Source organism: Hippopotamus amphibius, chromosome 6 (genome assembly GCF_030028045.1).
Source record: "Hippopotamus amphibius kiboko isolate mHipAmp2 chromosome 6, mHipAmp2.hap2, whole genome shotgun sequence".
In the NCBI taxonomy this organism is placed as follows: domain Eukaryota; kingdom Metazoa; phylum Chordata; class Mammalia; order Artiodactyla; family Hippopotamidae; genus Hippopotamus; species Hippopotamus amphibius.
The window spans coordinates 7,168,316-7,456,673 of NC_080191.1; the positions used below are offsets into that span (position 1 = coordinate 7,168,316).

The 288,358-nt window shown below is 44.3% G+C and overlaps 2 protein-coding genes across 11 annotated transcripts; one reads left to right on the top strand and one right to left on the bottom strand.

Annotated features, from left to right (window-relative positions):
• The first annotated feature begins 56,392 nt into the window (after positions 1 to 56,392).
• Positions 56,393 to 168,373, top strand: AGPAT4 (1-acylglycerol-3-phosphate O-acyltransferase 4). Its single transcript, XM_057738877.1, has 9 exons — positions 56,393 to 56,475; positions 88,175 to 88,438; positions 140,482 to 140,651; positions 154,744 to 154,905; positions 156,103 to 156,256; positions 159,880 to 159,982; positions 160,707 to 160,782; positions 165,812 to 166,010; positions 167,833 to 168,373. The coding sequence occupies exons 2-9, from the start codon at positions 88,261 to 88,263 to the stop codon at positions 167,925 to 167,927; spliced, it is 1,137 nt and encodes a 378-aa protein (XP_057594860.1). The 5' UTR covers positions 56,393 to 56,475; positions 88,175 to 88,260; the 3' UTR covers positions 167,928 to 168,373.
• Positions 168,374 to 177,627: 9,254 nt separating this feature from the next.
• Positions 177,628 to 280,284, bottom strand: MAP3K4 (mitogen-activated protein kinase kinase kinase 4). Of its 10 annotated transcripts, none has more exons than XM_057738685.1 (27): positions 279,981 to 280,107; positions 261,808 to 261,931; positions 252,174 to 252,364; positions 238,276 to 239,636; positions 223,366 to 223,608; positions 220,594 to 220,740; positions 215,121 to 215,278; positions 210,368 to 210,484; positions 208,808 to 208,907; positions 208,625 to 208,708; positions 206,908 to 207,174; positions 205,404 to 205,553; positions 202,878 to 203,039; positions 202,279 to 202,412; positions 201,270 to 201,348; positions 200,219 to 200,297; positions 196,151 to 196,247; positions 191,886 to 191,986; positions 191,121 to 191,201; positions 188,170 to 188,361; positions 186,921 to 186,991; positions 186,051 to 186,167; positions 184,997 to 185,156; positions 182,712 to 182,834; positions 181,978 to 182,084; positions 180,110 to 180,289; positions 177,628 to 178,167 (listed from the first exon to the last, which is right to left on the bottom strand). In XM_057738685.1, the coding sequence occupies exons 3-27, from the start codon at positions 252,277 to 252,279 to the stop codon at positions 178,147 to 178,149; spliced, it is 4,437 nt and encodes a 1,478-aa protein (XP_057594668.1). In that variant the 5' UTR covers positions 252,280 to 252,364; positions 261,808 to 261,931; positions 279,981 to 280,107; the 3' UTR covers positions 177,628 to 178,146. The 10 variants fall into 10 exon arrangements, 8 of the variants coding, with proteins under 8 accessions (XP_057594668.1, XP_057594667.1, XP_057594666.1 ...); XM_057738684.1 differs by lacking the exon at positions 261,808 to 261,931 and adding an exon at positions 252,800 to 252,908 and having other exon boundaries at positions 279,981 to 280,079; XM_057738683.1 differs by lacking the exon at positions 261,808 to 261,931 and having other exon boundaries at positions 200,231 to 200,297; positions 279,981 to 280,282.
• Between the last annotated feature and the right edge of the window lie 8,074 nt (positions 280,285 to 288,358).

The window sequence follows — 288,358 nt, forward strand, 5'->3', positions numbered from 1 at the left end:
GACTACTGTCAGCGGTTCTCTGTAAGATTGACTGCAATGGATTCTGAGAACTACATTCACAGCTTAAAAAGCGATGCTCTTATTTAAATTTTCAGAGGGCGTCTATTCCCAGAGAAACACAGGCAGTAGTCAAAACTATGTGTTTATCCCCAAGAATTCTATTTTTATGTATTGCGTTAATGAAATATCAGCTCGGCATGAATCAGCTTGTCAACTGAGAAATTATGAAAGTTAATTTGAACACTGAATGTTCAAATGTATAGGGAAGAAATTAAAACTTAGTGTACTTTCACCTCATTTAATTATATGCAACTTTAGAAAGAAATTATTTTTCTGAAAATATTACAAAATCTAGAATTTGATTTTAAACATTCATTTCGAGCTTGGAGAATAAGCTCCTACATCTGGCCTCACCATCAGTGTGATGAACAAGGTGCCTCTAAAGGAGACACTTTTAGAAACGATTTCATAATGATTCTCAGGTTATTAAAGCAGAATCTTTAAAGAAGGAGCATTTCCAGAGCATCAAAATGAAACCATGCCTATCAGAAGGATTATGCTTTTTCTGCCTACCTAGACCATGTTAATTACACTTTTTTAATATCAAAATATATTTTATTCGGGACCTCTTTCAGATCTGATTCAAATTACAGTTGTCAAAGCAACACAATACGAAGAGAAACTGCAACAACAACAACAAAAATGTGCCTAAAAGGATAAAGGGGTCATTGGGGACAAATCGCTGTGATGTGGAACCAAAATACGTTATGTGTAATTAACATGGCAGGACGGCCCAGTCGGGCTCTGCCCAGTCAGTGGGTTATTCAGAGTTCTTTTCTCTAGGATGTAAACTCACACGAGAGTGTTTCTTCACGTTAACATGGCTTGAATTGGATTGTTGATCAAGTTTTCATCCTTTTTTTAATTTTTGAGACAGTTACAGTACATGAGAAAGAGATGTGTTTACACTGAAAGCAGCAAACCTCATTCTCTGCAGCACGGTGTGTGGATGGAAGAGTCAAACCGCGGGCTTTGTTCTCATTGTCCACCTTCTCAGGAAGATCGTGACCATCACTGGGGCGTAAGGACTCCCACCAGAGCGTAGGGTTTCTTTTGCATTTAGAGACCCTGGAGATTGTGGAATCGGTAGCAGGCCTTGTCTTTGTAGGTGCAGCATCAGAAATCCTTGCTGGAGGGAGAAAGGGAAGGACCTCAGTAGACTCCCCCAGGACATCTGTCCCTCTGTCCTTAATGGTCCATCCAGGGACAGTCCCTGCCTCCCCCTTCCTCGGAGGTCCTGCAGCTGGGACACAATGGAGGGGAGGCAGCCTCATCAGTGGGAAAGGCCCCACATAGCTTCACTCTGCCTGTAAATCCAACCTCCTCAGCACGGCCCTGAGGCTGCCAGCTCCTTTCAGGGAGCCATGGTTGGTACAGAGATAACAGAGAGCCAGTCTTCTGAGTGAGAAAGAGGCAGGTCACCAGGCTGGAGCCCTACATCCCCATGCCTGGCATCAGGGCTCAGCCTGGAACCCACTCGGGGCCTGCCTGTAAGTCCCAGCAAGTAGCATCTCCTTACACCAACCAGCAGGACAGATGGCTCCCTCTGTGGTGGGAGCACCCAGCACTTTACACCCTCCGCAGCTTTAGGGTTTAATGATGTTGCTGTTACCGCCTCCTCCCCGATCTGCATGGCTTATTGGGTGGGCCCAGCAAGCAAGGTTTGCTCCCCGTCGTGCAGGCAGTAGAAGTCCCAAAGTCCTAGGTCCCTGCCCCCTTCCTGGTTGGTACCTTCTTTTTTTTTTTTTTTTTTTTTTTCAGAATACAATACTGATTCTTAAAATAAGTTAAAGAACAAGCAGCCACTGTAAATGAGCGTGAATCACAAACCACTATAAATGAACATGTCTGAGCACTGAACAGTGTAACAAAATGTGAATCTAGCAAAAGAATAGACATAAAGTCTTTGCAGAAGAATCTTTATTTTTCTCTGAGTTGTGTAAAGAAATACTTGGCAACTATGTCTAAGGTTGTACTCAAATTGTCAATAAAAGCATCCAAAGAGCTTCTGAGTCTCCCTTTGAAGATATATTGTCAATAAATGCTGAAGGTGTGGGAGGGACGCCCAGGACACGTTACTGTGGCCTGAAAGGACCACCTGGTGAGGCCGTGGCCATCATGTCTCTATTCTGAGCTCCCGATGAACCCCCGTTGTTTTTAAAACTAGGTAGTTTCTCCAGTGCTGTCAACATTTAAAAGGCTCTGCAAGGGGGAGTCGGGTGGAGGAGGGAAGGATTGGGAGTTTGGGACTAGCAGATGCAAACTAGTATATACAGGATGGATAAACAACAAGGTCCTATTGTAGAGCACAGGGAACTATAATCAATATCCTGTGATAAACCATAATGGAAAAGAATATAAAAAAAGAATATTTGTGTATATATATAGATATAAAGCTGAATCATTTTGCTATACAGCAGAAATTAACACAACATTGTAAATCAACTATACTCCAATAAAATTTTTTAAAACTATTGACAGGGCTCTAAAAAGCAAACCATCACTTAAAAATCTAACAGTTACTTCCCTGCCTTCTCAGCAAACTTTCTAATAAATGTTGAAAACAGAAGTTTGAGTTGGGAAAGACCACAGGACTTTCTCCTTCATGTCGCTTCAGCAGCGTCGGGTGACTTTGCATTGCTCTCGGTGTGGGTGTGTCGACACTGCATTTCTTGGGCTCTGTGTTGGTGGCTGTGCATTGTTCACAAGGAATCCGTGTCTGAGCGATGGGATGGAACATTCTTTTTTTTTTTTTTCTTTTAAGACTTTACATGTGTTAACTCATTTACTCCTCAGCAGAACTAGGAGATACTGTTATTTCCATTTCACGGATGAGGACTATGAGAACAGAGAGATTATGAAAGATTCCCAAAGCCACACAGCTAGTGAGAGGTAGAGCTAGCCGTCAAATGCTGGAGATGTGGTTCCCGAGCCCACAGCACTCTGAGCCTCTATGTTTTCCCACCTCCCAATTATTAAGAGCTTTATTATCTGGAGAGCTGTCTATACACTGCATGATCACTTCTAGGATTTCTACTGGGTAGTTATACCCGAAAAGCTTGAACTTTTTGTTTGTTTGTTTGTTTGTTTTACAATAAACCGCATATATTTAGAGTGTACAATTTGGTATCCCAATCTCCCAGTTCATTCCCCCCCAACCCTCCCCGCATTCCCCACTTGGTGTCCATATGTTTATTCTCTACATCTGGGTCTCTATTGGGATGGAACATTCTTGGAGAGCTCCTCTGCCTATTTGGGGCAAGCAGCACACCCCGAGGGCCCCGAGGGGCCAAACACCACAGGAAATGCTCTGAGGAAACACCATGTTTCTAGGAACGAAGGCAGAGACAGAGGGTGAGTGAGGGACTCCACCGCTTCCCTGTGTGTGAACCTTGGGGACGGTAACAGCAGCTGCTTTGTGGGGCTGGTGTGAGGACCACCTGAAATGATGCACATAAAGCCCTTAGGACAGTGCCTTGCACTCATCTTATTATTAACAGATAAACCAGTCAGTGGAGACACCCGAACAAACTAACAAAAAGCACAAAACGAATGCAAACCAATTGCAGATGCCAGGAAGGTGTGTGTGCCCGTTCACAGAGTTAGTGATTTCGTGGTAGAGGTGGGTGGCAGACTCAAGGTGGGTTTCAGTGTGTTAGATTAGCTTCTCCAGGGTCCCAGAAATTTTCCTACAAAGGCAAGCTGCCAGTTGTGTTTGAAAGGCTCCAAGGGACAAGATCCAGCTGCTATGCAGAATGTCCAGGGTGGATGGTAAAGAGCTGGCATTGTGAGCGGAGATGAAGAAGCACAGATGGGGATGCTGACTTGAAAGGAACAGCAGGAACGGGAGAAGCTGCATCACTGGCGTGTGCGTCCCACCCCCACTGGCGCCTGCCAGGCCACTTCTGACACCATGGAGAGTATCTATGTCAGTCTTGAAAAGAAAACTCTATTTCAAAACAACACTGGGCCTGTCTTTAGATTACCCGCTGTGAATAAACTGTCCAACCACAAATATTTAAGCACTTTCACCGCAGTTTGAATAATCATGCAAAACAAGACGGGGAGTATTTTCTGGGAAGATCCATTTGGCACTCAGATTGGTGGCACTGTCTCGATGGGACCTCGGTGTTCCCTGGCCCCATCCTCTGATGCGTAGGCTGAGAGAATCAACTTTATCACTGTGTCCAGGGGTGTCTGGACCCCAGAAGACAGACTCACACTAACCCGACTCATAAGAGAATGAGGTATGGAAGCTAGTGTGTCAATATACAATTTATATTTACAATGAGAAGCGCACCTCCTGCTGTTCACATGTGATTTTCCATCTGCCTGGAGTCATTTCTTTACAACCCTGACCTCCCCACTTCGCCTGGTCAACCTTAGGTCTCCATTTAATCCACTTCTCCAGGAACCCCTCTCCAGCTGTCAGCTACAGATCGGCACGTGCCACGGGCACTTGCCATCTACCTCTACAAGGATTAAGTCATGTGCTGCTGCAGCTGCTTATTTTCAACACCCCCTGAAAGGAGTTCAGGGTGGAGAGCAGAAATGAGGCCATCTGTGCTCTGGGAAAAACTGGCAGAATAGGCCTTCAGATAGTTAGATGTTTTCAGGAGCCGATTTTATGAGCCCAATTCTTGCATCTCCTCATATCTAGAAAAACACCAAAATCCTTCATGGTGACAACTGCTCTTCATGACTAGCAGAAAACTTCTGCAAAAAAATGTGCTCAATTGCACGTATTCCCCCTCCCGCCCTGCTCTTTGGAACAGTTTCTCAGAGCTATCTGAAATGCTGTGTCCCAGGCTGCAGCCCTCATCTTGCCCCAAATAAAACTTAACTCGCAACTCTCACATTGTGCATTGTTTTATGTCAACACAGCCACCCTAGTCTGCATGAAAGGCCCTTCCTCTACGTTCCCAGAGCGGCTCTACTTCCTGAGTCATGGCTGTGTGGTGTTTTTCCCAACATCAGCCAATTCCTCCGTCCTCCAGACACCACTGGGTGTCCTTCGAGACAATTCTGACACTACCTGGAGTGCATGTCAGAATCCACAGGTTAAGGGCTCAGCCCCTCAAGACCTCCCCCACCTCAGACACTAGTCGCAAGTCCCAGGTTGCCACCTGTACTTCTGACCAACTGGCTATAAACTGGGGGTTTCTATGACCCACCCATCAAGTTCAACAATTCCCTGGAATGGCTCATGGAACTCAGGAAAGTGCTTTCCCACTGTTACTGGTTTGTTATAAAGAATTCAAATTGGAGGGACTTCGTAGGTGGCACAGTGGTTAAGAATCCCCCTGCCAATGCAGGGGACACGGGTTTGATCCCTGGTCTGGGAAGATACCACATGCCACGGAGCAACTAAGCCCGTGAGTCACAACTATTGAGCCCTCGTGCCACAACTACTGAACCCATGAGCCTAGAGCCCGTGCTCCGCAACAGGAGAAGTCACCGCAATGAGGAGCCCACACACCACAACCAAGAGTAGCCCCTGCTCACCGCAACTAGAGAAAGTCTGTGTGCAGCAACAAAGACCCAACACAGCCAATAAAATAAATAATAAATAAATTTATTTAAAAAAAAAAGAATTCAAATTGGAGAACAGCCAACAGAAGAGCTGCACAGGGCAGGTGTGGGGTGGGGGAGGGGGCTGTGGAGCGTCCCTGCCCACTGTGGGGGCATCACCCGCCCTGTACCTCAACGTGTTCGCCAACTAGGAAGCTCTCTGAACACAATTGCTTAGGGATTTTTTATGGATGTTTCCTTAAGTAGCCACGATCAGTTTGATCATTGGCAGTGAGTAATTTACCTAACTTCCTGCCCCTCTCCCCTCCTTAGATGTCAGGGGTTGGGGCTGAAAATTCCAACCCTCTAATTATGCCTTGGCTTTGCTGCAGGCAGCCCCAGCCTGAAGCTACCTAGGGCCCAAACATGGTCATCTCAGTAGCATACCATCACTCCAGGGATCCCAAAGGTTTTGGGAACCATGTGGCAGGAACCAAATATTTGTTTTTTTATATTTATTCATACTTCTATTTCACAATAGCATTTAATGTGTGAAACTTGAATCACTTATTTCCTCATCTCTATCCCCCTCGGAGCAGATAAGGAGAACTTAACTATTACACTCGCCTTTGCAGCCACAGTACCGGGTGCCAGGCCTGCCACATCCTAGGCTCCGTAACTAGGGAGTGGCGTTTTGGAGTTCTGAGCAAATCTACTCGGAAAATCAAACTACAACGAAGAGCTTACTTGTTGAGCCTAGACTCAGAGCTAAGCGACTCAGCTACAGGACCAGTGTCCCCTGGTCGGATGATCAATTTCCATTACAAAGGCACATGTGCAGCGGGCCAGGGCCAGAAACCCCTGGTCTCAGATCAGGTAACCTTACATCAGAGTCCCTGAGATTTGCACTCAAAGGTTCTCCCCTTGACCCTCCTCCCCCAGTGCCCGGATGACCTCACCTGTACACTGGGTGTTCTTGAAAACTCTCCCACTGTCCTAGCAAAGACAAAGTCTGAAGCTTTTCTTTTCTATAGATAATTTGTTTTATCCACGATGCTTGGCTTCTTAATTCCAAACTCAGAGTGACTTCAATGGCATTTTTGAGGGATGCTGTTTAATGTCAAATCTCCACTCAGTATTTTTTTCCCTATAAAGTGTTCCCTGTGTTTTTATTACAAAATAATTATTTCATTATCACATTCTAGAAAGTAAAAGAGGCAAAAAGGAAAAATTAAAACCACTCAGAAACAGTTATCTCATATCTGACTTATTTCTACTTAAAAGCATGATGTGCCTCTTCCCGTGTCGATACAATCACTGACGATTTCTACAACGACAATTTTTTCAGGACTTCATCATGATCAACTGTCTGCTAATCGAGCTAATAAGTATTTCTCTTAAATTTCCCAGTCTAATTCAAAAGTGTGTTTTTCATGGACTCAAACTGTTTGGGTATGAAAACTATTGTGCAACATGAAAAAATGTTTATAATGTAACAGTGAGTAAAAAGGAGTTTACCAAAATGGTACACATACTGTAATTGCAATTATTTTTTTAAGTCTAAGAAGAAGTGATTGAAGGTCATATATTAAAATGCAGTTTGCTATGGTGACAAAATTATACGTGAACTTTCACTTGTCTCTACTTTCCACATTTCTTGGCAGTGTGAGAATATCACTTTACAATGAAAAACAGTTTTTAATTTCCCATGACAGTTTAAGATTCCCAGACTGCATGCAGCCAAGAAATGATTTTCCAATCAGTCATTCAGTCCTTGCTTTACCTGAACTTTACTCAAATGATACTGAAACATAGTAAAGACACTCTACTGCTTCCTTCAAAGGAGTTTTGCCAAATGGATTTGGACAAGGTAGAGTGAGAGAAAAATGAGTTGGATGGAATCTCTGGGAAGACGGGACTCGGCTGCCAGCTTGCCATGGACACGACCCTTCTGAGTTCCTCATGGGCATCTTCTCTGCCTGCAGGGGGACGACCAACCTTCCCACTGAGCCCAGGACTGAGAGGGTTCCTGTATGCAAACTGTCAGTTCAGAAACTGAGGCCGTCCTGGGCAAAGAGGGATGAGTTGGTCTCCCTGCCGTGGACCACTCCTGGGGGAGCCAGGCCCCCGGGAAGCAGCCCCCAGAAACGGGCCTCGTGCAGGCCTGGTGGCCTTGGCCTGACATGCCTGCCTCCGCCTGAAACGTACCCCCATCTTCCCTCAAGCCAAACCAATCGATACCGATGCCTCCTGAGGAGTTTGTCCCACTGAGAAGAGGCTCAGCTAAAACCATAGGAAGCCCTTGACTCTCACCAGGGACCCATGATGTGGTATTTGAGAATCCTTGAATTCTGAAACACGTCTCTGCATTAGCAGCTGGCTTCGTTTTCAGGGCCATTTGTCACGGAGACATTCTGATTTCATGATGTCACACAAGTTCTGTGCATCGACCACAGTTGAGTCACTGCTGTCTCCAGCCTGTTTCCCTGGTGACATCTGAGTCTCCATCACCTGCTCCCTCCCATCCTGAGGGCCTCACTCAGGGTCCCCTTTGTTAGCCAAGCCCTTCCCGGCCAACCTACCTCCAGCTCTCCATCCTCCACCCAGCCTTGATTTTTCTCTACAGTGCTCACCTGTATCTGAACAAGCCCTACATTTTACTGATTTATTGGGGGTTTGCCTGCATCCCCTACTAGAATGTGAGCTCCCTGAGGCCGGTTCTTGCTGTGTGTGTCTATCTAATGAATGATTAGAGAACAACCATCAATAATCAGCAGGTAATGAGCTCTCTCCCATCCTCCCGGCTCATTGCCGCCCTCCCCACCTAAGATATACGCAAAACCCCTGACCTGAGGAATCATTCGAGACAGTTCCAGCCTCGAGGAGCGGTGCCACAAGGCCAAATGCCTCTGCACAAACTGTTGTTTAGGAAAACTGCCCTCTTAATTTGGGTGTAATCAGAAAGTCACTGCTGTTTATTTTCATTCTCCTGCCTTTCCTGCTTCGTGTTCTAGGTCAGGTTCCTCCATCACCAGATGTTCTCATCCATTCTGTCTTGGTGGCCCAAACAAATTTAAGTAAAGTGGGTCTCCTAGTCCATTCAGCACAAAGAGTCCCCAACAGTTTTTTCTTCTCTGGCTGAGATTCCTTCATTGGAACAAATAAGCCCTAGTTCAGCATAATTCAAGCAATAACAAAAAGGTAAATACAGACTACAGAGCCATTTTTCATTTTCTCATGCGAGCGACAAGCCTCGGAACCAGGAATAATGACAAGATGGGCTTCAGAGACACAGGCACTGATCTCGGTATTGTTTATAATCAGGTAACTTTGAGCGTAACCCATGTTTCAAAAAGTTTTATTAAAATATAGTTTATTTATAGTGTTCATTTCTTCTGTACAGCAAAGTGACTCAGTTATACATACACACATATATATATTCTTTTCCATACTCTTTTCTATTATGATTTATCACAGGATATTGATTATAGTTCCCTATGCTGTACAGTAGGACCTTGTTGTTTATCCATTCTCTATAGAACAGTTTACATCTGCTAGTCCCAAACTCCCAATCCATCCCTCCCTCACCACCCTCCCCCCGGCAGCCACAGGTCTGTTCTCTACGTCTGTGAGTCGTTTCTGTTTCGTCGATAAGTTCATTTGTGCCATATTTTAGAGTCAACATATAAGTGGTATCCTATGGCATTTGTCTTTCTCCTTCCGACTTACTTCGCTCGGCATGGTCATCTCCAGGTCCAGAACGTAGCCCATTTTTGTCTCGACCCTCCTGCATGGAGAAGCAGCCGGAGCCTGGCCCGGCAGCTGATAACTCTAGTGACCCAACGTGGACAGCACTTCCCACCACGTCAGGGGAGTGCATCAGGGGAGCGCGTCTGTGCCTCCTCACTCCGTTCCGTTCCTGTAGCAGATTCATCGAGGCTGCACCTGTGAAAGGGTGAGTTACAAGGGACAGAGACAAGGTCTCCTGATTCTCAGACCTACTTCCTTGGTGCGTACGAAAAATGTTTATTTGACTTACGTGCCCGTGTTCATTGATTCCTGCCTCTGACTGTGACACTGGTGGGAAAGAAAACTGTGATGGAAATGACAATTACAGAGCTGGGGGCGGGGGTGGGGGAGGGAAGGACCCTCTGAATGCGGTCCTGAGCGGGTGCTGGAGAGCAGCGCTGGCCCGTCAGGGAGCCCGGAGCCGACGTGGATGTGATGGACGCTGGCAGCCACGGCCCGTTCCGGGGCTCGGCACACCGTTCCTGTCGAGGGCCAGATGCATGTAGTTTAGGCTTTGCGGGCCCCAAGTGTGCGTCACAGCCACCCAATGCCGCCTCTGCAGAGTGAAAGCGGCCGTAGCCCAGGAAAGACGTTAAACACAGGCCCACTGACCATTGTGTGCCAACCCGTTCCCTTAACCAAAGACCTTCTTACAGATTCAAGTATGCAGTCACAGGAAGGGGAGAGACATTCATTTTTTTCAAACGTGTTATCTACTGAACAATTATTTTTTAATTAAAATGTAGTTGATCTACAATGGTGTGTTAGTGTCAGGAGTACGGCGATTCAGGGAGATACATACTGGATTGGCCACAAAGGTGTTTGGGTTTTCCTGCAGGTCATAACGGAAAAACCCAAACGAACTTTTTGGCCACACAATATATACTTTTTTTCAGATTCTTTTCCACTATAGCTTATTACAAGATATTGAATATAGTTCCCTGTTCTATACAGCAGGTCCTTGCCATTTTTCTATTTTATATATAATAGTGTGAATCTATTAGTCCCAAACTCCTAATTTATCCCTCCCACCCACACTCCTTTGGGGTGTTTGTTTGTTTGTTTGTTTTTAATATTTATTTATTTATTTTTGGCTGTGCCAGGTCTTAGTTGCAGCACACAGGATCTTTGTTGCAGCACGCGGGATCCTCTGCTGTGGCACGTGGGCGTCTCTCTAGTTGTGGCCCTCGTGCTCATTAGTTGCAGCACGTGGGCTTAGTTGCCCCACAGCATGTGGGATCTTAGTTCCCCAACCAGTGATTCAAACCCACGTCCCCTGCATTGGAAGGTGGATTCTTAACCACTGGACCTCCAGGGAAGTGCCCATAAAGTTGTTTTCTTATGTCTTCAATAAACAATTGTTGAGCACTGAATACATTGGGTGTCAGAGCTAGGAAAATAAAGACAAGTTTCCTCTGCTCAAGACTGACAGGGAATTCCCTGGTGGTCCAGTGGTTAGGACTCGGGGCTTTCACTGCCCTGGCTCAGGTTCAATCCCTGATCAGGGAACTAAGATCTCGCAAGCCGTAGCACAGCCAAAACAAGAAAAAAAGACTCTGACAAACCATCAGAGGAGACAGATATGCAACCACAAAGCGGTTTGATTGACACCCTAACAGAAGCTGTGCTAGGTCCAGGCTTGTCAAAGGGAAGGATGAGGGAAACGTCCCGGGGCAGCTTGAAAAGGATGAGTGAGAGTGGGTGGGGGCCAGTATTAGGCCCAGAGGCTGTGAGCCGGGGGCCTCAGAGAGCACAGGGGCCTTCTTGCGTGGGTCCTGGGTTGGGAGAATTTAAGGAAATGAGGCCTGAGAAGCAGATCCAGACGTAGCCCTGCTAGAAAGCCCCGACTCTACCTCATGGGTGAAGGGAAAACTTTGAGGGCGTTTGAGAAGGAAGGGCCACTATCAAGTCCACATTTATGAAAGATCATTCTGTAAGGAATGACTGTAGGGCAGTGCGACTGGAGAAAGGGGGTCGTTTCAAAGGCTTTCCCCAGAGCGGCCATGAGGGGAGCTGAGGGCCGGAGTGAGGTCAGTGAGCTGACCAGGACAAGGAAGCCTTCAGTACACACTTAGGCCCTGAAACCTCCACCTCGATGGACCCAGGAGCAGAACTAGGACGTGAGTGGAAAACCGATGAAATCTAAATCAAGTCTGTAGTTCATTCCATAGTATGGTACCAAATGCTCCTATCTCCTTTGGGATACTTGGGCCATGGTTATATAAGATGCTACAATTAGGGGAAGCTGGGCAAATGTAAAGGATGCTCTCTACATCTTCGCCACTTTTCTGTAAATCTAAAATTACTCCTCCCACCAAGTATGAGGCTTGGTAATCAGTTAAATGTGACAAATTAGTGAGACAGAGAGGGCCCTTGGGTGAACCCAAGGTTGTCCTGAGTGGCTGTGGGCTGGCGTCCCTTCAGCCAGGAGACAGCACAGGCGCAGGGCCATGTCCACACGTGGCCTTGGTGGCAGCAGAGGGGTGGTTCATGTGCACCTTTCTGCCTCTGACACCCTGTGGAACAGCCAGTCCAATCTCAGGAGACATCCTAGACATGTTTTATGTGGCTCTTTGTGCCACTGAGAAGTCATTTTTGGTAAATAGACTCTTCAAAATAATAATTTTTAGATGATATCTTAAGATGGTAAAGAAATAACTAGAGTCCATGTCATGTTAACCTGTCTGTACAAGATGAGATGTGCATCTCTAATTGTAACACAATATTTTAGATTAAACTTTCTGCTTCCACATAAGAAATCTGATCAGAATCAAAAGTGCAATTTAAGTGATAAGGAAGGTGCCGTGGCTGAAGGCCAGGCTGTGAGCTTTGGTTCCCATCGAGTCAATTCAAAGGAAAGAGTAAGGAAAAGCAAACAAGCAACCCCCAGGGAATGACTTTTACAGCACATACAGAAAAAAATTAGGAGGTCAAGCAGGAGATCAGAAGATGCATGAAAGCGTCTCACCTGGTTTCTCAGGCAGAGTCAACCCAGAGTGTCCAACACTGAAAAATGTGCCAAAAAATACAGTCTTGACCCCTCCAGAGTTGTTGTAATTCCTCAACCTTAGAGGCAACTTTGCGAACTAATATATCTTCTGAAGGAACATTTATATGTAAGTTTAGCAGTCCATTCAGTTCCACTGCATTTTCTTTTTCTTCTGTCCACTTCGCATGAAATGAAAAGTACTATTTAACAAGAAAAGAGCATGTCTAGTATGACTCACTTTTTCTGCAATGAAATCATATGTTTTTGTGTTTACATTCACATCCACTGATCCTTCCATCTGTATGTTTCCCAGAGATGGATGACTGGAATGAGGCTTAAACCAAAAGCGATGCTGACATTTGTGGGTGGTGAGATTTGGGGTGATTTTTCTTCTTTGTGCTTTTCTTTAGTAGGTGAATGTTTTATGACAAGGAGGCATCATTTTCACAGAAAAAAAAAAAAAAACAGTCATTACTTAAAGGGAAAAGCCCACCAGAAACCTAAGACCAGAGACCACCCTTGCCAGTGCATACGTACTGGGGGTTCTTACTGGGGTTCTTGTGGAGAGTGTGGCCGTGCTGTGATGGCCACATGGGGAGACCCTAAAGGTACAGAAGTCGACTGTGTTCAAGGTTCTGTTAAAATCGAACTTCCATCTGTTGGCTTGAATGTGTCCAAATGGGTCTGATTTGTGAGTTAACTGACCCAGACACAGGTGTGGAGGGTCGCCACCTGTGCAGACCAGATAATGGCACCTAAGGGCTACCCGGCTTCTTCTTTAACTGGACAATTCTATGAGGCCACCAAACCTCCTCACGGTGCTGAATATCCTTTCCCAGCTGGCTGGCTACACCTCTGCAGTAATGCTCATTAGTTGTTCTTACTAGTAGCTTACCATACTGTGCGTGCATCCGCTAAATTATCTGCATGTGGTCCAGAGAACTGGATCCCTATGTGCATACTACAACTGAGATGTGAGCATGTTGTTGTTGTTCTTTTTAAATATTTATTTATTTGGCTGTGGCGGGTCTTAGTTACAGCAGGCGGGTTCCTTAGTTGCAGCACGTGGGCTTTTTGGTTGCAGCTCGTGGGGTCCTCAGTTCCCTGACCAGGGATTACCTGCATTGGGAGTGTGACTCTTATCCACGACACCACCAGAGAAGTCCCAGATGTGAGCATTTTACATAAAGAAGTATAAAGACTGGTTCAACAGTGTTTTAAGAGAACTGCCCACTACAACCAAGCAAGTTTTAATCCCATTAATTTAATGATATATTAATATTGAGAAATCTATAAGTGTAACATTTCACACTATAGCAACATTTTAACATATAATCTCATTTAGTGGCAAAAGACATTTGATAAAATAAATTTTCATTATTATTGAACAACACAACTAGAAATTGAAGAATGCTTTCTAAACTTGGTAAAAACATGACTCATGGGTGGAAGATACAGGTATCCTCATGAAGCTTAATCCTTATGAAAAGAAAAAACATTATAGTGACCACTATCAGTTATTCACCCGCATCTACGCGCCCTGTTTTTCCCAAGTAACCCCGATTTTGTTTGGTTATCCACTCCCCTTTCCAGACACATGCCTCAGGGGAAGGTGACCAGCCACACCCCAGAGAAATAAAAGTATGTATCCAGACAAAACCTCGTACAGCAATGTTCAGAGCAGCCTTATCCATAAGAGCAAAAGGAAGGAATATTCCAGTGTCCATCAGCTGTTGAGTAGATAAACTAAAATGTGGTCTGTCCACAGAATGGTGTTCATAAAAAGGAATGAGATACTGAAACGTGTTACAACACAGATGAACCTTGAGAACATTACACCAAAGGAAATTAGCTAGACACAAAAGACCACGTATTATGTGATTCCTTTTATATGGAACTCCCAGAAGAGACAAACCCACAGAGACGGAAAGCAGGGCTGGAGGGAAGGGAGGGGAAGGGGAACCGTTGCTAACAGCTACAGGGTTTCTTTTTGGGGTGATGGGAACGTTCTAAAGTTGATCTAGCTGATGGGTGCCCAACTGTATGAATAGATTAGAGCCATTGAATTATACACTTGACTGAGTGAATTGCATGATATATGAACTATATCTCAATAAAGTCATTACCAAAAAAAAAGAATAAATGGAGGATGGAGAAGTAGACAGAGCAAATACGACCTTGATCTTTTGAAGGACTTGGTGGCAGGGGCACAGATGAGGGTCAAGCTGAGGTCTTTGTTTTAAGATGGGGTTTTGACCGCAGGAGCAGGCACATGGGGGAAGTGGAAAATAGAGAGTTACGAGCGAATGTTCTGGAAGAGACTTGACACGATTCGCACAGGAGGACTCCTCAGCGCGAAGGCTGGCCAGGAGGCCTCTAACGCCTGTCTTTTGCACTGTTCCCAGCACCTCCTTCTAAGGAAGTAGGGTGCCTTTGAACCCATCCTGCTGCCCAAGCCAGAGCAGACGCGGGCAGAGACTGTGCCCAAGCTACGCCTGCCCAAGCGACAGTCATGTGAGCCAGTGGCCCAGTGATAGCCTGGGAGAGACCCCGTGGGAAGCCAGGGAGCAGAGCGGCTGCTGGACCCTGATGGGAAGCGGGCAGTAGCCCTCCCCGCGCCCCCCCACCCCTCCACCTCGACCTTCCTCCGCACCCAGGAGGGAGGAAGGAAGGCACAGAAGGGCTTTGGACCAGGTTTGGTTCAGTTCCACAGAACAGCCATGGTGGGTAGTAAACACTAAACAGCTCTTGCCATGAGGTAGAATGATTAGCAAACTGATTAATTGCATTTTATATACATTTCTGGTCTTGGGGTAAGTATTCAAATACGATCTTTTCCTTTCATCAAACACATAGAAATTTCAAGTGAGCCTGGCTTCTTGCTACAAATTCAAGCAATTTTCAGTTTGTCAGTGGTTGATTCATTACCTTTTAAAATATTTCCTATTTTAACAGTACACATTCAAAAGACATAGAAATCTTGCATCTCCGAACTTTGTCCTCTAATCAGTTGGTGTTCGGGGTGAAAACTGGGGACACCCACGTGCCTGAAGTGAGAACAATATGTCTTTACCCATAAGGCACTCGAAACAAGAAAAATATAACTTGGCCTTAATTAACTGTGTTTGAGAAGAAAACACATGGTCTAGATACACTGTTTAAAGTTCTACAGTTTGAGTGGCTGGTGTTCTTTAATAAGGCAACATCGTTCGCTGCCTACACATGTGCAAATGAATGGATGGATGCAAACAGGAAACGTTCTTCCTCAACTGCAGGAAAAAAAACACTTGATTCAGGACCTTTTTTAAAAAATAAATTTATTTACTTTATTATTTATTGGCTGCATTGGGTCTTCATTGCTGCACACAGGCTTTCTCTAGTTGCAGCGAGCAGGGGCTACTCTCCACTGTGGTGCTCGGGCTCCTCTTTGCGGTGGCTTCTCTTGTTGTGGAGCACAGGCTCTAGGCACGTGGGCTTCAGTAGTTGTGGCACACAGGCTCAATAGTTGTGGCTCACAGGCTCTAGAGCGCAGGCTCAAAAGTTGTGGCGCATGGGCTTAGTTGCTCCGTGGCATGTGGGATCTTCCTGGAACAGGGATCAAACCCACGTCCTCTGCATTGGCAGGAGGATTCTTAACCACTGCATCACCAGGGAAGTCCCTTGATTTGGGACTTTAAGATCAAGTTTTTAAAGCCACCTTTAATGAGTTGGAAAAACAGTGAGTTCATAAACAACTGAGTTAATAAATTATTTCTAGTCCAACAATCTCACTTACTAAAACTCCTGGAAGGAATAGTGGGCTCCTACCAGAGAGTTGGGGCAGAAATGTTTGGAACGAGGAGAGATTAGCAGAGAAGGAACAACCAAGAGGTCTGGTCTAGGGTGTCTGGTGTGACATTAGGTCACAAAGAAGGGAGGCTGGGGGATGGAGAGAAGGTAAAGAGGGGTCTGCAGGACAGACATCTCCACACCCCGAAGTCCAGCGTCCTGTGCTGGGTGTCCCATTTAATCCTCACACCAATCACATACAAACCACTGTTATTACTCCCACTTTATAGATGAGGAGGAATGACTTCACAGAGATAAGCACTGTACCCCAGGCCATCCCATGTGGGAGGCATTTGGGGAAAACAAAGGCAGACCTTGGTAACCATATAGGCGTGGGCAACAAGGGTGGCCCCGGGATGAAGGGTACAGATGTCCCTGACACAGCCCAGACAAATGAGGAAGCCACGACGGCCCCTCACCCGCTTAGAGAATGTGAACCACACTCCTTCAGTGCATCCAGGCCCACCTCCTTCTAACACGCACACACCCTGTGGGCTCCAGGCAAAATGGCCCCATCAAAATGCAACCAGGCTTTTTTCTTCCCTGTCTCTGAAATGTCCCAGCATGTCCCTCTTCTCTCGGGAATCGCACCGTATTCTGTCTTCTAGTGTGGCTCTTCACTGCCCACACCAGATTGTGACCCCTCTGAAGAAAAGCCCTAGGAGTCAATCATCCTACTTACCACCCCACCCCCCACCTGGAGCCTAGAGCCATCCCTGGTACACAGCAGGTGCTTAATGTGTCATGAGTGAGCGAGTGACTCACTGCATGAACTGGATTCAGTGCCCTTATCTGGCCGCTACGTATCTACACGACGTAGTAAGAGTGAATGAGAAAGTAAGTTTTGGAAAAAAAAATATGAATGGAGATCAAACCATTTCTATGACTTAAGTGTTAATCCCACTTAAATAAAAAGCTCTTTCCTGTGTCGCATTGAGCTTTCCTAGTTCCGGTCTGAGGGGCAGCACTGGGAGCCGTAGAGAGAGACTCACGTCCCGGGTGGGCCAGTCCTTTGCGGTGAAGCCGGACCTCTCTGGGCTCAGCCCCTCCGCCGAGTCCCAGTGGGGAATGACGGGGGCCCGCGAGGCATAAAATGAGACACGCACTGTGTGCAGCACACGGTCTGCCCGCCGTAAGTGCCAAACAAATCCTTCCTGTTTGTACCAACAGTCGTTGCGACTGGTTTTGCCCGCGTCTTCATTTACGCAGGTCCGTTAACTCCTTTGTGGTTTTTTGTCTGTAAAATGCGGACAGTGACCACTGTCCCATCTTCCTCACCGTGTTGTGAAAATACAACTCGATTTCATAAATATTCAAGACAGTTGAGAAAAGAACTATGCTCCATGGGCTGAAAATAAACGAAAAGCGTGGCAGCCCCGGCTCAGTCATCTCTGGAATCACGAGATCACAGGGAGAAGAGCTCAGGTCCCCCTTCTGCTGCTTTAATGCCACAAGTGGATCTGTTCACAGGACGGGGGCCACCCCCACTGCAGATTTCTCCTGGAAAAATCTCCGGCACCTGCCCAGCTGGTGCTTCACGTGGGCCAGGCAGACTCAGGTGAGACGGGATGAACTCGCTCACAAGGCCAGGCAGGAAGAGCTCTCGAAGGCCGCTTTCCAGCTCGCAAATAGGCTATGTTTAAATATCCACGCAGACTCCTTGTTGGCATATCTGTCCTGTGAACTGAAACTCCTTTTCTTTCCTCTGACACAGGGTTTCTCAGCCTCAGCACTGGTTACACTGCGGGACATTCAGCACTGGTCCCTGGTCTCCGCCCACCAGAGGCTAGCAGCGCCCTCCCCACCCCCACCCCCACCCCCCATCACACCCCCCTGGCCCCGTGGTAACAACCCAAACCGTCTCCAGACGTTGCCAACGTCCCCGGAGAGCAGAGCCACGCCTCATCGAGGACCCCTGGCCCACCATGTCCCTGCGGTATTGTATCTTTAGCGGATGTCATCTCGTGGACAAAGCTTCCTTTCAAATTCCCGTGTGTCCACACAGGAGAGGTTTTTACTTAAATGCGTGGCCGCAGTGTGATTCCTGTGGGAAGATGTGCTCTGGAGGGGCCATTTTTGGAGAAAGTTCCAGGTTTTTCTGGGGGTGACCTATGAAGTACAGCTTTTAGCCACAGGAGAGATGGCCTTGGAGCAGAGGCCAGTTCAGGAAAACTTGCCTACACCCCACCCCTGCTGTCTGATGCATGCAGATGAATAGGGGCTGTGCTGTCTGGTACCAGTCAAGAAGGCTCTCATTCACCTAAGAGAAAAGCTCGATTTCTCCAAAACTAAACAACCAAATCTGGGTTTCTGCCTTCCCCACCCAAGCTTTTACTTTCTCAACCCTGTCACGGCTCATTTGGGAAGTTTCTAATTGCTATTAAGATTTTCTGCAAATGAGAAGACAGTGTATATTGCTTCTGTGTTTAAAAATATCCTGTCAGATACTTCAGAATTTTTATAGCAAATCACGATTCCAGGTACAAAAGGATGTCTCGGGTACAAAATTCAGCCACATGACCTTTTTGGTACATTACTTTCACAATAACAACTGGACTGCAGTTTTTATTATTTAAAAGTACATCCCAAAAAAAGTACATCACCTTTTACATCCTTGGCAAATACCTACAGAATTTAATTTCTAGTCATCAGTACCCCTTCTTCAAGAGCTATGTCTCCCATTCCATTTGAAACAAAACCTCAGGTGGGGTGAGTAAGGGTCCTTCTTTGGATATAAGCCCAAACTTGGCCTCCAAGCTTCTCCTGGTGGGTCATCGCAGGTGACCAGTACAATGGAGTTCTACCATGTGTGCTTTTAACTGACACCGAATCGACTCTTTAACTTGGCTAAGAAGTGTGAGGAGACAAGACAAAAGGCGACACAGTGCAGGCGCTCAGAAGACGTGGGTGTGTATGAGAGCAGCAGTGACTCTGCCCCTCCTTCTGTCCTTATTTCCAGCCTCCATGTGTGTGATTATATTGTATTATTTTTAAACAACGCTGCCCAAATAACACAAATCAGCTACTTTAGCTGGTTCTCAGCCTGAGAAGCAGTCATTTGTTTCAGCCCTGGAAGAAAAACTGATTATATTGGACTTATTGAAAAGGCCATTGGTCTCCGCAATGGCCATCCCCTCATAGGAAATTTCTAACGATAACATCAGTGACACAGCTCCCTTTGCCATATTGCCTGGACCGGGGATTGAACCAGGTGTAAGCAGCAATGCCTCAGTCGCTCCCCTATTTCCAGGTGGACAAGGACACCCTCCACCACCTCCTTAGAAGAGGCCCTGCCGGCTTCTTGCTGGACACACGCACGTTTGCCCCATTCCCCTTCTGACCTGGAAATCTCTGACCTGTTCCTTTCAACTTCTCCCTCTGGAATCCATGAAAAGGAGAAATATCCTTTATATACACTACGTTTTGTATTGTCTCTAATATAACAGCCAACCACGTAGGAAAAATTCTCGCCCCCTCTCTCTCCTTTCGTTACCCCATCTCTCTGTTCCCTTCTCACCGTTCCTTCTTATTTCCTTAATCCCACTTTGCTTCAACCCACTGTCTACCGGGCACTTTGCTGGAGCCTCCAATGCAAAGGAGAGCACTTTGCAGCCCGGAGCCCAGGAGCACAAGTCCAATGGGAGCCAGACAAAGATGCACAAATCCACAGAAGCCAAGGTCAAAGGTAAACATTCTGGAATTCTTCACCTTAAAAAAGACAGTTGCTCACAACTGAGCAAGTGCTGGTGTAACATCTGCCACCATATAAACATTTTAAGGACATTCACAGACATCAGGTTTGCTATAATTCTGACCCAACATAAAATTAATGCAGCAACATAGCCTTTGCTTTCAAATATAAGGCAGATTTTTTTTCCAGCAGAAGGTATCATAGAAATATGCAAGATACAAATAAATGTTAAAAAAAAATTCCGTCAGTTAGAAATACAGGAAGTATCTTTCTGAGAAAAAACGTTACCTCATTAATAGTATGTTCATACCTGTCACCTACTAGGTGTTAATAAATGTGTCTTGAATGAATGCTTGGGTAAATGAGTATATTTTTCCATGAACAGGAAAATAAATGCCTGTGTATCTTAAGTCTTGTCCTGCATTCTAATGTAGGCAGGCCAGAAATAGGATAAAATGCATGAGCTACAAGACTCTGCCCTCAAGCTGCACAGAGGTCACAGAACAAGAAAATGTGTCTTCTTTTCACTTTGAGGAAGGAAGCATTGAGACTTTCCCTTGTTCATTTTCTTTCTGTCTGTCTGTCTTCTTTCTTTCTTCCTGTCCTTCTTTCCTTCTGTGCTTGCTTGCTTTCATGGAAATATCTAAACATACCTTTGTGAGCATTTAGATATTGGATAAACAACAACCTCTGGTTAGAGTTAGTAACAGTAACAGCAACCATGAATCAGGCAAGTACGTTCCCCAGGCACTGCGCTAAGAATTTCACAGGCACAATCTCATTTGCTTTTCTCTTCCAGCTCTCTGAACCAGTTGATTTCATCTGACCCAGGAAGAAAGAGACCCTTGAAGAGACAGACCTGCTCAAGGTCGCCCAGCTAGGAAGTGGCCTCACCCACCTCCTTGGAGGCTGAGCTCAGTATTCTCGACCCCCTCTCTGAACAGCCCTTCCTTCAGGGGCAGGGATGCAGAGATTTGTTTCACCTGCATCCTTAACTGCAAAACAAGTGCATCATTCCAGGGGGAAAACAGTTTATGCTGCAGGATTATTTACTCACCCAATCAATCAAGTTCAGTCAATTGGCTCTAATCCAGATTTTTAAACATATTTCAGAATCCAACACTGTGACTCCCGATGGGTGCACAAAAGCAAGTGCATGGAAGACATTGGTGACCAAGTGCAGTGTGACTGAAGACTGAGTTTCATAAAGACCCCACTGATGTCAACAATTTCCCTTTGCTAGCTTTTATCTAAGTTCAGTATTGTCCCTCTGCAGCAGGGGTAATACAATACTCTTTTCATCCAAGTAGTTGGCGGTTGTATTGGTTGCCATTTTATTTATCCAAGACTGTGTTTGTTCTAACTAATGTTTTATCACTTCCTTTAAGAAATCTATCATTGGGTTTCATAGATAAAGGACAGGGTAATGTGGTTTACAAAATAACCAAGGTATGTCCCTAAATTCCATTATTTTAACAGGAACCCTACAGCCAAAACAATAGACACTAATATTCTTATCAGTGTCCTTTATATCCTGCAGGAAATTATTCACTAGTATAATAACATAGCACTTTTTGAGTATTTCTGTGTGACCCTACCACCAGCACTGCTTTTTGGGTAATAGTTGAAGGATCATTGTGCCAGAGGAAATAGTGTGAATTTAGACAAAGACAAGCTGTGTAAAAGAAACACCCAGTAAAGAAAATCTATGGTTTGCAAACCAAATAGAATTGGGGCACCTTCCAAGAGCTGCCAGATTACCTCCCCTGGTGTAATGAACACTGATCTTCACATCAAATGTCCTCTGGAAAAGAAAGCGGCCCCTGCCCGGACACTAGACAATTGTCCAGAACCAGCTCGCTCCTGGAAGAGATCAGGGGGACTTGGGCCCCTGAGCCGTGCACCAAGAGACGCTCCAGATGTGAAACAATGAGGCTTTCATCATGTCACGTGGGCAGCTCTGGGTAGATCACAAAGAACAGGGAAATTGGGTGCAGGGCGGACGGGTCCTCAGAGGTAGGGAAGGATTCCTGACCTCATCCTCCACCCTCAAGAGTCAAACTTCAGTCTTTCAAATAAATTGGTTAGGAGAGAAGGAGACCAAAATGAAAAAGAAAATTTTCTTCATAAATTTGTGTTTCTGAAGCGCAGTGCTATTCATGGGATGTCTATTAGATACAGTTAGAACCCAGGTATCCTTGTCTCCAGCATGCTTTAGGACAGTTGCTTTGATGCACCCATAGAACATATTCAATGATAACTTACTGCTGAGATTTTATGTAGAACTTAGGATGCCCACAGTCTTAAAAGGACACATAGGAAATGTGCTTGGAGAGGGGAAGCAAAATTATAAACTGTCAGGATGGAGACAGAGACTGAAGCTCAGCTACTTTAAGTTCCAATGAAAAATAGGCAAGATCATGAAAGCTACCTACGACCACAGTTAGGATTGGTCACAGAGGCCAGCAAGAGAGGGGACAACCAGGGCTGGGGCACCCGCCACGTACACAGCCCACACTCACACCCGTCCTCTTGTGCCAAGGGCACTCTCCAAGTAGGGTTTTCTGCCGGGGCTGTTTGATATGAAATATGAGTAGACAATTTCCCTCAAATATGAAGGGGGAATGTTTGCCTCACTGAATGCTGGGCCCTGTGGCAATGAATGTGCTGTCAAGTTCCACAAAAGCCTCTTTGTGGCAGGTCACTGCTGACACCACGAATGCCATCACAGCAGAAGCTGTGCCCTTCTTTGTTGTCAGATGTGAAATCCTACAATGGAGGTCTCCATCCTCCTTCTGCTTTCTTTTTGACCATGCTCCTTTGCATCCTCAAGAGTTGAAAACAGTGTTGGAGCCCAGGTGCTTGTAGGATGTATGAGGGATGATTAACAGAGATTCTGACATGTTTCACTTTGAACAGGTCTGCCAAGTTCCGGATAGTTCATCTAAGCACCAATAACTTAAATATCACCCAGTCAATGACAAAAAGCCACAGCTTTGCAAAATATATATCCCGTCGGGTGTAGGATTTCTGCCAAGATCAATAAGAAGAGCTTGAAGGTCGTGTCATTCCTACATGGAGCTCATGAACTGTGCTCAGCCACGCGCCTTTTCAAGTCTGAAGACTGCTCGAAAGGACTTTTCATTCATTCACCCATCTCTTCGGTCATTCAACTAATGTTTATTTAGGGACTTCTGTGTGTGTCTCATCTTGTGCTAGGTCCTGAGTTGAGTTGGTTAAGCAGGAAGGGGTAAAAGAACGGATTCACGGGGGAAATTACATCATCTCTGGAACAAAGATCTATAGAAACATTGTATTAGGTCATAAGATTGAAGCAGTGTTAAATTTCTGAATATTGTTGTTATATTGCAGTTATGCAGGAGAATGCCATTGTTCGTAAGAGATTTACATTCAGGGCTAAAGTGTCATGATGTGCACAACTATTAGTTTTGGCAAAAAGTGTGTGTGTATGTGTGTGTGTATACATACGCATGCACATATATAATGTACATACAGTGCATGTATATGACGTATAATATATATTAAGTGTGTATATGTATCTATATAAAGAGAGAGACAAAATGTTGCAAAATAGTAACCGTTGGTGAATCTAGGTGAAGAGTATGGGGATGTTCACTATATTTGCCTTGCACTTTTTCTATAGCTTTTAAATTTTTCACAGTACAAATTTAGAGGAACATTTATCATCTCTAAGGGGCTTACAATATAGAGATCATTTTTTTTTTCTGATAAAAGGGAAAAGAGAGGAAGATTAGACTTAAAACATAGGGTCAGAAGTCACTTGAAGGATGCTGAAACTATTACGGCAAGGCTGCGAAGCTTTGGTGCCCTGTGTCAGCCACACCCAGACTTAACTATAAAGAGCAAAGCCCCGTGGCAGATGAGGTTGGGTCCAGCTGAGCCCCAGCCTCCACCCGGGAGTCCAGCCAGGTTCCAGCCCACAGTGGATGCCCTCAGGGAGGCAAACACTGCATGGCTCCATGGAGACCCCCAGCACCTGGAGAGGGGCCCCTGCTGTAGACTCAGTTCCTCAATGTCTGGGACCAGCCCGACCTTCATGCTAACAGGTGTCTTCGTCACTGCAGAAGTAATAGTCAAACAATACCTGAACTGGTCTTTAGTATTAAGGAAAGCAAAGAGGTTGTTTATGAACACGAATCAGAAAGAAGATGAAAAAAACACCCTGGCTTTGTCGTTCTTCAGAAGGATTTCACAGAAGGCAATGGAAACAGATCCAGGGATGCCTGGCGGGCAGCCAGGCCTGACTGGACCCCGTGCCCAGGGGCTCTTCCCAGCTACTGTGCAAGGCTCGGCCCTCCTGCAGGGCTAGGAGAGGCCTGAGCTTCTTAATAAATGCTGGAGAAGCTGTGGAGAAAAGGGAACCCTCCTGCACTGTTGGTGGGACTGTAAAGTGATACAGCCACTATGGAAAACTATATGGAGGTTCCGTAAAAAACTAAAAATAGAACTACCATATGACCCAGCAATCCCACTACTGGGCATATACCTGGAGAAACCCATAATTCAAAAAGACACATGTACCACAATGTTCATTGCAGCACTATTTACAATAGCCAGGTTATGGAAGCAACCTAAATGTCCATCAAGAGATGAATGGATAAAGAGGTTGTGGCACATATATACAATGGAATATTACTCAGCCAAAAAAGGAATGAAATTGAGTTAATTGTAGTGAGGTGGATGGACCTAGAGACTGTCATACAGAGTGAGGTAAGTCAGAAAGAGAAAAACAAATACCGTGTGCTAACACATATATATATGGAATCTAAAAAAAATGGTACTGATGAGCTCAGAAGCAGGGGAAGAGTAAAGATGCAGATGTAGAGAACAGACTTGAGGACACGGGGAGCGGGGGAAGGAGAAGCTGGGACAAAGCGAGAGAGTAGCATTGACATTTATACACTACCAAATGTAAAACAGATAACTAGTAGGAAGCAACTGCATAGCATCAGGAGATCAACTCAATAATTGGTAATGACCTAGAGGGATGGGATAGGGAGGGTGGTAGGGAGACTCAAGAAGGAGGGGATATGGGGATATATGTATACATACAGCAGATTCATTTTGTTGTACATTGGAACTGGCACAACCGTGTAAAGCTATTATATTCGAAAGAAAAAAAAAACTAATTCGAAAAGATGCAGGCACCCCAATGTTCATAGAATCATTGTTTACAATTGCCAAGATATGGAAGCAACCTAAGTGTCCATCAGTAGATGAATGGATAAAGAAGACGTAGTGTAAAAGAAACAAACAGAAATGTTAATGATGTCCACACGAGAAGGGGAAGAGAGGAGAGTGGCCACGGGGCAGCCTCCTCTCTCCTCTGAGTTTCCCTGAATGGTACCACCACGCACATCTTCCCAGTGTGCTTTCTCTCTAGTGGGTTGTTTACTCTCCCATTTCTGCTTCAGTGGCGTCTCTGGAATTGGTCACCACCTTCCCAGGCTCACTGTCACTACCATGAGGCTTCTAACTGGACTTTCTGAACTCATGCCCCCCGCCCCAAATCTGTCCTATCTGACCCTTAAAAAGCAACTGCTGTTAGGTGTTCTCACAATGCTAATTCTTGGCTCACAGAAGTACTGTTTTGTGATTTTAAAACACTTAGGGGAATACACACTACTATATATAAGATAGATAACCAACAAGGACCTACTGTATAGCACAGGGAACTATATGTAATATTTTGTAATAACCTGTATGGGAAAAGAATCTGAAAAAAAAAAAAAAAAGATACATGCGTATATATCACTGAATCACTGTGCTGTACACCTGAAACTAACACAATGTTGTAAATCAACTATACTTCAATTAAAAATATATATATATAAAGAAAAAATTTTTCATATATATATATATATGTAAAGAAAAAAATTAAACACATAGGGGACATTCAGTTTGGTTCCCCCGTGGAGAGCTTACTGTCCAGGGTGAGAGCGGGCAGGGGACAGGCACCTCTTCCGTCTCACTATATCTTCCTGCTGGAGCTACAGGTAAGAGCCTCTCTCCTCCCTGGTTCTAGAAGACTGACTGCTCTGTCCTGTGGAGCCAGATAGGACAATCAGAGCTCTTGGCAAACACATCCCAGCGTTCCTGAAGGAAGAGGAGGAAAATGGCCCTGATGACAGAACAGGGGTCAGAATAAGTGTACGGGAGACACATCTGAGAACAGGACATGGACAGCCTCACCAGAGCCAGAGCTTGTTCAGGAAGAGCCCTCTCCACATGCCATCCTTCACACCCTTTGTCTGAGATTATCCCTTTGGTGTTTATGCCTTCAGATGTACCTTCACATGAGTACAAAAGTCTGATTGGCTGGGCCAGAATTCTAATATATGTGTAATCATAGTAAATGACAAAAATAAAATCAATTACTCTTCCTTTTTTATTCTATTTTTCATACACAGGAGCTGGCTTTCTTAAGGCAATGAAATCTTTTTATGATTTAGACATTTTCAACCTTTAATAGCAACAATCGTTTTCCGAAAATAAGTGCAAAGCTGTTAGGTTATTTCCAAAAGATTTTTAAATTTATTTTCTTTTATCTTTTTCCTCTCAGTCTGTGGATGACGCGCTGATGACCAACATTATGTGACAGGAACAAAAACGAAATCAACAACCTACGAGCGTTCTTTCACCTTGGCTGGGCAGCTCGTAACGGGGGAGTTTGAATGTTGTTGGTTGAAACGATTGGATACGAGGGTCAAGGACATGAAAACACAGCCAACTGGAACAGCAAAGTGAACCGGCTTGACCTTAAGGGCAGAGCAACTTCTTACGGGATTTAAAAAAAACAGATCTAGAAAGTGGAGAGAGGAGGAAAGCCGGCTGAGATAGGTAAGTGCCCGTGCAAGCTGGAGTCTTGGAGAATCTGGGGGGCTGGGGGCAGAGAGGGCATTAGAAGCAGTTCTCATGGGAGCTGTTGAGGTTTGGAGAGTAAAGAGAATGGGGCGAAAGGACTTTAGGAAGAATCTGAGTATGTGTCGTATATGCCCCTTCAGAGAGACGACAGTCAAACCTTAAGTTACTTTGAATTACCGTATTTCTTCTGAGTGGGATTCTAGCCGGAGACAGGCTATAAGAGGAGCAAGAACTGATGACCTTATGCACATTAAAAGCCCAAGATAAGAGTAAAATTAATTTAGGAAAATTGACTTAGGCCCTCCTGTTCCCCCAGGGAGGCATCAATGTCTGACTCCCAGAGGGAGCTTTGTTCCTGGGTGTGGAAAGAAAGACCAATTCACCATGAAATAGCCTGGAAGTAGCAAAAATTCAAATTCAGGGATCCTTGTGAATGGTATTTTAATGTGGACTAAAAGATCTTTCTAGCATTGCAAAGCCTCTTCCTAACCCATACGTGACCAGGGCCTGTCTAAGAGGTCATTCTGATTTCTTAGTTCATGTTTTCCTTGGTGTATCTACCTACTAGTGTGCTTTCTAAAAAGATGTCAACTGATTCTCCACCCCTCTTTCCAGCTTTTTTCTTTTTAAGTAACATCTTTCTTAAGCAAGAAACACTTCACATATATAAGACCTGAGAGACAAGGAAGTCATAGAGAAGCCATCGCAGTCAGGGTCACAGTTTCTGAAATTCATATGGGTTAGTCACACTGAGCTCGGCAAGCACTTCTTAGGCCTCAGTCTACTCTGACAAGCTTGGTGATCAGGCTTCTTGAGTAGTCATCTTCAGAAAATAAAGGTTTTTAAAGGAATAAGAGGGGCCCTTGGTGCCCTGCTTGTGTTCAGGGTACAAAGGAATAGATGGATATTGGATAGAAGAGTGAATGGATTGGTGGATGTTGGCTGGAGGGTGGATGGATGTTGGGTGGATGCTGGGTGGAGGAGTGGATGTTGGGTGGAATAGGTGGATGTTGGATGGTGTGGATGGATGTTGGGGTGATGCTGGGTGGAGGGTGGTTGGATGTTGGGTGGATGCTGGGTGGAGGAGTGGATGTTGGGTGTAATAGGTGGATGTTGGATGGTATGGATGGATGTTGGGGGGATGCTGGGTGGAGGGTGGATGGATGTTGGGTGGATGCTGGGTGGAAGAGTGGATGTTGGGTGGAATAGGTGGATGTTGGATGGTATGGATGGATGTTGGGGGGATGTTGGCTGGAGGATGGATGGATGTTGGGTGGATGTTGGGTGGAGTAGTGGATGGATGTTGGGAAGATGTTGGATGGATATTGAACAGATGTGGGTGGAGGAGGGGATGGATGTTGAATAGATGTTGGGTGGAGTAGTGGATGCATGTTTCCCTCCACAGCCAGTTTTGGGGTGGGGGGGGGGGAATACCTCAGGACAGAGAGTTCCCCTGGCAGTAAAGAGGACAGGCAGGCTGAGGGCGAGGCTCTGTATGAAGGTAGAACACGGACAGACAGCACTTGGTGTTTTCAGGCCAGACTTGAGAAGCAGCTGCAGGGACTGAACATTCCATAGACTCCTATGGCCAGATTTCAAGTTCTGAGTCCACTGTACCTACAAAGAACTTTTGTTCTCATCAGACAAAGAATGTATCTCTTGCACAGTTGCTTGTTAATCGCTCCCTAGCACCCAGGTGACCCATGTTTCTTCTGTAGCAATTTCTCAGCCAGTTGTCAGTGGAGGAGAAAGGCACAGGGCTAAAAATAGGCACAGTGAACCAGGGGTGATAACCGCCAGCCCCAGGAGGCCCCACCCCCATCCTAGCCCCTGGAGCCATCGTTTCTGGGTGGCCTGGGCTCTGTCCTCTCCCATTTGCTCTGTGTTCTCCCTACCCTGCAGCCCAGAGGCTGCCAACTGGCCTTTCCCATTCCTCCTGCCTGGAAAACAATCCCCAAGGCTCAAGTTTGTGGTGTCAATCACGGCCTTTGTTGGGATAATGTGGGGATCCTTCTGGAACGAGCGAATCTGCCAGTCATTCTTCATGTCAATTACCATCTTAGAAGTAAGCCTGGAACTATTCCTTAGGGACCTTGGCTGTAAGAATTTTATAAACTTCTGGAGACTTTACAACTGTCTGTTTCCCCAGAGTGATTCATGGTCATGTTAAACGTGAAAAGGGCCGAATGGTGTCCTCACCCCAAAGTCATATGGTGAAGTCCTAACCCCCAGTACCTCAGAACGTGACTGTATTTGAAGACAGATTCTTTAAAGAGGTAATTACGTTAAAATGAGGTCACCAGGGTGGGCCCTGATCCGACACGATTGGTGACCTTTTTAGAAGAGGAGATGAGGGGACAGACACAGAAGGACGAGCGTGTGAAGACCCAGGGAGCAGACGGCCATCTACAAGCTGAGGAGAAGCCTGCCCTGCAGACTTCTTGATCTCAGACGTCCAGCCTCAGGGACTGGCAGAAAACAACTTTCTACTGTTTAAGCATCACCCCCATCCCCAGGTCTGTGGTGCTTTGTGAAGGCAGCCCTAGCAAACGTGCACAGGGCCTAAAGCCGCCCCAGCAGGGGGAAACAGAAGCCATTTCCTGCTCATCCTGGGAGCAGGAAGGGGAGGGGAGGTACAGGAGAAGGGCCGAGAGGAAAGGAAGAGGCCCTCTCCCCAGGAAAGTGACAGGGGAAAGACCCCTGTGAGACCCTGCCTGTGATATTTTACAGCAGAGCAGAAGCCCCAGCTGAGGAGCGTAGGGTAACATTTAGAGGCAGAGCCACATTTACACACCCACAACACAACAAATGATAGATGAGCGCAAAGAGGGAAAAAATGTAAAAAGTAGATCCGAAAATGCAAAATGCCTTGAGTCAGATCCCATTTTGCAAAGGGGAAGCTGGCCTTTGCAGCATCTATAGGGTCCTACAAGCACCATCCCACTCCCCAGTCTGGAAGGCACGAGACCTCGGGTGTGGTGGTCACAGCCTTGGGCCAAGAATCAAAGCTGTGTCTTCTGGACCAGCTCCCTTCAAACTGGCAGCACGGTTCTGCTTTCCATTTAACTCCCATCACACCTCCGCCCGAGCATCTCAGAAAGGAGGAAATGGAGCTAGCTGGTCTCTAAGGACCCTTTTGTACTAAAATTCTATGATTTTGATTCATAATGATGATTCATAGTGAGTCAACAAGAAAAAGGTGAAATTATGTTCTGAATATTCTAGTTAAGAAAACAGGCGAAAGTGTACTCTGTTGTATGTCTCCTTCAGAGTTATTCGAATTTGAAATCCATTTTGTCATTCAAAGATGTAAACGTGGAGGAATTTCAGTGGAGCTTCTCGTCCTCGGCAATGCTAAATGGGGACTAGCTGCGCATGTCTTTGTAACATAACTTCTTCAGAACTCTCTTGGTACAAGGAGATTTTGTGTCGTGCATTTCTGAGGTCAGACAGTTCCACAGTCTGAAACAGAACATTTTATTAGTGTGCATAATAGCATTTAAAGTTGACCCGCCACACGTAATTCCAGTTTTCTTTCAGAAGTAGGGTTATCCAAGAAACAAAAATTGGGTATATATAATGCAGTTAGCATCTTCCTTCCTAAGAAGTCAGTGGTTTCCAAATATCAAGAATCTACAGATAATCTTATACATCCATCTTACATTTATTTTAAAGTTGTAATTATTTCAAAGCTAAAACAAAGGGATTTGAAGATTGTATCTCTATCCCTTTTCTCTTAGCTAAAGACAGATTTACTTCTTATTTAAATATGTATGAAAACCACTTCTCAATGTCCTCAGAGACCTCCAGTTCCATTTGCCCTGCAGGGTGCAGGACGGACCCCAGGATGGGAGGGAGCTGGTCCCAAGTGAGGAAACATCCCCTTCTCTACAGGCTCCCATCCACTTACACCTCACTTCCCATCACTGCTCTGGCCCCCAGTTTCTTCTTTCCTATGTTTTGCTGGTTCCAGTTTCATGTTTTGTCGGCTCTTTTTCATTCCGTGATAAATATCCCCACTTAAAGGAAAAGAATAATTCTCTCAGTCTGAACTGTTTGGAACCTTGAACTTCTGCTTTTCTCTGGGATTTCCTGCAGTAAGGAGACACCCTGGGACATCCTGTTGACAGAGGCAGTGCCCGGAGCCATCTAGGTCCTCCTCCAGAAAGGGAAGCCGCTGACCGTTCCTCTGTTTTCCTCTCAACGGAACACAAATACTTATGTTTCAGTTACTCATTCAACAAACATTCATCAGAGGTTTACTATGATTAGGTAGACTCATAGAAAGTTGGATTTCCAAGGAAGTTTAAAAAGAAGCTAGACCAATGCCTTCATTTTGTAGTGAGAAAAGCAAAGCTCCGAGACAAGTGACTTGCCCGATGTAGCAGTCATGAAATCTGCTAGTGAGGGACAAAACTGGAAACCAGTCGTCTATGTCCTGGCCTGAATGTATTGGGGCTGATTTCTTTTTCTGCCGGCTGCAGATTCAGGAAGGGCTGAGGGGAGGGTGGTGCTGCCCCAGGCCTCCGTGCTCACCTTGTTCCTAAGTCAAGTGAATGCCACCTCCCCACCAGGCTCACTGGGCCCGGGAGGACCTGACATTGTTTCATCTGCATCATGGTTTCTCAGCTGTAAATGGGGGGCTGGGCTCAGATCCTCCTAGGGGCCCCTGCCCAGTTCAGCGTGGAGCCTTCTTTACGGATCGAGCATCCTTCTCCAGCCCAGCAGAATCGCCATCACCTGAGAACTGGGTAGAAAGGTAAGTTCTCAGGCCCCACCCAAACCTACTAGATCAGAAACTCTGGGGGTAGGTGGGGCCCAGAACTCTGTGACGTAACCAGCCCTACAGAGAACCGCTGCTCTAATATAAACAAAAGACTGAGTTGGCAGGCTGTGTGGGAATCAGGCCTCATCACTTCACTACTGGGAAGATGATAAACAGTGAACAGCACTTATTCAAAAATCATTAGAGCAAGTACATTTTCACAAACAATTTATAAATATGCAGTGTTTTCCATTTATTTTACTGCAATTAAATAATCTTGATTTTTTTCAAAGAATAGCAGTGCAGTTAACCAGACCTCCCTCTCTCATTAAATGTACAATACACAAAGAGCTTTCAGAAGGGGCTCTCCTGGTGGCACAGTAGTCAAGAATCTGCCTGCCAATGCAGGAGACATGGGTTCAAGCCCTGGGCCGGGAAGATCCCACAAAGCTACTAAGCTAGTGTGCCACAACTACTGAGCCCACGTGCTGCAACTATTGAAGCCCGCCCACCTAGAGCCCATACTCTGCAACAAGAGAAGCCACCACAATGAGAAGCCCGTGCACCGCAACGAAGAATAGCCCCTGCTCACCGCAGATAGAGAAAGCCTCCACACAGCAACGAACACCCAACACAGCCAATAAATAAATAAATTAATTAACTAATAAAGCTTTAAGAGATAATCATACAATAATTAACTTACAGAGATCTGTACAAATTATTTTTCAAAGCGATGTCATTGAGTTTTTCAGGGGAGGATGATTTGTAAAAACAAAATGAATTTAGATTTAAGTAGATAGATGATATACTTAGTCACAATGTTGTGAGAGTAAATATTATCTTTTTGTAATTAATTTTTTAAATTGAAGTATAATTGATTTACAGTGTTTCAGATGTACAGCAAAATGATTCAGTTATATCTCTATGTATATCTATATATCTCTCTCTGTATCTATTTTTCAGATTCTTTTCCATTATAGGTTATTACAAGATTTTGAGCATAGTTCCCTGTGCTATAAGTAGGTCCTTATTATTTATTTTGTATATAGTAGTGTATATGTGTTAATCCCAAACCCCTAACCCCCCACTTTTTGCCCTTTGGTAACCATAAATTTGTTTTCTATGTCTGTGAGTCTTTCTATTTTACAAATAAGTTCCTTTGTATCATTTTTTAAGATTCCACATATAAGTGATATCATGATATGTCCTTCTCTGATTTACTTCACTTAGTATAATAATCTCTAGGTCCATCCATTTTACTCTTTTTTTTTTAATTTATTTATTTATTGGCTGTGTTGGGTCTTTGTTGCTGCATACAGGCTTTCTCTAGTTGTGGCGAGTGGGGACTACTCTTCACTGTGTGCACAGGCTTCTTATTGCAGTGGCTTCTCTTGTTGCAGAGCACCAGCTCTAGGCATGCAGGCTTCAGTAGTTGCAGCACGTGGGTTCAGTAGTTGTGGCTCGTGGGCCCTAGAGAGCAGGTTCAGTAGTTGTGGCTCACGGGCTTAGTTGTTCTGAGGCATTCGGGATCTTCCCGGACCAGGGATCAAACCCGTGTCCCCTGCATTGGCAGGTGGATGCTTAACTACTGCGCCACCAGGGAAGCACCTATACAGTAGGTTCTTGTTGTTTACCTATTTTACATGCAGTACTTCATGCTTTCTTATGGCTGAGTAAATACTATCTTTGTTTAAAACAGGTGAGTAGAACACCCCTAACAGTTTGCAGCTATGTGCAATCATGTTGTGTAGCTCGTTTTTTGCTACGGAAGGCGGACTAGGGTTTCCAGTCACGATGCTATCTGGACAAAGATGAGCCCTAGGCTATGAAATGTGAGGCGGGATGTTCTTTTGAGCGGTGGCCTTGGTTCTCTCAAGGCAGGAGAATGCCTTGTGTCTGGGTGACCATGAGTGAAAATCACCTCACCTCCCACTTTCAGGGCCATTTTTATATTGCAGTGTAGTGATGGCCAAGCTATTTAGTGAACTTTGTTTTTGTTTGTTTATTTTGGTTTTCAACTCTAAGAAATAAGTCCTGCTCCGGGGATGTGACTCAGGGCCTGCAACTCACTGCTTTCAGGTGAAAAAAAAAAAATGTTGGTTTTTCTTGAATGAAGGGACTTAGCAAATGCGGTAACAGCCCCATTGTAAAAAATATTAAAGGATTCGAGTGGTACCACTGTTGCTTTCTTCTTCCAGAAAAAAAAAAGCATGTGAACTTTGAGCTTTGGAAAGTGGCTATGTGTGCAGTGGGCACCCGGCTGCCCTTGCCCGTGGATCCTCACAACTCCCCCTGGGTTGACGTCCTGCTTCCCCGAGCTCCTCAGAAACGAGGCTGCGAGGCTCAGGTAAGCCCTGTGGTCCCTTCCCTGGGCAGGCAGCCTCCCTGCTCTCAGCAGCAGCCTCCCTGCTCATCACTGCAATGCTGCATCCACACGCCAGGTCACCTTTCCTGAGGGAGGCGTCCAGGGAACCTGCTGAAAACCCCGCTTCGGGGTCCTCAAGGGCATCTTCCAGGTAGGAGTCTACGGAGCACCAAGGTCAGTGTCATCACAACACTTCCATCAGTCCAGAACCATGAACTAACGGCCTGCATTCAGGCCCCCACTGGAGGCCTGTAAGTCTACTCTGTAAATACTGGTCACACTCAGCACTGTAAAAGGCTCGGGCTCTTGGGGCCGGCCACTCATCAGGCCACCAGCAGCTTCCCCATCGCCCATCCAATGCTCAGCTCCCGACCTTGCCTTGTCTTCCTGGAGAGCAGCTCATCACGTCTCCCTCCAGGCTCCAGGACACCATGCCCTCGGGTGTTTTCCTTCCTGCCTCTTTCATCTCTCTGTCCTCTTCCCTGTTCCTTCCCTTCCTCCAGCCTCTTAGGGCCCAGGGCTCAGTCCCCACCCCTCTTCCCCTCCTGCTCTCACTCCCCACGGACCACAGCCAGATTCAGCAAACCAGAGTGCAGAATTCCCAGTTCAATTTGAAGCTCAGAAAAACAATGAATAATGTAGTATAAGTGTGTCCCAAATAGTGCCTGGTGCCCAATATTTACTTGGTTAACAAGTAAATGTTGCATGAAACACACACTCAAAACTCTTTATCTAAGGACTTCCCTGGTTGCACAGTGGTTAAGAATCCACCTGCCAATTCAGGGGACATGAGTTCGAGTCCTGGTCCTGGGAGATCCCACATGCGGCAGAGCAACTAAGTCCATGAGCCACAACTACTGAGCCCATGTGCTGCAACTACTGAAACCCATGTGCCTAGAGCCCATGCTCCACAACAAGAGAAGCCACCGCACTGAGAAGCTCTCACACCACAACGATGAGTAGCCCTCGCTCACCACAACTAGAGAAAAACCTGTGCACAGCAATGAAGACCCAACACAGCCATAAATAAATTAAAATAAAAACAAACAAACAAACAAAAAAACCTCTTTATCTGCTTTCACATTTGATCCGGCCTCCTGTGTTTCATCTGCCAACACTCAGATGATCTCATGCAGCTTCATGGCTTTCCATGCCACCTACCTGCTGAACACTCCCAGATGTTTCTCTCCAGCCTGGATCTTCTCTCCAGAACTTTGCACTCCCTCTGCCGACGACCCATGGCCACACGGATAATTAACAGAGGTCTCTACCTTCACATGTCACAAACGAGGCTCATCTTTACAGAAATACTTGCCCTACTCCCAGGTTATTTCGACCCCGAATTTGCTCAGCCAAAACCCCGAGCACAAACCTTGATTCCACTCTTTTCTCGCGCCCCAAGTCCAATCCCTCAGGAAGTCCGTTGGTTCCGGCTGGTCTGCCCCCAGCATCTCTTGCTGGATAACTACAAACACCTCCTACTTGTGCCGTGCTTGGTCCGTGCCCCATAAGATTTTTCCTCAACATACCAGCAAGAGTGATTCCTTAAAACATCAGTCACGTCGTGTCACTTTCCAGCCCACCGCCCTGCAAGGCTCCCCAGACCACTCAGCGTTAAACCCAGAGGCCCTCACACCATCCTGCAGAGCCCCCAGGACCCAGCGCCCCACGTTCCCCTGGACATTATCTCCTCTGCTGCACCCCTCCTCGTTCCCCTAACAAGCCAACCTGTCCTGCCGCAGACCCTTGGTCCTGGCGCTCACTCCTTCCCCCAGAAGGTTCTTCGCTCCGGGACACATCTGTCCGGATCACTCCTAGATCCCTCGATCTTTGCTCAATCCCACCTTCCCCGTGAAGCTTGCACGGACCCCCCCCATCCACGTTCCCATCACTCACCACCCGCCGCACTCCGAACACTCCTTGCCTGACTTTTCATTCCACTTCTACCGTGTTATAAACATTGATTACAATTATCACTTGCTTTCAGACTCTTTCCATTAGGAAGTTCCACAACCTCAGGCGTCTTTGGTTCCCGGATGTGTGCCTGGCACCTGGCAGAGGGCCGGCCTCACAGCAGGCCGACTTATTGTTGAATGAATGAGCGAATGAATGAATGAGGCCTGGGCACACAGAGTTCACAGATCCAGGTCAGCCTTCCTTCCTTCGGGTGGAACAGAAGAAAAATCATTTGCAGAACTTAAATCACCCTTCGACTCCTTCCTTCCCACTCCCCCCACCTTCCTCCTGACACTCAGTTAGATGCGGGCAGGTTAAATGCAAGTAACGTGCGGTTGCCCTGTATCTCCCCATGGGAAGAGTCCCAGGGAAGCCATCCCAGCGGTTTCCCGAGACAAACCTTCTCGAGGCCAGTCATTAAGTTCCTGGCTGGCAAAGAGCTACCTGTTCTCGGGCTCTACGGCCCCATATTCACGTCTAAGGGACTCATGACCCACAAGGAGCTCCATGATGCCAACGGGACATGCTGAAATGAGTCTCCCTGCAAACGGGGCCACATGGTTACCAGTAGTTATTTTCCTGGGTGAGGTCAATTTTAGTTCAGGAGCATCCTGTGAATGTCATGCTTTAGGGGATGAGATAAAGCAAGAAATGACAGGTGTTGCTTGCTGAGGTGACTTACTCATCTTGACAAAAATCACACACAAGAGAACCAGGTTGGGACTGGTCCCCGAATCCCTCCCACAGCAGCCTCAGGGAGCGTGACCCTGGGCAGGGCGCCAGGGTGCCGAGCCCAGACTTCACGCTAACTGACTTGGACGAAGGTCCAGCTCGACTTCCCTGTGGGAAATTCTCAACCTCCCTGAGCCTCAGTCTCCTTTTCTATAAAATAGGGATGCTATGCCAGAGAGGTGCTGGGAAACACACATGAGATACGAATGTAATGTACTCAGCGTGGTGCCTGCAGTATAGTGAGTACACGATCAATTGTAGGTACTTTCATTCTCCGGGAAGAAAGGGACAGATGCTGGCTGCTGGGTCCTAAGAAAACAATTTAACTAGACCAAGATTTCCCAAGCAAGATGAAACTCATTTAGCGGAAGGGTGCAGTTTTGCTTCAATGAATATTTAGATATCAGACAGGAGTTCACATGTGAAACATCTCTGCCCTGGACAGATACTTGGCTGTTCCTACGATGACATTGTAGGAACAGGCTGTAACCTTAAAGCAACACTCTGGACAATGTACTTCTTAGTCCAAGTTATGTGCATGCAAGACACAATCTCTCCCCAGAACCAAACTAGATTCTGTAATTGGTTCTTGGCAATAGTTATCAAGCCTGTCTTCAAAGGGTTGGTATGAAGTAGTAAAGGATGATTATATAATTTGTTATAAAGAATACTAAACTACAGGACATGTCCTTATAATAATGGAAAGAATCAAAACAGATCCACGTGAAAAAGAAAAAAATAGAATAATTACATGGCATGTCCCAACAAATACAAACCATTGAGGTTCATACAGATCCCACTTGGCCATGCTTACCTATGATATTCTTGCTGAAGCCCTTTTCATAACCAAATTAAGAATCAGTTCCATTCCTGGGTACCTTGAACAGATTAATATTGGGCTGGGAGAGCATAAAAATCTGTTGTTTTTGAGAGGAGATCTAGAGTTTTCTCTTGGATAACAGATGGAGAAATGGGGTGAAGAGTTTTTCTTGTTGGCTTTTTAAAAAATTGAAACGACATGTATGTGAAGAAGGGCACCAAACCTGAGTGTATACACATCAGTGAATATTTTCCAAAGTGAATCCACCCACATAATGACTACAGAACAAGAAACGGAATGCTACCAGTACCCCAAAAGGCCCCTATCCTCCTGCACCTCCAAAGGTAACCACATAGACTTGTAACACACCTTAACTTTATAGCATGTAGACGAGTTTTCCCTGGTTTTGGACTTCGCAATGGAATCACGGAGTAGGTAATCTTTGGTGTCTAGCTCCTTTGGTCAAAATTATATTTGTGATATCTTTTCACATTGTTGCATTTAGTTGAGTTCCAATGGTTTCCTTTGCCGTATAGCATCTTAGAGTTTTAAGTATACCACTCGTTCTACGTGTGTTCTTTATATGTTCCATACACGCTCTTTTGCTGTGTGTCAGGTTGTTGTTGCTGTTTACTGTTACACATAAAGCCTCTATGAAGACTGTTGAATGTCGTGTGTGCATTTCTACTGGGCGTGCATCTAAGGGGAGAATTGCTAGTTCATGGGGGATACACACCTTCGACTTTATCAGAACACAGGACACTTCTTTCCAAAGTGGCTGCATCTCCTTACCTCCCTCCAGGTATATATCATCTTTTGTATGGTGGCCATTCTGGTGGCTGTGTACTAATGAGGTTGATTATCTTTTCAATTGTGTGTTGATTTGAACATTCTCTTTTGTGAAGTGCCTGTTCTAACCTTTCACATTTTCTATGGAGTTGACTTTTTCTTACTGATGTGAAGGATATTTTAGCACCTTCTGGATAAGGGCTCTTTGTCAGTCATTCATATAAAGAATTTCTTCTTGCTCCCTGTAGCTCGGCTTTCCACTCTCTTAATTCTAACTTTTGATGAACAGAACTGTATTCTGGGGTCATACAGTTTCTCAGTCTTTTCCCTTATGGTTAATACTTTTTAAATCCTGTTTAAGAAAACTTTCCCTATCCCAAAGTCCAGAAGATAGTTTCCTATTTTGTCTTCAACATGCCTTAGTGTCTTGTCTTTCACATTCAAATCTACAATGAACCTGGGAACGACTTTGGTGTATGGTGTAAGGAAAGAGTCGAGTTCTATTTTTCCTGTGTAGCTATCTAATTGACTGAGCACTGTTTTATTAATTGTCTTACTGACTATTTGTTCCTAACGGCCCTATAGTGCCGCCATCATCATGAATCAAGTGCCCATAAATGCAGATGTCTGTTTCTGGACTTTCTGTTCGGCTTCATTGGTCTGTTTTCTAACCTTGCACTGTCTTAATCAGTGTAGCCTTATAATACATACCCTGAGCTCTGGGATCTGAAGAACGGGTCCTCCCTCCTTGTTCTTCTGGGCTCTTTGCATTTCCATACAAGGGTTAGAAACACCCTTACATCTGCTGACTTCGAATGGATTGCAAATCAGGTTAAAGAAAATTTACACCTTTATATGAATGTTTAAAATTTTGTCTGTGGTATATTCCTCGGTTCATTTAAACCTTATCTAATTTATTTTAGTAGAGCTTTATAGTTTCCTGTGTAAAGGTCTTACACATCTCATTAGATTCTTCCTTAATTAAGTATTTGAGTTTTTGGATGCTCTCATTAAAATTTTTATTTTTTGAACTTTGTTTTTCTAACTGTTCATGATTGCTGTATGTTTTGACCCTCCAAAGCTGTGTGACCAACCACCCCAAACGTCATGTTGTGACACAACAGCCCTTCTGTGGTGCTCGTGGCGTCTGTGGGTCAGCAAGCTGGACGAGGCACCATGAGAGCATCTCCCCTGGGCTCCCAGGTGTGAAAGCCGGGGGACTTGAATGGCTGGGGGAATCATCTGAAGGCATCTTTGCTCACATGTTGGGCGCTGTGCCTCCTTGGGGACCATTCACAGACGCCCTTCATGAACCCTCTCGCAGCCCAGCGCTGGATTCTGCGGGCAAGAGCACCGAGGGCCCCCTGCAGAGCCAAGCTTTTTACAGAGGCCCAGGAGGAAGCTCTCTGCCTGTCCCGACTGAAGCGTGGGGGCTACACAGTGTCATTTCTGCCCATTCTACCAGTCACAGTGGAGTCATAAGGCCACCCAGATCCGAGGGGAGGGGAAGGAAGCCCCATCTCTCGATGGTGGGGGGGGGGGGGGTAAGTCACACTGCAGAGGAGCATGTGGCGGGGCAGAGGCTGCCGTGGGCGACTTTGGAAAACACAGCTGTCACAAAATATGTAGGTACCCCTGATGTTAGCACGGTGACCTTGTAAAACTCATTTGTCTTAAATTAATTAACTACTTAATTAGCTGCATTGGGTCTTTGTTGCAGCACACGTGGCTAGCAGGGGCTACTCTTCAGTGCAGTGCACAGGCTTCTCATGGCAGTGGCTTCTCTTGTTGCGGAGCACAGGCTCTAGGCACGAGGGCTTCAGTAGTTGTGGTACACGGGCTCAGTAGCTGTGGCTCATGGGCTCTAGAGTGCAGGCTCAGTAGTTGTGGCGCACAGGCTTAGTTGCTCTGCAGTATGTGGGATCTTCCCGGACCAGGGATTGAACCCTTGTCCCCTGCATTGACAGGTGGATTCTTTTAACCACTGTGTCACCAGGGAAGTCCCGTAAAACTCATTTATTAATTTGAATGTTATCTGCAGATACTTCTGGAATTTTATTTATACATGTTGTCCTCAGTATCCACAGGGGATTCGTTTCAAGACCCCCAAGGATACCAAATTCCGAAGATGCTCAAGTCTTTTATGTAAAATGGCGAAGTACAGCCCACCCTCCAGCTGGCCGGATTGAAGACTGAGGAAGCCGCAGCTACAAGCGCCAACACTACGCGGATTTTATTTCTCCTTTCCCCCAGTCCTTACACTGTTTACTTCCTGTTCAATACTTGGTTTCTTCATTGTCCCATAAGTGATTCTATTATACTGTTGAGTTCAGTCTCTTTCCATTCACAGGGTATGATTGTTTTGAAAAATATTCTATAAAAAGACAGACAGTGCTGAGGTTACAAAGAAAAGATGGGAAGGAGTGGTGAATCGTGATGGGGGTGGGACAGGGAAGGATTCATTTTCTTCCTAAATAGAACTTTTCCAGCCCTTGATTCATTTTTCTTTTCTTTAGGCCCAAAACTATACAATTTGTTTGAAAAAGTTTATTTCATAATTTAACCAAACCTTGCTTAAGACATCCACTAACAGGTTCCTCTTAGAAACAAATAACTCAGATCCTCCTGTTCATCTCAGGAAAGAACTGATTTTCAAAGCCTTTGGGATATTTCCCTCCTCCTTGCTGTTGGGCCGGCTCAGTGTGGAGTCACGGGAAGAGCCACCTCCTACGTAGTGAGCACTTGGAGTCTGGAGATCCATCTGGAAGAAATGTACGAAGGTAATTAAACATGAGCTCATGGAAAACATGATGTGAGTAAACCACAGGCCGCAGATTTCAGGAAAGGGGCATGAGCACATAGAGACCAGCACTCACAACACATCCCATGCCAGTCAAAGAAGAAACCCAGCCCTCCGAGGGCAAGGACCAAGCTCTAGGATTGCTGAGTGGGGGGACAGAGCATCACTAAGTCAGGCCCAAGAACCCCAGGGCTCGCCATGCAGGCACCCAGGGTGTAGACACTGGGGACCCAGGATGAGGGATAAAGCCATGCTCCCCAAATCAATAGAAAAACCTTCTGACTACGGTTTGGAAAATGCTCAGGCGAAGCACAGCAACTAGAGAAAACATCCCAAAGGCCTGCTTCTCAGTGGACAGGCCAGGAAAAACACATTTGGTGGGAGCGTAGCCAAGACTACCAAAGAGAGAAACAGCAACAGCACGTGTAGGGACAGGTGTTGCCAATTCCTGTGTCAGTGTGGGGGGTGCCCTGGCCACAGCACAGTGAGGGGGGGGCCTGTCTCACAGCCAACCTCAGGTGACCAGTGTCACTCGGCCAGAAGCGAGGCCACGTCAGGAACAGCCAGATAGACATGGGAGGGGGTCGGCCCCACCCCCCATCTCTCCTCCCTGAGGCATGTTGGTTTCTCTCCTGCTTTGGCTGTGTCAGGAGTCACCGGCCTGCCTTTCTCCTCCGGCAGAGGTCCCTGCCCAGCAGGCTGCTCCAGGTCTGCCTCTGGTCACTGGCCATGTCCACTGCCCTGGGCCACCAGGTCCTCTGGGAGATGTCTGGCTGGCACGCATGCGTCCTGCAGCTTCGACGTGGGGAAAGACTCAAGTCCTCCAGGTGGGGGCACCCCGTGTGGGATGTGGGTGGGTCTGCAGGGTGGGGCAGGGGTTGCTTCCGTCTTTCTGACGGTCTTGCGGGGTCCCACACTCCTGAGCCCTGCAGGTGGAGCAGAGGAGAGTGTGAGCGCTCCTTCTTGGGAAAGGCTGCACCCAACTACGACAGGATCGATCTCCTTGGCCAGGGTCCTGACCTAGATCTGATTTCTCCAGAAGCCGGTACTCTTTCCACGTCAGCAAACTCAAAACAACGGAAGATCTATGTAACACGTGGAAGGAGAAAATGGCGGTTGGCTAATCACCTTACATACCTTACACCATACACGATAGATGAACTCAAAATAAGCAGTTAAATATAGAACAATAGGGCAACGCATGGAAAATAGAATTGAGTGTTGAAGCAGTTGAGATCGTAGGAGAAACAGACTGACAAATTAAAATGTACCTACAGGGAATACCCTGGAGGTCTAGTGATTAGGACTCCACGCTTTCACTGCCAAGGGCCCGCGTTCAATCCCTGGTCTGGAAACTACGATCCCACAAGCCGCGTGGTACAGCCCGGGAAAAAAAATGTACCTGCAAACAATAAATACCAAGGCCAAAGCATAAACAGGCAATGCATAAGAAGTCTCACGCAATCACACAAACACGTGATAAGAACACATAAAAGCAAACTTTGAAAGAGATTGAACTTTACACGTAACATACAAAAGTTAAAATTAGTATTACTTAAAATTGTGAAACTTGAAACTATTTTAAGGTATTAACAAATGGCAGTGAAGAGCAGCAACACAGTCACACACCCAGTGCAGAAATAAGTCACAAAACCCTCTTCCCCTGGGACATTATCTTAGGGCATTGCCCATAAGGAGCAAGCCGTGCTTGTTGTCCTGGTGGCCAGTGGACCACAGAGGGGAACAGCGTGGTCTTCGCAGCTGGGCACACCTCGGTGGAGATGCTGCCTCTGTGCTATTTAACGGCTATATAACCTTGAGGCAGTGATTTAACTCAGCTAAACTTCAGCCTCCTTGTTTACCAAGTGCTAAGTGGAAGCAAGTGAAATTGAGGACTGACCCACAGTAGGTGAAAGCAGGAAGAGGGCAACATTCAACAGGAGGACAGTTAGGAAAAGAATCATATACTAAGTAGATAGGCTATTTGGAATCCATTAAAAAGACAATCATGAAAATTCTGATAAGGACATCTGTTTAGGATGTGTGAAATAAAAATATGATGGAATTTTCTACGCTACTAGGATTAGAGGGAAATGAACTATGCCTGCATAAGAGCAACGACTGGAAAAGCACAGGATAAGTGAAAATGAGGGAGGTGATTTCATGGAGAGTTAAAATATTTTCTTAAATGTATTTGTAATATATGAAAACCAAGGATAAAAAGAGTTCCTGAAAGAAACTTCTTTGAGTTACAAGCATGAAAACTGAGAGTCCCACTTGCCCTGTGGGAAAAGGTGACACAGTGATTCAGTTAGTATTTACAGAGCCCTGTGACATGTCAGATCTTTGAAAACAAAGGTCCTAACCTCACAAGCTTGTCAGGAATAAACCTATAAAACCAACAACCAATTAGATGCCACTGCAGTGAGTGCATTAATACAGATAAACTTAGATCATTTTTTCCTTTTAAAGAGTTGAGGGCTGAGCTTCCTCCACAAGAGGGCAAACAGCAGTATCAAGCAGTATCAGCAGTATTTCGTCCTGTGGAACTGAAATCCACAGTCACAGAAAGAGAGAGAAAATGAAAAAGCAGAGGACTTTGTACCAGATGAAGGGACAGGATAAAAACCCAGAAAAACAACTAAATGAAGAGGAGATAGGCACCCTTCCAGAAAAAGAATTCAGAATAATGATGGTGAAGATGATCCAGGACTTGGAAAAAAGACTGGATGCAAAGATTGAAAAGTTTACCAAAGACCTAGAAGAATTAAAGAGCACACAAACAGAGATATGCAACACAATAACGGAAATGAAAAATACACTAGAAGGAACCAACAGCAGAGTAACTGAGGCAGAAGGGCGAATACATGACCTGGAAGACAGAATGATGATAATCATTGATGTGGAAAAGAATCAGGAAAAAAGAATGAAAAGAACTGAAGACAGCCTAAGAGAGCTCTGGGACAATGTTAAATGCACCAACATTCGCATTATAGGGGTCCCAGAAGGAGAAGAGAGAGAGAAATGACCCGAGACAATCTTGGAAGAGATTATAGTTGAAAACTTCCCTAACATGGGAATGCAAACAGCTACCCAAGTCCAGGAAGTGCAGAGAGTCCCAGGCAGGATAAACCCAAGGAGAAACACGCCAAGACATATAGTAGTCAAATTGACAAAAATTAAAGACAGAGAAATGTTATTGAAAGCAACAAGGGAAAAACGGCAAATAACATACAAGGGAACTCCCAGAAGGGTAACAGCTGATTTCTCAGTAGAAACTCTGCAAGCCAGAAGGGAGTGGCACGATATATTTCAAGTGATGAAAGGGAAGAACCTATAACCAAGAATATACTCTACCTAGCAAGGATCTCATTCAGATTCAACGAAGAAATCAAAAGCTTTACAGACAAGCAACAGCTAAGAGAATTCAACACCACCAAACCAGCCCTACAACAAATGCTGAAGGAACTTCTCTAAGTGGGAAACATAAGAGAAGAAAAGGACCTACAAAAACAAAAGCAAAACAATTAAGGAAATGGTAATAGGAACATACATATCAATAATTACCTTGAATGTAAATGGACTAAATGCACCAACCAAAAGACACAGACTTGCTGAATGGATACAAAAACAAGACCCATATATATGCTGTCTACAAGAGACCCACTTCAGACCTAAGCACACATACAGACGGAAAGTGAGGGGATGGAAAAAGATATTCCATGCAAATGAAAATCAAAGGAAAGCTGGAGTAGCAATACTCATATCCGATAAAACAGACTTCAAAATTAAAAATGTTACAAGAGACAAGAAAGGACATTACATAAAGATCAAGGGATCCATCCAAGAAGAGGAGATAACAATTATAAATATATATGCACCCAATATAGGAGCACCTCAATACACAAGGCAAATGCTAACAACTATGAAAGAGGAAATGCAAGGCAGAAATAGAGACACAGATGTAGAGAACAAACACATGGACACCAAGTGGGGAAAGCGGGGAGGGTTGGGAGGAGATGAATTGGGAGATTGGGATACCAAATTGTACACTCTAAATATATGCTGTTTATTGTCTGTTAACTGTATCTCAATGAAAGTTCTAAAAGAAAAAAAAAAAAAAGAGTTGAGGGCTTCCTGGAGGAGGAGCCCAGAAAGCTTTAGAGGCTGGGAGAGGAAAGTTAGCTGATGAGAGGTGAAAGAAGGGTGGTCCTTGGAAAAGTATGGAAAGAGGCAAGAGATGAGACTGGAGGGAGAGGTAGGGCCAGATCATAAAGGGCATGGCATGTTACCCAAAGGAGTTTAAGTTTTACACTGAAAGAAAAAGCTGAAGAGGGGGCTTCCTAGGTGGCACAGTGGTTAAGGATCCACCTGCCAATGCAGGGGACATGGGTTCGATCCCTGCTCCAGGAAGAATCCCACATGCTGCAGAGCAACTAAACCCGTGTGCCACAACTGCTGAAGCCCACGTGCCTAGAGCCCGTGCTCCGCAACGAGAGAAGCCACGGCAATGAAGACTCCACGTACCACAACGAAGAGTAGCCCCCGCTCTCTGCAACTAGAGAAAGCCTGTGAACAGCAACGAAGACCCAACACAGCCAGTAAATAAATAAACAAATTTGTTAAAAAAAAAAAAAGCTGAAGAGGGTTTTTTCAGACAACCAGGAGAAAAGTGATGAGGCCCGGAGCTGCAGCAGTGGCAATCAGAGGAGAAGGCTCTTTGTAAATATCTTAGAGAAGAGTATTAATAGGATGGGGTGGGGAGAAAGAGCTGCAAGAGGAACAGGGAAGAATCAAAGCTAACTTTGACATCACCTCTCACCAAAACAGGGAACCAGAAACTTGCGGGATAGGACTGCAGAACATTGGCTAGGTTGGGGCCAAAAGTTTTTGGGCTTGCTCAATTCGAGAAGCCTTTAGGATGTCTCCCTGGAGATAATGCATCAGGTAATTAGGTAAATAGGTCTGAGGTTTAGGAGAAGGGTGCCAACCAAAAATATAGATCTGAAAGTCATCTGTACTTTAATGAATGGGGTGAGGACAGGAGGAAAGAATGACCTTTTTTTTTTTTGGAGGTTCTATGCTATTTTAGGTGCTTCACATACACTGTCTTATTTAAACATCACAACCACCCCGTAATTTGATGTAGGAGGAAGCTGAGGCTCCAAAAAGTTACATGAAGAGTTAGGTCTCTGCTGCAAGTAACAAAGGTAGCTCAACAGAAGATTTACTGTAAAGATACAGGGGACTCACACGCACCCAAGGGCAGAGATGAGAGAGGGGAGAATCTCATTCTCTTGTTTTTTATTTTACAAAGCCGCCTTTTGCAAAGGCTGCCGGTTGAGGAACAAGCAGACTGGAAAGTGGCAGAAACAGAAACAAGGGGACCGGTGGAGCCCATTTTGCTTTCTGTTCTCTTGCAAATCGGTCATGAAGCGAAGTTTGATTCAGCTAGATTTGGCTTTGGCTTGAAATCAAGGTAAATGAGTGATCATGGAGAAAAGTTGTCACCTGCTTTTGGCCAACTTTGGTCTGATAGTTGCCAAATTCCAAGATTAATTTTCTTTGGGTAAAACTGACTATGTATAAACTCAGATGCATGGAGTATAGATGGACTTTTAATAACTACACTTAGAATAATGAACATGAGTTTAAGTAGAAATTCTCTTTTCAACATTTTTATGCCAATAGATTTTCTTTCAGACGTGCTTTTCATCTGAAAGCCAGAGGAATACAGTGGAAAGAATTCTGAGGTAGGAATCATTAAAATCTGTGGTTTTGCTTCAGCTCTGTTTTCTGCTTGCTGTGTAACCCAGGACAGACTCAGCCTTCCTGGACTCTGAAGTGTCCTGTAAAATGAGAGATTTGGACTTAACAAGTACTTCTCAAACTTTCACATGCATTTGAATTTCCTCGGGCTGCTGTGAAAGTAGTTTCTGATTCACTAGGTCTGGGGTGGGGCTCGAGATCTGCATTTCTTTTTTTTTAATTTAAAAAGAATTTAAAAAAAATTTTGACTGCCGAGTAGCATTTGGGATCTTAGTGCCTCAACCAGGGATCAGACCTGCACCCCCTGCGGCAGAAGCGCCGAGTGGTAACTGCTGGATGGTCAGGGAAGTCCCCTCTGCATTTCTAATAAGCTCCCATCCCCTTGGTCCACAATAACACTTTAATTAGATCACTCTCCAAGGTGCTGCTAGACTATACGCTTGCCAAATAAAGAAAAGCATTATGTCTACAATTGAGAACAGTAAAGATTTTTTTCTTTTTTTTTCTTTTTGGCCACGTTGGGTCTTAGTTGCAACATGCAGGATCTTCGCTGAGGCATGTGGGATCTTCCATTGCAGCTCCTGGGCTTCTCTCTAGTTGTGGTGTGCAGGTTCCAGGGCGTGTGGACTCCAGAGCACGTGGGCTCTGTAGTTTGCAACATGCAGTCTCTCTAGTTGAGGCGTGTGAGCTCAGTAGTTATGGCACACAGGCTTAGATGCACCATGGCATGTGGGATCTTACTTTCCCAACTAGGGATTGAACCTGTGTCCCTGCATTGCAAGGCAGATTCTTTGCTGCTGAACCACCAGGGAAGTCCCAAGATTTGCTTTTAAAAAATGTTTCAATTTTCTGGTGATAAAGGTAATCACCTTATCAAAAATTTTTAAAAATCACACAACATATAAAGTACAAGGACTGAAATCATCCAAAGTAAAATACCACTTGAAATGGCGTGCTTGCTTTTCACTCAGTACAAAGAATGAAAGGGCTGAGTCTCAGTATTCTTTTGTATGACCTTGTCCTTTAAAATCAGATAGTGAAGCTGGGAACTTTTTCCATTTGTTGCTCATCAGTCGGGCATTAATTTTAATTAATTAATTAACTTATTGGCTGTGTTGGGTCTTCATTACGGCGTGCAGGCTTTTCTCTAGTTGCAATGAGCAGGGGCTACTCTTCATTGTGGGGGCTTGGGCTTCTCAGTGAGGTGGTTTCTCCTGCTGGAGAGCGTGGGCTCTAAGCACAGGCTCAGTACTTGCGATGCATGGGTTTAGTTGCTCTGCGGCATGTGGGATCTTCCTAGCCCAACCCATGTCCGCTGCATTGGCAGGCGGATTCTTTTTTTTTTTTTAAGAACTTTTATTGAGATACAATTGACATACAATAAACTGCATATATTTTAAGTATACAATTTGATTTTTTTCTCTTGTTAGTAATGTATATATGACCATCTCAATCTCCCAATTCATTCCCCCCCAAACCCCACCCTGCTTTTTCCCACTTGGTGTCCATATATTGGTTCTCTACATCTGTGTCTCTATTTCTGCCTTGCAAACTGGTTGATTTGTACCATTTTTCTATAGTCCACGTATATGTGTTAATATATGATATTTGTTTTTCTCTTTCTGAGTTCACTCTGTATGACAGTCTCTAGATCATCCGTGTCTCTACAAATGTCCCAATTTCATTCCTTTTTATAGCTGAGTAATATTCCATTGTATATAAGTACCACATCTTCTTTATCTATTCATCTGTTGATGGACATTTAGGTTGCTTCCATGTCCTGGCTATTGTAAATAGTGCTGCAATGAACATTGAAGTGCATGTGTCTTTTGGGGTTTTTTTGTTTTTGTTTTTGTTTTTTATTTTTTTTTATTATTTTTTTGAGGTACACCAAGTTCAATCATCTGTTTTTATATACATATCCCCGTATTCCCTCCCTCCCTTGACTCCCCCCCCACCCTCCCTGTCCCAGTCCTCTAAGGCTTCATCCATCCTCAAGTTGAACTCCCTTTGTTATACAGCAACTTCCCACTGGCTATCTATTTTACAGTTGGTAGTATATATATGTCTATGCTACTCTCTCACTTCGTCTCAGCTTCCCCTTCACCCCCCGCCCCCCCAAACCTCGAGTTCTCCAGTCCATTCTCTGCATCTGTGTCCTTGTTCTTGTTTTGTCACTGAGTTCATCAGTACCATTTTTAGATTCCGTATATATGAGTTAGCATACAATATTTGTCCTTCTCTTTCTGACTTACTTCACTCTGTATGACAGACTGTACGTCTATCCACCTCATTACATATAGCTCCATCTCATCCCTTTTTATAGCTGAGTAATATTCCATTGTATATATATGCCACATCTTCTTTATCCATTCATTTGTTGATGGGCATTTATGTTGCTTCCATGTCCTGGCTATTGTAAATAGTGCTGCAATAAACATTATGGTACATGTTTCTTTTGGGATTATGGTTTTCTTTGGGTATATGCCCAGTAGTGGGATAACTGGATCATATGGTAGTTCTATTTGTAGTTTTTTAAGGAACCTCCATATTGTTTTCCATAGTGGCTATACCAACTTACATTCCCATCAACAGTGCAGGAGAGTTCCCTTTTCTCCACACCCTCTCCAGCATTTACTGTTTGTAGTTTTTCTGATAATGCCCATTCTAACTGGTGTGAGGTGATACCTCATTGTAGTATTGACTTGCATTTCTGTAATAACTGGTGATGTTGAACAGTTTTCATGTGCCTCTTGGCCATCCGTATGTCTTCACTGGAGAAATGTGGCAGGTGGATTCTTAACAACTGCGCCACCAGGGAAGCCCCAGTTGGGCATTAATTGATTTGAATTCAGTTCCTCCTGTTGGGATAGATTTGCTCCTGCATTATACAGTTTCCAGTTGCTCAGTGCCTGGATGCAAGAGAAGGGAATGACAGACTTTCCAGGGTCATCTCTACCAGGCTGAATGGACCTGGAGTGATCTGGAAGAGAAAGGAGCTGAGCAAACACTGACAAGAATTAGTAAGAGGTTTAAAGAAAAATTCTGAGTTAAGACGAGAGCTGTTGAGAGCTGATCAACGGACATTAATGTTTGAGGAATGACTTGGGTCATAATCACTATCGATCAAGGAGGAATCTTGCCTAATTCCTCTGCACTTTCCTCAGTGGTAGGTAATGTTAGAGCTATTTGAATGTACTTAAAATGATTGTAATAATCACAATATGGCTGTAAGAGATTATTGGTCGTTAAAAACATATGTAACACATTGGGAGTAGGAGGATGTGCGCTCACTCCCTCTTGCAAGAGCACCGGAATTACAACTAAATGCTGAACAATTATCGAGAGAAAGACACTGGAACTCACCAAAAAAGACACCCCACATGCAGAGACAAAGGAGAAGCCGCCATGAGATGGTAGGAGGGGTGCAATCACATTAAAATCAAATCTCATAAATGCCAGGTGGGTGACTCACAAGCTGGAGAACAGTTACACCACAGAAGTCCACCCACTAGAGGGAGGGTTCTGAGCCCCATGTCAGGCTTCCCAACCTGGGAGTCCAGCAACGGTAGGAGGAATCCCCAGAGAATCAGACTTTGAAAGCCAGCGGGATTTGATTGCAGGACCTCCACAGGACTGGGGGAAACAGAGACTCCACTCTTGGAGGGCACACAAAAAAGTGTGCTCACCAGGACCCAGGGGGAAGGAGCAGTAACCCCATAGGAGACTGAACCAGACCTACCTGCTGGTGTTGGAGGGTTGTCTGCAGAAGTGGGGGGCAGCTGTGGCTCACTGAGGAGACAGAGGCACTGGCAGCAGGGGTTCTGGGAAGTGCTCATTGGTGTGAACCCTCCCAGAGTCCGCCATTAGCCCCACCAAAGAGCCTGTAAGCTCCAGTGCTAAGTAGCCTCAGGCCAAACAACCAACAAGGTATGAGGTGTGAACACAGCCCCACCCATTAGCAGACAAGCAGATTAAAGTCTTACTGAGCTGTGCCCACCCAGCCCTACCCACCATCAGTCCCTCCCATCAGGAAGCACGCACAAGCCTCCTAGATAGCTCCCTCCACAAGAGGGCAAACAGCAGTATCAAGCAGTATCAGCAGTATTTCGTCTTGTGAAACTGAAAATCACAGCCACAGAAAGAGAGAGGAAATGAAAAAGCAGAGGACTTTGTACCAGATGAAGGGACAGGATAAAAACCCAGAAAAACAACTAAATGAAGAGGAGATAGGCACCCTTCCAGAAAAAGAATTCAGAATAATGATGGTGAAGATGATCCAGGACTTGGAAAAAAGACTGGATGCAAAGATTGAAAAGTTTACCAAAGACCTAGAAGAATTAAAGAGCACACAAACAGAGATATGCAACACAATAACGGAAATGAAAAATACACTAGAAGGAACCAACAGCAGAGTAACTGAGGCAGAAGGGCGAATACATGACCTGGAAGACAGAATGATGATAATCATTGATGTGGAAAAGAATCAGGAAAAAAGAATGAAAAGAACTGAAGACAGCCTAAGAGAGCTCTGGGACAATGTTAAATGCACCAACATTCGCATTATAGGGGTCCCAGAAGGAGAAGAGAGAGAGAAATGACCCGAGACAATCTTGGAAGAGATTATAGTTGAAAACTTCCCTAACATGGGAATGCAAACAGCTACCCAAGTCCAGGAAGTGCAGAGAGTCCCAGGCAGGATAAACCCAAGGAGAAACACACCAAGACATATAGTAGTCAAATTGACAAAAATTAAAGACAGAGAAATGTTATTGAAAGCAACAAGGGAAAAATGGCAAATAACATGCAAGGGAACTCCCAGAAGGGTAACAGCTGATTTCTCAGTAGAAACTCTGCAAGCCAGAAGGGAGTGGCATGATATATTTCAAGTGATGAAAGGGAAGAACCTATAACCAAGAATATACTCTACCTAGCAAGGATCTCATTCAGATTTGACGGAGAAATCAAAAGCTTTACAGACAAGCAACAGCTAAGAGAATTCAACACCACCAAACCAGCCCTACAACAAATGCTGAAGGAACTTCTCTAAGTGGGAAACATAAGAGAAGAAAAGGACCTACAAAAACAAAAGCAAAACAATTAAGGAAATGGTAATAGGAACATACATATCAATAATTACCTTGAATGTAAATGGACTAAATGCACCAACCAAAAGACACAGACTTGCTGAATGGATACAAAAACAAGACCCATATATATGCTGTCTACAAGAGACCCACTTCAGACCTAAGCACACATACAGACGGAAAGTGAGGGGATGGAAAAAGATATTCCATGCAAATGAAAATCAAAGGAAAGCTGGAGTAGCAATACTCATATCTGATAAAATAGACTTTAAAATTAAAAATGTTACAAGAGACAAGAAAGGACAAAATAGAGACACAGCTGTAGAGAACAAACACATGGACACCAAGTGGGGAAAGCAGGGAGGGTTGGGGGGGGATGAAATGGGAGATTGGGATACCAAATTGTACACTCTAAATATATGCTGTTTATTGTCTGTTAACTGTATCTCAATACAAGTTCTAAAAAGAAAAATGTAACGCGTTGGTAAGAGTCTATTAGAAGTGATTGAAATATACAACTATTAAATATAAAATTAAACACTCCAAATATCAAACTGAATTTATTATTTACACTTTTTCTTTGTCACCTCAAAGCAGTAACAATTCCTAATTTAGCATACAGCGAGGTTATTATAATCACCATCTGTGATATGTTTATATTTTATAACAAGGAAATTGTTAAACTGTGTATATAGATTTATGTGGATGTATCTATAGTCATGTTCATAATATAAGTCAAATGAAAAGAAAGCAAAACTATTGTCAGTGTGTAGCTAACAATGTGTTAAGAGAAAAGGCTGTTGGAATATGTCCTTAATAACTCAACCATCTAGCATGGCAGCGAAATACACAGCATATAAGTGAACATTTTAGATAAATGATATTCATCATTTCAAGTACCCGAATTTTGGGTAAAAGAAACCCTTCTGAAACATGTAGCATTCTACCTTTAATGGAGTGTTCTGAAAATACTTCAGTCTTTGAGACTGAACAGGTCATAATCACCATCAATTATTCTTTGCTTCTGTCCTAAATCACCTAAGACTTTAGAAACCTCAAGTCTTTTGTTTCTTAATCATGATCATTTTCTTTTATAAAAGTTACAAATACTCATTGTAGAAAAAAGTTCAAATGCAATAGACTATAAAAAAGCAAATAAAAATCTCACAGTTTAGAAAAAATTATTAGCAGTTTAGTGACCTTTTTGCAGACTGCGTGAGCTTCCTAGGACACAAATCATTGGATTTCGAGCCCATTCTAGTCCAGCATGGCCACATCTCAACTAACTATGTCTGCAAAGACTTTGTTTCCAAATGAGGTCACATTTTGAGGTTCTGTGTGGACATGAATGGCGGGGTGGGGAGGACACTATTCAAACGACTACACACCTAGTATAATATATATTTGTATAACTATAACAAAAGGTTTGTGTTTTATGTATAACTATAACAAAAGGTTTGTGTTTTATTTGTATAACTATAACAAAAGGTTTGTGTTTTGTATAACTATAACAAAAGGTTTGTGTTTTATAGGTTTTCGCTTAAGATATCACGAAAGTTTCCCTACGTCTTTCAAGTACAGCATTTTAATTTTTATAGTGTCCCGTCATTTGAATATCACATCATCTACATAACTCGCCACTTCAGACATTTAGACGGTCTCCAGCCTTCACTATTTCAAACAACTCTGATGAATCAACAGGTGCCTGAATCTTTGAGGTTATCTCTGCTTATTTCCTTAGTATAATTTCTTGTGAGTTGAACTATTGGATAAAGAGTATGAACATTTTAAAGGCTTGTGATACATCTTGTTTAATTAAATTCCAGAAAGAAGGTACCAATTTACTGTCACCAGGAAGGGAGGAGTCAGCCCATCACACAGTATCTTCACATTTTACATTACAGTTTTCTGAATGTTTAACAAGCAGACAGGCAAAGAAATGACATCTCTTCCTTTCTACTTTTATGTGAGATTGCATCCTTTCTGTTGTTGTTATTTAATGGCTAATTGTGTTTCCTTTTTATGAGTTACCAGTTTACGCCTCTCAGCTCCTTTCAAATCTCTCCAACTATCAGCATTTATTTCTCGCCGTCTCATCCTTTCACAGTTTGCTGTGAATTAAGAAACTATGTAGGGACATTTGTAGAGACATGGATGGAGAGACTGTCATTCAGAGTGAAGTGAGTCAGAAAGAGAAAAACAAATATCGTATATTAACACACATATGTGGAATATAGAAAAATGGTACAAATCAACCGGTTTGCAAGGCAGAAATAGGGACACATGTAGAGAACAGACATATGGACACCAAGTGGGGAAAGCGGATGGTGGGGGGGGATGAATTGGGAGATTGGGATTACCATATATACATTACTAATAAGAAAAAAATATATCAAATTGTACACTTTAAATATAAAGAGTTAAAAAAAAGAAAAAGAAAAAAAGAAACTATGTAGACACACTCACCTACTTCTGTCTTCCCATTCTTGGGATCATCTCTGAACCTTGTACAGACTTCAAATTACGACCTTCCTTACGTGGTATCTTAACTGTTTACAGGCCTCTTTCTTTCCTAAGACTCTGAGCCCCTTGAGGCAATGTCCATGCCTTACTTGTGTTTTTGTATTTTCAGTAACTAGCACAGATACTCAATAAATATTTGTCGAACTGAATTGTTAGACTGTGATCTAGAAATTTTCACAATTCCTTGTTTAGATAGAAATAGCTAAATCAGGGTATTTAAAATAAGGAGAGACTGTAAATGGGACCCTGAGTAAAGTACATAGGATTTAATGATGGAATGTTGTATTTCCACTTTGGATTTTTAGAAGTAGTCTTTTTTCCTCCCATATTTCCTAGCTATATTTCTAAGGTAACTGAGACTGTAACATCATGTAAATAGGCAAAGTGTTACTGTAGCAAAAATAGGTATAAGAATAACAGTAATCTTAAAGGAATAAAGACACATAGAAGTATTATGATCAGAATAAGACTTGTAATTGTCAAAATTTTTAATTTCACAGTTTCTATTGAAATCAGTGCCTCTACTTATAGTAAATGTAGCACAAATTTATGCAATTTGTAGATTTTGAAATAAATCCTCATTCAAAATTCAGATATGAAAACCATCAATCTAACTCTTCTTGAGAAGTGCTTTGAAAAACTGGAAACAAATGGATTTTAAAATATAATTCGAAAAGTTATGAGAACTCTTAAAAATTGCATTGGCTACAAGAACTTACAAACATCTTTTATAAACATGTTTACAAGGTCAAATTTATTTTCACACGTATTTTAAAACACACCATTGCCACAAATGGGTTTTCTGTTCCGGTCCTTTTTTATGCCTTAGATGTCCTTCACCCCCTCTCTCCATTCATGTCTTTCCCTCTCTCCATCACAGACTCTCAAAACGCCGCACAAACTGTAGGACCCAGTCCAAACCATGTTTGCTGAATTATGAACGCCTTGTCCCCTCATCAAAACCAAAAAGAACTCTTTTCATTCTCTCTGTTTTCTCATGCCACGCTGTTTTTAGCACTTTTGTAGCTCTTAGTAATTCTGCAGAATGGTCTAGCTATTTGGGAACACTTTATTTTTTCCCCGGTGGATTATAACCATCTAAAGAACGGGGTGAATACGGGATTCGCAGGTTAATACTCAAATATTATTTGCGACAATGGTTCTAAAAGAGAACATTTGAAGGGCATACATCTTAACTGGAGGCTGAAAGGGTGTTTTAGCGATGTTGGAGACCTGGCATTGCCGGAGGTTCAATAGCCCGCCCTCTTCTAAAGTTATGAAGACTCTATTTCATCATAAAGGTCCGCCCAGACCCTCTCTAACACTGCGCGTGAACGCCACGTGCATGCGCCCGCGCGCGCGCACGGGGAATCAACCCTGGTGGCTGCTTCACGGGGAGAAAGTCCATCGACCTCCAAGCCTCTTTCTCCCAGTTCTTAACATCTCAGATCGCTGGAGTTTTCAGTATTATTCAGTCGAAGGTGCTGTGGGGCTCTTCCGAGTGGAATGCAATCTCCTTCCCGCACCGCGTACCAGTGAGAGGTGAGGGGGGATTGCAGAGTGCGGGTATTTTACCAAACAAAATAGGAGCCGGCTTAGGGCGATCTCCAGGTCTCAGCACAGACCGGGCTGGATCTGTCTGAGCTGAGGTTGGAGGAGCCATGTCGGCACAGGGATGCAACAGGATTTGGGAGGCGCGGCCGAGAAAGGAAGGCCACCTAGCGGGCTTTGTTTCCCATTCTGGCAGGTTCTCCGGCCAGAGCATTCTAACGTGAAGCCAACCGAAGCACTTCCTGACACTAATTAAGGGGAGGGGGAGGGACTCATGTTACACCGGCTCGTATCGCCCTCCCCACAACTGCTAAATTGTAGCTTTAAAAGGAAGTGACATGGGGTGGGGAGAGACGTCAGCTGAGGACCACTTTTTTTTTTTTTCCCCCGAAGGGTCCACCCTATGGGTGGAGTCTCGCTTTTTCTTTCCAGTGTTGGCTGACTTACAGCTCCTATAAACTAGTGGCAATTTCTGCACCCCAGCCTGCTCCCTTTCAGTTTCTGATTTCTAAAAGTCCATGTGTCCAGGGCTGCCAGAAAGGAGGTATGTGCCGTTCGTGCTCTTTCCAGGCGACTTCACCTCTGGGCGTGGCGGATGTTTGCACCCCTCTCTCTCACTTTTATTCTCTCCTTGGCCGGATTTCAGTAAAACCTCTGGAAGGGGTAGGTAAGGAAGAGGAGGAGAGGAAGGCGGAGAAGGAAGTGAGGCGGCAGTGGGAACGTGGAGGGGCAGCCCTGGAAGGCGGCGGGGGCTTTGCTGCCGCACCAGGACCGTTTCTTTGTGCTCAGCTCGGGGAGCGTGCCCGGCCGCGGTGTGATTTCGAGCTGCTGTGCTGGGGTTCATTTCTCCCTGCCCAGCCCCCGCCTCGGGTGAAAGAATTTTCTCTGCAATACATGCAGCCGGGGAGAAGGTTCCTGTTACCGATCGGTCTCTTTTGTGTCATGCAACATGTTCTTCCGTCTCTGGCGTTTCTATGGCAACCACAAAAATACTACACCGAATGCAGCCCGGGTATCCATTGCTGTATTTGTGTGTGTTGCGCGTCGGTTGCTTTCCGCGCCGGTTCTTGCCGGAGCTGCTCAGATGCAGCCTGGTTTCGTGGCTACCCCTCCTCACCCCCGTTTTGGTTTTTCCCTATCACAGGAGGGCTGGGGGAGGGGAGTTGTCAAGGAAACAGGCATTTGTAATTACCTCTTTATTTACTTCATCTTTAGCCTATGAAATTCTTCATCGTATCTGGAATTAGAAAAAAGAATTGATTGGTGTTTATGTAAGTCTTCAGTTTTTGGTCTTTGGGGGAAACCTAAAGTGTTCTCAAGATGTGATGTTAATTCTGTGACCAACCTAAGCGGGGATGGGGCGAGGAAGAGCACTTACTTCTTAGTGGAGGGAGATCCTTGAAAAAAGTTGTAGGGAGTATTTGAGAGTCCACACAGACAGACACGTCATTGTTTGCCCAGGTTTGCCTAAAAGTCTAGATGTTTAAAAGAGGGGTCTTTGCTCTAGTCTGAACTTACTTAGCACACACTCTAAGTTCAACAAGTATAAATGAGTAACAAATGGTAACTGCCAGCAGGATTCTAAGTTTGGGGGCATCATCCTAACAGGGATCACGCTGTTCACTTGCCTTAAGGTGAGCGTCCATAGACCTTCTCTGTTTCAAAACTGGGCAAGGCTTAACCCATCTGTGATTGTTAGTCAAGCATCCTCAGTTGGAAAAAATATATATATCATGAGATAAAGGAGAACGTGTGTGTCTGTGGTGTGTATGTGATGTGTGTGTGTATGTGTGTGTGATGTGTGGTTGTGTGTGTATGATATGTGGTGGTGTTTGTGTGTGTGTGTGTAGTTGGTCAGGGACAACAGGAGCAAGCCCTAAGTTAAAACTGCTGAATCTTAATATCCTCTATGGAGAGAAAAAGAGTTGATATTCAGGAAGAACATAAAACATGAGAAAAAAAAGGATCATCTACATAGTATCAAGCAAAGTTAAATATAATTAAAAGCAAGTGATACATCTGTTGAACAGACATAGTCCAAGTGGGCTTATCAACAGGTAGGAGTCAAATTGTTGCTTTTATTCAGTTCATCTAAGGAAATGTTTGATAACGGGGACCATTCTTCTAACGGGCATCCTGAATTACCAAATTAGGCTTTATAAGATGGATCAATAGTAATCTCACCCTTGATTCTTAAAATTATCTGTAGTTTTGGATAAAGATTTGTGAAAGTGGCTTAGCCCTCCACAGTGCCTTCCTGCTGTGAAGCCAAAGGCATCACTTAGAAACCTCAGAGTAACCTCTCTGTGGGGAAGCAGGAAGAAGGGGTGGTTTAATGAGGTTCTGCTTGCCAAGATCCTTATCTCAACGTGCTGTTGTCTATGACTTACAAAACTCATTATAGTGCAAGAGGTCTTACCTATTTAATACAAATGTTATCTAAACATGGGGCTAAATAGCGTGGCACAAAACTAAAGACAAGAGAACTAGTTAAAAAGGCACAGAAAAGTGTCATTAAAAATATGACTTGTTTTGAAAAGCACATGTTAGTACATGTAAACAGTTGGATTGTAAGTTTGCGATGTTTGCAAAGAGTGTGGAAAGCAGATCGAAAGTGTGTAAGTCAAGTGTGTGGTGTGAGTACCCTTGAGTTTCCAAATCTAGGAGTTTCACTGCAAAAAGCCTTGTAGGATAGAGTTCAAAGGAGAAGTAGCAAGAAGTGTTTGGAATTTCAGCCAAAAAGGAAAAAAAAGGGAGGGGGGGAAGGAGAAGAAAAAGACCCTGGGTAGAAGTTAAAAACATAATTAACACTCTTGACCTGGGGTGGGTGAGTGGAGCTACAGATGCAAAGCAAATTCTGCGTCCCTTGAAAGAGGCTGGATGGAGGTGATGCTGAGGAAATAACTGGTGAAATTGGAGACAGTCACCATTGTGCTGGGATTTCATAGCTCTGAACTGGGTGCTGTCAAGTTTGTGAAGAAAAGGGAAGTGATGGTCTGTGCTCTCAAGTTTAAAATCTACCAAAAGGGGGTGACAATGTGTGTTGATGGACACAGAGCGGGAGAGCAGGAGGCAGGGCACGAGGGAATTGAGAAATGAGATGCAGTTAGTCTGGGAAGAATGTTATGAGGATTGGTGACGTTGAAGGTTTGAAGGAGAGGAGACAGATGATTCAAGGGGAAGAGGCAGAGGTGTCCCAGGTAACAGGGATGGATGATGAGAGATGGGTCCTGGTTCAAGGTTCTTGTCCGAAGCAGGGAGAAGTCCATCTTTAGCATGGAAATAGGCCAGGAGCACTCTGTGCTCCTGGAAAGAACTAGTAGCAATTCAGGGACAGGATTTTGTTTTACTCAGAACAAGACTGTTAGAAAAGGACTGTGTAAGTAGGAGGCAGAATCCTTCCTAATCCAGTTCTTTTTGAGTTGAAGCTCCGGGAAGTAAAGGCCAGAGTTAAATCAGACTTTAAACAAGTAAGAAATTCGGGAGAGGGAACCCCACATGCACCCACAACGTCATTCTAATAATACTGACCATTGCCGTTGCTTTAAATTGGGGGATGCTCAGATGAGCATCTGGCAGGCTTACTGTATTTTGTGCAATCTGCTGTGTTCTGAAAAGGAGGTCTAATGGCTATGGGAAGATACTGTGTTCACAGTTCTGAATGGTTTTTGATGTCCGAATCTTCATATGTAACCAAGCCTGGCTTAAAAACCATCTCACATCACCCAGAGCCTGGGCAATTCTAATTCAATAATCTTTGTCCCAGAATCCATTTGGAAAGTTTTAGAACTCAGAAATTTGGCTTCATGTTTGGACCAGGGAGGATCACTGCTAAGGTTGCGGGAAAGAGGAAGCTTAAATCATGAACGTGTTCTTTTAACAGTATTTCTTGTGTATTTATTATGTGCCAAGTGCTGTGGACACACTGAGCAGAACCGCACAGTGTAAACAGCTAGTTTTCAAATATCCAAAGGGGTTTTTGAGGGAGGTACGGTGACTGGCTGATCTCCGTTCTCTTCTAATGACTGAGTAAGAGGAAATATCTGAAAGTGAGAGCAATTTTTGGTGAATGTTATCAAGGAGCAATCGATCTAATCTGTCTTCCTTTATTTTTCAAAACTTGCTCCACGAAGATTTTCTACTTGTGTTTGTTTTTGTTCCTCCAATCTGGTGTGCTTTACTTCTTCCTCTCACCTTTAGTCCTGCCTTTCATTCATTCGCCTTCATGCAGTCCATACCTTTCACTAGTCACCATTCATTCATTTATTCATATATATGCCATCCATCCTATATATATGCCATCCATCCACCCCTCCACTTATTCATTCACTCAACAGATGATATTAGTGTCCTGTGTCAGGTAATAAATAGGAAACTATTTCTTCTCTAAAGCAGCTCAGGAACTAGCAGAGAGACAGATGTAGAAACAGCCCCTTAAACCAGGGGGTATTGTTCTTTTTTTTTTTTTTTAACTATAGTTGATTTACAGTATTGTGTTAGTTTCAGGTGTACAGCTTCAGATTCTTTTCCATTATAGGTTATTACAAGGTATTGAATATAGTTCCATGTACTATGCAGTAAATCCTTGTTGTTTATCTGTTTTATATATAGTAGCACGTGTCTATTAATCCCGTGTTTCAAATTTATCCCTCCCCCTCCCCTTTCCCTTTTGGTAACCATAAGTTTGTTTTCCATGTCTGTGAGTCTGTTTCTGTTTTGTAAATAAATTGATTTTTATTATTTTTTTAGATTCCACCTGTGATGTCATATAATACTTGTCTTTCTCTTTCTGACTTACTTCACTTAGTATGATAATCTCTAGGTCCATCCGTGTTGCTGCAAATGGCAATATTTCACTCTTTTGAATGGCTGCGTAATATTCCATTGTATATATACAGGGGGTATTGTTTTTGATTGAAGCATCTATTGGCTAACTGCACCAGATGCTTCTTTCATTGAACAATTTTATAGATAAATTGTTCTGGGCAGAGAGGGTGAGAGTACTTAGCAGCTGACTGTTCATGTTATAACTTTCTTGTCTCTTCCTCACTGGTTGAGCTTATGTCTGATGTCAGTAAACATTTGTTGGTTAACTAAATGGAAGAAGTGGGTCTTTTAAAAAAATATATTTATTTACTTTTGGCTGTGTTGGGTCTTAGTTGGGCCATGCAGGATCTTCATTGCAGCACGTATGTAGGCTTCTCTCTAGTTGTGGTGCGCAGGCTCCATAGCACATGGGCTCTGCCGTTGTGGCACCCAGGCTCTCTAGTTGTGGCATGCATGCTCAGTAGTTGCGGTGCATGGGCTTAGTTGCCCCGTGGCATGTGGGATCTTAGTTCCCAGACCAGGGATCGAACCTACGTCTCGTGCATTGGAAGGCGGATTCTTAACCACTGGACCACCAGGGAAGTCCCAAGAAGTGAGGTTTTGACCCTCCAGACACAGAGGCACAGAGGGCAGAAGGCTTGTAAATTCTCGTTTTGAAAAGTACAAACCGTGTGAGATAATCTCTCAAAGTTCCCTCAAAGTGAGTTCCTTGCAGACTGGGGGGGACTATAGATCCCTCCAGATGGACTCAAAATATAACATTTTAAAAAGACAGATTCCCAACTGCATCAAAATTATATGTCCATTGGTTTACTAGATAATCCTCTTGTGGTTGGACTTCCCATAAGATGTTGCAAGTCTATGTCTTGTTCCACAAAAGCAAGTGGGTTTCAACACCTTAAATCTAAGTACCCCAATAAATATTGTTAAAACCTTGTTGCAGCACTTCCTGCTTGTATTTCCTGCTGTCATGGAGCTTCTCTTAGCAGGATTGCTTGGCCCCATGTAATTTCTACATTCAGCAGGAAATTATATGGGCAGCCTAACCAAGTTCATCTGGAACACCCACACTGGTGCCCACCGGATCTTCAGAGAAAACATGTAGCCGGTTCCCCTTCTTCTCTGTTATTTTGATTGTGGATGAGATCAGCTTCTCTCTTCAGTGGGAAGTTGCTCCCGGTAACTCGGATTTGGGCAGATCTCTCCCCTCTGACCTTGGGTCATACATGATGGCTCTTTCATGGTCATTTCTATGTAGGATCCTATGAGAGAAGAGGCACGTTGTGTACTTCATGGTAGTTTGAAACCGGACGCTGAAATTCCTGCAGGAGATTATTCCTCAGTCTAGGGGATGACAGGTAACCTGCAGAAGCCATCAGAGACACTGAGATGACCACCCAACCTATAGGATATATATGAGAATGACAGCAGCCCACCTGTGCTGAGGGCACCCCATGGGCGAGTCTATTACACAGACCTCACATGTGTTCATTTGCTTTATGCTCGTAACAAACCGAGCAAGTCAAAACTGTTATCACTTTGCATTTTACAGAGAAAGTAAAGATTAGAGAGAATAAATTGCTCACCTAATATCATAATAAATAGCAGAGCTGAGATTGGACCCAAGACCATGGTATCCCTCCCCACCCCCACCCCCCATTTCAGTGGTATCCTATCATGCATCTATGTCCAGGGCCAGCCCGGTGCCTGGGACATAGATGCTCAGTATTTCTGCAGTTGTGAACAGCTCTCTATCGTGTAGACCTTTCCTTGCATGCCTCTCAGCCTACGTTCTAGGAACTTCAGAAATTTTGGAAGAGAGTAATATTTTAGAACTTGGGGGGAAAACGAATAGCTGTACCTCTAAGACAAGCCACTCGAGTAGTTTTCAGGGAGTTTTTTTGTTGTTTTCTTGTGGTTCAGGCAGAGAGGCGATACGCTCGGGGAAGGGAATGGGCCGTGTGATTAAAACATCTTGAGTAACAGTGCAATACCTACGTCAAATCAAATATGAACTGTTCGCAAAACCAATCTTTAACCAAGGATTGAACTTTGCTGAGAAGTTGCTCTTAAGGATAACCTGCTATGGCAGCTCTCAGTGATTTGCAAGGCTGTGGGTAGATGGGAGTCAGCTTTTCTTGTCTGTTGTTGATTGTCAACAGATCCATTAGCGAGTTTAAAGGCAGAGTGTTATCTGTAAAGATACCGCCAGCGCTTATCTTAGACAAACTTTGAAATGAGAACGGGAGGAGTGAATTGAGTGAAGTTTGTTCTTTTTCCCATCTCTGTTGGCTCCCTCCAGAGCTGTCACCTCTCTGCGGGCAGAGGTTAACCCAGGCTGATGAAATTTTAAAGAGTCCGCTTGTACCTAGCGCTTCTTGCCAGGATGCTGCAGCCGTCAACACGCAGTCAATGCTGTCATCTAAAACCTCCTGCTGGGTCCCCGTTCATTCCTCCTCTCTCCTCTGTCTTCTGCTGTGGGGAAGGGTAGGTTGAAAGGAGGTTTGGTGAGCAGCTTCCTTTCCCAAATGGGTTACCACCCTCTGGGCCTGTGTCCCGAATCTCTGGCCTCTGTTATCCTGGCATTCTTCCTCAGTCCCGTTCATCCTTCCTCAAAGTCACTCGTTCCAGATGCTGTTACATTACAGACAATTCTTTACAGGTCTAGCCTCATCAACGTTTCTAGCACAGAGCAGCACGCCTGGCACTGATTGGGTGCTGTAGCCTAGAGAAAAGGTGGGCATAAGTGATCCGGAGTCAGATGTGCTTAATCTGATGCCTTCCAGCCAGGTCCTCCCAGGTGGACATTGCTTTAGGGCAAATTCTTAATCTCAGCACTGTTGACGTTTTGGGCCAGATAGGTCTTTGTTGTGAGGCCATCCTGTGCTTTGTAGGATGTTTAGCAGTGTTCCTGGCCACCACCTTCTAGGTGCCACCCCTACCCCGATTGTGACAGCCCAGAATACCCCAGACTCTGCCACATGTCCCCCGGAGGGGCAAAGTCGCCTGCAGTTGAGACCCACTGCTTTAGGGAACTTCCACGTCCGAGTCTACGTGGTCGGCTCCCCATGCAAGCAAACGCGTCCCTCAGAACCCACCTGTACCCCCAAGGTTTACAAAGATGCGTCCAAACCAAAGGTGCAGGTCAGTCGTTGAAATTAACAAATAGACAGGAATTGGAAAATAATAGTAAAATCAGTGAAAGGCAGGTGTGTAACTGGAACGTGTTCAAAGTTTAGTGCCGTTTTTTCTAGCAAACCTACAGCAGAGTCATCTTGTAACCCAAGGCTGCCGGGAGGGCACTGGGCGGGGCTGGGTGGGCGGACAGCTCTGCTCAGGGCTCTGTTTAGGGAGACCCTACCCCTGGGCCTGGCCCAGCCGGTGGCCTGAACTCGGGTGGAATGGATGAACACACCTAAAGAAAGAATTGTGAGCTGCTCTGCGTAACGGACCTCACTTACCTCGGCTGGGATTTGCTGATTTTCCCCGTTTCCTGGGCCTTCACAGCCAACCATGTGCTCCCCGCCTAGGTGTTGCTAGTCGTCGTGGTGGGTGCATCCAGCCTCTCCCTCCCTTCTGGTCTCTGGGCTCCGGGCTCCAGTGCTTCCCACCGCGTTGGCGGCCACCTTCACTGCTGGTCCTGGACCCGCCCTGCTTCAGGTAGGGCCCGCTCCCCAGCCCCGTGCCGGAGGCTCACGAGGTGTCTCGTCCCTGTGCTGTCCCTTCCTTGGGTCTGCCCGTCTCCCTCCTCCCTTCCTGAGGGCCTGAAAGATGGGCGTGAGTGGGGCGAGTCTGTGATTCCCACGCCCCGTGCAGTTCCCGCATCTTCTTACAGCGTTTCTGAATCCTTGTGTCCAGCCCACTCTTGGCTGGGCACTGAGGGTGCACAGATGAGCCAGACAGGGTCACTGCCTGGAGGACAGGACAGAAACCTACGTGGATCATGTTGACACACCCGGAGGAGAATGCAGAGAGACCCCTGCACCCCTCCCCCCCCCCCGCCTGGTCTGGGGCTTCAGAAATGCTTCCTAGAAGCAGGGTGCTCATGCTTGGGTGCTGCGTTTACAGGGGTGCAGGGTGTGAGTCAGGAGAGGCGTGCGCCAGGTGGTGAGGCGCCTGGATAGCAGGGACCGCCAGGTGGGACCTGTGAACTGATCTGGGTGACATGGTAGGACGTGGGGAGCGCCCCGTCAAGCGGGTGCTCCGTCTGGAGGATGTGGAAGGAGCCCAGCTGAAATGGAGCTCTCGGATCTCGTGAGGGGTTGTCCAGAGGACCTCTCCGATGCTCTGGGATAGTAAGTCCAGAAAGAAACCTTTCCCGTAATACTCTTGCCAAAGGGTCACTTCTATTATGCTTTGTCATGGAGTCATTTATGCACTTGGATAACACCAGGGTCCTTCATTCAGCACTTACGACTGTGTTGTGTGCTCCGCCTGTGATGCCATTCCGTCCTTATCCGGCCTGGTGGGTTGTAAATTCTTTTCTCTAGTCTGACTTGAAACCGACGCGCAGGTTTGGTTAGCTCGCTTTCCTGAATCACAGAGCTAGGAATACCTGTTTGTGGAGCAAAGACTGTGACTTTTGATCTATAAAGAATTATGAAAGCATCGCATTTACTTGCATAATGTATTCTTTCCCACAATTACCCTGGATCTTCTTTGAGGATGAAAGGATTTCCATAGCTTCAAAATGTGCAGAAATTCATCTTAACCTCCCAAATCGTGTGGAAGTTTAAGTTGCTTAAGACCAAACAGTATAACGGAATTTTCGCGGTGTCTCTAAAATCCTCATTTGACCTCTATTTCTAGAGGAGTAATAGGGTTAACGTTTAGGGGAAATGGAGAGAGAGGACCACAGAGATATTTTAGATGTGCCTGATTATTTTAATTATTTATATTGGTTCCAATTTTAGCCAGATTGGCACTTCCTCACCCCTTTCTCCCACGCCTTCTGTCTTCTGAAATGGCTGAACTGTGATTTGTCTTTAAGACAGTCTGGTTTAAAAAGCTTCCCTGTGGCCTGACTCCCCAGAGAAGAGGTACCTTCTTGAACACGTGCTTTGCAAGCCTGGGAGCTGGCTGCATCTTGTGGGTGCTGGGCAGGCCCTGAGCTGCAGTTTCCTAATAACCACGTGATGTAACCCTGCCTGCCTCTCTGGGCAGGCAGAGGATTCTCCTGGCGGTCAAGGTGTCCTGCCACAGGAACGTTTCCTTAATGAGAGTCCAGAGACCGTCCTGCCCTGCCCCCTTCTTTAGCCGCGCTCTGCTGGGCCATGTAGACTGACGGCCTTTAGGACCATGGGGGGCAGCGTGGCATAGGGGAGCAGGGCTGGGTCCCAGACCCTGGGCCCTGGCCACCTGCTTACTCTCTGTGGGACCTTGGGCTCTATGAGATCAGGGACTGTCTCAGGCCGTGCTGTCCCCTGTCACTGAGAAGTGGCCAGGCACATCCTGGGTCCTGCTTTCCTGATCCCATCAGGGAGGAGTCCAGGGTAGATGCACATTCTTCAACCACCACATCCTGGGGCCATTTCGGTCGTGTGCCAGGTGCCGGGTAAACTGGGCCCAGCTCACTCAAACATCAGTTTTGCCAAAAGATCCAGAGGAAAAGAATTTTTAAAAAGAAAAGAAACATGGACGCGCCATGCTATAATGCAACATTTACGTGGACGTTTAAGACAAAACAGAAGACTTTTCAGGCTGAGTTGTTTGGATGGCTTTAGGCCATAGCTCCAGACCCTTCAGAGTCAGTGTCCTCTGCTGAAGGGAATGTTTCTGTGGACACCTTTGAGAAGAAAACTGAACTGGATGATCTCTAGGTGACTGTGGGAAGGAATAGTCCTTTCCTCTGCCCCCCTTCCCATGCTGTCCAATGGCACGTCTTGGGAATGGCATGGGATGGGATGGGGCCAGGCCCGAGTCATCCCTGAACATGTGCCCACCTTGACTGTTTTCTCCTCTGTGTCTGTCTGCTCCTGAAGGTCTAATTGATGGAAGGTTGCTTGGGTCTTTCCTTTTTTGTCTCTATTCACCCACCTTAGGGGCCCTCCCTTCCTTGTTACTGGAGTAATCTCTTCTCTGGACCAGCCCAGCCCTTGCTCTTTTCTTTCTGATCTCTCTTCCTGTCCAAGTACCTTGACTATCTCTTGGATAAGGAATCAACTCTTACTGCTGACTGCTCCCTGCTATCTTATTTTGTGGTAAGTTATCCTCTTGTTCTCTTAAAGCCTTCTTTCATGGGGTTATCTCTTAAAATCTGAATAAAACTGTTGGGCAGGTGAATTTTGCCAAATCAGATACCAGCAGGTATCATAAAGGTACCCACTACTCGAAGGGTCTCACATTCTCCAGGATGGTTGAAGACTAACCTCACCCAAACCTTCCGCGTGACATGAGAGGCTTGGATAGAGCTCACTGTAAGAGATGGAAAGAGAGCCCAATACTTCACCACCCCAATAAACCACTTTTTTTCCCCTTTACGATAAAACATTGGAGGAGAGAAATCTGAGCCACGGACTTTGCCAGGCACAAGCAAACCAAGTGGTTTTCTGTTTTTTTGTTTTTTGTTTTTGATGTATAAGAGAATAATAAGGAAGAAGGGTGGGCCTCTTTTATGTGTGTGTGTACAGGCTCTTTTTAAAACCATGTTATTAAGTGCAGCTATGAAGTGTCACTTGACCCAACATTTCATAGTAATCATTTGAAAATGGAAATAGTGCTCTCAGGTTATCAAGGTGCTATGGGGTCTGTGCATTAGAAGTACTGCCATCTATTCCAGGGAAATTCGTGTTAGAATATTTGTGTGACACATGCGATGGGATTGGCATTCCGGGGGGGAAAGTGGAGAAAAGGTACTTTTTGACTGCAGGGAGTTGAATTCAGATTAAACCAACAAGTCTGCTGAAACACACCGCATTTAAGAGATGATGACTTACCCAGTTAGGGACACACTCAACCGTGAGAAAAGCAGCTCCAGATCTGAAGTATAAAGTGAGAAACATTATTGTCAAAAGCCTGTGTACTTCATTAGGCTTAATCTGATTTTACCCAGAACCTACTTAGCATGCAAAATGCTGAAAAGACTGGCTTAACAAGCTTGGTTATCTGTTTTCCTGGGTAAATGGTGGAAAAGCAACAGTTGATAACAGGGTAGAAAAAGACAGAACAGTGAACTAAAAAGATGAGTGCTGGTTGAGACTCACTGACGAACAGCAGAACCATGGTCCTGAGCTGTCCGTGTCGTCCCCAGCAGACATTTGCTAAGGCAGGAGAAATCCCAGATGACATTGCAAAGATTGTCACCAAAACAAAAGTTCTGTCCACTTTATCTTTTGGCAACTTAAGTTATAAATTTTAGCTTTCCAGAAAGTTCTTTCATTCAGAACACGTCTCTGGCTGACCCAGGTGAGGGAAGAGATTGCTGTGGGGGGCGGTCACGGTGGCCTGCAGCCTGCTCCCAGCCTGGCCCTACTTGCCGAAGCTGTGCTCTGAGCTGGCCTTCCAAGCACGAAATGGAGTCTTTGACCCTAAAACAGAAGCAGGAGGGGGTTTAATCAAAGGCAGGAAGAGTGAGCTGAAGTGGAGCTGCTGGTGGAAGCCTTGGTGACCTGTACAAACGTTTGATCTTCGATGCAGAGTCAGGGGACCAGCCACAGATCCTGTGAAGTGAGGACACGGCTGCTGTGGTGAAGAGGCTGTGTCTCACTCCCTGAGTTCAGGTCTCAGGGGCAGAGTCTCTGCTGTGGGCTCAGCCTTGCCTGTCCATTAGAATCACCCACCTTGGACCGGCTGATCGAGTCTCTGGTTCCTCGGTTTTGTTTTTAAGTTTTCTAGGTGCTTCTGATGGGCTGGGAGAACTGGGATCACTGATGGAAGGAGGGTGATCAGCAGGAAAGTAATGGGACAAAAGGAAAGCCAGAGCCAGGACAAAGGTGGTGGTGATAGTGATGATGATGGTGATGATGGTGATGATAGTGCTGATGGTGATGGTGGTGATGATGGTGATGATAGTGATGATGGTGATGGTGGTGATGATGGTGGTGATGATGGTGATGATAGTGATGATGGTGATGGTGGTGATGATGGTGGTGATGGTGATGATAATGGTGATGGTGATGATGGTGGTGATGGTGGTGGTGATGATAGTGTTGATGTGGTGGTGATGATGATGGTGATGATAGTGATGATGGTGATGGTGGTGATGATGATGGTGATGGTGATGATAGTGATGATGATATTGATGATGGTGGTGATGGTGGTGATTAGAAGGGTGATGGTGGTGATACTGTATTTAAGGTTACCATATACCAGGCAGGGCTCTAGAAACAGCTAATCCTCACCACAACCCCATGACGTAGGCACTATTGCTGTATCCACTTTACAAGTTAAGTAGGGTCAAATACCCTAATGAAGGCAAACCGGCTCTTGGCGCATGAGCCCCTGCTCAGGTGTGAAGGTTGCTACCTTGACACTGTGGAGCCCCTCGGCATTCGAGGTCACGTGCTATAAGAAGGCAGCAAGAAGCTACAGGCCTCCTTCATAACTAAAGACAAAGGACATAAAGAGGATAAAACCAGTGGCAGGGAACCTCTTTATCTCTGATTTGATTTTATTTTTCCCCACATTGTTAGATTTTACGTTAATGGTGTGGTGGAAAGTTAGGGTAGAAAGAGTCCAGATGTTTCTGTCATCTCTGCCAATGTATGTTTCTAGAAGAGAGGTAGAGTTAATGAAATTACTGAGTTTTCCCAACGAATACGGTTTGGTAGCATTACATTACTAGCTGGATTTATGGTAAGTAAAAAATCCCACCTGCCTGTTTGCTTTGTTTACGATGATGCCCTGATCTGGGCGCAGGACAGCAGCTACCTTCTGCTGACCCTGTAGTCAAGGTACTAATATGCCATAAGCTGGGCATTTCTCCGCAAGTGTGCGGGACGTGACGGACCGGTCGGGTCGTTCATGTTATGAATGTTCATTAACCACCTGTCGTGGCCAGGTCCCTGCTGGACTCTGAATACCAAATGAGAAACACTTTAGCACCTAAGGAGTTCAGGCGTGTGGGAAGGCAGACGTACACAGGAAGGGAAGCATCATTTACAGGTGCTGTGTGGCCTTGGTACGGTGCTGAATCCTTCACATCGTTAACTCAGGCAGTACGTAAGCACTGCCACATGTGGTAAAGTTCTGTAGTAGTGAACCTCACGGTGACTATAGAAGGGACCATGGGAAGGTGGGGAAGGATGCATCTACCCGCTCCTGGGGAGGCAGCGGGATGGGACAAGCTAGGGCAGGTTTGTTTTGGGTTTTTTTTGGCTGTGCTGCATGCCATGTGACATCTTAGTTCCCCAACCGGGGATGGAACCCGTACCCTCTGCCTTGGAAGCACAAAGTCTCAACCACTGGACCACCAGGGAAGTCCCGTGAGGGCAGGTTTTGAAGGATGAGCACACATTGGGCAAGTCAGGGATGGGAAGGAGAGGGAGGGGAGGGCGTCAGGCAGATGGGACAGAAGACGCAGGGGCTCAGAAGCATGCAGATGAGCTCTGTGCAGAAAACTCCAAGAGCTGGGTGTGATGCCCTCCTGCATCAAGACCGTCTCGACCTCACCACCCTGCCTGCTGGCACCAGGTACCCTCATCGTGCTTTTTATCCGGGAGAGTAGCTGCTGGCCTTCAACGTTACAATTTAGATTTTCTTATTCTTTCCCACTCCCCAGGATGGTGTCTCAATAACTATTTGTTCAAGGAGTGAAAGCATCCTCTGAGAAGGCGCTAGGAGAAATGGAAGCTTCGGTGGGAGTGGCTGCCATCTGCAAGGCTTGTGCTTTGCAGTCTGTCCCCGCGTCTCGGGGGTTGGTAGCACGTTGCTTTGTTCGCTGAGCGCTGTCCCATTGTAGGGATAAACCATGTCTTGTTCCTTCACTCACCTGGTAGTGGACGTTTGGATGGTTTTCAGCTTTCATCTGATTTTAAATTTGCTCCTTTTATTCCTGATCCAAAGCACGGATTAGAAATAAGTCCCATTGTCCTTGTCACTTTGTCCCCGTCCCCCGCATCCCATCTGGGGGACACGGATGTCCATGGCAGGAGTTCAGAGGAAAGCTGGGGCAGCTGCCCCCGCCCCTCCTGGGTCACAGGGGCTCAGAGACACTAGGGCAGCGAATGTTTTGAATTTGATGCAGGAAGCTGATGAAATTCACCACTCTGACTTTGGGCAAAGAGAGTCTCCCAGAGCGAAAACTGGTGGCCCGGGGACATAAATTCTTCGTTTCTGTCTTGCTGCTTCGTTCACCTTCCACCCAGAAAATGTGACGATTCCGATGTTGTCAGACTGACGAATCCATTTCTTTTCCTTCAATTATTTATCTCTTCACTGATTTCATTCACTCAGTGAAGCTTTTGGTGATTCTCCAGATTTCATTCACCAACTCCTTCGTAAGTGCCCGGGGCGGGGGGGGGGGGGGGGGGGGTGTGATGGGGGGAGGGAGGGCTGGCTCCTGGGTTATCGGGTGAGCGCCCAGACACAATGCCTGCCTCTCAGAACTCTGCTCTGGGGAAGTTTTGTCAGCATCTGCTCTGGTTGGCATTAAAGGGCAGTTGATCTTACAGCTCTAGTAGCATTGCTTCTCATATTTGAACCCTGAAATTTCATCCGCATTTAATCGTGGTGAGTCTGCTGTAGCAAACATGATCTGCTCCCGACTTGAGTGGGTGTGAACAGAAGCAGAGTATTCGATATCAGGTATTCAGAGCAGCTGTGCATGAAGGAGAAAACACCTTGGATCCACTGAAAATTTCCTCTGGATCTTAAGCCAAAGCCTAGATTGTGGCAATAGCTGCTGTTGGCATGAGTGCCTGGGGGTGAGTTCCCTCTGCTCTTTGAAGCTGCTTGGAAAACTCAGGGGTGATGAACATCCTTCCAGCCTTTCCCACAGGCTGTACTCAGGACCAGAGGTGAGGTCCCATCCAACCTTATTTGTGGTCCAGCCTCACAGAGATCATACCAGTGTAGGAGGACCCGCTGTACACTGCAACAGCGCTCAGCCTGGCCAACGTCACACCAGCAGACCTGGGTTCCGAGTCTTGCTCTGTTCCCTGCGGAAGAGGAGAATCCCTTTTTCCTGAGGTTGGAACTCCCCTTGGCCTCACTCACTCCTCTGTTCAAACAGTAACAGGAGGTGTAGTTACATCATATGTGAACTGAAAACTGACCATGCTTAGGTTTTGTCTTCTGCCAAGAGTTTGTTTTGCATTTTTAAACAACTATGAGATATAATTCACGTGCCATAAAGGTCACCCATTTTCAGCGGCTTCTAGTGTAGTCAGGGCTGTGCAGCTATCACCACTGTCTACTTTTTAGAACATTTTCATCACCTCAAAAAGAAACCCCTTACCCATGGGCATTCCCCATCCACCCTGCCCTCGAGCCCTGGATAATCACTAGATTTGCCTGTTCTGGACATTTTGTGTGAAAACAATCATACAGTATGTGGTCTTCTGTGTTTTTGAAGTTCATCCATGTTGTAGCGTGTATCAGGAATTCATTCTTTTTTTGTGGCTGAATGCTGTTCCATTGTGGGGATATCCATGGGTCAGTTTTTTGATTATCCATGTGTCAGTTGATGGACATGGGGCCTGTTTCCATCTTTTAGCTGTTATGAATAATGCTGCTGTGAACGTTCGTGTACAGGGTTTTGTAGGGACTTATGTTTTCATTTCTTTTGGATAGACACCTACGTGTGGAATTTCTGGGTCATACATATGGCAACGCTGTTTGATATCTGAGAATCTAGAGCTAGTTGTTTTTCATTCACTTCCCCAAGTTTCTCTGAGGCTATGGGGCATCATACTTTGCATAGATGTCTCAGGTTTTCAAATCCAAGTCCCTTTGGTATTCAGACCTATATCACAGTGCTATAGAATTAATGCAGGAGAATTCGATCTGCCAGATACCACAGGAAAGGAATGAGGAAGTGACTGTCAGAAGGGTTGTTGGTTCAGCTCATATAGTGGCGATTGTGTGGGGTTTTATCAGGGAACCAACGCTATGTCCCCTTCAACCTAGAGTATTTTTGGGCTGGAAGTGCTGTGCAGGGTAGCGGGCTCTGTACCGCCCTCAGAATGGTATAGATGGTTTGCTGCGTGTGTACAGCAGTTTGCGCTTTGTCTTAACAGTTTTCGGGCACTAGCTTTTTTGAGTCCAGGCGTTGTATTTCCAGAGCTCTCCACTCTGCCAGGATTTGCTTTCTTAGAAACTAGGAAGTCATGTGAAGAGCGTTATTTGAAACCAAAAAGCACTTGCTTTTAGTACTGAATCCATTTTTTGTTCTGTCATTTGAGTCAGTATTTACTCATCTTTAAGAATTAAATTACTGTTAGAATGACGCTTAGATCAAGGATTAAGGAGTCAATCTCCCAATTGTAAAGCACTGGCTAACGTACACGTCTTTCCTTGGGAAAGGACCAGTTGAAATGGTAGCTGTGTTTGTAAGAATGTACTTTTCCCCATATTCCTCAATACTTAGTTATTTCTTACTGTGTACGGAGGAGGGACAGAGATGTAAAGAACATCATCGTGACCAAAGATAACCAATGGATTATATATATTTATAAATCACTTTAAAGTTTTTTGGTATTTCAAGTCAGTTGTCTTGTTTTTCACCCTCAATAGTTTTGTGAGGTAGGTTGATGGAAATAATAAAGAGGAAACTGAGGCTCAGAGAAGGTACAGGACCAGTTTAGTGACCAAACTAAATAAGTCATAGAACTTCCAGGAGCCTCTGTTTCCTTATCTGTAAAATGGGTATAATAAGAAATAAAAGAGCACTATCAAGCAATGTATGTTCATATACATAAGTAATCTCAAAAACGTAGTGTAAAAATTTGAGCTCTTTTTTTTTAACTTAAATATATTCCCTGAGTGGTAAACACTCTCGGTTGAATAGTTAGAATATACAGGGAAACATAAAGAAGAAAAGTATTGTTTCCTTTATCTCTCTAACCCCAGACATCTTCCGAGAGTGTTAAATTGTCCAACCATTTTGAAAAGAAATTTGTTAGTATCTTGTGAAGCTGGAGGATGTCACGTGACATCAGAATGACGCAGCAATTCCACTTCCAATGCCTATTTTTCTGTAATAGAGAAAAGAAGTGGATGTCAGTATGGTAATAGATTAATTTTTGGTGTAGCCGTGCAAAAGGATACTCTTCTGCAATTGAAATGACTAAACTAGATGCATAAAATTTCAAAAGCTTAGTGTCGAGTTTAGAAAGGAAATCTCTATAAAGGATTCGGAATTATTTACACACATTTTACGACAAAAATTATATGTTGTTTGTAAATACATATAGTACACACTGTACAGTCAAAGAATGAAAACATTGAAGGAAACACACCAATTTCAAGCTCAAATGGCAGAAGAGGCTTCAATATCTATATATTTTATTTACTAAAAAAATGAAGTAAATGACTAGATATCAATGTGCTAAAATGTTTTGTGTATTTAAAATATTTCTGATATTAAAAAAAGTTTGACTTAGCAGCCAACTACTGCCTAAGCATAGAGATGCACTGAGTTTTTTTTTTTTTTTTTTTGGCTTTAAGATTTGGCTCATATGGTACATGTTTTTGTTGACTTTGTATATTGTAAACATCTTTTTGTCACTAAATATACTTCCTCAGTGTTCTTCCTGGCCCTCCCAAGACTTTCTGTCCCAATTTAATTATTTTCTCAGACAAATTTTTAGAATAAGTAAATGCTGAGGCTTCCTGTTAATATCTTACAGTTATTTTCCATATATTCATTTGTAATTGTTCATAATTATCTCTAGTTCATTTATGATATATTTAGTCTCTGGCACGGGAGGAGCTCATAACCTAAAAGCAGAGGCAAAATTGAAGTCTGGTGCAGTCAACACACAGAGAACCATTGAGGAGTTAGAACTCCTCAGAGTCTGGGCATTCCCATTGGAGCTTTTATATACTACCACCAAAAATACCAATTAAAGAAACGTCTGGCTTGGAAAGGATTCTCTCATCCCTGTTTCCAGACCTCAGTCACTGGCGGCTGCCCGCAGCTCCCTTCAGTGTCCCTGTGTTCTAGGCTGTTGGTCCCTTAGCAGAAGGTGGTCCAGGGGCCTCGTGAGGCTTTGCTGTCCTCTCTACCTGTGGGATTCTTGTTCTGGGTTCTCAAGATGCACCACTGAAGAGACAACCTAAGCTCCCTGCCCTGCTGTGGATTCCATTCCCTGATCATGCATTGGTGAGGACTCCCTTTTAAACATCGAACGTACTTTTCCTGTCTGCTTTTCTTTTTTCTCCTGCAGAAACCCTCCCATAGGTAGGTTGGTACACCACCAAAGAATCCTTCTGGTCTTTGAATGGGAAAAGTAAGGCGCAGAGGGTAGCTTCTGCATCCATCTTGGTTTCCCTCATTCCCATCTGAGATGATGTTGGCAGGAATATAGTTCTAAGGTACAGCTTCCTGATTTCCTGTGGATCTTTAACCTGTGATTGGGGAAGCCTGTAAGGCACTTACTGCCTCTAAGAGAGGAAACGTCAGGTGGGCGGGGACCCAAGGAACCAGGGGATGAAAGAATGCTCAGAGCTTTGTCCCACCCAGCACCGGAAGGATCAGGCTGGTCACTGACTCTGCAGGTGCCGCTTTCTCATCTGTTAAATGAGCAGTCAGTGTATTGATCCCTACAGTTCATTTCTTCTCTGTTTATTGGTATTTAGTGTATGAAATTATAGTATGAATTAATGGAGGAGGGAAGGATCTTTCAACAAATGCCTTGGATACAGCTCGTTAAATATTTGGAAATAAATCCATTTAGATTCTCATAGAGCATCATAGCCAAAAATAAATGTCAGATCTAAGAGTTAAAGACATGTGAAATTAATCATGGAAAAACTAGATGAAATAAGCAAATGTGTACAAGATTTCTGCAGGACAAGAATTAAGGATAGAAGGAAGACCTTTCTAAGCTGAAACTTCCTGAAAGAAATCACAGTTCTTACTCCATCATAATTTAAGGCTCTGAAGAGCTCAAAATACCAGAAAAATTGGTCACTCTGGATGATTAAATGTTACTATATTTAATATATGAAGAGCTCATGCAAATCAATATGCAAGAGATAAATGGGCAGTAGATAAAGTAGACCAGTCATGACAGAGAAAGCAGTCGTTTAATAAATGTTAAAAAAATCCACTTCGCTTGCAACCCCCAAAATGCAGATTAAAACAATGCGACAACCTGTAATGTATGAAGTTGTTTAATTTCATAACTTTTAATGTATGAAGAGTTAATTTGGTTTTTGTTGCTTTTAAATGAGAATTCTTATCTCTGACAAATATGTGGTGGAATGGGTATTTTTGTAAGTTGCTGGTAAGAACGTAAATAGCTATAAACTTTTTGGAAATCAGTTTGGCAAAATTCACTAGATGCCTTAAAATGTTTGTTCCTTGAACCCAAAAATCCCGCATCTGGGAATTTATTCTAAAGAAATTACCCAAAATTCAGGGGGAAAAAAAAAAGCTTTATACCCTGAATTGCTGATTGTTGCATTACTTACTATTAAAAAGACAAAAGAAGCCTAAATAATACAATGAGGCAATGAGATACAACAATTATGATATATCCAGTATAACTACTAGAGTGTTGCAGTTGTGATGAGGACATTGAAAATGATCTCACTCAAGGTTAAGAAAAGGGCATATAAAATTGATTTGACAGAAGATTGCAACTGTATTTAAAAATGAAAAGCCTCTGCAATGGTTTTATCTAGCAAAGGAAAAAAAAAAAAGCCAGCACATTCACCAAAGACTAGAAGAAAATAAACCAAAGTGTCAGGGGCTGTTTTAGGTGGTAAAATGTCTACATTTTAGACTACAGATTTTGTATAGTGAATGTCAATTACTGTTTTAACGGGAGAAATTACCTTTAAAAAAATTCATGACTTTGGTTCACTAAGTGACTTACTCAATGAGAGTAATTTCCTTTACTTTTACCAGATTTTATTTTAATAGAAGATTCTTTGTTTAAAAAAAAAAAGTCAACTCTGTTCCCCAACCAACATCTGAACTCCCCCACTGGGGTTTAAGTAGGTAATTTGCTTTCATTTTAGTTATTTTCATGTCAGTTTGATATATTGCCTCATACAATTTCAGTGTTGGTAGAAGAGGAGTCTATATCCTTGGTTACAGGATATAATGGGTTAGAAAGAACTCACGTGGGTTTATCTGCATGGTTTCTGTAGGGAGAGTAAATTGTTGGGTCATCTGCTCTGTTCTTATTGTCATGGGGAAGAAACCTAGGAATTTCTTGGTTCACACTATCCCTTTATACATTGTTTTTGACAATTAGGGTTATTGGTATGGAGACTAAATTATATTATGTCGTCTAGCTATTTGGATTGAATCACCATGTACCGAGCCTCTATTCTGTAAGAAGTGGAAGGGATGGGCGGTTCATCCCAGGCCTGGGAATAATTACTCAGTAAGTGCTTTAGTTTACGGGGCATGATACTGACCCACATAAAATACAGAGAGGGGCTCTGTCAGAATCCCCTGTGCTTCCTTTCAGAAGTCTAATGCAATGGTGTAAATACAGCTATAATAATAAATAAGAATCAGGGAATTTTTGACTTAATGGGTGAATGGGTAGCCTCGAGGACAGACAACCTAATGAATGAATGAAGTTGCCAGTGGATTAATGAATGTTTGCCTGAATCCCAGAATACCTGTCTCAGCTTCTACTTAACAGAAACTGGAAAGAACATCACTGCTTTCACCAAGCATCCTCTGTTCCTGAGCTTTGTGACTCAGGAAAGTAGAAAAAGGAAAAGAGAGAGACAGAAGGCCCTGTTTTGTGTTTTATCGCTGCTGTTATTAATGAAACTTTTCGAGGAATAGCCAGTCCATAATGACCCCAAAAGCATCGTTCGTAGCCGAGTACTTCAATATTCTGCGGTCATATTTCAGATCTATCTAGAAACAAGGATACTGTAAGTCAACTTATTTTGGGCGCTCACAGCCAGCAGTTCTGTCTTCAATAAATGATTCATGTCAGGAAAGCATTTAAGTGCATTTGTTTTCTAATAAGTCTCTCTTCGGGTCCATTATACATGAATCAAGTCAGGGAAATTGCCTGGGTTCATTCTGCCTTTATGAAAATCAAAGAAATGAAAGATTTAAAATCTAGCCTTATTGATCTCCCATGGGCCCCTACCCTCCTTACCAGAACATGAGGATGGGCCACAGCAGGGCCTCCAGAACTGAAGGGTCAAGGGCACTTAATGAGCGGTGAGGACAACGGAGAAGGACCCACGAGAGAGAAAAGAGCCTGGTTCCTGGTGTCTGTGACAGAGAAGAAAAAGACCACTTGCTGTCCCCCCAACCCCCAGATTAGCTCCTCTGAGCAGACCCTCAGGGAGCCACCCCAACTACAGTGAACTCTGTTGATGGTGACAGAGCCTGCAGGGTGCTTCTTCCAAACCCTGCTCCTGGTAAGTAGCCCAGGGTACTAAGGCCCTGCTAGTTTCCATGAATCAGAAGCATTCTAGTTGAGGGCATCTGGAGGAGTGGCCCCGTTTCCCATTTTCCAAGCCATAAAATTCAGAGGGGTCACAGGTACCTAAGCATCCGCCCAGCAGAGCCTTTGCACATTCTCTTCTTACCTCACTGGACGCTCCCACCACCCTTGTGGGGCCGGTGTGTCTGTCATATGCTCCCATTGACAGAGGAGGGAGGTGAGATTTCCAGAGGCCAAGTAACCGAGGTGATATGGACACACAGACAAATGGTCAAGGGTCAGACTCAGCCCCCAGCGCGATACGGGTGCCTCCTCTTCTGCATTTCTTTCTTCGACCCCTAGTGGAGTCACGATTTCTGGGTTCCCCGTTGACGCGTCCCAGTGCAAAATCAGTTCCCCGTCATTTAACGCCCCCTGACGTGCGCGTGCGCTGCTTAGCTGCTCTGTGGAGCTTCCCACGCCCACGTGGTTTTGTGACATGCTCTTCAGGCGTTGGCTGCTGTCACGTCACATCTGCGTGGCTTTCTGAGATGGCCCGTCTGATGTTTGGAGCCTCCCCTTTCCCCTGCAAGAGCTGGCAGTTGGGCCATTTGTCCGAGGCTGGTGACCTCTGCTGTTGACAAGCCCCGCTCACGTGGCCGCAGGCAGGGTGTCGTCCTGCGCGTAACGGTGACGAGTCATCACTCCTGACGGAGCTGGCGACCCAGACGGACGAGCTGGGCTAGGCCAGATGGAGTGGAGAGATTTGGGCAGCCTTCTCCACCTCATCGGAGCACGATGCCGGAGGATGTGCTTGGCTGTCTCTGTTCGGTGGTATCCCCAACCGTGTCCTGGCCTGGCCATGCGCGGACCACGTGGGGTTGTTTGTCCATGCGGGAGCCTGCTCCTCGATACTGAAAAGGTTAGGGTTGTAACCCTTTCCCCCAGTGGGTACTGAAAATCAAACTATAAAATAAATTTAAGGAAATTTCCAACGTTTTGAATTTCACCAGACGTCTTACTTTCAAAGGCTTTTTATGATCAAGTTTTGGTTTATGTTGAAATATGAAAGAGCAGCTTTTATGAAAAAAATTAGGGGCCGTGATTTGTTGGGGACCCAAGCAGTTGTCTGTCTGCACTCGTAACCGTGCTTCACACGGCTTAGAAGCCTGCCCACTCCAATCTGCTCCCTCGGTGACGCAGACACATCTTTTATCTGCTTATCCTTTATATGTAGCATCTGGCCAGAATTATGTCCTCGGCTCCTTATTGTAAGGCTCTGTAAGGTTAGGGAAATACTGGTATTTTCACCAGGGCACTAAAGCGATGAGGCTCTGGGTCTTGTCAATACCAGCTTTTATTTCTTCTCCACGAAGTCAGAACAAGGTTCATATTTATTGTATCTTCAACTCATTTCTTTTCTAAAAATTTATTTTATTGAAGTAGAGTAGATTTACAGTGTTGTGTTAATTTCTACTGTACAGCAAAGTGATCCAGTTATACATGTACATGCATTCTTCTTCATATTCTCTTCCATTTTGGTTTATCACAGGATATTGAATATAGTTCTCTGTGCTCTACAGTAGGACCTTGTTATTCATTCTCTGTATAATAGTTTGCATCTGCTAATCTCAAACTCCCAATCCTTCCTCCCCACCCCCACCCCCCTTGGCAACCAGGAGTCTGTTCTCTATCTCTGTGAGGCTGTTTTGGTTTCATAGATAAGTTCATTTGTGTCATATTTTAGATTCCACATATAAGTGATATCACATGGTATTTGTCTTTCTCTTTCTGAGTTCACTTAGTATGATGATCTCTAGGTCCATCCATGTTGTTATACGTTATTTCATTCCTTTTTATGGCTGAGTAGTATTCCATTGTATGTATGTACCACGTTTTCTTTATCTGTTCACCTGTTGATGGACATTTAGGCTGTTTCTGTGCCCTGGCTATTGTAAATAGTGCTGCTATGAACATTGGGGTGCATGTGTCTTTTCTAATTACAGTTTTGTCTGGATATATGCCCAGGAGTGGGATTGTTGGGTCATACGGCAGCTGTTTTTAGTTTTTTGAGGAAGCTCCATGCTGTTTTCCTCAACTCATTACTTTAATACAATTTATATGGGGACTAACAGGTATGAGCCATCATTATGAAGAGAGCCTCAGAGCGGATGACTTTGAACTACCTCCTTTAGGTGAGGAAGGGAGACATAATCCCTCTATTAAATCTTGTGGATGGACTTTGGAGGGTCTGACACGTCACGTCGGCTCAGTCATTCTGGATTGTGTGGGCGTCTGAAAAAATATGTTCAAACGGGGAAAATCTTGTGAAAACAAACAAAAGAAGTGGATCATGAGAGGCACAAGCGGAAGGTTTAGTGAGAAAAGATGGTAGCTGGTTTGGGGGGCCGCGGGGGACATAGCTGAAGGAGAGGGCGTGTCACAGGCAGCCTGGGAGCCTGGGTGGACACTGGGGGCCAGAAGCGCCCTCCTGCGGCCTGAGCTGGCTGCTGCATCTAATGGGCACAGCGTTCCTGGAGGCGGGATGGTTACCCCCGTTAAGCAGACTCAGACACTGAGGCTCAGAGACGACAAGTTCCTTGCCCAAAGTCACACAGTAGGTAGATGGGGTAGATGAGGTTCCCTTAGGCGACGTGCCTTGGCCATGCAGCTTTGTCACGGCCCGAGTGGGAAGGAGAGAGGTGGGCAGTGTGGTGAGACCGCTGTCCTGACCACGTTGCCTTGGTGACAGTAGGACTCGAGTAGGAGGTGGTTTCTATACTGAATCAAGCTCTCTTTTTTGTTGCTGGTGCCAGCTGGTGACGCATGTACCTCACGCCTGCGCTGTAGGCCCTGAGCTGGTCGCAGGCCATCTCCCTACTTGGATGGGAGGGGAGGGGAGGGTGACCCCTTCCTCTTCCTCAGCCTCTGTAGATTTTAAGCCTTCACAGGTGTGTGACCGAGTTGATGGCCACGCCACGCACGTGGCAGCAATAATGGTGTGACGGTCACAACAACAATCTCCATTCAGCCTTCATCCATCTTCCATTTTTGAAAAGGTTTCAGGATTCATTGCAATAGATTCATTTAAAGCAAAAATGTGGCTGCTTCCAGTTTTGGATTTCATGCTATTAGAGTTTTATCAGGACTTCATACATTGTTTTGGAAACTTCCAGAGATTGAACATAATTTTAAAATATATTTTCCACTGAGCATCTTATAAAATGGTCCACATACAGCTCTTGGAAATGCAGCGAGGCACGAGCCCCCTCCGACCGCACCAGTGCTGTGAGGTCAGGGCCCTCTGCTCCCAGGGACCGTGGGAGAGCCGGGTCGGGCTCTGGGGATGGCAGACATTCTACCTGGGAGGAGGGCATGACTGGGTCCCTGCAGGACCCACTGGTGGCACAGTGATCACCCCAACAGTCAGACGGGGGACCATGAGGTGAAATATGGAACCGAGCTCTGAAAGGAGGCCAAGTTCATTTGGAGTCTAACTGCCTTGCGCTTCCTGTCTTAAAAGCAGCCTACCCTGAGCTTGGGTTTCAGACATTTACTCCCTGTTTGACCTTTGCATGTTACCTGGTCTCACTAAACCTCCGTCTCCTCCTCTGTAAAATGGGGATAACAATACGTTCCATAGTAGGTTTTTGTGAGAGTTAATGAGATAATGTGTGTGTAGAACACTCAGTAGACTTATTCTGCTGCACAGGTTACCGTTCAGGAAACCTGATGTTTAACTCTAGATATTTTAATCTTGTAGATGTCAGCGCTGAAAAGGCCTTAGAGAATACCTCATTGGTTTTCCTTTATCTTTGTTTTTTCTTATGACAGAAGAAGTTACCTAGGTTATCCATCTGGGTTTACCCTGAGTCCTGGTTTCCTTGGATTATATTTAAAACTCTTTAGAATTTGCTTTTCTCTTATAAGCTGCTCAGAAGCAACTATTAAACATAAACTTGGAAACCTCAGCTTTCTATAGACATGTTTTTATTAACCTAAAATTAGATTTTGGAGAGAGACTGAGGGTTATTTATTACCGGATGTAATGAAAAAGTTGAGTATGATTTATGACTTCTTCGGAGTTGGGTTTGTCTGAATGGACTTCATGTACAGAACGGGGTATTAGACAAAGGACTCTTCCATCAAATATTGAAAGAAGCTAATTTTATAGAGGCTTCTGCCAACCCATTAGACAATGATAATTTTTTAATTGAGGAATATTTTAGTTAGAGATGGTCCCGGAGACAGTTAAATTCAGTCTAGAACACTTTCTCTCCCGTTGTGTTTTGGGCCTTGGGCCAGTGTAACTCCCAGGAATCCAGAAACTAAATTCATCCTTGTTTCTCAGGAGGAAGTGCTACATGGCTGCCTCAGGCTCCCACAAGTTCGTTGCTGCCCTCTTGGAGATTTTTGCTAAATGTATTTAACCTAAAGCAGAGTTCAAGATCTGCGAGTTGGACCACTGGATCACCCCGCCACTCATTTCCCCTGGGACGGCATCCATGTCCCTTTCCTGCAGGGCACCTTTGTCCCTGGACATTCTCTGCCTTACAGACCAAAAGTACTGGTCCAGAAACAAAGTCCACCAGCCAGCCTGCTGGAGTTGTGTGCACACACACACGAAGATAAGAGCTGGTGGAGTTTTTAGGGTTGTGATTATTCTGTGTATATAATTTGGTGACATTTATCTCTTAACATCATAACGAAAATGTATCCATCTTACTACAAACCTCTTATAGGGATACTTTCTTCATTCGATTGTGCGGGTTTCCCATAATTCACTTGATTGTTTGCTCATGTCAGAAATGTAAGTGGTTTCTAATTTTGGTGCTTATAAATAATACTGGTTGAATATCTTGGTGCAGAGAGAATTTTCTAAAAGCTAATTTTATCCTTGAGAGGTCATCAGAGGTTGGTTTACAAAATCAAGTGGTGTGAAGATGTTGAGGTCTTTCTGTGTGTGTCACATTGCTTTCTAAAAGGGTTGAGTGGCAGTTCTCACACGGAGAATGAGTCCTGTTTTACCTCGTCTCTTTTAAAATGGCGTTATCAGTTTTTGTTTGGAATATAAAAAATAGTATTGTTTCAGTTAGCATTTCTTTGATCTCTTTTCTGTTTTGTGAACAGTATTCTGGTGTTTGGGATTAAAACAGCCTAAATAAGGGGTTGTATAGATTTCATTGATGGCGCTAAGTTGGTCGTGGGTATTATCTTAGCAATTCCACTCGGAGTGACTTCTTCAGAAGGAAGCTTTGGCTTCTTCTAAAACCCTGACCTGGTTTAGTTCTGTCATGTGAATGTACAAAAAGACCCAAACGAAATCTTTAAAAACAAGCTAGTGAAAGAGTTCATCCCATTTCAGGTTTTGTCTCTTCCCGAGGGTGTCTGAAGTTCATGCTTATTTAATAGTTGAAGAATATTGACTGGGGCAGAAGATGTAAGCCTTAACTCAGGTCCTCCGATTTGTTGTCTAATTCGATGCTTTATGTTGAAGCTTGACGTGCATCTTTAGAGAAGGATGCAGCTTGAATTCTCTCGTGGGGAGATTCTGAGCTCCTTTTATCTGTTTCTGTTTCCACTCACAGCAGCCTGGCAGCATATGAGGCCACCTGCGTTCCCACCCCTCGCCCTGTGCAAGTCCCGGGGAGCAAAGTTCCGCCGGTATGTGCACGCCGGATTCTCTGCGTCTGCACAGTTTCAGGGTAGAAATCTGCGTGGGAAACTCAAGGCTATTGAAGGCATCTTGCTGGCTGGCACTTTCCCTTATTCCAAAATCCACTTGTCATCTCCAAGCTTTGCCAAGGTTATTACCTAGTTAAGAGGGTACCGTCCATGTGAGTTCTGGTGTACGCGTCACTTCCCATTTCAGAGTCACTAGCAGTAAAGGACAGGTTAGAATGAAAACAAATGGGGGAGGAAATCTTTTAACACACTTCACGGTAAATGAAAGAAAACATCAGGATCTATCCATAGATGGGGAGTGAGAAGGAAAACTGATTTATATCTCACTGCCTTTCCCAGGGATGCCAAAGGAATACATCTTAGCTGCTCCCTCTTTGCTTCTTTCTTTTCTTGAAATGAGAGAAAAATTCTCCCATTATTTGTGTGCTCCCTGCGTTGCAGGCCTGTGTTAAGTGTTTCGGGTGCTGCATTGTACTTGAGGCTTGCAGCAACCTCGTGTTGGGGGTGCGGTTCTGATTTCACAGAGGAAGGTGTTGGGACCAGTGGAAGTTCAATAACAGGTGGAGCTAGAAGGCGGCTGAGCCTGGATTTCTAGCCAGGACTGCCTGATTCGAATGTTCCTGCAGTGTCTCTGACCCCCTAGCATCTGGCCTGTATCACCCCCACCATCAACAGTGTTTGGATTCAAGGTGGTCTCAGGTTGCCTTCAGGTTCCAGAATTTCTCTTGTCTGTTGCTGATGGGCTGGATTGCCACCTTTCCGCTCACCTGACAGGACGAGCCCACCCTCAGTCCTTCCTCATCAAGTTTGCAAGCAGCCTGCAGGGACCGCCTTCATCATCCCGTGTGCTCCATTGTCTGACCACCTCTCACCAATGGCAGGGATGCAGGGAAACATCCAGCAGTCCATCCAGCTCTGTGCCCAGGAAACGAGAGGATCTCATTTTCATTATAGAAAAGAGCAAGAAAACGTGGGGGAGACAAAAGAAACCACCTGTAATCTTTCCGTTAAAAATTAGAGAAGGCAAGGATTTTACAATGGTTTCTCTCTACCCGTTCTTATGGCTGGTCAGATCTTTACACCATCTTTCCTGAGTGTGGCACTAAATTGGCAAAATACCACATTACAGAGAGAGCTTGCCTTCAGTGAAGAAGGGTAGGCTAGTCCTCCCAAAATTCTATCTGGAATAAACTTAAGACATACAACCTATATTCACCCACTAGATAACCCCGTAAATAATGTAACCTTGTCTGTCTTTTAATAATCAGCCCTGAGACTAAGTCAGTTAAATTATTTAACCAACTCACGGCACTTCTTACCTTATCCTTCATCGTGCAGTTCCTTTGGTATCCTTGTGGTTTTTGCGCTTGAATATAAATTTGAGAATCAACTAAAGTTTAATTTGAGAATCAACTAAGGAATCAACTACAGCCTTCTTGGAATGTTGATTGCAATCTGTTATCCCTTTTCTTGTAGTTAGAGAAGCTGAGATTCAGAAAAGTTCATTTACCTGAGGATACATGACAACAAGAGGTATAAGAGAGCTTCAAACGCAGACAGTTGAACCCCAAGCCCACAGCAGCCTAGGTAGGGGGTTGGGGGCAGAACCAAGCCAGCCAAGGCTGTGACCCCCCCCATGACTCCTAAGCAGTCACCGATGTTGTGTTAGAGCCCTGGTTCACGCAGTACTACCGAGGGTTTTACTAAAGGGAATGCTGGTCCTTGGACTTCTACAAGGGGAAAAAAAAAACCTTACATTTTCTTCATAATGCCCTACTTCTGCCGGGAAACCGAGGAAGGCAGCATTCAATTCCCTGCATTTCCAGTGTCAGCTGACTTCCATTTCTTAGTGTTAAATTAGCAAAGCAAAGGATTTGCCAAATGCTTTCCACACACTAGGTCCCAGAAACCTAGTGAAGACTCACGCTTCTTCTGGCCCAATTGTCTGGAAGCTTTTAGTGGTTAATTCAAGGGCAATGAATAAAGCACATGAATATTCAACTTCAAACTACTGCTGCCGCCGCCTCGTAGCCATGGTGCATCACTCCTCTTCATGTGGCTCCTGGAAGTGAAGTGCATTGAGGTGAGCTGCCAGCTTAACATCTATGCCTTCGAGAGAGACTGGATGTGTTGAAACTAAGTAAAGAGTTTGGCAACTCCGAGGTGTCTCTGGGCACCTGAAAAAGGTCGAAGATGGGCTGCATCAGTCCCGGCAGCGTCATGGCTTTGTGCCAGAGAGCAGGGCTTCCGGGAAGACAGGAGGTCTCAGCTGAGCTGAGCTGACTTCAGAGAAATCAGGCCGAAGGTACTTTCTATTTCCCTCCTCTCAGAAACACATAGGAATCACAGCGGGCCTTCCAGGTAGTCTAAGCGAGGGTCTTGTTTCACAGGAACGCACCTTGTGACTGTCCTTATGCCTGAGACTGTCCTCCAAACCAGCCCAGGAGCCCCAGAAGCAAGTCCCGTGTCCCCCCCCTCTGCACATTGTTTGGGATTATGAACCTACTGAAGGCTGCCCTGGAGGTCATTTCTGGGCTGCTGTGCAGAGCGGAGTTCTGAGCCCAAGAGAAGCCCCACTTCACACCCAGGAGCAAAACTGCAAAGAGGCTGGAGGAGAAAGAGCTCCAGGGGCAGACCACATCTTGTCAGTTACTGATTGTGGCAACCTCAGGCAAATCTCCCAGCCTTATGGGGCATCTCAGTTTCTTACAAGGAAAATTGGGATAATAGTAATAGTCATCTCATGGGATTCCATCTGAGGCTTAGAATGAACTCATATGTGCGATACTGTCGTACAGATATTTTTGGTGGGAGTATGATTAATAAAGGTTGTAATGAAGTCTAGGATCTCTCAACTATCACTGTTTCATCCTACAGTTTGAGCTCTTCCTGGGGCCATTTGCAATGGCATTCTGCTTCCAGGAGAAGCTAGTCTGCTATGCACCATGCCCTCAACCTTATTTTTTCTCCATCAGAGTATTTGAACTTCCTGCCTTTAGGCTGTTCCTCAAAGGCTTTATTTGCCAAACTGGACAGTTATTTGGTTATTCCATTCTGGGGTTGGAGACTGATGACAGGACCGTGAGTCTGACTGCTATACATGGTTTGAGTTTCTGTTCAATTTTAGAACTCTTAAGCGTGCATGTGTGTGTGTGTGTGCGCTTGCGTGTGTGTGTCAGGAGTGTGGTGGCGTGCTTCTCTTGCCTTCATAGTTGGTTATTTGTGTTTACTGATATCTCAGACTTCATCCCTGGTTTACCTTTATTAAATCATTCCACAAATATACACGTATTTTTAGTTACGCTTCATCTCTGTGCCAATGACTGTTTCAGGGGTTGGGAGGACAGCGATCTTCAAGACAGTCACGTGCGCCGGAGATGTGACAGTCCAGTGTAGGAAGGCGAACAGGTGAACCAGTAACGCGGTAACAGCAGAGGGTGCCGCCTGCCCCACCGCGAGCACCGCCCCAGGGGTGGCCCTCAGTCGCCCCAGGGCAGTCTCGCATTCGGGAGGTCTCAAGAGACGTGATGTTCCGGCTGAGATCTGGAGATGAGAAAGAGGGGAGGGAGGTCGGGGGGCGTGGGCATCGCGGGCGGCGATATTCAGGCAGGAGGGAAGGCCCAGAGATGCAGCCGTGGGGGCTGTGGAACCTTGACCAAATTGCTTAACCTCTCTGGGCCTCATTCCCTCCACTGTAATAATAGTGTCCCTGCCTCACAGGTGTTAGGACAATGAAAGGAACTCTTCTTTTTAAGGGGCTGAAACTGTGCCTGACCTTAAGGACACACTGTAAATGTTTGCTGGAATTCTCTGGCGGTCCAGTGGTTAAGAATCCGCGCCCAGGGCCTGGGCTCAATCCCTGGTCAGCGACCTAACATCCCATAAGCTGCATGGCAGCCAAAAAAGAAAAAAAGAAAAAAGTTTGTGAAATAAAAATAAATGAATGTACAAGGTGTGTGTATTGCTGTTGTTGTTGTTGTTTTCAATTTTTTGTAGTTTTGGCCGCTCAGCTTGCGGGGGTCTTAGTTCACGGACCAGGGATCAAACCCATGCCCCCCGGCAGTGAAAGCTCGGAGTCCTAACCACTGGACCGCCAGAGAATTCCTAGCCCCCCGTGTTTAATCTCGAGAGTGTGTTTTTCTTCTAAGAGTTTTTTTCCCCTTGCCTGTAAGAGCACGTAGTATCTTGCCTAACATTGAGCATCGGCGTGTGTTTCAGGCGCTTTCCTGAGTCCCAGCCTTCCTCCCCTCTGCACGGGTTCCACGGCGGGTGTGTGTTGCCGGGAGGAGGAGCCCTCACCCAGCATGGACCTCATCGCACTGCTGAAGTCTCAGTTCCTGTGCCATCTCATCTTCTGTTACGTGTTTATCGCCTCGGGGCTCATCATCAACACCATTCAGCTCTTCACGCTCCTCCTCTGGCCAGTTAACAAGCAGCTCTTCCGCAAGATCAACTGCCGCCTGTCCTACTGCATCTCCAGCCGTAAGAGACGTTGTCCTGTTTCTCTCTTTGCATCTTCACGGCCCGTGTGTGTGGGTCACAGTCAGGACGTTTTATGTGGGTTCACTAGGCTTTCAGTGTATGCCGAGATTTTTGTTTGTTTCTGTTTGTTTTAGGTTTGAAATGCTTATTTTGTCCTCAGTCTTAACGAATTATTTTTGAATGAGAAATGCCAATAGCACAAAATTGGGCCGGCACAGAGGGGCATCCCGTGAAAAGCAAATGAGCATTCTGTCTCTGTTTCTGTAGTTTTCCTCCTCGGAAACAAATCAGTGTTAGTGATTTCTTAGGTATCCTTATAGAAATAGCATATATGTGTGTATATGCATGCTATTTCTATAGGGAAAGACACATGTATGCACGGCTCTTAGGTGTGTACAAGTATGCAGGTGAGTGTATATATATAGATACATAAGACATACACATATTTAAAAAACACTAAATGGCGATATAATATATTGTTGTCTTCCTTGCTTCTTTTCTTTAACTTTTTGAGGTAATTGATGCACATGCAATTGTAAGAAATAATACAGAGAGATCCCACATACCCTTCAGCCAGTTTCCCCCAGTGGTGACCTCTTACATGACTACAGTGCGATATCCCAATAAGAAAACTAACATTGACACAATGTACCAACTGCATTCAGATTTCTGCAGTTTTATATACATTCGTGTGTGTGTGTGTGTGTGTGTGTGTGTGTGTGAGAGAGAGAGAGAGAGATTATGCTAGACTATTTTAAACATGACTAATTCAACTGGCCTGAACTTCAAAAATGAAAGTGATACAAGATGAATCTGAGTATTGGGCTGTCTAGGGATGAGTTTGGTGTTGATTGACCAGAGATGTATACCTGTTCTCAACAGCACAGAGCACAGTGTGTGATCATTACCAATTATATATGAGTGTGAGTATATTTTTAAACACGAGCTCTTTCAAATTAAGCAATGTAAAAAAATCTCAACTACCTTAGATTATGCCAAGCCCAAAATTATGGATATCTTTTTGAAACCCTTGAAATGAAGTGAACATTTAAATTTGAATCAAAATAATAAATGCTGCACACACTTACCCAAATGCATTACTACTGATTCAGTGGGTTATCTTTTTGAAACTTCAAAGTACAGTCTTGTGAGAAAAAGAATGATAGAAACAGCCTTATTTATAATTTCTTTCACTGACTCAGAACAGGCAGATAATGTCTGGTATTATTTCTAATGTGGCTTGTGTGCTAGACCTATGTCTTGGATTGGAGTGTTTTACATAAATGTCTTATGACTCATAAGATCATAAAGTTACAATTTAAAAAAATGTATCTTTAAGCCATGTGTCTGTGGCCTGTTGGGTGCAGCCACCCAATCAGTGCCATAGTAGGTAATGCAAATTTCCTCCTGCTACATTTTACTCTAACATTGTTTCTAGAATTTAGGCAGTCTACCATGGTATGAAAAGGGAACAGCCTTTCAGCACAGGGCAGAGGCGGTAGGAGATGGCCAGAACCTGAACTGTAGCTGTTTGAAGAGAAAAGAGTTTGCATAATCAAGAGAAGGAGATAATTGCCTGAGATTTCTTCTATAATTTTAAATATCTTTTTACACTTAAGTGTCTATTTAAACAAAACTTACATAACAAAGCTATGCTGATTGCACTTTTCATCGAAACCTGCTCTTAAATGATTTGCATACACCTATGGAGATTCCAAAATCTGTCAGTTTGCAATTTGCAATCCTGTGCATTTGTACATTGTTGTAACCCCTATTTCAATCTCAAACAGGTGGGTTAAGGATTGAATTTCTCATTTGGGGTCAAGAACTAAGAGATAGGATTTAGGATGAGAGTTCCTGAGTACTCTACTTTGCTTTTGGTAGGTAGTGAAGACATACCAAGGTTACAGCAGGGCCGAGTCAGTATTCTTCTAAGGGCACCTTAGCGTACTTGCTTCTGGTGGAAATTAAGACGAGGAAGACATTCAGAAAGCAAGGTGGATTTTTCAACATGGCAAATTAACTAAATTATTTAGAATGATTCCAAATGAAACGTAGCTATCCAAGACCACTGGCATTTCCCCACCCAGGGTGCAATGGAGGGCAGGCAGTCAAATTTCACAAAAAGTTCAGAAGCGCATCTCCAGGTACATCCCATCCTGGGATGTCCCACAGTGCTGTGTGCGTACTGTCCCGGAGGAAAGCTTCCACGGGCTCAGGCGGAGCAGAAGGCGAGAAATTTAATGCCACCTGAAGAGGGAAGAGGTGGCTTCTCTCTGGTGGAGCAGTTCTAGCTCCTGGAAAAGGAGAATGTGGTAGAAGGGGAGGGGATGCATCCTGGTCTGGCTGTGGAAACTCACTGTAACAAGGAATGCTCTCCGACTCCTTCCCCAGCTTCTCCATGCCTACTGTCCCAGCATGTGTTAGGTACAAAGCTGTTCTCTTTTTCTCTCTCTTTGAACTTGTCCTCTGTAGTTGATAGATTTCCTTATACCCTGAGTGTTTCACAGCAACAACCAGAGACATGTAAGAGACAGACTGATCAACCAAGCCGTTGATCCTCAGAGGCTACAGTTCGTGGGCTGTTGAGCAGCTCTAAGTAAGAGATGGTCAGGCCCCTTCAATGTTTGTTTTCACTCTCTTCTTCTTCCCTGTGAGTTAAGATAAAAAGTCTTCATGGGGTTTCATGAATCACTCTAAAGCATAGAAAATCAGCAACATTCATCATTTGCAGCTGATTTTTTAAGGAAAAAATTGTTTCCTAGAGACTTGGATCCCCTCCATCACCTGCTCCCTTTTTACTAATAGTGTAATGTCATCATCCTTCTTCTTTTATTTTTTTAAATGTTTGTCAAGAGCTTGGTGTTGCATCAGGCACGTGCAAAGGAGTCACCAGCCCTGGCGTGTAAAAGGCCACTCTGATGTCAATGACAAATAGAGATGGTTTTCAGCACAACACACACAGCAGAGACTCTTAGTCTGGTGGCCAGGACCACCATCAAGGATAACAGTTTGAAAGTTTATTTGATCTAGATGCCTTGCTTTGAGAGGGTTGTTTTATATCATTTTCACCTAGCTTTGTAGGCCCAGGAGGCTAAGACAGGCTGGCTTAGCAGGCTGGATGAGGAAGGGGGGATAGAGCAAGCTTATGCAAGGTGAGGAGAAAGAAGAAAGTTTCAAGAAGCTGAGTATAAGTGTATTACCCTTACCTCGGGCAGGATGTGCCCTTTAATCTCTAGGGAAAGGTGGCCAAGACCAGCTGACTTGTTTTCCCTCCCCTCTGACACTGTGGGTTTAAGAAAAGCAGAGAAGAATTAGGAGAACCTATTCATGGCAGAGTTTTTTTTAAAAGGGAAGGGGTGTGGGGAGGACTACAGCTGGCCTTCATGTTCCATAACGGACTGGAGACACAGAACCACGTGGGGACGCCACTCCCCAGCCACCCACCAGCCTTGAAGGTTATTGGCTACTTTATTTGTAGTAGGTAGCGCTTGAGCATGAAGACAGAAGCAAGCTCAGTTTCACCACCTGTAACACGGCTCGCGGGTCCTCCCTTGAAACAGACGTCAGTTTTCTTGCTGGAACAGTGATGGACCCCAGGATGTATAAGTCCCTTCTGAGTTGTGACCAAGGGTGGGGCTCAGTAGCACCGACCCACAGGCGCCCTCCCCGGAGCCCCAGCGAGAACCAGACTTCACTGAAGATGCTCCCTCATTCCTCTTGTCCTCAGGGCACGCCCCCCCCCCCCCCCCCCACTATGACCACAGGATCAACCTGATTCTCCTGGGTGACAGGTTTGTCCCTGTGGCCGTTTGGCCAAGTATGCTTTAATACAAGGCCATCTTCCATAGTATGAATTTGGCTGTTTTTCTTTCTTTCTTTCTTTTTCTTTCTTTCTTTCTTTCTTTCTTCTTTCTTTCTTTCTTTCTTTCTTTCTTTTTCTTTCTTTCTTTCTTCTTTCTTTCTTTCCTTTCTTTCTCTCTCTCTCTCTTTCTCTCTCTCTTTCTTTCTTTCTTTCTTTTCTTCCTTCCTTCCTTCCTTCCTTTTTTCCTTCCTTCCTTCCTTTCTCTCTCTCTTTCTTTCCTTTCTTCCTTCCTTCCTTCCTTCCCTTTCCTTTCTTTCATCCCTCACTTTAAATTGACGAACTCTTCTCCTACCACAGCACCCCCTGAAGCGCAGGATAAGAATTGTTTTTTAAATGCCCTGATATGAGTTCCAGATTCTTGGGCACGTGTGAGTTTCCTTTCTTTGAGATTATTTGATGTGGGTGTGGCGGGGGAGATGGCTGTTAGGAGGCACAGGGACAGGGGCCAGGAGCCCTGGATGGGAGACGGAGAGGGGGAGGGGCAGGGCATCAGTTGTCCTCAGTGCCCACCCACCCAGAGTTGATCCCCGGTCAGTCCCCCTGAATAGAGGGACAGCACTGGAGCAGCTGAGGTGGAGACAGAAGGGGGGGCCCGGGGGAGGGCCGGGGGGGGCCCTCCCAAGGGAGGGAGGAGAGAACTCCAGATGAGTGTACACCCCCAGGAGCCCCCAAGATCTGTTCCTGGTTCTCTTCTAGACTTCCTCCGTGTGCTGCCTTCCAGGTGGAAGTTGTTATTGATCTGTTTGGCAGGAGATTTCTCAGAGGCACGTGGCTCCCCTGGGAGCAGGCCCTAGGGAAACAAGCTCCCGTTTTACCCAGAGGATACGTATAGCTGGTGGATCCTGTCGGGCGTGGGGGGATATCTAAGGGAAGTGGGATCGGCTTTCCTGAGGTTTCTGTTTCTCAGCAGGACCAGGAGAAGCAGGGATTAGATGCATTGCTGTGTGTGTCAAGAGGCGAAGGCCACATTTGGGTGTCCCCCTATTAAATGAAAATACAAGGCCAGTCTAGGGTGTCTTTGGTAAGAAAGCGACCCGTCAAAGAGGCGGTCGCTGCGGCATTTTCCACGTGACCTTGGGAGAGAGAACACGAGCCGTTCACCTGGCGGCCGGCTTGATCCATGTCTGTTCCCAGCCTGATGAATGGCAGGGCTGCTTTTTCTTATTTTAGTCCAAGCTGATTTTTCACTCTTTTCTGTTCTGAGCAGGTTGGACTCCTTCCCTGGTCACAGTAGTTATCACCTCCAAGCTGTCAGAAACGCTCTTTTGTTAGATTGTCCCCGAGCTCCTGGTCCTGACTCATCCCACTGCTGTCTTTGATGCTGCTGAAATGTGGCCCTCCTGGTACCTCCGTGGGGAACCGCGGCGCAGGACCTGGGCGTTCTCTCGGAAGGTGTGCAGGTTCATCCTTATCAGTACCAGGTGGGAATCACCTCCCGGAGGGAGTGCAGGTCACTGGCTGTCGATTGACGGAAGCGGAGACCCCTCAAGTTGGCACTGCCACCTTCACTGTATCATGTGGACAGATGGCGGCCTTGCTGAGCAGAGTCAGATGGAAAGGGATTGAAAAGACTCTTGATAAGTCCCTCAGGGCTGCCCCAGCGCTACTTTTATGTGGGTTAAGATTCTGACCCACAGGCGAAGCCTTACCCCCTGGACAGAGCAGGGGGCACCCGAATTTCTCTGCGGGGACAACCTTTTCCTCTTTTCACTCTGTCCCCTGCCGATGCCTTTCCCTTCTGACGTGTGTTGGTCTCCACGCCCTCAAGCTCTAAGGAGCAAGCTCCCTTCACCTGGGGTTACAACTCTGCTGGCCTGAGCTGGGAGGTTCCGCAGCTTGCACAGGTGGTGTCCAGTTGGGTGCTCTTTGGCAGCTGGCGAAGGGCACAGGCGCGCACCTCCCTGTAGACTCCAGGCGATGGCAGTGGACTCCGTAACCGGCTGCATGAGATGAGAGGGCCACACTGAATCAAGCAACAGAGATCTGGCTCTAAGTAGGTTTTTTCTGATTCATGCACCACGTATTGAGCGCCTGCTGTGTGCCGGGCGCTGTGTTTGATACTGGGGACGTGGTGGTGAGAAAGGCAGCTATGGCCCTACCCCCAGGGAGTTTGCAGTCTGGTTGTCTGAAGGTCTCATAATAATCCTCCTGCAAGGGCATCTTGAGTGAATCGTTATGGACAGACCCAGACCATCCCGTTTGCCCCATGTTTGGGCAAAATGGACCTTGTTTCATTTTCTCTTCAGTGAGACCTTTTGGGTAGCACAATAACCACCCACCCACCCAAAGGAAGAAAAAGCCATACGAGGTTAGCAACTCAGCTTTCCAAAAGGAAGCAGCAGAAGCAATCCAGAAATTGACTTAGGGTAGATATTACTTACAGTTTGTTACAGAGTCAAAACACTTGAATGTCTGAATTTAAATGGGACAACATTATAGCAGAGAAGAAGAGATTCATAGTGTGTACAGGCTGAGTGGGGTCAGACTTCTCAAATCTGCCCCCCCCTTTTCCTCCTGATAAATATGCTTTTTTGCTTTTTTTAAAATTTGTGTTATTGCAGTATAGTTGATTTATATACAGCAAAGTGAGTCAGTTATACATATATATATTCTTTTTTCATATTCTTTTCCATTATGGTTTATTCCAGGACATTGAATATAGTTCCCTGTGCTATACAGGGGGGCCTTGTTTATCCATTCTCTATATAACAGTTTGCATCTGAATTCTGTCCCTTTATCCTGGAGTCTTTTAGCCAGCCAATACTTAGTGAGCACTTGGCGCTCCAGGCACTATTTTGAGTACTAGGCACAGAGAGGTTAAGCCACTTGCCCAGGGTCACACAGGAAGCAGAGGAGCCAAGACTGGGGCTGTCTGAGAGCAGCAGCGCTTCTCTCTGCAGCACTGCCCAGCAGTGGTTGAGGAACCAAGCTCCTGAGCTGAGGCCACGTGTCCACTGGCAGTTGTAGCAGGTGACTTTGCACAGGACTAGAGACAGGAAAGGAGACGCATAACCACACTACGCAGCTGTTTTCATTTCTGATCCCTGTAAGCACTCTAGTCTGTGGTGTTCATTGTGTGTTAGGCATCATGCTAAACCTTTTGTATCCTTCTCTTGTTTGAGCACATAGCCACCCTGAACAGGCAGTCCCCCATTTTGTGGATCAATTACCTGAGGCTCAGAGAGGTCGGGTGACTTGTCTAAGGTCACAGAGTAAGCAGGAGAGCTGAGATTCCCCAAATCCATTTTTCTACTACATTTTGAAATGAGCAAAATAGTATGTGATGAGTTTTTATTTTAACACTCAAGGCTGATGTGAAGCAGACATCTGCTGGGATCAACCCTGAGGATGTTCATTCACTGTCACAGCCCCAGGCAGCCATGCAGGATGCCCGTCACTGCTCAGCACATTCTTCAGCAGGTGTGCGTTGGAGTTCATCCCAGGGGCCGGGTGCTGGCCCAGCACCTGGAGCTCAGAGGGGAAGAGGATGCAGCCGCTTCCCTGGGAGGGGTCCAGTATAGTGGGGAAGGCATGTGACGCCAACCACCATAGAGCAGCCAGACAGAAGGCAGAACAGAGGTAGGCAGGGAACGCAGAGAGACCGTCCGTCCCGGGAGGGGGTGGGGCCTTGTCCCACTAGAAGCAGCATCACACCAGGTGGTGCAGAGTGAGGGGGAATTGTGGTATGTCGGCAGGAAGGGGGAAGGGCGGTCTGGTGTGCGGGAAAAGCATGTTCTCGCATCACTCAGGGGCTACACTGGTTTATTCAGGCCGCCAGGCATCAAAAGGAGAGAGACCTGCCACATGTCATCACGGCCTTGCTGAGTCACGAGGCTGGAGCCCGGGTGTCCTCCACACCGGGCCTGGAGGACGGCGGGGGTCAGTGGTGTGCGGTGGCTCACGGTGATGGGCGCTGTCCACGGATAGACCCCATATGGTCATCCTCCAGGATTCCAAGCGCTATAACCATCAGTTTACGTCAAGATTTATTTTTGTCTTGCCTTCAGCAGCACTGTTTGAAATGTGCCTTGAGAAATTAATTTGTTTTTTTTTAAAGATCTGTTCATACAATCTTGTACAGGAAGATACCCAGCTGGGTCATTATTTCCTTGAACCATGTTATAGCCTCAGTATAATATTAAGTAAAAATAGCATGATGCAAAACTGTACAATATAATACTGATTTTATAGACATAGACTGGAAATGAGTGTATTTATCAGAGTGCTACTTTTAGGATTATAATTAGGGATTTTTTTTTTTTTTTTTTTTTGCCACGCGACTTGCAGAATCTTAGTTCCCCAACCAGGGATTGAACCTGGACCCTCAGCAGTGAAAGTACAGAGTCCTAACCACTGGACTGCCAGGGAATTCCCTAGAGATGACTTTTTTAAATTGCCTTTATATTTTCTGAGTGTCTTATATTTCAATGATAAACATGTATTTCACAAACTGAGAAAAAAAAAAAAAACCAAGACAAAAAATAAAAACCCAAACACCAAAAAGAATTACATAGGGAAGGGATTAGAAAAGGGACTATAAAGTGGGCCCTTTGTGCATTGTGTGTGTGTGTGTGTGTGTGTGTGTGTGTGTGTGTGTGTTTGAGAGAGAGAGAGAGAGAGAGAGAGAGAAAGTCTCCTCCAGGCTGGGTGGGGTGGCCATTCTGGGGAACAGGGGTGATGAGATGCTCAGACCTGGCCTTCCAGGACCCGCATGCAGTATATTTGACTCTCATCACCAATGCCTCCGTGACTGAGGACAAAGCAGGTGAGAGGAAAGTGCCCCAGTGCTGCATCCTCGGGGCTGCGGGCCGAATCCTATCCCCCTCCCCAGAAGATGTTGAAGTCCTTACGCCAGGCCTGTCAATGGGGCTTTATTTAGAAACACAGTCTTTGCTGATCATCAGATTAAGATGAGATCATGTGGGTGGGCCCCGATCCGTGGTGACTGTGTCTTTGTAAAAGGGGGGACCGTGGACACAGAGGCAGTGGGCACAGAGGACGACGATGTGAAGATGGCTGAGACCAGAAGCCCGGAGGGAGGTCGGAGCGGATTCTCCTTCAGCCTCAGAGGAAAGCAGTCCTCCCCACACCATGATCTCAGGTTCTGGCCTCCAGGACCCTGAGTGGTCGTCTGTTTTTAAGCCCCCAGTTTGGGATACTTTGTTACAGCAGCCCCAGAAAACCAGTGCACTCTGCTTTCTAAGTCTTTTTTCTCCAGCTGTGTCTGGGGAGTGCGCAGTGAAGGCCATTCTCTGGCATCATGGATGACACGGGTGCTGCTGTGTTTATTTCTCCCCCTCCCTCCTTGTCTGGCTTCTGCTCCCCCTCCCCCATTGTTTCACTGGCAATACAGGAAATGAGAGATTATACAGATCAAAGATCTTGCTTTTATTTACCGACTGAGCCACAGAATCCCTCGTCTTGCTTCTTGAAGTCAGGGATCTCCAGTGAGTGAAGTGCGGCTGGTGACATTGGACTTGGAGGGAGGTGGCCAAGTGTAGAAGCCTCACCTGGAGGCAGCAGTCCCAATCAGGTCCAGCCAGTGGCCAGCGTGTGTGTGGCCGGGCTGGCCCAAGGGGTGGATCTTCTTCTGATGAATCGAGACAAAGACTTGTAAGATTTCTTTCACCTTGTTTCCTTGTACTTTCAACCAATGTTTATTTTTATCTCTCTGAGTACTCTCTTAAGTCCAGAACTGCTTTGGCTTATCACCTAAGCAGTCTGCCTAGGAAAACTAGAATGAAACTGTCCTTCGATGCTGGAGGAAGTTCTCCCAGGTGAATGATTTGGATAAGGGAATTGCCTGTCTGTAGTGCCGTGCTCAGGTCTTAGTAACAACCTCTCTGGTCACAAAGTGGGCAACAAATCTTTTCTTCCTCTCCTTGCTTTGTGTAAAGAAGTGATAGGAATGAGGTCATCTGACCCAGGCAGTCTGTTCTGTTGGCCCACACACGCCTGGATCTTTCATTCTGAAGAATCCAGGAATCTGTCTCCCCAGCTCCCTTCAGATCCAATGGCTTTTCTTCCTAATCAGTGTTACACTCCTGCCCAGTTCCTAGTGGAACGATTTTATTTAGTTAGAATTGGCCGTTTACTTTGCTGACCTTTTCCACACAAAGCTTGTTACAAAATTAACCTTTTGTGTCAACACCTTTTTGTTTATATAGGGGGAAAAATACTGGCACTGAGAGCTAATGATTACATCAGTGTGTTATTAGCTCAGTTCATCAATAAATATCACAGCTATGTGCTTGGTACACTTGGTGATCAGAAGCGTGGTAAATATACAAATTGTCTCATTTTTTGCAACTGATCCAGTGAAAGGAGAGTGATAGGTGAGGACACTGGATTTTTTTTAAGTTTTAAAAAAATAACATAACCATGCTACAGCATGCCTTGTTTATTTTGAGTAGCAGTCTATTTCTGTATCTTAAATATAAATATATGTGTGTATATACATATAAATGTATATGTTTTACTCATAGTACAGGATATATATGTCAGTCTTTCTACAAAAAGATGACCTTGTATTTTAAATAGAGAACTTAACCACTCACAATTTCAAATAAGTGTATGAAGACATATTGAAGAAACAGCAGATTTAGGAATACAAATGTGATGCTGAGTTCCATGAGCAGATGCTTGCCTTATAGCAAGGTGTCTTAGCTGTTGACGTGGTTTATAAATAAATTAATTCTCAGCCAAGGTGCCCATTTGTTTTTGCAAGCATTAAATTTCACTTGTGACTTAGGTTACGGCTTTCAAATTAGGTTATAAGTTTGACTTTGGTGTCTTGTAACTTCATAAGATGGTTGGGTGTGGTCTTTAAAGTGGACTGAGTATTCCCAGGAGGGAAACAAGACGTGCCATTAGGGTATAAAAAGAAAACCTTAGAGCTTTTTTTTTTTTTTTTGGCTGCATTGAGTCTTCGTTGCTGTATGCGGGCTTTCTCTAGTTGTGGTGAGTGGGGCTACTCTTCAATGCGGTGTGCAGGCTTCTCATTGCGATGGCTTCTCTTATTGCAGAGCACAGACTCTAGGCGTGCAGGCTTCAGTAGTTGTGGCATGTGGGCTCAATAGTTGCGGCTCGCGGGCTCTAGAGCACAGGCTCAGTAATTGTGGCACACGGGCTTAGTTGCTCTGAAGCATGTGGGATCTTCCTGGACCAGGGATTGAACCAGTGTCCCCGCATTGGCAGGTGGATTCTTAACCACTGAGCCACCAGGGAAGTCCCAGAAAACCTTAGAGCTTCTAATTTATGTTTCTTTTATCATATATATGGATAAGATTTAAAAATTAATATATTTTATAAATTATATAAAACAAAAGTTTATGTGTATAAAATTTGCATATGCTAATAGTGCATATTTTTTTTTTTAATTTAAATAATCAAAAGCTTTTGACAACCACTGCCTTAGCCTGTGGGTTTGGGTGTCAGCATACTGGAGATAGAATTTAAATAGCACAGTTAGAAGAAAGGGGGAAACAAGCTTCATAGAAGTAAGCTCCAAAGCAAAGGCAACACTAACTGCCAAACGAATTTCCATTATTTTCCTCTAGTTCATTGTATCTTGGGTCCAGATGGGATTGGAGGCTTTTCAAACATTTTTAGGCATCCCTTCTCTGGTCCTATCCCAGGTCTGCAGAAAGGAGGGCAGATATTAGATTAAAAGTCTTCCCCACCTCCACATTTTGTTTTGAAGAAAAAAATCCTAGAAACGCTTGTGTTCTATCACAATATTTTAAAATACATCCTGTGCCGCTCTCCCATCTCAGAATGCCTGGCCACATCCTATGGAAAGCACTGCGCAGAGTAGGTCTTCTCTGACCTTCTTAGGCTCCCTGGTGGTTCCCAGGTAGCTTTTTTGGAGAACTGATACGAGCATCCTGTGTCTAAGGCCATTGCGGGGGGTGACCCGCTCAGGGGTCCCCTGACAAAACTGCACAGGCCTAGCCACCTTGGTGACTGGGGCTTCATTTCTTCATTTCTTAAAGGAGGGGAATAAATTTTAATGTGCTGTAGAAATCTAAGGTGAAGGTATTCCTGCTGTTAACCACCACTTAGTCAGCCCGGCGTGGGACTGATGGGATTGAGCATGCTTTCAGTGGAGCTCTGGAACGGGTGAGGAGGATGCTCTTGGGATGCTGGGTGATCGTGGGGGGAGACACTGGGGGCCGCAGGGAGACAGGCCTGAGAGGCCGCGTGGATGTCAGTGTCTGAAGGACATCACGTGGAAGAGGGTCCAGGTGTATCTCAGAACCCGTGAAGGTAGGAGTTGGGCATCTGGGGAAAGCGACCAAAAACACGTGCAAAGACCAAGACCACTAATGACAGAAGCCATCTGGAAACAGAGCAGGAGCCTGGGATCCCCTCCGGTGAACTCGGTGGAGACTGGGACTGACCTTCAGGGAGGGGAAGGCGCTCAAACCACTGACTTGTGGGAGGAGCTGCTCGGAGGACCTCTAGGATCCCTTCCAGCCTAGGACGCGGGTCGAGAAGAGTCACCCCTCTGGTAGGATGCAGGGGGCCTGCCACAGCCTGGGTGCCCAGCGGGGTGTGGCCATGGCTTCCTGATGAGGCCACCCTCAGAGTTTCAAAAAGAATACGAGCATTTGTCTCAGGAACAGTGAGCACAGAGTAGATAAAGCGCTGACCGAGGCAGGGATGGAGCGAGAGAGGCTGGCGTGGCATCGGTTAGATGGGGGGCGGGGGTAACACTTTGTGTTAAAACACGGGCAATAAAAACTTTTGGCAATAAAAATAATGTTTTGAACTGGCCAGAAGGTTAGGAACAGGAGTTAGAAATGAGGCCTGCTTTGGCGACCATGTTACCGGATACAGGTCCTTAGAACGGGGATGGGGGTGGGGGGGGGGGCTCGGCACGTTGGTGAAGCTCTTCCCCACGTGTCCCTTCCTCCTGTGTGGCGCCTGCTGGCCCCAGATGCTCTAGGGGGTGACCAGCCTTCCCGGTTTGTCTCCAGCTGACGGGGTTCCCGGGATGTGGGGTTTCCAGTCTTAAAATCCGGCTGCCCCAGGCAGACTGACAGGTCGGTCACCTTACTGGTCCAAGTGCAGGTGATCAGGCCTGGACCATCCCCAGAACTAGGCAACAGGCTCACGTGCATTTCCTGCTCCTTGTGGGGGGTTGTAAGCCGTGGGCAACACGTGTTATGGTGCTCTACACGCCCAGGCCTTAGTTTTATACGTAACCTGCCTTTTATCCTGGGAATTCACCACTTTGCATTTTAAAAGGACTATTTTTGACAGACACTCTAATGGGACATTTAGTTGGGATGTTCTCCATGCCAACATTGCAGCCATTCATCCCGTGTTGTGCACATACAGCCTGCGTGTGTGTGTGTGTGTGTGTGTGTGTGTGTATTGTTTTAGCCTCATAGTCTTTCTCAGGGAAGAAAGGGGCTACATCAATTCAATAATAAAAACAAACAAACAAACACACTGAAGTTTGTTTGGAGGATCACACGTCTGCTGACATTGCATTTCGAGGTCACGTTCGCGCTGTTCACACTCATTTCGTCCACAGCCTGACTGGACGGGACCTGTGAAAGGAGAGACTCTCCTTCATGTCATTTACATCAAAGTAATGTGTGTGTGTGATGCTTATGATTATTTTCTTGGCATTAACAGAGGGGCGACCAGGTTCAGGAAATAAAACGACATCTTCCACAAAAGGCTCCGGCAGGTGCCTCATCCAGGCCACCTGTCAGTACTTTACTGGGGACCTGGGGTCTGACCTGATGAAGCCCCACCCATTCCCGTCATAAGACGGCCTTCACCACCAGGAGAGCCCGTGCCTCCTCCTTCCCCTCCGCCCCTGGGGAGATGAGTCCCCCTCTCCCTGTGCTCCCTGGCTCGTCCCTCCTTGCTGACGGGGGTGAGGCAGGATCGGGGGTCAGCCGTGAGCCCTCCACCCGCCCTGCCCCGCGCAGAGCGGCAGCCCCGCCGAACGCGCGTGAGGGACCGCTCGGGGCCTGGAGCGAGCCGCCGTTCTCCACGTCAGTTACTAAGCACCATCATAAACTGAAATTATCGTACGAAACAAAGGTAGCAGATACTCAGCACCGGTTTTGCCTTCTCCCTACTTAGTTTATTTGACTATGACCTTTGTTGTTGAGGTTACGTCAGTTGTGTGTGTGCGGCAGAAATGCGACACGGCTCTGCAGTCGCGGATCGCAAATTGCAGCTTGACATCAACCTGGAGAGAATATTTACACCGTGGGAACTCGCAAAGCCGTACATCAGGGCTAAGGTTTCCCAGCACACCACTTGGTTCTTCAGCGTGAGTGTGTCTCTCACACCGGGTAGGTAAAGAGCCATATTCTAAATCCATGACCTTGTTTTGAACATCAGACGTTCTAGTCTTTCTATCTGGAAGTCAAGCCCGCACGGGAGATGCTGAGATGCTTGCCAGAGCTGAGGCCCACTCGCGGGAACCATCAGTACAATGACTGCCCCCCCCCCCCCGCAAAAAAAGCTCCCAAGCTTCCCACCGGTGGCCCAAACTCTGAGAGTCCCAATATACAGCCACCAGCCCACCCTCACGTCTCCTTTTCAGGTGTAGTGCCCACTCCTGTGTTATGAATACAGCCTCACCACCAGTATGCACCTCAAACTGGATGGAGTAGACGAAAGCGAATTAATCTCTGTCCACAGGTAAAACTTTCCTACCTGCATCCTTCCGTGAAGAGCCGCCAGCCTTTCTCTGCCTCCGGAGATGGAAAGCTGTTCTGTGTTCTGGTTCAGAGCCGCTTGCTTCTGTCTTGCTCCGTGGCCTGTGGATTTCAGAAAAGTAACAAAAAATGACATTCAGCTAAAGCCAAATTCTTGAGGCTCCCGAGAGCTCGCCTCCCTCCAGATCTGACAAGCCTTCTTCATAGTCTGACAAAGGAGACTGGGACGTGTTTGGACCCAGAGACACGTTGGTGCTGCCTCTGTTTGAGAAACAGTCCTGACCCCATGTTGAGGGTGTGGGCTGGGGTTGGGGTAAATTAGCAGATGTTGGGAGCCAGGGGGCTGCTGTCGATGGTGTACAGCTCTGGGAATAAAGCTGTGAGGAGGGGGAGGGGCACCAGGGTCCCCAGTCTCTCTGCCCTGAGACAGACAGCTCTCCAGCCACCTCCCTGCATCCTGGGGCTCAGTTTCATCAGTGCAGTGAAGTGGCTTTCACACCACCCTTCCCTCCCTGTGCTGCACTTGTGAAAGCTCCAGAAATGCTCAGGCAGCGTCTGGCCCCCCAGCTCTCTTGTAAGATAATGTTCCTCCGTGATTCCCGTGTCTTCACCTCCTCCCTGACTTTCTAGCGCAGGCAGGTTTGGACCCTCTCCTCAACCTGCTGAACGTGCTGTTCTCATGTTAGGCTTTCCTTGCCCCCAGGCTTTCCCATCATAAGTTTCTTGTCACAGTTTCATTGTGGGCATCTCATGGCTAAGGCCTGACTCAGCATTTCAGCCATGAAAGATGGGCAGAATATAGATCAAGGAAAAGAGAGAGAGAGGGAGAAAGAAAGAAAGAAAGAAAGAAAGAAAGAAAGAAAGAAAGAAAGAAAGAAAGAAAGAAAGAAAGAAAGAAAGAAAGAAAGAAAGAAAGAAAGAAAGAAGGAGGGAGGGAGGGAGGGAGGGAAAGAAAGAAAAAGAGAAGGAAAAGAAGGAAGGAAGGAAGGAGGGAGGGAGGAAGATGCATGAGCTGAGAGAACGGGGAGGCACGGGGTGAGGGTGGGGCGGGGACGGAGCAGCATGGACACGGGTGGTGACATGAAAGCACAGGCAGTAAGTCCCCCGGGAGCACGTGGTCCTTCTGCCTGAAGCCAAGGCGTGGAGCTGAGGGGGGGAAGTGCAGCTGAGGAGAGATGGAGGCGCTCTAGGCACCTGAGGTGAGAAGCTGGGGCCCCTCATCTCTGTGTGCCCCACCCCAAGGGCACAGTGCCTGGGACGTGCCCAACAGAAGATGCTCAGTAAATGTTTACTGAATTGAATTAAAGGGCATTCCACTGTTTGAGTGTGCTTTTAAAAATGTATCGGGTGTCAGATGGAGGAGGCACTGGGGGAGGGCCGAGGGGGACACCTGTTAAAAGCTTGTTGCAACCTTCCAAACCACATCCAAGCTCAGGATGGAAGCCTTTCCCTGCATCTGTTGATACATGAGGATCCAGCCAGGCAGATGCTAACCCAATGTGAAGGGGCTGGACTTCCTCCCTCTGTTTTCTGCCGCTCATCCTGCCTCTAGTGGGAGAAATGGGAATATAATCTGTTCCTTTCTGCCTGAAGAAGTTGGCTGCTGAGATAAAAACTGTACGTGCACAATCACATTTAGGAGCATCCTAAGTATCCTGGTGGAAGTGATCGGAGGGACGGCTCCCCAGTTCAGCGCATGAGGGTCTCTAGCGAGAAATGACTCAGCCCTGGAAGAGGATGAAAGAGCCCAGCCAGAAACCTCCCTTGCAGCCCGTGCAGGCTGCTTTCTGGCCAGGGGCTGCGCCGGCCCCCTGGGACTGGTCCCCACAGCCAGGTCACAGTCAGTGCTGCCCGTGCCCGGTGTGACCTGTGTTCCCACCACGTGGCTCCTTTCTGCTGTCACTCACACAGTCCCTCTCCCACTAAGTGGCAGTTGGCTGTTAGGACATGACTCAGTTAATCATGAGTATTACAGTGGTTAACTCAGGTCTGTGGAAATGAGAAAACTCCTGATATTCCCTTTGGGGGATTTAAATCAGAATTTAAAATAATATGTAAAGAGCCCAGTTAGAGCCTCACCAAAGAAACACTTGTTGGCATCAAGCTGGATGTGACCTCTTTTACAAAACTGCGGTGGCTGGTCCTCTTGCCTTTATCCTAGTCCTGCCTAAGGAAAACTCGCGGAATAGGTTGGAAAGACTGACTTGAAACACAACACAATACAGTCTGAAATGTCATCCTTTTCGCAGGCACTATCCCAGGAGGGATTCCAGTGGCTGAGGGCAGGCACCAGGCACATCACTGCTGGCCCGAGGATTAAATAAGCCCTTGACAGCTCCTCTGAGGCCAGAAATGATGCCGATGGACTACTTCCAATAGGGAAACACAGGGTAGACCAGAGAAGTGACTTTCCCCGTATTCAGCTCAGCTCAGGCAGACGCAGGGCTGGAATTAGTTCCTGCCTTCACAGCATGGCTCGGACGCTCCAGGGCTGTTACCTGGGACTCCCATCTCGCCATCCCTCAGCGAGGGTCTCAGTGCCCTCCTGTCCTGTCTAGTTCTAACTCTTGTTCTCAGTCTCTCCTGGCCTGTGCCTTCAAATTCCCCCTGTTCTGCTGGTCCCAGCTCCTCATTGTGTGTAAGATTGGGTGCAGGCTGTCAAGATGAGTAACAAAGGAGACAGCAAAAGTCCCCTCCTCTTTCTGCCTTTGTCACAACCATAAGCATTTTATAGTTAAATTTGCAAAACCTTTTTCTAGTGGCTGGGTAACACTTTCCTCATAAACGAGCGGTCATTGAACCCTTTTATCCAACCCCATGGCAGGCACCGTATCGCAGGCTGTTGGAGAAATTGAGAAAGAAGCAGCGGCTCACCTTTGAGCCAGGCCCTGGGATTTCCGGTTGCACCTCTCTGCTCGATTGTGCTCTGGAGGGAAGGGATGTCTCACACATCAGGTTTCCACTTTGATGAGGAATCTTCCTCATTCCAGCACTGTTCTGATCTCTCATCACCAGGTTTCAAGCTGATTTATGGGCAACCCAGCGTTTCCCACTTGGTGTGCATTTCTGTTTCCTTGGCAAAGCTAGCCTTCCCTGTTGGGTGTGATGCGTTTTCCCAGGAATTGACACACAAGGTCGTGGTGATATTTCCTCCAAGCACTTACTCGCCCTCTTTGCTTACGTTCTCAGTGGTGGTTCTGATTTTATCACTTCATCTGGTTGACAGTTCTTTTCTGTTGGGCAGCTGTACATTTCATCCAGGCTTCTGTTTGAATTGTTACCAACTGTGAATTGATGGAATTCAAATTAAGTATTTTTATGCCTTATGTAAATACTTGGAAAAGAAATCTTTATTTAAATCCATCGATGCTCACTAGTTTTCTTTTGCGCATGTGTAATTATTTCCTGTCGCTTCTATTTTTTTTTCCTGTAGCTATGAATCTTGAAGATCTGAGTGGTGAATGATAGTTACTTTTTCAATCAAGTTGCCCGCTGCAAGCATTTTTTTATTATTGTTGATTCGAGTGACCTCACATTTGACCTCTAGAGATAGGAGTTGTCGCATGCCTTATTGGATTCTGCCTTAAATTTTGAGTGTTTGTGTGGTGGGGGGAACCCTCAGATCTGTAGATGTTAGTACTGTTTGGCATGTGTGTGTGTGTGTGTGTGTGTGTGTGTGTATGCACTTGTATAGGAGTGTGTATATGTGTGTTGCATGGAGCTGTTAAGAACAAAGGGCTTTAAATGAAATAATACCATGTACAGCAACATGGATGGACCTAGAGAGGATAATACTAAGTGAAGTAAGTCAGACGGAGAAAGACAAATATCATTTTATCACTCACATGTGGAATCTAAAATATGATACAAGTGAACTTATTTACAAAACAAAAGCAGACTCACGGACATAGGAAACAAACTTATGGTTACCAACGGAGGAAGGACAGTGGGGGGGAGGGATAAATTAGGAGTTTGGGATTAATAGATACACAGCACTATTATATGAAATAGATAAACAATAAGGTCCTACTGTATAGCACAGGGAACTGTATTCAATATCTCGTCATAACCTATAATGCAAAAGAGTATGAAAAAGAGTGTATGTATGTATATATACACATACACTTAACTGAATCACTTTGCTGTACACTAGAAACTAACACAACATTGTGAATCAACTATCCTTCAGTAATTTTCTTTTTTTTAAAGAACAAAGGACTTTGAGGTGAATAAAAAGAAAGCATTGCCAACACTGCAGAGAGGAAGACACGCAACACATGTTGGGAGGGTAATTCCACGCGGAAACGTCTTGAGAGACTTACCTGGATATCACGTAGCTTACTTTTTAGTACTACAGTGTTGTTCTTGGTAGCTCATTTGATATATAAGAAAAAAACTGAAATGTAAAATGTATGCTTGGTTTTCAGAAAAGTCTGTTTTTTAAGCTAAAGGACAGTGGCTGTGTTATTAGAGTTAGAACCCAGCCCAGCCTCATTTTAAGCAAGACGAACAGGGTTGTGAGCGGGGGAAAGTAGTAAAGCCTCAGAAATGGTTTCTCCTTCAGTTCTCATTATTCTCCCTCTTCTAAGAAAACAAAAGATAAAAATCCTCAAGGCACCCCTTGGATGATTCTAAATCCCTACGTCTTAGTGTTGAGCTCTTGCTGCGTTTCCCACTCTGGCGGGGGCATTTCCAGCAGACACCACGTAGTCAACGTGGTGCTCAGAGTTCACCCCTGTCCCCTGAACCGCTTCTCACACTTTCCCTGCTCTGCCAGTGGGTCACCACTTGTTGCTCCCGGTGACTTTCCATCTCTCTGGCCCCATAGCCAACCCCCGCTCCATCCCCATTCTCCTTACACTATTCTACCATTTCTTTTTTTTAGCAGAGGAGTGTCACCTTCTAACACACTAATTCATTTTCATATTGATGGCTTATCCTCATCTCTCTCCACTCTCCCTGCCTCCACTGCACTGGGATTGAGTGTGTTTCAGGGACCTCTGCCCGAGGTCACATCTGTATCCCAACTGTGTAGAACAGTGCTTGGCACCCAGCAGCACTACTGTTTGTTGCAAGAATGAATTCATTGCAATATACTTGTTTTATCAAATGTGTTTATCCAGCTTCATAGCATCTCATGGCATAGCCTGGTACCCTGAATGACAATTGGTACCAAAAAAAAAAAAAAAAACCCACCCCTGGACACTCATCATGTGACCTGGGAGGTTTGCTTCCCCTCAGAACTGGCCTCAGTGCTGGGGGAGGGGAGGGGTCCTGGTACTCACCAGAGAACAGGTGGGCACAGACCAGTGCACTAGGAGCAGAAGGGGCTTTTATCTGTTCAGTGACTGATTCCATTGCTACTTTTAAAGCAGAGAAAGATGTTTTAACAATTTTACTTCTAGAGGGTTTGTAGAATCACGAATTTGAGTGCCCACTGTTTTTTCCAGTAGATCAACTCACCGTGCAAAGATTTTGGGAAACATAAGACTCTTAAATTCACATCTGGAAATAGTGCCTAGATAGTAGCTTTATATTTTCTAGGAACCCTGGGATTCCTTGGAATATTCCATTGAGTAACTAGAAGGACCACCTTAGTCTGTCTTTCAGCCTTTCTCTCTGTTGTTCAGATTGGCTAATTTTTACTGTTCCGTCTTCCATTTCACTGATTCTTTCCTCTTTTGAACCCATCCATTGTGTGTCTTGCTTTGGTTGTTGTTTTTTCAGTTCCTAAATCGCCACTCGGTTCTTCTTTGTATCTTCTGTTTATTTGCCAAGACTTTCTACTCTTCATTTACTTCAAGTGTGTTGGTAATGCTGTTGGAACATTTTTATCATGGCAACTTTAAAATTCTTGTTACATAATTCCAGCGTCTGTGTTGTCTGTGTTGGTCTGTGTCAGTTGTCTTTTCTCGTTAATGTTGAGACTTCTCTGGTTCTTGGTAGGTACAGTGATTTTCCACTGTATCCTGGATGTTTGGGGCATGATGTTTTGAGACTCTGAATCTTATTTTAATCTATTTCAGCAGGCTTCCTCCGACATCCCGTTCGTGGGGAGAAGGGATATTGCCTTGCTACTGCCTGGCAGTGGGGGAAGGACAGGTTCCCCACTATACCTCCACGGACACCTTGGACGGACTAAGGCTGCCTCGTTATTGGGGGGCAAAGTGGGCATCTGGACTCCCCGCCAGGCCCTGGCGGGGTGGGGCGGGCGGAGGGGTGCCTTGTCATGTCTGAGGCGGGAGGGGCTTGTGCCCACTGGAGGATGGCGAAAGTTCCGGCTCCACAGCCAGCCTTCTCTGACACCACCCAGCAGGTAGAGGAGTTGGGGGGATGCCTCATAGAAGCCTGAAAGTGGTTCCCCACTTGGGCCTTTGCTGATGGGGGTCAGGGTGTGGCCACATTTTTTTCCCATGCTCATTAGTAGGAGTAGGGCCGTTAATGTTTAGAAGTTGTCTCTCTTGCTAGACTGCCTTTTCCTTGGTCTTTTAGGTGGAGAGGGCAGGCTATTCCTGGAGCTTTTTGGTATCCTACCCCCACCCCCACCCCTGCCCATTGGCACCTCCAGGTTGCCAGCATCTGCAGCGCAGCCTGGGGTATATGAAGAAGCATGCGTGAACGCAGGGACCTCACCGCTGTGTCATCCCTCAGCTCCTGAGCTGGTCCTTGCCTTCCCTCCCGCTCAGAGTCTTCTGTTCCTTCTATATATGAAGCCCTTCAGTTAGTGGAATAGGAAGAAGTGTGTCTACTCCACCTTGCCCCAGAAGGTAGGCACTGAGTATTTCAATGTCCTGTGTTAGAAGCAACTACTTTGAAAAGGAGACCAAAAAAGAATAGGTTTTCTGTTAGCATGTTTGTTGTTGTTATTGTAATTGCAACTCTTACAATCACTTTTTTTCCTCTAATCTAGTTCTCAAAATTGATTTACCTTAACTTGATATTCTGTTTTTTGCCAATAGCAAATTTCATGTTGCCTTTTTCTCTTTTCCTTCCTTCCTTCCTTCTTTCCTTCCTTCCTTTTCTTTTTTTTTCTTTCTTCTCCCCCCACTTCCTTCCTTCCTTCCTTCCTTCCTTTCCTGAAACTGTTATTGCTTCTTGCTTTAAAACCAGATATTTATCTAGTTTAACTTCCATTCAAGTTAGGAACATCTTGAATAGAAATAACCAGATTCCTTTTTAATTGAAATGCACTCTGCCCTCTCTGGTTGGGGAGTGTTGCTCTTTCAGGCTTTTAACTTTAAAGTGTCCCTCTGGGTTATCCTTGACATTTCCTGGGCTATTGCCCAGAGCTGATGCAGGGAAAGAATGCTCGAGCCTCAGCATCAGGAGATAGAGGTGAAAGAAGACTCAGGGTTGGTTCTGGCCATTTGGCTCCACGGCCTCAGTTTCCCTGGCCAAGCCTGGTGAGCAGCTTGCACGGGACCCTGAGGTCAGGGAGGCGTACATGCCCACTGTGTGTGGTGGGGCAGCCTGGAGGGAGGCGGGGTGGACTAGGGGTGGAAGGTATGGGTTTTGTGACCAGTCGCGCCAGTGAACCATTTATCTGTTTGACTCTGGGCAAGTCGGCATTTCTTTACAACATAGAGTGTCCACAGATGGACCATCAGGCTCTCCTGCGCAGTCACCAGTGGTGAGACTGAGGCCTACTCCATCTTTGGATTCTCCCCAGTGCTTTTTATTTATTTTTTATTTTTTGGCTGCGCTGGGTCTTTGTTGCTGCGCACAGGCTTTTCGCTAGTTGTGGCGAGTAGGGGCTACTCTTTGTGGCGGTACACGGGCTCTAGGCACACGGGTTCAGTAATTGCGGCATGTGGGCTCAATATTTGTGGCTCTCGAGCTATAGAGCACAGGCTCAGTAGTTGTGGCGCACAGGCTGAGTTGCTGCACGCCTTGTGGGATCTTCCCAAACCAGGGAACGAACCCGTGTCCCCTGCATTGGCAGGCGGATTCTTAAGCACTGCGCCACCAGGGAAGTCTCCCCAGTGCTTTTTAATCAACAGTGTTGTGTAGGTATTCACAGCAGGTGTATTTTTAAACTTGATAATCTTTCAAATTTGGGGGTGGTTCTGTTTGTTTTTTTAACTACAACTGAAGTTATTCTTATAGCTGACTCTAGTAGTTACACGGTAGTACCGTAGGGAGGAAAGGAGTGAAAAATCATTGAAAGCTTTACTTCACTGCAAATATGCACTTAATTCTGGGGAAAAATTATTCCTGCCTCTTTTGTCAACCACATCACAGCATATATCTACTATGCTTGACACCAAAGCATATGTATTTTTTGAATTTGAGAAAACATTTTTTTTTCAAACAGCTGCTGATGACAAGCAACTGTAGATCAGTTTTGACTGACATTTTGTTTGCTTTTTTAGATTGAATTAGCATTTGTAAAATTTGGGAGCATTAAACTTAAGCATGAGATAATGAGATAATGAGGGCGGAGTGCAGTTTCTAGATGATGGTCTGTGACTTTGGGGTAAATATAGAAGGAAAGGGGGACTTGGTGGTGGAGTAGTAGTCGCTGGAGTGTTTACCTTCAAGGCTAGAGCTGGGTATAAAACTGTTTGTTTAATTATTAAATTGGAGGTATTCGTTGTTATTAAATCCAATAAAATAATTTAAAAAGGCACCAGAGCAACTGAAAGACATTTTGAAAATGCAGTGGTTGAAACTTCCATCCAGACTAACTTAGAGACCATTTTCTCAAATTTCAGACGTTTAAAATATATTTCACATTTATATAAAGATATACAAAGTGTTAACACACACACTATTGATCCCCTTTGTATGCATTTATTAATGTGAAGATTAAATGCATTCAATTCCTGAACGCAACTGAGAAAAATTTTGATTTTTCAGACACAACTTCCAGCCTGTATATCTAAATATCTAAAATTAAGAAGGTAAAATCAACTGAAGAATTTCAAATTGTTTTCCAAAGATTTAACAACCTAGAATCGAAGTTAACATAAATATCTTTTTGGTTTCGTGGTCACAACCACTTTTATAATCATGATTTGTTTATTTATGTTAATGGTATGCATCTTTGCAGGGCAGCAGAGAGAGTCCCTGATTAAATGCTTTCAGGGTGAATTTCCAAGGTTACAAGAAGGGCGGGATGAAAATACAACAAACAGCTCTACAAGGGGTAGGGAGATGGGTATCCTAGCTGGACAGTCTCTTCCAACTGTGGGCCTCATGAATTTCAGCCAAAGAGAACTATCCTGGCAAAGCTCCACAAACTCTTTATTCGTTCATTATTCACTTAACAAACATTATATGCCAGGCACTGTTCTGAGTGCTGGCTTTATAAGAAGGAGTGAGACACAGCCCTGTGCCCTAGACGAGCTTGCAGTCTAACCATCTGTGGGGAGAGAGAGAGTAAATAGACAATTAGAATGCAGTGTGTGTTCCAGTTACTGACTGCTGGGTAACAAATTACGCCAAAATGTAGTGGCTTAAAGCATCTATTTTATGCCAATGGATTCTGTGGGTCAGGAATCTGAGCAGGGCCCAGTGGGAATGGCTAGATGTCTGGTTCTCAGTGGAAAGACTCCAGAGCTGGGAGCGGGAACCCTGAGGGTGTCATGACTCACAGGTCTGGTGGGCTGTTGGCTGGGACCTCAGCCGAGGCTGTAAATTGAACACTCACTCCATGTGGTCTGGGCTTCCTCACCGTGTGGCAGCTTCAAGGTAGCAGGACTTCTTAGCTGGTAGTTCAGGGCTCCCAAAGTGAGCGTCCTAGCTGGAGGGGCCACAGGTGCTCTGGTTTTTATGATTTGGCCTTGAAAGCTAGCCGTTACTGCCCCCACATCTTGTTAGTTACAAGCACGTTCATGGCCTTCCTGGAATCAAGGGAAGGGGAATTCGCTTCCTCCTTTCATTCTAGGGGAGCTTGAGGGATGCAGTTGTCTTTGGAAAATACAGTCTGCTGCAGGACGGTAATTATTTATTTATTTATTTATTTATTTATTTATTTATGCTATGTTAGGTCTTCGTTGCTGCGCAGAGGCTTTCTCTAGCTGTGGCGAGTAGGGGCTACTCTTCATTGTGGTGTGCGGGCTTCTTATTACAGTGGCTTCTCTTGTTTCAGAGCACAGGCTCTAGATGCATGGGCTTCAGTAGTTGTGGCACACGGGCTCAGTAGTTGTGGCGCACAGGCTTAGTTGCTCCTTGGCATGTGGGATCTTCTTGGACCAGGGCTCGAACCCGTGTCCCCTGCATTGGCAGGCAGATTCCTAACCACTGCAGCAGCGGGACATCCAGGACGGTAACTTTGAATGTGTCTGACAGTCCTCCCTGCGAAAATTACAACCTAATTTCTCTAACTCTTGAAAGCAGGCTGGGCTTAATGACTCTCTTCTAGTAACCTGAGCTTGGAGAGGAGTCTCTGTGACTTCCGAGGCGAGGCCGTGGAAAGTGCAGCATCTGCTGGGCTCACGCTCTGTCACTCCCCCCGCCCCCGCCCGCCACCACATCGTGAGGACACTCCAGCTGCCCTGAGGGAGGCCCTGAGAAGAGGAGCTGAGGTCTCCCAACAGCAGCACCAGCGACCAGCCTTCTGAGGGGCCTCCTTGGAACCAGATCCTCTACCCCAGTCCAACTTCTTTTTAATATTTCTTTCATCTTTAAAAAAGTGAAGTATAATTAATTGAAAATGTGTTAATTTCAAATGTACAGCAAAGTGATTCAGGGATATATATACATATATATTCTTTTTCAGATTCTTTTTCATTGTTGGTTATTGCAAGATATTGAGTATAGTTCCCTGTGCTCTACGTCGGTCCCTGTTGCTTACCCATTTTATATATAGTAGGGTGTATATGTTAATCCCAACCTCCCAATTTATCTCTCCCCTGCATCCCCCATCCCCCTTGGGTAACCATACGTTTGTTTTCTTTGTCTGTGGGTCTACTTTTGTTTTGTAAACAAGTTCACCTGTATCATTTTTTTAGATTCCACATATCAGTGATATCATATGATATTTGTCTTTCTCTGTCTGACTTCGATTCACATGATCATCTCCAGGTCCATCCATGTTGCTGCACATGGCACTATTTCATTCTTTCTTATGGCTGAGTAATACTCCTGTGTGTGTGTGTGTGTGTGTGTGTGTGTGTGTGCACGCGCGCACGTGCGTCACATCTTAAACCAGTTGTCTGTTGATGGTCACACCTCCCAAGAGACTCCAAGCCAGAACCGCTCAGTCATGTCAGTCCTGAGTTCCCGACCCCAGAAACTGTCAGAGATAATAAATGTTTATTGTTGTTCTGAGGCATTAAGGTTTGGGGCACTTGTTACAAAATGATAGATAACTGGGCATCCAGTACAAGGATTATATAGGAGTGTATATAGGAAAGCTACCTTGTCCAGGCTGGCCAGGCCAGGAAGGCTTCCTGGAGGAGGAAACACATGTGAGGAGCCTTCAGAGGCTCAGATAGGGAATGAGAGGCTGCGGCAAGTGCACTTAAATACGCCACCTAAGAACACTGGAAACAGGGCATGAATTACAGGTGAATAGTGACCAAAGTCTAACTGATTAGCTATAAAATGGGGACTTCCCCTTGGACTGTTCAGAGACTGCATAAAGCTGATGTATTTACAGAGCTGAGAGCAGGACCAGCTTAGTTGGGGCGCATTACGTCATCTACCCCTGTCCCCCAAGTCAGCCTCAGCATCACCCTGAAGTAGTTAAAATGGCAGATTCAGGCCCCTCGGACCTCATGGTAACACCACGGCTGGTTGTGGCCAGTGCCGTGGGAGTTTGCTCCAGAGGCCATGCGGGGCACCTGCTGTGGCATTACCCTCACCTCGTTGGTAGGTAGAGCTCGTGGTGGGGAATTCAGATGACAGCCTTGAAAACCAGAGTAACTAATACAAGAAACACAAGACTATCTTCCCTGGTTGTTACAAATGACTGTCTTACCTCTGTGTTCAATTTTTAACCCAAAATACTCTTTGAATAACAGCAAGACGTGAAAAAAAAAACAGCAAATTAGTTCCTGTACTTTCCTTTTCCTTTGGTCCTTTGACATCTCCCTTGGAACCGTGGTGCTCATTAATCTCATCCCGAGGAAAATTCTCCTTTTTCGTGAATGACTAACCTTCGCCTTATCTGATTAGGTGTGGAATTAAGTCTCCCTTGAAAAGCCTCCAATCCCCACTTCCCTGCCAGCTCATTTTCTCCAGGAAGGACCTGGAAGATCAATATTGCAGAGGAAGCTGAGTTGATCAATGGGACAGGATTTCCTTTGCAACACTGCTGGATGGGTGGTGACTTCGTGGGCGTGGGGTTATCTCTGCGGCGGGCTAGAGGGCAAGACGCCCCTGCAGGAGGCTGCAGTTCTGCTCCCGCTCTTGGGAAGGAGTGGCTGGACGGCTCAGCCTTGCCCGTGTCAGCGCCCCCAGGTTGGAATGCGCTGTTTCAGCTCATCCCTCTGTATACGCGTTTGGGTAGATCAGAAAGTGGGGCCACATAGAATAGGCTTCTTAGAGACTAGAGCCTTGTAATGTTGATATACCGAATGGCCCAGGGACAGATGGGTCTTCCTCTGAATGTAAAGCTGCAACTTGCTTGTCCCTGATTCCTCGCGGAGGGTAAGGGAGGGACCCCTGGTGTACCAGTCAGCATAATGGATGTGATTACTGAAGAGGACGAGAGGCACAGATAATTCCCTCCAAAGTATTCCTGAGCAATCAGAAAATGGGATCACGCTGCACCGTGACATACGCTCAAGGACACACACTTTCTTCCTCCTTGTCCAGCCCAGCCGTGGTTAGACGCTGGGCGGAGATGGATGGAGAGGGAGAGAATGCAGCTCTTCCTACGGATCATGAGGACTTTGCTTCAGCTATTAGGGGATGAAGCAGTGTGTTATTTAAGATAAAGCTCTCTGAATTCAGACAGCCCACACCATTATTCACTGGCTTGTAAATCCTCTCCTGTAGTGCTTGGCACACAGACGTTAATTTAAAATATTAATAACACTTATTGAATGCCTTCTAGGTGAGTGGTAAATATTCCGATGTTAACTGTCATTAGCATAATGCCACTGTGATTTTTTTCATAGAAGTGATGCACAAGTTTGCTTTTTCACTAGAGTCTAATTGAAAGATTAGTTCAAAATTTAATTGTTTTCCTTTGTCCTTCTTTCCTTCTTTCTTTTTTTTTTTAATTTTATTTATTTATTTATTATTTTTTGGGGGGGTACACCAAGTTCAATCATCTGTTTTTATACACATATCCCCGTATTCCCTCCCTTCCTTGACTCCCCCCCTCCTTCTTTCTTCCTTCCCCTTTATGCCCTGATCCATCCCAATTCAAAGTTGGGTTCCCCAGAGACACTCTTTAGTACCTTTTCCTTTCCCCCTTTCTTTGTCTCCATGGCACTGTGGTAAGTGCTCAAAGGAATCCGTGGCTTCAAACAATTGTACAGGGCAAACTGGTGTTCTTGGGAGCCAGGAGGCATATATTCTTTTTTTTTTTTCCTTTAAGAACTTTTATTGAGATACAGTTGACATACAATAAACTGCATGTATTTAAAGTGTACAATTTGATATTTTTTTTCTTATTAGTAATGTATATATGGCAATCCCAATCTCCCAATTAACCCCCCCGCCCCGCTTTCCCCACTTGGTGTCCCATATGTTTGTTCTCTACATCTAAGAGGCATATATTCTTTATGCAGGAATTCACATTGTACAGTGGGGCATGACGCCAGATGACGTCCCCAGCAATGGTGGTATGAATGTGGCCACCATTACCTTGCCCTTGGCTGGTCACCATCATCAAGGGGATGGAGGACCAGCTGTATCAGTCAGGTTCTCCAGAGGAACAATATATGGATATACAGTGATACATGTAGCCACACCTACAAAGTACCTTCACGGCAACCCCTAGGTTAGTGTTTGACTAAATAAGTGGGTCGGTATCACCTGGCCAAGTTGACGCATAAAACTAGCCATCACCCCAGCCATGGCTGGAACCAAGCCAAGGTGCCCACCTGTGGTTGGAGTCCTTAACCTTGGCCTCCTTAGCTCCAAGCTTTGAACAGTGAATGAGTTGTAGGAGAGGCGAGCATGACCAGAAGGTATGTGGAAGAAATGGTACCCAGATGCCCGCTGAAGATGTTTGCAGTCCTGTAGAAAAGTTTTCATAGGTTTCTGCAAGTCTGATGCCCAGGCTTGTAGCATGTTATTTCTGCAGAAGAGGCCAAGAAGCCAGTGAATGGTTTTTGTAATTTCTCTATAATTACCAAGCTAGAATCCTTTAAAACCTGCATTGGTAGGCATGTCATATCCAGATGTTCTATACCAAGCTAGTGAAAAATGTTTAGAATATAGATATTCTATTCCAAAGGCTAACTGCATTGTGGATTTCAAAAACAAACCCTGCAACTTCAGAGAATGAATCCGTATTAGCAGTGATTCTGGTAGAGATTGGCTTGAGGATTTTCTAGAGTTTAAAATATAGAATCTTGGATAATATAACCGAGATGTTTCCCCCTCAATGGGCTATGTAACCTTGTATTCATTTGAAAACACATACAAGTTCTAGGTCAGTTCCTCTGTTGTGTGTTGACACTTACACACTCAGCCAAAGTAAAGGAAAAAAGAGCCATAACGTGTAAAATGTTCCCGGCACTGTCCCAAGTTCTGTTCACATGGTAGCTTATTTAAACCTCAGAAACCATTACAAATGAGGAAAACCAGGCACAGCGAGGTCAATAACTGGTCCAAAGTCTCACCATCAGTAAGGATGGAGCTAGGATTCAACCCAGAGTGAGCCATTCTGTATCCAAATCCAACCCTAAAACTGTATGCAAACCTGGTTTCTCTTTCTCAGTGCTGGTGGCGATAAAGCAGGCTTCTCAGCCTCAGCACAATTGACATTTGGGACTGGGAAGTTCTTTGTCGTGGGGACTGTTCTGTGCATGGTAGAATGTTTAGCCGCATCCCAGGCCCCTACCCTCTGATGCCAGTAGCAGCCCTCCCCCAAGGTGTAAGCACTAAAAATGTCTCCAAACATGGATTACAGGTCCCAGGGATGGGGCCGGAGACACGGAACCACTCTCGGCTGAGAACCGTGGCCATGGAGGGAAAAATGACTTAAAGATGACAATTAGGTATGAAATAAGCAGTGTAAGTTACAGGCTTTTATTATATTTTGGAAAGAATATATAAATAAGTTTACTCATCCACTTTAAAAGTTAAGGAACACAAAACGCGGGACTTCCCTGGCAGTCCAGTGGTTGAGACGCCACGCTTCCACTGCAGGAGACCTGTGTTCGATCCCTGGTCGGGGAACTAAGATCTCGCATGCTGTGCAGCCAAAAAAAAATAATAAATAAAATAAAAAATAAATAAGTAAGTAAAAAGGTAAAAAGGAAAAACAGAAAAGAAACACAAAACTTCCATATGCTGGGGAAACTGGACAGCTACATGTAAAAGAATGAAATTAGAACACTCCTTAACACCATACACAAAAATAAACTGAAAATGGATTAAAGACCTAAATGTAAGGCCAGACACTGTAAAACTCCTAGAGGAAAACCTAGGAAGAACACTCTTCGACATAAATCACAGCGAGATCTTTTTTGATCCACCCCCTAGAGTAATGGAAATACAAACAAAAATAAGCAAGTGGGACCTAATGAAACTTCAAAGCTTCTGCACAGCAAGGGAAACTATAAGCAAGACAAAAAGACAACCCTCAGAATGGGAGAAAATATTTGTAAACGAATCAACAGACAAAGGATTAATCTCCAAAATATATAAACAGTTCATGCAGCTCAATATCAGATAAACAAACAACCCAATCAAAAAATGGGCAGAAGACCTAAATAGGCATTTCTCCAAAGAAGACATACGGATGGCCAAGAGGCACATGAAAAGCTGCTCCACATCACTCATTATTAGAGAAATGCAAATCAAAACGACAATGAGGTATCACCTCACACTGGTTAGAATGGGTATCGTCAGACAATCTACACACAGTAAATGCTGGAGAGGGTGTGGAGAAAAGGGAACGCTCTTGCATTGTTGATGGGAAAGTAAATTGATACAGCCACTATGGAGAACAGTATGGAGGGTCCTTGCAAAACTAAAAATAGAGTTCCCATATGACCCAGCAATCCCACTGCTGGGCATATACTCAGAGAACACCATAATTCAAAAAGACACATGCACTCCAATGTTCATTGCAGCACTATTTACAACAGCCAGGACATGGAAGCAACCTAAATGTCCATCAACAGATGAATGGATAAAAAAGATGTTGTGCATATATACAGTGGAATACTACTCAGCTGTAAAAAGCAATGAAACTGGGACATTTGTAGAGACATGGACGGACCTAGAGACTGTCATACAGAGTGAAGTGAGTCAGAAAGAAAAACAATATCATATATTAACACATATATGTGGACTATAAAAAAAATGGTACAAATCAACCTGTTTGCAAGGCAGAAATAGACACAGATGTAGAGAACAAACATATGGACACCAAGTGGGGAAAGCGTGGAGGGTTGGGGGGGAATGAATTGGGAGATTGGGATACCAAATTGTACACTCTAAATATCTGCAGTTTATTGTCTGTTAACTGTATCTCAAAGTTCTTAAAAAAAAAAAACTCTTCCATAAGCATATCAGTAAGTACAATAGAGGTATATTCCTATTCTTTATTATAGAAGAGTTAAGGGAAAGATGTAAAAATATAAAAGAAGAGTGAGGGAAGAAAGAAATATGGGATATTGAGGAAGAGTGGGGGTGAAAACGAAGTGACAATTATATACACATCAGAAAGAGAAACTATTAAGCTAGAACTAACAAGTTGCTAGCCCTGAGGAGTCTGGGTGGTTTTTCATTCCTGTTGAACCATATTTCAGTCAATCAACAGTGAATATTTATTGATCTGGATGCTTCCTCTAAAGCCCAGGTAGGTAATTTTATTCCCAGAACTCGAGTGCCTGCAGGCATTTAACCCTCCTGGCCGGTGGCCTCTGCCGTGACCTCACTGGGAGGAAGGGGGCTGGGTCAGCGGGTCTCCTTCAGAGACTCTCCTCTCCCCGCCTCCCCCCACCCCATCCTTCTAGGAGCTTCTACAAGGTGACCGCTCTGGGTTAGGGTCAGCTCAGTCCCTGAGGCAGGAGGGAAGCAGTCTGGGTTGATTGCCCGGCTCAGATCTTGGGCGCCTTGGGAGTTGGAAAAGGGGACAATTGCTGTGGAAGATTTTCCAGAGGAGGGGCAAGACTAGGCTTAGGCTTTAAGAATGTTTACCAAGATCACCTGGAAAAACAAGGTCAAGAATAAAGAGAAGCAGGTGCACTTGCCTCATCAGGAACCACTCACTGTTTCCTGCGCGGCTAGATGCTTAACATCCCCTGTGCGGGGGCAGGAGGTCGTGCTGCGGCCCCAGTCCCATCAGCACGTTACGTGTTCTGAGACGTCCAGAGGTAAAGAGATTTTGGGTGGTCTCATTGTTTCCAAAGGACCAGTCTCCCAGAACGCTTGTTAGCATAACCTAATAGCTTGTTACTGAATCGGGGTTCCATGGAACAGAGTTTGGGAAGGTGGTTTGGGGGATGTTGGTAAAGTCTGCATGTGTTTCACCAGCTCTGATTAACTTAAATCCTGCCTCCCGCAGACAGGCCTTCCCAGCTCCGATGCTTTCCTCTGTCCCATTCAAAGAGTCACACAGACTCATTTGCCATTTCTCAGTTCCCCCAAAGTACACACCACTGCGTGCTTGTCTGTCGTTGTCTCCTCCGTTGGTTTGCAAATTCTATGAGGATATTTGTTTCTCTCTTTTTTTTAAATTGAAATATAGTTGATTTACAATATTGCGTTAGTTTCAGGTGTACGGCAAAGTGATTCGTTTTATATATATATACACACACACACATAAAAAGAATATATAAACAGAATATGTATAAATGTATATATTCTTTTTCAGGTTATTTTCCTTTATAGGTTATTACAGATCTTGAATATAGTTCCCCGTGCTATGCAGTAGGTCCCTGTTGTTTATCTGTTGTGTATATAGCAGTGTGTATCTGTTCATCCCAGACTCCTAACTTATCCTTCCTCCCCATCCCATCTGGTAACTATAAGTTTGTTTTCTATGTCTGTGAGTCTGTTTCTGTTTCATAAATAAGTTCTTTTTTATCTTTTTTTAGAGTCCACATGTAAGTGATACATACGATAGTTGTCTTTAAGTAAGTCTGACTTACTTCACTTAGTATGAATGTAGGTCTAGATTTGTTTCTCTTGTTCACTGAGTTCCCAGCACCCGGAACAGGGCTGGCCGCTCAGGGAGCACCCCCTGAATGTTTACTCAGGAATCCGTGTTGATGAAACTGTCCCAACCGTCACATCGCTGCTCATGCTTCCACATTTTCTTCTCCTTTCTTATAGGATTAAACACATTGAATTAAATGATGACTGTTCAGTCTAGCCTTCACCCTAACTCTGTGGCTTCAGACCTGTTTGAGGTGCTAGGTTGCCCCCACCCCGTCCAGCTCCTCGAGGAGTTGACCCAGTCACCAGCTACTTGATGTGATTTCTCTGTTGCGTTTGGCACTATCCGCTTCTTTCTTTCTGAAACATTCTCTTCTCCTAGTTCTGAGACCCTTTCTGCTGATTTTCCTCCAGCCTTCCAGACTCTCCAGCGCCTGAATTTTTCTTATTGTTGCTTTAAATGTTGGTAAAAGTGCAACATTCAGGGTCCAATGTGTAACTTACCATGTTCCCAACTGCTGCATTTCCCAGTCTCCTGGCAAGCGGGCGCTCTCAGGTGAGGAACCCAGTCGCTCAGGGAAGAGGTCAGCATTGTCTTTTGTGACTGTGGTATCCTTAAGGGTCATGCTAAAATTCTGACGTCTTTAAGGGCTCTAGACTCTCAAGATGTGCAGCGTGATGTTAATCCTGAAACCTGACAGGGAGAGAGAGAGATGCTCAGGTCACTGTGCAGGAGTGGGGGACGCTTTAACAAGATCAGAATGCTTTGGAAAGAAATAGGATTGGAGCGGACCTTGGGAGCTCTCACATTCAAGACTGACCTTAAACGCCTGAGCCCAGGGAGTTGATTCGCCCACCGGCCACCATGACTGCCAGAGAGAGTTAGGATAATAGCATGTGTTGCACGAGCCTGGGGGAGTGTTAAGCTTCCCTGTGGAAAGTCTCTGTGCATGTAGTTTTGGATCTGAGATAAAGGATCGCTTTCCTAGAATTCTCTCCTGTTCAGAGTTGCTGAAGAGGAGTGATGTCTGGCACCGCCTGATGCACTAGATGTCTCAAGGTTTCTTTTCTCCCTCTGTGTCTTGACTGCTTGATGAAGGTCTACTAAGTATGCTTTTGTTGTATACACCGTGGACATGCTGAGTGAACTGTGACATTAAGTGCCCTCTAGGAAGCTGCTTTGGGCTTTTAAAGATGACTGGCTACTGCAGGAACTGCCAATTCTAAGGCTCATGAAATCCCTTGATGGCTTTAAGCTTCAAATGACGGTATTCATTGCAGGACACGCCACGCAATAAATGTTCGCTTAGAAAGTGTCTATAATCCAGTTTGTTTTCCAGTTCAGTGGTTATCCCACAGTGCTTGTTTGCTCCGAATTATTGCCTTTTCCCTTTATTTGGGAAGACTGCCATTGGAAAGGGAAAGCTAAAATATCGCCCTGAAAATAGTAGCCAATTTCTTGTCTTGAGTTAACCTTCAACTTGATTTTGAGTTCAATGGGACATTTGCTTCAAATTCTGAATAGTGTTTCTGGTTAAATTAAGTTTTTTTTTTTTTTTTTTTTTTGAGAAAACAACATATGGAATTTTGGATGATAACTTTGAACATAGGTCACGTTGAGATCACCAGGAGGACCCTGGACAATAGCATCCTTCTCAGTTATTTTTCTGAACAATTTGAGAAATTAAGCAAAGGCGTGGAAGATGTTGGCCAAAATATTTTATGGCTGATAGAGCCTATTTTAGAAGTTACAGCTGTGTGTGAGAGCTAACTGGGCATGCTGACCAAACCCCCAAATTGGTCAAATTTACCCAAGCAGCCCAGACAGCCTCCTAAGTTCCAAAAGAACACATCTTGGGGAGGGGTAGGATGCATACCTGAGGAGGAGGTGCAGGGCCAAGCCAAGAATGTCCATTTAACCTTCCCCAACTCACCAGTCATTAAACTACTCTACCTCCCGGGCAGGTGAGTAAAGGTGTGCTTGGAGGGCAGGCATTTCCTTAGAGAAAGATCTCTACTCATGCATCAAACCCGAAGTACAGAGAGGTGCTCCCGGCTGAAAGGTCAGTGTATCAGACCATCCGTGTAAAGTATTTCAGGGTAACCACTTAAGAGGGTAGTAAGACTTTACAACTTCTAAACTAGGAAAATGATTTAAAATACTTATTCCAAAAAAGAAGGCAAGAGAGGAGAGAGAAGAAAGAAAGTGTGGGACAAATAGCACAAAATAGGACAGTGAGTATAAATCCAGGAAGAAGAACAATTTGTATCCTCATACACTGTACAGTTCTGATCATAAAGGGTGGGGGGGGGGTGTGAATTAAGAGTTGAAAGTGCCATTTCTGTCTTCAAGATTGAAAGAAAAGCAATTAAACAACTTGTCAAAGGTCATCACCTAGAAAAAGTGGAGTTATTAATCAAACCCAGCCTGTCTTGACTCCGGAGTTTCAACTTACTAAAGCAACAATAATCTCCCTGCAGTTTAATTTTGTCCATGTTAACTGTCTCTTGTGCAATCACATCTTTACCACCTGGACAGATGTAGATGCCGTTTCTCAGCTCATATAATGTATATCTGACAAAATCTTTGTTTTTGATATTTTAAATGTCAATCTACAAAAGTCAAATGGGTTCAATTTAACCTTGATTGTGTTCTTAATTACTCAGTCAGTGTCTCCAGGACTATGACAGGTGGGAAAAAAATATACACATCTTTATTTCTTATCTGGCTGTAGCTTCATCAGCCATCAGAACTGCTGGGACTGGAACATCTCTTCACTTTTATCTAAGATGTTTGGTCCATTTTCTTTCTGCTACTTGGCATCCTTGTCTGCTTACGTTGTCACTTTGCAGAGCCCGTAATAAGCACTTAGTAAACGTGTCATTATATTTGGTATCTGATTGTTAGCCTTCTTAATATTATACTTAAAAGATTCAGACACCAATGGAGTGATGCTGGGGAGATTTGAACACCAAGGGTGGCAATGAGTCTAAGCGGCCTCTATTTGTGGCAGATGTGGACTGGGAAATTTGGGGTATATTTGTCTAGCACAAAGAACAAACCTTGATTATCATTATAGCCTTAGATTATAGTCTGTTGGCCAAGTGGACCTAATTTTTGACCCAAGAGCCAAAGCCATTGACTTTTCTCATAATTAATTTCCTTCCTGCTTGTCTTTACGCTAGAGATGGGTATTTCAGGTTTGTGTTTAAATCGTTCCTCTTCGCTTCAGCCCTGTTGGGAGTTGGAACGTTGCAGATCTTCCTTTGCCATCCATGTGACTGGAGAGTGAGATCGGGGTGTTCAGAGGTTGAGGCCGAGCGGGAGTCTTTCTGCTCCCTTGATCACTTATCTTAAGGCCTGAGAATCTGATAACACTTCATTTTACTTTCTGGGTAAAACTCCTGTCACTCCTCTATTGATCGGTCATAGGTAACTGAAGCTAGCTGAAAATCTGCCAAAGACAGAAACATATAACAAAACTTTATGTTTTCTGTAACATTTTTTTATGGAAGAAATATAAAAAGATCAACTCACCTTCTTGTGTTTTCTTAAAATTAATAGACTGTTTTTTACAGGCAGTTTTAGGTTTCCAGAAAAATTGTGCAGAAAGTACAGATAGTTCCCATACACTGCCCACCCCTTGCCCCAACACACACACACACACAGGCGCGCGCACACACACAGTTTCCCTAGTTTAACATCTTACATTAGTGTGGTTCCTTTTTCACAATTGAGGAACCAGTGTTGATACACTGATGTTCTTAAAGTCTGTAGTTTACAGTAGGTTCCCTCTTTGTGTTGTACATTCTCTGAGTCTTGATAAATGTGTAATATCATGTATCCACTGTGACACTGTTGTGTGGAATAGTTACCTGCCCTAAAAATCCCCTGTGTTCCACCTATTCATCCTTCCCTTCCAACCCCCGACCCCTGGCACTTTCCAAATACATGGCCACATACAAGATATAGCCCATTTACTAAGACCCAGCTTGCTAAGGTCACCCTGTTTTTTGAATTTCTGTGTTTCATAGGGTTTAAGATGTCACTCCTTGGAAGGTACATCCTTATTTTATATATCTCTGAGAAAGAGAAATTAAACAAGGCACGCGTGGCTGCACTTGACTCCAGGCATATGAAAATGAGAACAGTATGCATCTCGGAAGTGATAAAATGATACCTGGAGCACAGGACCTGCACAAGTACAGCACTTTATTGAAACTAAAACACATATTCGAAAGAACTGCACTGCGGTTCCTGTTTGGCCTCTTCTGAGGTGGTGCGGAGGGGGTTGGGGGACGGTCGGTGTGGAGGGGCGATGGAGAGAGTAAAGCAGAAGGAAGCTGAGCAACAGTGCCGGGCTAGGCACCCCCACTGCCCCCGACGGCCTGAGTCCTGGGGGTGCACAAGCCAGAGAGAAGTCTTTACTCTCTCTGTGACCCTGGGCAAGTTACTAGAACTTTCTGAGCCTCAGTTTCTGCATCTGTATGGAGTAATACTGATCCCGCCAGGTGACTCTGGCTGTATGGGACAAGCTCAGTGCCTGCATACAGTATGTGCTCAATCAATGCTGGTCTCCCTTCCTCCCTCCGTCCTTGGCGCCCCCCCCCCCGCCACCTGACTTCCTCCTGTATCTTATTTATGTCCTTCCACTTTTGTCCCCAGCACTCAGCCTGCGCTGGGTGGCCTTGCACTCATTCTTGCTGCCTCTCAAGCGCCCTGGACGCTGGAGACCTCGCATCCGTCTGGGGCTCGGCCCGCGTTCATGAGCCTCTGTAAGGAGACTGGGTGGGATTACCTAGGACAGTTTGCAGATGGCAGAGCCTCGTAAGTCTTGGCCTTGGTCTTCCCGGGGCTGCCAAGCAATTAGGCTTTAGGAACTGGTTGCTGTGGCCACTCACTGGCTTCATAACTTGATTAGATAAAGCTCAGACAAACCCAGTAAAATGATTTCTCAGGGACCTTTGAGAATTAGATTGAGATATAATTGAAGCACAGGTTTATTATTTGAAAATTGCTAAGATTCTCAGAAACACGTGTTCTGCATATTCATGAGGCCAGCAGGGCGACAGAACTGTGCCGTCGACTGCCGGGAATTCCAGGTGGCAGCGCAGTGGTCCTGCTCCCCCCAAATCTGTGTGACCTCGGGAAAGCCACGTGGCTTCCATTCTGTCATCTGTAGAATGGGGAGTAAATGCCCATCTCCCCAGATGGCCGTGCGGGGTACGTGAGGCGATGCTGGTGAGAGCCCGTGGGGCTGTGGGTGGCCGTTCAACCCTGACCATTAGTTTCCAGCTTATTCCTAGAGCCACATCAGAGCTTGTTGCCATGGTTACTGCTGGGTTGGTAAGGACTCTGACTGCCAGATTTAGCAAATAAAAATTCAGGACTCCTGGTTAAATTTGAATTTCAGATAAACAATAATTTTTATTATGAGTCTGTTCCAGACATTGCACAGCTCATACATTAGTATATCTTTCATCTAGTATTGCAGGAGACATCCTCATACTAAAAAATAATTCGAAGTTTATCTGATATTCAAATTTCACTGGGCACTGTGCATTCTACCTGGCAACCTTAATAGGGACAGAATATTACCTTATTGAAACCCAAGAAATTTCTCGGGAAATAACTGATGTTAGGATAGATCCAGAAATCTCTGGTGACCTCGTTTATTGCAAGTCAGAGAAGAGTAAACAATCTGCACATTATCCTCAGCAATTAAAAGTTACTCTGGCAAAGAAGTTGGTCCTGTGTTGGAAAAGGCAAAGGGGCAGAGTCTTCATGGCTTCCCAGGCTGAGAGAAGGAAGTGATGTTCATGTGAGGAAAAGGTTTTTTTAAGAAACAATTCCAGCATAGTGGCTCTTGTCACGTTTTTGGCCCTCAAATGTAGTTTGGGAATTGTGTATATTTCAGCATCTCAGTTTTTTTTTTTCTATCCTTTCAAAAATCACAATATATGTATTTCTCTGAGTAATAAGTCTGAATTATGAACATAAGCCTCACTATATTTCGAAGAGGGTAAGGTGAGAGAAGACATTAAATGGATGAAAATTTAGAGTAGGTATTTGTCTTCATTAGATTATAAACTTTGCTGTAAGTGTTCCGAAAGAGATTAGTCGTCTCTTAATGTTGCTTTAAAGAAAAAATTTTTCAAGTATTTAAATGGGCCCAAGGACCCTACCATCCTTAACTGATTCTTGACATGATCTGCATCTTCGTGAGTTTTCTCTTAGCTACAAGTATGCCGTCACCAGCTGTGAAATGACAAATATTCGTGGATGTCTGTGTAAGCCCTGTTCTGTGTACTGTGAGCAGCACGACAGCAGATTGGATGAGACAAAGCCCTCCCTGAGGGACTGTGTGGTCCATGTGGAAGGAAAACCAACCCAAACCACATAGAACCGAACACGTGAGAAAGAATATGAGATCCTAGGGAGGAAGGTGATTGCCTGTCACCGCTGCTGCCTGTAGTTCTTTTGCAAACATTAGTCTTATTCAGCGTTCATAACAATTTTGTGAGGGATATTTCATTATTCCTTTTTTACAGATAAAACTGAAGGCCAGGGAGGTTAAGTAATATGCCCATGTCATGGAGCTAGTAAGTGACAGAATGGGAATTCAGATCAGGTCTGTCTGACTTCAGAGTACCATTGACACAGTGTCCCTAAGAGGGGATTTAGGAGAGAGACGAATTACATCTCATGGAGGTTGGGGGTGGTCAAGAGAAACTTCATGGACAAGATCTCATTTGAGCTGAAGCTTGGAAGACAAAGTTTGGAAGTTCTGTGGAAAGGAAGGGCCTTTCTGGCCAAGAGAAGGGCTTGGCAAGGGGCCAAGGGTAGGTACACAGAGTTCTATGTAGATAGTTCCAGGAATAGCGTGTAGTTCAACTTGACCTTCGCTCAAGGAACATGGAAGAAAGAGGATGGGCCAAGCAGTAGGTCCTGGTTAAGGAGTCTCACTTCCTGTGTGGATGGTGAGGACTCAGTGAGGGTGTGGTTGGGGTTAAGCTGGCATTGGCCACAGATGGATGAGAGGAGCAGGTGACACTGGAGTCAGAGAAGCCAGATAGAAGGTCGTCAAAGGATGACGAGGACAGCCCTGCAATGGAAAGGGGATGATGGCCCTAGACACGGAAGAGGAAGGACTGACGGACTGGGGTAGCAGGCAGTGGATCGCAGAGGACACTAGTGATGTGAGCCGATGACCCGTGAGTTTGCTGTAAGTGAACATTCTTGGCAACATACACCATGGCTGTTTGTAGAGGAGCTCTAAGCCACAGTGGGGAGGTGGATGGAGTCCCCCAAAGCTGGTTGTACCCTAAAGAGTTACCACATTCCAGAGTCTGATCCCCAGATTTTTAGGCCAAGACCTTTGCTCTGTTGTTATTTTCGTCAGGTTCTGATGAACTCATACGAAGCAATCTGATGAAGCACTTAGGTATAAACATGCGCATGCAGGTAATACACTATTTCTCAGTGGCGAGAATAAGATGGAGTGAATGATCACATTTGCTGACCCACACAGTTTTGTCCTGAAGGCTGATCTACATGTGAATTCGGGTCACACTCAGGAGGTGGGCGAGTAAGTTTGCCCTGGGTGGATGTGGGGTCTGTCCCAGCTGGTGTTGGGCGTGCAGAGAGAGCGGCGTGATGGACTAGCACAGCTCCTGGAGGTGAGCACCGCCTTTCCTCCTGAAGCACCAACATGCCTTCCGGGTGGTGTTTTTCTTTCTACCATGTGCCCATTCTTGAAAGGAAGCGGGTGTCTGAGTCTTGGCCTGGAGTCCATGTGTTCTCTGTAAGGTGCTTCTTGCATATCTCTGGTCTGTGCTTTGGCATTTGTTTTTACAGTTTTACTCTGAGAAGACCATCTCACACCCTAATTCCACGTTCGTCGGGCTGTGTGTTCCACCCACACAGGTGTAGGGCACACCCCTGCCTCAGAAGGGTAACTTCCGCTCAGGAACATAGGGAAAGGCCTTGTCTTCAAGTGGAACGTTCAGACCCGAGGCTTCACAAGGTTGTCATATCCTTGTGCACATGGGAAGGGAAACCCGGTAGAATACGACCAAGGCCTTCATACTTCTTGGCTTCAAGAAATCTTTCTCTCCTTAAAAAACTTAGCAAGTAATCCTGGGAGGACCACTCTGACTGGGACCTTAGGGGAAGGGAGGTAGTAGACGTCTAAGCTTCCAGAAGCTTCTGGGAATTTGAATGACACCCCATCTCCGTCACAGCTCGGGAGCGTAAACAAGTCTCGAGGCCTGTACCCACCCTCGGTAAGTAGAAAGCACAGATGAGACCAGGTCAGAAGGCAAGGGCACTGCAGAACTTCGGGTCTGGGGCTGCTTTCTAAAGGAGGGCATTTGCCGTGCGTCTTGAGGGGCACTAGGATTTGGGTCCGAGCAGTGAGTGGAGTCAGTGTGTGAAGGGATGGAGGGAGGAGAGGGGTAGGGGCCCCTGAGTGTCTGCTCTCAGCCAGATCCTTTGCAACATGTTGATAAATTCCTGCTTAACGTGGATGTTGCTGATGTCACGTCCTGCAGGGGCCTGGCAGCCGGCGCGTCCACCATCTCTCCCCTGCGATGCCCTGACCTGGCAGAGAAGGCGCCAAGTACTGGTTCATTTGACTAAGGTCAGAGACGTCACCCAAAGGCAGTGACTGTTAAAGAGCAGTCACCTGGCGCGTCTGCACCTGTGCTGGGCACTGACACAGGAGCCTCAGCACAGCCTATGCGGTGGGCACTGTCTCCACTGTGGCCATCAGGATGCTGAGCGAGGGGGAGATGCAGTTCCCCAAAGTCACTCTGAGAAGGGCTGGGCTCAGAGGTCCAACCTCTGCGGCCTGAATCCTCTGTGGCCTGGACTTTACCTGGTGACAGTAGGGACAATGGAACAGCGCCAGCTTTTGAGAATTTCTTACTACTCCATGTGGCGAGCAGAGGAGAGCAGAGACGTGAATTCCTTCGCACTCTGGGGACTTTAGACCTTGTAATCGCTTAATAGAGTGGCATTGAAATGTAAGGTATTTTCAAATTGTATTGTAACCTTCATCTCTCAGAAATTTCAAAAACGGAAATCCCCGTGCGGGCTTAGTCTGCATTTTGTACATGGGTCTATACTGAGGGTTTCAGTCTTTGTCTCTCCGTGGTTCCCCCCGGAGACATGGCAGTGAGTGGTTGAGGCGGGACTGAGGTATCTGGGGGCTGCCTTTGACCCTGGACTTACTCTTCTGTGTAAGGGGGAGCTTGCTTCCTTTCACTTTCTTTTTATGAAGCATTTAGGTACATGTAAGAGTAAGGAGACTGGAGTAAGCATTTCCCATATTCACAGCACTTGGATTTAAATACTGTAAATACTTCATTATACTGGCAGTTAGTGAATTCTTTTTTTAAAAAAAAATATTTATTTGGTTGGCTGGGTCTCAGTTGTGGCAGGCAGGCTCCTTAGTTGCAGCTCGCCAGCTCCTTAGTTGTGGCATGTGAACTCTTAGTTGCAGCATGCATGTGGGATCTAGTGGCATGGAGACTTACCTACTGCGCCACCAGGGAAGTCCCCAGAATTCTTACTAATTGATTAATTGCTGAAAATGTATAAAGCAAATCGCAGATATTTTATGTCATGAATTACCACCCCAAATTATCATGACGTATGTTTTAAAGAGAATAAGAACATCTAAAAACAACCACAGGGACTTCCCTGGTGGTGCAGTGGTTAAGAATCTGCCTGCCAATGCAGGGGACATGGGTTCGATCCCTGGTCCAGGAAGATCCCACATGCTGTGGAGCAGCTAAGCCCATATGCCACAACTACTGAGCCCACTCGCTGCAACTACTAAAGCCTGCACGCCTAGAGCCTGTGCTTCTCAACAAGAGAGGCCACTGCAATGAAAAGCCCGTGTACAACAATGAAGAGTAGCCCCCGCCCTCCACAACTAGAGAGAGCCCACACGCAGCAATGAAGACCCAACACGGCCAATACATAAATTAATTAATTAATTAATTTTTAAAAAACTCACAATATTGTTAGCACAGCTATCAAAGTTAGCAGGTTTTTTTTAGGATCGTGTAATACTGTCTATATTTAGATTTCTCCAATTGTTTCCAAACTGTCTTTTTTTTTTTTTTAAACATTTGGAGTGTTAAGTTCAGGTTTAAATAGGGTCCATACGTTGCATTGGTTGTTTTGTCTTTTAAGTCTTCCTTAGCTTAGAACACCCCTACCCTGTAGAGCATCCCACCTGTTCATGTGGGAGTGCTCACTGGAGTAGGGTTTAACCTGCTCCTCCCTCCCTGAATGATAAACTAGGCATTAGATGTAGATGCTGGGTGGATCCAGGTTCATATTGGTCCACAAGAACAATTCCTGTGCTGCTGCCTTACCTCCGAGTGGGTGATGTGCCCTGGACAGGAAAGACGGTGGGGAAGCGGACTTTAGAGAACAAAATCTGGGTGCCGGTGGTGCTTGCTTGCCACTCCCGAGCTGCGGCTGCCTCCAGGCACGGTGATGCCCGATTTCTCATCTTGCTGAGGGCTGGATGGGGTGGGAGCCTGACCGGTGACTCTCACTGGTGACAAGTGAGTGGGAAGGTGTTTTCGAGGAGAATGATTGGCAGGTTCTGGGAGAGAAATAAAAGTGGCTGCAGAGATGGGGAATGGGGATGGGGGCGGGGGAGAGTGCTAACAGAGGAGGGATGGTCCAAGGCAGGGGCAGAGCCAGGCCAGGGCAGGGCAGGACAGAACTGTTCCCCTTACATCTCCTCTGAGCCAAGATGTTGGCCCTGCACTAGGCTCACGTGTCCCAGCCCAAGCCTGGTTCCTCCACCGCCTGCTGTTCCCTCCTGGTGCTTCCCAACTCGTCCAATAGCAGGTCCACCCCCAGCTGTTCAGGGTGAACATCTCAGAATCACCCCTCAACCTTCTTTTCTACCACATCCAGCCCAACAGCCAGTCCTGTCCTCCCCCCACCTTCAGCACCACCCTGAACCCTACTCCTCTTCCACACGACTACCGCCACCAAGCCCATGTCCCCTCCCCCCTGGCTGGTCACAGTAGCCCTCTCCCTGTAGCCGGCTTCACCCAAGCCTGCTGACTGTATTCTCTACACAGCAGCCAAAGCCACCCTCTCAGTGGGTCCCTAGTTCTTGGCACTGGAAACACATCCATGAACAAAACAAGTCCCATACCTAGGAACGGTCCCCTCCTAGCAGGTCACATTTCAGTTAGACCACAGCAGTTTCATGCTAAACTTCAGAGACTTCTGGAAGGCCTTCCTTGGGCCATCTATGAAAGATCAGCCCTCCTCCCAAACCCTGTCCCCCAGCCTTTCCCCTTCCTGTCGTCCTCACAGCACTTACAGCCATCCAGCTACCACATTATACATCTCTGTGCTGTTTGCTCCTTTACTGCCTGTCCCCTACTGCCAGGTGTTTGCTCATGGCCACGTCCAGGCCCCTGCACTGGCGCTGGGCATCCGGTGGACTCGGCGTTGATATTTGATCACTGGATGTAAAAGGACACTGACATGCCCGGTACTGGGTGATCATATGGCACAGGTGTCAGGGCTCAGTGATTTCTCAGCTGCTTTCTTGGAAGTGAATTTTGAGAAGCCAGAATATTGGGGCACCAGAGTGACGGGGTGGGGGTGGGGTTCTGGACCCTTCCTTTCTCTCTTCTCCCACCTCAGGGTTTTGATTGAGGACTGGAAGCACAGGGTTTCAACCTGACTTTTATAACCATCGCTCAGGACAGTCATATTTCTTGATGTTTTTTGCCTGTTTCTGAAGGTGTCACCCAATAATTTCCACGTGGTGGAAAGCTGCTTTGCCGTTCCTGACATTGCTCACTCTGTGTTCGTACTGTAAACGCCTGCAGCATTTATATCGGTGGCTTTCACTCCAGCTCTACCTCAGCACCAGTTGCCCAGTCCCTCTCCTTCACTGCAGGATGTAAGTGGGGGAGGGAGCAGGGCTTCACCCCCTTTCAGGCAAATGTATTCATGGCCCCTCCTCGCCCTGACCTGCCATCTCAAGGCTTTGGGAGAAAGGTTACAATGTGGCAACATTAACTCTAGGATTTGAGCTCCAAGAACATAGCAGGGCAAGTCCATTCCCTCCAAGCCCCGCCAAGGGCAAAGCCTGCCTAGAAACAGGCACTTCCACAGGGCTGGGAGGACATGATGGAGATGCCACGTGGTCCAGAGGAATTGGCTTCTTTGGCTGCCAGCTCATAGCAGATCCACCTCTATCAGAGATGTCCTCCAGGGCTTCCCAAACTTTCCTTCATTCTAAGGAGCCTTTTTAGACATTCTTGTTCTAATCATCCTGCGAAACGTGAACAGCACTATAGATATACTGTGTATCTGTTAATGGGCTTCTTGCTACAGCATCTTTCAGTGACCTGGGCACCTACATGGGAAAAGCAGGTGCTTGGATGACTGGGATGTGGATTGAAATGTTGCAAGTACCGCTGGGCCCCTAGTTTGGTGTCATGGAAAGAAAGTACTGAAATCTGGTTATAGCAATAAGGTATATGCTGGAGAATTAACTAGAAATAATTCAACATAAAATACAAGTAAGTGCCCAACTGTGTGGAGTACAGGTAGAGGCAGGAAGGTAAGAAGACCTGTGTCTGTGGCCTCGGACCTGAGGTTTCCTGGAAATATGGGCACGCATTAAGCCTAGAAGGATGGGTAAGGCGAGGTAGGAAAGACAGATGTGGGGGAAGAGAGGGGAAGTGATGAGCATGGTGCGTGGGGTAGAGCTGGGTGGGGAAGAACGGACTTCACCCGAGTTTGGAGCTGGTTATGGGGCTGTGAGTGGGGAGGCAGGGCTGGGCGGCTCCACCGTAGACCTGAGTGGTGGACGGGGACGGTCGGCAGCTGGTCTTGGATCAGAAATCCCAGGTTCTGTCTCGAGCGCTGTAATGTGAAAGCGTGTTTGTCTCTTGAACTCCATCCCATTTACAGCGTCTCCGTGGGCTCCCTCAGGGCTGGCGAGGCAAAAGCTGGCCCCCAACCTCCCTGTTGACTCAGCTGCCCCTAACTGTTCAAGTTCATGTTTTTATTCCCACTCCTGAACACGGCCCAGAGAGCGCAGAAGCCAAGGCCAGGCGGGGCATGTTCCTGCACAGGGGGCGTGGGAGGGGGCGGTCTCACGTCAAACCCCAGAAACGTCCTTGTTTTTTGCATTTTGGAAGCTTTTGAGGCTGAGGTTTCATTTTTAACCTAAATTATTATAATCTAAATTATAAAAAAAGAAACTATTGTAAGTACATAATTATACATACTTATAGGTTGCATATAATTATGTGTGTGATGATATAATTATTAAAATTAGATAAAGTTAATTAAAAATACCATTTTCCTTGATTGCTTCTCCCCCACATCTCCGACGCAGGCGATTCTGGCTGTTGGCGTGTGTTTGTACAATGAACTGTGATCAACAGTCTGGATTTCGAGGTCTTTTCTGCAGGAACTTTGCCCTGTCTTATTAGAATTCTCGGCACTTCTTCCGGAAAGGGCTGCAGACAGGGGAGAGATGACATTCGTGGCAGGTGCAAGAGGAAGCTGGGGAAGGAGGAGGGAGCCCTCACCCCTCCATCCCCCTGGGTCCCAGAAGGATTCAGCTGTGGTTTGGAGGACTGTTGGGGTCCAGGGCGCGTGCCGACCCCTGGGATCCAGTGTAGAAGGAGCCTGGTCTCACAGCATCTGGACTCAGGGCTGAGGACAGGGAGGTCTGGGGGTGACAGCAGGGCCACCCGGAAGTGGGCACTCGCCCGTGTGCTGCTCATTTTTTCCTGGCTGCTCCGTGTCCCTTCATTGTTTCTTCTGTCATCGTTGCTGTACTATCCTTGCTGGTCATAGTATTCAGGAGGAGAAAGGCACTGGCTCTCGGGCGGGCAAGCGTTAAATGCTTTAATCACTTCAGCATGTTTAATCTTCACAGCAGCCTTTGCGTTGGGCATCTTCATTTTACAGAGAAGGGCTGCCCAAGGTCAAAGGTGTGATCCTTCTACTCTGAACTTCCTCTGATCTCTTCTCTCCCTAGATGCTCGGTCTTTTCCTTCGTCATGTAATCATTGCTTTTAGTGTCCTTGTGGACCCTAAATCCTCCATCTGGGTTCAGGGCCCAGCACATCTGCTTCGTAGTGGTGGGAGCTGGACTGGCTGCCTGGCCTCAGTGTTTCCATGTCCCCAGCTGTGAAATGGGGACAGTGACACGTCAGTGAACTCAGTGAATGTTAATTGCTATCATTTTCCTCCATTTTTACAAATATGAACCAGGTGTCTCTCCCCCTCAAACCCACTTTCCCTTTTGTCCATCTACTTCTTTTTTCCTAGCTGTAACTGGGCTGCACAGCACAACGGCAGATAGCACAAAAGCAAATCTGTCCCTCAGACTGTGTGCCCTTACAGCCCTCTGGGTTTGGTCCTCCCATCAGCCCCTGAAATCGGAGGCAGCAAATTGGGATTTTACAGCGACGGTCCCTTCCTGTGATCCACGCCCTTCTCTGGCCATTACCTTGAATAACTGGCAGCCGGCCCCAGCCGTCTCCACCCGTCTCCAAGAGGAGTTTGCCAAACTGGCGGCAGCAACTGGCCGGAGCCAGGCGTGGCCCCAAACCGCAGGATTCAGAGGTGGCTGAGCTTTGGAAAGACGCCTGTGCTGGGCCCCTGCCAGCATCTCTGCCACCCTGCCCTCAGGCAGTAGCCGCAGTAAAAATAATGACTGCAAAGTTTAACAAACTGGACGTTTTTAAACGGGACGAAATTGCTGCATCATACTGGAGAAACCTTGGCCTCCAGTCTTGTCTGTTATGACTGTTCGACAGCCACTGGGGCCCTACTGGCTCAGTCCACACCTCTGGTGAGAATGGGGTGACCAGGGTGTCCCCTCCCTCCTAGGAGGCCCAGGAATTAACGTGCAGGTTGAGATCGCAGTAGGCGGAAGGACCGTGATGATATTTATTAGGTGTCAGCTCCTATCAGGGCCTTGGGAAGGGAGGGCAGGGAGGGGAGGGAGGACAGAGGAGCTGGTTTCAGTGATGAAGTGATGCGGCCCTGGGGACCAGAGGTCCTCCCTCTTGAACTAGGTTTTCACATCTGTGTGAGGCAGCCCCTCCCTTTCTCTCCTGTATCCCCTGCATCTACTCCAGCTTCTGCTTTGAACAAATACTGGCATTTCCATTTAGATCTTTTTGGAAGGCAATTTGGAAATACACATAAAATTTTAAAGTATGCATACTCTTAAATACATAATTCTACTTTTTGGTATACCTATGTTGGAGACATACTTTAACAATATTTTTTAAGCATTGCGTTTTCAAAGATGTTGAATACAGTATTTGTAACAATAAAAAACAAGGGGAAAAGTTGCTCATCGATGGCAGAATGAGAATAAACCACGGTATATCCGTAGCAGGAACTGCCGTGCAGCCAGTTACCCCTCATGAAATTGCCATGCTGGCTATTTTTGACCTAAAAAATGGCAGTTTCGTATATTGAACAAAGAATGAGAGAGATCTCTGTGCCTCTGTTTCTTCATCTTTAAAATGGGGTTGATCACAGTGCCTCTACAGGGTTAATGTGAAGATTTAATGCAATACTGTATGGCCTTGGAACAGTGCCCAGCCCCTGGCCAGAGCCCGATAAATATTTGCTGATACTTCTGTATGTCTCTATTAACATGGAAAGAGCCCAAAATATGCCATTTGGAGAAAATAACTATATGTATTTGTTTACAGAGGTCGATAACGTGTGACCCCATTCGTTGGAAAAACGTGTGTGTGTGTGTAGACCCCTAAGAACAGGAGCAGAAGGCCACCCTCCAAGCCGTAGCTAATGGTTAACACTGCAGAAGGGAGTGGGATTGTTGCAGGGAGGTGGCGGGAGGAAGTGCCCCTCGGGGTTCAACCAGAGGAGCAGAGCTGCTGGCAGGTGCACACCTGCCAAGGGAGTGCTCCTCAGTCATCTGTGGGGGCTGGTCTGGCCGCCCCGGAGGGCTGCCGTCTCTGCAGCTCCTGCTGGAGCCGGAAGTGCCAGAGTGAGCAGCCAGGAAGGGGTGATGAATGTAAATGGGGGGAATCAGGAGGTCAGGACCCCCGAGCACGATGTGCAGCCCTACGTGGTCAGACCGGAACCTGCCTGGGTTCTTACCGCACCTGGCATGGGTGGTGTGGATGTGTGGGTGGCGTGGGTCCTGCAGACACCAGGCCCTCCTGGGAGCAGACACAGCCAGGCCCAGGAGCTGGAGGGGGTGGGGATGGAGGAGCAGTTGCAGGTCCAGCTGCTGCTTCACACCGACTGGGGAGGAGGTGAGTCAACGTGTCAGCCACGATATGTGTGACCTGCAAAACCTGCCGAACCTCCCAAGAGGGTGCCTTGTGGTCCCTTACCTGAAGCAAACAAGAAAGAGGACTCTGACGGGCACGCTGCAGGGCCATCAAGGGGAATTACACATTGTCCTCTAAATGCTTCTGGCTTAATTGAACTATTTTACAGTGTGACTATAAATGTAAACATTTCTTGTGAATTAAAAAAAAAAAAGTTTGGTGGGAAGAAAAGAAGGAAAAAAGGGAACAAAAACTCTTTTACCCAGTTCTGTTGTGGAGCTCACAGCCCGTTGAGATGAGAAATCTGGCCTCTCCCCACTGTCGCCACCTGGTCCTGCCGCCATCACCTCTCACTGGGCTCTGCAGTCACCCCCCCCCACGGGCCTCCCTGCTTCTCATCTGTTCCCACTTCAACCAGAGTGATCTTTTCAAAATGCAAATTAGGTGCTGCTGTGGCCTCTTTATAAATGCTCCAGTGACTTCTCATTGCCTTTATTGTGAAATCATAAATCATAACTGCCTACTCGGGTGCAGAAGTCGTTGTAACACCCTGCCTGTCTCTCTCTCTCCCCACCCCTTCCCTCTTCCCCTCCGCCGTCGCAGAGCCAGGCCTGCTGTAGGATTACCTACCGTGTGTGTGATAGTAGCAGGAAGCTGGCTACTTACTGACCCCCTACTAGGTGCAACATCATGCTAGGTGCCTTGACTGCATGGTATAATTTAATACCCACAGCATCTCTGGAAGCTTTTCTATCTTTATTCACAGACAAGGATGCTGAGACTTAGGGGACGTTGAGAAACAGACCGAACGTCTTACCGCCACTGAGTGGCACCCACAGGACCGGAGCCTAGCTGGGTCTGGCCCCCAAATCCTCAAGCATGGTATTCAGCAGCTGTCCTTCCTGTGAAAAGCCTCGCTCTCCTGGTCACACCCTCTTGAGGGCGTGACTGTCTTCCCTCTGGGCTGCGGGCTGCAGGAGGGGAGGATCCCGGGAGCACCCGTGGGTTTGCTGCTACACCTCCACCCCCTTGCATCCTGCTTGCACACGTCAGGTCTCCAAACAGCGTTGGTTGGAAGCGTAGATGTGCCGGCACGGTGCTGGGTTCTGGAGTGACGGCTGGGGTTAGGGTGAAACGAGCAAGGCGGCCTCTGCCTGGTGGGGCCTGCGGTCTGTAATGGAGGAGGGGTGTGCTCAAATCACTGTGTCACAAGCTGTGATAAGTGCCGTGAAGGGCGCTGGGAATAGTGGAAGCGGGGCCAGCCTGCGCCGGGCAGCGAGCAGCAGGGCACAGAGGGGCGTTCGGGGGTGTTTGCAGGATGAGTCACCGGGAACCGTTCCGCGCGCTCGCTGCCTCCGTGCGCCTCTGCTTTGGGCTCGTCCGGGCTCTGTGACCAGTAGTGGCATAGGTTGGTCCTGCCCACTTGTCTCTTGGGAGAAGTCAGTGCAGCAGTAGAAGCATCTCTCTACCCAGTGGGAACTGTCCCACCGGCCGGGCTGCCCTGAGCCCCTCCCTTCCCTCATGGCCACCCCTAGGTCCCACCGGCGTGGCTGCCCCGGGGAGAGTGCCTGGGGGCTCGGCGTTTTCCCAGCCTCTAGGAACAGGCTTCACTTTTCACTGTCCAGGAAGGGGTGTACTTTGGTTTGTTTCTGGTGACACTGGTGGGTGCTGAAGCCTGGGTTTGTTGGGGGCTTGGCACGTGCTCTGCACGGAGCGCCTGTTAAGTGTTAGGCCTGTGACTTCTCACAAAAGCCTGAGGCCACCCCTTCAACGATTAGGAGGCTGAGGTGTTGCACAGTTCACCTGTCCAAAGCCCCACTGTGCTCATGCTTAGAAACTAGACTGTAGTGCCTTCTAGAGGGTTCTGGCTCTAGTACCTAAGCACCGGTCTCCAGCCTCAAGGAGGGAGGTTTCCAAGAGCAGCCACTCAAGCCTTTCACATGTGAAGCGTGGCTAGAGTTGAGACCACACCTGCTGGGCTCTGTGTGTGTGTGTGTGTGTGTGTGTGTGTGTGTGTGTAGGGGCAGGTGATGAGTGAGTCCTCTGCCTAACATGTACCCCACTAAATGGGGATAGAAAGGGGCGTGTCCTTCACAGAGGGCTCACCCACCCACCTGCTGAACATGCTTAGCTCTAAAATTCCATCTTGAAGCTGCTCTATAGCTGTCGTTTTAGTCACCAAGGTTCAGCTGTTTTTCTGGACAATTTCCACCATAAAGGCTTGTCCTGAGGCCATCGGGTTGGGAATTAGTGACCTAGATTAGAGGTACCACTGAAGCACAAAGGCAAGTTGGTCATTGTTGCCCAGAAGAAAACTTTCCTATTTCACAAGCTCCGACAAGAATGGTTTAATAGTTTCATTGATGCCCACAAGGTAATGGTCCTAATTCATCCTTGCCCTTCAGGTGCTGGGATTTCAGTGCCATGCCCCGTTATTCCTGGCGCACTGCACTGCTGTCAGTGGGAGAGAAAAATTGGGTATTTAGTGTTCTTTGTTGGAGTTCATTAGTATCCAAATTAGTCATTTTCCAAGACGTTAAGAATTCTGTGCCTCACCTCACGCTGCCTTTCAGAGCTCTGTAAACACAAGGGCACGGGCTCTTGATGGATTCAGACTTTCTGATTTATTTTTCCCCAAGGTGCTTAATCAAGGAATGCAAGTCATTTGCCTTCTCGAAGTTTCCCCTCCTCCCCTGGAGACTTGTGGAGTTTTCTGGATTTTTTCTTTCCTCTTCGAAATCCTTTCAAGGACTGAGTCTGGGCTGAAATGATCCGGAACCTGACCCCTGGAAGCTGTTCTCCGCCCCGGCCAGGAGGGCAGAGCCTTGCTGCCGCCTGGTCCGGCGGACCGGACGCCTGCTCACAGTGGGTGCGTGACATAAAGGTCTGTCTGTTGTGGTGGTTTGTTCCAGAGCTGGTGATGCTGCTGGAGTGGTGGTCGGGCACAGAGTGCGTCATCCACACGGACCCCCGGGCCTACCCCAAGTACGGGAAGGAAAACGCCATCGTCGTTCTGAACCACAAGTTTGAGATCGACTTTCTCTGTGGTTGGAGCCTGGCCGAGCGCTTCGGGGTCTTAGGGGTAAGTCGACGCACGCTTCCTGCCTCCCACACCCCCCTGTGTCAACCCTGTAAGTCACCCTTTTGCTCTCGGGCCTTGAGAATCTGTAGCAGCGTTAACAGGCTTGTGGAAATGTCCTTAACCAGCTGCTTTTCCTTCTTGCTTAGGATCAGGATGAACACCTGCTTATGAGTAAGGATCATATTTATTCAGCAGCTACGACGTGATGGGCATTTTACATACAATTAGTTTAATCCTTACAGAAACATTTGGGAGTCGGGAACTTACACCCGCCCTTTTTTATTTTTTATTTATTTTTAAAAGATTTGTATTTATTTTTCGGTTGCATTGGGTCTTCCATTGCTGCGTGCAGGCTTTCTCTAGTTGCGACAAGTGGGGGCTATTCTTCGTTGTGGTGAGAGGGCTTGTCATTGTGGTGGCTTCTATTATTGCAGAGCACGGGCTCTAAGCACACAGGTTTCAGTAGTTGCGGCACAAGGGCTTAGTTGCTCCGAGGCATGTGGGATCTTCCCAGACCGGGGATTGAACCTATGTCCCCTGCATTGGCAGGCGGATTCTTAACCACTGCTCCTCCAGGGAAGTTCTCACCTGCCCTTTTTTTAAAGCTGCGGTTAAATACCCTGCTCAGGGTCACATAGCTGTTAGGTAGATTTGAATTTGAACTCATCCAGCTTCCTATTCTTAATCTCAATGCTCTGCTGCCTCCCTGGCTAATGGGCACAGTTCACCTCTGAATGTTCATCCTCATGGGCATGAGAAAGCTGAATGATGCCTAAGGGGGAGTGTTTGACCTGCAGAATTCAGAATAAATACGAAATTCAGTTCTTCTCCAATTGGTTTGACTTCTTGCATGCCTGTGGAGCTGGGTTTCCCCAGTTAATAAGCTCTGTCATGGTTGACACATGGAGGTGTGATGGTTGAGCCCGGAGCAGGTACCTGGGTCCTTGGGCTCAGGTATCCCCACAGGTATCACGGTGTAGACCGGCCCAGGGCTGGGAAAGGCGGAGAGCGCTTGCACAAGAACTTGAGGATCCTGTGTTGTACCCAAGAACAATCCCCCGCCGACAGACAGGGGTTGCGCACATGGCACTTCCTTTTGGTGGCCCATGTAGACAAAATCACAGTATGTAGGAGGCAGGAGTTTGAAGACCCTGCAGAGTAGATGTGACAAGAGTCCTGGGTCGGATTCCCCAGGGATAGTCCCAGTGTGTCCAATTCCCGCCGTGCCTGTGAGTCTCAGAGTCGGTGAGGGAACTTTGGGTCCTGCTGGCCTCTGCCTGTTGGGAAGACCCTTGGCTCAGAGACTAAATAGCCTTGGGACACATTTTGTATTTGCTTTTTTAAATATTTTTTTAAAATTTGGAGCCAAAGGTGAGAGAAGGAAATATGCTTTGAAACAGGTTCCAATAATGTCTTTAGGACAAATGATGGTCGTCCTGCAGTTAAATTGTCAGAAGGCAGCTAAGGTCCTTAGCAGTTTTTCAAGAGATGGAAACAAGTGTGTTAAATGACTGTTGCTACCTTAAGACTTCTAGAAAACTGGATTGCTGGGGGTGAATGCTGGAAGGATTTCTAGGAATGGACAGGCCCGCCTGCCAGCAGGTTTCTCCTTTGTTTTCCTGTTTGTTCTTCCAGTACTGACGTGATGTCTGTGCGGGTATGTGTGTGTATGTGTGTGTTCAAATACATTTTCAGGAACAAAACCAGAAATTCTAGTATCTTCCTTTCTCAGTTATAGGGCTCTCAGGCAGAGCTCTCAGGCAGTTCTGTGGCTTTATTGTCTCTGAGAGGAGAGGAAAATGTCATATTCCGCCCTCCATTGTGGATGCAGATGACGGCTGATTGGATCCTCCCTGCCTTACAGGAGAAAGGGTACGGGGTGTCTTCACATCCTGACCAGAGCTAGTGCTGCTGCCTTCAGGCTAGGCTTCCTGGCACACCCGTTCTTCAGGTGTGGTTTCGGGGCAGCGGCTGATTCTCTGGGCTTCGCAGGCGGCTTGGCTATGTTCTTGCACAGGACGTGAAACGCGTGATTTGAGGCAATAGCAAGTCTGTTGGACTTAGAGGCACTTTCCAGTTTCTGCGGGCCCTCCCCACCCCGGTGGCGTTGCGACCACGGGCTCCTTCTGTGCATCTTTCACCTTATTTGTGCTATTTCCAATCTACATGATATCATTATTGTTTACTTTTTATAAATAAACGGCCAGAGCCTCAGTTTGGGGAAAGAATTTGCCCCAGGATAGGAACTAGTAACTCTTGACTTCCAAGCTGCTGCTCTTTCCTCCTGGAGGGTATTGAGAGGAAAAGCTGCGGGGGGTGGGGGTGGCGTGGGCGTGGTGTCAGGAAACAACCAGGGTGACAACAGCTGGAGGGACCAAGTTTCCGGTCCTGCCATGCGCCCCACCCCCCGCCGCAGTCTGTGCAGGGCTCGTCCTGAGGAGAGAAAGCCCTCGATACCTTCATGAGCTCACGGATGGAGCAGCAGGACTCATGAAGCAGGGAGGATGCTCAGGGAAACGCACGGTTGTCCAGAGTCGGTCCCCACCGGGAGGGGGTACCACATGGTGAGGCGGGTGGGCCCCGCGAGGGGCTCGGAGGAGAAGGAAGGTGTGGAGAGAGGACCCGGGAATGAGGCGGAAGGCTTTCGTGGGGCGGCAGCTGTCAGCACCCTTTAGCATTTTACTAGCAGAGACGCTGAAATCCCCATCACGTGACAGCGCCGCGCTGCAGACGCACGCAACGTTATTAAGCAGGATAGCCACCCTGCCAGCGATACGGGGACTGCTCGTCTGCAGCCCGACTTCCTAAATGAATACCATAGCTGCTGGGTTTCATTTCTTACTCTTAAAAACCGAACAACTAACGTCGTGTGTGAGGGCACGGGCCTTGCCTCTTGGTCTGGAGTTTGGGGAACTCCACCCAGAGGGATGAGGGCAGGTCTCAAACCCTTAGGCAGGACGATGCATCTCCCATTCTCACTGGAGCCCGGGCAGCCCTGCTCGGGGGGGGGGGGGCTGTCAGGGTGTCTGGATTCTTGCTGAAGTGCTCCCTGGAGCCCCGAGTTCCCACCAGCAGTGGAGGGAGGGTGGGGAGAGGGCAGCAGGTGACATCTCCCCACCCCCCAGCACCGGGGAAACAGCCAGTGCTGTGGCCGTGGCCGTGGCCGTCTGCACACGTTCTGATTGAATGTCCCAGCAGAGGCGCCGGGAGAGGCTGAGAGAGGGTGTTGGTGACCTTGTGGAGGTCGGGCCAGCTCAGGTGGAGACTCCAGACTGTGTTCTCGGGGAGGAATGTTCTCCCTACGCAGCAGGGAACGATTTACCACCTATGTGTGTCTCCTGGAGCAGCTGAGGTTCGCCTGGGGGGCGAGATGCCAGGGGAGCTGACAGCCCCTTTTCCAAAGTGGCCCGTTCATTCCTACCACCCTTGACGGGAACCAAACAGCATCCTGTGATAGGAATTGCCCAGCAGTACTTTTGTCCTAATTGACCTTCAAAACAACGCCCCTAATTCATCTTTTTTTTAAGTAACACTTGATGTTGAGATTCTTCTGGAGTCTGAGGGGTTTGCCTTTTAGAAAAGAAGGGACATAAGGAAGGTTCCTGATGGGGCGTGTTTCATCTTCACATGTAACAGCCCAAGAGGAAGCGAGTTGAAATTGAAGCACGTGAAATTTGCAGAAATTCTTGAGAGGAGGGTTATTAAATGTGAAATTGGATTTGGGGAGAAAGTGATGGAATTCTTTTAAAAAGAAATAAGGGGGAGAGCTTTTAGTCTTTTATAAGCTTTTACCCCACGTGGTCATTCTGGTGGCCTGTCCTCAAGGCTTGGGTTCCCTCGGAGCTGGCTTTGCCTGGCATGGGCCGGGCACTAAAGGCTCTGGTTATGGTCCTTAAGGGAATCACTAACTGATTTCTCCCTGGGGTGCATGTGCCCTGTGGACAGGCCAGGGCGTGTGATGCAAAAGGTCATGGCTTCTGAAGCTTCAAGTCTGTTTATTTAGCTTTCCTCCCCAGTAAAATACGCATGTGCTCCTGCACAGGGGCCCCGAAAGGTTCCCTAAGATCACATTTGTCGGGTCTTAGAGCAGCTTCAGGGCCTGGTAAGCACTCCGTAAAAGCAGCTGTCCCTGTCCATTTTTATCTGCTGGGACGTGTGGCCTGGCAGCTACCCCGGAGGCCAACTGGGATGTTCTCTCTGGGCTTTTAAAGAAGCCCTACGTGTTAGTTATCTACGGCAGGTGACAAGCCCCAGACATAGTGGCTCAAAACAAACTCGAGTAATCACTGTTTGTGTGGTCTGGGATCTGCGCTCAGCTCCGTGGGGGGCCTGGCAGGGGTCCCTCCAAGGCCAGGTGGTGGTCTCCTCTGAAGGCTCCCCGTGCAGTGATCTGCCTCCCGGCTCACCCCCGTTTGTTGCCAGCCTGATCCTCCGGCCTGGGCCTCTGCTCAGGTGTCAGCTGGTCCCCAGGGCAGCAGTGCAAGAGTGAGAGGGAGAAAGTCCCCGAGGCAGAAGCCACAGCCTGCTTGTCCCCGAAATGTGTGCCGGAGGTGAGCTGATGAGCCCGGCCCGCCCTCCAGGAAGCAGGGAGGGATATTCACAGGGCTGCCTGGGGTACCAGGAGGTGAGGCTCACTGGGGCCAGCGTGGAGGCTGCCTGCCACCCACAGCAGGATGTCCAGCCTCAGACCTCATGTTGCCACTGAGTTAACATTATTTCAGGGCTTCATCCCAGCTCCGCCTGAAATAGACTGAACTCCTGTCGCCTGTCTGCGTACAGGGAGGCGCGAAAGGAGGAGAGCAGAATTCTGAGGGCGTAGGGCCCGCAGGGAGCTCCCTGTGGCCTTTTAGACACGAGGACTCAGATGATGATGAGGGCAGTTGGCGCATCTTCAGAATATTTATCCAGCAGTGTGTTGGGTGTATTGTCTGCAGGAGACGCTGTGCTGGGTGCTGTGGCGATGCAAAGACAGACTGAAAGTACCGTCCTTGCTCTCCGTGACTTTATACCACACAAAGAGAGGCAATGAAGGGGCGTGTAAGCCGGCCACACAACACAGGGCTTGAACGATAATGGGGGGGAGTGTGTCCACTTGGGGAACCTGTGTGTGTCCACAGACCACTCAGCCATACAGCAGCTTCCTGGGGGGTCCTCTGTCATCCTGAGTGTGACCCCTTTGTTTGCTGGGGAGGGCCCGGAGGGCCCAGGGGAGGAGCTGGGACCACCATGGTAAAGGTAGAATATGGGGGGCGAGTTTTGGTGTTTGGAGCAGCTCTCTTTACCAGCCTTTGGGGAAGGACTGCAGTATTTTAACATCTAGAAATAACATTTCAGTGCTATTAGCTGCTGAGACGCGGGATGGAGAAATTTTCCGCAAGGTTATGACTCTGGGCCACGTTCTTGAAGAACGGGTATGGTGTTAGGAGGGGATGAGAGATGTAGATAAAGGGAGGATTATGAGGTGAGGGATAGAGGTGCTTGGATGATGTAGGCCCCTCTTCGAGGATGTGGCCGTGGTCCTGGGCTCAGCTGACCGATTCTTCCTTGTTTGGCCAAACGTACACTTCAGCGCTCCCACTCCCTCGTTCACGGGCTGCCAGCTCAAGGTCATTGAGGGCTGATTTTGGACTTATTAACCCAATCAGAAAGAAGATGTCATAAAACCCAAGAAAATCAAGGACTGAACCCAACCTGTCAATGTTCCAGTTTAATTTCACCAGGACGCTTCTGGTCATTAACAGGAGATGTGGTTCTTTCTGTGCAAGATCACACACATCTGAAAACCACCATTTTTTAAAGTTTGATTATAAAAGGACCACTTTTCTAACTATAGGTCTGAAAGAATGTTGATGCAGATTTGTTTAGAAAGGCTGCAAGAATGTTATTTCCTATAAACGTCCGTCAATGATCACATTCCCCCAAATTGTAGGTTTCCTGTGTTTCCTTTTCAAACATGTAAAACTAAGCAAGAACGTGGATGCCCTGAAAGGTGAGTGTGTGCTCGAGTATGCAGAGCAGATATTTCTGTTTCCCTGTGAGGGTGGCAGGGGAGAGACAGATGTGTAGGCAAAACCGCTCAGGGGTCTCGAGCCCCACACCTGTGACTTGCACCCTGGCTCCTGCATTTACCAGCTCTGGGACCTCAGGGAGGTTATCTGACTTTTCTGAACCTCCGTTAATTTTCTCATTTCCTGCCATATAAGGGTTTCATGAATATAAGTAAAATACCTCATTAGGCACCTAGCACAAAGAGGCATGACATAATTATTAGATTCTTCGACCCTAATTCGTTTCCCTTTGTTGAAAGCTTTCTCATGAAAAGTAGGATAAGATGTGGAGGAGAGAAGGGAGATGGAGTGTTCTCTACATGGGATTTAGCAGCTGTTCCAGCACCGGATGTCGTGCGACTGGAATCTCCCATCCCTTTTGTGAACTACAGGTATCGTGGCGTTCGCCTTCATCTCGGCTTCTGCCTAGGTGCTTGTCAGGCTCTCTTTGGCTACAGAGAGATTAGAAGTTTCTAGATGTGGGCAAGTGTTGTTTTTCTCCCCAGGGGCTACACCTGCAGCCACGGTTTTGTCGCCGTGTTAGGGTGGATTCCGGCGCCCGCGGGTGGGCCTGTAGGAAACTCCTCCCCCTCTGGCTCCCACCCGGTTATCGGTTAACAGTTAATCCCCAGCTTGGTCAGTGCTGCTTCCAGGCACCGCCAGCTCGGGGAGGAGGCGGGGGGCCACCTTTAGCCTCTGTGTGTTCGCCACGTGGGCCAGGCAGGCCGGGATCTGGCACAACACAGATAAGGACCCCAAGAGACTGGGGACGAGGTGAAATCCCTCACAAGCCCGGCAGCTGGGGGAGCGCGGCCACCGAAAGGAGTCCCTGGCAGTACAGTTGCATCTTGAGTTCATAACCAAGTGTATTCCTGGAAGTGGTAATGTGCACCTTTTCTTTTAAAGCTCTTTATTGGAATATAATTGCTTTGCACTGTTGTGCTATTTTTTGAGGTACACCAAAGTGAATCAGCTATATTTATACATATATCCCCATATCCCCTCCCCCCTGCAGCAGCTCCCTCCTACCCTCCCCATCCTGGTCCTCTAAGTCATCACCCATCATCAAGTTTATCTCCCTGTGTTATGCAGCAGCTTCCCACTAGCTAGCTATTTGACATTTGGTAGTGTATATATGTCAGTGCTACTCTCTCACTTTGTCCCAGCTTCCCCTTTGCCCCCCCCACCCCGTGTCCTCAGGTCCACTCTCTACATCTACATCTTTATTCTTGCCCTGTCACTGGGTTCACCAGTACCATTTTTTTTTAGATTCCATATATATGAGTTAGCATACTGTATTTGTTTTTTGTTTTTCTCTTTTTGGCTTACTTTGCTCTGTATGACAGACTCTAGGTCCATCCACCTCATTACAAATAACTCAGTTTCATTCTTTTTTATGGCGTATGACCCAGCAATCCCACTATTGGGCATATACCCAGAGAAAACCATAATCCAAAAAGAAACATGTACCATAATGTTCATTGCAGCACTATTTACAATAGCCAGGACATGGAAGCAACCTAAATGCCCATCGACAGATGAATGGATAAAGAAAAAGTGGCACATATATAAAATAGAATATTACTCAGCCATAGAAAAGAATGAAATTGAGTGCACTTTATTTTTAGAAGCATAGTCCCGAGTTAGACACACCAAGGTCTTCTTTTTTATTGAACAGCATCCTCTGGCTTGTCTTTAAGAAGCCCAGGTCGGATCACACTGACCAGGGGTAAATCCAGGCTGGCTTACAGCCGTGGTGCCGCTGGGCTTCCTCCCTCCTTCCTACAACCTCGGCAAACTGCACAGGTTTGCTCTGGGACAAACTGGGAACCAACACTGCGTCTACTGCTGCCTCTGTCACACCCACCTGCCACCTGCCCAGGGCCCCCCATGCCCCGTGTTCCTGGGCTTCTGTCTACTGTTCCTCAAACACCCACTGGCTAAAAGGTACTGGGTGCAAGAAAACGGCTCTGTGGTCTTCTGCCCCCTCCCTGGAAGGCCTTCTGCTCTGGCACCCTTGCCTGCCCAGGCCCAGGCCATCCAGGATGGACTCCGACTGGCCATTCAGATCAGTGCCCTGGAAAGCGGACAGGGCACCCTGCCGGGAATTCCTCTCTCATGGGTTTTATCTGGAACCCTGATCCCTTGGACCACAGGCAGATGTGACTTCCCCTATGCCTAGAGACCGCCTAATTCGTCCCCAAATGCCCTTCCTCTCACAACCCACGTCTGCACTCCGGTCAAACCAAGAGCAGTTTGGGGCTGGGTAAGGGGAGGCCTGTAAGCGGGGATCATGGGAGATGTTATCCAGAGCCAGAGAGCTCCGAGCATTCTGCTCGACTTCGACACGTTTATTTCTAGCCTGAGAGAAATGAACTTTCAGACTGCTTCTGCTCCATGTTTGTTTTATGCATTTCCCCCGTGGCTGGGACTAATTGTGGGACAGTGTCCGTTTTGCTTTGGGACTCTCTTGAGATTTTTCTGGTGGTGTAAGGTCCCCAGCATTTTCCTACTTAGCATCTGATAAGGGAGAAAGCAAGAGAAAGAAATGCAGTGTTAGTGAGTTAGGCCACATCTGGTACCCTAGTTGGCACAGATTGAGTCTCTCACCTTCTCTCTCTCCCTCTCTCTCTCACATACACACACACACACACACACACACACACACACCCCACTCTGGTTCACGATTTTGAGCTCCAGTCTTTTCCTCTGCGTTTCACTGTGGCCGGGGACTTATACAGAGACATATTCTAGTCTCATCTTTTCCTGTCCTGCACCTATTTCTTTTGCTGGGGAGCATGTCTGTCAACAATTTCTTTGCAGAGTTGAATGGCAGAAATAGCACTGAAAGTGCTAGGTTCGTTTCTCTCTTCCCAGTAGACTCTGAGCACCTGAAGGCCACGGACAGTCCTAGCCATCTTTGTGTTCCCAGTACCGAGGAGGTTTTTGGCCAATACCTGCTGCACGACCAGAATAGCTTTGAGGGTCAAGTTCACATATCACACCTCATGATAGAGGCTGAGCTGTTGGTTGACTTGCTGGTCGTCTGTGGTGATGGGGGCTGCACAGCGTGGCTGGTCTCCAGCAATCTTAAACATTTGCGACTGTATCTTTACCTCACAGTCAAGAACAAGTTCAGAGGGCTAAAGTGTGCATGCTCTAGCCTGTTTATCATCAAAGTCTTATGTGTTTTCAGAGTTCCACATAAGATACCCCATTCAGGTATTTTATATATTTAGTAGAAATAAATGACCTTGGGTGAACCCAACTGGTAGCCATGATGGTGGACCTTCAGGAAGGAAGCCAGAAAGAGATATTCAGGCAAACAACCCTTTGACCAGGTACCATCTTGCTGACTAGTCTCAGTCCCTACTTGTGTTCTCTGCTGGTCCCTGCAGACTGGTCAGAGGAGTAGGGGACATGATGCAACGGTGTCTGAAGAGGATGCCCTGCTGGTTCCAGCCATCCTATAAACCCGGCATCAACAGCTAACAGTTTCACCTTATCAGTTGGCAAGTGGCCGTGTTGAAGAAAAACCTCAGCTGGAAAGTCCTGATTCTGCTCATTTTTTTAACCACAGAGGCTGTGGAGCTGAGAGAAGTGAGGCAAGAGCCACACAATCTCGGGTTGGATACATCAGCTCTTACGGCATCCTTAGAGCAGGTCTTTCTAGCACCATATGGTCTCTGCACAGGGTTTGACCAGTCGGCTGGAGGTGCTGACTTTGGGACTCATGGGGCTGGCTGCTTCCCTGAGCAGCTGGGTGGTCCTGGCAGTGATTACGGGCTGCTTAATTAGATCGATTGGGCATCTGTGGTAAGATAATTCCCTCTCTCTCTCTCAAGATAATTCCCTCTTTCTCTCTCTCTCTCTCTCTCTCTCTCTCTCTCTCACACAGACACACACGCACACAGGCTAGAAAGTTTCATAAACTTTTCATCGTAGGATGTGATGTGATGACAGTGACTTCCTGTAGCCGCTAGAAAGTGGCCAGGGGTACATTTCAGCCGCTTGTAGTTGTGACTTGCTCAGTGCTGCCTGGGAACATTTTTTGTTTTCTAGATATGCTTGCGCCTAGATGGCTCTGTTGATAAATCTAATTCATCAGTAAATTCTCTCAGCCTACCTTCAAAACTAATCTAGAATCCATGAAACGGATGTGTTTTCTTGTACATTCTCCCATAAAGGCATTACCATCCATATGTAGAAACCTTTGGTTGGCCTCGTCTTTTGGTGGTAAATGAGTTACTCCTGTGAGCCTCCTAGCCCAGTGCCTATGGGGGAGTGCTTTACGAAGTGTAGCTATTGTTATTGCTACATTCTAAAGCTGGCTTAAGAGATGGGTTGAATTAAAAGGGACATTCTGCCACTACTTTGTGGCAGCAGTAATAGCTACACGTTATGGAACACCTGTGTGTCCTGTCCTCAGCTAGGAGCTTTCGTATATGTTTCCATGTGTTACTAGATCTTTACAGCCAGACTTTCAGTTAAGTGTTGCTTTGCTCATGATAATACAGCCAGGAAAGCTGAGGCTCACCAGGTAAACAAAATCAACATCAAGGTCTAGGCCTAACCGTAACATCCAGAATTTTAAGGTTGAAAGATGGATTAATTCGGCATAAAAACAGAAATGGATGCTCTGTTCCTTTTCCTCGTCAAAAACAGATAGGCTGTTTTTGATCCAAAGCTTCAGGTTCCAGAAGCAAATGGTTGAAAATGTGCTGATGTCCACCACTTCATCTTCAAAAAACAAAACGAAAAACAGGAAAATCTAACAGAATTTAAAAATCACTTCTAATCTCACTATCCAGCTATGGCTGCTGTTATTCTTCTCCAGTTTACCATTTTCCATTTGGTCATAGTCAGACTATAAACTCAGCTTTGATTCCAGATTTTTAAAAACATTTAGTCTTAATATAAAGCATTTCCCCAGCCATTAAATATTCATAGGAAACAAATTTTAGTGGCTGTAAATCAAGGGTTTACAAACTTTGTGTGTGATTGTCCAAATAGTGAATATTTTAGGCTTCGTGGACCACATAGCCTCTGTCACGACTTTTCAACTCAACTGCTGGAGCATGGAAGCAGCCGGAGGCAACGGGTATGTGAAAGAGAGTGGCTGTGTCCCAATAAAACTTTGTTTATAAAAACAGGCCAGAAAGAGAAAAACAAATACCGTATGCTAACTCATATATATGGAATCTAAAAAAAATGGTACTGATGAACCCAGTGACAGGGCAAGAATAAAGATGCAGATGTAGAGAATGGACTTGAGGACACGGGGTGGGCGGGGGGGCGAAGGGGAAGCTGGGACAAAGTGAGAGAGTAGCATAGCCATATATACACTACCAAATGCAAAATAGATAGCTAGTGGGAAGTTGCTGCATAACACAGGGAGATAGACTTGATGATGGGTGATGACTTAGAGGGCCAGGATAGGGAGGGTGGGAGGGAGTTGCTGCAGGGGGGAGGAGATATGGGGATATATGTATAAATATAGCTGATTCACTTTGGTGTACCTCAAAAAATAGCACAATAGTGTAAAGCAATTATATTCCAATAAAGAGCTTTAAAAAAACAAAACAAAACAATGGCAGAGCAGATTTGGCCCACTGGCTACTGTTTGTATGATACATCATATACGACATAATCCATGGAACTTTTTTTTTATAAATTTATTTATTTATTTATTGGCTGTGTTGGGTCTTTGTTGCTGCGTGTGAGTTTTCTTTAGTTGTGGTGAGTGGGGGCTACTCTTCGTTGTGGTGTGGGGGCTCCTCATTGCGGTGGCTTCTCTTGTTGTGGAGCACGGGCTCCAGGTGCATGGGCTTCAGTAGTTGTGGCACGTGGGCTCAATAGCTGTGGCTCACGGGCTCTAAAGCGCAGGCTCAATAGTTGTGGTGCATGGACTTTGTTGCTCCGCAGCATGTGGGATCTTCCTGGAACAGGGATCGAACCCTTGTCTCCTGCATTGGCAGGCAGGTTCTTAACCACTGCACCACCTAGGAAGCCTGATGGAACTTTTTTTTACTTTAATTTTTAAAAATCCAAGTATAGTTAGTTTACAATGTTGTGGTAACTCATAGAATTCCTCCACTGAGGGGCATTTAGATGATTTGAGTGCTGTAACAGTACGACAGGGACGGACACACAGGCTCTTGAGGTCACCTCTTTGGTCTCCACGTACATCCCACGTCACTGTCAAAGTCGCCATTTCCTTTCAGCAGCAGGTCACGGGGGCCAACCATTAAGTCCCCCCGGGTCTCGTGGGACGGACCCATTAATAGGACATGCCCCCGAGGGTACTTTTCCCCAGCAGACAGCGTGAATGACTGCCCTGGACCATTCATTCACCTTCCAGCCCCAACGGCTGCTGCTTTGGAGTACAGGATCCCTCTCTTGGCTATCGAATAGATCCCCATTTATAACTCCTTCAAATTGCCACAAATTATTTTTGGAAAGAGAGCAGGAATATGTAGTTTTTTAAACGATCCTAACCTGCCTAGAAGGTAAGTTTGGTTCATTGGTAAGGATTTTTGGTTTCATTTTCATCTTCAAGGCCTGGAGCAGAGAGGAGACTGAAAGGCTGGGAGCAGGGACCAGGAGAACATCCCTGCTGATGGGAGGGCGCGGCTCAGGAGAGGGCCTGGGGGCCTCCCACGGCGTGACACCCGCGCGTGGACACAGCAGACAAGCGTTAGACAGCTCCTGTGGGGGCGCGTGGTAATTACAGAAAGTGTAGCCTGTGCCTGGTTCACGTGGGGACTTGCCTCTCGGTGCTCGGGAGCAGGTCCTCAGATTTTACGGCTTCCTTACTCCCTCCCTCCCCTTCCTGGGCATGCAGGATCTTGGTTCCCCGACCAGGGATCAAACCCTTGCCCCCTGCAGTGGAAGTGTGAAGTCCTAACCAATGGACCACCAGGGAATTCCCCAGGCTTGGTTCTTTTCGAGGGAATTTGCATGTTGGAAATTTGTGTGTGGGAAAAACAAAACCCAAACCCATCAAAACGTGTAGAGGCTACACCTGAAAGGTACCTGTGCTTTTTCTTCTCCCGATGGGGAAGATGCTTGTTGCTTTTTATGGTCCAGGGAGCAAGTGGCTGTTTACACCTTTCTCTGGCCTGCGTGCGTGGGTTGGGGGATGTGGCCCATCGCCCCTCTGCCGAGCTTCGTCGTCGTCGTGGGAGTGACGGGGAAAAGAGCGGGGCCATGCTGAAGTATCGCTCTTGCTTCCGGGCCTCATGGGTTCGGGGGCGTAACCAGACAGTTGTCACCAGGAGCACAGCAAGCCCACCGCCTGTCCGCATCACCGCCTCCGTCATCTCTGCCACTGAGAGGTGGCGGCTGTTTCTAGGAGCGTTTTGGCCAATTCCAAAATCGGGGCAAAGAATATAGAACCCAATCCATGAGATCAAAAGCTGTTCTTATGTCTCCCCTGCCCCCTCCACCCCACTGGATCCCTGCTCGACCCCCCCCCACCTGTTAGGGGCCTGCAGGGCCGGCAGCCTGGGGGGGTGCGCTGGCCATGGGGCGAGTGGAGCGCTCCCAGCGCCTCTGCTGATCCAAGTTCACCTCCCGGCTCCACCATTTCCTAACCGTCCGACCCAGCGAACCCGCCCGCCAGGCCACGGTTCCTGGTCTGTAAGGAGAGGAGTGTCTGCCCACCCACTCAGCAAGGTTGCTGAGGAGCGGGGGAGGTCTGAGTGGTGGGCTTAGTGAGCACACCTGGGGGTGGGCACCTGTGTGAACTGGTGCAGCATCCCCATGGCCCCCAGAAGCTCCCGACGGCTCCGGGTGCCTGCCCTCCCCTTGGAGAGCCAGGCCCCCTTGCTCCCCACCCCATGGGGCAGGGTTGGCACGACCTTGACCGCCAGCTGCCCGGTGTGGCGGCTCCAGGTCAGTGGTGCCCTGCCTCCCCGTCTTTGGGAACTGTCTCCATGGGTCTGGAGTGCACGTTCACTCCTCTTTCTGGAGAGGTCTCTGGCAGCCGTGGGGGAGGGGCCCACGCCCCCTTTCACGGACGCCCCGGACCCCCTCTGTTTCAGGGCTCCAAGGTCCTGGCCAAGAAGGAGCTGGCCTACGTGCCCATAATCGGCTGGATGTGGTACTTCACAGAGATGGTCTTCTGCACGCGCAAGTGGGAGCAGGACCGCAAGACTGTCTCCGAGAGCCTGCTGCACCTGCGGGACTACCCAGAGAAGTACTTCGTACGTGCGCCCGGCCCAATGTGTGCCCTGTCACACTCACACTCGGGGTGCCCCGGTCACACTCACACTCAGGGTGCCCTGGTCACACTCACACTCAGGGTGCCCCGGTCACACACACACTCGGGGTGCCCCGGTCACACTCACACTCGGGGTGCCCCGGTCACACTCACACTCCGGGCGCCTGGGTCACACTTTTAAACTTGGAGCACCTGGGTCACACACACTCAGGGTGCACTGGTCACACTCACACTCGGGGTGCCCCAGTCACACTCACACTCGGGGTGCCCCAGTCACACTCACACTCGGGGTGCCCCGGTCACACTCACACTCAGGGTGCCCTGGTCACACACACACTCGGGGTGCCCTGGTCACACTCACACTCGGGGTGCCCTGGTCACACTCACACTCCGGGCGCCTGGGTCACACTTTTAAACTCGGGGCACCTGGGTCACACACACTCAGGGTGCACTGGTCACACTCACACTCGGGGTGCCCGGGTCACACTCACACTCGGGGTGCCCCAGTCACACTCACACTCGGGGTGCCCCGGTTACATACACACTCGGGGTGCCCGGGTCACACTCACACTCGGGGTGCCCTGGTCACACACACACTCGGGGTACCCGGTTCACACACACACTCGGGGTGCCCGGGTCACACTCACACTCGGGGTGCCCGGGTCACACACACACTCAGGGTGCCCCAGTCACACATACTTGGGGTGCCCGGGTCACACTCATACACTTGGGGCACCCGGGTCACACTCATACACTCGGGGTGCCCTGGTCACACTCCACTCGGGGCACCCAGGTTACACTCACACTTGGGGCACCCAGGTCCCATTCATACACTCGAGGTGCCCAGTCACACACACATGCGCTCACCCCTCTGCTTCCTAAGCCTCAAACCTAAACCCTTTCTCTCCGAAGCTCACAGACTCTTGAACACAGTGGACGTGCAGGCCGGAGGTCCTGCCTGAGGGGGAGGCAGGCACAGCTGCCAGGCCATCCCCGCTCCGGCCACTTCCTGAGGCCCCTGTGGGACCGTGTGTGACTGCGGCGTATGATGGGGGAGGGTGCGTTGGACCCCGAGACCTCATGTGACCTCGGGGCTGTGTGTGTGACCTCAGAGCTGAGCGACCATGGGGCGTGGGAGTGGCCGCGGGGACGTGAGTGACGGCCGCCCTGTCCCTTCCAGTTCCTGATCCACTGCGAGGGCACGCGGTTCACGGAGAAGAAGCACCAGATCAGCATGCAGGTGGCCCAGGCCAAGGGGCTGCCCAGCCTCAAGCACCACCTGCTGCCTCGCACCAAGGGCTTCGCCATCACCGTGAGGAGTTTGAGAAATGTAGGTAAGGACGACCCCGCAGGCCCCCTGCGTTGAGGGAAGGGGACCCCCCCACCCATAGGAGTAGCTTCCTCGCGGCCCCCCCAGCTGACCGAGCGGATCCAGGGGTGGAGGCTGGCACGTCACCCCTGGTTATCCAGGGTCCGGGCACCCGGCATTGGAGGAGTGGCCACTGCCTGTACAAGTGCACACACGCACACACACCACGTGAAACGCACGCACCACATGCACACACACGGACGCTAGGCCAACACTGCCCTCTGCTGCTCGGCGCGGGTACAGCAGGCTGCGGGCCGTGCTGGGTCCCTGGGGCCCCACACCCGGTCAGCCCAGGTTTTTGTTGTTGTTTTGCTTTGTTTGGCATTTCTTGCCGGTCTGTGGCACCAGCTGCCCCCAGACAATGATCTCTGTGACCTTGTCGTCCGTCCGGTGGCCTTGAGTCTTGGAGCCCTAAATTACTGTAGGTAAGGACAAGAAGCAAGGAGCAATAAGACCAGCTTGCTCCAGTCTTTTGTCTCCTGGTGAATTCTTGTCCCTTCAGTTTGGAAGCACGTGCTTTACCCTTTCTTGCCCCGGGGCTGCCTGAAGCCCCACTGCCCTGTCCCGCATCTCCCGAGGTGGGAGGGCTGAGCTGGGGGACCTCCCTGCGGGCCCAGCCCCGGTACTCTCCGCCTGGTGAGGCCGAGGCCCCCAACTCCTCCCCGGCCTGCACCGGGGATTTGGGTCGGGGGATGTGAGTGTGGACGGTGCGGTGTTTCCCATGCTGTCTCCACGCCGGTGTCGGGGGGAGGCGGAGACCAGCGGGAGCTTTGTGATCGCAGACTGGCCACCCCGGCTCCTGCGGATGGAGCGAGGGCAGGTCCGAGTCTGACTTTGACAGGTGGAGGCCCTAAAGGTCTCTGACTGCTCCAGGCGACCCTGGGTCCCTCCCACAGATTCTTCCCCTGCTTCCCTCCTACCCTTCTGTCCCCAGATTGCACCTTACTGTCCCCATGCTACCTGCATCACAAACCTCTAATCCTCACGACATCCGGGCAGCCCGCCATCGCTCCGAGGGAGAGGACGGGACCGTGGGTCCTGGACTCTGGCTTCCGGCACCAAGGTCCTGCCAAGGCGTGGCCGCCTGCACCTCCCTCTGCTCTGCCCCAGCCTCCCAAGGGAACCCGGCCTCAGAGGGGCCCCAGCTGTCTGCTTACAGACCTGCTTTGCTCTGGATTCACCCCAAAGACTGGAACCTGCCTGTCCGTGAGCTCCCTGCTGCCCCAGGCCTGACCCCAGCAATCAGGACGGGGATGCCCACCCACCCCTCCATCCTCCTCCGACCTCCCAGACACGAGCTGCTTGCGTCTGCTCCATCCAGCAGAGTCAGGGGGCCTGCGGATGGTCCTGGCTCCTCCCCTCACCAGCTGTGTGACCCGGGACAAGTCAGTTCACCTCTCGGATTCTAGGTGTGCTCTTCTGTAGAATCTTAGGGGTGCACGTAGGCTTAAATGAGACAATATGTGGAGGACTCAAGCATCAGGTCTGGCATAGAATAAACACTTAATCAAATGTTGGCTGTGGTTAGGAGTCCTGCCCCCCCTCCTGCCCCCTGTGCCCCTCACCTTCTCTTCCAGGTGGGGGTGTCCAGCTTCCGGTTCTGGTCCTCCCTGCCTGGGTCTGACCAGCGAGACTCCCTGGGAGACTGAGCTTTGCGTACAGGCTGAAGGGGCAAGGCTGCCCAGCTCTGCGGGCTGTCCCACAGCTGTGAATAGTGATGATGATGGCGGTAGCCGGGCACCTGCGGTGCTCCCGACAGCACAAGCACCCCACACGACGTGTGGCCAGAGCCCGTGCCCCGCAGATGCAGTGGAGGACACTTTTTTTACTTCCAGTTTACAGAGGAGGAAGTTGGGGCTTGAAGGATGAGGAACTTATCTCAAGTGGCTCCACTATCACACGGCAGGCTGGGCTCACACCCAGGCCGCCTGGCGGGCGGGGAGGGCAGGGGCTGGCTCATCCCTCTCCTGGGCTTTGCAGGCAGATGGATGTAGTGCCAGGCCCAGTTCTATCACTTCAAGACCTTGGGGTTTCTTTTCTGGAAAAGGAAGGAACTGTGCAAATTTAAGCTGTTCTCTGGGGAACCCCTGCGGCTGTCCCCCATCCTTGATTAATCAGAGTAACCCCGTGTCTGTTGCAAGCATCAGGCTCCTGTGTAAGAGTGGCGTGAGGAAAGGAGAGGTGAAACCCACTGACCAGCATGAGCTCTCACCCCCTGGGGCTCTGCGGCCAAACCCTGTGCAGCCTGAAGGCCTCGCACTCTATGTAATTTTATGCTTAAAATGGCTGGACGACATACTGAATGTGAAGGTTATTCTCCACCAGCCTTACTCTTTCTAGGGAGAGGGAGGCCTCTCCCCATGGGGGAGGACAGGGGAGTGGTTGCTTAGGTGGAGGGGGTGGGGAGCTACCTGCTGGCACCCTCTCCCCTTGGCTAAGATGCAGCCCAGCTGCCGGAGGACACCCTGTAGGCCCCACGTGGTGGTCAGGCAGTAGGTAGAAGCAAATGGACGGTGCTTTTGGAACCTTGGTTCTTCATGTTTCCAGCCAGACCAGATGACTTTCTAGCCACCCATCACCCCACCCACACTATTGGTAGTAATTGCAGGTATGCAGAGCTGTCGGTAAAGTCTGCCTGGCACAAACAACATGCCGTGCCCTTTGGGAAGCGCTGAGTCCCATTCATCATCCTGAGTCCCACTCCCCGGGAGAAATGGGCTCAGGGAGGTTGAGTGGACTGTCCAAGAGTAGATCCCACCGCTGGGAAAAGGTGGGCCTGGGATTTGCACCCAGACTGACCACCAGACTCCTGTTCTTTCCACTGTTCAGTCCTGCCTTACTGACTGCGGGAAGGGCCATCTGTTTCCGCTCAGTATTTCTACTCTGCTCTTGCCTACTGTTCCTTCATGCATCCTCCCATCCCGCCATCCTCCCATCCTCCCATCCCGCCAGCCTCCCCTCCACGAAGCATTCATGGAGCCCAGGCCAGGCCCTGGGGCTGCAGCAGTGAACGTTGACATAACTTTCAATATGCTGACAGGTTAACTCACCAGTGGGCAGACTGGTTAAAATCACACATTCTTGTTTGTTTTCCAGCCGTGTGTCAACTGACTACTCCATGTTTTAATTCCTTAGGAAGTTTCCAGTATCTTATTCTAGTTTTACAGCCATCTTATTTTTCTAGGGGAAAAATGCACATAGAATGGTGATGCTGCCGCAACTCAGAAGCCTCCTGAGATAGTATTCTTGGCATTGATTGACCTTACCATCGACACTTGTTTAAATACTGATATCTGTTGTAGTACGTCAGGATGGGCCAGTGCAGTATTGCTTTAAGCTGATCTGACCTCAGTAGTAACTATTTTCTATTACTAAGTTATCGTGTGCTTTTCTGATGACAGAACGTGATATGTGCTCAATGTAGAACATTTGGACAATATAGAAAAGCATGATGGAGAAACCAGTAGTCCCTTCATTCCAAGATAATCAGCTAGCAATTTGATTATTGTTTTCCAATATGTATATCTACAAAACGAAATTGGGTTCACACGCTATATACTGCTTTGTATTTGTTTTATTTTTTTATAGTTTCAGCTGTATATGACTGTACACTCAATTTCAGAAATAATGAAAATCCAACACTGCTGGGAGTCCTAAATGGAAAGAAATATCACGCAGATTTATATGTTAGGTAAGTTGGCTGCATTTCCTTTCCAGAAAATAGAATGCCCCTCCCAATGTAAATTAAGCACAAATGACCCGCAGACCACCTTCCATGGGAATCTATTAATATTTTCTTGCCTGCAGTCTGTATTGAATGGAATGTGTTCACAGTCATGTTTGTATTAAGAGAGACTCCTGCACTGTTGTAAATAATTAGGTGAAGCCTCTTGTTTTCCCAGCCACTTCCTGATTCTATCCCACCAAATCATTCTCAGCAAAGAGCTCTGGTCCGACAAATGAAAGACAGTACTTTACAGTCATCTTTGAGACCGAATGTGAGAGTTTATTTTATTGACCTTTTTTTGGGGAGGATGTGTCTACTCCATAGGAATAGACACAGATGAAAGCATCCGTAACTTACAAAGAGGCCTAGAAGCAGATAGAGGACATTCTTAGCAGCGTCTCCCTTATGTGCTACATTCCAAGCTAGAGAGCACGGAGAGGCAGGTGTCCTTCTTGTCGGGTCTCGTTTGAGTCACCGAATCAGGCCCTGGGCCAGCCCTGCCGTGGGCCAGGACTGCATTTGGGCCCGTATTTCCCCAGTCCGGGTGTGGACGTCCCCTCTTGATCAACTGAATGACCCTCTCACGTCCACATGATCTAGGCTGCCTCAATAGCAGCCGGAAGATGACGAGCACTGTCAGGGCACCTGGCGTGGGCCTCCTCTTTGCTAGCTGCTCTCTGCTTTGCAGGCGGATTCCTTTAGAAGACGTCCCGGAAGATGAGGACAGGTGCGCAGCCTGGCTGCACAAGCTCTACCAGGAGAAGGTCAGTGCTGCGGGGTGGTTCTATATCACCTAAGGGTCCATTTCAAGCGGCAGCTGTGGGTGCTGTGGGGCCTTTGGGAGTTGATAGCGGAGGGTAAGCCTCTTCTCACTGGGCGAGAGCTCATGCCCTGGATTTTAATGACCCCAGAGCTGACACTCTACTTGGCAACAGGGAGAAGAACATCGCAAAATACGTGTAAAGGGGGTGTCACAGAAAGCATGGAACTGTTTTATGGGCGTAATGGACAAAAAGGGAAGTGATGATCCCTAGAGCCCTTGTCCATTTTCTAGCCACTTGTCTGAAGGCAAAATATCCTCGGGGTGTGGGTTTCTCTTTGGCAGAGATGGCTCTGGGTCCACAGCTTGGTTGCCTGTCTGGCCTCAAAACATCACCAGCATAAGCAGGACGAAGGCCCACAGGGGTCCATCTGGGCCGGGTTTGATCTGATGCAGTGCCCGCCCCCATTCCCACCTGTAGTCCAACCCTCCCCCCGCCCACATTCTCTTTCCTTCCTCTGAGCAAGGCCTTGTCTTTCAGTGGTTTCTTTGCTCAAAGACATGTTGGGGGCAGAGGGAGACTAATTACGGCTCTAACCGCTTGATCTTACGAAGGAGAGAAGTTTAGCTTCCACCTGGTGAGAAAGGCATTTTTAGGGCCAGGAAACATTTTCTGAATCCATCACACATTTGAAACCCGCTCATTATCTAGAATCAAATATATCCGGTAGGGTTCTGATTTAGTGTCACCAAATTCCATGAATACAGACTGACGGATGTGTGTCTTTTTTGCCCCATTGCTCAAGAGAAGATAGTCACACAGACTGTCACGGGGCCTGCACTACCGTTGAATAAGAATTTTAATCCCACCTTTGAGAATGTGTTGGGATTTCGGTCCAAGAGACTCCCAAATTCCCACCATCAGATGAAGCAGAGATGCTCTTAGAAATACCCTCAGTTTTTAGACTCAAGATACTGGTATTCTCTTAGCAAGAAGTCGCACCTGTGTCCCCAAGGACGTGGTTTTCCAGTAATGACTTTAAACCCCACTCTCTGAGCTGCTGTTTGGTCTTCCTGGATGGCTTGTGGGTAAAGCTCTCCAGTCTCCTCTCATGAATGGTCGGGAGGGACTGGTTTGCCGGCCACCAGAGCATGGAACATGCAGATTCCTGGGCCTCAGCCTCGGAGTCTTAGTAGGTTTGAGGGCGAACTAGAAACATGTGTTTCTAGGACCCTGTTTCTGACGCAGATGGTCTAAGGATCTATGGGTGGAAATGCACTGCCTGTCGCTTTTTAACAGGGAGATTTGGCGTTTTTGAGGTTCTGGGCTAATGCAGGTCTGGGCCCTGCCAAAGAAACATGAAACAACAGAAATTCCTTCCCTCTGGGTTCCTGCACAAGGCAGCATTTTCCTTGTGCTGTCTTCTGGTTTAGTCATTTAGCAGTATACAAATTGCCGCTGCTCGTAAGAAAAGCGTGCTAAGGCCTAAGAACTGAATCCTTTCATAAAGAGCCGCGTTAACAAATCCACAACAATGTGGCCCCGAAACCCATCACAGCAAAGAGGGTTTTCCCCATCGGCATTTTCTCCCCCGTGTTCGGGCGGGACCCCGTCACTGTGGAAACTGAGTCCCCTGCGTGTTTCTCAGAAGCTCCTTTTCTCCTTCTTACAGTCTCCGATTTCCCTCTAAACTGCGTTAGCATTAAGTGACAGTGCTCAGTTTGCAAGGAGTTCTCGAAAGGACCATCTAGCTCACGGCTCTTGTACTCGTGGTGAGGAAATTAAGGTCCAGGGGATGAGGAAGCAGTGCACGTCTTCCAGCGCGTTCATCAAAGCCAGGGCTCGGGGGCCAGGTCCCTTCCCCACAAAGGGCTGGCACTGCAGCCCTGTCCCCTGTGCCGTGAGCAGACCTTTGAGTCTGGCCTCTTCCCTTGAGGGACGACCGCTGACCAGTAAGAGAAAGTGGTCGGTGGTGCCTGCAGAGGAAGTGTGGATTGCTGTGGTTTCTGTGTCAGCCCCACTTTCTCAGGAGCCCGCGTGCGTCTGAGGTTGGACGTGTGGGAAATCCTGGCACCCTTCCACACGGATCCAAGGCGGAGGCAGGGGGTCCCTTTTAATTTTCACCTTGCTGGGGGATGGTGTCGAAGGACGATTCTGTTGATTCTGGGCTTGGGATGTTTAAGGCAGCAGCTCTCAGACGGGTTCAGTTTCACAGATAAGTTTATGCAAAATGTTGGCGGGTGGGGGGGCCGCCACTTGGGTGGGCGAACACTTTGTTTCAGCAGGGACGTGAATACAGTAAAAAGGAACTCACCTCTGCCATTTTAACACTCTCTAAAAGAGGAAAGGTATTCAGCTCGGAAAGCAGGGCCAGCCTTTAAGCGGGACCAAGCTAGCATTTAGACAGCGTACAGGGTGTGTTGCATGTCAGCACTTGGGGCCCCTGCTGGCCGGGGAGCTCAGGCGTCAAGAAGCCTTGGCACCCTCAAGTGCTCTCCTGGGGGACACAGCTCCCAGGTGAACGAACTCCATCTCAGGTTGAACCTATGATCCCAGGCCCCCCTCTCCCCAGAGCCGTCGTGGTCTCTCTTGTGTGGTTTGGACAAATTCTAACTTTTCATTTCTAACTGAAGGTGCCTCCCTGGGTTATAGTGTGAAGTTTGCTGAAGGGGTGAGCAATGAGCCATTCATGGTGCAAATTAAGACCCGGGTGAAAGACGCAACACCCCGAGCTGCCCTGTAGGTGTCCCCAGGGTCCCCGAGGCCAAGGTCACTCTGTGGGGTGCAGAGTTGGGGGCTGGTGGGAAGGGCTGTGCTCCCAGGCACTGGCCTTCAGGAATTAGAACTCAGGGATTTTCAAGCTGGCAGTGGGTTTTCCGCTTTACACTGAGGGCATTGCTCCTTGGAAGGGTGGCGGGCTTGGCCCCAAGGCACAGTCCTCTGCAAACGACACACTCCCAGGCCCGAGCCCTGGCTGACGCCTGGGAGGGCTGTTCCTAGAAGGCTCCCCGTGCCTGCATTTGTTGACCAAGAGGCACCAGCTCTTTCCTTCTGCCCCCCGCCCCGTCTTATTCCTCTCCTTTTCTTCCCTTTCTACCCCAGGGTCATAAGAGAAATTTTATATTGCCGAGTTGATGCTGGGAAAGCCCAGTCGGTGCAGCTGCACGTGGGTGGCCCAGCTCGGCACCCCTCTGCCCGGTGCATGGGTGGCAGCTGCACAGAGTGTGGACTCAGGGCACTTGTCTTCTGTCAACAGGCTCTCCCGCTCCTGTAGACTTTTGGGGTGATGCTTCTTTCTAGGAAATACAGTTCCCAGTTCCAATGTATGATATGCCACAGGATGATAGCACGTGGGGACCAAAAATGGAAGCATCGTTTATATAAAGTCCTCTCCCTGCCGGGCACACTTTATTACAAAAGAAGTAACACAGCCCAGAGAGGCCATAAACATTCTGCTGCTGGAGCTGATGTCTGGCCCTGACCCAGGCATCTGTGTCCCGCCTGGCAAAGTCAAAGTCACAGTCACAGGGATGGAGCCCGGGAGGCTGGTGAGAGTCACAGTGGCCACCGTGTCACTGGAGAGCAGTGGGGGTCTTGGGTGAGGTTTAGTTTTCTAATCAGACAAGAGAAAAAAAAAACCCTGGAGTGAATGCAACGTTTTGAATCCTGCTGACTCCTAGAAAAGGGAGTGGTTTCTCCTCTTGTTAGAGGTACGGATGAAAAATCTTGGCTTAGCAAATGTCTTACTGGAAAGGAGACAGGAAGAGCATCCTTCGTTCCACACTGTAACATTACAATAGAAAAGGACTATCAAGGCTATTGACGAAAAGAATTCAAAAAAAGAAAACTTGCCCATTTTTTAAATATAAATGACACCCCAAAGCTTTTTTTTTTTTTTTAAGGCACAAAATATCACCTTTTGTCATAGTCCAGTCAGGCTTCTATAACAAAGTGTCACAGGCTGGGTGGCTTATAAACAACAGACACATGTCCGAGATGAGGGTGCCGGCATGGTCAGGTTCTGGTCCCAGCCCTCATCCATGTGGCTGTGTCCTCACGGTGGGAGGGGCAAGAGAGCTCTCTGGGGTCCCTTTTATAAGGGCACTAATGCCATTCATGGGGGCTCCACCCTCATGACCTAATCACCCCAAAGGCTCCTCTTTCTAATACGACCATCTTTGGGGGTTAAGGTTTCAGTGCAGGAATTCAGGGAGGCGGGTGCAAACATCCAGTCCACGGCACCCCTGTTACCTAGTTATCAGGCTCCTAGTGGCCCCACTGGGATGAGAAAATTCACCCAAGTTCTGGCCAGGAGGCAGAATGGGAGGCCTTGGCAAGTGAGGCACTGTCTCTCCAGGCATCCACATGTCACTGTCACCTCCTGGGAAGTCCTCCATTTAGCGGGCTGTGTCTGCCTCACCTATTCAGAGTGGAGGCACTTGGCACACAGTCCTTTGTCCTACAACTGTTTGATCATGGGATTTCCCTGAGACCCGCAGGGCTAGAGGGGCAGCAGCGCAGAGCCCGTGAACTGCCCAGGAAGGGCCAGAGGCTCTCCTTGCAAAGCAGCCCGTTTGAGAACCCCTGTAATCATGCCCCTGAGCGGTCACAGAATGCTACGGTTCAGTACATCCTGGTTGGGAAAGCAGACAGGTATGATCGACTCTGGTCAGCTCTGTCTCCAGTTGTTCAGCACCTAAGGTAGAAAGTTCGGGTGGGAAGCTCGTTTTTCCAGAAACCTCGACCCCCTGGAGAACTGGGCCACGACGGCGTGAGCCAGCCAAGCGGGTCACAGATGCGCCACAGATGCGCTTTGCTCAGCAAGCGCGCTGTGGGCCCCCGGGACCCTGTTAGGGTCTTTGAGTGGAGCTGGGGAGACTCCCCGTGGCAGTGGCCTGGGCTCGGGAGGTTCGGGCCCAGCGGGCCGCCCGGCCTCGTGGCGGGGAGGCCAAGGGGCGAGGGAGGAGGTGGGGGGACCCGCGGGCCGGCGGGCGGGCGGGCGGCGGGAGGTCAGGCGGCCCTCTGCCCGCAGGACGCCCTCCAGGAGGAGTACTCGCGCTCCGGCACCTTCCCCGAGACGCCCATGGTGCCCCCGCGGCGGCCCTGGACGCTCGTCAACTGGCTGTTCTGGGCCTCGCTGCTGCTCTACCCGTTCTTCCGCTTCCTCGTCAACATGGTCAGCAGCGGCTCCTCCCTGACGCTGGCCAGCTTCGTCCTCGTCTTCTTCGTGGGTGAGTCCGGGGCAGCGGGAACGGGTGGGAGCATCTGGGGAGGGGCAGGTGCGGGGGGTGGTGGTGGCGGCTCTGCGCCCTCCGTGAGGGCAAGGCCCGGCTGCAGATCCTGTAGGTCGATGGGGAGAACCTGACTCCGGGCCCGGGACCCCCAGTCTGGGGGGACCCCCGCCCGTCGCCCCCTCCCCGTGCGCATGCGCCCCGTGCTCATCAGCATGAAAACCATCTCCTGGGTCCCAGCAGGAACCGACAGAGGCTCTTTGCCAGTCAAAGCGGTTCCAGGCCTTTTGGGGGAAGTAAGTGTGGGTGCGTCTCCTCGGCTGCCATGTGCACTGAGTGGGGATGTTGGGTGACTCAGTCTTTTCTCTCCTCCTCCTACGGTCTTTATCTGACCAGTATGTGGTTCCAAACGACGGCTCTTTCTCCATAGCCCCAAGCGTCCCTGGGCACTGCCGCTTTTTGAAGTGGGGTAGCCTGTTACCACTGCACGTGGCTGGAGTCCAGGGGAGCTGTGGTTGCCAGGCCACCGCGGGGATAAGGTTGGAGGGATGCACCCAGCCTTTCACCCTGAAGTAGCAGGAAGGCAAACACACAGACCAGACCCTCTGGAGGAAGCTGGGGCTCCTTGAGACTACGGCTGGGGAGGGCTGCCCGCAGAGGTGAGCAGAGGCCAACACTCCCTGGGAGACATGGGGCATGTCCAGCTTTGGAGAAACCGACTGCTCTGTCTCCCCAAGGCCTCATCCTCGTGAGCCCTGCTCCGCGTTGCCTTGAATTAGTGTCTTGGTCCTCACACGGAGCCTTGCAGCACCGCGGCCGTGGTTCACGCGCCACAGTATCATCAGCTCCATGGCACAGGAGTTCCAACACTGGGACAGGGGCTTGTGACCCGGCCTGTTTGGCCCCAGGCTGAAGGCCACCCACTGTAACTGATGCACGGGCTCCGTGAGCCTCGAGTGCCGGGCGGACTCTCTGTCCCAGGCGGTTCCCTGGTCTGGGAGTTCAGACACTGATGCTAAGGCTCTGTAAACACGCGCATCATGATGGTGGCTGTTTCAGCCACTTGAGATCTATCCACTTTTATATGCGTACTGTGAACGGACCGCACTCCCAGGCCCTGTGTTTAGTGCTGGGCACATCGAGGTGATGGAGATAGACGTGGTCCCTGTACCCAAGGAGCTCACCGCGTCTGTCCTCTCCAGAGGGAGTGCTTAAACCGCAGCTTCTGTGCTTAGACCCTGTTTTCCAGCCTCCTAGTGGTTAAACCAGGCTCTCGTGTACGTCCTCCACTTTTCTGTTTGGGCCACATCCTGCTGTCAGAGAAGAGGCAGGCAGGCACTTTGTCTGCTGCTCTAAAACTCTCACCAAAAGCAATATTGGAACATGCTGGGCACTAAATAGGAATTTGAGCTCCTGCACTGTCCAGGGCCTTAATGTCCTTCATTAAGCTTTGCTGAAGGGTGCCTGTAAGTTACTGCACTACATTCACCGGAGAATCCTCTTTGCCTTAGGGATCGGCACAGGAAGCAGAGGAATTCTGCAAGCCAGCAGGTGCAGCTTACCACATTCTGTTCACCTCCAGTGCTGAAAGCTTGAAACTCACCACCAGAACAGGCTTGCTGTTTTAATGTCTCCTAGTCCACTTAGACCCGGGCGCCCATGCTCAAGGGTAACTGAAGCAGGGATTATGAAGTGCACCCCAAGTCAGCCAGCTCTCAGCTGATGCTTTAGATTTCCAGAGCTCCCTTCTTTGATTCTCACCGGGCAGATCACACCAGAGCCCCTCCAGGCTTCTCCTAACCTGCCCTTCCTGTTTCTGCAGCTTCCGTGGGGGTGCGATGGATGATTGGTGTCACAGAAATTGACAAGGGCTCTGCCTACGGCAACATGGACAGCAAGCAGAAACACAGCGACTGATCCAGGACGCGGCACCATCCAAAGGGGACCTTGGGGGACTGGTGGACGCTGCCATCATCCTTGGTGGGACCCAGTGACGAAGCTGGGTGAGCCCCTGCTGGGGAGGCAGGGGGTATGGTCTCAGCGCCAGATTGGGAGGAAGATGTGCTTAAATCTTTTCCCCCATGTGCTTTAGTGGGCTTTGGTTCTCTTTCTTTCTGTGTGAGTCTGCGTGCGTGCGTGTATGTGCGTCAGAGAAAGAACACGTGAGTGAGAGTGAGGTGGGGGGAGTGTGACTGTTCAGAGGGTACTGGAGGTACAGGGCGAGGGCAGAGATGGGGAACATGGGTGAGTTCCCTTCCATTCTTTGGTGCTGAGTTTTCTGTAACCCTGGATTGCCACAGACAGAGTGAAAGGCACTTTAGGTAAGATGGCTAAATTATGCCTCCAAAAAAAAAAGAATTAAAGTGTTTGGCTCCTCTGTGGTGTGTTCACACAGCCTGAACCCTCCTTCCGTTCGGCCCCTGCCTTGCGTTTTGGAGTCTGGACCACACTGCTCTGGAGGGTGCTCATGAGGGGGCAGCTGGGAGGAGGAGGGCCGGCAGGCTGGGTGGCTGGAGGAGGTGAGCGTGCAGATGCAGGAGCCAGCAAGTGTGTGTGGAGACAGCAGGTGCAGGAGGCTAGCTGAGCGCCGTCTGCAGGACACGGTGACAGGGCCCCCATGAGGCAGCTCTGGTCTCCCCCGTCTCCCTGAAGTGGAGTCTCTGGCTAAGTCTTGAAGATATGCCCAACTCCCTGAAGAAACTCATCTTGAAGTTGAACATTAAAGCCTGGGTATTCTACGGCGATTTGAGAGATAGATGACTTTGCATCTGCTATTCATCTTGGCAGCAAGCAGAAACTGGGTCCCAAACAAATGCAGGCTCACTTTAACAGAAGACCATAGAGGAGCCCAGGAACTCCTCTGAGCAGGGTCAGACTGAGTGGATACTGGGCTACGCAGTCCCCCTGGGCTTCTGCTTTCCTCCTGGAAGGCCCCACTCCCATGACACAGAACAGCTCTGCTCCTTGGCATCTCGGGCAGTCTTTGGAATAACGGTCCACATGCAGGACTTCGGTAAACTGCTGCCAATCAACAGATGCCAGATGCAAAACAAGAACAAAGAAAAGCAGTGATGTTTCCGGAGGAGAACAGTGAGATACCGGACCCCACGTGACTCAGGCCGAGACGCCGCAGCACTGGGTGGGCCTGATGGGTGGGGATGCGCGCTGGGCACTGAGTGGAAGAGCCCATCTCCCTGGCCTGCTCCATGCAGCCCAGAACTTACCTCCTATTTTGGGGGGAACTGACCCATACAGAAGGTGGCCAAACACCGTTTAAAGGCTTATTCTATTCCAAATCCTGTCCTTCGTTTGCTCTTACCAAGCGCAAGTGAAGTTTTGAGAGGGTTTGAGAGAAGCTCCCTGCTCAGGGACAGTAGCATAGCATTGACACAAGTCTGCAGAAGTGAAAAGGGGAACGTTGTGGTGTAGCTGTGGGACGAGAGTGTCAGTGAGGCCAGGGCCTGAGTGGACTCTTACCGGAGTCCCCGAGGGCAGGGCAGAAGGCCCTTCTCTCCATGCATAAGGCCATGTGCCGGTTCCAAAGGCAGCCTCCCCTCAAGAGCAGAGGTCCATGGGCAGTAGCCCAGGGACGAGTACCTCAGGTGTGCCCCCGGGTTCCTGTGTGTCGGCCTGCACCTGGGTGGGGCCGTTCTACCCTGGGGTCTCCTAGTTCCGTGGGAGACAGAGTAGAGCAGTCAGAAGCATCGGCCATGCTCTGAGCTGCATGGTTCCCCGTCGAGGAACTTTGTAGCTAACTTGCTGTAAGACCCTGGATGAGCCATTTTACCTCTCTTTTCCCAACTGTAAAATGGGGGTGATGACACCTACCTCTTGGGTTGTCTCAAGGGTGAAATGAGGCAACGTACATGAACACACTTTAAAGACTCCTGAAACATTAATCAAATAAGGGGTGAAAGATTAGAAAGTTGCCTCCATACTGCTACTTCTCAAAAACGCTCAGAAATTACCTTGGAGTGTCCAAAAATGTGTCATTTTTCTCGTGGTCATCTTCCCATTCAATAGCAGTAATCTAAGTTCTAATAACATACATCACTCCTGCCTGGAATGGAAAAGGGACCCACAGACATTTAATCTTCTGAATTGGCTCTGGGACCAAACACAAAACATTAACAAGCAAACAATCAAGGCTGCTCACCAGTACAAACCTGAGGTCCAGGCTGGAGGGAGGCGGGCAAAACATTCTCCTGGGAAAGAACGACTGGCACTCTCCCTGAACCTGCCTTAGGAAGCCAGAGAGTGCAGGGTGCCAGGCAGAGATCCTAACAGCATATCAGTTCTGCTCCTCCATGAAAAAGCATTGTTTGGTGGTATGGGGACCTGGTGTTCCGCCTGCCCGTTACCATGACAGCAGAGATAAGCAAGATTCCCTGGAGAGACTCATCACCCCTCCCCAAATCCCTGTGCTGAGTATTTATCCGACATCTCCCCGATGCCACAATCTCTTCAGCAGAGAACGGTTCTGGTTCCCACGGCGTGTACTTTTATAAGAATTGAAAACCTGTGGACGTGAAGCCATCTCTGTCCTCGAGCAGTGCAGAATAGAGTACGAGCATCGCGTCCTGTCTGTCTGACATCTCCATCCCATGGCAGCCTAGGTCGGCCCTGCTCAGAGCCCGCTCACCCAATGCGGAAGAGAAAAATGCTGTTTCCTGCAGACTGGAGATCAGTGCAGGGTCCTCCTGGGTGTTAAGGGCCATGTCCTAGACCTGCAGCTTTGAGGCAGGGAGTTGAATGCACTTCTTCTAGGAGCCCATAAAGGGGACTTTCGTTATTTAAAAAACACCAGCCATCTGAGATAAGTTTAAGGAAGGTGGACTGATTCTGTGACGGACATGGAGGAAGAGGAGATGCATATTCTGAGCTAGTCGGCCACCTTGTTCACCTTTGTAGAGAGAACACAGTTTGCCTTTTTCATAGGGTCACACAGCTGTACAGAAATCTCTTCACTGCTGTATTCTCTAAAGAAAACCTTCTTTAAAAAAAAAGTAGCTACTGATGTTTAAAAAATTTTTAATGTGTTTTTCTAATATATCCTAAGTAGATCTGAAAGTGATTTAGATGTAAAATCCAGTAACTGTCCATCCAAAACGTAGTAATAGTTGATGTGACAGACACAGATGGGGCCCCGGTGGTTTCTGGTTTCTCTCCTGGTGAAGTGAACAGTGGCCTGGCTGGTCCCCAAGCCAAACAGATTAGGCTTTCAGAGGCTTTAAGAACTTATTCGTAAACATGGACAGAAGTGGGAAGGTATCCGTGGAGGGACCTGTTCCAAACAAGGTTTCATTTGGCGTTTAAAGCGCTAGTCAGGCTTTGCTCAGGGTTAGAGTGGGAAGAACAAACCTCTGGGGGCCGCCAGTCTCCCCGGCGACATGGGGGCTGCCGGGGCCGCCCCTTCCTGCCTCCTGCCGCGGACGCAGCAGGGACACCATTCCACCTGCCTGTGCCTGCAGCTGCCCGTGGACCGCCCCTCCTGTCCCCGCCAGCTTCTCGGAAGGGCACCCACCAGTGTGGCCCTCCAGCTTCCTATGTGTGACATCACTCGGCGTCACCTCCTTCAGCAACTGTTTCCGACGCCTTAGCCACGCAGTTCCGAGGTGCTGTTTACAGAGCACGAAGCAAAGAAGCTGGGACGCAGGGGCTCAGTGTCGCGCTGGCCCTGCCCTCCCTCTGTGGGGGGTGGGACGGGGCTGTGCGGCCCAGAGCTGCAGGCCAGGCAGCTGGGCTTTCTCCAAACACGTGAGCAAGCAGTCTTCCCAGGGCCAGTCCCCCTGCCCCCCGAAATGACCCCGACTCTGCACAGAAGGCTGAGGGGCTTGGCTCTCGCTGCGTCACCCGAGCCACGGCGCCGGACCTGGCAACTATGAACGAGCGGGTGTCCTGAGCTCTCCGAGGCTGCGTCTCACGCTCCTGCGTCCCTGGCGGGGGTTGTATTTCCAGAGCTTCCAACAAATTTAAATGAAAACCACGCACTTCAGCTGCTCCGAGGCTTCCTGTCCTGCTACACTGGTGTCCAGAGCACTGGGCAGACACCTGACAGGAAGCAACGGAGCACGTACTCCCGCTTCTCCTGATCTGTGACATCAGACCATTCACAGCATCTGCCACCGACTGGTTATGATGTTCAGCTGTTGGAAATGACCATTATTTGGGTCAGAAACAGCAGACTATCAGAACTTCGCCTCAATAGCTAGTGTATGTCTCCTTCTCAGAGTGTCAGTGCTACAGGGGCAGGGCAGGCTCCTGGGGCCCTCCCGCAGTGTCACGGGGAGCAGTCATGAACGGACACTGCTTTAGGGCCTTTAATAACTGAATTTCAGTTGTCTTCTTTTGACTCTCTTTCCTAAAGTAAAAAAATATATATATTTCTCAAGCACAATTAGACTGAAGTAAAATTGGTCAACACTTTGAATTTCAGTTATCAGTGAAAAAAGCAAAGCGTTTCTCCAGTAAAGGATAAGCAGTTCCGAATCAGGCATTCCTCAGCCCCTGCAGCCTTGTCCTATTTTAATATTAAGATTATGACTTGATTAAAAAACAATAATAAGCACTTACTTAGCTCTTTTCAAGTATCTAGAAAATACCTCCTAGGGCTGTATTGATGAAGCTGTTCACTGAGCGAGACATACAATTTTTACCTTTCATATTTTTTTCTATACAGTCTTGTTTCACATGTTGGAGTGACTAGAGAGTTTTGAAATTTCTGACATCTATGTTCTTTTGAATTTTAAGAAGGGTAAGCGGTATGAATACAAAGTTAGGGTTGCTGAATAATAATTCCTTTGGAAGGTGAGTAGGAAACCACTAAAGCTGCACATGTGTCAGGAAGAAGTTACTCTCAAACGGGAATGATCTGAATGGGCTAAGAAAAAAATCACCTAATTTATGAAAAGAGCTGTGCTTCTAGAATTTATAATAATTGGCTCAAGAAGAGGACAAGTAATGTGATGAAACGGCAGGCTGCTGGAGCATGTGACTAGGGGACCCATCCCAGAGCAGAAGACTGATGACCCTTTTGATGTTAAATCAGGATGAGGCTGGGAATTTAAGAGGCTCTTGGGCTACAAGGAGGGTGAAACATTCCAAGCAGCTCAGAAGTTACCATCACTCCATTAAATGAGTGATTTGCAAGGCAGTCACTTTAGACGAGGAACAAGCTCATTAATTTTAGAAAAATATGCGATCCTCTACTTACTAGGGAAAAAAAGCTATGCTTCAAGGGACAAAGCTGCCCTCATGTAAGCAGATGTGCACTGTTGAGCAGTCAGCTCAAACTCCTTGGAGCTGCCTGCAGCACCTTTGTGTAAGCCCACAAGAGCCAGCCTTGTCAGCTTAAGCCACCAGACCTCAATTTTGACCTGATGAGTGTATAACTCACCTTTATATGGCAGTATACAGACATATGAATAAGGTAGCATTACATATTGCCTTTGAAAGCTAATACTCTTGTATAAGTTCTACTGGGCTAAGAAAATGATGTTTCTTAATTTTGGTTAGTGGTGCAGTGTTAAGCAAACTAAGACCCACTTGCTGCTTATTTTGTAAATAAAGTTTTATTGGAACACAGCCACATCCATTCATGTACACGTTGCTATGGCTGCTTTCGTGCTATATCAGCAAGGCTGAGTAGTTGCAGCCAAGATCCTATGGCCTGCAAAGCCAAGAATGTTCTGTCTCTAGCCCTTTACAGAAAAGGTTTGCTGACCTCACTCTAGAGAATTTAATGTCAGTAGTTGAGGCTGCTATGTTAGAAGAAAAAAGAAAATCTACCCCCTGCTTTTATATTACGTTTTTTGACTTACTGAGAAACTATCTTTACAATATGTTCAAGATATATGCTCTATTTGTAAACTATATATATGTATATGTGTGTGTATATATATATATGGAAATGGTCTTGTGGATTAGTTTTAAATTTTTTACCTTCACCATTTTCTACCCTAAGAAACTAAACAAAAGGCGAATTAAACCCAAAGCATCAGAAAAAAGGAAATAATAAAGATTAGTGTGAGGTAAGAAAATGAAGTGGACCCAGAGAATAGAGAAAAACAATAGAGAATATTAATGAAATGAGAACTGATTCTTTGGAAAGATCAGAGTAAGAAAACACAAATACTAAAACCAGGAATACAAAAGTAGACATCACTACCAACCTTACAGAGCTTAAAAGTATTATAAAGGAATATTAACAACTGTATGTCAACAAATTAGACAACTTAGCTAAAATAAACATATTCCTGTTAAGACATAAATTAAAACTGACTAAAGGAGACTAGAAAATCTGAATAGACCTATAACAAGTAAAGAAACTGAATTAATTAATTCCCACAAAGAGAAACCCATAGGCACAGTTGGTTTCACTAGTGAATTCTACCAAAAATTTAAAGAAGTATGGTAAATAATACCAGTTCTTCACAATCTCTAAGAAAAGAGGAGGAAAACTTCCCGACTCATTGTATGAGGCCAGCATTATCCTGATACCAAGGGCAGACAAAGACATCTCAAGAACTGAAAATTACACAGCAGTATCCCTCATGTAATATACAGAGGAAAAGTCCTCAACAAAACATTTCAAACTGCAATAGCAATACACAGAAGGGATTATAAATGACAATCAACTGGGACATATCCCAGGAGTGTAAGGTTGGTTTAATATCCAAAAATCAACTGATGTAGTACACCATATTAATAATGCACAAAAACCATCTGATCATCTCAATAGATGCGGAAAGAACATTTGACAAAATCAAACATCTAATCATGATAAAAACTCTCAATAAACCTGGAAAAGAAGGAAATATCTTCAACCCGATAAAGGGCATTTAGGAAAAACCCACAACTAACAACCATAAATTAAAAGAATGAATGTTGCCACCTAAGGTCAAAATCATGAAAAGAATGTTATTCTCACCAGTGCTGTTCAACACTGTACTGTTTGGAGGATCTAGCCAGTGCAATTAGGCAAGAAAAAATATATAAGGCATCCAGACTAAAGGAAGAAGCAGCACTGTCTTTGTTCTTGGATGATGTGATTTTACATGTAGAAAATTCTATGGAATCTATAAAACATACTACTAGAGTCATTAAACAAGTTCAGCAAGGCTGAAGTTGGGAAGTTTAGGATAAAAGACCAATATACAAAAATCAGCTGTACTGATACAGTAGCAATGAACAATCAAAAGAAATTCGGAAAATACTTTCACTCACAATAGCATGAAAAGAATAAAATACTTATAAACAAACTTAAAAAGTTCAAGAATTATATACTAAATTACAAAGCAATGCTGAGAGAAATCAAAGATCCAAATAAATGGAGAAATATCCTGTTCATGAATCAGGAAATTTAATAGTTAAGATAACAACACTTCCCACATTGTTCTATATATTCAGTGCAATCTATCAAAATCCCAGCTGACTTTTTTTTTTTTGGTGGGGGTTGGGGGGAGGACAGAAATTGACAAGCTGATCCTAAAATTCATAGAGAAACATGAATGACCCAGAATAGCCAAAAGTCTTGAAAAAGCAGAACGAAGTTAAAGAACTCACACTTCCCAACTTTGAAACTTACTACAAAGCTACGTTAATCAAGACAGTGTGGTTCTACATAAGACAGCTACACAGATCAATGGAACAGAATTGAAAGTCCAGAAATAAACCCCTAGATTTATAGTAAACTGATTTCAACAAGGATACCAAAACAATTCAGTGGAGAAAGAATAGTCTTTAACAAATGAATGCTGGTCTAATAAATATCAACATGCAAAAGGAGGAACCTGGACCCTTATCTGATATGATACACAAACATTAACTAAAAATGGATGATAGACCTAAATATAAGAGCTAAAACTATAAAACTCTTAGAAGAAAATACAGGTGTAAATTTTCATGATCTTGAGTGAAGTCATGATTCCTTAGATAGGATATCAAGAGCAAGCACACTGCAATAAAGAACAAGTTGATAAACTAGACTTCAAAATTTAAAACTTCTGTACTTCAAAAGAAACCATTAAAAATGTGAAAAGACAAGCCACAGACTGGGGCAAAAAAAAATTAATATCTAGTAAAGGACTTGTATTCAGAATATATAAAAATCTCTCACAACTCAATAAGAAGACAAACAACCCAATATAAAAATGGGCAAAAGATTCACTAGACACTTCACCAAAGAAGATATATGAACAGCCAACAGGCACAAGAAATGCTCACCCATGGTCAGAGAAATGCAGATCAAAACCACAATGAGATAACACTTGACATACACTAGAATGGCTATTACAAAAAAAAAGATGATAGCAAGTGTTGGCAAGGGTATGGAGAAGCTAGAACCCTCTTGCGTTGCTGGATGGGAATGTAAGAATGCAGCCATTTCGGAAGCAGTTTGACAGATTTTTAAAAAATTGAACATGGATTTACCATATAAGCCAGCAGTTCCACTCTCAAGAGAAATGAAACTATAGGTCCATACAAAGACTTGTATGCAAATGTTCACAGCATCATTCATAATAACCAAAGAGTGGAAGTAGTAAATGAATAAATAAATCACGTGCCATATCCATACAATGGAATAATACTCAGGAATAAAAAGGAATGAGGTATTAACACACTGCTGCAACATGCATAAACCTTAGAATTATCATGCTAAGTGAAAGAAGCCAGACACAAAAGACCACTTTATATTATATGTCCAGAACAGGCAAATCTGTAGAGACAAGTGGCTTAGCGGCTGCCTAAGGCTGGGGGTAGGAATGAGGAATGACTGCAAATGGACATGAGCTTTCTTTCTGAAGTAACAGAGCTCTTCTAAGATGGATTATGATGATGGCTGTACAACTATATGACTATGCTAAAAATTACTGAACTGTATGCTTTAAATATTATATATTGGTAAATTATACCTCAAAAAGCTATTTTTAAAATATGAAATTTAAAAAAAAATTCTAAGTGTCTGTACAAGTCCTCCTGTGATGCCAACTTTCTCAAGGACATTAATTTCTATGCCGAGCGGATCTACTACCCTGGAGGGAAGGTGAATACAGAACCTGCTTAGCAATTACTTGTCCAGAGTCAGCTGCTATGTGTAAGGAATGAGTCAGATATCTTCTAAAAAGATTTCAGGAAGCTTTAAGGTCAATCTTTTTAAAAAATTTAATAGCAAAAAGAAGTAAAAGAACACCATCAATAACATAAATTTTGGGCTGTTTTAGAAAACTAACTGCTGAAATATTTACATTCTGAAAAAGAATTTGTCAAGAGATTTTTCAGCAGTATTTACACTGACCCAGCACTTATACATCTTGATTTAAAAATAAACTGAGCCCCCAACATGTGATAACAAGGCTTAAACTTTTATCTGTTATAAACTTACAGTTAATATACAAAGATTTAAAAGGGCCTCTGACATCCTTAGTGTTGTTCCATTTCTCTCTTTCACTGCAGCGAGGAGACTCTAGGCCCTGAAGGAACCCCAACCCAGGGCCCATCTTCAGCCCCCTTGACTGTACCCCTTCTGTTGAGGAACACGAATGACAAGGACAGACCTCTGTATCAGACAATGTGTTGGCTCAAAGCTGATAACCATTAAAAGACAATATAACTGAGCTTTCCTAAAATAAACCATTTATTGAAAAAAGAACCTTTTTCTTAAATTTCATTAATCAGCCTTTTGCATAACAAACCTGCGGCTTGCCAACAACAACAAAAGGTAAGGTTTCACAGTCAGTGCACTCGACAAACAAGAGATTAACAAGGCCCAGGACGCCTCATAACACTACAACTGCTTTCAAACCTAGAAAGGTCAAAAATACTAAACTGATGCCACGGTTCCCAGCCCCCCGAGAAACGGAGGTGACGGAGGCGATGGTCCGTGTACAGTAGTAATGGCACTTGACATGCAGCTTTTTCACCTCGTGGACGCCATCACTCAGGAGGGCCCCGTGCCACGTCGAACAAACAGGAGCAGCAGGAGAGGTGACGCTTGTCACCTGTGCAGTCTTCAGTCTTGGAAGGTTAAAGAGGCTTATACTGCTTCTCAGCACAGTCTTTATGTAAATATTACATACAGTAGTGATTAAGAGAATTTTCCGAGTACACACACTACTAGGCCACAGACTGATTCGCTTCATTCTTCATCTGTGCAAACCTGTGGGAAGGCAGGAGAGAGCTGAGTCCTGCTCATGCCACGTGTGAGCCTTACAGGTGAGTCACCATTGCTGCATCCTGATGCTCCCAGCCCCGTGCCTGGCACAGCAGAGGCGTGATCAACACAATGAACTGTCAGTGCTAAGTTACTGCTCTATGAATTCACGACTGAAAGCATTTTTAAGAACGCATTTGTATAATACCAAGTCAATAAAAAATTGTTTATATACTTTATAAAGAATAAATACATTTTTGCTTAATGACAAATCCCTAATATCTATATAGCAAGTTCCGCTTTTGGTTCCTTCATTTCACTCGCCCGGGAATAACGTCACCCCCTCTCCTGCATCTTCCTTTCCTTCATCAGGAGCTCCTCTGCAGGACCCTGTAAATGTTTTCTCCAGGGTTTCACTCTCATTCCATTTCTCCTGTAAATACTCTCCTAGCCCTATTTCTGTCTCCCAAATCTGTAACCCAACCCAATTCTCTCTTGCGTGCCAGTCCAAAATATCCAAATGCCTGTCTGAAATCCCCCAGCAGATGTTCCAAACACACCTCAAACCTAATCTACCAAAGAGGAAACCATCATTCTCGCTGACCCTACCCTCAACCAGCTGCTCTCTTCACCTATCCTGGCAAATGGAATCTCAAGAACCTGGTGACACAAGCCAGGGCCTGGAACCGTCCTGCACTCCTCCCCCTCACACACCCTTCACATCCCATCTGTTACTCATGGCCATTCTAACTCCTATATACAGCTGGTAACTTACTCCTGACCTCCCCCTCCCAACCCAGCAGCTGTGTCAGCAGCTTCCTAACTAGTCTCTTGCCTCCAGAGTGATTGTTCTAAAACAATTTACTCAAGTCATGCTTATGATAAAACTGAAATCCCTTGCTGTGGTTCCTGCTTACTTTCCCAGCCTTATTCTTTGCCATTTTCTACATCCTGTGCTCCATCAGTATTCACCTACACACAGTTCCTTGACGGCTTGACCCTCTAAGCAGTGAACCTCTCCATGCCTCTTCCATCCTGTCCGCCATACTCCTCCCTGCGTTTCCTCACCTGGCTAAAGCCTCCCAAACAGCTCAGGCATCTCATTCTAAAGATTACTGACTGGATTAAATTCTTCTTCTCAGTGACCCTACAACATGGCATACATACCACTGTCACAGCTCTAACGTGATGCTTAGTCATTACTCACCCTGTCTCTACTCTCTCAGTAGAGACTGTTACTAACCTGTACTTGAGTACACTGCATACTCTAAAGAGGGAAAACTGTGTCTTTCATCCAGTCCCATTTAAAATTCCATTTAACAGTCCCAAGTGTTCAAACCACCAGAATGGATCAAGGAGGAGAACCTCAATGAACGTTTTCCAAAAGAAAAAACATACAAAATCCCCCAGCACAACACATTTAGTTCCTTTCCATTTCAGATATAGATATTTTATGTTTAAGTTTCCAAATTTCCTTAAGTGCCAGATGCAAACAGAATTCAAATATTCAGGACTTCCCTGGTGGCACAGTGGTGAAGAATCCACCTACCAATGCAGGGGACATGAATTCAGTCCCTGGTCCAGAAGACCCCACATGCTGGGGAGCAACTAAGCCCATGCGCCACAACTACTGAGCCTGTGCTTGAGAGCCCGCGAGCCACAACTACTGAAGCCTGGGTGCTCTAAGGCCCGTGCTCCACAATAAGAGAAGCCACCATAATGAGAAGCCCACGCACCGCAACGAAGAGTAGCCCCTGCTCGCCACAACTAGAGAAAAGCCTGCGCAGCACCGAAGACCCAACACAGCAAGGAGAGGAGAGGAGAGGAGAGGAGAGGAGAGGAGAGGAGAGGAGAGGAGAGGAGAGGAAACGAGAGGAAACGAGAGGAAAGGAGAGGAAAGAACTCAAGCAGTCAAACGAGGAGAGGACTATACAGCAATCTGCCAAACCTTGACAAAGGAATGGTCAAGCAGCTGGCTGGCCGTCCACCTCATCCTGGGCTCACTTTCCAGGCAGTGAGAAAGGAAGTCCTTTCCTTCTGGGCTTAACCTTTCAGGGATTGGTGGCTTATGCCCCATTCCCACTTTGTACATAATCTGAAAATTGTGTTCATATTCATGCCAAGGTCTCTAAAAAACAGAAAAAAGATCAAGTATCAATACTACATCGCCATAAAGAAATGCAACTGCCTAATCTCTTTTTAGGCATCTCAATATTGATACATATCGAGGCTGGCAAACTTTTACTAAGAGGGCCATACAGTTAATATTTTAGGCTTGCAGGCCATGTGGTCTCTGTCACAACTATTCACTTCCCCCACTGTAGCGTGAAAGCAGCCTTAGGCTACAATATATAAATGAATGGGTGTGACCACGTGCCAATAAAACTTTATTTACAAAACCAGGTCGTGGGCACAGTCTGCCTACCCCATTTAGGTGTCCTACTAGTCCAGCTTTATCTAGATGCCATCATCATGCAAATAAAAAATATATAAAATAATGTAAAAATGTCAAACAAAATTCAACTTACCTTACAGGGTTGTTTAACATACTACCTTGTTAAAGAATCAGCATCAAATTATTGATAACTGGCAAAGCTTAAGCCCATTCTATTATGATTACAGGGAAGTGAGATTCACAGGGGGAAAGAACTGAGCTTGTACGGCATTCTCATTTGTGTACCATCGTTTAGGTATTGGGAGAGACTGAGAAGTTGTTCTTTTTCTGATGCATGGCTTGACTGAAATAACAGATATCATGGGCATCTTTCTGTCTTAATGCCTACAGAAATAGTAGCTAATATTCACTGAGCACTTATTTTCTGCAAGTAGAGCTGTATAATAATTTAATTTCTTACTAATAATACTTAAGAGGTTTCTAACTTTTTTGCTTTGTAACTAATGCTACACCCCCCCACACACTGTGCCTTTATACATTTATAGTAATTGTTCATTAGCAGTATCTTCGTCAGAAGATCAGTTTTGAGAATTTTCAGATACTGTGTCATACACAACAGTTTCACTGCCCTGAAAACCCTTGTGCTCTACCTATCTGTCCTTCCCTCCCTCTCCCAGAGCCCCTGGCAACCACTGATCTTTTACTGCCATTATTGTTTTGCCTCTTCTGGAATGTCAGATAGTTGGAAATCATACAGGATGTGGTGTTTTCAGATTTGCTTCCTTCACTTAGCAATATGCTTTTAAGGTTTCTCCCTGTCGTTTCACGGCCAGTTTCTTTTCTTTAATTTTTTTAGTATTTCTATCTTCTTTTTAAATTTATTTTTATTGGAGTATAGTTGCTTTACAACATTGTGTTAGCTTCTGCTGTATAGCAAAGTGACTCAGTTATACAATGGCCAATTTCTTTTTGTCACTGCATAATATTCCGTTGTGTGGATGACCACCGTTTATCCATTTGAAAGATACCTTGGTTGCTTCCAAATTTTGGTAATTATCAATAAAGTTGATATACGCATTCATGTGCCAGTCTTTGTGTGGACCTAAGTTTTCAACTTCATGTTTCTTTTCATACCTGCTTATTTCTCTGTGTTTTAATTAGAGCTTTATGCTTTTTTTGGTCCTCTGAGAAATTCTCTAAGTCATGTATCATAAATATTTGGTTCCTAGTTTGTCACTCGTCTTGACTTGCTATCTTTTGACAGGTCATGTCCTCTGTTTTGCAGGAAATGTGTCCACAGTATTCATGATGACAGTAAAACCACACTGCTGCTCTGTTACTGTAGAGTACCCTCCTGAAGTCGTGTCCCATCCTGTCCCCCCCGCTCCCCACCCCCACCATGGCCCTTGGGTTCTGCTCACCTTGCCAGTCACCATCTCTATGACAACACATCCCAGACTCCAGATGTCGGCCGCACGACCATGGCCTTCTCCTTTCGCACGAGTGATGACTTCTGGAGCCATGTATGCTTTAAAGTCACAGATACGATGATAAGAATGGGTTATAAACACAACTCCATGTATCAACAGAGCCCGGCAATACATTAATACTGCCTAATAGTCCACAGAGAAGAAACGACTAATTTGTTCGGGAGGGAAACTTTATTACATAATAAAAAATATCAAAACCTGAAAATAAGTATTTCAAATCAATTTCTTGAATGGACATTTTAGGAGCTAAATTATTTTCTAAGACTATTTGAATGTGCAAATATTCAGATAAATTGTATTTGCAATGAAAATGTGGAATGTAGCCTGCAAAGGAAGATGTAAAATTTTATGACATGTTTCTAAACAATCAAAACAAATAATCACCATTTAAACATAATGTTGTTTTGACTAGAATAGTTTTAATAAACTCAAAGTGAATGACAAGGTTTTTCTGGGAAGAAAAAGAGGCCTTTCTTCCCTCTTTTAAGTTTAAGGGAGAAATGTGACTTCCCAGCCTGACTAGCGCTTTCAGTTGTGGCTCCTCCCTGGCATGGTCAGAAGCCCTGACCTGCTCCCCACGTCTGCTGACCAGGAGGAGAAGAGAAGCCCGGGTCCCAGCACACTGGAGTGAGCCCCAGCGCACAGACAAATCTAGCCAGACCCACCTGCTGTCCCCAGTGTGCTATTCACTTCACCAGGCATGGTCTGCGCATTGTTTTTAAGCTTTACTGAGCATCCAAAATCTCCCAGCTTGATTAGTCCAGATGAGGTAAGGAAGATGTTGGCACCTAACAAGAAATAAGCAGTTGTGAGCCTCTGAAATACAATGCAGGCATTTTAAAGTTTACATGTAACATAAACTATCAGGAACTTGATTCACAAACATTATAAAGATTTTAAGCCTTATTCATAAATGTTAATACAAAGCAAAGAACTGTTAGTGCAGATAGCTTTGAGCAATAAACTCTGAACTGAAATACACGCATACATTCTAACATTAAAAACCCAGGGAGCGGGTTTCCTAGGTGGCGCAGTGGTTGAGAATCTGCCCCCCAATGCAGGGGACACAGGTTCAATCCCTGATCCAGGAAGATCCCACATGCCGCAGAGCAACTAAGCCCGTGCGCCACAACTACTGAGCCTGCGCTTTAGAGCCTGTGAGCCACAACTATTGAGCCCATGTGCTGCAACTACTGAAGCCCACGCGCCTAGAGCCCGTGCTCTGCAACGAGAAGCCATAGCAATGAGGAGCCCACGCACCACAACGAAGTGTAGCCCCCACTCACCGCAACTAAAAAGAAAGCCCGCACACAGCAAAAAAGAGCCAACACAGCCAATTAAAAAAAAAAAAATCCAGGGAGCCATTTAAAGAGAAACTAACACATAAAACGCATATGCTTGTGGTGGCAGTCCCTGCAAGTAGAGTCTGTACACAACCAGCAGCGCCTGTAACCGCAGGCAGCGCACAGACTAGACCTGGCACACACACTTGGTCTGCGGAGCTGCATCCGAGGCCACCATCAGGCTGATTTCAGGATGCCTGAAAAGCACATTTGTGACTGTCTCACAACTCAGCAAGCAGTGCATGTGCCTGACTTGTACTCCGGTTGGAACCTGGGGTTACTGCTCATCTCCAGGGCGGCTCTGCCTCCTACAGGCTACAAGGTGCTACCGTGCCAACTGAGCCCCACAGCCCAGCATTGCGTGTCGAGGGTGCCTCTTTCCGAAAACAACACAGAGCCCCCGCATGTCAGACGACCAGCCACACGACCAGCTGCAGCCTGCTGGTCCTCACAACCGGCGTGTTCCCAGGCGAGGCGGTCCCCAGGAGCACACGGCGCTAACTGCATGACTCCGGAGCTGGCCCACAGGCCCCTCAGCCACGCTGAGCTACAAAGACTGTCACGAGGGTGCACAGGGATGGACGCGACGCAAGGACTCTGAGGGATTCTCTTTATGGCCACGGCAAGGACATAAAGGTGCCATTTCACGAGTAAGTTTTTTATCAGAACAACTGGAAATGGGCAATGCCATGGCCTGACCTGCAGCCAATCAAGCAATGCCCAGAATAATCCCACACAGCAAAGCAACGTGGCGGACAGGCGGGCGGGTAGCAAGACTGGGGTACGCTGGGCACTCAGGAGGTGCCACCTTAGAGAGCACGGACAGCTCTTCTAGCCAGCAAAGCAGGTGCTGGGTAACCCAGGCCCTCTGAGGCTACTGCCTGGTCGGGAATCCAGCCATTCTAGAGTGAACCTGTTCAGGCTGGCCTCAGATTATGGGACAGAATGGGCTCCTTCAGTCTAGGGCCATTAGAGACAAAACTAATTTGTCGCCCTAATTATCCCCAAGACTCCCAAATACACAGGTCAGAAGCATGGTGTGGTTAAGGTACACGCACAAGGGACAGCTCTGGGACAGAAGCACGGCTACTCCCCTCGCGTGAGAAGGGAAACGGCACTTTTAGTCAGTCAGTATGACCATATCCATCTTTAGCAGAACTCTGCATCGGGGGGGGGGGGGGTAAACAAACCCCGTCCTCATCTCCCCAAACTCAGCTGCACATCATGACTTACACCAGCACTCACTGTCACTTTACGTATTTCACAACATTTATATATAAATACACCAGGTTTTTCACACAAGGAAAAGAAAGGATGCTGTGATCACGAATGTCTGATAAACACACAGCGCAGGCCAAATCGGCCTGTAAAACAGCAAATCTCATTTTAGGGAAACAGATTTGCCTAAAAGCAATGCTGAACGGAAAGAGCAGACTTATATACCCCTAGGTGGAGACGTGAGTTCTATACAGTTTCTTAATGCTGGGTTCTTTACGGAAGAATGTTTAAAGTGAAGGTATTTCTTCCTAGAGAAGTGATGCGAGGGCATGGAAACAAGCGGCATGGGGGCACAGCTGGCGCTGGGGGGCGCTGAGCGGGGGGATCACCTTTGATGTCACGGTGAACTATGCCATGCTCGTGCAGGACATTGATCGCAACGGTGATCTGCTTGGAATACAGCCTGATGACGTGCTCCTGAAGTCCCAGCCTCGACACCTCTTCTAAGGTACCCTCATCACAGTACTCCATGAAGATGTACATCTCTTCCTGTGGGAGGAATCAAATGCGGCCTTGCGTTCACCTGGGCACTAAGTGAAGGACCTGGAACGCTTCACTGGCCACGCCCCCGAGGACTCTTCTTTCTAATGGCCTGCTACACTTGTCATCCTGAACACTGAATTCGTCTTAAAACAGTCATTTCTAACTCCTCTACAGCGGTGTCTCTGCCTGCCTCCTCTGTCTGGAATTATACAGCTAGCTGGGATAAGAATATCTCCAAATCACAGGTGATAAATGTCTATAATCCTCTGAAATTCAGTCCGCTATATAATCTCAGACAGGGACCAACAGGGCTGTCCCTACAAATATATTATTAAGTACTGAAACACATCCTTTTCAGATATGAATTTATCTGTGAAAAACATAAAAAATCACCAAAATCCAACTTCCCTGGAAGCTCATATTCCACCAAGATGCTCCAAGTTATCCTCTTTCCCTCAAAGTGTTTATCTCTAAACAAAAGAGGGAAAATAATTTGAGGTCTTAATTTTCTCTCGTTTCACAATGGTTCCTTAAATACACATAAAAGAAAAAAACTAGTATTACTGAACAGTGCACTCAACAGTGGTTCAGCAAAAAATGGAAGAAGGAAAAAAAAGCGACAAGCAGCTGTGTAAGGGGCATTAGAGAGTCTTCTGGTTGGCAGGATGGGTTTCAGTGCTTTATAATGTCGGGTTAATGACTACAGTCTACAACTTACATTTTAGGAAGAACTCCTCTAGTTTCAGAGAGAAGGCAGAAATGATGTAACTCATGGAGATTTCCTGATAATTAGGCAAAGTTACTGTGCTCTGAAATGAGAAGACCTGTGATGTAGGACAGGACTCCATCTGTGCCCTCACTGATCGCTCACACCAAACAGTGTGATCAAAGCTGGCTTACTCTGTGCAGCTCCACACCAAAATACCGAACCAGATTGGGGTGCTTGATGCCTTCAAAGATTTTCAGTTCGTCTGCAGTTTCCTTGATTGTTTTATGGTCATTGGGTTGAAATCGTATCTGGAAAAGGAAACGTGCTGATTACTGGCGGCACGGTTACACGCTAGCACACGCGGACGCGGCCTGCGAGGGCTGGGCTGCTGGCAGGCCCACTGTCCAGCCCCCCGGCACCACATGAGATCAGGGTATTTGTGACTTGACTTCCAGGCTTTCTTTCCTTTGTTGAATTAAACACGCCTGCTTTAGAATATGTGGTCAGATAACAGCTAACGGGATCATTTTCACAACTACAGACTGAACTAACCGAAACACGAAACATTCAGGGAGCAATCACAGGTGTTTAGGTTCTGGGAAAGATACAAAGACGCGATGAGGTTCCGCCTCACAAAGTTTACAACCACGTGGGAACGAGGTTATAAGAGCAACGCCACACGGGGAAGATGAAGACACGATGCAGGGGTTGAGGAGAGGGCCCACGTGCTGCCCCCAGCAGCTCGGGGACCAACGCCACGCAGGCCAGCCTCACCCTCCACGGCCCCAGTGTCTCCCAGCGGGGTCTTCCCCAGGCGTTCCCTGCTCCTGCCATTCTACCTCCAGCAGTTAAAAAGCTGCTCGTTTCTGAATCTTATCACAAATCCCGCTCCCCACCGCCCCCAGATCCCCTCTTGGTCCCAACGGTGAGGCCGCATGTCCAGACGACTCACCATGGACGCACTGCGGCCAGCTCTAACCTCATAAACACAAGTTTCGTTTCCAAATCACTATGATGCAGAGGCTTCAAATAAAAAGCCCCCAGAGGGCCAGAGCACCCACCTCCTTCATAGCCATCAGTTCACCGGTGTCCACGTTGATACAGGTGTAAACCTTCCCATACTGCCCTTCCCCTGTGAACAGGAACAAACGCACTGCTCTCAGCCACCAACGCCCGGCCACTGTAACTCACTGTAATGTGTAATAATCTCTTCCAGTTCCAAATCTGTACCCATGTATCTATAACCACGCTTACTGCGGTCTACCACCTCAAGACCTGAGCTATCTCTGCATGCCCCCTAATAACCAAGATAACCCGAGTCTCAGGCGATCACTACATCTTACCTGTCAACGCCTGTACATAGAGTAGACCTGACCAGCAAAGGCCAGAAGAGGCAAGCACGAGAGCACTAAGCCCCCTAGTGCACACTCCTGGGCCCGTGTGGCCCTCGAGGAGGTCTGGGCCAGGCGGGGAGGGGTGGGCCAGCGGGGAAGTCTAGCCATCGTCTCAATGCACCTTACAGCTGCGTGTCCGGGCGTGTGCGATATTAGTGGGATATTCTACTAACACACCCCTTTGGGACATTAAACTAAGGGGATATAGCGCTGAAATGAGACTGATATAAGAATTAATGCAATTTATAAAGGACTCGATTCTTTTCAATGTTTTTTGCCCCGATAGCTCTATGAAAACATCCATGTCCTGAGGCTCCCTGAGTCCTATATTACAACTGTGTTTGCTTCTTCAGACCTAAATGCTCAACAGATAAATGCATTAAAACAGAGCAAAGATCTGAAACATAATCAGCCCCTTGTCTCACTGAGAAAATAACTAGATTGTAATATCATTAGTTATTTTACAAGAAACTGTCTCACCCGGAAATTAATTAATGTTTTAGAAAAGACTGTCCTGTCTTTATTTGTATCCAGTCCCGCTTCAATAATGATCTTGTGGGAATAAGACTAGAACAAATGGATAAAGTTTATGTAGTTCTCCACTAGCAACTTCTGGAGTTATCAAACAAAACCATTCCATTTAATGAACCACTGAAAAATCTCTTTCTAAGTCTTGTGTATTGTTCTTAAAACCCATTTTACAAATGAAACAAAAACCAGACCCCTCTGCAAAAGACAGGATGCTCAACAGATAAATGCATTTAAATGGAGGAATGATCTGAAACAATCAGCCACGTCTATATGTGCCACGTCTGTAAGAGAAAAGGACAACCACCTAAGATTTAACCTAAAGAAGTGTAACTACTGCTGTTTCTAACAGAGACAATCGTCGTGTCATGTTCATTAGTTTCCTCACCAATTTTGTTTCCTCTTTGCCACTTAAAGGTCACTTTCCTCAAGCCAACGTGCATAACGTTGTCGTAAGACTTCGGGGTATCACAAACTTGACCAATGATGTTCTTTCTCCTCATTTCTCGATATCTCTTTTCTTCGAACAGTCGGACCGACTTCTGAATAGCTTCTATGGGTCCTTGCTTAGAAGCGGTATCTGCAGGGAGACGTGCAAACTCAGTCATCCCAACCAGTATAATCAAGTCAATTTCCAGCAAATAATAATAAAAACAGAGCAACAGACATTAGCACTCCAGCACAGCATTATCTATTCAGATACAAAGCAGGTGAATTAAAGGCCACCAAAACCTAACAACTTCAGAGTATACCACCCACTACAGAAGTACACACTTAACACAGAATCAACGATTTCCTCTTGCAAGATGTTGGTTAGACTCTGCAGTAACCACCCACCCATCTCTAGTTTCTCCTCTCTCCAATCCGCTCTCACTGACCGGAATTATCTTACTCAAACAAAATCTGAGCATGTTATTTTCCCACATAATTTATTTCACGGTTCATCACAATCTGTTCACCAGAAGTCTGAGGCCATTACGCACACAGGCTCCTTCCCGGCTCCAGTCCTCCTGCCGCGCCCCTTTCCCCACCACAGGCTCTGCACCAGCCCATCTGACAAGTCTCTCTGGATCACCCCACACCCTTGCTCCCACCCTCCTGTCTTCTCCCTGTCAGAGCTCTGCAGAAGCACTACACCTCTTCCAGGAACCCGTCTCTGCTGGGAAGGAAATTGGGTTTCCCTTTCTCTAGAGGAAGGGCTCCAGAATCAGAATGCCTGGACTAAAACCCTGGCTTCACCATTTTCCAGATGTTTGACAACTGGCAAGTTTATTAACTTCTTTATATATCAAATTCCTAATCTGTGAAATGAATACCTCATCCAGAGATCCTGTGAGAATTTAATGAAATCACACATGTAAAGCATTCAGGCCAGTGCCTGGAATATTAAAATACTTAGTAAATTTTAGCTACTGTTATTATTCTTCCTTATTTTCCCATTAGGCTATCTCTATTTCTCCAACTTATTTTATCATGATTTACAGTAACAAATATCTTTTACACATATAGATATCTGAAACAACAGTTTCATGAGACACTATTAGTCTTTCTACATGTAACTAGGACTCCATCCAATTTTTTTTTTCCAATGATGATTTTACAACCCACTAATGGGTCAGAACCCATAACATGAAACGCACTGCTTTCTTTATACACATCTCTATTACGGTATTTCTCATACTGTATCCTAATTAGCCATCTAAGAGCCTGATTTTGTCTAAGAGATCACTGAGGAACTGGGGTGACTGAAAGGTTACTTTGAGAAGAGAAATTCTGAGATTTATAATGCTCCACTTACAGTGTCTGACTGCAACCATTTCCTAAAAACATGGCTCCGTTTCCCTCACCCCCTCATATGACACATCACGTCTACTCGGCACTGAATACGCCCTCATAGCTATGAGGCCATGGACTCCACTGTCAAATATTTCTGGGAAAGGCCTATATTTTTTTTTTTACAGTAAACATTTCTCAAGATTTCCCAGTCTTTAATATGTCAGTGTAAACTGTAACTCTCCCAAGAGTTCCCAAGTTTACCTGACCACAAAGCATTTGTTTTGAAAATTATCACAAAGACCTGGTATCCGTGGGAACTACTGGTTATGTGAGAGCCACTGGAGAGACCCTCTTCCCTGTCACCAGGCTCAAGCTAACGAAATCTCCCCCCAACCCCAAACCCTCTCCACACGCCTAACTGCCCAGACCTGTCAAATGTTGCATCACAGTTGTTTCTTGCTTCCATTGCTTTTTAAAAATCCCATCTTAGTCCAGGATCTTAATTTATGCTGTACTACTGCAACGGCATTCTAGCCCAGCTCCCTATTTTCCTCCCCAATTCAGGCCAGCAGGTTAACCTACCTCAGTGTCCTCCTCATCCCCACCCTCCCGCTCCCTGAACATAAGATGCTTTCAAGCTCAAGAGGCTTCAGGAGCTGCCCACCATCTCTGGGTAAGGCCTTAATCACTTAGCCCATTGCTGAAGACTGGCTGTGATCAGGTCTGCCCTCACCCTTTCAATTCCACCTCCATTTACATCTACGCTATCCAGGCCAGGCCAGGCTGGCTGGTCTACTCTTCAGTCACTGGGCCTCCAGATGTGTTTCTCATTTGGTACTTTTCCTCTTGGCTGGATGCAGACCTCTTTCCTTCAAAGGACAGCCCAAGCCTCATGCCTCCCTGAAATCCCTCCTCACTGCTCCAGGCCCGGTGACGACTCTTCTGCTCAGCTGCACACATTTCAAAGGGGTGCCGTGGTGGGCAGAGCGTGGACTGGAGGCAGAAAGAGTGCAGTCTGGGTCCAGCTCTCACTGATGACCTTGGCCAGGTTATCTGGCCTCTCACAAACTTTTATCATTTACAAAGAGAGAACAGGATTTATTCTGCATATAGCTCAAGACTGCTGTGGCGAAGATCATATGAAAGCATTCTGTGCTAGACCAGGGATTTTCCTGCTATTTACTATCCTGGTTCATATTGATTGATTGCTTTATAAGGTGAATACTTTCTCTCAGCTTCTTAGCATAAGAAATATTCACAAATATTTATTATAGTCTTACCAGGTACAAAGAATTATGCTAAGGGCCCACCCAGGTGACATAGAAAGTCAACCACCACACTGCTTAAAGAATACAAAACTGAGTAAAACATCTTCCTGCTCCAAAAGAGCTTATAATTAGAAGAAATAGAAAATGGACACAAACACAGCACAGACAGAAAGCAATGTCAGAGATTACAAAACATTAATGTAGAAGATCTAGTAATTCAGAAGCTAACACATATTTTAGCTGAAACTGCTCACTTTATGCTTAAACGTTTTAAGTTCAACATTCCATCTCTTACCCTTAGTCTGATTGATAAGCGTCCGAAGTTCCCAACTTCTTCGAGCTGACCCACTTGAATCACCTTTTGGATATGCTGGTTCTGCAGAAAGTATTTTTGCATATAAATTAAGATTTACAAAACAAATAGGCTTATTTAATTCAAAGTAAGACTGAAATGGTGAGTGGCGATGATTAGATATCATCAACCTCTCATTCCTGGTGATTAATTTCTATTTGATGTAAGTGTGAAAAACTGTCTCTACAATCATTTACAGCAAATTGCACCAAACTAAGAAGTTGTTAATGGAGTTACAGGACGTTAACTACAAAAACTTTCCACAAGTAACAGACAATAGACTTCTGAGCAGAAACTGGATTCTCTGGGGACCCTCCTCCCGAGGTCCTGCCCAGGAGCCAGCAGAGCTACAGCAGGAGCAACCGTGTGGTTTCTGAGCAAAGACTCCTAGTTCTGCATTACAATAAAACTTCAGTATATCATCAGCAAGCACAGTGCCACTTTGTATGTTTTTTAAATGAGAGCTTGACAATTAAAATATCAGGAATAATAATTTTTAAAAATTATTTAGCAACAAAGAGAGAAAATGCAAATACAGCTAAAAAGGCACCTATATTAAAAAGCCAATGAGTTCAGCACTAAACCTTCTCACAGGACTCTGTCACTCCTTTTCTTCATTTTTTCTCAAAGCCCTTAACAACAGAACGTGGTGGACCGAGACGAACAGTTAGGCCGGCTGGGGACGCGGGGGACACCTTACACACTCACCGTCTCGCTCCTCGGTGGGGCTTGAGTGGCGACTCAGGGACCTAAACTGCAATTCGGCTGCTATGGAAGCCAATCGATCATTCTCAGGGACGCTGGAACCCCTGTTTCAGTATTTTTAAAAATTAAGCTATCAATTCAATGGAACTCAAAATGAAAGATCTGTAAGATTCTTCTAGAGTGGTGGTCCTCAACTGGGGGTGACTTTCCACCCAAGAACACCTGACATCTAGTGGGTAAAGGACAACACAAAGGACAGCCCCAAACAAAGACGTATTCACCCAAAGCAGCAGTGTTGCTACTGAGACAGCTCTCTCTCGAGTCTGGAAGGAGAACACGAGAACCTGACTGCATAATGCACTGTTTTATGTTAAAAACAGCAACAGAAATAAAAATAAAACAGTATTTACTGAAGTGTTATTGACATGTGTGGAAAGCTCCACCATTTGAGTCCAGGACGGATAAAAATTATAAGCCAAATCTGGATAATATTTAAAATCATCGCATTATATTCATGTACTTAATTCTATTTAAAGTGCTAAAATGATTACATGATTCAAAGGGCTCAAATCGCTTAATGAGCAAATGGAAGGGAACACCTAACAATGTCTCAAGCAGTAGCCAAGCGAAAGGGCAGAGGAGCGGGAAGCTTAACATATACAGGGCAAAGTTAATTTGCTGTTTTTCCAGAATAAAGCGTTCAGCACTCTAGAATGAATCCATAAAGAGTAAATAAAGCCCAGAATTAAATAAGGGAAAGTGTTAAAATTATAATTCAAATAATCCAAAATAAATACGGTGTTAGTTTATTACCAAGTTTAGTGTGTATTTTTTTTAAATGAATGATATAATGAAGTATGGTAGCATTTATGCTCTTTTTTATTACAGACTGAGTAGGTTTAAGGCAACATGGTCTACTGGACAGACATTCAGACAAATTATGAAGTATGCAATGCTTTTTTATTTCCCTAAACTCTCAAATCTGATGTAGTACTTGTTAAGTCTAAAGTGAGGGGGACATCCTCTACTGTCATGTGGTTCATCAAAAAGTCTTGGCATTGTTTCATGGAAAAATCACTGATGCTGAAGTGAAGAAACACACCCCGACTCCTAAGCTGTGCCAAAGCCTGGGACCACAGAGAAGCCACTCAACATCTCTATGTGCCTGATTTCCCAGAGAGGAAATTAGCCAATTCTACATTCTCAGATTTTTGCCAGCATAACAGGCAAGAAAACACATTTAAATGAAGTGATATACGGGTGAACATTTAACAACCAGTTGCAGGGGTAGCGGGGGTTTGTAGACTTCAACAATTTCCGTGGTATAACAACTGGCTTGCAAAATTCCTGAAAAATGAACAATCAGCTCTTGTAAACCAGTAAGAGCCAGCTCCAGCAAGCAGAACACTGTGAAAATGTTTGCTAAACAACAGTAAGATAATTGAAGCCCAGACTATTTCCTAAGTCAAACCATATCAAATCAAAATATGTATCAGATGCTGTGGAGCAAAGTAAAATTTCACTGTGGTTGATGTATCTCTAAGACAGGCAAGGGCTGCACACATGCCTGCTGACATCAGAAAACGCAGGTACCACCCTGCCTCCTCACAGCCCAATCACAGCCCAGGGCACAGGTGGCCCCTGCACAGGAGTGCAGGAGGCCGGGGCAGGGAGCTAAGGCTAGAGGGCGGCTGGGGGTGCTGACCACCAGCAGCTGTGCACATCCTCTCGGCTCCACTGTTCCCTCCCTACCGCCACACACACCGCCAGGGAGTACGGATCACGTCACTCCTCTGCGAACAAAGGCCTTCAAGATGGCATGTTATGATGGAAGGAAAGTTTCTAAATCTCAAGGATTGTCCTAAAGTATACACAAAGAACACTTCTGAAATGCTGCTCAAAACATGCTGAGAAACTACTTATTATAAAGCCTGGGAGGGACAAAACAAGGGGACAGGCCGACTGCAGGCATTTAACTTCCATACTAAAGTACGTTCAACGTACACACCACCAACTTACAAAAGCCTCAACCAGAGTTCACGAAATGTCCACTTCTGGAGAAATCGTGTGTGAACCACAGTTCTGGCTGAGAGTTCTCCTCAAGTACGACTGCCTTTTAGGGCACATGGCTTCCCTTACTGCATTAATAGAAAGGACCATTTCAACCTCCCACAGGGACATGAAGCATATGTGGAATTGTCTTCCATGAAATGTTCTAAACATGAAAAAAAGAAGGTAAATGGGAATTTGGTAAATGGGAATTTGTTCAATGTTAATTGTTAATTTTTTTTAGTTGACTGCTTAAGATGTAAAGTACTTTGGCATTTTTTTTAGGTTATAGACATTTGTCACTAAAAGTTAGGAATATTAATTATTTTAATGGATGAGAAAAATGGAAATATCTAGAAATTTTAGACTGTTATAAACTAAGTCTAAAAATATTTTTGTCTATTTTAAACTCTAAAACCATGTGTCAAAAAAGAAAAAAAGAAAAGATATCACTCAAAAAGAAAAAACCCATGTGTCATCTTTCTGCCAACATACTAATATTTTTTCTTAGGAGCAGGATACAGAGTACTGAGTTCTTGCACATTTTCATCATTTTGGGTCAATTTTGTGTGACTCTATCGTCATCCTTATGGGAAGATGAGAACAGTGACAGTGTCCATTCTACCAGGCACAGGGGGGAATTAAGAGCCACCAAATGTCCTTTCTCTATTAAGCATATGAGACCTTGATGAAACCCTCTATCTACCCCCTTACCCCGCAAAAACCCAGCTAGAATGGAAAAAACTGTCACAGCCTCAGTACTTACACAAGACTTCCTGCAAGAGACACATTTTCCTGGAGCTTGCCAAACATCTGACAGCCCCCTCTAGGGACGACCTAGTCTCCGTGTGAGACACAATCCACGTGAACTCTTTCCACTGCTATGAACTCCTTCTAATCGACAACTGTACACACCAGGAAACTGGGTTAGGAAAGCGATCTTCTTGAAACAACCAATCACCTCCTAACGGTATTACCTAGACGTCATCTTTGAGCGAGAGGAAAGGCACTATTTGCCAGTGGGCCAGGCCCCTCCTCTGAGGCTCTCTTCACAGGTATTATTCTCAGCAGAGGCGCTGGCCGCGTTGGTTAACATTTGTGCCAAAGAAATATAAAGATCAGGGAGGTCACGTACTGATGCTGGAGCCTGGGGGCCGTGACACCCCTAGGGGGCCCCGGAGCTTCACACACCCAGGAAAGCAGCCCCCGCCCCGGGGCGGACCCCAAGGCCGAGGTCGCTGCGGACGGACGTGCACACGGGGGCGGGGCCAGGGACGGCTACCTGGTCTCAGGGGCACTGCCGGCGGGTTTGGGCGGCGCGGCGTCGCTGCCTGAGGGGCCGGGGCGCCCGGCGGCGGGGGCGGCGGCGGGGGCGGCGGGGGCGGCGGGGCTGCCGAGGCTCCGCGCGTCCGCAGGCGCGCTCCGGGGGCTGGGGGAGAAGAAGAGCTTCAGCGACGCGCGCGCGCGGCAGGGGCGGACGCTCACGTGGTTTCAATTAAAAGTAAAATCGGATGAGGAAGCGAAAACTAATTTTCAAATATAAAATGCGAACTGTTCTTTGAGATTCAGGTCTAGGTATGAAAAAGAAAAATAATTTCAAACTAATTATTTTCAATAATAATTGTGGTCCTTTCCTAGCAAGTACTGTAAAAAAAGAAGCTTCGAAAAACTGATATGGGGGAGAAAAGATGCTCACTACTTCAAGATGCAGAAATGCCACCACATTCAAGGTACGTATTTTGAACATACCAGAGTTTCCAAACTCACTTTAGAAGTTAAGTTGCTTTGCACACACATAAAAGACTGGAAGGATCACTCCAGTTTTTTCTCCACTTTAAAAACGACATTTAGTTCTGTTTTTCAAAGGTTTACCATGCTTTGCACACTCAAATTTGTTTTCCCAAGTTATTTTTCAAAGAAAGGAAAAGAAAGAATTATTCCAAAGCTAGAAAGCATTTAGTAGCTTGAGGTTATAAATATGCTGAGAAACTAAGTTATCTTGAAAGGTACAAGTCTGTTTTAAATTTGCGAGTCTTCTTTCGTAACTGAAGCATTGTGGTATGTCTTCAAGATAACGAAAATAAGACCTTTTTAAAATGTATAAGCAAGAACATAGAAAACAGTATTTGGTATCAGAGCAAGATGAGCAGCTCTTAGAGCGCCAGCACGCACGTCAGAGAAGAATCCACAAAGCAAACAACTAGATGGGCACCAAATACCTGAATCCCTCTGGAGTCGGGATAATCAGATGAGGGTTAGGCGGGTCGCTATGACATCGAGGTACCTTCACAGGACGTGGGCTGTTCCGATGAATGGCTGCCAGTGAAAATAGCGACAAACGCGACTGGTTAAAGGGTCAGCAGAAAACAGACTAGGCAGGCAATTCAGTGGAAATGGGAGGGGGCTTACTTTTGCTGGTGATTAAAATAAAACCATCTATGTAAGTACGAAAATCATATTACATACACAAATGCTGGGGAAATGTCACTTTTTGAAAGTTAATAAAATTATATTACACATTCAAACTTTTCTCCATCAGAAACATTTTTTGAATCCTGGGAATGAAATGTACACAATGTACAGGAGGTGACCCATTTTAGAGACAGATGAAAATGTGGTTTACATGGCATTTCTCCACGAAAAAGGAGTGCTTTATGTTGTCTATGCTTTTAAAAAGATTCTGGTCAGGGGTGACACTGACCAGCTGGGTCACTGTCATTTTCCTGAGTACTGGGAGTTTAATTTCTTTAAACCAAATCAGGAGGATCGGCACTGGATTAAATTGATTATTCTTTTCAGAATATGTTCTCTTCTTCTTTTAAATATTCTGGTAGAAGGTAAATATGGATAAGATTTAAAACAAAATTTAAAAACTAGATAAAATTTTAAACAAAATTTAAAAAGAGACCTTACCTAACAATTACAAAAATGCTGACAATTCTACTTCCCCAATAACTAAATGTAACTAGTCAGGAATATGATATATTTTGTCTATTTCCCTCCCTAACATGTTTTCCTCTGATTTTCAGCTTTGTTTTAACCCTCCTTAGTTTTTTTAAAATGTCATATTTTCTCTTCATATGTTAATAATTTTAGTCTACATATGTTTTATTCTAAATATGTTTATCCTAAATGAAAATACTTCCTTCCTCATGGTTTTTGTTTACTTTCAATAACACTACACAGGAAAGAGAGAAGTACCAAAAACAGAGAAATCTGAAGGGAAAACTTGCAAAACAAAAATCAAGTAATTGTTAAGAAGGAATTCAGGCAATTTGTATCTCCGGCTTATTATCTCAACTATTACATCCCCAAATGGAAGAAATTCAATAGGCAAATTCAAAGGTAAAAAGAAAAGACAAAAATGATTTGGCGAGAATGGTGATGTCTTTAATTCAGCAAACATGCTAAGAACTACTGAGTCAAAAATTACTACAAAATTTTCTCATGAAGGTATAAAATAAAGACATCCTGTTAGGACTTCCTAGGTGGCGCAGCAGCAAAGAATCCACCTGCCAATGGAGGGGACACGAGTTCAAGCCCTGCTCTGGGAAGATTCCACGTGCCACGGAGCAACTAAGCCCATGCGCCACAACTATTGAGCCCACGTGCCGCAACTATTGAAGCCCACAAGCCTAGGGCCCGTGTTCCACAATAAGAGAAGCCACTACAATGAGGAGCCTGTGCACCACAATGAAGAGTAGCCGCCGCTCATAGCAACAAGAGAAAGCCCGTGTACAGCAATAAAGACCCAACGCAGCCAATAAATAAATAAAATAAATAAATGAATTTATAAAAAAAAAAAACATTCTGTTAAAACACACACACACAACTTTAACATTCTTCAGGCATGAAACAGAACATTTCTTTTAAGAGTATGTATATCTGTTACAAAACTGTGCTACTTCATTGAAAAGAAAATTCAAATGGCCAATAAACATAAAATAGATGCTTAAATTTCACTAGTGGTGAACATTCGTCATAGAGATTTCTTCATGCCAAAAATAACTAAACAAATAAGGAAATGGTGGTAACAATTGTAGTATATCCACAATGGACACAACACAGCCACTAAAGAGAATGAATTGGATCTATACCTATTGACATGGAGGGATTTCTACAACTGTCAGAGATTAATATCCAATGTGATTCCATTTTTATACAGTACATGGCAGGGGAAAAAAACAATGGCATATATGTTTGTGTGATTATACAGGCATAAAGAAAGTTGTGGTAGAATGCACCTCTGTGATTATATGAGTATACAGAAAATACAGAAGGTTCTACACCAGATTGTTATCACTGCTTACGATGACAGAGTATCTATCTACCCACCCTTACGAGCGGAGAGCAGAGGGAGAGAAAAAGGTAATAAGCAATAACAATGAGGTGTTCTCACATTCATTAATTTCTCTCGTAAGGAAAGAGCACAAAACCAAATGATGACTCCTGCCGTGCGCAGAACACTAAGTTTACAAAATGTCATGACCTTATTGGACCCTCATTAGCATCTGATCTTAAGCATTAGAAGGGGAGGCTCAAAGATGTTCAATGAGCAGTCCCAGGTCACTCGACTGCCAGGCAACCTGGCTCTCAGTCGAGCGCTATTTCCGCCATCCCAGTGGCTGAGAGGGTGAAGGACGTCTAGTGCCCACAGAGAGTGCTGCGAACTGACTGTCCCACCAGCAGCGTGGGGAGAGGCGCATCCGTGACTCACATGTTAGCAGTGATTCCCTGTGGACCATGTGGGTATGAGGTTTTTTCCCTTTTGTGGTATTTTTCTACATGTACATTTTCCACATACATCAAAATTTGATGACCATATACCACGTTTTACATAAAATATTCCAATAGTTTTACAAATGATAACTTTCATTTCATAGCAGCCTTGGGAGTAAAAGAGGTATAAACTGGGTAAATTTTAAAGATAAAGAAACCAAGCATTAAAACCGGGTCTGCTCATTTGTAGAGACACGGATGGACCTAGAGACTGTCACACAGAGTGAAGTGAGTCAGAAAGAGAAAAACAAATATTGTATATTAACACATATATGTGGACTATAGAAAAATGGTACAAATCAACTGGTTTGCAAGGCAGAAACAGAGACACAGATACAGAGAAAAAACATATGGACACCAAGTGGGGAAAGAAGGGAGGGTGGGGGGGGAATGAATTGGGAGATTGGGATTGCCACATATACATTACTAACAAGAAAAAAATATCAAATTGTACACTTTAAATATATGCAGTTTATTGTATGTCAATTGTATCTCAATAAAAGTTCTTAAAGAAAAAAAAAAAACCTGATCTACTAAACTTTGAGTAGATAGCAAGTACCCTTTAAGATACAGCTTCTGCTTAATTTACCACTTATGAATTATTTTATTTTGTGTAACTGAAATTGTTTAAAATTTCTAAGTTTTCATTTTTGTTGTTTATTACATAGAAATATAGTTTTCCTTTTGTTTACTATCTTAAGAATGGGGTAAGACAGCCTTTTTTGTGCTACATATTTTGTTTTAAAGTTTCAACATACACTGTAAAACTATACATTAACTATAACTGAAAACTGTAATTTAAGTGTATTATAGCATGACTTAATTTTCTTTTTTTTTTAAGTAAAACCAAATAGGAATGGGGGTGGGAGACCAATTAGGAATCTTCTGCGTTAGTGAGGACTGGGTACTTGGGAAAGCTGTGAGGAAAATAAACTCATTCTCTTTCAAAAGGTGAGGAGGCAGGGACAGAAGAATTACACTCACCCACCTGCAGCAAGAAAGGCCCTGCTTCTTAACAAAGAACGATTTCTCCAACTCCCTCCTCCCCGTAAGAAAAAAATTTAAGCGGGAGAACAGAATGAGAGCGTTGGTGTTAAAAAAAATATATATCATAGTTTAACACTGCTGGCAAGCAGAGACCACCCTGTGTTCACAATTTAATCTTCCTGTTAAATTTAGAAAGACTACTGTGGCGTTCTCTATGTCTACACTTCATTCCTGTAACTTTCATTGTCTTTTTCCTGAATATTCTTAAAGGGCCTCTGTAGCATTTTTTTAAAGAACTTTTATTGAGATACAGTTAACATACAATAAACTGCATATATTTAGAGCGTACAATTTGGTATCCCAATCTCCCAATTCATTCCCCCCCAACCCTCCCCACTCTCCCCACTTGGTGTCCATATGTTTGAAGAACCTCTATAGCATTTTAAATGACTGCAATTATGAGACGGTGTGCTCACCCAAGTCAGTAGGTTCTAGGAGAGACACTTTAACTGCTTTCTTACCAAGGTACAAACCTGTAATAGGACTGTGCGGCTTTCCTATTACATGGCCAATGCATTCATTCATCAGGGCTTGTAAACTCTAGAAACCAAAGGAAATGGGAAAGGAGAAGAGAAAAAATGTACACTCAATTACATAAGTTGCGCAAATTAAGCTTTCAGTATATTTAAGAGAAACATGCTATCCTTAACTACATATTTTCTTTTGAAAGAAAACAGGTATAAACATACATTAAACACAAATTGTACATAATTTAAGGTAATATAATATACAATTCCATTTTAAGTACATATTTTCTTTCGAAAGAAAATAGGTATAAACATACATTAAACACAAATTGTACATAATTTAAGGTAATATAATATACAATTCCATTTTTATAAGTAAAAACAAATTAGCATTCAACTCCCCATAATGCAATGATGTGCAGAAGCAAGGGGCTTCTGTAATCAGCTCTACTGTTTAGAGGCTAAAATGAATGAATTCACATTTGAACAACATCTTTCTGACCTGATGGAACTTATCTGAAAATTGGTGATAATATTTAACATTGGGCATTATGCTCAAAAATGATGCACACTGGACTTCCCCGGTGGTCCAGTGGTTGACTCCATGCTTCCATTGCAGGGTGCATGGGTTCAATTCCTAGTCAGGGAACTAAGATCCTGCATGCCTTGCAGAATGGCCAAAAAAAACAAAAAACAAACAACAACAACAACAACACACTGAAGTGAAACAGCTATTCCCTGTTCTTCATTAAGCTGCTAAAAAGCAGCAGTATTTTATAAAATACAAAACTGACACACATTTTGTAAGTTCCAGGCTGTACAGACAATTGTACACTAACTTGGTCAGCTGAACAATACTGTTATATAAAAAGAGCACCGAATGTCCTACTCTGCTATTAGAGTGCTTTAACTTCTCAGCATATCATTACATTACGTGAAAATACTTAAGAACCACTTTTAAATAAATAAAAAGATACACAATCAGAAATAGAGAGTGATCAACTTATTTGTTTTTCAAGGAAAAACACTTTCGAATATCCCATACCAGGAAGTCATCTTCTGGTAAAGCCGAAATGAAAGCAGGCTCAATCGCTTGCAGAAAGTCGAAGCCTTGAGTTGCCCACCTGTCACATGGAAAAGTTCAACGGTCACAAAACAAGCAGGCAAATGCCACAGCCATTTTAGTCTATACAATATCGAAAAGTAATCTGACGGAAAATTACTATCTAGGACAAAACACATTTGTGTCTGTATCTGCCTGGTGTTGTCAGTTCATAGCATGTTTTGAGAAAGACAAATGGCTTTTTAGTAAAGGATCTGATTACCAATTTCTTTCCCATTTACACTAAATAACAGATGTAAATTTCATGAAGGAGGAAAGATGATTAGCAATCACGCAGACCTGTCGGGGAGAATGTGAACTGCTTAAAGATAACTCATTTTGGAACAATTACAAAAGAAAAGGTTTTCCAAGAGTTGTGGTGGTTTCTATATAAACAGGTTCATTTAAAAAAAAAAAAAAGAAGGGGGCTCCCTAGGTGGCGCAGTGGTTGAGAATCCGCCTGCCAATGCAGGGGACATGGGTTAGATCCCTGCTCCAGGAAGATCCCACATGCCGTGGAGCAAATAAGAAGCCTGTGTGCCACAACTATTGAGCCTGCACTTTATAGCCTGTGAGCCACAACGATTGAGCCCATGTGCTGCAACTACTGAAGCCCACGTGCCTAGAGCCCGTGTTCCGCAACAAGAGAAGCCACAGCAATGAGGAGCCCGCGCACCGCAACAAAGAGTAGCCCCCACTCACCACAACTAAAAAGAAAGCCTGTGCACAGCAGAAAAAAAAAAAAAAAAGACCCAACACAGCCAATAAAATAAATAAATAAATTTAAAAAACAAACAAAAAAAAAAAAAGAAGAGAAGAAGAAAAACACTGATCACCAGAGAGTTCAAAATGCTTTTTGTGTCATCTGCTCAGGAATCCCACGTAAAATGTAAGAATGAAGTATCAGTAACCCCATGTGGTGCATGAAGGACCCATCCTACGTGGTCATTACCTGGGTCTTGTCCCTCTACCACTCTCACACTTTGTCAGAACATAATTCATCCATTTCCGGGCAAAGCTTATATACTTGTCTCCTATCTTCTGTTTAAACTCGCCAGACATCAAACGAACAACTTCTTTATGATACTGTAAGAAGATTTCATGTATATCAAAATTAAGAAGAAAACAACTACACAAATACCTAAACATTATAATGCTGTTTAAATGTCATTTTTCTAAAAACAAAAAGCAAAAGTCAATGAACTTTACATATTCTAAAGTGTGAAGAGTTATAGAGAAAATAATGTCTCAAAATCTCTTACTCATAAGTTTAAATTAAGAATATACTTTTATGATATTAAACATCTCTTGAAGGTTTTTAATGTAAGTGGATAGCTGTTAACACAAAATAAAAACTGGGCAAATATCTGACAGTTTAAAAGTCAACATTTCTGATATTCAGCAGGGGTGTAAGACGACATTCTTGACTAGGCTGTGATTACAGTAATGAGATCATGAGATTTGCTGTGGAAGATTCCTAATGTTTTTTGCAAGTAAGTTACATAGCAATTGCAAAATCATACTGTGTTTTTCCTTTTATTTTGTACCTACCTCAAACCCAAAATTGTACCCCTGAATCATGGCTTCTCGGTAATACTGTTGCAACGTAGCAGATTCAGATTCATCAACTTCAGCATCAAATTCTGAAGTGAACATGTGGTCCACTCGGTCAATGGCATCACTTATTCTGTTGCAAAGCTCTAATGCATCATTCTAAAGAATCCCAAACCATAGTTAATCCAAAACGAAACAAATCACACAATACTTACGGTATTTTAGAGGAAGATTTCTTTCATCACCACACAGACATTAACCATTGTAATATATTCCAGTCATATTTATTTTGGTTATTCAAAAGGAATGACCAAAAACAGAAAAAAATTTAGTATTTTCATTTTCGTTTGTATTAGGTATTCTTAAAGTCTTATGAAATACAAGAGGAAAACAGTCCACTTAAAATATAATGCCTGGGACTTTCCTGGTGGCACAGTGGTTAAGAATCTGCCTGCCAATGCAGGGGACGTGGGCTTGAGCCCTGGTCTGGGAAGATCCCACAGGCTGCAGAGCAACTAAGCCCATGCACCATAACTACTGAGCCTATGCCCTAGAGCCCGTGAGCCACAACTACTGAGCCCACGTGCCACAACTACTGAAACCTGTGGGCCTACAGTCCGTGCTCTGCAACAAGAGAAGCTGCTGCAATGAGAAGCCCACGCACCACAACAAAGAGTAGCCCCTGATCGCTGCAACTAGAGAAAGCCCGTGTGCAGCAACAAAGGCTCAACGCAGCCATAAACAAACAAACAAACAAACAAACAGATAGACAGATAGGTAAATAAATAAAACGCCTAATTACCAGGTAGTCTTTGAAGAAATGCTTACAGCTTCAGTATTTCTGCATATCAACCACCAGTTGTTTTCTCCCCTCAGTGGTTGCTCAAGTGTGAGTATGTTTTCAATTCCACAGAGTGAACTAACGATGTGTTTCTAAATGACCTCCACAATATTGTTAGTCATACTGTCCTTCTTATACCCCTGCTCAGGGGTTCTTACCTGGGGCCAATTTTACTACCCCAGAGGACACTGGCAATGTCTAGAGGTATTTTTGGTTGTCCAAATGTGGGGTGGGGAGCAGGTTGTGAAATCTACTGGCATCTATTGTGTAGAGGCCAGGGATGCTGCTAGAATCTTACAACACACAGGACAGCTCCCCAAAACAAAGAATCATTGACTGACCCAAAATGTCAACAGATGGAGAATGAGAAACCCTGCCCGCGTTCAAGCTTGTTGTCCTCCCTATCAGTACTATACTAGCTCCAAATTGGGTACCCTTTCCACCCACCCTTAAACACACACATATGTACAAATGGTCTCTATCAGGTAACTCCCCTACATAGTATTCCAAAATATTCTTCCAAAATCTTCAACAATTCTCTAAGGCTCAGAAGATAAAATTCAAAATCTCTCAACAGCCTGATGTTCGCCCACCTGATTTTACCAGCCTTATCTCCCACTACTTTCCACTGTATCCACCAAGATCCAACCAAATCAGACTGCGTGATATTCAATGAGCATTCCCAGAACTCTGATCACAGACACCAATGCCCAAATGTTTCTCTTACTGGTCCCTTCCCAATTTGCATCTTTTGAAACCCTCCCACACTGAAATGCCTCCAGGGCAGCAATTCCCAGATGCTACTAGGAGGATCGAACCTCTCCTTTCTTTGTACTTTAGTGTGACAGTTCAGACCCTTCAGGCAACAAACTCCTTAAGCTCAAGAATAATCAATATCTTATATAATTCTGTACTGTCCAAAATTCATTCACTCAAACTAAAAGAAAAAACAGAAGTCCCTTGCCCTGGTATTAGAGGGGGGTGACAATCTATAAGAGAATGTTTATAGATAAATAAGACAAATCAGATTGACAGAAAAAAACACAAGTGTTTATCAAACTACTTGTAATTTCAAGAAGTCCTTCTTCTTCAAGTCAAGCCTTAATGCGACGGAGAGGACTGATGGCCTGTGGGAAAGTGTGGATGAGACCAAGACTGATGGATGGAGTACAAAATAGAAAGTGGGTGAAACAGGTGGGAAGAGAAGCCAAGGCTCTGCCCTGTCATGAACTTGAAGGCCTCTCTGCCTGTCTACAACTGGCTTTCTCTATTACAATTAACTTGAATGAATCATCTGTTAAATGAAACAATAAAATAAATCTTCTTTTACACACTTTTGACTTAAGGTACCTCTAGTAAATACTGGTAATTGCTAAAGGAGAAATAAACTTGGATTAGGAATGAAGAGACCTAAAGTCCAATACTAACCAACCACATGACCATTAAGAAGTCATCTAACTATTCAAATTTTTATCCTTTCCAATTCTAATGTTCCACAGTTCCAAGAAAGATCCAGGAAATTTTTAACTTAGACACGGGAAAAATGGGAAGAGAGGGAGAATGGGGAGGACAAGTTAAGAGTTCAAGTTCCTGGCGTGACTTAAATTACAACACACTGATTCTCCCCTAGCATTACACCAAATGTAAATAAGTCAGCCACAATAGAGGTTATGGTGGGATACCTTCAGCTGCTGCAAAGCTTTGGCAATGACGGGCTGGCTGGACGTTTGCTCCTGGCGTAGAGTCATGAGTCCCTCAGTGGACTGCTGGAAAGCTTTTCTGTGAATTATGAGATGGGCAGACTCCATGACAACTAGTAAAAGATTATCCACCTAGGAGGAAAAGCAACCACAGGGCTTAAACACAGACACAGTTAGTTTTCTGCTATAGTTCAACCCCCAGTCCCATGACAAAGGCAACCTCAAGGCCATCAGGCTAGCAACCATCTGATCAGAAAGTAGTTGTTGAGCGCAGCTGCACCCACAACGCAACACACTGCAGTGCGCACCAATGGCTCCGATCTCCAGTGCAATGGGAAGGAATCCCATGGGATTATGTGGACATGAAGACTCTGAAGTATCTAGAACTCCAAGAAATTCATTACTCCTGGAGCAGAGTGTGTGTGTGTGTGTGTGTCTGTGTGTGTCTGTGTGTTGAAGCAGCATGTGAAGATGGAGAATGCAGGAATAAGAGCGGGATGAGATGAGAGGCCTTGTATGAAACAGAAATCAGGACTTTATTATTTATAGTCTTTAAGTGGTGGTCACTGTAGTATTTTGAGTAAACCAATGATAAGGATCATTCTGGAAGTACCAAAACAAGTAAACAAATACAGAACTAGAGGGAGGAAAGATGAGGCTTGAAGCAGGGAAACTAAAAGCAGAGCCTTGCAACAGTCCAGGAAAGGCATAATAAGGTCTGACCATGGAGCTGCTCTGGGGATGCAGAGAAAGGCTCATTCACTAGAAAGGCTTCAGTGCTGGGGCTAGTGATTAAGTGTAAGTGGGAGAGGCTGAATTTATATGCATTTATATCCTGGTTTAAACAACTGAGTGGACGGAGCACCAGTCACCAAGACATGGAATACAAGAGAAAAGGCAGATTCGTAGGGCTGAGGGGACAGTCAGCCAGGGTGTCCTGCTCTGGTCAGGCTGAGCTCGAGGTGCACGTGTGCACTCACCATCGCTATTCCAAAGCTGAACAGACACATGAGGAGGCTTCTTACAGTTTTAATTACTGAGTTACATACAGGATCCCTGTTAGGTAGGCAGGTGACAACCCTGACTACAAAAATCAAAACTAAGTAGTCAGTAAATGAGAGTAGTTGGGGAACTGGGATTTCTGGAACTGCAAATTAAATGAGTAAGATAATTCCTTTCAGATCATGGTTGGTTGGATCTACCTACACACATGGCTGAAGTAAGGAAAGGTATAAATAAAACATTTCAAATATTTCAGTATAATTTAAAATACTTAAAGAATTTGCCAGAATATTTTAGTACAATAATGCAACAAAACTATCAAAACATCAAGGCCTATTTGGGGACGTGGATACTTGAGATTGCTAAACCAATTGTTCTTGAGCTGCTAATAATTCCTTTTTCCTAAAAGTATTTGAAGGCAGCAATACTGCTTCCAGGCAGGGTGGGGAGCGGTGGGGGGGGGGGGACTGGGAGTTAGACAGACCTGCATGCTTCTCAAGGTATCAACAGTTTCCACCTGAGGCACAATTTTGACAGGCTGTGCCTCCCACGTGGCCCAGCTGTCATCTGAGTCCTGAGCGCGGTCACCAGGTTTGGTGAGAAGCAGGTAGGCATCAATTAGTAGGTCATATGAATCTTTTGAGCAGTCCTTTCCTGCGGCTGTGTTGAGTAACTGCAGAATAATACTCTTCTCCTCAGCGAGAGTGTCTGGAACAAACACCTGCAAGTTTTCTAAGCCAGGAATTTGTACCTGGAAAAGAAACAGTCCAAAGTCTTGAATTAAAGAACATCATATACCATAGAAGTGTTATTTAAAAAAAAATAAAAATAAAAAAGACAAGTGGGTTGGGGGAAGGATACATGGGAAAGGCATTAACGAGAGCAACGAGGGGACGGCAAGTCCCGTCGTCCCTGGGGCTAGGTGTCCCACTGTCCCTGGTGTCCAGAGAGGATGGGGTCCGGGTCCCCTCAGATACCAAAACCTGTGGATGCTCAAGTCCCTTAAATAAAGTGCTGTAGTATTTGCATGTAACTACACACAACCTCCCCTATACTTTATAGCATCTCTAGATCACTTATAATACCAAATACAATGTGAATGCTATGTAAATGGTTGTAAACACAATGTAAATGCTACGTAAACAGTTGCCAGCATTTTGCAAATTCAAGTTTTGCTTTTTGAAATTTTAGGCATTTTTTTCCTGTTTTCCATCTGCAGTTAGTTGAATCCACAGTTGCAGAACCGCAGATATGGAGGGCCCACTGCAACTCCGTTCAACGGGACTCCTCCATCAGCAGGATGGATAGTGTAAACATATTGCAGAGTTTCTCCACTTACAGGGCATCCTCCAATTTCTTTATTTTCAAAAACAAAGAGAATACGCATCAGGGGAAGAAGGTCAGCCTGAAACAACCTCAGTGAACGCCACTCTGCAGTGTAGCTTTTATGCAAAGCCGCTCCCACAGAGCGATGCACTGCAGTGGGCACTGATGGCTAGGGCCTTCAGCACCAGGAGCAGAATCCCAGGGCACTGTGCTGGCACCACGTCTCTGAAACAGAACGTCACCTGTCTCAATGAAAAGGCAAACAATGTGAATAAAGATCCGCTAATGATTCTTGACGGGGTCATTATAAGAAGCCTTTTAAAGACCATTTTAACAAGGGCGTACACGTGATTACGTTGTGCAAGTCACACATAAATGTGGGGTACAACTGTGGGCCTGGGATAAAATTTCCAGTAACAATATCATACACAGATTCTAAAAGCACTCAGCTCAAACAACTTAAATGGGAGCAAAGATGGCGACTCAAAAAGTGGGTCTAGTGACGGCCAGGACACTGATATCAAAGGTTCATGCAAAAAGTATGAATTGTTTCAGGAAACGTGAGGGTGAAAAACAAAATTATTTAAAAGCAACACATTACCTTATAGACATTATTTTAAATATATATGTGTAACTAATTTAATAAATTAAATAGTATGAGTAAATGGGGTTTTTCTTCTGTGTTCTTCAAACAAGTTAATACGTATGAAAAACTTTTTCTAATTATTACATTGGGAAATTATAGGACAGTCTTAAAACTGGGGTCCACATATGGCCTGCAAAGCCTAAAATATTTACTATCTAGACCTTTAAGAAAAAGTTTGTCTGTTTTAAAGTAAGAAAGATAAAATAATTTTGCCATGCTAAATACGTACCTTAACGTACTGTTTTGATTTCAGGACATCCAGAAGTTCTCTAACTGGGGCTGAAAGTATGAACTCTGCAGCTATTTCCAGGTCCTAGGATCATAGTTACAAAGAAACTTCTTCAGGGTTAGCGTTTTTAAAAATAAGATAAAAAAAATAAGACAACAATAATAATCAGGACTGTTATCTCACCTTTCTCAGCATTTTAGCAAATCCAAGTGCTTTGGAGGCTCTTTCTCGAGCCTCGTGAAAGAGCTCCTTCAGTGCTCGGCTGATCTCTATCACAGACCTCCTGCCAAGTTGGTCGAACCAGTTAGAACACATACGGGGCTCCAGGAAATAACTTAACAATAAAGACGGAGCAAATTCCAATCACATTAATACAGACTTAAGATTTTAGAAGCAAGCAACTACTGGGAATGTATTCATGACATTCAGAAGCTTGCTCCCCACAGTTTTCTAGAAAGTACCTGTATTTTTAAATAAATAAGGCACACTTAATAACCTTCAAATAAAGAGTGTGTTCATTTTCCTAAAGATTTCATTAGGATAATTCTTGGAGTTTGAAATAAGTTCTTGATTCCCAGCTCATAATCTAACTAAAAAGGAACATACATATAATAGTAGAGAGCCAGTAAATGTTTAACAACCAGCTCCCCGCAAAGTATTGTCTTATGTGGTGTTTGCCAATTTTCATGGTGTGACCACTCCCATCACAGCTGTCTTCAATCTACCAACAGGACATCACTGAGCTATGACTCAGGAAGAGATGTGCACAAGGCATGTGGCTCTCTGAAGCCAGAACAAGTCAGCCCCAACATCACTGCACGTGAAGCCACTTCTAGATCCATCCCTAGTAAACAATCAGAGCATTATCAGAGTCGTTCTCTAGTTTACCATCTTAATTCTTGAATTCTCGTATTTTGAATCTACTATGCTAGCGTTCAAAACTGCAAGACCTTCTACAAACTGATCCATTCTATGTCTCAGCTATTCAGTATTTCCCAGGTGAGTGTCTGTGTGGTAACTTCTTTCTTTAATCCTGGCAATAAAGACATCCCAGTGTTCTGAAACCCAAAAATGTGCTGTTTATCAAATTTTGGAATGTGAGAGAAAACATCTCTAGAGAAGTGAGTTCCTCCTGGGCACTTTCTAATGTTGACTCATAGGATATTGCTGGCAACTGGCTACGAAACAGCTATATGAGTATTACATGCGCCACAAAAACAGCACCTGAACACAGTGCATCCTCGATACTAACTGCACAGAATTGGAGGAAACGCAGGAGATGAGCCAGCCATGGTAGCATGTACTCAAGCTTACAGTTCAACAGAGGGGATAAGCTAAGTATAAAAACAGTAAGAGTGCACCAAATGTCAATTAAATGTATTCATGGACTGCTACAGAGGCTTTAAAGGACAGAAACAATTACTTAACTAAAGACATTCCAGAGCATAGGAACGAATTCTACCCTACTTATTTTTAGTCAACTTAAACCACATTTTCTCTAAGGACACTATTTTTATTAGGCTAAATAATAATCACCTTCAAAGACAATTTCACATAAAACTATAACTAAGAGATGATATAAAAAGACAATAAAAGTAGTGATAAATAAATCTTCTGGGTCTACTACCCAAATTCTTCAAGTCCAACATGATTTGGTTTTAACAAGGCTCATTACAGGCTCACTGCCAAGAGTAAAACTACATGAAATAAGAAATTGAAGAGGAAAGAAAATGCAGCTTCAACCTTATTTCATCTGAAGCATTACTATCATCGGCACTGGTCCAAAACTCTGCACAGCTCTCCTGTAAGCCAAATTCTAGAAAACTTCCTGTGGATTTCAGCAGCATTCCTGCGATGTCACTAAGGGAACAAAAAAAACAAAAGTAAACCTGGGAAGAAAAAGTGTCCTCACTCATTCTAACTCTTGAATGAGAAACTCGAAGATTCAGCTATATTTCAATAGTTTAAAAATCAATGACAGTGAGAATTTTCTTTTAATATGAAATCATGATTAATGTGGAAAAAGTAGAACTCTCGATTATGGAGTATATCCACCTGTGTTCTACTATGGTTTTCATTATAAACCTTAAAATCTTAAATTACATTCACAGTAGCTATGTAATTATCACACAAATGTTATTTGCATCTTAAACAAATGTTCAAAATGGTATAAAACAGCTTCAAATATACATCTACAACAAAATATTTTTCAAAGCTTAATGAACTAAACAATAGCATAAGAAACACAGTAAATTCCTTAAATGAAATTATTTTTAAAAATTTCCCTCACAATTAGCGTTCACAGTCAATAAACATGAGCTACTCTAATCAGCTGATGCTTCTCATCACGTATACGATCTAAATGCTAGGGTTAAAATGCAAACCCAAGCGTATAAATAAATATAAACGAGTTTAGTAAAAATTCAACAGCAGCTTACTGACGTCTATGATGAAAAGGAGCTTATAACCTAGTAAAACAGAGCAGGTAAGTCTATAGCCAACGTCAGACGGGACAGAAGGAAAGCGCTGGGCAGCTGAGGGGTGAGATCAAACCCAGCTGAAGGTGTGGGCTCAGCAGGCCTTGAAGGCAACGCAGAAGAGCAGCAGCTAGAACAACAGCGGGAAGAGCGGCTCCGACAGGAAGAGAGTGGAGGAGGGGGAGGAAAGTCCAGGGAGAACAATAAATATGATCAAAGGGCATGAAGATGTGTTAAGCAAGAGGCATGTTTGTGAAAAGAAACTGTCAACCTGGAAAGAGCAGAGGAGGGGGAGTGAGACCGGGAAGGTAACTGGGCCATGCTGTGGGAGGCCCTGGATGTCACGCAACTGTGTGCTCTTCCTCTGGCAGGCAGAGAGGGTGGGCTTTAAAAATAGCCGCGTGGGAAAACGCCTGATTAGAAACACGCTTGTAAGAACAGCAGTACACAAGGATATTCAGGCTGAATTTATCCAACAAGTATTCAGTATCTATTACAGCGTGAGCAGCAGTGAACAAAACAGAAAACCCCTCCAGTGAATGGAGGAAAAAAAAACAATAAATGAAATAAAAGAGGAAAATATATAGTATTTCAGATATAAGTTCTGCAGAGAGAAATAAAAAAGGGAAGAAAGCTAAGGTATACTTGCAGGTGGGAATTTCAACTTTAAATATGAAGAAGGTAACATTTGGCCAAAGACCTACATGGAAATAACCGGGTGAAGAGCAGTCCAAGTAGAGGGACCAGCAAGTGCAAAGAGCCCGAGGCAGGAGCAGGCCCAGCCTATGAAAAACAAGAAGGAAGCCATGGTGGCTGCAGAGTAAGCACAGGAGAGCCCAGGAGATGAGAACAAAGATTTAATGAAAAGTCAGACTGTACCAGGCCTTTGTTTAGCTGCTCCCACTTTTACCTGAGTAAGGAGGAGAGCCACAGGCATATGTGGAGCAGAGGTAAAAATGGTCTGATGTACACTTTAACAAGATCACTGAGAATAAACTATAGAAGATGAAGGGCAGAAGAGAGGCTACTGAGAGAGCTACTACAGCCATACAAGTAAGAAACAACAGGCTGGCAGAAAGAGAAAAACAAATACCATATGCTAACGCATATATATATGGAATCTAAAAAGATGGTACTGAGGAACCTAGTGACAGGGCAAGAATAAAGGTGCAGATGTAGAAAAAGGACTTGAGGACATGGGGGTAGGGGGCGAAGGGGAAGCTGGGATGAAGTGAGAGGGTAGCACTGACATATATACACTACCACATGTAAAATAGATAGCTAGTGGGAAGCTGCTGTATAACACAGGGAGGTCAACTCGATGATGGGTGATGACTTAGAGGGCTGGGATAGGGAGGGTGGAAGGGAGTCGAGGGAGGGAGGGGATATGGGGATATATGTATAGATACAGCTGATTCACTTTGGTGTACAGCAGACACTGGCACAGCAGTGTGGAGCAATTATACTCCAATAAAGAGCTTAAAAAAAAAGGCATAGGCAAGAGGGCTTTTTAAGAAGTGTGTAGTCTTTTTATAATGTTAAATAATTTTATAGTGTTTTGCATATAATAATTCTAGTAAAAAATATATTTTTTTTAAATGAATAAACTTGGAACTTGAAAAAACAAAAACAAAAAAACAAACAAAAAAGGAAATAACAGGCTGGGAGCAGGGGAAATGGCCGTGGTGAACACAGGTCAGATGCTGAAGGGACAGCCACATGGAATTAGAGGTGGTGCATGAGAGAGAGAAAGGGGTCAGGGCCAAGACTGACCAACCCTGGGAGAAGCAGCATGTGAAGTTGAACATTGCACTAACACAACAAACCCAGAACTAGAACTGTGCAGGTCAGCAGTCTCACAGAAGAGGCAATGAAAAAGCTCTGGAGCTTCTCAGAACACGAACGTGAAGGCCAGAGACTGCACTGAACGGAATCTGAAGAAAAATCTGAAGCAAAAGATAAAAACAAAAAGACTGACGGTACAAAGTGGGGGTACAAAGAAATTATATAACAAGAATTGGTAGTGAAAGGAAACAGTAATCTTTTCTTTTTTTTTTGCTTTTTTCCCCCATCTTTATTGGAGTATAATTGCTTTACAATGCTGTGTTAGTCTCTGCTGTACAACAAAGTGAATCAGCTATATGTGTACATATATCCCCAAATCCCCTCCCTGGGCCTCCCTCCCACCCTGCCTATCCCACCCCTCTAGGTCATCACAAAGCATTGAGTTGATTTCCCTGTGCTCTGCAGCAGCTTCCCACTAGCTGTTTTACATTTGCTAGTGTATATATGTCAGTGCTACACTCTTACTTTATCCCAACCTCCCCTTCGCCCCATGAGCCCTCAAGCCCTCTCTCCACGTCTGTGTCTCTATTCCTGCCCTGCCAATAGGTTCATCATTACCATTTTTTCTAGATTCCATATATATGTGTTATTTGTTTTTCTATGGAGATTCCTTAAAAAAACTAAAAAGAGAACTACCACATGACCCAGCAATCCCATTATTGGACATATACCCTTAGAAAACCATAATCCAAAAAGATACATGTACCATAATGTTCACTGCAGCACTATTTACAACAGCCAGGACGTGGAAGCAACCTAAATGTCCATCAACAAATAAATGGATAAAGAAGACGTGGCACATATACACAATGGAATATTAGCCATAAAAAGGAATGAAACTGAGTAATTGGTAGTGAGGTGGATGGACCTAGAATCTGTCGTGCAGAGTGAAGTCAAACAGTAACCTTTTAAAAAAATTTTTTTTCAACAAAGCTTGACAGCCTGAGAAGAGAAGATGCAAACAGAAGAAATTATAAGCAAAGCAGAATAATGGAAAATTAAGAGGGGGAGAGATGTTGAAAATAGCAGTGAATGCATTTTTCCATAAGGCTGATTATGAGAACCAATCTGAACAGGAAAGCAGGACAGATTGGGAATCTTGCCTGAAGGACTGAATGAGTTCTGAGATGAGAGCAAGTTCACTGTTCACTCAAAATAGAAATACAGGAAAACATAAAAAGAACTGGTGGTTAGAGCAGAATAGTGAATACAACATTCTGAGACACTGAACGTGGAACAAAGACCCAGCAGAGTGAGGACAGTGAGTTTCTGAAGTGAGAAGAGAACTCTGTAAAAGCTGAAGTCCTAAAGAGTGCACATAAAGGGAGGGGAAGGAACATGAGCTGGGTATAAAAGAACTCATAAAAAGGAAACAAAGTAAGAAAATGGCTGATGGGGCAAGTGAGAGAAGGCAGCACCAAAGGACGGCAGCAGACTTCAGAGCCAAGGAGAGGCCTGGTCCTCAGCCAGCAGGGCAGTGGCCCCCAGAGAAGACCACACACCCTGCATTCAACATTCAAGTGCCTGTACTCAAGAAGACACATTCATTTCCTAGAACAAACAGACCACTGAGCACCCCTCTGTCCCTGATGCTTTTCCTTCGTTTACAGTTCAATTCTTTCACCACATATAAATGCCCAGTTTATAAAGAGACTCTGTGATGAGCATTACACTCCCAAAATGGTATCAGTGAAAATACATACTTTTTAGGCTTCAGAAGTGCCCACCAAGACTGATACAGATATCTACAGGATATCTACTCCACTCGTCAGGGGCCTTAAATTCTCCTTTTGTGTAACCAAGAGGGTGTACCCTACGGCAGGATTTTTCAACTTCAAAAATTGACATTCTGGGTGGATAATTTCTGTTCGGGGGGTGCTGTCCCACACATCGTAGGGTGTTTAGCAGTGTCCCTGGCCTCTACTCAATAGATACCAGTAGTCTCTAGCAGTCAGTACAGTCAGAACTGTTTCCAGACACTGCCACGCGTCCCCAGGAGACAAATCACCCCTGGCTGAGAACCACTGCTCTAAGGATAACAAACCCTGGGAGAGGGGCACACAACAGATATGAATGACGGTCATTTTCTATTTGTAACTACACATTCAAACCTGTAGAATAGAACTGGTGAGCAAACCAGGAGTACGAGTGAGAAAGGAAGGCAGGATTCCTACCAGAAAAGCTTTCCAGCCTGTGCTTCTCCTCCCCGGATGTAATGGATTATTTCTTTGGTGAAATTCCACTCTTCTTCTAACAGATTTTTTAAACTATGAGATGCTTGAGGTAACTGCTGTAGCATTTGGATCCAGCTTCTCATGTAATCAAAATATACCTTAAAATACAAAAATGTAAAAGGAGATATTTGAGAACAGAATTCAACAACTCACATCTTTCATCTCCGTTAACATGAAAGCCATAAATCAGAAGGGCAAGTGAAGGAGGGATCACTGAGGCATGAAGCTCTGAGAGAAGGGAGATTCTCCATCACTGTTAACTGATGTCTAAACAGGATTTTTCTTTAACTGTATAACTCAGCTCCTCACAATTTAACACATTATTCACAATTGCTGCAAGTTACTAATAAAATAACTACAATATTCACATTGAATAGAAAAGCACAATCAAATTTAAAAAACTCAAAATAATAGCATACAGAAATTTTCATTATTAATATATTGTGAATAAGATTCCTTTAAGAGGCTGGGACCTTTATTTCTTTAATTACTTTAACTTTAGATGGTATCTTACCTGTTAAGAGGAGGAAATGAGCACACTTCTTCCCACCATAACTTCCCAACATACAGATTTTCATGACATGATTTTTCAAGGTTTATAACATATGAATTATGATCTACAACCAAAATACCCAATCTTTCTAAGGTGGGGTTTGTGCCTACAAGTCCTCTACAACAGCCTTCCCAGTCCTAAATTCTTATTTTGATTTTTCTGTTGCTTAGCAAGGTTTTACTATCAAGCAATTTTTCTCAAGACAGGGTCACAATTATTATACAACATAACAGTCTGTGGATTATTTTACTGAAAGGATAACTTGACTGGGTATAAAATATTTGAGTTACACCTTCTCTCCCTCAGAACCTTAAAGGCATTACTCTACCACCTTCTAACGCCATGTGTCATGTTAGTATAAAGAAAACTGATACCTGAATAATCACCACTCTCCCCACTCCCTGAAGGTGGCTTCCTTTCCCTGCTTAGATGTTTACAGGATCCTTTCTCTATTCTTTGATTTCAATTATTTCATCTTAGGGTTCACTGAAATGAGTATTTTCTGAGATCCAATAACAACGTTCAGTAGGCAAAAATCTGAGGTCTTTATTTCAAGAAAACTATCTTCTGCTGTATCTGTGGATGCCCCTGGGTCCTCCTCCATCCAGGCTGTGCAGCGTGAATCTCCAGTCCTGGGTCCAGTATGACTACAGGTGTAAGTGTGGAATCTGAAACTTAAGGGTCTACGACCATCTCATCCAAATGAAACAAGTCTTTTGCACACCAGGCCCAGGACCTCCCTTTCCATTCCTGGAGTGCTCCTTCATCTCCTTGGCGTCCCTGAAACCTGGCTGTCCTGAGAGTCGCACTTCCCCCTCACAGCCCTCTCAAGGGACAACTATCTTACAATATACCTCGAGGGCTGCAAACAGTGGCATCCTCGTGCACCCCACTGCTACTTTCCAACCATCGCTCTTACACAGTCTTACTTAAAAACAAAGGAAATACCCTGCCCCTTTAAGATTTATGTCATCAGATATATCGATGCCCCTCTTCACACCATCATCTACTGATGTTCAACCACCCATCAGTCATCACACTCCAGCGTGTGACTCAGTCTTCTCTCCATCCCAGGCTCAGCCGCCAGCTGTGTGACTTAACATCAGGCGCACGACCCCCTGACACCATTTCAGTTCCATTCCCCCACTGCCTCCAGCTCCAACCATCTCTTCTCCTCTCTGACAAGGTTCAGTTTCTGATCTTGTCATTACCAGAACTGCTCAAGCCCAATTCAAATGCACTGATGCGAAAACCTCCTCTCCTCTCCCTAGTGTGTTTGCCCAACTCCCCCCGACACTGTTCTCTTCACTTTATCTGGAATTCCAGTCCAATGCTTCCTCTTCTTCCTCCCACTCACTCCTCTCTTCCTTGTTTCCCTGTCCTCCTTATTTAGCACTCCTGTCAGTATGTTCACATCCCTGCCACCGTCCTACACCCCCCGCCACCCGCACTGCCTTTTCATCTCACCTGCCTGTCACAACCGCAACACTAGACAAACCCAGCTCCCTTCCCCATGTGCAAAGTGATAGGGGAGTCACTATTCTACACAATCACATTCACCAAAAACACGGCACACGTTTCTGGTAATACCTGTATGTCTGCTCAACTCACTTTCCTTCTCCCTGCTCTCAGCAGATGATCTCACCTCTCATCACAAAAAAACCTTTAGGTCATTAGATATAAAAGCTCTCATCGACCTGAAACAAGTAACACAAACCTACATACTGTTACATGCTATCCTTCCCTTTCTAACCGTAGAGGAGCTGTGCTTCCTGAGAAGCCTAACACTTGTGTTTTCAGACCCATTTCCTCCTGATACCTGAGGAACCTGACACTGTCAGTCTTCCCCTTTCTCTTATATACATGAGATTTTTTTTTCATTTAGTTCCCTTAAAATCAATCCCAGAGGCTTTCAAATGGTCTCAGGTATCGTCAATTTAAAAAACTCTCACTGGACCTATCATCTTCACTACTCATCCTGCTGCACAAACCGGACCCCAGCAATCACTCTTGACACCTCCCTCGCATCCAATCCAACCGAGTCCCGCCAACTTCACTTCCTTCCTTTCTTTTGAATCCTTATGCTTTTTCCTAAATGTATGTTATTCCACTGTAACCCAGGGACTAGCGTGTACCCCACTAGTCTCTGCCTGGTCTTCCACATAGGCTCTGGATCCCCTCAGGCTGCTCCTCCAACTGCAACCACAACGGTCCCTTCCCAAGGCTTTCCTGGGAACCTTTGTTCCAAAGGTACTTCCGCCAGAGACTTTGCATCTCTACCTTTTCTGTCAGCTAAGTGCTCCTTTCAATCTCTCTCTTTTGTAAATTAAAAAGTAAAATGCCTTTAAAATATTTTAACAAATATTACCTAGAATGAACAAATGTTAATATTTGGTCATACTGGCTTTGGATACTTTTTTGATAAGAAAAACACAGTACAAAGTTAATTTCTCCTTGGGTTCTTTCTTCACTTCTCTTTCCTCCCTCCTCAGAGGCAACAATTACACATTTAGTATGTCTCCTTCTAGTTTATATGTTTTTAAAAATAACGTGTTATTACATAAATTACAATACATAGTATTGCTTTGTGTAAGCTTTCAAATTACTAATACATAAATTGGATTATGATACATACAGCAACTTTCAGATAAATTCCGTGTCCCTTCCTCACCACCGTATAAACTCAAATCTTACTGTGAGAGTCCATGAAAGACCCGTACCGCTCCTTTGTTGTGTTTTTCATGTTTGTAATGTTATGTCTGTACAATTATTCTAGTAGTCATTTTCCCCACCGTTCTTAAACTCCAAGAGGGAGTTTATGCTCACGACTGAGCCTTCAGTACCAGGCACAATGCGCGCCTGGCACACAGCAGACACCCTATAATATCTCTAGAATGGAAAATTGAGTCTCTTCTGCTCCTTTGCCCTTTATTCTTCTACAGGAATACTAACTGTTCGAGTCTGAGCTCTCCCCTGTGTGTCACCTACAACTATCACATCCTGTTCATCATTTTCATATTTTCACTCCTTTTAAATTCTTTTTATGTGATTTCCTTAACTCTATCACATGTTCCTACATCACATATTATGTTTACTGTTTTGGTTATTTCTAAAGGCCAGGGCCTGGGAAATGAGTTAAGACTGCTCACAGCTTCACTTTACTCGCTCAAACAAATACTCACCAATTTCTTCCCTGGACCTGCATGCATGAGTTCCTCAGTTTTTCGAGTCAGAAGGATGACGCAGCACAGAATAAAGCCCCTCAGTCACAGACACCCTGAATCACAATTTGCTAATCACCGCTTGCCCTGGCCCTTTTAACCTACCTCTCACTTGGAGATCTTCCCCGGCTTACAGGATAGGATACTGCCTGGCAGTATGTCCTCTATGGGGACACGCCCTATTGCCCTCCTAACCATTCACACCCGAGAGACCACAGCTCTCACTGACCACTGAATGGGCCCTCAGCAACTAAAGGAGGGCAGGGTGGAGCCATAAACAACGTCTGAACGCCTCTCCAAAGGCCGCGCTCTCCTTCCTTCCTGACAAAAACACTGATTTTGTTTGGGCTCCACCAGTTCTCAAAATATGCCTCTGCACTAATCCATCTAGCACACTCTGGGGCACAATTTTAAAACCATTGATAATTTCTAGTTCTTCATCTGTGGAATCATGGAAAGGAACTAAGGGAGATGATGCCTCACACAGAAAATCGGTAGCAGAGTCAAAACCAAATCCTAAGCACTTCTAGCTCCAACTAGCTGAGAACTTTCGTACTTCCCTTACCTGAGGCTTCTGACACCTCACAGACACACCGAGGGCACGGAAGGTGAATGACCCGGAAGGCACAGTGTACCTGCCTAATTCTCACCCTTTCTGCCTCCGTGCTTACATGATAAAAGGTGTGGTGTGTGCCTTTGTAAAGCCATCTAGGACAGTTTGGAAAGCAAAGCACATTTTGCCTTTTTAAACTTCTGGTTTAATTATCCACGGAGAGAAAAATTAATTTGCTTGCTATTTTTTACCACATCTCCTCAATGATAAAGACTTCTCTGACATAAGGAATATACACAGTATTATAAAATGTAGCTACATTTTACACATTCTAGTCTTTTATGTATTCTCCCAAACGATTAGGAAATCATTTCAGACTCAAAATTATTTCTCATGAGATGCCGGATATAAGTCCCCCCCAAGCCACACTGCTCTCTCTCTCCTTCTACCAGAGAGGCTGAGAAGCTAAACCTTTGCATTCCTAGCTTCCATCAGCGTGAAGAGGCCACACAACACGTCTAGTCAGTAGGGTGTAGGGGACATCTGTTGGGTGGGGCTTCCAGGAGAGCGTTTGCTGTTTCTGGACTTAGCTGTCAAGGAGACTTTTCCCCTTCTGCTTTTCTCTTTAGAAAGTGAGGGTGGTGTCTGGAGGTGCTGGAGCCATGCTGAGGCAGGCTGCAGTGAGATGTCAAGCAAGGGTGAAAGCATTCCAAAAACAACATGCCTACAAGCCTTGCTGTTTTCTATTTTATTTCATCAACCTGCCACATTATGTAATCATCTGTGCATATACTCTAATGAATCGAACATGTATTTATTACATACTAACACTCTACCAAACATTACAGAAGACAAACGAACTTCAATCACAGCCCCTGGCTTGTGAAGCTTCCAGCCTAATCAGGGAAGCCTGGGGACAGACACGTGGTACATCACTAAGTATCACAGACATGTCTTCTCTCCTGCTCCCCTCGAGCAGGAAGGAATAATAGGAGTGAAACTACAGAGGTTAGAAAAGCCACATGTGTGAGAAGACAGTCAGACACCACAGCGCCGCCCGCCTCCCCAGCCACCCCCCGTCCTGACCATCAGCATTTTGTGCAGATCCTCCTCGAAGGCGTCAATGTTGCAGTCGGTCTTCTCCGGGTGGTCCAGGACCCGGTGCAGCATGAACTGGTAGTACTGCTTCATCAGAAGGCCGCCCTTCAGCACCTCCTTACACTCTCTCACCAGCTGCAAGACAACAGGCACAAGTTCTACCATTTCACACGTTCTGACCAGATTATCTGTCAGTTTTCACACCTTTCCCACATAAATACTCAAAAAACTCAGGAAAACAGAACCTTGCCTCTGAAAACCCCAAAATATTTTCCAGATTCTTTATCAGTTCATTTCACATAAATATCTTAGTAATGTCAACTGAATAATTAAAATAAAACAAATCACTGAAAATAAAAGTATTTAATATTACAACATGAATACACAAAGAAAATATATAGGCAGAAAACTGATTTGTTAAAATATATTCTTCTACAAATAAATTTTTATAGAAAACAAATTCTACAGAAAAAGATCTATTTTTCTACTAGCTTACATCATAAGACAAGGGATACAAGAGACTGGCCATTTTTAACCAGTATATGTGAATAAAGATTCACATATACTTACATACCGCAGAGCCTGGTGGCCTTTAATAATTTAGTATAGTTTACCTACTGTGATTTGTGGCTTTTACCATCAAAAAACGCTAATAATTATAAGAACAAACACACCTAAGATTACTATGATGAAATTAAATGGAAGTCAAGACGGAAAAAATGAAAGAAAACAAAAGGATGAGTGAAGCCGCCCTGTGGAGGCCCAGGAGGTACTGTGGGATGGGAGGGAAGTGAAGTGAGAGGACCTGTACAGTCCTTCCCTCAATAAACACACGGGTCACACGCCCTCAAATTCTAACCAGCAGGGACTGTGGGACAAGGTCACAGTTACATTAGTTTTAAGGTACATTAATCAAGACACAAAAGGAACCACAGTGCTGCTACAGGGAAAGTAAACCAGTGCAAACTTTCCAGAATCTAAAAATGTATGACTCGCTAGTTAATTTTTACATTTTATACTCAAGCAATAATCAGAGATGCAGACTAAAATTTTTATACAAATGTATCTATCACAATATTATTCAAAACAACGATGGGGACTGGATAAGTTATGATGCACTTATATGGTAGAACACTAATGCAGTCATTTAAAATCTTATTTCTGAAAAATACTTAAGGGTGAAAACTCATATTCTTCTCTTTTCTTTTTTAAATTATATGTGTAGAAAGTATGTACATACAGAAAAACAAATGTATAGAAATACACCAGAATATTACAGTGGTTCTGCCTAAATGGCAGAATAAGAGGATAACTTTCATCTTTGTATCATTTTCTGTATTTTTCAAATTTTATAAAATATACATGGATTGCTTTTATAACAAGACTCCCTTCAAAATGGTTTAAAAATAATTACCCACAATAAAACAGCAACGGCTAGAGTTAAATCTATTAAAAGTGTTAACATAAATATCTGTTAAAGATGTCACTTAGGTGCTTATAGCTGAACCTGAATCCATTAAAGCCAAAATTTCTATTTTATTTTTACTCTAGTAATGCTACATTAATCCAAGTATTGATTTTTTACTTTTCAAAATGTTTTAACATAAATTACTGTTTAATCCTTACAACAGCCCCGTTAGTAAAAGGTAAACTCCCCCTTGTTTTGTCAGGTTATAGTCCTGAGTACGTACTTGTTTTGTGCAGAGGGGAGGTAAGTATTTTACCAGAACTTCCTAAATAACTGCTGCAATACGAAAGACAAGTGAAAAGTGTGGCCCACGTGGACAGAAGGACAGTAACCAGAACCAAGGTGGTGAGAAGGAAGTAGCGCGAAGGTGGACACGGAGCTGGGGCTGGGGCCGGATGGGAAGGGCAGTGATGACGGTGAGGCACAGGGCTCCACCTCCAGTTCCACTAGTCACCCGGCTCCACACCTAACTAAACAAACAATGACAAGGCCTATTGCACACCTCTTGCACTGCCTGTCCTTCCAGCCTGCACTCATCCCCTCTGCACATCTTGCCATTCAGAGCCAAGGAGCTCCTGGCCCTTCAAACTCCATGGTGATGGACAAGCACAGCCCACAAAAAATACAGCAACTGTTTTTCATCAAAATTTGAAATGGTTATTTTATATAGTGCATGCCAATACAGTACTATCATACGGCATAAACATAAACACTCTTCAGCACTCACTCTGATAGATACAACTGCTTCTAGTCATTTCTCTGTTATCCTTGGAGTAGCATAATCCCTAGAAAATCTCACTCAACATTAATAATAACTAAGAAAGCAGAAGTTGTCATTATTGTCTAAGGCATACACGTGCCTAAGCGAGCAAAATGTCCAAAGACATCCCGCCCCTGCATACTGCAGACATTTACCTGCTACACACAGCTTAAAAAGAACAAAAAAATAAATCTAAGAATTTAAACTATTTCTTATGAATGAATTTTAAGTTTCCAGTCTTCAAAGACTGATGGTAATAGGATACAGAGGGTCGTATTAGCACCATACTTTTTACCCTCTTAGAATGAGGAAGTGGAAGATAGAAAAGTGGAACTACCATCTCATCTTTGAAGACTGAATGGAAAAAAGGACATTCTAAATTACTCTAAAAAGAGCAGCTTAAAAACACTAACATACACCTATTTTCACTATTTGCAAAAACTAGGAGGAGAATCCTAAAAAAGAAAATTCTGAGCCTGTAGAAAAATATAATAAGTGCTCAATATGTTTAAACAGTCTTTGGAAAACAAACCTGCTTAATACTCAAGAGAGATGGTTCTCCAGCAGGTCTCTGTTCCAACCTTAACTTGAGACATTCGTGTATGACATTCAGCAGGACTCGACAGAGGACTAAGAAGGCAGGTTCGAATGAAGGTAAATCCATGGACTCCAGCTCATCCCAAGACACAGTGCTGCACTTCTGCTCCGAGGAAGGCGGCGTCTTGGACAGCTGCACGTAATCGGAACCCCACGTGGGATCCAGAAATTCAGAAAACTGTAACACAAATTCAACAAAGCTTAAGAGAGCATCCAGGAGAACCTCCTTAAGTTGCAGTTATAAACTATTACTCTCTATAGTTTGCGGACAAACCTATGAAAATCATAATTTTACAGGAAAAATAATCTTGAGAATAATTCGCCACTTTTCAACACAGAAAAAAGATCTGAAATGAAACTAATATTTTTATCAAAAAAGCATAGTAGAAGAATCAAGTTCACCTTTTTCATCATCTTTTTTTATCATATTTAAAATAATCAGAGCATTTAATTTTAAGCTTATACACAGTATTATCCACAACTACCTCTAGACAGAGAAAACCAGAGAATTATTAAATTTGAGAAAAGATTACAAAAGTAGGTAGCCATTTTTGCAAACAAAAACTAGTGGGTTCAACCAAGTCTTTTATCCATTTTTTCTCTTGAGCTATTCCAAAGGAGGCTGAAAGAAAAAAATTCATAGAATTAACCTGGCTGGTCCAAATGAAATCTGTTATTTGATGTTTCCTGGGAAGCCTACCATTACTCATGCATTCATACAGTTATCCTCACCAAATTCCTCATGCTTTTTCCCATAAAACAGCAGATTAGGAGCTTTCTCAGCGTTCTTACACCTCTGGCAACATCATTCTCACCAATCATTCAAAGACCTTGCTTTCTTCTTTTATTGAGAAAACTGAAGCCATCAAAATTTGAAAATCTCAACTTTTCTTCAACTTCAGACATCACCAATTATAGCTATCCTGCCTCCAAATGTCATTCATATCTGTGCTCCGTCATTTAGTGAACTCTTAACTGGTCTCCGCCACTCACATTCTTTTATGTGCAACACATTTTTTAATTTAAATTAATACATACTTTAGTTTCCCATAAACGGGCAAGAATTTCTAAAATAGCTGCATAATTTTAAAAAATGATCACTTGTGATCAATGTGGTCAGGGTTAAGACATGTCTGTTTAAAAGCTTTAGGCACTATAAATGCTTGTTTCTTCTGGTGTGGAGAATGACATCAGATGAAACGTTTATTTAGAGGTCTACAAAATTCAGCGACCTTTCTAGGATAAAATTCTGAAGAATTCTTTTGGCATCCTCTGTCGTTTCAGCCTGCTGACCCATCAGCTGCAGGCTCCCTGGGAAGGGACAATCCCTCCTTCTCAACAACTGCAAGACGACACCGCCTGGAGATGCAGCGGCCAGGCCCACACAGCTGCCGAGGAGCAGCATTCCTGCTGCTGCTGCTGCCTGGGCCGTCAACCCCTGCCCAGACAAAGAGGAACAGACATTAAAAAAACTCCTGAGCATGGAAGCGGGAACAGCAGTTTTAACTGGGGACACCAAGATGAAGCATCAGAAAAGCTGACACTGATTTAATGTAGGACACAGGAGAGAACAACAAAAATACTACTGTAAGATTTCATTAAAGTCCTTTGGGGGAAGAAAAAAATTCAGACCAAGATTTCTGAAACAAATTCCATAAAGACTGAAAAATACAATGAATGCTGTCAAAATCTGAATTAATAATTTAGAAATTAACTGCAGAGATGATCACTATAACCCAGAGCAAAAGAAAAAGGCATAGAAATTTTGAGTGAAAAATAAGAGGCCTGGAAGGCAGATCTAGGCGCTCTAACATAAGAGTAACAGGAGTTCCAGAAAGAACAAAAGGAAGAGGTGGAGGAGAGCTTTTTGCACAGTCAAGATAACACTAATATATGAAGAAGGAAAAAACCTCTCTGAATAGGGAAGAACTCAAAGTACATTCATTTACTTCTCCAAAAAACCACCTGAGGAAGAACATGAGAGTCTAGTCAAATGAAAACTGGATCAGAATAAAGATCTCAAGACAGGAAAAGAAAAATGCCCAAGCAAATGAGAAGCCGTGAACCTAGAAGAACATATATAGGCAGATACAAATCCATGATGATAACTTGCTTAAGGACTGTAATGCGAGTTTTAACAAGGAATTTTGGGAACTGAAAAAAATAAAAAAGCATACTGTAAGGAGAAACCTGGATCTTAAATTCCCAATTATTTTAATAAAACACAGAGGGGGAGAAGGGCAATAAGGTGCAAGAATGGCCTATTTGTCATTATTTCATTGCAGTGAGAAACAGAGTATTAAATATGGTATAAAATCCCTGATCAATCCAGCCAAACTGAGAAGACTCAATAACGTAGATTCATTAATAAAAACGCAGTGTAATTACAATCATACTCCCAATGGCATTTTGTGTGGATTAATAAATTCATTAGGGACTTCCTAGGTGGTGCAGTGGTTAAGAATCCACCTGCCAATGTAGGGGTCACGGATTAGATCCCTGCTCCAGGAAGATACTACATGCCGCGGAGCAACTAAGCCTGTGTGCCACAACTATTGAGCTGCGCTCTAGAGCCCGTGAACCACAACTGTTGAGCCTATGTGCCGCAACTACTGAAGCCCACATGCCTAGAGCCCGTGCTCTGCAACAAGAGAAGCCACAACAATGAGGAACCCATACACCACAACAAAGAGTAGCCCCCACTCGCCGCAACTAGAGAAAGCCCGTGTGCAGCAACGAAGACCCAATGCAGCCGATAAATAAAATAATAAATTTATTTTTTTTTAAATTCACTAAATAAAAATCATGTGGAAGAAAGTAACGTACGAAATTAAAAATTTTTGAAAAGAACACATGGCAACAGAAAAGTACTGGCACAGCAATAAACACAGCAACAGAACAGAGAAACATATTCAATTACTTATGATAATTTAGAATATAAAAAAGGTAGGCAATTCAAGAAGATGGAAAGTAAGAGATAATCCAATGAGTATTTTAGGGAATTAAATAAAGAACAGTTACATCCTTCCCTTACCCTATACACTTACACCTCACATTATTACAATGAATCATTTTTTAAATTATGTGGCTATTTTAGAAATTTTTGCCTGTTATGAGAACCTGAGTTGTCCCTCGGTGTCCACGGGGGATTCATTTCAGGCCCCCTGCTGATACCAAACTCCCTTACGTAAAATGGCGCAGTGTGGTCGGCCCTCACTGTCTGTGGATCGCAGCCATGGACTTCAATATGATCCACGGTTGATCGAATCCACAAATGAGGAGCCTGTGGGTATGGAGGGCCAACTGCACGTATTAATGTAATACAAAAATATACGTTGAACCTATACATTTCGAAAAAGATTCCAAACATATTAAAACCTAAACACAGAGCTATACGTTAGGTTAAACCATATAGAATTACCATTTTAGTTGGTCAAAAATGATTAAGTAGTGGCAATTTAATACAGTTGTCAACATAATAAAAATAATTCTGAAATGCCAGCCAGGGTAGCAAGGTTTCAATTTCCCTTAGTTGCCCCACAAAAACAGAACTAACACAACAAAACCAAAACTCCATGAAACATTAACAATAAAACCAGATGAGAGATACCTTCATGAAACCCAAAATAGAAAGGGTGGGGGAGAAACCGGATAGTCCCCAGACCCACGGGATAGCTCACACCCACACCCCACACCCCAGCAGTACCCCCGATCCCTATCAGCACGTGCGCTGGGGAAACAGGATACACAGGGTGTCTGATGGGGCTAAAGGGACAAACTCCAAAATTACCAACGAATACTCAATGGAAAGTTCACTGCTTTCATTCGAGGACTTCATGACACTGGAAGTGACTGTGTCACAAATCCTGAGTGAAGCCGATGGGTGGGCAATGAGGTCTGCAGGGGCTGAAGTCATTTAGGCCCCCAAAACTCTTAAAACTCTGTCAAAATTTCCTTCCAGGACAAAGCTCCACACCCAGAAGAAACTGCTGGAGTGAAATCCGACTGACCAGTAAAGGACAACATAGCTAAAGCAAAGAGAAAGGCCAGGAAAAGGGGGAGAGGAACATAGCCAGGAGATTTCAAAAAATAAGAGGCATATTTCTTAACAGCTCAGAAGAGAGAGCTCAAAGCTATAAACCTAAACATTTTCCTTGCTCTCTCTTTCCTTAAAGTTCATGAAAACAAATATCACATTTAAAAATGAACAACAGAAACGGATCATGTTAGACTCCAATACAAGGTTATTTTAAGCTGAGAGCGAATAAGGAGCAGGATAACCCTGCAGACAAGGAAAGCAGGGAAAGACATGCCCACTAAACAGATGCGACGGTGCCTGGCTCTCAAAATAAGCTGAGAGAAATTCTTAAAATCTTAGGAAATGTAAGAGAATGATACAAATGTGAATTAGACTCACAAATGAAGTGACAGAACTCAGAAAGCAATTCTTCAAAAACTGTAAATCATTTCAAAAATAAAAAAACAAACTAGAAGGAACACAAGAGCAAATAAACAGAGGAAATGATGCCTTCACAGAAATATGAGGTTAAAAGGAAGAAAATTTTATTTAAAAAAAAAAGATTTGAAATGAAGTGAAAGAGAAGATAAGCAAAATAGATCCAAAATACATACAGTAGTGGTTCCCGGAGAAGAAATCCAAATCAGTAAAACAGAAAAAAATTAAAACATAAAGAATTGACTTGAATTTAAAAAAGCAGATAAAAACAAAACAAAACCGTGAAACTATATCTTAAAAGGGCATCACATATCAAAAATATCAATGTAGAAAAACCAACACCAAGTAAAACTGGTGGAATTTAAAGAAAGGCAATCTTTTAGGTATCCAAGTTATAAGTAAATTAATTACATAAATAAACTGTGGTTCAAGTGGGAACAAAAAAAATCATATTGTCATCAGACTTTGCAATCTCAATGATTCATGGCAAAAGACAATGAATGACATATACTAAATTTTTTCAGGGAAAGAAAATATAAGCCAAATATTTTATGGCCAGCCAAACAGACTTTCAAGTATAAATGTTGCAACCTGTTAGGAAAATCCAAAAGCTCACGAAACATTTTCATGAGCCCTTACTGAGGAATCTACTAGGGAACCAGTATCATCAACCACAATGACTCAAGGGACTCTGATACGAGATCCAAAATGAGTCTTAGAATAAAAGACCAAAACAGTATCTAAATCTACATCCTTTATCTATCTATCCTTCCTTCCTTCCTCCCTTCCTTCCTTCCTTCCTTCCATCCACCCAGCTCTCTCTCTCTCTATCCATCCACACACACTACTATAGAACTAAGACTAGGTTAGACGAGAACTGTGAGGGAAAAAGTACTGTCAACAACGGTTACACGACCTAACAAGGTAGAAACACCACAGTTATCAAAATCTGGAGAGGAAGGGGAGGGCATATGAAATGTCTTAGCATTTTATTAGAACCTAGGTTAAAAAAAAAAAAGATAACTGTAATATACTTCACAGCTGGAAACGGACAGATGACCAAAAAATGGGGGGGGAGGGGGCACACTAAGTGTATGACATAAAGACTATGAAACACTAAATGTGGGCTTGGAATCTGATATCAAGGAGTTTTTGCTATTTTTTTAGGTGTGATAATTGTATTTTGTGGTACATTTATAAAACAAGCCCTCATTTTTCATAAAAATATACTGAAGTATCTAAGGATAAAATATGATAATATCTAAGATTTTCTTCAAAGTGACATAGGAAGGTGTCAGATGGTTGTAGGTACTGGCCATGAGTTGACAACCATGGTGCTGGAATACAGATTCAAGGGGGCTCATAGTATTATTCTGTTTGTTTTGCATGTGTTTAATATTTTCCATAACACAACTGTTTTAACTATGTCAAAAGAATAAGCAAAACCTACAGGAGAAATTTTTTATAATCTTGGAGTTCACATAAAATAAGGTGACCATAAAACTATATGACTACATAAAAAAATTTTAAATTCTTTCCAGCGAAAAGCATCATAAATAAGTTTAAAGACAGTTTGGAAGAAAATATTTACAATCATAATAGAAAAATAAATAATATATATAAAACATAAATAGTTCCAACAGATCAATAATTTTAAAAAACAGAAAATGAACAAAATGAATAAAAGGAAGGTCAAAGAAGTAATGCAAGTGGGCAATAAACGATAAGTTCAATGTCACTAAAAATGAGGGAAGTTAAAGCTAAAAATAAAATTACAGATTTTACTCATTATGGTTGCAAAAATGAGGGAAAATGGGATTTCTCCTACACTTGGGGAGAGTACACATTACTACAGCCTCTTTGGAGAGCAGTTCGGCAGTCTGTAGCAAAGATTTAAATGCGCACACCCTATAACCTAGCAATTCCATTTTAATTAGCCATTCTTAGAAGAATAGACTAAGTTCATAAAAGGGTATGTACAAGAATATTTGTAGTTATATTTTTTTTATAACCATAAGTTTCCATTAAGAGTGAAATGGTTATAATCATTAGGGAAATGCAAATCAAAACCACAACGACATATCACATCACACCTGTTAGAATGGTTACTATCAAAAAAACAAGAAATAACAAGTCTTAAAGAGGATATAGAGAAAAAGGAACCCTGTACACTGCTCGGGGGATGTAAAATGGTACTACCACTATGGAAAATAGTATGGCAGGTTCTCAAAAAATTAAAAATAGAATCACCATATTATCTCCCGGGCTGCAGTCCTCATTTTACCTCAAATAAAACTAAACTCGCAACTCAAAAAAAAGAAGGATCATCATATTATGCAGCAGTCCTACTCCTGGTTATTTATCTGAAGGAAACCGTTATTAATCTGAAGGAAATGAAAACACTAACTCAAAAAGTTATATGCAACCCCATGTTCACTGCAGCATTATTTACAAAGCCAAGACATGGAAGCAACCTAAGTGCCCAATGATGAATGAATGGATAAAGAAAATGTGATATGTACACACACACGCGCGAATATTATTCAGCCATAAAAAAGAATATCCTGGCCGTTTGTGACAACATGGATGGACCTGAAGGGCATCACGCTAAGTGAAATAAGTCAGAGAAAGATAAATGCTGCATGATCTCACTTATATATGAAATAAAAAATAAACAAAAAATGAGCTCACAGACACAGAGAACAGATTCATGATTGCCAGAGGCAGAGGGCAGAATTAAAAAAAAGAGTGACATAGTTACATAAGTGATGGTATACTCATGTAATGGAATACGATGTAGTTCTTAAACGGAATTGAGATAGAGATACACACACCAACATGGACAGATCCAAAGTAGAAAATCTATGGGGAAGGCCGTCCCCACCAGTCATGGAATAAATATAGCATTATCACATGGGGGTTTTTGGAAAAAAATTATCTGTACTATATATGTGTATATATATATATATTATATAACCAAAGATACATAATTGTATAAGCACATAAAAGTTTAGACAATACAGACCAAATGACTACTCTGAGCAGGGGAAGAGGATAAACAGCAACTCTGTTTCCTTACATACTTCAATAAATGAGTAAAACAGAAGAAAGCAAACTGTTTTATAAAATGAAGGATGAGATCAAAATAGTCTTCATGTTGCCCTTCAAAAGTTAGTTTCTTTGAGTCTATACTGGGGTCAATCACCTACAGGGTCTGGTGGGGGCAGGAGATGAGTGAGCGACGGCTGGTGACGGGAAGAGAGTGAGAAATGACAGGCAGGCACTGTGCAAAGCTGGAGCAAGCATGCCAGGTGCTACCACGTGGATGCGGCCTGGTGTTGACAGGCCTCCTGGAGTTCCAAGGAAAACAAAAATCAGGATTTTCATGTGAAATCTTCTATTTTTTAAATGCTAGCCACTAAGTCAAAAAAAATTTAAAGCACTGTATAGGACAAATGTAACTTAGGGAGGCAGTATAGAGTAACGGTGAAGAGCAGGCTCTCCCGCGAGATCTTGTTTCACATCCTGGCTCGGCCATTTAATGGATGTGCAACCTTGACCGGGTTACTTGACCAACCCCCCCTCCATATATGAGTATTCAAGACCAGCTACTAGTCCTGCTGCTGCTGTCGTCATGGGGTCCGGTTCTCCATCTTTTTCATCTTACATCAAGTTTGATTCAGCTGGCTCACTGCAGTCAAAAATAATACAGTACAACTTCCTATTCTGCCTCATGTAAGTATGCTTCCTTTGAAAACAAAACCTATAGGCAAATGAGCAAGCACGTGCTTGTTATTCTGCCACTTATTCAATTAAAAAGTTCACGTATGCTGGTGAAAAAGTAAACTGGTGCAGCCACCATGGAAAACAGTATGGAGGTTTCTCAAAAAACTAAAAATAGAACCAACATATGACCCAGCAATTCCACTCCTGGGTATATATATCTGAAACAAAAACAAAAACACTAATTCAAAAAGATACATGAACCCCAATGTTCACAGCAGCACTATTTACAATTGCCAAGAGATGGAAGCAACCTAAGCGTCCATCAACAGATGAATGGATAAAGAAAATGTGGTACACACACACACACACACACTATATATATATATATATATATATATATATATATATATATCCCAGTTTCTACATGCTTTGCCCATTCTGAATATAAAAGACAACCTCTTCAAGGTTTCTTGTGCTTATGGGAAAAAAATAGCATAATTATTGTTAGATCCAAAGACAAACAATATTTCATTGGCCACTAAACTTATAGTAATTACATGATCATTCTTAACTCAAAAAAAGTATTTAATAAAGTAACCTCACATCTTCCTAGAATTTGGAGTAATATGCATGGTAATATGTAGTCAAAATCAGACAGCTACTTTTTTGTATATTACATTAAAGTATAATTTTTCATTTTATCTTTCTCTTCTAAAGACATATAAATTTCATAAGGTAAAACAAAAAGGGAGGGGCATAGAATAACCATGTCACACTCAATGGCTCAGATATTTTATGGGTATTTAACATTTTAAATGCACAAAACCCAATGAACTAGCAACACAAAGAGTGAACTTTATAGTACGCAAATTTAAAAACATCAACTAGGACAGCAAGAGAACCTCAGGATGGAATGCATACTGAGATAAATGAATCTAACTATATGACAAACGTATGCTATAACCTCACTGAAGAGGGTGAAGGAAAAAGGTGCTGACCTAACTGTGGACAACTGTGTTCTGTCTACATACCCTAAGGTCAAAGACAAAAAGAACTGTACTTACAATTAAACACTGTACTCTAGCTGGTAAATTCAGTCCTCATAGGGGTACTGGTTAGCAATTTTGAAACTACTTTACATGTCAACTAGGGTTGCACAAATACATAAATACACTGCAGGAAGGGGAGCCAGGTTTCTCACTATAAGAGAAGTAAGTTACAAACAGGGCTAGGATGAAACCTCTGGTGCTAGATTAGTGCCAGAGATCTCAGTGTGAACTCATGTTTATTTTTAACAGATAGGTAGAAAGACAGGTACAGAAGTAAACAGAGATCTGCATGTAGAAGACATACCTATACTTTCTACCTCTATCATTGAGAGGGCCTAGGAGCAATGACACCCCAACAGTCATGAATGCATTCAGTACCCAGATCTCCATTCCTAAAAATGATTCTCCAATAAAAGGAACCAGAGCTCCTTAGAGATAAGGCTGATTTCAGGATTAGAACAGGGAAAATACAAGATGATGCCAAGAAAGTGAGAAATTGCTCAAAAAGCAAAACCACACACACACAAAGGATGGGAGCATATCACAAGGATACAGAAGCCACCTGAAAGAGTTCCAATGGCTAAAGCAGGAACAATCTGAGCAACAAAATAAATAACAATAGCATTGGACTATAACCCAAAATAAAAAATTAATATTTATGAGTCCATGCTGAGATAAATTATTGAATTAAAAAATGGGAAAGAAGAGGAAAATCTTCTTTACAGAAGGATTGCTAGTGATATACATAGATACGCAGGACATCCCTGGTGGCGCGGTGGTTAAGAATCCGCCTGCCAATGCAGGGGACACAGGTTCGATCCCTGGTCCGGGAAGATCCCACATGCCTTGGAGCAATCAGGCCCACATGCCACAACTACTGAGGCTACGCATTGCAACTACTGAAGCCCATGCACCTAGAGCCTGTGCTCTGCAACGAGAAGCCACTGCAACGAGAAGCCTGTGCACCACAACAAAGAGTAGCCCCCGCTCACCGCAACTAGAGAAAGCCTGTGTGCAGCAAAGACCCAACGCAGCCAAAAATATATCAATCATTAATAAATCTTAAAAAAAATATATGTAGATACTCATTAGTGGAAGTGGAGATTAATTTCTGTCCCCTCAAGTGTGGGCTGCGCTTAGTAACTCCTTTCCGAAGAACAGAGCGTGGGCAGGAAAGACTAGTCGCTGTGGAAGAACCTGGCAGGGCCACACTAACCAAGTGATCAATGTTACCGTCAGCAGTGACAACATAAAGCCATAAGGACACTTCACCTCTGTGACACTCATATGCAAGCTCATTATTCCAGGCCAATCATGAGACAACATCAGACAAATACAGATTCGGGAACATTCTACAAGCCATCCAGGTCGTGAAAAATAAGAAAAGGCTGAGAAACTATCACAGATCAGAGGAGACAAGGAAGACACGTCAACTAAATGCAATGGAGTGGGGCCTTGATTGGATCCTGCAACAGAAAAGGGACATCAGTAGAAAAACAGAAACCTAAATCATGTCTATAAATTAGTTAACAGTATTTTGTACCGATGTCAGTGTGTTAATCTTGACAAATGTACCAGAGTTGAGTAAGATGTCAATAGTAAAGGAAGCTGCATGAAGAGCATATGAAAACTCTGTAATATCTTTGCAAGTTTCCTAAAAATCTAAAATTATTCATGATTACAAGTGTACTCAAAAAAAAAAAAAAAGAATGCAACTGCATGGAGGTAATTTTGATATGAAGGTTAAATCTTTTATATATGTTTATGTGGTTTCTTGTTTTAATCTTTAAGCTAAAATTAAACTGTAAATAACAACAAAACCCACAGCTACAGTAACTGTTGGGAAGGACACCCAGCAACTACTGGACTGAGATGATTCCTACTAATTTTTAAGGAAGGTTGGGAAGGGTTCTCTACAAGCACTATCTGACAGAGAAGGAGCAGAAATTGAAGGCTAGAAAATCTCTATCATAAAGGGACACCAACACATACGATTATGAAATGGCTATCAGATACACTCACTCTTAAGACTTTAGATCAACCAGGTTTAGATTAGAGGAATTGACATTACAGCAAAGTGAGAGAAATAAGTAGGAACAACAAGATCTTGGGACGCTGTAACTATCAAGAAAATAAGAAAACCAGGAAATAAATGAGTACGCGTGAGAAAGAACTAGGATCATCTCTGGGTCCAAAAACAAAGGGAAAAAAAAAAATGCTTTCTCTCATTTTTGACTCTTACGTTATGTTGCCCTTGCTGCCAGGAATAAAATTTTGGCCTTGTTAGTTCAGTTACTTAGATTTTCCTAAGTTTTATTTGATGGCCTGAGATTCATTTACAACAGTTTCTCTAGATAATTATTTTCGAGATTGAAACAACTGTCTAAAAAAGTGAACTTCAGAAACTAACCCATTTGTTAATCAGAGACTGTGTATGTAATTAGAAGCATGTCCTGAAAAACTGAATTTACAGAAGCTAGGGAGCCACAACGTTATCTAATTTTCAACAAACCATTAAAGCTATTTGATATTCATATTATTAAAACAATTTGCAAACAGATTTTTTTAGTATCACTAGTCGTATTTTTTCAATTTAAAGATATTAAAAAATAATAATTTTTAAAGGAAAACTGTTTTATAAAGCATGTTTACAAGCCAAGAGGAATTAAATATTAGGTATGTTATTTATAAACACAAGTTATAAGTAACAATCATAAGAAATAAAAATATAGTCATACATAAGAACAATCAAATATCATGAGTAAAATTCTTCTTTTCTACAAAATCCTTCAACTATATTCACTACTTTATCACATAAGCCGTAAAAACTGTGCAAGACAGAAGACATGTACTGGGCACAGTCCGGAGTAGTAGCTGGTCAAGATGTTTCTAACAATTAAGAATGAAAAGAAAATTGTCCTCAAACCTAAAAGGTTATCCACTGCTTAAAATGCATGTCCTTAAAAATGTATGATTATTTGGCAGAGATTAAAAGGTAAAATACATGTAAAAAATAAAAATATAGACTTGTCTAGCCCTTACTGACCTACAGTTAGCTTCAAGGGGAAAAAAAAATGTAACAAAACTTCGAAAAAAATAATAGTTTATATTTGACTTGTATAGCATTTTACCATTTATACAAATATCTTTTAAAGCCTCACAACAACCCTGTGAGGTAGGTAGGAAGGAAAGCATTATTATACCCATTTTACAGATGTGAAGACTAAGGGTCAGAAAGATTAAGTCATTGACAAAGTTACATGCTGAGAAAGAGCAGTGTCAAGGAATGGAATCCAGTTATTTGGCTTCAAAATGTGGCTCTTTCCCGGACACACTTAGTAAAAAGACTAAACCAAAATGAACCCAGAAGGGGAGTATACATACATTCATCTACATACATATACATACACTTTCTCTTACAGAAATTATGTTCCTGAAATAGGAATAAGAATAAAGTCTTACTTTCCCATTGAGTTAATTATAATTCTGGAGGCTTATTTTATTAGTCTGGATTAATCTCCAATACAGAAGAATTTTAGCTCTTGGTTACTCTTTCACTATTTGACAAACACAACATTTTATAAACCAAAACTTAAAACAAGAGGGGCTTCTGTACTTCATTTTCTTTGAAAAGTAAACAATCTCAAATAATTCTAATAAACATCTTTAATTCACACACTTTGAATTTGTATGTATTTCATTTTTTCTACAACAAGCATAATTTTTTCATTCAGTTAAATCTCAACAGGTCAAACCCAAGGAATACAACTTTGCTAGGAATTCAAAACTACGGGCTACCTGCTACTGTCTTTTTCCAATAAGTGTTCTAATAGAAAATGTAGTGCACTCATTCTCAATCTTTTTCTTGCTCCACACATCTAAGGAATGAAAGCTCTCCTGTTAGCAACAGCGATTCCCTGCCACAGAGGGTCCAGAGGGGAGAGGAAGACAGTCTGGGGGAGGGAATGTAAAGCAGTTTTAAGAAGCCCCGACACGCCTCCCTGAGTTTTCACCGCAAGCCCCTCTCCTATGAGAGCCAATGAGTCAAAAATGAGGTCCTAATGCTAGGGCTTTTTCATTGATATTACTTCAAAAATAGTCCCTCATAATAAAAATCAACAGACTCTGTCCTGTCCATAGGTGTCCTGGTTGGAACCTAACCACTCTCCAGCCAAAAACCTAAAGTAAGCTACTCACCATGTGTCAAATCTTTATTACGTATCTAGTTTTGCTTTACTGACTTTGAAACTTCCACTATAATAAGTTCTTATTATAAAATAGTTATTCATGGGCCAAGAGGGAAAACGTCATTTGCCCTAATAAAAAGATGTACATAAAAAATCAGAGTTAAAATACTGCTCAAAGAAAATTCATTTTTGAGATTTTTAATCAAAATAATACTCAAAGTAAACTAACCTCTTACAGCTACACAATACTAATTCATTCTGCAAACATCTTGCTATATTATGTGAACGCCTGACCCCTTCTCCTTTGGGTTCATGATCTGGCCATCAGATAAAACTTAAAATCCTGCAAGTTCGGATTCTCTTCCAATGTTTCCCATCGTATAGAATACCTTATGTTTTATCACCTCTGACTCTGAAGCAAGCCAGACTGTGTAATAAACTAAAGTTTAAAAAAGTAAAAGTATATACATATTTATGTGTATAGCTATTAAAATTCAGAATCACAGCCTAACTCAGGTAACTAGGAATCTCCAAGATCTGGACGCTTCTGCTTTTAGCCAGATGAATGTGCCAACTCACCACAACAAAAAACTGCTTACACTCTTTCACTCTCAAGAACAATATCCAACAATACGCCCCTTTCTAGTTTCACCACGCTTAATGGTAAAGAATTTCTGAGATATCTAGCTATTAAAACCAAATCTGTACTATTTTCAAATCGATTCCTCTAGTAGACATATTCCTCTCACAAAAATCTCACATACTGAAACATATATTTCATAATAACACTTTCCTTAAACTTTCATCACCTACGCTAAACACTTTAACCTTACCAGATCGTGTGGACTTCTTCCCTTTGATCATTCTTAGCCTTCTCTATAATTCACAGCTCTTTAAAATCCAGTCACCAAAACTGGACATGCTACTCAAAAGGAAGTAAACTACTGCAAAGAATAGAGAAAGAACTATATCCATGACCCTGGATGCCATACTCATTTAAAAATATTTTAGCATCATGTTGACTTTTTCACTGACTCACATTCAGCTTGTGGTCACCCATGATTGTGGCTTTCTTCCCTCTTTATTTATACCTAGCCTGTCCTTCTCCATTCTATATTTAAATCGTTGGATTTTTTTCCCCTCCACACACTTAATTCACTCAGTTTCATACAGTTTTCATAGATCCCTTTTCCCATTTATCACACTACTTTATAGAAACGTTTAAATCTACAATTAACAATAACTACCATTTATGCCTTAAAAATATTAAGACTACGAACACAATTTTGTAAATCCACTATACTTCAATTAAAAACAAAAATCAAGACCATGAAAGTACATATTATACATAACACAACATACGCTGTAATTTACAAATAATAGCAGAACTAAGGGCAAGATCATACTATCGCCTACTGGAAACCTACCTCCACTGGACGGTCACTCTTTACCAGTGCTATACGTGCCCTTTGCAGGGAACCATCCATCAGCTTGTGAAGTCTTAAAATTAACTTTCTTAACCCCATCTGCTTCAGTGCTTTGTCTACAAATGGTCTATAAATAGAAGTCAGACAATGTCTACTAAAGCCTGCTTCTGTGCTGCAGTCTGGTGTTCCCCAGCCAACAGAATCATCCTCAGATTCAAGCCTCTCGAGCTTAGTTACGCAATCCTGTGACTGGATGTTGAAACTGTTGTCAGTGGGCTGCCTGCTTTCTGGTACCCTTGGGTCAGAGGTTTGTTCTTCTTCACTCTCATCCGCACTACTTTCCAGCTCTTTCAATTCTCCTTCTGTGTCATTGCCCTCATCTTCGGGCTCATTGCCTTTGGATGATCGAGGGGAAGGGATTTCAAACACTGGCCAGCCAATGTCTGACAAATTCTTGATGCCCAAAACAGTGCCCATAATCCTTAATTTCTGATTTAAGTCTTTCGTGATGTTTAACCACAAACAGAGTGCCTGCACCCTGTCCTGGAAGTCTTTTGCAGCGTATTTTTCATAGTCCTTCTGAAGAGCCTGCAACGATGGGTAAAGTGCCTCTATGTACTCCAGCAGCTCCATGATCCGTTTGACCTGCTCAAATGACACCCTCTGGCGCTGGAGATGCTCGTGGTATGTTGAGTAACCCACAATCTTCGTCCCATGAGGGGCTCTGCACTGCCCTTCTACCGAAGTACCATTAAAACTAGCTCCATTTCTAACAAAGGCAAAGTTCCCATAATTCACTTTGAAAGTAAGGATTTCATTGATAATATCTGGGATGGCTTGACGGGCTGTATATAAAAAGAAGTCCTGGTCGTTAATGGTCCGTCCTGCGTGCCAGGCTTGTAGCTCTAACCAGATCAGTTCATTAGATCGGTTAAACCAGAAAGCAGATGTATTTTCCTGTCCTCTTTGCTCCCTGTCCTTCTTCTTTGAGACTGAGGTAAGCTTTAGCAGAAGTCGTAGAGTTTCAAAAAATTTTAAGCGATCTGCTGGACAGTCAGTCCTAGAAGTCTGGCGTGCAGTTCTGGCTATCGGCATGGGCACAGACACCGGAAGCTTAGCATTGCTGCAGCCAAGACTGAGGTAAGGCTTATTGAGATCCACATCTGGAATTGATTTTTTGGGCAAAGACCCACCCACTGAGTCCAACATGAACGAGCACTGCACGTTTTTCTTATGATCCCGCTCTGTCGTCCGAAGAGCTGCTCGGATCTTTTTCTCCTGCTTATAGCTGTATTCTTCCACATTCTCCACCGTTTTTCCAGTGTCTTTATGTGGAGGTTGGTTTGGGGCACTCATTTTTTCTGTTAACAAAAAAAGCAGAACATTATGTTACTCTAAAATGTTAAGTTATTCTCAATATTTCAATAAGACTTGATATTCACATGTACTTATATTTTCAGACTATTATTGAAAAAATAATCATACCATTATTAAGAGAATACACACACACATACACACACAACATTTCTCTCTAAAGTTTTAAAAAGGTTTTACCCATTTTCCCTGTTGCATAATACTAGGTACATTCTCCAATATTCTCCATTACTAACCTAAAACCATCTGTTTACCTCTTTACCTCCAGCTGGTCAAATCTTCACAAGTCATCACCTTAAACTAAAGAAGGGAGAGATATGATGGCAGATCTGACAGAAACCTGATTTAGAGAACACATCTGATTCCTGCCTTTGCCATGAACTAAAGTATCAACTCAGAGCAAATCAGTTAAGTTTTCTGGGTTACTTTTCTCATTTGTAAATTCAAGTAGATTGAAGAAAGAACCCTTCAGGCACCTTAAGATTATTCTCATAAAACACTGAAAGACAGATAAGCAAAAATGTTTACCTTAATTTATTCTATTCCTTGATTTCTTCTTTGCCACAAACAGATGAACAATAACATTTTAAATTTAACATTAAGAAAACTGAAGACATATAGCCTGATTTAGTATAATTTCCCTAGTCTATTATACTGACACATAAAACTATTCAAAATTAATGCAAAGAAAGTAAATATCACACTTTTCCTTCAAACAACTATAAAAGTTCTCGTCACTTAATTCCCAAGCTTTGAAATGAACACACATCCTCCTTCCTGACTGGCATTTCTGACACTAGGAACCACCCTACCTCACTGAATCCCTTCATTCTCTTGCTTTCTAGACACAGCAGTCTCAGGGTTCTCTTCTACTTCCTGAGTCATTCCTTTTCAAACTTCCCCCTAGGAACTTGGCTCACTCCATAAAAAGTTAATGTTTCTCAAAGCCCTACTCTTAGATCTCTTTTGTCTCACCTTTCTTCACTCTGGGTGACCTCCTTCACACCCACTTCACACACCAATGATGCCCAAGCCTAGAGCACCTTCCCCATCTCTCCTCTACACTCAAGGCATACTTTGTCTCGTTGAATCCAGGACACACATTTTGTATTTTAACTTCTCTGAAATTCAAATATGTTTTATAATTACTGGTGATATAAATAACTTTTAGGAACATATTCACTAATATATTTCATTCACATTTTCCTTTATATGCACAATAGTAATAAATGGTTTTTAAAAATCTATATCTAAATATCAAGAAGTATAAAAGAGTTCTTTAAATAAAAATTAAAAATTCTAAGTGTAAGAACACACTGTGTTATCAATTATAAGCATTTTTTCCCAAGTGTATAATAGTATGCCTTTAGATTTGATGAAATAGGGTATATTTGAATGGTTACAGACTAATATACCCAAAATCAATTCACCAAAGAAAATCTGTTTAAAACCAATGTATCTCCAAACCAATTTAAATTAAATTAGTTTTAAAATAAGAATTTTTAAACAAGTATTTCCAAGAGCACCTCCAACTTGATTGACATTATATTCAATTTCTTTCATGACCCATCAAAAAGGATTTTATCTGCCTGCATGGATTTGTGTTATATTTGAATATAAAACTATTACTATTATCTTTTAAATCAGCAATTCTGTTTAAGCAGTAGAACTTTTATCTGTAGTTTTAATGTACTTTACTTCTAAATGTCTTAAAACTTTTTATACAGTCCATTCAAGAAATCTCTTCACTCAGAAAGGCTATCATCAAAAACAAGACAAACAACAACTGCTGGCAAGGAGGTAGAGAGAAAGGCATCCTCACGCTGCTGGTGGGAGTGTAAGCTGGTGCAGCTACTGCAGAAGGTTTCTCAAAAAACTAAAAATAGAACTACCATTTGACCCAATAATTCCACTCCAGGATATATGTCAAAAAAAAACCCCAAAATACTAATTCAAAATGATACATGCACCCCAATGTTCACAGCAGCATTATTTACAATTGCTGAGATATGGAATCAACCTCAGTGTCCATCAACAGATGAATGGATAACAAAGATGTAGAGAGTGTGCGTGTGTGCGTGTGTGTAGATACATACATACAATGGAATACTACTCAGCTGTAAAAAAAAGAATGAAATTTCACCATCTGCACCAACATGAACAGAACCGGAGGGTATTATGCTAAGTGAAATAAGTCAGACAGAGAAATACAAATACTGTGTGATATCATCTGTATGAGGAATCTAAAAAATACAACTAACTAGTGAATATAACAAAAAAGAAGCAGACTCACACATACAGAGAACAAAGTAGTGGTTACCAGGGGGAGAAGGAAGGGGGAGGGACAAGACAGGGTTAGGTGATTAAGAGCTACAAACTACTAGGTATACAATAAATAAGCTACAAGAATATATTGTACAACACAGGGAATATAGCCAATATTTTATGATAACTATAAATGAAATGTAATCTTTAAAAACTGTGAATCACTACGTTGTACATCTGAAACTTACATAATATTGTACACCAATTATACTTAATAAAATTTTTTTTTTATTTTTTAAAAAGTCAAATTTTTTAAAAAAGAAATTTCTTCACAATTTTATTGTTTCTAGCTACAAATACTTATCAATCCTCATTTATAAAAAATCTGTCCAGGCCAGCCCTTTGCCTCCTCATTGCTGTTTTGTTTAACTGCGTTCCTTATACTTTTATTAATATAGCACATATATACCATTCATTTCTACTTGGTAAAGCAATGGTTATTTGAAAGCAAAGCTAACATGTTTCCAAATTTAATTCCATTATATTTTATTTTTCAAGATATTGAATCATACTATACTTTCTAACTATAAAACACAAAATGATATATATATGGTATCAGGGTGTAAGATTGGAGGTAAAGATAATGAGTTTGTTTTTTAATATATTGAATTTGAGGTGCCTGTGGGACATTCACGTGGAGATGTCCATAGGTAACTAGCATATGAGTCTTGAGCTCAGGAGAGCAATCCAGAGACATGGATTTGGAAATTATCAGCATATACAGATTCTGTGTAATACCAGGAGTGTACATAAGAATATCCAAGAAAGTGTGCAGAGGAGAGACAATGAGGACCTAGGAAAGAATGCTCTGAGTCAAAGAAGTCAAAAACTTCTGTAACAAAAAATTATTTTGTTAGTTTAGGGTTTAGGATTCTAATAAGACTTTACAAAATGAATGTAGGGTAGCATTACTGATAAAGGCCAGAGACGATCTGCATATAATTTATAACTTGAAAGTAACAGTGAATAGTGAAAAAGCATCACTTTCCTTATATAAATTATAAATGTTCTTCTAAGCTTTGATTTAAAGGTTCTAAGGGAAACAAAGGGTTAACTGAGAGTCGCTGGGATGACCTGAACAACACAGAAGACTGCACTATGAACCCGAAGTCCAAATCTACGCTAAATTTACCATAGAGCTAATAGTCAAAGCATGAAAATACCAAGAGATGAAGCTTCTCAGCCTTGATCTTTATTCCAACAATTAAAAGGACTTAGGGGGGGCATGCCACAATCTCATTTTTCTGTATAAACAGAATCGATTTTAGCAAGCCTAGAAACCTAATTTTTGATTATATACAAATCTTGTTAAAGCTATCTTATAGCATACAAAATGATATATTACACAATTTTTTGAAATTCTGTATTTACAAAAAGCAATGGCTCAGTATTTGGATATACAATGTGCAGAAAAGAAAGCACACTGGGAACGGGGGAAGATGGGACGAAGAAGCTATTTGTTTTTCCAAAACAAAAAACCAAGTTGGTTTAAAAAAAATATAAATGGAAATTGATACATCATTAAAATGACATAATCTGAACTTAAAACAGACTTAAGCCCCAGTTTAGCTACCGTGCAAAAGGAAAACGCCAATCTTTGTTAGTTTTCTGTTAATACTAAATCCTTTTGCAATGAACAAAAAGTTGAATACAGAGTTTCTGGAAAGGAGAACGGATCAAAAGTATACAGAAAAAAAATTTTTTTTTAAGTATATAGAATGTTTTATACAAATTCTAATTACAGTACTACAAAACTAGTTCATAATGACTTGAGTAAGACTAATGAACATCTGATTTCCCAAGTGGCTATAAATTAAGTGGTGTGATTTTTTAGTACTGTTAAAACAAACCTTCTAAGAAGTTACTGTTTCCTTTGGCAAATCACCAATAACTCCTGCCAAATCAGAAAAACATGAAAGGAAAAAAACAAAAAAATACACGATGAAACTGAACGCAAACAAATGACAAGCGATGTGGTTCACTTGTTTAAACAGATAGAAGGCAATCAACTGAATTCCCCACAATTCACACCTAGAAACAGCTCTTTGGAATATGTATAAAATGTATTCTTTACCAAGTCCTTGCAGTTCTTATGTTCTTCCATACACGTACGTCAAATTCAAAACACTGGCCCTCATCGATCTCACAAATGAGAAAGCAGAAACAGATATCTGCTCTTTATGTTATTTTATTTACTTTTTTAATAAACTTATTTATTTATTTATTGGCTGCGTTGGGTCTTCATTGCTGCACGTGGGTTTCCTCTAGTTGCGGAGAATGGGGGCTACTCTTTGTTGCGGTTGCAGGCTTCTCAGTGCTGCGGCTTCTCTTGTGGAGCATAGGCTCTAGGCACGCGGGCTTCTGTAGTTGCGGCATGTGGGCTCAACAGTTGTGGCTTGCGGGCTCTACAGCCCAGGCTCAGTAGTTGTGGCGCACAGGCTTAGTTGCTCAGCGGCATGTGGGATCTTCCCGGACCAGGGCTCAAACCCGTGTCCTCTACGTTGGCAGGTAGATTTTTAACCACTGTGCCACCAGGGAAGCCTCTGCTCTTTTCTTTGAATGTGAGATGATCTTTAGAGCAATGATGTGCTAGACTATCAATATCAGCAATCTAAAGGCACTAAGAGATCTTCTAATTCAAGGTTCTCAAACTTCAGTAAACATTAAGAATCACTTGGATTCTTGCTACAACGCAGATTCCTGGGCCCGCTCCCAGTGTCTCTGATTCAGCCTGGCTAGAATGACACCACATCTGGGGAAACACTGCTTTATTCCATCTTCCCATTTGTGAGGTAAGGGCTTTACAGAAATTGTAATCTTCACAGCAACGTTCTGATGGAGATTACCACAGAACACAGGTGGTCAGACAGATGGGAAATGTCAGCACCGGGATCCTAACCCATGTTTGTGCCACCAACCACCTTTACACCTGTCAGAGCTGCTCACAGGGCTGCACCGGCTGACCAAGGAGAGGTTAGGATGCTGAGTGCCACAGAAGACAGACTACAGTGGGCTGACCAATGTATAGAAGCTTTAAATAAGCCCTGAAGAATGGATTCAGCTTAAATAAGCAGAGCAAGGAAAGCAAGAGAATATTTTATGCCAGATAATATATATACAAAAAGACACAAAGGCAGAAAAGAAGACAGTCTGGCTGGAAGAGTGAGCCTACACGCATTATGGGTAGACTGGAAATATAAACTGGAACCTTGAAAGTCAGGCTGAGTTTGGATTAAAGAGCTGAAATATACATTTAAGTCCACTGTAGTTCACAATGAACATTTCTCTAACTATACAGATTGAATCTGATTTATAACCATTTTACCAGATCAATTTTGTAGGAATATCACAGTAAAACAAAAAACAAAACCTGATAATCTCACCATGTCAGCGAAATATTACACACATTTACACACACACACACACACACACACACACACACAAACCTTGAGATATCTGCTACTGACAGGGAGATTAGTGTGTGTACATGTATATGCACACACGTGTATGTATGTACAAATTCTGGCGTAACCGGCTGGGTAGCCTGGCTCCCACAGGAGCGCATGACGGCTGCACAACGCAGCTGATAATGACTGCAAGGCAGACCCACCCTGAAAAGGGCTCTGACTTGGCCGTCTTCATTCTCACTTAACCTACTTAAACTATGAGATGAACTGGACTTCCTTCCTTCCGCTATGTTCAAAAGAACAAAAATTTAAGGATGAGATAGTTTGTCTCTTTCTTAAAACAGCCTTAAGAAGAAACAGCTACACACGGGTAATTATTATCTAAAACTTATCAAAATCTTAATTGCTGTAGTTTGGTAGTTATTTACCATTATCCAAAAATATGATTTGAAATAACACCACAGTTAAATTCTGTTTACTCATCAAAGTATGAAATCAAGCCTGGTCGGCGAGTTAATTCAAGAGCTGAACTGGTAGATTATACCCGTCAGGATGTCACATAGCTGGTATTTTTTAGGCAATAAAGAGCTATCCATCTTTACCTAGATATTATAACATTGTTATATATTTAGCACAGCTTCTAAAAGCAAAAAGTTAACATTTTGGAAACAAAAATATCTTTAACATTCCCAGGGAAACAAAAATCAGGAAAATGCAAAAGTTGAATAAAATAATTTTAAACACATCTAAAGTCCATCAGTACAAAGAAATGAAACACTGCAGGCAAAGGTGACCTCACCTTTGCCCTGCATCCCTAGGCCCCCTCCTCAGGCCTCCCCTATCTCAGACAACCAACCAGTGGGACAGACACTGTTCTGAACTTTCCTGTCTCGTGGTCACCCACTTGCATATTATGAAAGGAAATCGCAGTGAGTGACACGAGTCTTTCTGCAGAACTTCTCATGTTTATTTGCAGGAACTTCTCTAAGGTCTACTCCCAAAAGTGCGTTTGTTTGGGTGACGGATATAACCAACCTCAAGCCGCCTATATTAACAAATCACTTCCACACAGGGATTGAGACAATTTGCACTCCCAGCAGCCTTGTAAGAGAGCTGCTGTCTCCTCATATCTTTGCTAGTATTTGATGTTGCTCATCGGGCTGTAATAAGCATTAGAAAGAAAACCACAGGCTCCACGTGGTGTCACTCGCATGCTAAAAGCCCATGATAGCAAACCTACATTTTATACATTATTTCACTGCGGTTTCAACCTCTCTCAGAAATGTAATTTTAATTGAACCATCTGGAATTTTCTGGTCAGTACCAATAAAGTAATCAGTCAAGTAGGCCCTCTATAATCCCCCAGAGGAATAGGTAATCTGCATGATAAAACCCCTGCCATCCCACCCCCACCCCGATAAAAAAAGATGTCCAGTCTAAAAACAATCCTTTCTTTTCTTTTGCTAACGGCTCCCTTACTCCACCCTTTTTCCTATAAAATCCCTTCCATTTTTGCAAAACCACTCGGAGGACCCTTCTACTTGTTAGGTGGAATGCTGTCCCATTCATGAATAAAGCCAATCAAATCTTCAAATTTACTCGACTGAATTCTGATTTTTAATATAAAAAATATATTTGGGTTTTGTCCAGGTTCCTGACACAGAGCTCCTAAAACCCTTGGAATTTCCTGATAGAAGTGTCTTTTTTATTCATAAGGAGCCCCTATCAATCATACCTACACTTATGCTAATGAGGCAACTTAGGGTGGGGCCCTTGGAGGGCCTGAGGATGGATGGGGCTGGTCACAGAAGGACCAGTGATTAGAGCTGGAACGTGCAGCCCCATCCACAACCTGACTTCCCAGGAAGGCGTGGGGGCAGGGGGAGGGGTCTGCAGATGAATCTCTATCAAAACTCTGCAACTAGGGGATCCTCTGAGCTTCCAGGCTGGTGAACACCTCGTGGTGCTGGGAGGATGTCATCCTGGGGAGGCAGAGACGCTCCACGTCGCCCTCCCATCCTTGCCCTGCACGATGTCTCTTCCTTGTGGCTGTTCCTGAGTCCTTTGTAATAAACTGATAAATATAAGCAAAGTGTGTCCCTGAGTCCTGTGAGCAGTTCTCTCACGGGAACCCTCGATTTCCCGCCAGTTGGTCAGAGGCTGCCTGGTACTAAATTTCTATGTATTAAAAAATAAGGCTGTAACAACAGCAGTTGGATATTTTGAGCCTATGATAATAAGAATATTTAAAGAATCATATCATATCTCATGACAACAGTGTCAGTGGCCACTCTACCCACAGAACTGTGAGCACAAGAAAACGGACACTCTTTCATAATACTAAGTTTTGGGGTGGTTTGTCACCCAACAATAGATAAGCAGAAAAATGAAAATATTATTGGTGACATTAATTAAAAATATGAGTTCAACTTTCAGTGCAGTGAAGAGTATGATTCAGGCAGCCTTTGCTTGCTGCAGAGAGAAAGAAATAATGCACCAGTTCATATTTCCCTGGAAAGCTTTTAAAATAAATCTGGCCAATCTAATTAATTCTAAAAAGCTCTTGAATATACTGAGAGACCAATGTACTATTATGAATGACAAACGAGTGTGAAATACTGGTCTCCCTGACTCAGCCTTCAGGTCACAGCACAAACGCCACTTGCTCCACCCAGTTCTGCTCAATTCCCTCCTGTGGCACCCGGGGCAGCGCACCCACCCTGCCAGCCTGTTCTACCACAGAAGATGGGACTGCCTGCTTGTCATCTCTGTGATTCCTCCTGGAAATGAGCGAGGGCTTATCCATCATCTAACACAGCACCTGCCTGTGAAGTCCCTGAAGTTGAGTCAGTGGAAAAAAGGAAGGAGAAATAAGAGGGGAAACGGAAGGGAGGAAGGAAAAAGCGATATGAAGAGGGAGTAGAAGAAAGGAAAGAGAGGTGAAGGCAAACAGAAAGGGAGGGCGGAGAGGAAAGAAAGACCAGTGAAAAAGTAACGGTGATGGCAACACACACAGTGAGAAGAAGGAAGGGAGCGAGGAAGAGCCACGAGGAACGGGTAACCCAGACAGGACCGACCCAGGCTGGAGTCCCAACTCCACACCTTGGTAACCACGTGACTTAAGACTCAGTGTCTGACAGTGGGGGCACCCACTAATAAGGATACATGCAATGATATAATCATTTAATTCTACTTTAAAATTCAAGGCAGAGTGAGAAAGAACTCTTCAGCTCACAGCAATAATAATGACAGCTAGTACTTACTGAACACACAATCCTCACAACACGATAAGGCAGATTATTTCACTGAGGAAGAAAATGAGACACGGAGGTTGCACACACAGAAGGTGGCAGAACCAGGATGGGAATCCAGACGACCAAGCCTGTGCTCCTGTCCACCACGCTCTGCTGCTGCAGGCCTGAAGCCAGTGAACTCTCAGGCACGGTTCTACCCGCTCAACACAAACACCCCATCACCAAGAGAGTAACACGGCCCACCCACCCAACATGCGTGCTTCATTTCCATCTTTTTTTGGTATTCATGAACAAGAATGTTGACAAAAACAGTTCACCAGATGGCAAACATACCACTTTCTAGTGTATGCATGACTGGGAGAGTGAAAACTACACACCCTAGAAACTGTCTATGCCATTTCCTCAACCGTAAATTGAATAGTAATATATAGAACCTACATCTCATTGGGTTATTATGATATTTAAAAGGTAACTCTTTGGGGAACTTCCTAGATGGCACAGTGGTTAAGAATCCACCTGCCAATGCAGGGGACACGGGTTCCATCCCTGCTCCAAGAAGATCCCACATGCCGCAGAGCAACTAAGCCCATGCACCACAACTACTGAGCCCGTGTGCTGCAACTACTGAAGCCCAAGCACCTAGCCCGTGCTCTGCAACAAGAGAAGCCACTGCAGTGAGGAGCCCCCGCACCACAATGAATCGTAGCCCCCGCTCACTGCAACTAGAGAAAGCCCATGTGCAGGAACAAAGACCCAACACAGCCAATAAATAAGTAAAAAAATAAATAAATTTCTTTAAAAAAGAATATATATTAAAAAAATTTTAAAAATAAAAGGTAACTCTTTTGTGGAGCTAAGCACAGTGCTTATTAGGTAAGCACTCAAGAACTGGAAGTGATAACTGGGCAAATGCTGCTACCACTGACTCAGCAGCCATTTAAACGAACAGCACAGGTTGTTCTACAACACAGAAAGTTCACAAAACATTAAATGAAAAAGGAGGCCAGCTATAAAATAGTAAATATAGTATGATACAGTGTGACAACACAAATATACACAAGCAAAGAGACTACAAGGCAAAGAAAGATAGTAAAGGTTGTTATTTCTGCATATTGGGTTTATGGGTATTTTTATTTCTTTTTATCAGTATTTTCCAAACTCCCTATGACAAACATAATCTTTTGCAATAACAAAAAAACATAAGTTATTAAGAACTTTGGTGCCCTGGGTCTGCTATTAGATAGCTACAAGTCAAAAGGTTTATGAGCATACCCTCTTCACCTGCAAAATGATAGGAATCAAAGTGGTCTCTGAGACCCCTTCCAGATCAAAAATTCTGTAATTTTATGGAATAAACAACTGAAAAAAGCTGAGGAGGAAAAGAGACAACCTTACCTCTCTGACACAGCCCAGAAGGACAGCAGGAGCTCAACAAGTATCCAGTGACTGGTTTTCCTTCTTTTTTTCTTTCAAGCTCTTTATTGGAATTTAATTGCTTTACACTATTCTGCCAGTTTTTGCTGTACAACAAAGTGTATCAGCTGTATTTATACATATATCTCCATAACCCCTCCCTCCCATGACTCCTTCCCACACTCCCTACCCCAACCCTCTAAGTCATCACCCATCATCGAGTTGATCTCCCTGTGTTATGTCACAGCTTCCCACTAGCCACCTATTTTACATTTGGTAGTGTATATATGCAGTGACTGGTTTTCTGACTGCTTAGTTAAGACCTACACTCATCTCAGGTACCACATTCAGAGAAGCTTGAACTGGGAAAAAAGTCCAAACCGAGGATGAGGAGAACCAGTTCTAAATTTAGTCCTAGGAATTCCCTGGCGGTCCAGTGGTTAGGATTCTGTGCTTTCACTGCCGCGGGCCCAGGTTCAATCCTTGGTCAGGGAACGAAGATCCCCCAAGCTGCACAGGGAGGCCCCCCAAAAAAGTATTTAAAATTAGTACTGCCACTATCTCAAGCCTTCTGGCCTTAAGAAGTTGCTTTAAAACCCTGGGCCTCACTTTCTCAATCTATAAAATAGGGGAACTGTGTTCTCAACTCCTGTTCTAAAATAGTGTGAACCGACAAGTAAAGAAAAAGCAGATATCCTATTGGCATCATCGCATTTCACAACCACAAAGCAAGTATGTATTAACTAATATTGGTTCAGTAGATGCTGCTTCACTGATACTAGTTTAGGTAAGGAACTTCTGAAGGCATTTGAGAAACTTCTTTGAGAAAATGGATAAGGACTGATTTTAAAGATAATATACTGCAATCGAAAGCTATTACTTTCCAAAGAGGGTAAATATAGGCCATAGGTTAACATTCTACCACAAATAAAGTTTTAAAAGAAAGTAAAAGAATTCTTCCTTGTGGAAAAGAAAAACTATTTACTACTTAGGAATTTCTCCTTGCATAAGATTCCACTCAAGCAAATAAGTACAATGAAGTCCATTTCTCCTACCCTTCTTCTTTCTTGAGGAAGAGATACCATAGGGACACAGGATGAGCCTGCTGACATCCACTGTGAGAGACCAACGTGTGGAAGAAATGTGTGGGAAAGGCAACCTGGCCAGAAAGAGAGGAAGGACACGGGCTACAGAAAGGGATAAACGGGAATGAGTCTTGTCTTCAGTAGGGAGAACACGTGATAAGCAGCAATTTCTCAGAGGAGATAAAGAGCTACTATCTTGCATAGTAATAGGCAGATGAATTCTAGGAAGCTATGAGGTCAGTTTCAGGACAAGTGGTTTGCTGAAATTAACAGAGAAACTCTAAAACCGTGAGGCTTCGATGACCTGAGGTTCCATGCCAGAAAGTAGGTACCTGGAAGCAAGTCAGCGTGATGCAATTCCTCAGCCTCAGAACAGACAGCTGTGACGTGCTTGGAGGAAGGAAGAAATGAAAACAGGAGCAGAACACTAACTGGGCTTTGGGATTCCAAACAAAAAGTAAAATGCAGGTTCTGTGCATAGTTATAAGGTGGGATACCACCCAGGCACTGTGCTTCGTGGGAACGAGGGCCCTGTACACGAGGGCAACATCACGGTCACAGGCAAAGCACAGGTCTCAGGCTGCCTAGGGAACCCTGGGGAAGAAAGCCTGGCCCTGCCTCTCCCAAACTGCCAAATATATCATGTCTGGAAGAGAGAATCTAGAAGTTTCAGCCTAAGAGATTCAAAGAATAAAAGAAGGCCATCTGTCTGGTATACCAGCAGCTGTCCCGGACAAGGTCGCTGATTCATCCACATCTGGCCTCTTCCACAGCCTACACACTAACTTTAATAACTACTCAGGACACACCTTTCTATCTCTGGAGAATTATTTACTCTTTTATTAACAATACTGCTAATGGTGATAATTCAAATATTTAAAAATAAAATTCTGAGGCAGAGTAAAATCAAATTTAAACTAAGGAATAACTAACATTATTGTAGAAAGCATCTGTCAATAGTTACATGTTACATAAAGATTATATACCAACCGTGCCACACCCTCTCACATACTTCTTTGTAAGATACATATGAGACTTACCTTTCAAATTAGCTCGACTGGTGGGCCTCCCCACATTATTCCTCTGGTGTTTGGTTGACATGCGTTTCATCTGCCGAGGGGTGTTGGGAGGAGAGGTGCCATACATGTTCTCTGTATTTGTTTCATCTGAAAAGTCCTCAGGATCAGATTCAGAATTCTTGCAAGCTGAGTCTCCCAATGTGTACTCTTGTCTATGAAAGACAACCAGCAGAGAAAATATTCAGTGACATATTAAGCAAGTTCAAATTTAAACTACATGAAATTTCTAAGAACTCTCCATAACACTTTTCTGTGGATACAACCCCTCCTCAGCCTTGTAATCTTTCTCCATTTGTACTTGTGGAAACTCACAAGGAGAACGTAAGGACTGTGTTCCTGCTCTCACCACGAACAAGGAGGACTGATGTGCAGTTCCTGTTGTTTGGAGAATTCTAACATAAATGATGTTTAAAAACTTAAGGATTAGGGAAAAAAGAGCAAAGGACTAGAAGACGCATATCAGCAGAACTCGGCATCACTTGGGTGCTAGTCAGTGACAAGCTTAACTGCTGAGCAGGCAAGTCCTGCCCTGACTTCGGAGCCCCGCTGCTTTCTCTTTGTGAAGCACACAGAACAGAAAGCATGACCTGAGCAGCTGAGCAGAGAGCACGGATGACACGTGGAAGGTCAGGGCTTCTGTGTTCTCTGATAAACACTACAGTACAGCGCTCAGGTGGGGTGTGGGGGAGAAGGATCCTGTGGGAGAAGAAAAGGGGATGAATTTCTCTTCACCTTCAAAATGTAATTCCTCATTAACTTGGCCTCTGAAAACTTCCTCCCAATTCTCTGTCCCCAGGAGACTTCTCAGATAATACCACTACTTTGATAAAGTTCTATTTTTTACAAAGCTAACAAAATAAAATTTAATCATACAAACTGAGAACAAATACAATTCCAAAACAGCAAACTGGAAGGAATCAATCATGAAGTTCCTTTCAAATCCACACCACCCTTACAATCTACCCTATTCTGAATATTCTTTATAAAACATACTTCAAAATTTTACAAACATAACTCCAAACTAAATCCAAGATACAACCAGTTTTCTCCCTGGTGATTTACATGTCCTATTATAAAATCAAAGCTATTTCAAAATCATGAGGGGGAAAAAAAACCCATCCTAAATGGTTTGATACCATTGTTACTGAAAGGACTAACAAAAATCCTTATCTTTCAAAAATAAAAAGGCTGCAGGACTACTGAAATTTACAATACTGAAACCTTTAAAGAATCCTTGTGAGAGGTCAAAATCTGATTTTTTTAACCAGAGAAGACCACTCTAGATGTTGTGAGTACACACCCTCTACACATACATGTGCACACAATCAGACGTGCAGGTGGAATATTCTGAAAGCTAACTGAATCAAATTAAACTGTGAGCAAATTTAGAAATAAGTTTTAAATGTTCCTATTCCCTCAGGCGAGCTACATTATTTGTCTCACAAAGTCACAGAACAAATAACATTACTTATAAATTAACTTGAAATTTCCTATATCCATTTCTTCTACACTTACTGCAAAATAGCTGATTCAGCTGATAAAAGACATGGCTATAAATGACATGGCTGATCTCACTTCCATACGGTCTGGTGGTTACTAGCACAGGCTCTGGAATGAATAGCGTAGGCTTCGTAGCATGAGGGACTTAAGGTTCAAATCCTGGCTGGGCCTCAGCCATGTTATCTAAAATCTCCACACTGCACATACATAAAATAAGGACAATAAATATTTAAACTCCATACCTGCAGGGATTAAATCCAACAGTGGCTGCTTAACAAGAGCAACATCAGAATGAGGGTTCACTAAGTGCCTGGCACCCCCCTCACCACAGGCCTGGGAAGCCGCTGTTACTCGCAGGGCACCCACAGAGGGAACCTGAGCTCTCCGCACACCGGCTCAACTTGAAAAGAGACGTCTGCCTTTGAGTTCAGCATGGACAGGACCAGACACCATTTTAACACTTTCAACATCTTCTAAATTCTTTTTTTTTTTTTAATTTATTTCTTCAATTAGGCTGTGCTGGGTCTCTGTTGCTGTGTGCAGGCTTTCTCTAGTTGCGGCAAGTGGGGGCTACTCTTTGCTGTGGTGCTCAGGCTTCTCACTGTGGTGGCTTCTCTTGTTGCAGAGCACAGGTTCTAGGCTCTCAGGCTTCAGTAGTTGTGGCTCATGGGCTCAGAAGTTGTGGCACATGCACGCGCTTAGTTGCTCCGAGGCATGTGGGATCTTCCCAGCCCAGGGATCGAACCCATGTCCCCTGCATTGCCAGGTGGATTCTTAACCACTGTGCCACTAGAGAAGTCCCTTTAAATTCTTTCCAATTCAGTATTACAACTCTTTTCTTTCCCATTAAGATAAAGTCAGTAGTAAGGAAGGACTTTGTATTTTATTACTTTTGTATCTCCAATAGTTTCCAGCATAGTGCTCAAAACCATTCAGTGTTTTTCCACAATAATATATTTCATATATTATTAAATGGAGTCAGTATGAAAGAGCAAATCAGACCGGGTTCAGAACACCTCCTCTGCAGTGAGGAGTATGAACTTCAGAGGCAGAAGACCTAAGGCCAAGTCCCAGCCTTACTGGATGGGTGACTGAGTACATGAATTTAGAATTTGTAAGGTCAATATTCTAAAATATTTCAGGAAATTCAGTTGTGAATATTCAAGAAACAAAACAAAATAATGGAAATAAAGGGCTATGCAGAAAATACTAAAGCATCAAACAGGCATTTAAAAATGGGATATTTTACTAGTATCCAGTAGTATTATGTGAATGAATGATTTAATAAAATGTAAAGTGAAAGTGGAAGAGGCTTTTTTGAAGAGGGACTAAAAATGTCCAAACTTCACCAAGCCAAGTCTCTAGAGGCAAGCTCCCTGCCCTGAGGACTGTCATGATCTCAGGACAGGAGAGTTTAGTTGTTTAAATAAGCACTCCTGTCTTATCTATAAGGTCCTGTGCTTTAGCAGATAAAAAGAGGAAAGCATATATTTTTTAAAAAAAGTTAACTTTTATGAAAAATTTAATTTGGGGAAACAGAAAAAGATATTTGTGTTGTATTGTCCTCCAACTGTGGACAAATTATTTCTTTACACATGGAAAAAGTCATTTGGCTGTACTCTCCAAACAAAAGAAGAAAAAAATCCCCGTAATAGTTCTACAGAAGTTGAATATCTTTTGTTTTCAAACCTGCATGTATTACAAAACAAAAAGTCACAATAAACTACTGATTTCAAAGTATTTCCAAATTATTTAATGATTCTAGCAGCAAACAAAGAATCACATGGAAGTGAAGATGAATACTGTCATAAACAATATATTAAAATCAGTAAAACAATACATCTCATCCCTCCTTATTCATTGTGCATCACAGGAAATGAGGTAGGAGAAATGCTGTGTGCTGCCAGTCACTATATTTATAATTCATAATTAAAATGAATTTTAGGAGAGGCATTACACAAAGATGAAGCTATGCATTTAATACTTTCTTAAGATTTACTCAACTCAGTCAAGATGGTGTTCATACCTATGGGAAATGTTATTGGTTTACAGTCCATCCAAGTAAATTAGTAACGTAATAAGATGTTAGAACAAAGTCCAGGGCTTCCCTGGTGGCGCAGTGGTTAAGAATCTGCCTGCCAATGCAGGGGACACGTGTTCGATCCCTGAGCCAGGAAGATCCCACATGCCACAGAGCAACTAAGTCCATGTGCCACAACTATTGAGCCCACACACCGCAACTACTGAAGCCTGCATGCCTAGAGCCTGTACTCCACAACAAGAGAAGCCACTGCAATGAGAAACCCGCATACCACAACGAAGAGTGCCCCCATTCACCACAACTAGAGAAAGCCTGCGTACAGCAATGAAGACCCAATGCAGCCAAAAATTAAAAATAAAATAAATAAATAATGAATCTTAAAAAAAAGTCCAACGTTATTTAAAGGAATTTTTTTTTGAAAAATCTAGCACCCAATAAATATTTATTCACAGTATCTGTCATCCTACGAATATATACGAAGAGGAAAATACAACCCAAATAAGGAGAAAACTCAATAGAAATAGACCAGAAATGACTCAAGTAGAACTTGCAGAGATGAAAAATACACCTGAAATGAAAAATACTCTGGAAGAAATTAAAGCAGATTAGATACAACAGAAGAAAAGATCAGTAAACTTGAATATACAGCAATAGAAACTACCCAAAGTTAATCAGAGAGAAAAAAACTCAGGAAAGACAGACAGACAGACAGAAAGAAAGAAAGCAAGAAAGAAAGAGAAAGAAAGGGAAAGAGCAGAGCATCAGTAATCCATGGGACAATACAGTGTGACATATGTGTCACTGGAGTTTTAAGTGAGGAAAGGGAGGAACAGAAAAAAATCTTAAAAAAAATAAGGCCTGAAAATTATCCGAATCTGAAGAAAACCAGAAGCTCAAAGATTTAAGAAGCTCAGCAAACTCCAAGCAGAAGAACTATAAGAAAACGAGCAGTTTCTGATTACGCACGTCATAATTGAAATGCTAAAAACCAGTAATGAAGACAAAAACCTTAAGAGCAGCCAGAGAAAAACGACTCAGTTTGGAAGCTTTAGCTAAGAAACAATACACAATGGGGTCGAGGGGACAGGGCTGGTAAGGAGGGGAAATTGAGCTCAAGTTTATTCCTTTTTTTCTTTAAAAAAAAAAAATTTAGACACAAAATGTAGAAAAATAAATACTAGTGGTAAGTTCAAAAGAACTTGCATCATTTCAATTACCTAACCAAAAGCATCCAAACCTCATTTTGTATTAGCTCATGTGAGATGAGCTAATGCGGTCAGTTGACTGGTTCAGAATGTTCCCATGGATACCAATTATTTTGGATGAGGAAAGTAGTACAAGGTCTACATCAGCTGCCCTAAAACATTTTTCTTACTTGTGTTTAAAAACATACAAATGTGAAATGTCTTTCTGGTACTAAACTTCTGACAGTCACAGAAAACAACGTTGCATTATTTTAACATAAAACTTTGCTCAAGTACCATTCACTTGACAATAGAATCTGGTCTAAGAAAAGTATGTCTTAAACTCAACCCAGGGAGGTTTGGTATAGTTTTTAAATGAAACGTGTGGAAGACAAAAATTCAAATAACTTGGGGTTAAATAGTTCTGCTCTGACATGGTGCCTGAAATAGCTCATCTATAAAATGATGAAGTTGGATTAGATGAGCTTGAAAACATCTGTGGTTTTGCAAAAGCTCTAAGGAAACAAAAAAAAAAAAAAAAAGAAAAAAAAACTTCATTAAAAGTTCTTTAGCAAAGTCCTTAAACATAAAGGTTATCTCCACTACCTCCCCATTAACCTATTTTCTGTTAAGTAATAATTAAAGGGAGGCTTTTGCTAATACGGGAAAGGGAGAAGGAGTAGGCAGAGAGGTTGGATTTTCTAAGTTTCTTTTTTAAAGAACTTATATACAATAGTTTGCTTGGCCTGCAGTATAAATTAAAGGAGCTAAGCTAAGTTTTAGGTCGTATGGTTGGTTTGTATTGTAAGAGCCAATTAATAATTAGCTGATCTCTACTAACCATCCGTAGCTGAACATTTATCAGCTTACCTGGAGGTAAGCTGTTATCAAATCTCAAGCTTATCCAACATTCACTATTTAATTCTTGCATTGATTCAGAGTGTAGGGTCTTTGCAAACCTAGCAAGTCTTTGTTATTCTTCAGTATTTTTTTAACTAAAATTCACTTTTTTAAACAAAAGTAGATATTTTAAAAACAAGATTTCCTATGGAAATGACAAGAAACTATCCCAACTAGACCCAAAACTCCATGAGGGCAGGGACCTCATCTGTCCCCTTTACCACTGTTTCTCCAGTGTCTAGAACAGTGCCTGGTGCAGATCACATGCCCAATAACTATCTGCTGCATAAATAGGTTTGTGAGGCTAATAATTTTATCTTTGATACTTTATTTATTATCTAAATTCTATTTTAATAAAATCACTTATTTGAAGAATGTAAATTTTTAAAGGCTACAAGAATTAAAGGTTGTTGACTTCTGACAATGTTATTTAAGTGATACTGTAACCCTAGGTGCCAATATGACTATCTACTGACCAAAACAGTAGCAATGGATATGGTATAAGGAATAATGGTTTTGGAATCAGAATAGCATGGGCTGAAATCCCTACGTTCCCACACTTCTAAGTAAGAATACAAGTTTTAATCAAATTACTATGTTTGCTTACAAACACTTTCATTTACTGGAAGCCTTCTTATCCAGTATCACTGGGACTTATGGTCAGGCAGTTAATTTTTAAAATATATATTAAAAACATTAAAAGTGAGACATGCAAATAAAAATTTTGAAACATCTGTGGTGGCTGTTACTTTGGTGGCCTCCCAGTATTCACATCCTTGTATAAGCACCACCTCTTGAATGCGGGATGACCCTGTGACCTGCTTTAACCAAGGGGTTTTGTAGCAAAAGTGACTCTGGGCCCATTCCAGGCCTAAACCTTAAGAAGGCCACCTTTGTACTCCAGGGTATGCTAGCCGCCATGTAAGAAATCCAACTCCCCTGAGACTGCCATGGTCTTCGAAGCCTAACTAGCCAGGTGGAGAGGCTGCATGAAGGAGAAATCAGCTAGGTCAAAGTCTTGCTGAGCTCCCATCCCAGCTGACAGCCAGTGCCAACTTGCTAGCTTGTGAGTGAGGCTATTTTGGACCTTCCAGCTGTCCCTGAGCCCAAGCCAACACCATGAAAAGCAGAAGAACCACTCAATACCATAACAGATAATAAATGTTTTTTACTTTAAGCCATTAAGCTTTGGTATGGTTTGTTAAATTACAATAGATAATTGACACACACAAAAAAACATTTTATTTTTACTTTAAACCCATGAATGGGTTTAAATCTGCCATGAGTTTGATGAGACCTCAGCCTGGTCTTTTAGTGTGGGTCCCTGAGAGAAGTCAAGAGTCAACTTCATCACGTATACAACAACCAAAGTGCTGCATCTGCCATCTCCACTCTCTATGTCTTTAAAACGGAACAAGAATTTAAAGGTTTTCTAGATTGCCTAAACTTCAACAATTCTCTCTGATCTCTAATTTGGTGGTAATTTTCTTTTCATGACCTATCTTGAAACTTTCCAAAGCATTCCAAATTAGTTTATACAGAAACTACAATTCTCTTTTGCATTCACATCTCATATATTTCTATAATAGTTTACTAAATTCTGTAATTACAATTAAAAGGTACAATAGACCTAAAAAGATTTAGGAACAAACCAGGAACTCTTGATAAGCGTACAGTTCAACTGGTGGGAACAGAAAATCACAGGCCTTCTAGAGAGAGCCCGTTAGTCACAAGCATTCACAGTGCTGTGAGCATCCGTTGATATGTTTCACAGGAGAAAGGGGCAGGGGCCGGCCTTGGGAAGAGTTAGACAGATGAGTGCATGCGGCCTGCCTGGCTCAGATCCTGCAGAAGTCTTTTATTTCACACACAGATTTACACAAGGTATACTTTATCAGTCCTGAAGTAGGTCAAATAAAAAAGCACAGAAAGACAGAAAACATACATGTGAAGAAAGATTACCCCGTATGGATACCCTCTGCTCATCATTAGCAATAAAAATAATTATAAGCTATTTAAAAAATGTTTTCAGATGAAGCCTTTCAGAAAATAAAATCATAAAACCATATAAATAAATACTACCAAATGCTTTTAAAACTTCATATTATTATTCTTCACTTCTCGTTAACCAGAAGACTATCCAAAAAGAACTAAAACAAAGAAAAAAAAAGAAAGAAGTTTTAGGTATTTAAAAACATATGAGTCATACTATAGATAAAAGACAAATATGAGTATTTCTTTTATTTCTGCAATTTTACTTCAAGCAGTACTTAAAAACAAGAGGACAAAGAAAAAGACATTTTCAAGTGTTCTTTCTTATTTTTGCCAGTTCTAATGCCTCCAAAAACAAAAAATGTGAGTATATTTAAATCTTGATCCAAAGCTTTGTAAATCAATGCTAGATTGTATGTGTACAGAGAAGCAAGGAGACAATCAAAAGGGGATAAAAGCTCTTCCTAGATGCACCTGGTTGTACAGGAGTGCTGATGCAGGGAGCACTTCTTTCCATACAGGAAGTGAAAATAAGCACCACTTCAGTCTCATCGTGGCTGCAATTTACAATGAAATGCAAACCAAAAAAATATCTAAAGAAAAGCAATGGGACTTCCTAGGTGGCGCAGTGGTTAAGAACCTGCCTGCCAATGCAGGGGACATGGGTTCGATCCCTGCTCCAGGAAGATCCCACATGCCGTGGAGCAAATAAGCCCGTGCACCACAACTACTGAGCCTGCGCTTTAGAGCCCATGAGCCACAACTATTGGGCCCATGTGCTGCAACTACTGAAGCCCATGCGCCTAGAGCCCGGGCTCTGCAACAAGAGAAGCCACGGCAATGAGGAGCCCACACCCCACAACGAAGAGTAGCCCCCACTCACCACAACTAAAAGAAAGCCCACGCACAGCAAAAAAAAAAGAATCTGCCTGCCAACGCAGGGGACACAGGTTCGAGCCCTGCCCCAGGAAGATACCACATGCCTCGGAGCCACTAAGCCCATGCACCACAATTATTGAGCCTGCGCTCTAGAGCCCGTGAGCCACAACTATTGAGCCCATGTGCCGCAACTACTGAAGCCCACATGCCTAGAGTCCATGCTCTGCAACAAGAGAAGCCACCACAACGAGGAGCCCACACACCACAATGAAGAGTAGCCCTCACTCTCTGCAACTAGAGAAAGCCCATGTGCAGCAACAAAGACCCAACACAACCAATAAAAATAAAATAAAATCCAGTAAATACATAAATAAATTAAGAAAAAAAGAAAAGCAACATAAAAGTGACGATTCATTCAAAGGTTGTTTTAGGCTTAAGTAAAGAGAACTCTGGGACTAAGGCCAGGGATATCTGAAAGATGAAAACCTGTGTCAAAGTTGAGAGGAAAAACAAAAGGGCTTACACTATGCCAAGTGCACACAAAATATTCAAGAGTTTAAAAAGAAACAAGACGAATGTTTAAAACTTTAAAGGTAGCAAAAATTAGGACTTCTTGGAGAAATGACTGATTCCAGGACAGGGGCAAGGAAGATGTAACATGAGCTTGGAGTATCTTTTAAGTACAGCAAGTGAGGAAGTGTTCAAAAAACAAAAAAACATAAACAACTATACCCCAATAAGAACAGGAAACACACACACACACACACACACACACACACACCAATGCTGGCATGTTAAAAAGACACAGGAGTTCCCACTGGCTAAAGCTGGAATAATCTGAGCAACAAAGCACTGGATTCTAACCATGAATCCACATTGGTATAAATAATTACAATATAAATAAACAGAGAAGAGAGAAATCTGTACAAAAAAAATCCAAATAATTTATGCAGCCAAGTGATCATGCTGAGAGCATGAACTCTCATGTGATGAGAAGGGCACTGCACCTCTGTGGTCATCTTCCCAAAACCCATAACTCCAGTCAAACCATGATAAAAACACCAGACAAACCCAAACTCAGGAAGAGTGTATAAAATACCTGACTGGCACTCCTTAAAACTGTTCAAGTCATCAAAAACCAACAGAGTCTGAGGATCTGTAACAGCCAAGACACGGATATGGAGCCATGAAGACTAATTATAATATGGTGTCCTGGATGTGATCTGAGAACAGGAAACGAACATTAGGAAAAATGAATGAAATCAGAATGAAGTACAGAGTTTAGTAAATAATAATGTGCCAATACTGGATCATTAGTTGTAACAAATATACATGGTAATGTTAAGATTTAACACGGAGTAACTGGGCAGAGGATATATGGAAATTCTGTGCACTACCTGCAGCTGTCTCTAAATCTAAACTATTCTAAAATTAAAAGTTTATTTAAAAATTAATTAATATAATGACATTATATGGAACAGTTACATGACAATGCTGAAGAAATGTGTTACTATACAGGTATAAAAGACCACGAGCCAGGACTAAATAAAAAATGTAACATTAATTATAAAATTAAGCCATTCTTTATCAATATAACCAATGACTGTGGTTGTAAAACAATTTTTAAATGGTTGGTGAGGAAATGCCATTTAAAACAGTGACTTCCAAAATTTATGTTTTTCATCAGCTACATATATAATTTGTTACACAGTAATAAACAATTTTCATTGTAACAGTGTAACCGCTACCTTACATGCTGAATACCAACTCTCTGCCAGGCACTATGCTAAATATCCTACATAATCTCATTTAATCCTTGACAGCGCCTCGTGGCGCCATTTCAGGAAAGGATACTTTGCCCAGAAGGCCCATTCTCGTTGATTATGAGTTGTCATAGTCTCATTATCAAATACCTATCACATACCAGGCACTCAACGAGACAATCTACAAATGCTGTGCCATTCAGTCTTCCTAACACCCCTGCGCGTACTATCATAGCCACTACGCTGCAGAAGAGGAAGAGGAGGTGCAAAGGTAACTTGCCTGCTCCCTGCAAAGTGTCTGGGCAGAACTGGAGCCCTGGTCTGACCCCAAGACCCAGGACCCTCCTAACTTCGGCCCACCCCTCACTCCTAGGTCACTGGGATGTCCACCTTCTCCCAAAGGCAGGCACAGAGGAGTACCTCCCCTGTGGAATGAGGTCCCTACCATCTGGAGAAAAAGCTTGGGGGACAGTTCAGGGACCGAGTTCTCTCGCTGGCTCTGGGGCTCCCTTCTTTGGTGAAGCCTTTTAGCTACTCTAGGTCTCCGCTTCCTCACCTGTGGGCCTGGGTAAGACACCGAATCTTTAGATTCAGCCTGGAGAGACACAGCAAACTTACAATAAAAATGAGGGAGAAAAAAGTAAGAGTTTTGTTTGGCCTATTTATTTCTGCATATCAAATAAAAGGTGTAACTCAACTCTGCTCTCCCTCAGGTAGCCACCTACCTCCCCTACCAAGTATAGGAACCACACCCCATCTTCCCTGGAACACCAAAGTACTATTCCTCTAACACAGCACTCATCAAATCAGGCTGGTGTTTCTGCTTCACATAAATCTGTGTGCGTTTACATCTAAAAAAGTGTAAGATTACCCCCTGGAGGGAAAGAAAAATAGGTCTTTTAAATTAGAGACCAGTTATTTGGAATTAACAACAATTAACTTTGTTTGAGAATGGATTTTGTGTAAGAGATGAGATAGAAGATGATATAAAATTTTTAAATGTGTGTTATTTCATTCCCTTTTGTTTTTTTTTCCCTTGGGTCTCTATTCCAATGACTTATTTATTTACAGTTGAAAATACACACTAATTGTTTCATACTGCACTGTGTGTGCATGTGTGTCAACTACACCATCAGACCTTCACTTCATTCACCATCAGACCTACTGGACAAGCACTGTGCTAGGAGTTGAGGAAACATACGTTACTGAACGAAGGAATCACCATTCCTTCCCTCCTGAAGTTTTCAGTCTATAAAAAGAACTAGGTGTTTAGCATATAAGTACACACACACAAGTCTTTAAAGTTCAGTTCTTCATTATGCTGTGAAGGAAGATTACAAAGCATGCCAGCAGACAGGGTCTAGCCTGGAGAACCTGTAGGGTGATAACAAGGAAGACATCTCCAAAAAAAGAACACTGAAATGGAAATTCAGAAGCTCTGAAGGCACTGACCAGAAGCGGGAGGGGGAAAGTGGCTGAGATAGACGAGCCCACAGCTCATTTGAGAATCGGAAAGGCCATGATGGCCTAGAGTGTAGGGCAGAGCAAACAAGAGCACCCCAAGGGACAGATGGTCATCAGATTACACCGGCCCTTCATCCTAACAGAAAGGTGCAGCCACCAAGGGCATTAAGTAGGAGAGAGGCATGAGTGAACTGACCTTTCTCTTCAAAGTATCTCCTGTATCACCTTACACTAGCAGACAGGCATAAAGATAATGCAATTTTCTAACACACACAAGGCTTCTCAACTATTCAATCTTAAAGTCAATCTAAACAACTATTCTGTCTACACTAGTCCAACATGCAAGACCAACTCACCTGCCAGCAGCCAACAGAGGAAGAGGAAAAAAAAAAAAAGAATTGTTCACTTGAGAGGAGCAATGCCTTTGGGAGTTATGAAATCCTTAAAAATGGCAAGCTGACATCCAAGAAATAAAACACCATTCAACATCACATATGTAATTAAAGACAAAGACGAAAAGTTTGTCTTATGAAAAATATAACTTTCTTCTAATCAAAAACTACATAAACTGGGAGAAAAAATTTGAATAGATCTAAACATCTTTTAGAAAAAAGCTCCCATTTTTAATTTTATAGTTTTTTTCACTAAGAAGAACATAATTGGTAACTGTGGTTGAATATATAAGGCTAATGTGAAATTCACTGGAAATGTGGGGCCTGAAGTCCTGTGTACTTCAAATACAAATACCACTCACAGATTGAGGAAAGAAATATCTCACAGTATATAATTAAATGCAACATGTACAAAATACAGGGAACGTAAAAAATTAAGTATCAAAACTATATGACTTCATATCTCAATCATGGAGACTATGAGCCCCCTAAAACTCAACGTAAATTTTAATCACATCCATTTTGGGAGTCGAGTCCATAGTTTCATCAGACTCGCAAATGTAGACTATGACACAAAAAGGGTTGAGAAGCACCAACCTAGACAATACTTACCACACATTTAGCAGGGCTCTCCTTTCAAAATACGTTATCCTGACAGACACTACACAGACACGCAAAGGATAGAGGTATCAGATGCACAATTAATTCAAAGCAATACTCAACCTATTTCCACACTAGGCAAGGATAACCACCCCCTCGCAACCACATACACTGGCTTTGCCCAAAGCTGACTTCTAAATCACATAAATGTCAATAAGTTAACCAAATAAGACAGCAATTTTCAATCTTTGTGACATTCTGTTGTTTTATGTTTGGAATGACACTGTCCTCCGTACTCCTTGTAAAAGTGATTAATTAAAATAAACTAACATTTAATTTAACAGCTCAGTTAATTTAGGAATAATTAGAAAAATCCTTAAATGGTTCATAATCAAGGCTACAACTAAATACAACAAAGGCAAAGCCTTTTGGGGAAAAAGTTTAAGCAACATGGAACACAAGGGTTTGGTGAATGAGATAAAAGGAGAATGTTTCATATAATACATACGAGAGATGTGAACACAGCAGAAAAAATATTACAAGAATAAAAAAGTTATTTACACCACTGACATTCAAGGGTAGAAACCATGGACAAACAAGAGATTTAAACAGTGATTTTCCAGTTATAATTCTGTGTTTATCTTTCTTGGGGCTTACTGAACTGTTTGAATCTATGGGTTTATAGTGTTTGTTCATCAAATGTGAAACATTTACAGCCATATTTCTTAAAATATTTTTTTCAGTTTCCTCCCTTGCTTTCCTCTTTCAGGAACTCCAATTAGAGATATGCTGAGTGCCTGATGTTATCCCACATGTCACTGATATTCTATACATTTTTTCTGCTCTGTGTACTCTTTGTACTACATTTTGCATAGTTTCTTGCTATGTCCATAAGTTCAGAATTTTTTTTCTACAGTGCCTACTCTGTTGATAATCCCATTCAGTGTTTGTCATTGTAGACACTGTATTTTTCATCTTCAGACGCTCCATTTGGGGTTTTTTAATCTTTTCTTCCAATGTTCATGTTCTCCTTTAAATGCCTGAACATAATTCAATAATAAAAAGACAAATAAACCAATTAAAAATGGAGAAATGATCTGAATACACACTTCTCCAAAGAAGACGTACCAATGCCAACAAGCACCTGAAAAGGTGCTCCCCACCACTAGGAAAACATAAATCGAAACCATGAGATAGCACTTCACCTCCATTAGGACAGTCACAATCAAAAAGGCAGATAATCACAAGCATGGGCAAGGATGTGAAGGACTCAGGACTCTCACGCGCTGCTGGGGGGAACGTCAACTGGTGCAGCCAAGTGGAAAAACCTATGACCCAGCAATCAGAATTCCAGGTATATATGCAAGAAAGAAGAAAACATACGTCCACACAAACTTGTATAAACACCTGTATGTTTATAGCAGCATTACTCATACTAGCCAAAAGGTGGAAATAACCAACGTCTAGCGAGTAAGGAATGGATACGCAAAATGTAGTGTATGCATTTAGTGGAACATTATTCAGGCAAATAAAGGAATGAAGGACTGATACATGGTACAACATGGATGAAACTTGCAAACATTACGCTAAATGAAAGAAGTCAGTCATAAAAGACCATAAAACATGTTCAGAATAGGCAAATACACCGAGACAGAAAGTAGACTGACTTCCCTGGCATCCAGGGGTTAAGACTCCGCACTTCCACTGCAGGGCTCATGGATTCGCTCCCTGGTTGGGGAAGCTAAGATCTCACATGCCACACAGCGTGACCAAAAAAAAAAAATTCTGTAAACCTTATTAAGCTATTCTAAACATAAAGCCTACTCATTTAAAAAGGCATAGTATGCTGGATGATGATGTGTGCAATGAAGAAAAATAAAGCAATACACAAGCTAAAAAAAAAAGTAGATTAATGGTTGCTTAGGACTGGGAGGGATTGGGGCTGGGAGGCAGGAGCTGCTAAAGGGTACCGGGTTTCTTTCTGAGGTGATTAAAATGTTCTAAAACTGACCTGGTGAGGACTGCACACATCTTGGAGCACACTAAAACAACTGATCTGGACACTTTAAATGGGTGAATTGTATGGCATATGAATTATATCTCAATAAATTTATTTTATTTCTTTTTTTTTTCTTCTCTTTTTTTTTTTCAAGGAGACACCTTGGATATGAACCAGGGACCTCTTGGTTTGCAGAAAGCTATTTTAAAAAAAACAAGTAAGTAAAGGGAAGACTCCTACTCCTATAGTTCTCCTACTCTCCATGTAAATCCCAATTTCAGTTAAGAGTACCTTCTGATAGCCTAGAGATGGAACGCTTAAGAATTCAAATATATACAATTTAAGGTCAATACAAGCTTTCAGCACCAAAAAAGGGCTATCTCACTTATTTGTGTCTTTAAGAAATTGTGAACAGCAATGAATTTTGGAAACTGTATGGTACATACAGATCTCTACATAACCAAATCACCTCATTTTAATCACCTATTATTCAAACTCTAAAAAAAATAATTCGAAAAGGCACTAACAAAGGAGCAGGAGTTGAACAGAAGGCAATCCTATTTCTACTAAAACAAGGGGAAATAGGGATCTTATGACAGGTTCTACATCAACTCTCATTCAAAAAGCAATTCTAAGAGAACAGCTCTTACCAGGTATGTAAGATGTGGTACCCAGTAATGCAAAAAGGAGTGGAAGTCTTGCATAAGGAGCCTAAAAGAAAGGACACGCCTTTGTCTTTTATCATTAGTTCACAAGTTCTCAGAAAATGAGAACATAAACAGAATACAAAGGAAGAGGTGGCAAGAATCGGTCTTGTCAGTGATAATTCGTTGAATTAACTCTCATTCACTCCATTGACAGATACTGATTCACTATCTACTATGTGCATGGCTCCTAGAACAAGATTTACAGTGATATAAAATACATAAGACCTATATTATAAGCTCTTTTATGGCTTATAGTTTATGTAAGCTATGGCATTTTTCCACAAAATATCATAGAAGATGGTACTTATGGTATTTTTCCAGAAAAATGGGTCTGAAATTATCTGTCCTTAATTACGTGTTGGACTTCCTAGCTTAAAAAAAATGGAAGAAAATTTGAAAGAAAATATTTAACTATGTGGATATTTAAAACTTCATTACAGGGGAGTTCCCTGGTGGCACAGTGGTTAAGAATCCGCCTGCCAGTGCAGGAGACACGGGTTCAATCCCTGGTCCAGGAAGATCCTACGTGCCACGGAGCAACTAAGCCCATGCTCCACAACAACTGAGCCTGTGCTCTAGAGCCCGAGAGCCACAACTATTGAGCCTTCGTGCTGCAACTACTGAAGCCCGCATGCCTAGAGCCCATGCTCTGCAACAAGAGAAGCCACCACAATGAGAAGCCCACGCACTGCAACAGAGTAGCCCCCACTCGCCACAACTAGAGAAAGCCCACGCAGCAACGAAGACCCAATGCAGCCCATAAATAAATTTATTTTTAAAAACTTCATTACATAAAAAAAAACTATGCCATATTAAAAGTTAAACTGGAGAAAAACATTGCCCTTAATTTATAAAAGACTCATTAAAACTGGCAAGAAAAGCTCTAAGATACCCACAGGAAAATACACAAAGAATATAAAAAGATAATTCACAAAATAAATTTAAATATTTTAGTGACCACTCAAATTAAAACAAGATAAATCTTTCTGTGCTATTAAATTAGCCAAGACTTTTTATAATAATACTCAAAGCTAGAAAGCTAGTAAGATAAGGGCTATTTGTAGCCTATACATTTGTATAATCTTTGCAGAAGACAATGTTTAACAAGAGATATCAAAACTCTTAAATGTGTTCAAACTCCTTTCAAATTCTACATTCAGGAATTGGTTTTACAAGAGCAGCCAGAAGAGCGGACAGAGGTTCACTGCAGTGCTATCTAGAACAGTAAGAAACTGGTAATAACTTAAATGGTTTATGGTATAACCATAAAATGGAATGATAGAGGCATTTTTAAATGATGTTTTAATATTTTCACTAACATGGCAAATGCTCACAATATATTCAGATAACATATCACGCCCACCTCAGTCTAGAGGGACCTCTTCTCACCCCTGTATCATTTACTTGGCAATTAATCATTCTTTTGATATCTCTTACTGCTATAAGAAACTATTATTTAAATCATTCACCACATCCTTTCACATTTATGCCCAAGGAGATAGCATATAAAATAGAGGACCATAGACTCTGAAGTATGACAAGGATGAATGAGTCCTGACTCCAGGTATTTTGAACTAAAACATCTCTTAAAGACTCACCTTCTCCGTCTGAAAAATGCACAACTATTTTACAAGTTCACTGTAATCATTATATAAAACATGTTATACTTATTCCAATAATGGCACACAGGGAGATGAGAGATGTAAATTTATCACCATTTCTGCACAGACCATGAATTACAGTTTCCATTTACCTTACTTACCTCTTCTCCTTAATTAGATTATAAATTCCTTGAAGACAGGGCATGCTCTATGCTACACTTATACATAATACAAGTATTATCTGCCTAGGGGAATATGAGAATATTCAAAAGATAAGTGAAATCTGAAATGACTGCAGTAGAAAGGAAAGAAAAGGGCAGCTGGTACACAGGAACCAATCTACTCAAAGGCAAGAAGCTGAGAAAGAAGACACCATGTTCAAGAACGGGAAAGATGTTCAGTGAGGATGGAGACTCTAAATTCTAATAGGCAAGGGTTTCAGCAGGTCTACTTGGCCTGGACCTTAAACTTAAAGGAGTCTCAAACTTAGCTACCACTGAGTGGCAAATCTGTGCAGGGATGTACTGAAAGGTCTGCTCACAAAGTGACTTTAAATGAAATTCATGGCCTCCCTAATTCTCGCTAAATCTGAGGGTAGGGAGATCTCCACTCAGAAAGCTCCCTGCACCACGGGTTGGGAAAGAGGGGATGCGGAGTTGTTATTTACTGGGGACAGAATCTCAGTTCTGCAAGATGAAGAGTTCTGGAGATTTGCCGCAAGACAGTGTGAGTGAATATACTTAAACACTACCGCGCTGGACACTTTAAAATGATTACAATGCTAAAAACAAAAAACCCTGAGTGCATAAAATATGCAGTGATACATTTACACATGAAATACTTTACAGCAACAGAAATAAAAAAATCACTATCACCCCAAACAACACAGGTGAATCCCATGAATATCATGTTGCACGAAAGATGTGAAATATCACTAAGGGTTAGGGTGACAGGGAGGGGAGGGGAGTGACTGCGTGGGCAGAAGGGGTCTCTAGGATGCTCTTTCTTCACACAGGTGATCTTTATCAAGCTATGCAATTCACATACGTACAGATGTCTGTATTATGTTATACAACAAATATTACACAAAAATTTAAAATAAAAAATCCTGAGGGAATCTACCAATCCCACCTAATCAGTCAACTGGCCTCTCTCTCTCTTTCACCTTTGTATTATCAAATTCTGTCGACAGCCTATACAGTTGCCTCTATTATATGTAATTCAGTATGTAAAATTCTGTCCTTAGAGAGAAACAGATTATACCTAAAATATATACAGGCATACTTATATTCCAATTCCATTTCCAGGATTTTATTCTAATAAAATATCTTGGATATACATAAAGACTGAGCCAAAAAAGAATGCTCATAACATTGTTGCTTATAATAGCAAAAGAAATGGAAACACCCTAAAAGTCCAACAAAGGACTAGTTAAATTAATTAAGATCACAAGCAGTTTCCTGGAATAGAAACTTCAGAACACACTCAATGGGAGCCAGGAGGCAGCTGCTTCACTGGCAGACAGAGATTACACGAAATACTATGTAATAAGAATCACTACATTCCACTTTAAGTTTTCCATCACCTACAGATAGGCGCTTGTTTTACTCGGCTGCTTCCCTCAAAGCACCTGGCATCAGCTATGGGCCAGGGTGCCTGTCTTCAACAAAGAAGGGCCATCTCAGGGCTCATGGAAAAGGTCTCTCCCATGTACTTTCAGGTACAGGCTTCTGATGGCCTGTTTAAACAACTCTGAGATTACACCAGTGGACTGAGTCAGGATTTACAGAACTCTAGTCAAAGTAATTCAAAAACAATTAAATTACAGTATTTCAATAAAGAGGAATATTATTTGTCATTAAATATGTTTACAACATGGGAAAGTACACATGATATGGTAGCTTCTAAAGATAAACTGTATGGAGGGGAAATTTACATATATATATATATATATATATATATATATACATACACACATGTAATTTGTATATATAAATCTCTCTCTCACACACACAGATAAGAGATAAAGCCCAGGAAAGAAATATGCCAAAATGTTAATGGTGACTATTTTTAGATGGCAGGATCATGACTGGCTATTTTCTTCTTTATACTTTTTTCAGATTTTTCCACAATTGACATGTGCTGCTTTTATAATCAGAAATTTCTAACTGATTTAGAAAAGTGATTTCATTCCCTTTTCTAAGGCAACAGCTAGATCAATTTGGAAAATATTACTCTTAAACATAATGTAAACATTTTAAAAAATGAAAACAGTACTAATCTAAGTTGTAAAGACATGTCAAGCTAAACAAACAACTAAAAAGAAGTTTCAGGAAAAAAAAGCCTGAGCTATGCCTGATGACCTAAAGGAGTCATTCACTATCTGGAGTGTTACACTTCTGATCTTAGTGCTGTGACTTACGACCCTCACGTCAGAATTCCAACCACCCCTAGGAATAATATGCAAAATAATCACAATTGAAGCAAAAGAGGAAATTTGGAAAAGCCAGGTTCCAAAATCCTTTTCCTCCTATGACTTCAACAGACAGAAAAAAACAAATGTTTCTTGAATAAAGATTACTGCAGCTATTTTAAAATGTATCTAGCCTCAAAGCATACTTGATGGCTTTTTACGAAAATTAATTACGATGGAATTCCCCCCTTTTCACTTTAAGCGAAAAAAATAAAATGAAGAAATGTAATATTGAGAGCTAACAATTACTGAGCACTTTATACAAAAGGCCATTATCTCATTTAATTTAATAACAACCTAGGAAGTAGGTGTTATTATTTGTTTTTCAAATGAGCAAACTGAATCTGAGAGAGGTTAAATAACTTCCCCAAAATCACAGGCTAGTAATCAAAAGGTAAGATTCAAAGCCTGTCTGTCTAATACCAACACCTATATGCTCTCACCAATATATCCACTGCCTCCTCCATCCAACAAGTAAGTACCTGTTGAGAGCCTACCAAAGATTAGACACTGTGCCACGAACAGCAACCTAGAAGTGAGCCAAACAACCATGTCCTCCTGGAGTCTGATGTCCACTGAAGCCAAGAGACAATAAACAAATATTAACACACATAGATAGTCACAAATGGTGAGATGCTAGAACATGGTGGAAAACCACCAGGACTAGGAAAACTTACAACAGAAGGACTTACTCTAACCTATGGTGAAGGGGTACGAGGTCAAGAGAAGGCTGACATTGAAGCAAGCAATACTTAAGGGAAGACCAGGAGCAGGAGGAAGAATTAACAGGGTAAAGAAGGCGGGCAAAAGATGACACCCCAGGTCATCTTTTTCTTAAAAATACACTTCACCGCAGTGAAAACTGCTGTACTCTAACACACACACACACACACACACACACATTCACACACACGTCAGGAGAGAATGAGTTCCTTTTCTTTTCTTGAGGACTGCTCTACTGGAAAAAAAATTTAAATATTAGTGTCTCAGAGAAAAATGAACAAATTAAAGTACTCTCATATTCCAACCCCAATTTTACTCTAAAATTAATACTAAATTTTAAACTCATTTTACAACCCTCGTGTTTAAGGATAAGCAACCCAGAGAACAACCTGGAGAGACTAGGATAATACGCATTCTTGTTCTTGCCTTTAGGAAATAATGCTGTCTTCAAGGAAGAAATGGTCGGAGCCAAACTGTGTCTAGCGTCTTCAAAATACCTTTTGATCATTTACTGGATAAGCACTATGCTTGTTCTCCTGACTCAATCTCAAGGGACAAAGGACAAAGTATTTACAATAGCATCTTTTTTTAAATTTTGGTAGAGCTGTGCTTTTCGAAGTGAGGGTCACAACCCATTTGTGGATAATAAAATCAATTTAATGAGTCATGATGAGCAATTTTTTTTAAAAGAAAAGAACAAAACAAGAATTATCAGAGTTGATCAAATATTACAAGGTCAAATACTTTCATAAATTTTTATCTCAGTTACATAGCATCCACATACTGCTGTAAAATATATCTCCTACCACAGGTCACAATCACAGCCAGAGTTGCAATATCACCACCCCAGGAGAGAAATTACAACCTTACTGCCTGCTTGACCTAAAGACTGAGCACAGGAAAAAATAACAAGATCTCTAAAACAGTTTGAGCACTGGCTCCTCTTTATTCTGTGAACTTGAAATACAGTTTCATGGGAAAAAAAGTTGTGTACAATGAGTTTGGGAGAGATTTCAGGGTTGGGTGGCTTTTTTGCATTTTTTTTTTCTGAAAATGAATCTATCATCACTGTTCCACCCTGTAAAGTCCAATTAATCCAGAAAACATAGTATTCCATGGTTGGTGTGTGGGCCTGAGCTGAAGAGCACCTTTAGCTCTGGACCCTAATGGGAGCACAGTGTGACAGAAGGAACGGGAAGCAAGAGCCTGGAGACCTGGGTCCTACGCTGTGCCCTTGGGGAAGCTACAGCCTCTGCAGACCAGTTTCCTCATCTCTAAAATGAAGGGCATGGTCCAGGTGATTTCCAGGCTCCCTTCCGGCTCTAACCTCTTGTAAATCCATAAGCTGTGGCTGGAAAGTTGTACTGAGTAGAGTCCTACCACCTGCAAGACTTGCATTAGTAAGTGCTCAATTCCTTATCTGAAAAAGAACTAAATACTTAAGCATTCAAAACACTAACTCTAAAAATTGTGTGAGAAAACCAAGTTATACTTACATTTATCTTCCTACATAACAAGACTTCAGAGTTTTTATGGTACAATAAAAATAATGCATGTATTAAATTTTCTTACAAGATATTTCCACTGAAAGGCTCAAAAGGCTGACAATTTCTATTACTTTTACATCTCTAAACTAGCTGTCCTCTGATGAGCCCTGCTCAGAACATCCCACAGTTCAGCAGTATCCTCAAATAGCCTGCTCACTGAAAACATCAAATCTGACCAGCTTTTAAGCTTGGTACCCACTTTTCTCCACAAAAGGCTTACTTCTTTTGAAATTATACTGAATTGAAACCCACTTATAAAATGCTCTTGAAAGAATGCCTAATATATTCTTAATAGCTTTCGCTGCTACCTTATAAACATTTGGCAACCATGTGATCCATGAGACTAATACTTCCATCGATGTCTACAAAATATGACAAACGAATGTTCTCACAGGTCAAAAACCAATGTTCACTTTGCCTATGCCATTAGTGAATAAATATCTAAGAGCAACTTGCACTCCATTACATGAGTGTGAGGTCTGTGGGAAACATAAGACTGTACCTACCACACCTACTTTCCAGAGAAATAATGTTCCTTTTAAAATACAGTGGTTTCAACCATGCCGCTTAAAAAGGGGAAAGCATTTTAATACAACATACATGTTGAGAATAGTTACAGATGGAAGTAAAAATGCTGCGAATATAAAAGCCACCACAGAGCAACCCCTCTGTTTGCTACTGCTGATGTGGTTTGTATCTCAACTACAAACTCTGTTACCCAGACGAACTAAACAGTTAAAGAAAACCAGCTGGATACAGTCAGCTCAGACAGTTCATATATACTAAAATTTTAAAAAAATAAAACAAATTAATTTAAAATTTGGCAACAATATTCTCTCTATGTAACATAGAATCTCATCAATTTCAATTTTAGGAATAATACAAAGTAAAGAGACTTAAAATTACAACTGTACAAGAATTTGGGCTCTCTAGCTTTTTATTGTAAAATAAAAACATGTAACATTCATTGTAAAAAACTTTAGGAAAAAAGTAGTGTGTCCCTTCAACCTTTTTTCTAGACACATATAAACTTTTTTTTAAATGGGTTCATACTAAGTATAAGGATGTTAAGAAGCCCAACTCAAATTATTAATAGTTTAAGCAGAAATAAAGAATTTATCAATTCACATATGGAATCAAGAGAAAAATGGGGGTGAATGTAGCATAAAAGGACAATGGTCAAAGACTTCTCTCGGTCTCTGCTTTTCTCTGGGGGTCAATGCCACTGTCTGAGACCAAACTACTTCTCTGTGAGATGGTGACTACAGCTTCAGGGAGCTGGCTCTCGGCTCAGGACTCCGTAGTACACATTTTGGTTACTAAAAAGAACTTTTCTGTTCCACAGATCAAATCTGAAAAATCCTAAGAATTTGAATGGTCTGCCTCGAATCAAGTGCCCAAGCGCAGCTCCAATCTATACCATGGAGGTAGAGCTGAGAGAGGGGTAGCCAAGGGCGGGGGAGTGGGAGGCAGGAAGACAGAGGCAGGACAGTCTTAGCTGGTGGAGAGGTATATACAAGCTGAGCAGCCACCTCAAATATTGGCTACCATCTTCTGCACATTGCTTTTCTCAATGAACACAGTGGTGGGTATGTATAAATCAGAAGTACCTGAGAATCTTTCTAAAAATAGATATTCAGGTCCCACTTGATGAAGACTTATCTAGAAGGAATTGTATCATGAGCACTGGCCCATGTCACTGACTATTCCTTAAAAACATGGTTTTCAATAGCTGCACAGAAGTCTCCTGTGGGTCTAAATTTTTTAGATTTAATTTTATGACTTAAATCCAGAAAAACTACATACCATCATGATCTTTTTTGAACACAATACTCACAAGAGTCAAAAAGCATTTTATGAGAGCACCAAGCACTGACATCTTTGCTACACCCATTTCAGAAACTACGCCAAAGGATTCTTTGTGGGGGGCGGAGTCAGAGGAGTGGATTATAGAGAGGGTGGAGACAGATAGGTGATCCTCTGAGACGAACCATTAGTTAAAATCTACCACTGAGGGTTTTTTAAACAGATGTCTTTTAGGGACAAGGATACAATATACCTCCAAGTAAAGCAGGAAAAGCAAGGTCTGTCATAATCTAATTAAAGTAAGACTAAAGATTAAAAACACACTATAACCTAACCAAATGAGGGAAGTCAGTGACCAGAGGAAGAAAAAAAAAGCAACCTGTGTGAAGTCTAGGGAAATGAAAACCTAAGAGTATGACTCTGTCACATGCCTCTCACCCTAGAAGCAGGGGGTATGCCTGACAGAGATGCAAGGTCTATCAGCATTAGTCACTAAGATCAACTAATTTCCCTAACTGATGTCATGCTTACCAATCAATCTCTTAATTATACTTTGGCTTTCTAAAGGCAAGCGAATACACTGACCCACCAGGTACAGACAAAGCCAAGTAGGAGCTGAAGCACAGTACCTGGACCTTGCTTACCTTTCCTGCCCAGGGAATGCCAGCTTATAAAGACCCACAGCAGTCACTGGCCAAACTCTTTTTTTCTAACATCTCCTCCATTTTCTCTTTAAAGAAATTACTCCCAATGACCTAGTGACTGGCAGCATCAAAGTGTCTCTAAAAAGAATACATACCACCTGGTCAAATGAGAAGGCTGAGACAACAGAATGCAATGAGTAAAAACGATAATCACCAAAGAATGAGGAATTATTAAGTAACAGGAAGTTATTAAGGCAAATGTATCCAGAGAGCAACCAAGACGTTAAATCCCCATATTTTAGTAAGGCTCAGAACAAGATTTACAAGACACCAAGAGAACGCAAGTGAAGGAAGTAGAAGCAACTTCTGACAATATGACAATTAAAGGGAACCACAAAGTCCTTCTTGAGAGACGAGCTGTCCCCATTTCAGAACATGAAGGAGCTTCTGCCATCACTGGAGCCCTTTGTTACTGCTACGTGGTCACTGCTTCTCTGCCTAAAGCCACCCCTACCAATGGTATCTCCCCTTGTAAGAGTCTCAAGCCACGCCCATCACTGATGCTGCCGGGAGAGCCTGCAGCTGCACCATAAGGTGGATTTCGCTGGGGAGAACAAATAGGTGACATCCAATGTCAAGACTGAAACAAGCAGGCTCCAAGGGGTCATTCAAGTAGAGAGAGAGATCAAATCACCTAGGAGGGACAGAATATTCAAGTACCTTTTTAGGAGTGAAACCCATTTTTTTCAAATGAACTTATAAGAACCATATTATACAAAGCAAATAAGAAGGTCATTGGTTAAAAAAAGTTATTTTGTGTAACAAGTACTTTACACAGGTCAATAAATGAGAGAACAAGGTGGCTATTTTTAACATGAACATTTTTATGAAAGCTCACAGCAGAGAGAAGCAGTCTCATATCAGCCTTAACAGCCAAGATCTGTTTTTGTAAATGCAGATTCCAGAAATCACAAGTAAACAGTTCCAAATTAGTTTTAATAGCTCTCCTTATAATCTCAGGATCCTCCTACAACTGACCCAGAAGCTTAAAAAAGAAATTATAAGCAATGCTTATCTCTAAGTTTAATAACAACTGCTATTCTCATCATGAATTATTTATCAAAAACAAGGACAAGAAGTATCCACGACTGACAACAGGCAATAAAACTGTAAGAGCACTATCACCTCTCAACCTGTTTTGTGTTCCTCGGTCATCGCATACCTCTCACGTCAGCACGCGCTGAGCAGATGTGCTGGGCTGGCACCTGCCGCACTAGCCAACGTGTGCAGGCCTGCCTTCCACAAAAGACCTGTGCATTAGACCAGCTTTCCTCATCAATGACACATCGACGTCAAGTACATGAACAAAGATGGCAGACGGCGCTTTATTCTGGTCTGTCCCCAAACCAGTTAACCTAGTAGCACAAGCCACATTATTGGTCTCCAATGCGTTAAATGTGGCATCTAGCATTATTTGAAAATGCATGTTGAACTTCTTTAAAATGGTTATAAACATAAGTAAAAGAAATTCAAATAAACAAATGCAGAACCCCTGAAGCATCTTTTACTAATGATCTACAGTTAGCTGGTCAGAGGTCAGCTCTGTGTATTGAAGAGGTGGTAGTGACAATGAGGGTGTATACAAGAAATAATGACAGCTTTGTCAAGTAATGCTTTACCGATTTGCTGCTGTAAAATTAACTGCAATGTTGCTAAGAAAAATATTTCTAAGATCTTCTTGTTCCGTACACTGCTGTTCACTTAAAGTTGGATGAAGCCCATTATCCTGACCTATTTCTACTCTAACAAAGACAGAAACCTGGCTGAAAACTCAAGGTTTCTTTTTTATCATTAGAGAAACAGTCATTTTTTACAGCACATTTTGAATTCTCTCTGTTCCGTTTACTTTTACCTAAGGCTATTCACATCCATTTTTTTCCCAGAGTATAATTATACAGAATTATAACTTCTGATCTGCCCGTTTGTTTAATGAAATCACATCTCTTCTTCATGGCGGTTAAGGGCAGGGAACATGCAGCTAGACCTGAGTTCACCACTAGCTGTGAAACCTTGGACAAAACACAGTTAACTTTGTGCCTCAGTTTCCTCACCTTAAAAAGAGACAGTAGGTACCTGATAAGGCTGTCGGTCAAGGTTAAATGGGTTAGTAGAAGCAAAGGAAATGGCACATTTTAAGCCATTAGTAAGTGTTCACTATTACTATTTTTAAAGAAAACCTTAAAGGAGTCAAAGTACTCGAAGAATGAATCTACTAACAAATTTACATAATAAACTGTCTAGCAAAAGTTCTAAAAGTGTTAGATATATTCCAAAGGACCAATATGAATTCTCATTACACCACGTACCACTATTTAGAGAAGCTGTTCCCTAAAAGTTCACAAGAGTATCTCAGAAGTACCTCAGAATTAAGGAAAATGAAGAAGGACTTTCTTCACAGCTTACAAAAACAAAATAAATCTGTTTGGGCCGACCGGGCCATAACAAGCACGAATGTGGCTCCTGTATTCAGTTCTAAACAACTACCAACTTTGTTTAAAATTTCTTTAAGGAGGAAAAAGAAAAGAGGACACTTAACTGCCTTATTCTTGCAACTACAGAGCAAGACAGTAAGATGCAAGAGGAGATGTGGCAGTATTTTCATTACAGGGGACAGGGGGCAGCAGTCTGCAAGTTCACACTGGGATGCAAGGGACCGGGGCTAAGAGGGCATTTGCGCATACAAACAGAGGCACATAAGAGGGAAATTCTTAGTTACGGTGAATTTCATCTCCCAATCAGAAAAAATGACATACCAATTAATTAATAAAGCCTCTAGGGAACAGAACGCAACGAATGCTTTGGGTACCAAAGTTCCATCTTAGAGCTTCCTGAGGGAGCAAAGTTTTGGACGAATCAGTCCTTTCCTTGATGTACACGTGCGAGCAACAATCTGCACAACGCCGCTACTGAAGGCCGGTAAGGCGCCCTCAGAAAGAGAAACCAACTTCTTCGCGCAGCCTGCATGCAGCTTCTCCCAGGAGAGACAGCAGACACTCTCGGGGGGAGGCAAGCGCAGGGCAGGAGGGGAACCAAGAGGAAACGGCCCGTGTGTATCCGCCTCACGACCGTCTCCCTCTTTATTCGAACGGGGGCGAAGGGGAAGCAGCGTATGCGCGTAGGAGCGAGGGGCGCGGTTCCAGCGCGGCCCCGGTTCGGAAGCCGTGGCGGGGGGGGGGGGGGGTCCCCGTCCCGCAGGACCGGGGGCGCCCGCTCCGTTCCAGCCCCCCCGCCCTCCCGGCGCGGCTGCAGGGAGGGCCGGCGGGCTGCGCGCTCGGCCGGGCCCGCGGCGCCCAGGCAGGGGTCCCCGGGCCGCGCCGGCCGCCGCGCCCTCCGCCCAGGGCTGCACCCCGCCCCTCCGGCCCGGCAGGCTGGATGCTCCCGCACCACCTGGCGGGAAGCAGGGGCCCCCCACGCCCCCTCGGGGCCCCGGCCGAGCTCGGGCCGGGCCGAGGCCCGCGTTCTGCACCGGGCCCGCCGCGGCCGCCCCCCTCACCTCGCCACCCGGCAGCGCTCGGGCTCCGGCTCGGGTTCGGGCTCCGGCGGCGGCGGCGGAGGCGGCTCCTCCATGGCGGCGGCGGGGGTGACGGCGAAGGCGGGCGAGGGGACCAGCTCGGCGGCGGCGGCGGCTTCTCTCATCCGTGCACGGAGCCCCGCATGGCCGCGGCGAGCAGGGAGCTGCAGCCTGGCGCGGGGTCCGGAGCCCCGTACTGCGGGAGCGACTCGACTCCGCCTCCGCGTCTAGCCCGCCGCGGGAGCCGCTCGCGCCGCGGCCATCTTGGAGACGGCGCCCGGCCAGAGCCGGGCTACGGCGGGCGGCGAGGGACAAGCTTCCCAGGGCGGCGGCGACGGCGGCGAGCGCCGAGGCGGACCGGCGGGGAAGGCCAGGAGGGAAGGGGAGGGGTGGAGGCGTGGGCGGCCCGGCGGCCGGCCGCGAGCAGGTCGCGCGGTAGCGGCGCCTTGCCCCCGGGGGCCGGGTCTCGCCGCCGCCGCCGTCTGGTTTCGCGGGCGGGGAGCGTGCCGCGGGCTGTGCGCGCCGGAGCGCCCAGGTGGTCCCGGTGGGCGGGCACGGAGGACCCGGGAAGGGCTGCGTGGCCTCGCTTGGGCGGCGATCCCTGACTTTTAAGTGCTTTGTAGACTTGAGCGAGAGGATCGTCGCCAGACGGAGATGCCATCCTCAGACGCAGGGCTGGATGCCGGGCTCACAGCTCCCGCGCGGGCGTGGAGGCTTCGGGAGACCTGCGAGTCCGGGGGGCTGGGGGTGCGCCCTGGGGAGACCGCGCGCTTCCGCGCGCACCTGAGACTCGGGTTCTGAGACTGTGCGAACCAGGACTCTGGAGACGCACAACATTAAAGTCAGCCTGCTGTCCGCGGGGCGGGCGAGGACACCGATCCCACCCAACCTCAGGGGCACAGGAGCGGGTGTTGCTCTTCCAGAAACTCGGGCTGGAGTGCTCCTACGCTCAGAGAAAAAAAGAAAACAGTTCTCGAGATTATTTCAGAGTTATAGAAATACTGTTGAAATGTCACCGCATCATTTATTCAGAGAGCATCTGAGGCGTTAAAGTTTTAAGTTGCAAATATTTACGAAATTTCCCTTAAGGCGAAGTCCAGAGTTAATTCAAAAACAGCATTAATTAAAAGGAAGTACATTTCTATTCATTCAAATGCGCTGGTTTTCAAAGCTTTTTCGGTGGAGCTTGAATATGTAAAATACACGTTTTGATTAAACGTTGGTAAGAAAAGTGGCCAAGAAGGAAAATTTTAAGTATGATTGTATTTAAAGGTCAGGTAGCTATATCGCGTTCAAAAGTACATTATACTGTATATACATATTCGTGGATTTCACATATATATATGTGAAATCAGCTATAGTGCACTCAAAGTACGTTACAGAAATTTCTCTGTAGTTGAAGAACTTTTTCAGTCTGTTTTCTTTATTAAGCTAGTCTATTATTGTATGACCTGATAGCGCTGAATTTCCAAATTGACATTCATTTTATTCACTGAACAACATTTATTCAACAAATACTTATTAAATGCATATATGTGTCAGGAACTAACCTAGAAGCTGGGGATACAGTGGTGAGTAAGCAAAACAAAGAGCTAACATCCTAGCTGAGTGAGGGGCAGAGAGACAAGAAAAACAAACAAGTAATTACTTAGCTTAAAATCAGGTGATAACTACTATCGAGAAAAGTAAGCCTGAAAGAGTTTGGAGGGGACAATGCTATTTTACACAGATTGGTCAGAATAAAGTTAAATGGTTTGGTCACGCTGCAGGCACGGTAGCCTTTCTGAATCGATCTAAACACGTCACTCTTATCTAATTCATTTGGTCATGATTTTCTTACTTCAAAAGAAAACTGTGATAAATTCTTACTTATTGAATTTCAAATTTTCTTTTGGTCATAGTGGTGTGACCAAATCACTTAACTTTATTCTCACTAACGCATCTTTAAGTATTGTAATATTTTGAATAAGTCATGGTTCACAAATAACTCCTGAAGACAGTCAACCTGGGGCCTGTCCTCAGGTCTCCCAGCTTGTAAATCCATAATATCTGATATGTAGACCAGCATCTGAGAGATGTATCATTTGCTGTTGTTTTAATTTCCACTTGAAGGTACTACTTTATCAGAAATCAAAGAAATTTAATCATGTGAGGCAAGTAGAGACCCAAGTTCAATAGCAATAAGTGTTCCATTTAAGTGCTGGGAATTTTTTCTTCGTTCAACTTAGTTTTGTGTCCGGTATCAGCCTTTTTTGTCTTTGTTCTCCTGTTCTATGCCACTTCATTTCTGCAATTCAGTAACCCAGATTTCAAGATCTGAATTTACTTCCTTCTTACCCATGCCAACCTCACACCTGCTCCTTGCCTGTGTTCTCTGACTTGACTTGTAGCACCCTTCACCCAGTGAGAACTCTGAACAACCACCCCCTCTGCCCCTGACTGATGGTCCAAATCCCATCAAACTCCTTCCCTCTGGAATCCATTCACGTCTCTCCATCCTCACTAGCTCAGACCACCAGCGCATCTCCCCAGGATAACGGTGACAGTCTCCAGCTCTCCCTGCCTATTGCGGTGCTCACTCCCCAACCAATCTCTTCTCATGCTGCAGCCACAACAGCCTTTCTGAATCTCATTCTAAACACATTACTCTACAAGAGTGTAAAGCAACTATATACCAATAAAGAGCTAAAAAAGAAAACAAAACACATCACTCTCATCAAACTCATTTCACTGACATCTTGGTGCTGTCACAATAAAGTCCTTAATGCACCTTTCTGAGTTCTTCAAATGCTCCATACCTGGTCCTGCTGCTCGGGTTGTGCAAAAGGAGGTTCTGTTCCACCACACTACCTTCCCACCTGGCCGGCCCTTTTCCAGGCTAAGCCATGCCTGCTTCTTGGGAGGCCACCTCTCACCTGGTGACTCGCTCTCCCCAGGCCAGGAACAAGTCAGGCACACTCCTGCAGGCTAAGAGTTGGCATCCATTCAAGTGGTGATTTAAAAATAGTTGTTCAAAAAGGATAAACTGATTTTATCTTCATAAAAACTTATTTACCCACTAATTCAAGGCCACTGTGCGAAGAGAACTCAGCAAAGTATTTCCCAGCTTTCTGTAATTCTAGTTTTCCTAATTTTCCTTTACACTCTTCCAAGCCAGAATCCTTCTTGGAAGACACATTAGAAGTTTACATGTTATATAATCACAGATTCCTCTCCTCTAAATAGCTCTTTACCACGTATTCTTCGATGCTGGTGTTCACCCAGCTTTGATGACCGACTTTGAGGGACAGGCACATGTGTACACCCGCCACAGAAACACTCAGCAAACACAGACTAGTGTCAGGGAGACTTCTTGTTGTTTTCATTTCCACCTGAGGGTACCGTCTGTTTCAGCAGGAATCAAACGAATGTACATATAGCGGATTAGCTAAGGCTTCATGTGTAGGAACCCTCCTTAACTGGTACTAAATGTTCAATTAAAGTGCATGATTTTTGCCCCCACCCAGACCCTCACAGCCTCCACCCCCTCCAGCCCCCAGACTCCTTCTCTGCTGGGGTGTCCACTTCTTTGGGACAGGCACCTTCTATCATCCACCACTGACTCCTGAGCACCACGGGAAGAGTCCTGGAGGGAGGGGACCAAGGTTTCATCCCAAACACTGGAGGAACTCAGTAAATATTGTTGCTTTCAGGAAATAGGATTTTTTTTTAATATTAATGAACTACTATTATAATTAGATTTTCATCTCTAAATTTCTGACCGTTCAGCACATGGCTGATCTCATTGCCTTTAATCACGTTCTTAAAAACAGTGAAAATAAAATCTTCAGGGGATCGCCTCTCACTCTGTCCCCGAGACTGAATTCACATAGCCCTCGTTGTTTCTTTACTTTAAAATGAGTTACAAAAGCCCAATTAAAGTTCTACCAAAGGACCAATTCAGGTTAAACTACAGAACATTCTTAATTTGGCTTACCACTAGTTTCAGGCCCAATTTTGATACACGATACCATACCACGATGACGAAGTCTTAAACCAGCATAGGTATAGATATCTCTCTGTCTGTGTATCTGTATCTATTTGTGTATCAGTGTTAAGGGCATCATTACAATGCCTTAGCATCTTCTCACGGCTAGCGTATTAGCAGGAAGTTAATTTCATGGTTCTGTGGCAAGATAACTTAAAGAGAATGTTTGTGCCGAGCTATGTTGTAAAATAGGGTTATGTCTTTGTTTAACAACAACAACAACAAAACCTCTAAGGCTGTGGGTTTTTAATTATTATGAGCATGGGGCTGTATTTTACTTAGAATACGTTTCTGCCTTCCCTATGGTATTCGTGAGCTTTCCACCCCGATTCTTCACCAGCCCTGCCCTCTACTCTCCAGTGGCTCCTCAGCAGCTCTGCAGAGGCAGAAAGACAAGAGTGCATACCTCCCAATTTGCTCATGGCCGGAGGGGTTGATTCCTGTTTGCTGCAGCACACACAGAGAAAGGCCACTAAGTGACAGAGCCATGAAAACCTTGCTCCGTGTTTCATACATGGTGGTTTGCTTGTTTGTTTGTTTCAAAAGGATACTGTGACATCTGTTTCTACCTACCAGGAAAGCACACAAGAAACTGGATACATACACGAGATAATTCATTGCCACACTTTTTAAATAGTCCTTGAAACATTTAAGGTTGGTCTTTTTCTTTTGAATAGTGGAAAGTTAGATACAATCTCCCTTGGTTTTTTTCTGAGAGGTGATTTGACTGTTTTTCTTGTTTCTCCACCAGGACCCAAATCATCCCTTATTTCAGAGGTGCTTTTCTGTGCAAAGGAAGGATCTAATGAGACCCCCACCCCACCCCTGGGCTCTGGATCATTAAACAAAGGACAAAATATTACTTTCGCTCTTTTTCCCAATGGTTAGAATAGTGTGAATGAAACTTATAAAGGGAAAGGAAGTGGCCTCCAACAAAAAACAAGTTGGACTCTGGAGGGTGAGAGATGCATTAGTGGAAATCCACACAGTGAAGAGCTGTCCTTCTGCAAGCTTCCTTCTAGAAGCACAGGCAGTGAATGTCAGAGAGCCCACATCTCATCTCTGCTCTGACGCCTCAGTCCGCTTCTCCAGGATCCTGCCAATGTGAGGAACAGGTGGCTTTAAAAAATGAAATCTCTGAGAGAGCCCGCTCTTCTTGCTGGCCCAAAGGTTCTGTCACTTCCCCACCAAAATGGCCACAGACTTGCCTGATTCTCATCCTTTCGCTTCTCTTTCAGACGTCCAGGTGTGACTTTTAGAGAACTGTGAAGCTGCAGTTCCTAAGGTATTTTCAGATCCCTTCAAATCAATAAGCATAGACTTTGCACACAGCCAGGAACCAGGGAGGAACAACCACGGAGCTCCTGTGCCCTCTGCTAGGGGCTTCAGCTCCCCATTTCCATGTGGCAGTGTCACTTCTCCTCCCAAATGCAGTTCAGGGGTCTTCCACCCACTCTGGGGCGACTCCTCTGAGCTTCAGCACCAGCCTGCCCCACGCTGACAGTGAGGTGCTCCCCAGAAGGCGCCTGTAACATCTCGGGCAGACCCTTAGCTTAGCTCTATCTACATCTTTACATTTGGTTAATGATGTGTATTTCTTACCCTGTGACCTTCTCAAGAGCAGGCAATATTTCTTGCCATCACTGTATCTTCAGCACCTAGAATAAGATCCTACACATAGTACATGTTCAGTAAAATGTCTGTTGAAAAAATAAACTGGATGGATGGATGGATGAATGGATGGATCCAATCGGGGAACGAAGCCTAAGGTAACAATTACTGTGGTATAAATAGACTTCAAGAAGCATCAAAAGGCAGATTTTTTTTTAAAGGGTAACAGATGTGGCAAAGAGAGACAACCCAAGTAGATGCAAGTAAAGCAGAAAAACTATATAAAATATACATTCAGTATGAGGCATAAAAGCAATGTTAACTCATGTTATGTGAGGCTTTAGGTGACAAAAAGTATTAGAAAGACTAGAAATAACCTGGATTCTTATATTGACAGTGGAGACTTTTAATGGCTCTTTGGGCTGTCCGTGTCCATAGGCTTACACACCAACAAATAAAAGCCTCTAACATTATTCCGGTTGAAGTAAGACAGTCGTCAGGATAAATACTGAAATAGAGTTTAAAGCACAGATTTTTATCAAGATATGACTCTGATTTCAAGCCAATGGACTCATAACAAAAGGCCAGAAATGAGTTTCAAAAAGTAAAGAGTCATCCTTCGGAAGTTTACAGTTGCAGAGTAGTTTTGCAACAACATGAAATCTTGAGTTGGAAACATCCTTGGAAGCTACCTAATCTGTCTTTTCAGAGCAAGATTTTTCTCTTCACCAATCACAAATGTTCAAGCTTGAATTTCCCAGTTTCATAAGGCAGTCTCTTCTGGATTTTAACAGCTCTTATTCTTAGGAAATCACTGTTTGTAATAAATAATCCCAAAACTAGCTCCCTAATACATCTATCCAGTGTTCTAGCTAGGACTAGGTAAAATAACTGTCTGACACTTGAGAATAGCTATTTTGTGGTTCTCCTCCAAAATGACAACCAAAAAAAAATCTTAAAAATTTTTTTTCTGTATTGATCATCCTCTTCCCTCACTCCCTCCAGACGGGTGATATAGGCTGGAGATAATTCCATTGGAAGATTTTTCTTACAATGAAATACTTGATAATTCAGATTTGGTTAGAGTAGTTTTGATGAAACTAATCAGAGAGCTTGAAAGCATAACTTCAGAACATTTTTATTTCAAATACTTTTCAAAATATAATTAGAAGATAAAAAATAAAATAAAAAAATAATAAAAAATTAAAAATTAAAAAATTAAAATGTAAATAAATAAAATTAAAAATTTAAAAAAAGATACTTTTCTTAAGAATGTTTCATGGTTCATTCTCCTAGTTAAACAAAGGACATTGTGTTCACAGCAACCAGAATCATTCACCAGTGTAGACAAGTCTTTGGTATTTAGAGCACTGCTTTTCAAAATGTGAAGTGTATATGCATCACCTGGAGATCTTGTTAAACTACAGATTCCCAAATCAATGGGTGTAAGGTGGGACCTGAGAATCTGCATTTCTAACAGACTCCCAAGTGCTGTGGATGCTGCCTGAGGGTGGACCACACTTCGAATTGCAAGGACAGAGCACTCTGCCTGGATAGCCAACAGACCTGTGCTTAGAGAAAACAACCAAGAGGAAAGGTGGAGGTGTTAATTTCAAGCAAAGATAGCCAAGTCCCACTGGCCAGGTGCAGTCAGCACACATGTGGTCTTCCTGGTGGTGTGGGTTAATTGTGTCCTTCAAAAAGATTATGTTGAGGTTCCAACCCTGGCACTTGTGAATGTGACCTTATTTGGGAATGGGATCTTTGCAGATGCATTTGAGATGTAAATTAAGAGGAGGTCCTACCAGAGTAGGATTGGCCTTAATTCAATGCGTGTCATCCTTAGGAGAAGAGTAGAATAGACACAACAGTAGACACTCACAGAGGGAACGCAATGTGGAGAGACACAGGGGGAAGGCCATGTGACAACAGAGGCAAAGGCTGGAGTGATGTACCTACAAGCCAACAATTGCGGGCAAATACTAGAAGCCAGGAAGAGGCAGGGAAGGATCCTTACCTAGAGCCTTCGAGAAAGCCTGGCCCTGCAGAAGCCTTGATTTTGGACTTCTGGCCTCCAGAACTGTGAGAGCATAAATGTCAGTTACCTGAAGCCACTCAGTTCGTGGTGCTTTGTTGTGTAGCCCTGGGAAACTAGTACGCCTGGATTTCACATAGTGGCTGGGAGGCCCTACAGTCACTCCAGGCAATCACTGCACAGCATCAGGAAGCTGTGTGGCCCTCTGAGGAAAAGTGCCTGGAATGGGCTGGGAGGACACCAACACGACAATAGCCATGAAACAAAAGGTCCACCTGGTTGGGCGAATTCAAGGATGAATGCACTTACATTATAGTAGAGGAATGACTTGATGCCTACGTGAAAAAGCATCTGTTTACATTAGGTTTTAGGAGGGTTGTTCAAAGCGGTTTGGGAAGTAAGATACAGATCAGTGGGTCTCCCCTTTGGCTGCATGACAGAGTTACCTGGGGATGTTTTAAAAACCCTCAATGCTAGGATCCCGCCTCCCGCCTACACCTGAGTTGAACTGGTCTGGGATGGGGCCCCGCATCCACACGCTGAGAAAATTCCTCAGGTGGTTCTACGTCCAGCCAGGGTTAGAAGCACTGTCACGGATCCAAACCTTCAACCGCAGGATGAGCTTGGGAAACACGGTCCAAGAGGGTGCCGCACTTATTCACTGAGGGCTCAGTCGGAACAACACTG

Excerpts from the sequence above, each read along its gene's own strand:
- MAP3K4 (XM_057738682.1), bottom strand. The coding sequence starts at position 280,123 with ATGAGAGAAGCCGCCGCCGCCGCCGAGCTGGTCCCCTCGCCCGCCTTC. Across the intron at positions 205,554-206,907 it reads ATACCTTGAGAAGCATGCAG|GTGGATAATCTTTTACTAGT; the intron begins GTCTGTCTAACT and ends TTTTCCTCCTAG. Across the intron at positions 182,085-182,711 it reads TAGCACACTGGGGACAGCAG|CATACATGGCTCCAGAAGTC; the intron begins GTGGGTCTGGCT and ends GTGACTTTAAAG.
- AGPAT4 (XM_057738877.1), top strand. The coding sequence starts at position 88,261 with ATGGACCTCATCGCACTGCTGAAGTCTCAGTTCCTGTGCCATCTCATC. Across the intron at positions 156,257-159,879 it reads GAGGAGTTTGAGAAATGTAG|TTTCAGCTGTATATGACTGT; the intron begins GTAAGGACGACC and ends ATTTTTTTATAG. Across the intron at positions 160,783-165,811 it reads ACAAGCTCTACCAGGAGAAG|GACGCCCTCCAGGAGGAGTA; the intron begins GTCAGTGCTGCG and ends CTCTGCCCGCAG.